General features: G+C 33.9%; 6 protein-coding genes across 30 annotated transcripts; 2 read left to right on the forward strand and 4 right to left on the reverse strand.

Annotated features, from left to right (window-relative positions):
- Positions 1 to 19181: 19181 nt before the first annotated feature.
- Positions 19182 to 57589, reverse strand: LOC143257887 (uncharacterized). Its single transcript, XM_076516911.1, has 20 exons — positions 57330 to 57589; positions 55207 to 55424; positions 53556 to 53761; positions 52341 to 52737; positions 49819 to 49947; positions 49047 to 49181; positions 46957 to 47143; positions 43806 to 44029; positions 42947 to 43133; positions 41486 to 41539; positions 40069 to 40175; positions 28475 to 28715; positions 26477 to 26694; positions 25304 to 25512; positions 23838 to 24237; positions 23229 to 23357; positions 22013 to 22141; positions 21248 to 21434; positions 20210 to 20433; positions 19182 to 19594 (listed from the first exon to the last, which is right to left on the reverse strand). Exons 1-20 carry the CDS (start codon positions 57523 to 57525, stop codon positions 19400 to 19402), a joined length of 3972 nt encoding a protein of 1323 aa, XP_076373026.1. The 5' UTR covers positions 57526 to 57589; the 3' UTR covers positions 19182 to 19399.
- A 4933-nt stretch (positions 57590 to 62522) lies between these two features.
- On the reverse strand, positions 62523 to 79847 carry LOC143257400 (pseudouridylate synthase TRUB1-like). 3 transcript variants are annotated; one of them, XM_076515991.1, is made up of 7 exons: positions 79590 to 79847; positions 75684 to 75764; positions 74373 to 74428; positions 69512 to 69593; positions 67114 to 67323; positions 65891 to 65947; positions 62523 to 62865 (listed from the first exon to the last, which is right to left on the reverse strand). In XM_076515991.1, exons 1-7 carry the CDS (start codon positions 79714 to 79716, stop codon positions 62699 to 62701), a joined length of 780 nt encoding a protein of 259 aa, XP_076372106.1. In that variant the 5' UTR covers positions 79717 to 79847; the 3' UTR covers positions 62523 to 62698. The 3 variants fall into 3 exon arrangements, with proteins under 3 accessions (XP_076372106.1, XP_076372108.1, XP_076372107.1); XM_076515993.1 differs by lacking the exon at positions 67114 to 67323; XM_076515992.1 differs by lacking the exons at positions 69512 to 69593; positions 74373 to 74428 and having other exon boundaries at positions 79590 to 79846.
- A 5271-nt stretch (positions 79848 to 85118) lies between these two features.
- Sou (required for meiotic nuclear division 5 protein souji) lies at positions 85119 to 108747 on the forward strand. Its single transcript, XM_076516020.1, has 10 exons — positions 85119 to 85292; positions 91688 to 91833; positions 93175 to 93312; positions 95024 to 95124; positions 98795 to 98964; positions 99283 to 99448; positions 100895 to 100997; positions 101868 to 102022; positions 104196 to 104260; positions 106843 to 108747. Exons 1-9 carry the CDS (start codon positions 85157 to 85159, stop codon positions 104257 to 104259), a joined length of 1179 nt encoding a protein of 392 aa, XP_076372135.1. The 5' UTR covers positions 85119 to 85156; the 3' UTR covers position 104260; positions 106843 to 108747.
- A 1617-nt stretch (positions 108748 to 110364) lies between these two features.
- Positions 110365 to 196550, reverse strand: LOC143257401 (uncharacterized). Of its 3 annotated transcripts, XM_076515994.1 has the most exons (11): positions 196280 to 196550; positions 195762 to 196014; positions 172243 to 172512; positions 134041 to 134277; positions 131249 to 131358; positions 127022 to 127130; positions 122268 to 122320; positions 118741 to 118838; positions 117189 to 117540; positions 116710 to 116790; positions 110365 to 116115 (listed from the first exon to the last, which is right to left on the reverse strand). In XM_076515994.1, the coding sequence occupies exons 1-11, from the start codon at positions 196304 to 196306 to the stop codon at positions 114484 to 114486; spliced, it is 3222 nt and encodes a 1073-aa protein (XP_076372109.1). In that variant the 5' UTR covers positions 196307 to 196550; the 3' UTR covers positions 110365 to 114483. The 3 variants fall into 3 exon arrangements, with proteins under 3 accessions (XP_076372109.1, XP_076372110.1, XP_076372111.1); XM_076515995.1 differs by lacking the exon at positions 195762 to 196014 and having other exon boundaries at positions 172243 to 172510; positions 196280 to 196529; XM_076515996.1 differs by lacking the exons at positions 172243 to 172512; positions 195762 to 196014; positions 196280 to 196550 and adding an exon at positions 154204 to 154663.
- A 15-nt stretch (positions 196551 to 196565) lies between these two features.
- Positions 196566 to 217655, forward strand: LOC143257404 (ectonucleoside triphosphate diphosphohydrolase 8-like). 21 transcript variants are annotated; one of them, XM_076515998.1, is made up of 15 exons: positions 196621 to 196704; positions 197469 to 197550; positions 197763 to 197883; positions 200570 to 200665; positions 201524 to 201777; positions 202899 to 203026; positions 205595 to 205712; positions 205984 to 206128; positions 207018 to 207183; positions 208531 to 208767; positions 209319 to 209462; positions 210433 to 210579; positions 211132 to 211239; positions 212829 to 212954; positions 214648 to 217655. In XM_076515998.1, exons 4-15 carry the CDS (start codon positions 200592 to 200594, stop codon positions 214861 to 214863), a joined length of 1863 nt encoding a protein of 620 aa, XP_076372113.1. In that variant the 5' UTR covers positions 196621 to 196704; positions 197469 to 197550; positions 197763 to 197883; positions 200570 to 200591; the 3' UTR covers positions 214864 to 217655. The 21 variants fall into 21 exon arrangements, with proteins under 21 accessions (XP_076372112.1, XP_076372125.1, XP_076372118.1 ...); XM_076516011.1 differs by having other exon boundaries at positions 200570 to 200650; XM_076516002.1 differs by having other exon boundaries at positions 196621 to 196673; positions 197472 to 197550.
- A 44131-nt stretch (positions 217656 to 261786) lies between these two features.
- On the reverse strand, positions 261787 to 262863 carry LOC143258255 (uncharacterized). Its single transcript, XM_076517236.1, has one exon. The coding sequence runs from the start codon at positions 262627 to 262629 to the stop codon at positions 262027 to 262029; it is 603 nt and encodes a 200-aa protein (XP_076373351.1). The 5' UTR covers positions 262630 to 262863; the 3' UTR covers positions 261787 to 262026.
- Between the last annotated feature and the right edge of the window lie 25495 nt (positions 262864 to 288358).

The following is a 288358-nucleotide window of genomic DNA, read 5'->3' on the forward strand; positions in this document are numbered from 1 at the left end:
AATTTTATAGCACTAGAATACGTTAAGTATATGTTCATTATTTTGTGCGAAAAGAGCGAAAATTTAAAATGAAAACGTTGAAATTAAGTCTACACTACACAACAGAAAATGAATACACTATCGTAACGTCTTTCTCACCCAACTATTAATAACGTAAATAAATTTAAACAGAAAAGGATCAAGCTAGGCCTAAATGATGTAGCTTTGAATGGTTAAGATTTTTAATATTCACCTTTATTAATGCCTGAACAAGGAATGGTTATTCAATCAAGAACAAACCTTTGTTGCAGTAACAGAAAGCTACACAAAGGGTTAACTGCGATTTCTCCAACATTCATTTATGAACCTTGAGGAAGCTTGCTTTATAGCTTTATTTTATTGTATAATGTTAGTATTACAAACGTGACCTAGAAAGTCCAAGGTTAGAGTCGTGAGACCACTAAACTTGTTTCGCTCCTTCAACTATTGAGACGTTATAAACAGCCCAACAAATTTCTTGTGTTAAAGAGTGTTGACGGCTAGGCAGCATTTCAAAGTTTGAACAACTATTGGTGGCTGGTCAGTATTTCTAAATTTTGGACGGCTGTATCCGAGTTCTAAGGGTATTTTAAGTCAGCCCGTTTAGTTGGAGTTCACGTAAAGAGTCGTGTAAGTTGAAAATGCCAATATTATATCTCAAAGGGTGGTGGGAGTTTAAAGTTTATTATATTTTTATAAGGCTTTTTCTTTCTCTCCATGTGCTTAATGTACACCAAATGGAACCAGATAGATAAAAAATAAATAAATGATCATAACGTAGAAAGTGAAACTCACACCCTACATATTACACATTCGAGTGAGAAAAACGCGCCTCCCTTGACAATTACACTTCATATTACAGATTCGTATGTGAAGTTTTGTAAATTATACATTTGGAAAGCATCATTCCAACTGAGAGGATATTATGTAAATAGAAACTTCCCTGAAGCTCACAGGAAGAAATAGAACTTATTTGTCCAATTAATCTAGCACGCAGAGATCTCGCGTGTAACGAAGCATTTCGAGATTACAACACCAGGTGTCGAATGATCAAATACCTCACTTACTGCTGTGAACATCCGGGACCTGTGTATCTCGTTGCAATAAATTAGGTACTTCTCAAAAAGGAAATAAAGGGTTTTGTTTCTTCCAGATTTTTTTTTTTTCGTATGTAAGAATGAAACAGCGAAAATCAGTAGGGATGAACTCACTAACTGAATTGAAACAATAGCCTGTCGGCCATCAGAGCCAAGTTTATACAAATTATACTATAACAACACTTTTAATTGCTTCTAAGCAAGGTTATACCTTGTATAGCAACTGAAAAGTATAAAGCCCTTTGTTGTGAAAAATAAAAATAAAAACTTATTAGGATATGTCTAAAGTTAAAACGAAGCTTTAGTTCAAAACCTTCGTTACGTCTCACTTTTTATTTCTTAGCTCTTTAATGTGTTGTGGCGTAAAAGAAGACGTAAGACAAATGTTTACACACAGGCCATAAACACAATTTATGGTACCGATTATTTATTTTGTGGAAAGTAAAACAATTTCAAAATGCTTTGTAAAGTAACAATGATCAACTGTCAATCACTATATTATTTCATTATTTCTGGAGTGTTGTCGTAACAAATACTGTGATTCTGAAATATACAATATTTAAACAAAATAAGATACTCGAGAGTATATCGCTGCTTCACCTATCGGCATTCAAACTTATAGCTTCAAATGAGAAAGATTTTCAGACGTTTCGGTTTTCTGCATTCGTCAGTGTTTTCATTAAGGGAAAACAAAAATAATATTTTGACTTTGTGAAACCTCCTAGTGACGTCACCAATTATTAATTATTGTGTTGAGTAAAAAAAAACGTAGAAAAAGAAAGATGACACTGTGGTTATTTACTGTTTGGATGGTCTGACAGAATGATAAAGGTCTAAACAGAAATGCAAGAGGTGTAATTTTTGCATTACTTTAATCAAGTAGCTTGTAACAATGATAACAATAATACATCATCTTTCGTGTAATAACTCGTAACGATGATAACAATAATACATCATCTTTCGTGTAGCCCCCCGCTAGTACAGCGGTATGTCTCTGGATTTACAACGCTAAAATCAGCGGTTCGATTCCCCTCGTTGGGCTGAGCAGATAGCCCGATGTGGCTTTGCTCTAAGAAAAACACACACAAAACACTCTTTCGTGTAATAACTGATAACAATAATACATCATCTTTAGTCTAATAACTTGTAAAAACGATAATAATAATACATCATCTTTAGTGTAATAACTTGTAACAATGATAATAATAATACATCTTTAATGAAGTCACTTGTAACAATGACAGTTAGTATGCTGAAGTAACAGGATGTAGTGATGACGTAAGCAAGTCAATGCATCAAGAAGAGGTTTGAAAGGTCTGAGTTACGTTGTGGAGTCAAAGCAGCAGACATAGGAGACTTTGTTTAAGGAAATTCGCCTTATGACAACTTCTCTGTGAACGTATCAAAAGATAAACAATTTTGGATATAAGTATCGTCCCTCGGTGGACTCAGCAGATATCCCAATGTAACTTTGTTATAGAAAAAATACACAAACACATATAAGTTTGTAAGTGTCAAGCAGTTAAATTCTGGACTTTCTTTCTCTTGTGTTTTACCAACTTAATAGCCTGCATAAAGAAAGAGTCAGGTTTTTTAAAGATATATCATAAGATATCACCAACCACATTAAATATCAAATTGGTATCATCCAATTGTCGTCCAATTGTTGTAGAAATTACAATATCCCTTGGCAACGTCACCACACCCTGGCGATAACAGCACTCCTACAGTCTAAAACCTTTTAATTGGCTTATTAAGCATTTAAAACTTTTTCCCTCTCGTAATAAATAAATGAATATTTGATTTATTTGTCATTACTCTGGGATATAAACATACAGCTTTTTATTTCATCAGATTTGGTTAGGAGTATATAGTTTAAAGTTAGGTAAAGAAATACTATAATGCGAAAAAATGTTTAAAAAGAAAATCATTTATGTTTGCTCGTTTGAATTGGAGTTCAAAGGGTTATCTATGCTCTCCCACCATGGATAATGAAACTTGGTTTCTAACGTTATAAATAATTTACTTATTTCTAGACGTTTCGGTTTTATACGTTCGTCAAGGTTCACATTTCGGAGAAGAAAAAAATGATATTTTAATTTTGTGAAACCCTGGTGGTGGGAGTATCAAGACATTTGGCTGGAACATTATATAAAATGAGTAAATCTAATCTAGTAACCAATGATAAAAGGTGAATCACAGGTTCGAGTCCAATCCTCGAACATGCTCACACTTCTAGCCAGGGAATGGGTATTATGATGTTAGGGTCAGTTCCACATTTTGTTAGCAAAAGGATTATCCAAAATTTGGCGGTTGGTGATCTTGACTCGCCTCCTTTCCTAGTCTAATCTATCACTTCAAAATTATGGACGGCTAGCGCTCATAGGTCTCGCATACCTTCATGTAAAGTTCAGATAAACAGAGTAATATTTACAGTTTGGTGAGCATGAGTAAACGAAAAACTGATCTCTATGGGTCTTGCGTTTAGGGAGCTCGACTCACATTCTGTAGGTCATGGGATCGAAATCCATTGCCGAATATTTCTTTTCAGCCGTGGGAGTATTATTATGTGACGGTCGATCCAACTATTCGCTGGTAAAAAGGTAGTCCGTGATTCAGGCTATGTCTAGCTGTCTTCCCTTTATATTCTCATTTCGAAATTAGAGAAAGCCTACATAGATAGCCGTCAAGTAGTTTTGCGCGAAATTCCTCAAACAAACGAATGAAAAAGTCATAAATGTTTTAATCCGTGATAATGTACTTTAATGAGGTGTTGCTTATAGTGTTATGCATGTTCTTGAGAGTTAAAATACATTATAATAATTAATCCCGAATATTTTTAAAGTAAAAATATAACGTGTGATTATATTTATTTTAATTTAAGCCTGACACACCTGAAAGTAAAAAATATGTATATATTATAAGTGTTTGTTTTCTTGAATTTCGCACAAAGCCACACGAGGGCTATCTGCGCTAGCGGTCCCTAATTTACCAGTGTAAGACTAGAGGGAAGGCAGCTTGTCATCACCACCCACCGCCAACTCTTGGGCTACTCTTTTACTAAAATAGAAGGATTGAACTTCACATTATAACGCTCCCACGGCTGAAAGGGCGAGCATGTTTGGTGCGACCGGGATTCGAACTTGCGACCCTCGGATTACGAGTCGAACGCCTTAACCCACCTGGCCATGCCGGGCCGTTATAACTAGAAGTACATATTATAAAAGCTTTTATAACCAGAAGATTTAATGAAAATTTTACACCAACGGAAATAATCTGGCTTCCAAATTTTTAGTAAAAATAAAAACAAAGAGTTCTCATAATCAGAAGATGTAATTTCATAACCGAAAATGTTATATGAAACGTTTCGTATTTCAAGTAATTCTGGAAAGCAACATCCTCAAACAAAATTGTGAAGATATCGTAATAAAAATAAACGAAAACTTTGTTATCTTAACAAGTTATATCTTCTGAGTGCGGATAGTTCTGGTTCATGTTAGCTGAGAATTTTTAAAGGATGAAAACAAATCAAATCTTTTTTCGGACAAGGTAGTCGTAAATTGATATGCTGGTTTCTCAGGGAATTTTTCTAGCGTATTCTTGTTTTTTAATAAGAAACGTTTGTCATTTAAGTCCATGAATATTATTTCTTTCGTTAGATGTAAAGCCTCAAACGAGAAAGCACGAATTGTTTAATGAGAATCCTGGTATTTCACGAAAGGCCTCTTTGGCACTGGATATTGCTTTTACATTCTTTTTCTTATTGTCATTTATAAATTGTCCAAATTTAATAATACAGTCCTCATCAATAATATTGCGTTATTCACTTTTGTCCTAATTCTGATTTATAAATGACTCGTATGAAATTCCTACGTCACATCATAAAATTAATGTACATGAAATTTGGTAACATAAATAACGTATCTTAAGAGCAGAAAAAACACGTTATCATGTTGTTGTTTTTTTACTTTCGTCTCCCGCTAGTACAAGAGTAAGTCTACGGATTTACAACACTAAAATCAGGGGCTCTATTCCTCTGTGGGCTCGCAGATAGCCCGATGTGGCTTTGTTATAAGAAAACACACACACACACACTACTCAAATGCTCCTGGGGCCCGGCATGGCCAAGCGTGTTAAGGCGTTCGACTCGTAATCCCAGGGTCGCGCGTTCGAATCCCCGTCGCATCAAACATGCTCGCCCTTTCAGCCGTGGGGGCGTTATAATGTCACGGTAGATCCCACTATTGGTTAGTAAAAGAGTAGCGCAAGAGTTGGCGGTGGGTGGTGATGACCAGCTGCATTTCCTCTAGTCTTACACTGCTAAATTAGGGACGGTTAGCGCAGATAGCCCTCGAGTAGCTTTGCGCGAAATTAAAAAAAACAACAACAAAAGCTATTGAAAGGGCTTTACGTAAAGGTGAAAAATAATTATTTCAGTAGCGCCGTCTATAAAACATAATAAGTAGCTTTGAGACACAATATTATATCAACAAATAGATCTTACATGGGACTTGGGGTCCCAGTAACCTTTGTAACCATAAACATTAACTTCATGGTTTCTGGTTGCTTTGTCAAATCTAAAATAATTTACTTATATTTCAAATATGGTGCTTTTAACCAACTCTTCTTTTTCTTCTTTCTTCTAACTATCGAAAAGTAACATTCATCAACTTTAACCTTAAAATAAATATAGTAAAACCCGTCTAAACCGAAAACTGCATAAGGCGGAAACCAGTATAAACCGGAAATATCAACATTTTGTAATGTCATCCTAAGATGTCGCTTATAAAAGGCCCTCTACATGTCGGAACCTGCGTAACGTGGACGGAAAACTATCTTTTACATTCCTCATCTATCAACAATTAGGATAAGAACCTGAGTAAGGCGGAAAGAATGTTTTTGATTAAATATTAATTTATTATTTAATTAATAATTTATTTAAATATAAATAAATTTCCCGACAATTTGTTACAGTAAACATTGGTTAAATATATTTTGTTCTTTTTCTGCCGTCATTATTTTTGCAGTTAAATTAAACAAAAGAATGGAACAAGAAGATAGCAATATTCTACTTTTTCTAGATAATGTAACTTGTCACCCAGAAGTTCAACTTTAAAATGTTCGTTTAGTCTTTCTACCTTCATGTACAACATCAGTTCTACAGCCACTATATAATGGAATTATACAATGTATAAAATTGAAATACAGAAAACTGATGCTTCAGCACATTATTGTAAACATGGACGACTGTAAGAGAGCATCTAAAATTGATGTGTTAGATGCAATTGCATTTTTAAGTCATTCAATAAAATATGTAATAAAGTGTTTTTAAAACTGTGGATTTATTCTTGATAATGGCGGAGATTGTGAAGAAGTTGTTTGTTAAGACGACTCTAGTGAGATCCAACCTCTGATTGAGAAGATTGATACAGATGATTCTGTGAACGTGAAAAGTTTTGTGAATGTTGACAAGAATGTTTTAACAGAAACTGATGAAACTGATTTAAAATCTATAATAGAATCGCAATATGGTAACAGTGTGAGAGATTCAAAAGATGAACAAAACAGTGAAGATAGTGAGGAAATAGAAATTCCTACTTTATCCCAAGTGTTAAGTTATATTAACGTTATCAAAGTGTACGCAAAAATGAAGTGGGAAAATGAACTTCATGAAAAGGTTGTAGAATTGACGTTCTCTTTTAACCGCATGAAACAGTTGAAATTGGACACTTTCTTCAAATAAATTTAATTAAGATTTTGTGTACTTATGTATATTTTGAATGTCTATTTTTGTTCTTATAAAAAATATAGTATAAACAGTTTTTTACTCGGTCTCGTGCGATTCCGCCTTAGACAGGTTTTACTGTAATTAATTTGAAGTCTCCATTATTGATTGCTCTTTTCGGGAACTCAAAACATTTAGTTATTAAATCTTGAATAACAAAGTTCAGCTGCTTAGTGTTTTCTAACTCATTAAATGTCAGAACTATTGTCACCTATCCACAGTAGCGTGTGTGTGTATTCTTGTAGCAAAGCCACAACGGGCTATCTGCTGAGTCCACCGAAGGGAATCGAACTCCTGACTTTAGCATTGTAGATCCGTAAACTTACCACTGTATTAGCGGGAGACCCCCCAGTGGCACAATCGCATATTTGTGGACGTATACCACGAGAAACCAAGTTTCGATACTTGTGATGGGCAGAGCATTGACAGCCCTTTGTGTATATTTGTGCTTAATAACCAACAACCAAACCTGTCATTGTTGTGTCAAGCTTTAGAGACGTCATATCCACACGAGAACACCACACGATAAACACATTTATTTTTGTAGCAATTCTCTAAAGCAGCCAACAGGGAACTGAGCGCAAACCAGAGATGTCAAACCCAGTTATTAAAATTCAAGTCCGTGGCAATTCATGAAGTTATATCTAAGTCTCAATTTTCATACATTTCTATGTACAATAATGTAATGTCAAGGCAACGTGAAAGTTCAAAACAATTTCATTGATAGGTTTTAATTCATAATCTAAACTCGAGTCCTAAACCTGAGCTTTTTGGTCCTTATGGGACTGACTCAAAGAAAACTGCAGAAAACGTTTTCAACGTTTACAGTCATGTGAAAAAGTTAGGACACCCTATGAAAGCCTGTGTATTCTTGTAACATTTTTGGATATATAGGTATTTAATCTCAATTTCAACAATACTGAGAGATTATAGGAATATAACTAAACAATTAAAACTGAAGAAAAGACTTTTCAAGATCTTCTGTAAATGTAATTTTACAAAAATGCATATTCTAATTGAGGAAAAGTTAGGACACCCCCACATTTATTTCCACTTAAAATGGCTCAACTCACACACAGGTGTATCACACCAGGTGCACATGATTAGAAGATCGTTACTCAGCATTTTGAATGAGGCTTGCCCTATTTAAACCTCAGACATTTAGTTTGGTGTGCTCCTAACTGTTGAAGTGAGAGTGAGCATCATGGTGAGAGCAAAAGAGCTGTCTGTGGTCTTCAGAAAGAAAATTATAGCAGCTTATGAGTCTGGTAAGGGATTTAAAAAGACCCCAAAAGATTTTGAAATCAGCCATTCCACTGTTCGGAAAATAGTCAATAAGTGGAGGGCTTTCAAAACAACTGCCAACATGCCCAGGTCTGGTCGTCCAAGCAAGTTTACCCCGAGAGCAGACCGCAAGATGCTAAAAGAGGTCTCCAAGCATCCTAACGTGTCATCACGGGACCTACATCAGGCTCTGGCTACTGTTCATGTGAAAGTGCATGCCTCTACAATCAGAAAGAGACTGCACAAGTTTAACTTGCATGGGAGGTGCACATGGGAGGAAACCTTTGCTCTCTAAGAGAAACATCAAGGCCAGACTGAAGTTTGCCAGAGAGAATGTAGACAAAGACCAAGACTTCTGGAATAATGTTCTTTGGACAGATGAGTCCAAAATTCAATTATTCGGACACCAGAACAGAAGACATGTTTGGCGTAAACCAAATACAGCATCCCATGAAAAGAACTTCATATCAACTGTGAAGCATGGAGGTGGAAGTGTCATGGTTTGGAGCTGCTTTGCTGCAGCAGGACCTGGACAGCTCACAATCATAGAATCCACCATGAATTCTACTGTGTATCAGAGAGTGCTTGAGGAACATGTGAGTCCATCTGTAAGAAAATTAAAGCTGAAGCGTAATTGGACCCTGCAACACAACAATGACCCAAAACATACCAGTAAATCCACCAAGGACTGGCTGAAAACTGAGAAATGGAGAGTCCTGGAATGGTCGAGTGAAATCCCAGATCTTAATCTCATTGAGATGCTGTAGGGTGGCTTGAAACGGGCTGTACACGCAAGAAACCCCTCAAACATCTCACAGCTGAAAGACCGATGTCAGAGACTGGCAGATGGCTACAAGAAGCGTCTCACTGCAGTTATTTCAGCTAAAGGGAGTAACACTAGCTATTAGGGGGTAGGGTGTCCTAACTTTTCCTCAGTTATAATATGCATTTTTGTAGAATTACATTTACAGAAGATCTTGAAAAGTCTTTTCTTCAGTTTTAATTGTTTAGTTATATTTCTATAATCTCTTTGTATTGTTAAAGTTGAAATTAAATATCTATATATCCAAAAATGTTAAAAAATATACAGGCTTTTATAGGGTGTCCTAACCTTTTCACATGACTGTACCTAACCCATAACCCAGCATGCCCGGGTGATTAAGGCACTCGACTCGTAATCTGAGGGTCGTGGGTTCGAATCCCCGTCACACCAAACATGCTCGTTCTCTCAGCCGTGGAGGCATTATAATGTGACTAATAATCTCACTATTCGTTGGTAAACGAGTAGCCCAAGAGTTGGCTGTGAGTGGTGATGACTAGCTGCTTTCCCTCTAGTCTTACACTGCTAACTTAGAGACCGCTAGCGCAGATAGCCTTCGTGTAGCTTTGCGCGAATTTTAAAACTAAAAATCGATAAATATTTAACTTGTATATACTCTGAATATTTCACAATACTCAATGAATACCTTAATTTTTTACCCAATCCTTGAGTTTTCATAAATTCCATCTGCTTGGAACCACGACGAAAAACGTCCCGGGTTTTTTATCAACCCAAGCTGAATATTGATGCCAATGTTTAATAATTACTCTGCCAGAATTATTATTCTTTCAACAAGCCCAATGTGTACTTTTCATAACCTGTGATTCTTAGACTGCAGTGAGCCCAGCATACAAATAACCCATTGTGTAGCTTTAGGCTTAGTGACGAAAAACAAACTTAAATTATATATGCAAAGTTTTGTTAGAAATACGCTTACTAATTTTATTTCTTAATTAGTCTTTGGTTCTGTTTTGTGATGTGTTTCTGTTGTTGTTGTTGTTTTTACGGGTAAGTTCAAAAGGTTAAAATAAACAATCCACCATAAAATCACTACAAGATTCAAAGGTTTTCACGTAATGATGCGATTCCAAGTTTTAGAATGCAAATAGAGTGGAAGTTTTTAATTTTTGTGTGTGTTTTTTTCACCGAAAAGCTAGAGACGACCACATCTTACCCTTTGTTTGGCTTCCAATCACGGTGTGGTCACACCTGCCGCCAGACGGGCAAGTTCTTCTGGAAAAAGTAACCAAAATTATTATCTTTAGAGTTGTTGAGCGGGTTAAAATGCCTCAATTCCTCGCCATCGTTCAAGTTCATGGGTCATATTATCTGTAGTTTACTAAAGAGCACGTAGTCGTGGTCCAACTTGGATCGAATCGCGATTACGGACTCGAGGCTCACTTCATCTTGTTAGTCCCGGCCCCCACCAGAGGGAGACGGCGCCTAAGCAGCTCAGAAGGGCGTGTTATGTCTTCGCATAAGATAAAACCAGAGATTGCCTCAGCAGTTAAAAGTATGCTTGTTTTGCGAAGATTAATTGAATACACCATTTGTAAAACACTCGGTACCTGGAATAAGTCTGATCTGTCAGTTGTTTCCTGGAATAAGTATGATCTGTCAGTTGTTTCCTAAAATAAGTCTGATCTGTTAGTTGTTTGTTGTAATAAGTCTAATCTGTTAGATGTTTCATGGAATATGACTGATCTGTCAGTTGTTTTCTGGAATAAGTCTAATCTGTCAGTTGTTTCCTAGAATAAGTCTGATCTGTCGGTTGTTTTCTAGAATAAGTCTAACCTGTCAGTTATTTATAGTAATAAGTCTGATCTGTCAGTTGTTTCTTGTAATAAGTCTGATCTGTCAGTTTTTTGTTGGAATAAGTCTGGTCTGTCAGTTGTTTGTTGAAATAAGTCTGGTCTGTTAGTTGTTTGTTGTAATAAGTCTAATCTGTTAGGTGTTTCCTGGAATATGACTGATCTGGCAGTTGTTTCCTGGAATAAGTCTAATCTGTCAGTTGTTTCCTAGAATAAGTCTGATCTGTGAGTTATTTATTGTAATAAGTCTGATCTGTCAGTTGTTTCTTGTAATAAGTCTTATCTGGCAGTTGTTTGTTGGAATAAGTTTGGTCTGTTAGTTATTTGTTGAAATAAGTCTGGTCTGTTAGTTGTTTGTTGTAATAAGTCTAATCTGTTAAATGTTTTCTGGAATATGACTGATCTGTCAGTTGTTTTCTGGAATAAGTCTAATCTGTCAGTCGTTTCCTAGAATAAGTCTGTTCTGTCAGTTGTTTTCTAGAATAAGTCTAACCTGTCAGTTATTTATAGTAATAAGTCTGATCTGTCAGATGTTTCTTGTAATAAGTCTGATCTGTCAGTTTTTTGTTGGAATAAGTCTGGTCTGTTAGTTGTTTGTTGAAATAAGTCTGGTCTGTTAGTTGTTTGTTGTAATAAGTCTAATCTGTTAGATGTTTCCTGGAATATGACTGATCTGTCAGTTGTTTCTTGTAATAAGTCTGATCTGTCAGTTGTTTGTTGGAATAAGTCTGATCTGTCAGTTGTTTGTTGGAATAAGTCTGGTCTGTCAGTTGTTTGTTCTAATAAGTCTGATCTGTCAGTTGTTTGTTGATTTTAACGCGTGACTTGAATATCTCTGCTTCGTTTCATAAAAAAGTTCGCATTTATTTAATTTCGTCTTCTAATAATATTTTAAAGTTTTAGCCTGAATCATCTGCAAAAAAAATTGAAATAATCAAAACTATAATGTTAATTCGCCAAGTTTCAGATGAATCACTTTCTATGATCTGTTCTTGTTTGACTTCAACTTGTTCGGAATTAAGCACAATGGTATTGAAACCCAGTTTCTAGCGGTGTAAGTGTAAAGACATACCGCTATAATATTAAGGAGAAGGAATGTTTGTTTGTTTATTTTGAATTTCGCGCAAAGCTACACGAGGACTATCAGCGCTAGCCGTCCCTAATTTAGCAAAGACTAGAGGGTAGACAGCTAGTCATCACCACTCACCGCCAACTCTTGGGCTACTCTTTTTACCAACGAATCGTGGGATTGACTGTCACGGCTGAAAGGGCGAGTATATTTGGTGTGACGGGGATTCGAACCCGCAAATAACGAGTCGAGTGTCTTAACCACTTGGCCATGTCGAGCCCAATATTGGGACTAGTTTCCAAATACAAATAACAATATGGTATCGTAGAGCCAAAGCGTATGCTAAAAATTATGTTATTGAAAATTTTGTTTTCAGTGAAATTTTTAAATATATGTTCTTTTTCTTTTGTCGCTTTTTGTTTTACAAAATAGAAAAAAAAATCAGGTGGCTTATTTTCCAATAATTATATTGTTAAAATACTAATTTGGTGTGTGTACAGATTATTATCCTAAATGATATTAATATAAGATTTATTTATTCCCCCTAATGAGTCAGTGGTAAGCACAAATATCCCATTGCGTGCGGTAAAACGAACAATAATGTTTATTTTAAGATACTTTCCACGGTTAGCAAAATTCTAGTTTCATCCAATACATCACATTGTCCTCAAAACAATTTCAGAAATGGATTTCATTATGGATTTGGGGATTAGGGCGCTCGACTCGTACACTGTGGATCGTGGTATCGAAACTCACACCGAAGCAACTTTTTCAATCGCGGAAACAATGTTAACGGTAGGTGGTGTTGACTAGCTGCCTGACCTCTTGTCTATCATTTCAAAATTAGAAAGTGCTAGCGTAGATGGCGTTCGAGTAGCTTTCTCCGATGCCTAACAGGGAAACACATCCTTATTGGTTGTTTGACGAAACACAGTCTCAAACCCGAAAATCTTTCTTAACTCCATTCTTTTGTGGCTCAGAAACATAGAGTATTTTCTTTGTTCTTGGGCCTTTTTGCATATGAATCATATGCAAAGATTCATTTGATCATATAATTACTTAAAATCAACACTTGGCAAAAGAAGAAAAGAATATTTGATGTCATAACAAAGAAGTTATTGAGACGCTCATAACAGGCCCACTTAGATCTGTAGATCAAGACAGCTTTTGTATTCACTTTGACGAGTTACGAAGGAGTTGATGAGACGCTCATAACAGGCCCTCTTAGATCTGTAGATCAAGACAGCTTTTGTATTCACTTTGACGAGTTACGAAGGAGTTGATGAGACGCTCATAACAGGCCCTCTTAGATCTGTAGATCAAGACAGCTTTTGTATTCACTTTGGCGAGTTACGACGCCTTTTAAAGACAACTACTCATTTAAGCTAGTTGAAATATGGTAGCCTGGACAGACGGGGCAACTGATAAATCAGTGTCGACCACGCACTCTGGTGCTGAAGTAGATATTATCACAAGAAACTTTCTTCATGAAGGTGAATTAGATCTAATTAATCTATCTCATCAGAAATATTGTGGAACAAACAAAGCTGATAGCCTTAGTTATCTCTCATCAACCCCGATAAATCTCTACGCGAGGTGATTTATTAACAAGCAAAAAATAAATAAATAAGTAGTATATTAGTAATACTTGCGGTAACAATTAATAGAAACTCCTTTACAATAACTTTTATGATTTATCCAGCTTGGTTCACACATAACCTAGTGTGTTAAAGAATATAATAGTTCTATACTAACAACAAAAAGACAAACCATAAGTAAACTTGAACTTTTATGCAAGCAAAACATTAATAAAGGTGTTTATTTTATAGCTTTGACAAATTAATTGTAAACTACTTAACATCCTTTAGATAAAATCAATCCTCGCGCGATGATTTTATCTGCTTCTCTTTCGTAGCTATTGTTCATCCGGTAAGTTTTCGGATCTAGAACGCTAAGATCAAATGTTCGATTCCCCTCGGTGGGCACGGCATATAGCCCGACGGAGTTTTGCCATAAGAAAATACACATACTCTCGTTACCATTGTTTTAATTTAAATAATAACACTGTGAGGGTTAGATTCCTTCATTATTCTGGTTTTTTGACGAGATTAGAAACACGGCTCATCGCTAACGAAATCATTAACCCTGTAATTTCTATTATTAATCAAATGTCTCCATGTGAAATATAACGATGGTTCCTTGTTTAAGTATTTATTTTATTATTTCATCCACAAGAAAAGAAGAAAATAACAATAAAGAAAGCAGCTTTATTCATTTCGAAAGCTGTTTTGTTTAATTTTAAAAAATGATTTATTTTGCCACTGTCATACACTTGTTTTTTATTATGGGATAACTATTAAACATCTTTATTTCCATATTTAAAAGTTATCACAGTAATAATATATCACCAGTACCTTTGAACTGCATTATACATTAATATAATTCTTTGAATTTCAGATATTGTTTAAGACGTTTGTTATATGATATTCGATTCTTCTGTTGTTTAACAACAGACGAAACAGTAATTAATTATAAGGCCCGGCATGGCCAGATGGTCAAGGCACTCGACTCGTAATCCGAGGGTCGTGGGTTTGAATCCCCTTGACACCAAACATGCTCGCCCTTTCAGACGTGGAGGCGTTATAATGTCACGGTCAATCCGACTATTCGTTGATAAAAGAGTAGCCCAAGAGTTGGCGGTGAGTGGTGAGGACTAGGTGTTTCTCTCTAGTCTTATACTGCTAAATTAGGGACGGCTAGCGCAGATAGTCCTCGAGTAGCTTTGCGCGAAATTAAAAAAATAACAAAGAAGTTAATTGTTACATGATGTTATGCTGCCATCTAGAGGATTATTTATGTACTTTTAAAACTGAATTATGAGGGGTAATAAAAACAATATAAACATTAATTCATACTTTCGTATTAACACCAACTTAACTGATGGTTAATGCAATTTGTTTTCTATGTTTTTCGTTATCTAGTTATTTAAACACAAATACAGAATTATTTGATGTAGAGAAGAAAGAACTACACCGATGTTTATGCTGCAATACGATAATAACAAATACTTCTTCAAATATATTCACTAATATCAAAACTAGCGTTTATACTTGTCATTTCAGCCATGGGAGCGTTATAATATTACGATTAATCTCATTATTCGTTGGTATAAGAGTAGCCGAAGAATTAGCGGTGGGTGTTGATGACTAGCTGCCTTCCCTGCAGTTTTACACTGCTAAGTTAAGGACGACTAGTGCAGATAGCCCTCGTGTAGCTTTGCGCGAAATTCAAAAACAAACGATCGTACCAAAAACAAACTGTGTTTCAGTTGTCTGCTCCTATCAAACATTATCCCTATTCGCTCTTAACCATGCGAAGTGAAAAAAATTACAATAAGTTTTATACTGTAGTCGATAGCTAACCCTCGTGTTGCTTGTTTAAAATGAAAAGAGAAAAATGTATCTTTAGTCAATAAAACGTTGACAGTGAATGACTTGAATGTGTGAGTTGACTTCATGACTTTATAGTTGTTAATTTTAGGGTAAGTGTAAAGAGAAAACCACACGAGACGCTTAACCTTGTTCGTATTGTTCTGAAAATAGAATGATGTAATTACATATTCTATAAAAAATACACGAGGCACTTGACCCTACGTATGTTGTTCTTACAGTACAATGTGATAAAAACTCTGTAATTAGGTAAGGGATATTCTCTAAAACCATGGAAAAAACCACACGAAGCACCTGATCCTACCTGTGCTGTTCTGACAGTAGATTGTGTTGGAAATGTTAAAATTATGTGGGAAATATACTCTTACCATGGAATAGGTTACTGGATTCCTGAAAAAGGACGAATACCATTCTGAGAGTTTCTGAAGATTAATGACCATCAATCTGGCCCATAATGATCTGTGCACTGACAAACATGGAATCTTCCAAGGTGATGCTATGGCAACTCATATCACTGTGAAGACTGGTGTGAAGAACACGACTTCATCTTCTTTACCAGATATAAATTCACTCTTCCACTCACCATGCACACAAAGGGATTGACTTCCAATCTTATAACGCTGCTAAAACGTAAGAGGGCGCTGAATATTTTTTGGTTTCTCACGATCTCGAATTGAGTCCTCCCGTTCTCTCCAAAATATCGAGCTTTACTACAGGACACATACGTGCCTTAAAATAATGCCTAGAATAGACGTTTTCTCTCCTAACTACGTTACTATCATACGAAGTGATAACTGAACAGAGCTTGGCTGTTATAACAAATTAGTATAACTTGATACCTCAAAAATGAATAACGAATGAAATGCTATTAACCCCCCCCCCTTCAGTAGCAAATCGTAATTTGAAGTGCTTGATTATAGTTTAACGATTGACTTCAGGTATACAGTTTCACCATATTCAGTTATGGATATTTATACAGTTTCATCATATTCAGTTATGGATATTTATACAGTTTCATCATATTCAGTTATGGATATTTATACAGTTTCATCATATTCAGTTATGGATATTTATACAGTTTCATCATATTCAATTATGGATATTTATACAGTTTCATCATATTCAGTTATGGATATTTATACAGTTTCATCATATTCAGTTATGGATATTTATACAGTTTCATCATATTCAATTATGGATATTTATACAGTTTCATCATATTCAGTTATGGATATTTATACAGTTTCACCATATTCAGTTATGGATATTTAATTTTGAGCGATATCAGATATTACGCTTTAGAATTACAATGAAGTTTTCATGTAAGTTTTAATGTAAAAATAATAGAATGTTAAGGTGATTAATACATTTATATAAAAAATAGACTATCGACAACTGTAAAGACATTTCATAAAAATGACAACTTAGAAACTTAAGAGGGTGTAGGTGCCTATGAAAAGAAAGGTTCTGATTGTTGAGTTAAGACACTGTTTGTAATTAAACACAAAGCTACACAAGAGACTATATGTGCTCTGCTCACCACGGGTATCGAAAACCGAATATTAGCGTTGTAACTCTGCAGACATACCGCTGTGCCACTGGGGTTGGGGTCAATTAGTGATTGAAGACTGAATAAACATACTGAACTGTTTTTAAATACAGTAAACAACTATCGATGTATTAAAGATTTTTGGAAAATTTTCACTGCAATTATTTTACAGATTGATGTTACAGAGTTTACTGAAAAGTTTTGCACTTAATAATACACTAATAATATACTAAGCCATTCTTCATCATCTCAAGAATTGTCGCTACCACAGGAATCTACCTTGAAAACTTGGTTCATCTTCTGATTCCCTTATCGTGTCATCATCCGTCTCTCATCCATTACATTGAATACAACATTTTTTGAAATCTTTACCAATACTTTAATAACATCCAGTAGTAGCTTCTAGAAGATCCCTAACAAAATTGAGGGTGCGCAAAAATAATGCGCAGGCAATTTTTCGGGAAGTATTTTGAGGAAACAAGTACGCATACGCATTATGTTTGAGCAAATACAGTAATTGGACTATTCAACATTTGAGCAAAACCATGTTGCGTCATCTGCTGGGTCCACCGTGGAAAATCATGTTTTTAGCACTGAAAGACAATGGCTTTAGCGATTTCATACTAGAGGGCTTAACACTTGATATAACAACATTATATCTAAAACTACTTATATTGTTTAGAAAGGTTTTTATTTTGTACGGTGACATTATTATTGCCTTTGAGTAACGAATATACTCTGTTTTTGTCTAATTTGAAAGTTAAACCATCACGATAAATTGGAAGTTTTAACCTGATTGATGTGAATTTAATACAATAAGTCAGTTAAGGTTTTCACCTAGAGGTTTCGCGTAGATTAAAGACGATTGGGTTAGTTAAGTATTAAGCTTTGGATCGATTGCTACTGACGACAAGAAAACTGAATCGTGTTTTTGAGTAGTTGAGAACTTCATGCTTATTAAGAAAGTTAAATATAGATGTATCCGGCTTTCAAACTGAACAGTTTTTCTGACACTTTGAATCAGGCCTAGCAAATTCATGCTTCCTGTTCCTAATCATTCCGCTCTGATTTGTTTCAAAACCCCAATATAAACTGTTGGTTAAGGCTCCATCTTTTCAGATGATGAGGATCATCCAGATGTAGCCTAAGATATCCTGTAAACTTTTTGAATAAAATCATCTGGAACTAGAACCCTCTTTGGAAGACATTGTTACATTGTTACGTGACCTTGTGTTAGTTCTAACTTAGTTTTAAATTTTTTTACTCTTTTCACCAAATTGTTACACTTCCTTGCTAACTTGGATTGATTATTTGTTTCCTTCCAATCTGTACTTTTCTAATCCGTCTTGGAGATTGGCTGATGTTCGTGCAACTACTTTTAATTTCTGACTCCGTATCTTTTTCTATTTCACCCAAAGCTACTCTAGTGTTATCCGTGCTAGTCATCCCTAATTTAGCAGTATAAGACTAGAGAAAGGATACTCGTCACCCACACCTATCGCTAGCTCGTGGGGAATTCGAACCCGCGACCCTCAAATTATGAGTCAAGTGCTCTAACCACCTGGCCATGCCTATTATTCTCATTGTTGTGTCTTCATTTTGTAATGCATTATTTTTATTATTTTCTAAATTTAGATTTTATTGTCTCATCCAATCAAAGTAATTTTACTTTTCACGCGTCAGCCGAAGAGGAACTGGGAGTGTCTAAACACTTACCCCTAGTTCATATACCTAAATCAATATTGAGAAGAAGAAGAGAGTATTTGGACTGAAAAATGGAGGTTGTCAGGTGTCGTCGCTGGTTTTCGTGAGATGGAAGTTTAGTTACATCGTTTTACTCTCTCGTATTTATTTTTGTGTATATTTTTCTTCAACCTTTGTTACCTAATATTCTTTTCTTCAGTTATAAATTGTTTCAAACATGATTATTGTTTGGATCATCGCTTTTAAAGTAAAACTTTTCGTAGCTTGGTTCATAAAACCAAGTTGACAAAATATACGTTCAAGCCTAAAGAAAATGGAGTACATCGAAAGAACGACTTATATCTTCAAAATGTATCTTTATTGGCTCGATATTCGCTTTTAGTTTCATAAGGCGTTATCTATATTCTACAAGTTAAGTAATCCACTTGAATTCAGCCGAAGTTCTGAAAACATGATTTTTTAAAGTTCAAACATTTTTGTTTAGTGGTTAAAAAAAACCAAAAAATCGATTCAGGAAAAACAAAATATCTCGCATTTGTTTATATAATTTGGGTTCTCAAGAATGTTTGTATAATTGAAATACAAAGAGACGTAATGAGAGAGGAAATCATTTGAATGTGGTTTTTATTTGTCATATTGTTTCTAACAGAGAGATACGAATAGCCCATACATCATTACAATATATCTTTCACATGTTCCAAATCTTTACCTGTCGTGTACCACTAAAATACTATAGTTAGTTATTAATACATGAACATCTAGGTATGCATGGTAAACGTTTGGACAATAGTTGAACGCTGTAAGATTTTTTTCTTAAATGTTTCCTTTGTACTGGATCTTAATGTCAGTCAAAGACATATTTGGAGTCAGGAACTCTTCGACAGTATGAGCTTTGATTGGACGGTCGAAGGGGAAGCCCATAGGTTTTTTATCAGGGTACAGGTGGTCTCTGGCTCCACAGTAGCTGACAGCATCTGCGCAAGTAAGATGTTCCAAATCTTTGCCAGCCTGGTGATAAAAACAGAAACCAAGATTAAAATAATATTTACCCGGTTTAATAAAATAATTAATATTGTAATAATTATTTCTGGCATATAACAACGATGTAGGTTTATACAATATACATTTATATTATGTAACTAGAGACTGAATTATTACATTATTAGGTTGTGTTTGGGTCAGTGTAATTGTAATAGTTAATTATTATTATTATAGCTTCGTCCACCTTAAAAACTGTTTTTTTAAACAGTAAAGCACTGATATTTATTTTAAATGAATACTAAAACCAGTGTTTGAAGTTTCAAATTCTTGAATATTTGTGTGAGTGTCCCTCAAATACGCAGTTCTAATACCTTATAAAATCAAATTGGCGTTACAAATTAAGAAAAGAACACTAAACCATAATACCATATATTACATTTAAAATGTCTCGTTTGAAAAGTTATCTCTTTAAATAGTTTTACTCGCTACTGATGTAATCTTTTGATATATCTAAACAGATGAAGAAAACACGACTGATGTAAGTTAAAGGCATATAGATAGTTAACAGTTATACATAGAAGATGATGTAATATCCAGAGCATATAAAAATTAAGAGAAAGTGATGAAATATGTGATACTAACTTGATCCTGTTCCCAATCGGTGAGCATGACAAACAGTTGGAATTCCATGCCCAGGTGGTTTCCACGTGGGATCAACATGTGTTGGGGCCAACCACAACTGCAAAATTCACTGTTGTTTACGTTGACTCCTTTCCCGTTCCTCAGCTCTTCGAAAGTCGGCACGTGAGAAATGGTGACACTCGAATCCGTGGAACTCCTGGTGATAACGGACTTGCCAGTAGGCACTGTCAGTATAATGTCAGTAAGTATGAAAGGCTACTTTTAGTCAAAGCTACATACATCTAATTGATCCTCTACTGTTCAAACAAGATATTTTAGGGTATGTAAGGAAATCATCCACAAAATACAGAACTCAATTGACTACTACATTATAAAACTGATCACTAAAGAAAGATAAAGTGACCAGGTCAAGCGAAGGGCTATCACTATGTTTAAATTAGATGTTTTAAAAAGTGAATAATGTCAAATTCAACTGCCAGAATTATGCATTTGGATTAAACACAAAGCTACACAATGGACTATCTATGTTCTGCCCACCATGGGTATCGAAACCCGGTTTTAGCTGTCTGAGTCCGTAAACATACTGCTGTGCCACTAGGGGGCAACTGCCAGAATGCCTTGACTACATATACCCACTTAACTCTAGATTAATCCTCTGACGCTACAGATAATTATGTAAATACTGAATCTTTTAAAAAAAATACCTGAAGTTTCTCTAGTTCGTCACGTTAAACAAGGAAATTTTCAGAAACTAACAAATCTGATTTAATACAAGAAAAATAATGAAATCAGAGACTATCTCATACGAAGGTCAAACACTGATTAAAAATAAATTAATTTAACTTGGGAAAAATTTGATAATAATGTTTGTATCTTACTCTATCATACAGGCATGCGGCTAAAGTGTAAGGACAGTAAAATGCCACCATAATCATATTATCAAAGTCAAATGTCACTTGTGTTTTGTTTAAGACGTTAAATAACTATATATATATAATTCAAGGTAAGATTATATTTTATGAATAGTGTATGGCAAACCTTCACGATGGAACTTGTCCAGTTCAATAAAGAAACGGCGCTGTTGTTCAGGTGTAAGTAGATTTCCAAGTTCATCATATTTTGGTCCCAAGAAAATTCGGAAGGTAGCGTTCTTCGCTAAGCCTGAGGTATTGTTTACGCTAATACTGTAGTCAAATTTATCGTGATCCAGATGATGATACTTAACCTGTTTATAACGATAAGTAGTTTCGTGAAGCTTCTCTTATAGTAGTGTATCATATTTATATATATAGTTATTATTTCGAATCATTAGGGGTTTTGGATTACGACTACAAATTATCAGGTTCGAGTCACCATGACTTGCGACACATAAATGATCGTAGGCCTACTAAATTGCTTAGGCTGACACTGAATTAATGTAATTATCTGAAGCAATGTAGGCGTACCCGAAAAACTGACAAATTATTTAAAAAATAAGTATTTAAGCCAGTACAATTACTTATCTTAAAGAACTGTTTTGATTAGAGTCTTGCTGCTTAGAAATATTTGTGTATAAAAATGTTAATAGCAACAGAACATTAGACACCTGAAAAACACAAAGATTAACTATTATATATAGAATATAGCTGTTTCGAAAATTTGGAGTTCTGTCTATACTATAAATCGTTGACTGATAAATAAATGAATAAATAACAATATCTACTTATCAAATATCTGTAACTGTAAACTGAAGAAAAGTAATTTTCAGAAGTGTTATTTTTAGACTAAATTAGACATCATTATAAAACATAAAACTTAACAAACCTTGGCCGGTCCTTTCATGTCGATACCGTGAGATAGTTCCAGTTCTGCTTCGGTCGTGTACGTATTAATAACGTTAGGTTGTTTAGCTTTGACTGTAACGTTATCAATTTGAACACCGCTGAAAGTCAACTAATATAAAAAAATAAAACAGAACAACTATATTTATTATTTCCTTTTTTTAATACTCTTCATTTATTTCATATTTCTTATTCACTGGGAGGAACCTTTCTTAGTTAAGACGTAAATAATAGGTAAAATTATTTCTGATGTTACTTGTCTAAGAAAGAACGTCAGTAGAAACGACATACAAATAAAAAATATGTTCCCTACACACACTCACTTTGTATGAAAAGTGATGGTGTTAGAACTATTTCCAAATATTAAGTGAGGTTATTATATCACATCCGTCCTTAGTGTATTAATATCACTCTCATAAATGTATGCTTCTGAAGAAACTGTAACACAAAACTTCATAGTTACGTTAGGATACCAAAATATTCTGGAATGCAAACTGTTTTACAGTTTAATTGTTTTTCCATTTTATTCCAAGCAATTTTTTCCAGGATGTTTTGATATATATACACTGTTGTTTAATTTTGTCTCATAATGTACGAGTCACGGAATCCAAACTTGTCATCAAACATATCTTGTCAGCTGTGTGACATTTTAATGTAAAGAATAATGAAAATATATCAGAGAACATCGCCTCGTTTTATGATGTTGTGATAGGAAACTTACTCTGTCTGATCGTAAAACGGAATTAAACATTGAATATTCCTATCTGTTTGTTTTGTATGCGTAACGTCTTCAATAGATGTGGCTCAATTTTGGACTTTTGACTCAGTGTACACTGGATGTGAAAATATCAAACAAACCGATGACCAATACTGTTTTTTTAGCTCTCTCTCTTTCTGCTGTTGTTTTTATTTTTGTTACCGAAAATGTTCATCTGATTAGCTTTGCAATAGTAACTGGGGAAGGGATACTGAAAAATGCTTTTCGAATAGAAACAATAGCTTTAAATATTACTTTAAGCCTTGTTTGTAGTTTTAGTCGTTATTTTAGCGTTCTGTTTTTATTTCTTTTGTTGTAGCCGTTTGAATTTTTATTAACTAAAATAAAGACTAGTAAAGGTATGTTATTTTAAGTTAATTTTCAGATGTTGTTGATATAGTATAGTTTGGGCACCTCTTGTGTTGGGACTCAAACACCTTACCTGGTGATGTTCATAGGAGTGAAGAGTACCTTTGTACGTCTGGAACATGTTGTCGATGTACCTGTGGAATCGATAAAAGATGGGGTCCCTGAGAGACGTGGCGGTGTCACTCATTACACCTGGGTTGTCCTGTTGTATTAAAGAACCAAGAACCAATTAGCTAACCCACGTCACTTACTCGATTTAAAATTTTCAAATCATCGCTAATATATAAAGGTGAATATAAATCTCTTAAACTTTCTTCTCCACAAGATAAACATGAATGAATGGTATCTAAGAGGTATTTGTCCATTTTATTGAAATTGATCTCTTATTTCCACGTCAGAGGGCATGTTCTACTTACATTCTTTGGCTATAACTTGCAGTTGGAGTTTTCGAAACCAGTAGCAACGTTTTAACTAAAACGTTCAATATTTTATAAGTATTTCATACTAAATTTTTATCATGTTAAGAACGTATACAAGTTTGTCTTATTTTTCTCTCTGTCTCTTTTCAGGTGCTTATTTGATCTTCTTTATAAATTAAACTTTTTCTAGACATACGATTTGTTTGGTTTTTAGAATCTTAATAAAAGTTAGAAAAATATAAACACTTTCATCTTTCACTCACGTGATAACGACCGTCGGGATCGTGTAGGCGGGCAAACATCACGTGACCCCAGTTATGAATGCTACCATAAAAGTCGTGTTTCACGGAGTCATGACTGGCTTCGATAATGGCGCCCAGCATGTCAATACCATGAGGTTCTTCCAGCTTGTGCTCGTGATTACCGTCATCGTAAACCAACCCTCTTTCGATAGCATCCATAATTCTCTCTCGCCATCGTTCCATCTCGTGAAGGTTGACCACCCCCTTCAAGTCGTGAAGACGCATACCTTCCGGACGGCTAGCGTAGTTCAGTCCACTGACCAGGGAAGTCAGATGGGCGGAGTATCCTTCGAGTTCCTCTTCAAAATTTTGGAACGGTAACATTCGTTGAAGTCCAACTGAAAGTCGCTCGCAGTCGTACCTAAAATAATCGCAAAATCGCTCACATGAAATTAGATACTGTCTTATTGAGACAGACAAGGCAAATAAAACCATTTGCTAAGTATGATACGAATTACGTGAAGTACAGATGGATTTTTTCCAAAATTTCTTCACGCGAATTTTTTACACGAATATTTAATCCATTGCCTTCAAATACTTCGCCAAATTTCGGCAGTTAAAGCAGAACTTCTAACTGTATTGACATAAAAGTTTACCGTTTTTTGGAGTTGTGGTGATTGCTAATACGTGTTGAAAGCTTTAATGAACGCGAAAAGTAATTAAGTTATTGGCTAGATGTTCAATGCCGACGAATGTATAGAATGCCAGCAGCTATCCTTTAGGAACTGTTTACAAAGGGCTTCATCTAACTTTAAAAAGACGTAAGCTTATTATACAAAATGCCAGCTACAAACAGGTAAATGGCGCTCATTCAATATTCCTGGTTGAATACCCTCCTAAAATTTCATTTGTAGAAAGAAAATCAAAACCCCCTAAAATTTTCCAATACGTGTTGTTTAATGCTATCTTTTAATTATATTATGTCCTGTTCACTTGATTGATGGTTAGTGAGTGTTTTACTTATGATGAAGGTAAATATGTTTATCGTTATCATGTGAACATAATTCAGTATCTGATAATGAAGTTGGAAATGTTAATTATTTTCGAGGTTTTTTTTTTGATATAAGAATCACTAATTTTACTGAATAAGTAAGAAGGTTTATCACACACACAAAAATATTTGTTTTTAACAAATACCCCATCCCATTTTTTGTATGTAGCTGTCCCTACTTAACTAATACTATGTCAATAGACACTGAATATGTTGGTTACTCGTACTGTAATATAGCAGTACAGGTGATTGGACTGTTTATTTACTTGTTTGTTTCAGAACAAAGCCACATTGGACTAGCTGATGTGTTCACCGAGGAGATTCAAACCCCATATTTTAGCATTGTAAGTCAATAAGCTTTCCACTGTGCCACTGGAAGACCAGCTGATTGGGTTAGTAAGAGTTACCAAGGTAATGCTGGCTGTCCAATTCCTACCTGGCGCACATTTGCTGATGCATGTAGAAAAACAGTTCTCCTTTTCTGTCCTTTACTTTATGCATCACTTTCGAGTTCCAGGTGGCTGGATAAACAATGTGCCAATGCCAGTGGTGTGCGTTGGTTTCGATATCCTCCCGGAAGTAAGCCAGATGCTGCTCCGGATTTAGGATGTTTCCAGTATCGTGAGCCTCAACTGTCAGGACTTCCTATTGATTATCGAAAAAACAAAGATTAATGTAAAATATTAATACTAAAAGTTATGTTAAATAGTGTGATCTATTCTCAATTTGTTGGATGAAAAGTATTCTCATCACAGAAAAGCCTTTATTGGATTATGATTGATAAGTATTCCTATGAATACGTTCGCTACCATGTACTCCACTGGTAACAACAACTAACTTTTAGTTATGGACAAGATGACACACTGGTGGGTCACAGACAATTATATTAGAAAGCCAAATTTCTCTTGTGGCATATGAGTTTGAGACACTGTGACTGCTCGTTGACACATCTCGAATGCTTAATTGGCACGTCTCGATTGCTTAATTGACACGTCTCGAATGCTTAACTGACACGTCTCGAATGCTTAATTTTATTTATAATTGACTTACTGTGTTTAATTATTTATTTTGCGAATGTGTTAAGCAATAGCTCCTAGTGGATAATAATTAATAAATATTCGCGTCAAACGAATGCTGTTATGTAGATGGATGATAACTGTATTGTTATTAAGAAATTAGCTCCTATTAGATGCAAACGTTGAAAAAAACAGTAAGTTCCTTATTTGATGTGGTAATTTCAAACTGTATTTCCAATAGAGCAAATAAAAAAAACGGATTCTAATGTACATTAATGTTTAGTAAACAACAAAGCTTTTCAAACATCAGTATAAAATGGAAAAAGAAAACAAAACACCAGGTATTAACTTTTTTCAATTTCGTTTGATCAGTATAACTGATGTGGTTTAAAATAAAATGTAGTTAGTGTGGTTACTATGGTAAAAACTTAGTTTCACGTTTGTTAACGTCAGTATGGTTACTATGGTAAAACTTAGTTTCAGGTTTGTTAACATCAGTGTGGTTACTATGGTTAAAAACGTAGTTTCAGGTTTGTTAACGTCAGTATAGATCCAGACAGGTGTAGAACGATCTGAAAATAAATCACACTCACGTGGTCGTGACGGTTGTGGTCATTCTTAATGGCCTCCATGATTGTTTCAGCTGGGATGAACCTGTCCGGGAAGATTTCCTGAATCGGAGGTAAAGCCAGACCTTTACAATCGTTTCGGTGGAGAACGGCTACCGAAATGGCGTATGCGAACATTCCTTCGTTCACTACATCTTTTGCTTGCTCGCAAAGATGGATAAAGTCGTCGAAGTTTTCAGCATCTGAAATGAAATTTTTACATTTGGGTAAGTAATGTCCATCTCCAATATCATCGCGTGAAAGCTATGAAACTACGTGATTCACCAAGAGAGGGTGTTTTGTCTGAATTTTTAACTAACCTTAGATGTGTTTTTAAGAGGTTAGACCACAAATTAGTGTTTGTCTCTTCTTCTCCAAGGTAATAAAATCTTAACTCATCTCGCAGAAGATTAAATATGCTCGTTTTTTATGTTGTTTGTTAAAATAAGTCGTATATATTCAGTGTTTGATAACTGTAGACCATTGGATGCACAGAAAATGAATGATAAAGAATGTAATGTCATCAAATAGTAACAAAAGTTTAAGGAAATATCGACTGCCAAGAAACTTTAATTCCAATCTTTAAGGTAGGACAAATGTGAATTTCTGACACTTGTGAAAATAAGTGTGTCATGTCAATCCAGTAAAAGACTTTGATGACTATTAGAGGGTTGCACCCTTTTCATTGCTATGAGATGTGACTAGAAAGTGAGATACATTTTTTTGAATGACGAGTTAGAGACAATTGTGAAAGTAGATGCTGCAACTGCGTGGTCTGAATTTCGCGCAAAACTACACGAGGGCTATCTGCGCTAGCCTTCCCTAATTTAGCAATGTCAGAGTGGAGGGAAGGCAAATAGACATCGCCACCCACAGTCAATTAATGGTCTACTCTTTTACAAACGAAAAATGGGATTAATCGTAACATTATAACGGCCCCGGGGCTGAAAGGGTCTACATTTTGGTAAGACGGGGATTCGAATCCGTGGCTCTAAAATTGGCCTGGCATGGCCAGGTGGTTAAGGCACTCGACTCGTAATCCGAGAGTCGCGAGTTCGAATCCCTGTTACACCAAACATATTCTCCCTCTCAGCCGTGGGGGCGTTATAATGTTACGGTGAATCCCACTATTTGTTGACAAAAGAGTTACCCAAGAGTTGGCGATGGGTGGTGACGACTAGCTGCCTTCCCTGTAGTCTTACACTGCTAAATTAGGTACGGCTAGCGCAGATAACCCTTCAAAACAAACTGAACCTCAAATTGCGAGTTGAGCTGCCAAACCACTTGGCCATGCCAGACCTACTTGAATATGAAAGAAGTAACTATTCAAGCACATGTGGAGTGTTACGAGATCAAATGTGTTGTTAAGCGTATAATGTGTATAGTATTTAATGTCTCTTAATCAAACAGTGATTCTGCATTTATATAGGAAGTTCAGTAACATGTAGCATTGATGCAAACGATTTATAATTGTGTATTTTTCAATCAACAAACTGTTTAAAATATAAATTAATTATACAGGTTACTGTAGTAATTCAGTGTTTATTTGTTTGTTTTTGTTATTTTTAGAACAAATCCACATTGGGCTATCTGTTTTGTCCGTAATGGAAATCGAACCACGGATTTTAGCGTTGTAATTCCGTAAGCTTACTGCAGAGGTTGACAGTTAACTCAGTATATCAAGTTATAAATCGAATAACAGAACTGATATTTTAAACACAGAATATTCGTCCATGATGGACTATCCGCGCTGTGATCACTGCAGCGATCGAACCTCGAATTTTAGATGTAATATTTTTGAATGATTTATGTTTCAATTTACATAAATGTTTTATACGCTTGTTTCTGGTGATATTGTTTCTTGTACTTGTATATACAGGAAAGTTGAGACACAGGATACAATGCAAAGTAACTTAACTGTCACAGGCTTAGAATAAGATATCTTAGTAACTAGTATAGAAGGCTTCGCAAAAATGTACTTACTGTACAACGTCTCGTACAAATGAGTGGCTTCAGTCAGGTGTTCCATGTGGAAAAGCGAGAACAGCTCGCCACGATGCAGATGACCAACATCTTTTAGCCTTGGGTCTCTCTCGTCCACTGGCAACTGGTGTTTGGACAAGCTGTTCAAGTGTTCCAACAAAGTCAGTATCTTATTCTGCTTCTCCTGGATAGTCATTCTTGTTAATTCAGGCCTGACCGTTGCACCACCACAGACAACTTTCTAAGTTTCCAGTGCAGTATCTGGCTGTGTGGAGTGGCTCTTTTCTAAGCTTATATACCCTGGTGATAGGGATAAGTTACCACGAAATGTTTGTTTAAATTTCTCTGAAGTATAACTCACGCCCATTCTAGATATCAAAGGTTTTTATTTCTTGTTGTTATTATTCATAGTACAACCGACAATCTATTTTTACTCGTCTAAAATTTTTCTTGAGTTATTTTTACTGTAATTCCGGTGCCGACAAAATCAGAAAGTACGTATACATTTTTCAAGTTAGATTCTTGCCGTCACTAGTTAATCAATAGCACGATTTGTGAAACTAAGATTCCCGTAATTTCGGCTTTTCATCAGAATACAAAGTAACCGTTCGTGTGATTTTTGAATTATAAAAAAAGAAAACAGCAACATTTTCTCAACATTATAAATCTTAAGGTATTTGTAAAATATATCAGATATGTTCCACATGATATAAGCGTCATATATTGCATTCTAATTTGCCAAGTATTTGGCTTCAGTGGCCATAAACTGTCATAAGTAAGTTTACGTAAAAAATCTGACCAAGTGTATGGCGTCAGTGACCATAAACTGTCATAAGTTTGTGTAAAATATCTGGTCAGGTATTTGGCGTCAGTTACCATAAACTGTTATAAGTTAGTTCAGTTTAAAAAGAATACTGAAACTCAAACTTATTCCTTTAGAGATTTTGGTAATGTGAATGGATTATAACTAAGAATTAGAACCATATAAAAGATAGTGTTTAACCCTAGAATTACCACTGTAAATCGACATTGATCCCATTACTCAATGTAATGCAAGATAAAAGAGGTGAGTTACTTGAGAGTTAACAAACATGTATATAGTCACTCCGCCAGTACAGCGACAAGTCTACAGATTTACAACGCTAAAATTAGGGGTTTGATTCCCTTCGGTGGGCTCCGTAGCTCGACGTGACTTTGCTATAAGAAAAAAAACATATATTAGAAAGATAGATACACAGCGAGAGAGAACAAGACAGAAATGGGTTTAAGTCCTAACATTTGATTTGTTTGAACTCTATAAAAATGTGTTACAGACAGATTTGATAAACCATCAGTGTGAGAAACAGTGCACATCCAGAAGACATTCACAAAGTAAAACGACTGGAAAAGATAATTTATCTACAATCTGGGAACCCTACAACCATCCAATTTAAATGAAAGCTTTTCTTTTATGTAGATTTTCATTTTTCCATTTCTGGTTGAAAATTTAATTGCAATCTGTTTTGTCTCTTCGTGATTTGTAATTTTTAGATAATAGATGTAATTTTGCATAGAAATTTCACGTTTAACATTCCAAATGCTACGCACTCGAGATCCTTGAACTCTGCGCATGCGCTTTTGTTGTTAGCTGTAGAACGAACGGTGGCTCGAAACCTCATCCTTCTTTAAATAGAATATTTCAAATATAACAAAAACTTGGTAATTGTTCAATCTATTCGTAATGACAAGAAACCCACTTGAAGTAAAAATATAATCTCAAGATGGCTGGTATGGGTATTAAAACTTTGATTAAAATAAAGTACAGAACAATGTTTTGACTTTCTTAGATCATCTTCAGGTATTTTACTTTAAATGTCCCCCGCTGGGACAGCAGTAAGTCTTCGGATTTACAACGCCAAAATCAGTAGTTAGATTTCGCTCGGTAGACACAGCAAATAGCTCGAGGTGGTTTTGCTACAAAGAAAGGCACACACATTTATTTGAAATATATGTTTATTTGATACTATTTCACGTGTCTACTAAAGTAACCGTTTGTTTGTTTTTTGAATTTCGCACAAAGCTACCCGAGGGCTATCTGTGCTAGCCGTCCCTAATTTAGCAGTGTAAGACTAGAGGAAAGGTAGCTGGTCATCACCACCCACCACCACCAACTCTTGGGCTACTCTTTTACCAACGAATAGTCGGATTGACCATAACATTTGAACGCTCCCACGGCTAATAGGGCAAGCATGTTTGATGTGACGAGAATTAGAACTCAGATTACGTGTTGAACGCTCTAACCACCTGGCCATGTTGAACCTTAAATTTGTAACACATCATGTTTGGATATTCAGTCGAATATTTTCAAACGTATACTACGTGAGTAAAGAGTACCCTAATGGAACAGATAAACGTTGACGGACTTACAACGCCAAAATTCGGGGTTCAGTTTCCCTCAGTGAACACAGCGGATACCCAAATGTGGCTTCGTTCTAAAACAAGCCTCGCTTGTTTGTTCAGAATTAAGCACAAAGCTACACAATGGACTATCTGTACTCTACTTACCACGGGTATCGAAACCCGGGGTTTAGCGGTGTGGGTCCGCAGATATACCGCTGTGCCACTGGAGGACGAACGAGCCTCGTAGGTATAACGCTGTAGGTGGCTTAGCGGCAAGTCTACAGGCTTGTAGCGCTACACACAGAGTTTCAATACCTGTGATGGGCACAGCACAGATAGTCCATTGCGTATGTTTCTGCTTAGCAACAAACAAACAAAAGCTATACGCTTGTACCGTATTAATAAGGGGTTATATCGATTGAGGAAACCAATCAATGGTCAAAGATGGCCATTTGCAGTCATCAATCAAATGAGCAACTGTCTATTAAGTGACCAATGGTTAAGAAAGTTGATAAACTATGGGATATATTTTGAAATCATAATAAGATCTGATATATTGCTGTGATGAAGAAAGTAGGTTATTGGATATATCATGTCAAAAACAACAAAACTAAGGAAACGTAAGAAGTCGACACAAATGACCTAACGGACAAAATGCATGCAAATTACAGCTGCTCTTTCAGAGGTTATGTTTGACAGATCCTCTTGTAAGAGTTAGCAGAAGAGGTAACTTTAAAAACTTATTAATAATTGTTATGTTTATTACGGCCCCCAGCATAGACAGGTGGTTAGGGGCGCTCCACTCGCATTCTGACAGTCTCGGGTTCGAATTCCCGTCACACTAAACATGCTCGCTTTTTTTAATCGTGGGAGCATTATAAAGTTACGATCAATCCTACTATTCGTTGGTTAAAAAGTAGCCAAACAGTTAGCGATGGGTGTTGATGACTAGCTGCCTTCCCTCTAGTCTTACACTGATAAATTAGAAACTATTTGCACAGATCGTCCTCGTGTAGCTTTGCATGGAATTCAAAACAAGCATAATAAATATTATTTTTATAAGAAATACGATTAATGAGTTTGCAGTTTGTTAATTCATAGGTCTGTAAAATACTAGAGCAATGCCTCGTATAATTGAACAAGTTGATTACTGTACTCGTGTTTGGATTTCAGATATGTACTAAGGTTTCTATATTCGTATTTGCATTGTCTGCCTGTACACGTGTGTCTCGTTTTCTCTTCAGCTCTTCTAGCTCGGTCCAGTGGCACGTGCCAGACTGTGGAAATGAGTAATTTTAGTTCTCTTCCTTTTACTGTGAAAATAATAATAATATATTGCTCTACGCACTTTGGAGCCATGAATGCGTTATAAAAGTTACGGTGCATTCCCACCACTTGGTCTGGTAAGAGTAGTCTAATGGATGATAAAGGGTGCTGTTAACAACTGCCTTCTCTTTAGCTTATCAACTTAAAATTAGGGGCTGTTAACACAGATATCCCTCATATAGGTAACTATGTGCCTGCTGTTCATTAGGGTTCAATTGGGTAGGTTAGGCGTTTTATGGCACAGACCAAGTAGGCTATCTGTACCAGAATTGTCGAACTAATAAAATATCTCTGACTGATCTAAAGAAACTAAATGGACAAGAATTTCACTCGAATGGTATTTTTTCTTTAACTTACTATTTACACTTTTTGGCTGTGTAGAGTAAATTTTGACAGATATTCTGTCAACAGTCTTCTGGCATTTAGTTCTCGGTTGAGTCATAGTTGGACATTGTTTACACCTACCATTAATTTAGTTTTTTAACACCAGCTTTCTCATTACTGTCTACAATTACCAATAATTTTAGTCCTTGCTAACACCCACCCGTCATTACTGTTTACAGTTAGCAAAAGAATTTTAGTCTTTGTTAAGTCTCAGTCCCTCACTGCTGTTTATAATCAGCTGTAATTTTAGTCTTTGTTAACTCTCAGTCCTTCACTACTGTTTATAATAACTGTAATTTTAGTCGTTGTTAACTCTCAGTCCCTCACTACTGTTTATAATTAGCTGTAATTTTAGTCTTTGTTAACTCTCAGTCTCTCACTACTGTTTATAATTAGCTGTAATTTTAGTCTTTGTTAACTCTCAGTCCCTCACTACTGTTTATAATTAGCTGTAATTTTCGTCATTGTTAACCGCCCCACAGCAGTATGTCTCCGGATTTACAACGCTAAAATCAGGGGTTCGATTCCCCTCGGTGGGCTGAGCAGATAGCCTTTGTGGCTTTGCAATACGAAACACACACACACTCATTGTTAAGTCGATTATCTTACTTTTATACCTACAAAACAAATATGACCTTCGTTTGGTTGCTTCTTTTACTGTGAATAATCAAGAGTAATTTTATAATTTATTGTAAACAGTTTCAATTTCTGTCAGCTTCAAAACTATGCACAAGTGTGCTGTAAAAATTACAGTCAAGTCAACCTTTTATATCATACAAGAGTAGTAAATCCAAGAAGTAGAATCTGTCGTATCAAAATTAAGAACATATATAGCTACCGTTGTGATTATTTGTTTTTGTTTGAGGGAAATTCCGAAACAAACAAATTGAAGAATTCGATTTTCTCTTCCATGGTATAGTGACAGCGTAGCTACTTTATTGTGCAGTTTTTGCACTTAAACAATAATTCCCCATTAAGTAATCTACTGTAACTGCTTATAACCAGGATTAATTTTGATTTTTTATTCATAAATATGAATAACTTTATTATTTTGTCTTGTTGTTTGTTTGTTGTTTTTTTCAAATCACAATATAATACATTTTATATAAATGTTGCTTACGTTATATTAAAACGATTTTGGAACCTCACAAAGTCATTACAGTTCGTGTCACCACATTCGGTCATGATCTACCTCACAACCATACATCTTTACAATAGTCCCACTTCGTAACTTCCGTTGCGTAAAGTTCCGTTGTAAGGCTGTCGTGTGTAAACCATTCAAATCTTTGAATACGTTTTAGAATCTATCTAGTTTACGAAGACTACCTGTTTTTCAGTGCCAGTTGCAACAGTGCAGTTTTATTGAAATCCATAGGCGCTGCGTATATCAGCTTGATCAGTATGACATCATATGACACAGCGAGGATACATGTTTCATTCTTTAGTTATGCGACGGCTAAACGGGAAGTATGACTGTGCCTTAACATGGTGAACCCATAACCAGTTGACCGTGATTCCAAACGGAGATCCTTGCGTACTGTTGCCTAAGACACGTGGATAATCTTTTACTACTTGTACGACTCGTTGCAAGTCTATTTTTAATGGTCGCTTTCTCCAAATTGATCCATGTTTCTTTGTTTTCCAAAGTCATTAGGTATAAGCAACATCCCTATGATGAAGATTTTAAATCCTCTGCCTGAAAACGTCTTTATCAATCACTGTATGAATATTTTGCACTCAAAAGGACTGTTACATATCCTTCTTAAATGCGATCATCATATCACACACGTTATGCCAAAGAATGTGAAAATGTAGTTCTGTTACTTGCCATTCCATCGGAATTCAATAGCGGCAGTGATTTTCACATGACTTGCTTATCTGCATATTCAGAATCGTTTTACTATAACGTACTCAACTCCACTGTCTGATTTTTATTTATCATTGTTTAATAGCTGAAAGTAATTTTGATTATTGTTGAATCTTCATGAATAACTATTAATATGCTTACTGGAATACCCGTCCCCTGAATGTAAATTTATCATTAATTAAAAACATTACCTTAGGACATGGAAAGCTGCTTCCCTTACATGTAATTGGCCCGACATGGCCAGGTGGTTAAGGCACTCGACTCGTAATCTGAGGGTCGCGGGTTCGAATCCCCGTCACACCGAACATACTCGCCCTTTCAGCCGTGGAGGCGTTATAATGTGACGGTTTATCCTACTATTCGTTGGTAAAGGAGTAGCCCAAGAGTTGGCGGTGGATGGTGATGACTAGCTGCCTTCCCTCTAGTCTTACACTGCTAAATTAGATACGGCTAGCGTAGATAGCCCTAGAGTAGCTTTGCGCGATATTCAAAACAAACCAATACATGTAATTAAAAAAAAAAGCCCATTAAATCGCAAAACTTAAAACTTGAATCCCCTATAGACCTTATGAACCTCCTACTAATTTTGGTGAAGATCCATCCACACCCTGCGAAGTAGTTACATGAACATACAACAGTCAGTACTATTATATTTATATAGATAAGTAGTTACATGGACATACAACAGACAGTACTGTTATATTTATACAGATAAGTAGTTACATGAACATACAACAGTCAGTACTATTATATTTATATAGATAAGTAGTTACATGAACATACAACAGTCAGTACTATTATATTTATATAGATAAGTAGTTACATGAACATACAACAGTCAGCACTATTATATTTATATGGATAAGTAGTTACATGAACATACAACAGTCAGTACTATTATATTTATATAGATAAGTAGTTACATGAACATACAACAATCAGCACTATTATATTTGTATAGATAAGTAGTTACATGAACATACAACAGACAGTACTATTACATTTATATAGATAAGTAGTTACATGAACATACAACAGACAGTACTATTATATTTATACAGATATATATAATTTTTTCTTTGTTAAATCTTTGCATTTGTTTGTTTGAAATTAAGCACAAAGTTACACAATGGGCTATCTATCTGTGCTCTGCCCACCACGGGTATCGAAACCCGGTTTATAGCAGTGTTAGTCCGCAGACATGCCACTGTGCCACTGGGGAAAAAAAAATCTTTATGACTCGTTTTTTTATAATTAGAAGTAAATTTTTCTTTGTCTTAAGTATTCATTAAATAATTTTATATCCACCAGCAAAATATTTTCTATCAACTTTTCAAATCCAAACGTAGGGAAATAATTAAGTTCAGTCTCCCCCCCCTTTCCCCCACGGACCACGATAAATTTCCGGGTGGACTTACAATGTTAACGTTCGGACAAAAAACCCATTCTGTAGTTTTGCGCTTAAATAGCAACTAGCAGGTTTGAGTATAACTACCGATAACAAAATCAAAGTTAATTTGAAAAATGAGACAGCTTTTATTTTAGGTTAAAATTCCATCATGTTGTTTTGATAAAGAAATTAAATTACCAACAAAATACTCTCAACCACTAAAACTTTTCGGTAGACTTTGAATTCGTTTCTTTGGTAACCTAATAAAACACCAAAGCTGTACAAGTACGCCTGTTTTGTTTTCTGTAACACATGTACACTGGTGACCAGAATAATGGTAATATAAAAACACAAAAATGTAACGTCTGACAATAACATTTCGTGGAAGCCAGGCCAATAACGGATTGATCAAAAATCGGCGAATGACAAACAAGTGAAGTGCAAAATTTTTTGTGATGTTTTCTATGTGACAGATTTAACTTCTTCAAGTCGCTATAGAAGTACTGGGTATACGGTTGTGGCTGTGCAGGATTTATCACTTTTATCGTTAGTACAGAGCTAATTTCTGCTGATTAGTCCGTTTCCTGTCGAATGAGCGGGAATTTCAGAAAATTATAATCTATCATATTTTTATAAGCGCATTTTGTAGTTTTTACTCAATAAAATGCACCTGGTAATCGTTTCACATCGTTCTATTTTTGTTAAATAGGTGTTTTATTTTATGACAGACTTTATTGTATATCAACTATGTCCAACAATTTTTTTTTCATAGTTGCAAAAATTAATATTTTCGCCATATCACAAAATAACCTCATAGTGGCACAGTGGTATGTCTACAGATTTATACTATTATAAACCGGTTTCGATACCAGTGGTATACAGAGCATAGATAGCCCTTTGTATACCTTTGTGGAAAGTAGCAAAATAAACTATGTTTATATAGATATAGAGGACTGGGAAAATACACAATAATATTTTCAAACAAACAAACTTTTTATTAAACCAATGTTTAATTTTTATAAATAGCGCTTCACTTGATAATTTGAGACCCCTGTTTATTACAGTTATTACGTATGGTTTCGTTTACCATTATTTTACTGATAAAATAAGAAAATTCAACTATCGACATCAACAGTGTGACAAAAATTGTAATACGTATTAAATCGAATTAGTTAATTAGTTGCATTCAACATAAAGAAGTAAAAAGATAATATGTTGCTAAGCAGTATAACAATTGTATTTTAGAGCCTTAGCAGCGTGTAACACTAGGCTCTCCTTTACACTCTGGCACAACGCTAGAAACCGGGTTTCGATGCCCGTGGTGGACATAGCACAAATAGTTACAAATGGCCGTGTAATTTACCCTCCAACTATTAAGCCTCAGGCGTAAACGTATGGCCCGGCATGGCCAAGCGTGTTAAGGCGTGCGACTCGTAATCTGAGGGTCGCGGGTTCGCATCCCCGTCGCGCCAAACAATCTCATCCTTTCAACCGTCGGGGCGTTATAATGTGACGGTCAATACCACTATTCGTTGGTAAAAGAGTACCCCAAGAGTTGGCGGTGGGTAGTGATGACTAGCTGCCTTCCCTCTAGTCTTACACTGCAAAATTAGGGACAGCTAGCCCAGATAGCCCTTGAGTAGCTTTGCGCGAAATTCAAAACAAAAAAAAAACAAAAGTGCTGTTGTTACACGCCTCTGGTAAATAGATAAATTAGTGGAGAATGGTAATAAAAATAATATGTGTAATGAACATTGTCACTCTACTCTCTTGACGACGTTGTGGGCAGAGCGCAGCTACCCCATTGTGTAGCTTTGTGCTTAATTACAAATAAACAAACATATTCTCTTGAATGTTAAGCCTAATTTCTTCCTAATGCTCCGACAGCTTTCGATGGTACAACCATAAATATTATATATATGTTTGTTTTGTTGTTGTTTTTTTAACCGTAGCATCATCTGGACTATTTGTACATCCTAGCACAGCATTACTAAGCCTTCTATTTTAAATCCATAACATAGGTAAGATTAATGCTAAAACTGACATTAAACCCTTTTGGGTTTATATTACGATATATATTTATTTAGCATAGTTTGTAGACCTTCCCTACAACTTCAGCTTACTTATAGTTGGTTTATGATTTTATTGGAAGAGTTATTAAGAAATTTTATTAATCTACAGATAAACAAGTATCTCTGTTTGATATTTTTCCTTTGTAAAGAAAAAATACTACTTTCATTAGTGTTACCTAGCGCCATCTGGTAGCAAAATATGAATATAATCGCATAATCAATAATTTTTCATAAATCTTCGTATTAGACTCTCTTAATGATAATTGTTGTCTTATTATTTTGTAAGCTCGTTTTTTAACATTTTAAAATCTTTATTCGTATTATATATCAATTAGCACGGACAGCGACTCCTAGATGGGAGTTTAACGTTTTCATACAAAAATGCGAAAATAAAAACCCGAGCAAGGTTTTATTACATTTTGTACCAAATCTTTTTTTATCCCCGTTTCCTATCTTTATATGCATGACCAGGGGGTTAAGGCGCTTGACTCACAATCTGTAGGTCGTAGGTTCCAATCCTCATCCCACCAAACATGTTCTTTCCTTTCAACCGGACCCGGCATGGCCAAGCGTGTTAAGGCGTGCGACTCGTAATCTGAGGGTCGCGGGTTCGCATCCCTGTCGCTCCAAACATGCTCACCCTTTTAGCCGTGGGGGCGTTATAATGTGACGGTCAATCGCACTATTCGTTGGTAAAAGAGTAGCCCAAGAGTTGGCGGTGGGTGGTGATGACTAGCTGCCTTCCCTCTAGTCTTACACTGCTGAATTAGGAACGGCTAGCATAGATAGCCCTTGAGTAGCTTTGTGCGAAATTCAAAACAAACCTTTCAACCGTAGGAACATTTAAAATGTGACGACCATTCTCACTATTCGTTGGTAAAAGAGCTGGCAGTGGGTGATGGTGTTAACTAACTGTCTTCCCTCCAATCTTTCACGGCTAAATGAGGGACGAATAGCACACATAGCCCTCGTGTAGCTTTGCGCGATATTCACCAAAAAACAAACCAACCCGTTTTTTATATAAAAGTTATGTAATTTTCAGTAAGCCGTTAAACAATTGCCACCCTCTTCCTACTTTGCTGATTTTTTTATTTATTCGCCAAAATTATTTCTCAGCCGTTTATTTTCGCAAGTATCTAAATACCTTGAATCGAAAGAAATTTAATCTCGTCCGTTTGTCTCTAGATTGAACAGACATGTTTTACATCGGCTCCTGTTTAGGTTTGTGATATTGCTTTACGCTGTTTGTTTGGTGTTCTTTGGCGAGTTGCGAGCTGTATTTATTTAGAGTTTTTTTTTTCTAACTGTAGAAGTTCCTGAGCCTAATTAGTTATGTCCAGAACCTCTGTTGATGCTCGAGCTGGACACTTTGTTTGCTTGTTTAATTTCGCGCAAAGCTACACGAAGATTATCTGTGCTAGCCGTCCCTAATTTAGCAGTATAAGGGTAGAGGGGAAGCAGCTAGTCATCACCACCCACCGCCAACTCTTGGGCTACTCTTTTACCAACAAATAGCGGGATTTACCATAATATAATAACGTCCCCACGTCTAAAAGGGCGAGCGTGTTTGGTATGACTGGGATTCAAATCTGCAATCCTCAGATTACGAGTCGAGCGCCCTAACCACCTAGCCATGCCGGACAGTTTAGATGTAATGTAACTGTGTGAAGGAGCCTCATGTTAATCAAGGTGAAGCTATACAATCTGTTGTTACTCAATTTGACGGTGATTTCATTTCTTCTATTGTACCTCGTCCTGGGGAATATAAGGTTACAATTATTTTACTAGAATACGAAAACTGTTTCATGTTTCGATATACTTGAGTATGTTACTGATGACAACCTTATTTCTAAGTTAAACGACTTTGAGTGTGAAGTTAAGAGAGCTATCCTATGTAAATTGTTTATAATGATATTAGGTTTGTGCATGTTATTTTCTGGTTCCCCTACATCTTTGTCTTATATGATGAAAGTGTTAGACCCTTTGGGTAAAAGTCTGTTTATTAACACAAACCATGACTATAAATGACGTGTCTGGTCTGTAATTTGTGTCTCGTTGAGGACCAGCTATACAAGGATTGTCCTCAATTGATTTGTCATCATCAAGGTCATGTTATCGGGGGGTTGAGGAAGAGTCTGTAATCGAGACAATATTAGGTTGTAGGGGTGGACCATACGAACGTGGAGGTGGACCGTGAGGGTGGTGGTATTAATGAACCTGCTGCTACAGATACTGGGTCAATCCAACCATGATCTTCGTCTACTGAATGTGGTGAAGAACGTTCTACAGAGGTTCAGGAACAGTCTGGAAGTTTGAATGCTGATTGTGTTTATGTGTATTCTCGTATACCAAAGCCACATCATGCTATCTGCTGAGTCCACCGAGGGATTGTATTCATACCATTGAGGCAGAAAGTCAATCGACTTCTTCGTTGCTGGACACAATGTTGAGCATGACGTCTTTACCCCACAGAAGTTAAAATGGTTGGTACGGAAGTGAAATCTTCACCTAGCGGACAAAAACGATGTTTGGAGCTTTATGATACTTTACGGTACAGGACTCGCTCATCTCGTATGAAAAAAAAACTACTAATAGACTGTAACTTTAAGACATACTTCTATTTAATGTATGCCTTTTACATTTAAAATAGGGTTGGTGAACATTAACCGTTTGAAGGTGCTTGAGAACTGAGAAAATATGTTAAATATGTACTTTTTTACAAATGACCATTTTTAATTAGTTAACAGATTTTTGTCAAGGTCATTTTTTCTGTCTAACGCAGTAGTTGGTGGCTGTGTTTGTTCTTCACTCAGTTTGCATTGTGTGGATCAGTTTGGGAAATCAGTTACTGGTATTAATTGTACATATAATGACTTCAGTTGTAATGTTTAATGTGTATGCTTTTTCAAAGTGGAGGTTTTTGAAGGGATTACATTATCCTTACAACCATTAAAGGCTCTTGGTATCCAGTTTCATCCTGACGGTGTTGTGATGTATGGTACAAATTGACATATTTGTCAACATATCACGCGTATTTTAACATCCTGGCGTTACAGACATTTATCTTTGAAGGGTAGGGTGCTGATAGTTACTGCTTTAATGGCCTCTATATTATGATATCATCTTCAGGTTTTACATATTGAAGGGTCTACTATTGTTTTAGTACTGGTGGTATTCAGTGTTAGTTATAAAGTGTTGGTTAAACTGCTTCACGAGGGTGGGTTCAATTTTGTAGATATTAGGCTTATAGACTGAAACTGATTCAAGAGTGTTTGTCGGGACAGTGTCATGAGGTACTACGATCGGTGTTGGACTTTTATTTTGAACTATATTGTGATATATATATATTGGTGTTGATGTTTTATCTGTAAAGCAGTCCCGCATTTCATGCGACTTTTATCTACATTTGTTGCTGAGATCTTTAAGGTGTGGTAACGTTTTGTTGGTAGGTTTCATCATCTGCCAACTAATTTTTTTTTATACTTGGAACAACCTTTGTTTCTTAGTCCTAATATTGTGGGCAGGCGTTTTATCCTACTGAATTTGTTGCTGCGGGAATCACCGACTCTGGCATTTACATTATGAGGTTATACCTCTGCGGGAATCGCCTGCAATTGACTTGGTTTCTCCTAACAATTGTACGCTACCTAGGGAGTTTATTACAAAACATTTTCTTTAACTTTATTCCATGTTACCCTCAGATTGGATATCTTTAATTACTCTGGATTATCTTTAGGTATGTGTTCTTCTACGCGTATTTTGTATTTTACACAGAATAATGGTTTGGATTCTCTTCATTTCTGGGTCTTTCTTTTAGGAAAATATTTGTGGATTGTAGAATAACTTTCATTCTCGTGTACCACATCCGTTTTAGAGAGTCATTGTATCTGGTACTGTTTGGCCGTCTCTTTGGAAGGGCTCTTTTGATTCTTTTATCGGTTATAGATATTGTAGTTTAGATTACCTTATTTGGGATCATGTGTTGACTGCAAATGTTAAATTAGGTCGCATGTTTAGACATCCAACAGGGATATGTTTTTACTTTAGATGTACTCGAAATACTATAGTTCATTTGTTTTTCAATGTCCCAATGTACAAGGTTTATGGGCTTTAGTATTTAGTTTGTTGAAAATAGTATTGTGTTGTATTCTTTTAGATCAAGAGAAACAATTGGTGGCTTTCATTGGATATTTACTTGGTCTCAGTTCACATCGTAACAAGCTTTTCTGCTTTTGTAGTCGTGTTTGGAAAAATTTGTGGTATATTCTGCACGTGCTAAGGTTTTGACATACGGTGTTCATGCAGATTTTGTACATTTCTTTAAAGCTTGACTTAAAAGTAAGATTATGTTAATATCTTACGGTTCAGACTCAGGATGAACTATCAGACATTTATAATATCTATAGGGATCATAGCCATGAGAGTCTACAGGGATATGTACAGTGTGAGAAGTTATAGTAATATCTTATGTGAGTGTTCAGTGTATTGTTATTTGGTGAGTGAGGGTCTACAGGGATGGATATGTACTGTGTGAGAAGTTATAGTAATATCTTATGTGAGTGTTCAGTGTATTGTTATTTGGTGAGTGAGGGTCTACAGGGATATGTACAGTGTGAGAAGTTTAGTAATATCTTATGTGAGTGTTCAGTGTATTGTTATTTGGTGAGTGAGGGTCTACAGGGATATGTACAGTGTGAGAAGTTTAGTGATATCTTATGTGAGTGTTTAGTGTGTTGTTATTTTACAAATGTTTCATCAATGTTTATCCAGATAATTTATTATAATATAAATATTGTAAGTAATTGTTTTTTATTGTCATGTAATGTTATTAACATACTATGTTCTGAGAATATAAATTTGCTTCGGTTTTTATTGCAAAAACTTAGCCACCTGAAATATTTAATTATAGACAAATCCAGTAGTATTACAGTATTAATTTATTTTACTTTTGAACATAGATTCATCGTTATCTAAGTTGTTTTATTACACCGTTAAGAATGTTTGGCATGAACGTGTTGAAAACACAGCACGATTTCCGTTTTACCCTTCTTAACCTTCAAACTTAATCTTCACGTCGGTCAAGGTCATGTTGGGGGTCAAGAATTCCTCAGCAGTATGGGCACTGATATGACGATCAAAGGGGAAACCCATGGGTTTTTTATCGGGGTACTTACTGTTCTTGGCTCCACAATAACTGACGGCATCATCACACATGTGATTTTCAGGTCCGCTTCCACCCACCTGTTGAACAGTGAACGTTATCAGATTAAAACACAACGCCACCTCGTGGTTACACGACAAACAGAAATAAAATACAAAAATTTATAAAATTTGATTTTTCATGTATCGTAACAATTCAAAACTAATATCTAAGCTCCCTACTTGACTTTGAAACTTAATTTCTGTAGTAGAATTTTCACCAGAGGGTTTCATCAGTTTTCTTAAATTTTATAATGAATTTATCTAGTGGGTTCAACTTTTTCTTCTCAGTCTATAGTAAAATAAAACTACAACCAAAATGCTTTTTTCATTAAAATCTCCCTACATCTTGCATATTTCGGGGATAATTTAAATGAATAAAAGACATCATATGCGACGTATCGACCAAATCAGGTATTCCTAACTTAGAAATGCTCAGACCTTGGACTTTCCAATTCACAGTCCAACTCACTAACCATTAAGCCACATCATACATTACATCTTAAAGGCATAAAGTACACTTCCAAGGCTTGCTTGTTAAATTTACGCATCTAGTTATGAGAGAGTAATATATATATATATATTTTCAGTTATTGGTTTTTAAAGTTCGAAACGCTTAATACGTGTTAGTTAATCTGTAGTTTTACTGTCATGATCGAATGACCAATAAGGTGATAGGTCTTTTACTGTCTTTGCTCTTATTTCCTTACTTACATTGTCTTTCTCCCAATCGGTCAGCATGATGAAAAGGTCAAAGACCATGCCTTTGTGGTTACCACGTGGGACGAGCATGTTCTTCGGCCACCCACAACTGCAATATTCGTCAGCTTGCTCACTGACTCCCTGACCTGCCTTCAGCTCCTCAAAAGTGCGTAGAGTAGAGATAGTCACGCTGGAATCTACGGAGTTTCTCGTGATTTCGTTCTTGCCAGCTGACACTGTAGGAAGGTGTTTTACTACTACATATCCGTGTTCAAAAAACAGAACGTGTTGATCTTTACACAGATTTAAAGGGGCACGTTGCTGATCATCATAACTTTCAGTTTTTGATTGTTTCTATTTAAAGGGCAAAGCTACACAGTGGGCTACCTTTTGCTGTACCCACCACAGGGATCGAACCCAGAATCTGAACGTTATAAACTCTCGAGCTTGCCGCCGAGTCACTGGAGGGCCCGTGAGATATTCAATAATAGCAACAGTAATTAGCCATACGAGTGACACATTTGCAGACTCATAACTCTAGGATCTGGGTTTCGATACCCGTGGTGGGCAGAACACAGACAGCCTGTTGTATAGCTTTGTGCTTAAGTGGAGGCATCAATAGCAATAAAAAAATTATTATTATTATATTCAAAATATACAAAGATATATGTATCATAGTTAAAGGAAAGCGGGTGTCTATGGGCATCGTGCTCGCTTCAGAAAACCACATACAAGGGCACTGGTGACCTACCAAAATAGGAAACGTTTTGAAAACTATTCACCATACCCTCAAGAGCCCCAAGTATGCGTGATATTTTCTTTATTTGTGTTTTTGCTAGAGCGAAGCTACAATGGGCTATCTGCTGAGTCCACTGTGGGGAGGGATAAAACCCCAGATCTTAGAGTTGTAACCCCGTAAAAATACTGACCCTCTGAGGGACACTAGTAAGGAATATATGAAAACGTAAAAAGCCAGTATTTGCAATCCACCAGTCAGAATGTGTAGAAATATATGATGATTTATTGTGTTTAGTTAGTACTTAATAAGCCTGATACATATATATAGTCGTACTAAAGGTAATTACTAGATCGTGATTGGTGACCCTTGTTAACACACGAGTACTGAGTTAACAAAGGTTCACTACCACTGGGTTGACAGTAAAAAGTTTTGTTCTTTTCATTAACGAAACAAATGGATAAAAAGTGTTACTGAATTACAAAAACAAAAAGTTCTCCCAGTGGCACAGCGGAATGTCTGGGGTTCTTATAACGCTAAAAATTGAGTTTCGATACTGTGATGGGCACAGAACAGATAACTCATTGTGTAGTTTTCTACTTAATTACAAACAAACCAAAGCTACAGGGTATCCAAGAAGTGTGGAACCATAGATGATTTGCATCTTGAAAGACTAAGAGCTTGATCGAATGACACCTTTCCAGGACACTTAGATTAGCAGACATGGTCCCCAAGAATGGGCCTCAAGATTTTTGGATTTTGAATTCTATAGATTTCTTTCTCTGAAGACTGGTTGAGACATAATTGTACAAAGATAAGATAAGAAACATCAAGTATTTCAAAACAATAAACAAATTCGTGGTTAATTTTGCAGTATTCAAAAAGAATGGATATACCATCTCCAAACTTGTTTCGAATTACAAGGACAGCGTGTGGAACACGTTATGTAAAAGTAGATGAAATGCCTGTGGACCTAGAATTAAGACACTCTGTAGTTTGCTGAGATACCTAATAAAGGTTTTATCTCATTTTTCTAATTTTTTTACTCTTTTTATAGTAGCACAATGTCCTGAAAGGGGAAAATTATAAGCATTTATCTTTCGCTAAACAAAGTTCGAAACAGAACCTTTTACGGAAGTTCTTCGCGACAATTGATTATACATACGATTGTACATCGTATACGCATATATACATTGTGTCTACACCACTATTTGGGTCGGGACGGCCAGGTGGTTAAGACACTCGACTCGTAATCCGAGGGTCGCGGGTTCGAATCCCCATCATAGTAAACATGCTCGCCCTTTCTGCCGTGGGAGAGTTATAATGTGACGGTGAATCCCACTATTTGTTGATAAAAGAGTAGCTAACGAATCCCCCTCGCATCAAACATGCTCACTCTTTCAGCCGTAGGGACGTTATAATGTTACGGTCAATCTCACTATTCGTTGATAAAAGAGTAGTCCAAGCGATAGTGGTGGGTGGTGATGACTAACTGCTTTCCCTGTAGTCTTACTTTGCTAAATTAGGGACGGCTAGCGCTAAATTCTAAACAAAACAAAAAAACTGCCACTACTTGGTCTGGGCTGAATAGCGTTGGTATTGATTTTGGTTTCAATTTCTCACAACGCTACACGAGGACGATTTGCACTCGCCGTCCATACTTTAGTCTTAATAGACTAGAGGGAAGACAGCTAGTCCACAACTCCCTCTACTATTTCTTGGACTAATCTTTACCAACGAATAGTGGTATTGACCCTAACATTATAACGCTTCTACGACTGAAAGGACGATCATGTTCAGCAACGAGGATTTGAACCCACAGATTGTCAGTCCAGCACCCTAATCACTAAATCATGGCAAGCCATACGGTATTGTATATGGCGAGTAAGTGTAGTTAACATATAACTTTTGTTCTGACTAACGAGTTATTGAAATAAATATCAAACCACGTTTACAGTTTGGTCTGACTTTTGTTGTTGTTCATCCAGTTTCTGGGTGCTCGGCAAGAGATTAGTGTATTAATCAAAACTAACATTATACATTATGCTTACGAATGATACGCCAAACAATGGCTCAGCGGCAAGGCTTAGGGCTAGCAATGCTAAAATCCGGTTTTCGTATCCGCGGTGGGCAGAGCGAAGATACATACAGCCCATTGTGTAACTTTCCGCTTAACAAACAAATGGTTCCACGGTGTTTTCCGGTGGGACAGCGGTAAGTTTACGGATTACAACGCTAAAATCCAGATTTGATTTACGGCGATGGATATGTCGGATAGCCCAGTGTGGCTTTGTTTAAAAAGTGACAGAGACACACAAAACGAATGTTATAACAATTGTCTTTAAACTCTGATTATTATATTTGCTTTCCCTCCCCTTCGGGTTTATATTATCGTTTTTTCGTAACCTAATCGCTGAATGTACTCACGTTCTCTATGGAACTTGTCCAGTTCGATATAGAGACGACGCTGTTCATTTGGGCTCAAAAGGTTACCCAGTTCGTCGTATTTAGGGGCTAGGAAGATCCGCACGGTGGCGTGCTTAGTGGAACCTGTTTTGTTCTCCACGTTGATCTGGTAGCTGAACGCTTCGTGGTCCAGATGGTGGTACTTAGCCTGTCATTACAGGATGAAAAAAAATCGATCACTTCTGCGAAACCATAAAAAGAACCTTTACAGACTATAAACAACATCGTATGTGCACGTGTTGTCTCTAATTAACACGAATCACCAAGCGTCCCCTTGTGGAATATATTAAATTTACACTGTTAAGCTCTGAAACTTGCCTGCTTTGATTGATTGACTACTACAAGTTACGTTTTTCAAGAAAATGAATATATTTAGGAACCTTATTAACTAATATTAATGTATCATTTCTCTGAGGATGCGTTTCACTTTAAATATCTAATTAAAACTTTTAATTAATACTTAAAGAACTAAAGCTAAGTTTCATTTCACTTTGGGTTTCACTTTAAATCTTTAGTTAATTTATTTCACGAAATATTTAATTAACACTTGGTGAAATATAATGTGTGAGTTTCCGATTTTTCTCTCTCTAAATCATCATCATAAATGCCAGTTTACCTTATTTGTCTACATTAGGTACTCTGATGTAGCTTTTATGCTTAGGGTTAATCGACATTAGGTACTCTGATGTAGCTTCTATGCTTAGGGTTAATCGCAGTTTCTGAAAATTTTCTATGAAATTACTCCCCCTTCACTGATCTTGCACAGTCTGATGGACATGATGATTTACTGTTGTCCTACAATTTTATGGTCACTATTACTTACTGGTGCCCAGTACAATAGTTTCCACTACAACGAGTATCTACAAAACATGGTGAGACCCACTTAGATTATACATTTTGAAAGCTGTTCACAAATCCTGCACTGAACAAGACTGAATTTATACAGAGTTAAAAATATAAAAATCCATTGATGCTATATTGGAGGACTCTATATTGGAGGTACGTGGTGAAATAGGATCGTCGTGATTTCATTGTTTTTAGTCATAGTTGTTCAACAGTACAAAGAAACACGTCCAGTTTAATTTAACTGTCTTTTAGAGTTGGAAGATTCTCATTCGTAGCCATAGTAATAACTTTACAGATGAAAGCGTTGTTTGGCTTCAAGCGTGGATTTGATGTTTGATTCTATAATAAGTGCTCTGATGTACGAATGTTTTTACAGCTTCTTTCCTTGAAATTCCCTGACATTTGTCTAGATATCCATTAACAGTCTTGCTATTCGAATGTTCTTCTTTGAAAAAGATTGCGGGTTAATTCTGTCGTAAATGAACTTTTAGCGGCGCTGCATATCAAATAATTGGACCTTCGCCTGAAACATTTCTACAGATGCTAAAACATGTATCCCGTTTTGCCATTTCTTTCATTTGCGGCAACAAGCCCCCATATTATCATATGAAAACTATTGGGTTGAGGAATAATTCGTGAGCGTTTTTTCAAGTTAAAAATATATATTCATAAATGAAACGCTTTCGCAAAATATTTCATGTCATTTGGTAGATAATTTTTTGCTCTAATAGATGGTGTGTTTGATTTTCATATGTCTTTAATTTTTGCTTTCATTTTCAGCTCATTAAATGGAATGCCAAGTGGACAAAATCGAGCATTTTCGACACCATCTGCTTTTTGCATTTAATTTCTTGCAATTTCGTTTAAAACAATGCATACTATATACCCAGGTATTACATGAAATAAAGTATCATAATAAATGTTTTGGGTGTAATGTGTTCATGCATTGAAGTATTGTATAGTCTTGCATGTAATGCTTGAATGAAATTATTTAAAAACGCTCACGAATTATTCCTCAACCTAATATTATTATAAAATACGACTAACCCTCTGTAGTATAATAATTCAGTATGTATATTCTGTACATATAGATATATATAACCTTTCGTATCGTCTACAACTTTTACAGCTCGTGCCTAACAATAAGTATCTATATTTATCTACACAACCACGATATTGTGAAGTTATAAACCTTTAATAGTTACCTTTACTGAATGGTCAGTTCCGAAGTCGATACCGTGGGAAAGCTGAAGTTCGCTCAAAACCATTGATGTAGTGATCACGTTGTTGGTCTTGGCGGTAACACTAGCGCTCAGTACTTCGACACCAGGGAAAGAAAGCTATTCAAAACACACACACACACACACGCACAAAAGAAAAAAAATATTAAGGTAAAATGATTACTGTTTTATAATTATATACATATATATATATATACATGTCCGATAAGCTACTCGAAATCACCCCACATTAGTTCAGTACTTTTAACTAACACCAGGTAGGGAAAGCATCAACACACACACGCCTCATATATATTAATAAATCTTTAGTAGTTTTTGATTAGATGTACGTTTACAAGTTTATTCAATAAGCTACTCAAAACACTCCATAAATCTCTGAGTAGCTGGATAAGTTGGCTCCATATTGGTTCAATTCTTTAACACCAGGGAAGGAAAATATCCACACACAGACGCGGAAGTTTTAACAGCTCCATTACACGACTTGTTATTTTGGTTTGTTTTTGGTTTTCGTCACTTTCAATAATTCGATAAAATACCGAAACCTTAAGCCTAATTTTCGTTTTTTAATACAGCATTCTATGTTTGTGGTATTTCGCACCAAAGTTTACGTGTAAAAGTAAATTATAAATTTCATTACTTATCACCCCCGACTAAGCTTTTACATTTTCCAAAACTTAACGATATTCTAATTATTTTATTTTCGTCTAAGTTTGACTAGAAATGGTTTTACGCTAACCTCCTCTTTTGTATAAGGGGCCAGAGATTCTTTGTATTCCTGGAACATGTTGTCGAGGGTCCTGTGCCACCTATAAAAGATTGGATCTCGTAGTGACGTAGAGGTGTCGCTCATGACGCCTGGATTTTCCTGTTGAATGATACTAAAATATATTAAGACGTGTTTGTTCGTAGTGTAAATTTATAGATAGAACCTGGTAAACACGCAGTCAAAATCACCAAATGGAATTGACATTGATATATATTCAAGTAAAGATAATACTATTAAGATCTAAGCTAAATAAACAGAGAAACATAAGCTTGTTAAGAATAACAGTCATTGTTATGCATTAAAATAGCATCCAGCTTCTTTCAATTATGTGACGAGTTATTATCCTCAACTAGGAACAATATACAGAAAACATCCTTGATTTGGATCACTGAACTTCATAAGAATTTGTTATTTTTCACCCACAATCAATAGGAGTACTTGACATCCAATATGGCGGAATACACTGAAGATCACGTGACTTTTCGAAATCAGTGCAATACCTCTGCACCTGATTCATAAAAGTTTTGTTTGTTTTGAATTTTGCACAAAGCTATACGAGGGCTATCTGCGCTAGCCGTCCCTATTTTAGCAGTGTAAGACTAGAGGGAAGGCAGTTAGTCATTACCACCCACCGACAACTCTTGGGCTACTCTTTTACCAACGAATAGTGTGATTGACCGTCACATTATAACGCCCCCACAGCTAAAAAAGTGAGCATGTTTGGTGTGAGGGGGATTCGGGGATTCGAACTCACGACCCTCAGATTACGAGTCAAGCGCCCTAACCACCTAGGAATGCTGGGCATGTGGTAAGTAAAAATGTATTTTCTTTATTCATCCTATTATCGGGAAGTCGCACTCTTCATTTTGATTTGAGGTAAATGCTATTCAGCGCAATAAGTGCGTTCAGAATACATAGCATTACCTCTTTAACCCTTAAATAGCGGGAATATTGTAGGTAGCAGTATCAATTGATGATGGCCGCCGTTTAAGGGATAAGGTATTTGGTATTTTGAACCTTAACGTCACTTACGCGACTCATGGACTAAACGACCGGGTCAAAAGAGACCATGGTTTCAGATGCATGTCTATCTTAAATTCGAGCTGCTGACGAGCTATGACGACGAGTCAGCAGCATCCGCCGCCTACAAGACTACTTTTGACTAAATAGTGGGATTGGTTGTCAGTTTTATAACTTCGTCGCCATATTTGAAATAGAACTACGTGTTCATAGTTTATCTCGAAATCTGGACTTTTCGTACTCGTCCCCAACTGGTACAGCGTTAAGTCTACGGATTTACAATGCTAAAATCAGAGGTTCGATTCGCCTCGGTGGACTCATCAGATACCCCGATGTGACTTTGCTGAAAGAAAACACACACCTTCATACTCAGCCCGGCTATAGGCGTATCACCTCAAGAGTTGGAGTAGAAAAAACTTATTCGATTTCTTGAAAAAAAAACTCTTAAAGGCCATGAATATCATATTTTGTCTCATCCAAGTGTCTCTCCGATTGGAGTGAATTGTTATAAAAATAAGTTGTTCAATGTATGGGTTTAGTACGATTTTTATTGACAGTAACTTAATCTATGATTGGTCGCTAAGGGCACGTGTATGAATAATTAATTAACTTTTTTGTTGGTTTAATATTTTTTAAAGTAAATCCAAGTTGTTGTTTATTTCATAAACTGGACCTTACTTCATAGCTGATAGGATGACTGTTGGAAAATTTATGAATACTGTATTCTGACTTGTTATTATAAACTATATTACAACAGTTGAAACACGTAAAATTAATAAAGTCGAATAATCAACCAATAGATTTATATTTATACAGTTAATTACCGGTGGGGTTTAAATATTTCGTCACACTGAGTCATTCTATATATTTTCTCTACTACAACAATTGGTACAAAGAACTTGGTTTGTTTTGGATTTGTTTTGAATTTCGCGCAAAGCTACACGAGGGATATTTCCGATAGCCGTTCTTAGTTTAGCAGTGTAAGGCTGGAGGGAAATCAGCAATTCATCACCACTCACCGCCAACTCTTGGACTACTGTTTTACCAACGAATAGTGGGATTGACCATCATATTATAACGCCGCCACGGCTGAAATGGCAAGCATGCTTAGTGCGACGGGGGTTCGAACCTGCGACCTTCGAATTAGGAGTTGAGTGCCTTAACCACCTGGCCATGCTGGGTCAAACAAAGAAGTTATCACAAAAGTTTGTAAAAACTTTTCACTTACTACGTGAAATACATTGTAGATAGCAGTAGTGATTAGTGGAATTTCAATGTTGTTATTTCTTACTATTTATTTATTGTTTTTGTGCCTTGTGTTACCAGAATAACTTTAACCAAACATATTTTGGTTCCACAAGTTCTGGATAGCTCATAATCTCGTCTTCTGTTTCCAGAATTTGAAATGTTAACACGTCACTAGGGTGATCTGTTATTACGAGTGGTTGGATGCAATCTTAAAAGAGACTTACCCTAAACTTGCCTTCGGGATCATGAGTACGAGCTGTTAGCACGTGACCCCAGTTGTGCAAGCTACCGTAATAGCCTTGATTGACAGATTCGTGGCTGGATTCAACCAGGGCACCCAGTAAGTCAATGCCATTCTCGTCATGAAGGACGACCTCATGACCATCGTGGTGGTGCACAATCTTCAGGTCGATGGAATCCATGATCCTGTGCTTCCAACGCTCCATGTCCTGGATGGTTACTTCTGGAAGGTCGTGAAGCGTCATGCCGCTGGGTCGAGAGCCGTAACTGAGCCCACTGATTAGAGAGGTCAAGTGGGGAGAGTAACCCTCGAGCTCCTCGTGAAAATCGTTAAAAGGCAGCGTACGATGCATCCCGTTAGACAGACGCTCACAATCATACCTAGGAACACAACAGACCTGCTATTCAAAGTTCTGGCGGTAGCTCATAAACTTAACACGTAAAGTAAAACAAAAAACACATAGAAATGGATTATAAAAGGATCATATAAATTGCGTCTCACCGGAGTTAACTCGTCATCCTCTAGATATTTACTATATACTCTTCTGTAAGAAAGGTGAATCAGGGCGGGGGGGGGCGATATTTGTGTCTCTTAATTACACTTTTTCGGAAGCTCATATTTTGACGATGCCTGCTTAACTATGGTCAGTTCTTGATCCGTTATGTAATCCTTTTATAATACATTTTTGTCTTCTTTTTTTTAACTATTGGACTTAACGCTAGAAAACGAGCTTCAAACCCCAGGCGAACACAGTACAAGCAACCTATTGTGTAGCTTTTCGCTTCACAACAAGCAAACAGAGACTTAGTTTTTTTTTGTTTCTTTCACCATTCAATTGTCGAGATTTAGATATGATCGTATGAGGATGTAGAATCTCCAAAAAATTACAGTTTCAGTTTCACAGAGTTACTCCTAACACCTGGTGTGATAGTGGTAAATCTGAGGTCTTACGACACTAAAATCCTTGTTTCGGTTCGTCGTGATGGACATGGTAAATAACTTAATGTGGCTTTGCTCCAAAACAAACAAATAAAATGCTAAAAGATAGATATTAACATGATTTGAAAACTGATAATTATTTTCCCAAAAAGACTAGTACCATTACTTTCTTTTCCCTTTAAGCTGATGACCAGTAAAAATTTCCAAACTTGCTGAAAACACAGATGCTGTGCCAACATTAAAATTGTTCAGTTCTTACCGAGCGCACATCTGCTGGTGCATGTAATAGAACAGCTCTCCCTTCCTGTCCTTCTCTTTGTGCATGACTTCTTGCCGCCAGGTGGCAGGATATACGATGTGCCAGTGCCAGTGATGTCGGTTGATGCTGACATCTTCTCTGTAGTAAGATAACTGGTATTCAGGATCTAAAATATTACCTGTCTCCTCGAATTCGACAACAATATCCTGAAGATAAACCAAACAGATTTAGTTGTTTTTTCTTTATCAGAATTCGACAACATCCTCAATATAAACTAAATACATTATTAGATTTACTTGGTTTTTCTATATCAGAACGAGACAACAATATCCTGACGATAAACCAAACAGATTTAGTTGGTTTTTCATTATTAGCTTTAATTCGGGTATTAAAAGGGGCAACACATACCATAAGCGTTAAATAGGTTCTCCCTTACCTAACAATGTGTCAAATTCTGTCATGTTCCTGCTTATGTTTTAGGCCTAGCATGGCCAAGCGCGTAAGGCGTGCGACTCGTAATCCGAGGGTCGCGGGTTCGAGCCCGCGTCGCGCTAAACATGCTCGCCCTCCCAGCCGTGGGGGCGTTATAATGTGACGGTCAATCCCACTATTCGTTTGTAAAAGAGTAGCCCAAGAGTTGGCGGTGGGTGGTGATGACTAGCTGTCTTCCCTCTAGTCTTACACTGCTAAATTAGGGACGGCTAGCACAGATAGCCCTCGAGTAGCTTTGTGCGAAATTCCAAAACAAACAAGCATACAAAAAAAGCTTATGTTTTAACTAGGCTATTACATTACCGAAGTATATGTGTTAATCTTAAAACTAACGACGTATATTTACACCGTTTACCGTAATTTTGGGTACATTTATGTTTGTGTGTGTGTGTGAGACACCTTGTTAGAGTGCTTGCTGTAAATGATTGGCCAAAAGAAATGTTGAGGACGTTATAAGTAACTAATGGAATTAACTGTAATACTGGTGGAATTTTTATTTTCCGCACGTGTGATTCGTATGTCGTCAAATTTAGAGTTTAGTTTGGTGGCAACTGTCACATCACGAGTAGGCAAGCAAAATAATATGATGGCTATAACGTAACATATCTTGGAAGAGTGTTGTATGAAGAGTTATGCAACTCAACTCGGATCTAAATTGATACCAGTACAACTTAAAACTAATCTAAATTAAAAGTCATGTACATAGCTTAATCCGGTTCTCAACTGAAAGTCATGTGATTTAACTTATTTCTGAATTGATTGGCATATGGATCTAGATAAGTGCTCACAGAGCTTATCTCACTTGTAAAACAGAAACTGCGCTACCTAGTTTGGTTCTGAACGTGGCTGTTTATAGCTTAATTAATTTCCTATTAAGATATTACACAGTATAATTCAGTTGTAAATGAAAGGCTAAGTATCTTATTAATTAATTAAAGTACTTAACCTTTCACTTACAACTAAATTATACTGTGAAAAGGTTAAGTAGCTTAATTAATTTCCTGTTAAGATATCATACGGTATAATTAGTTTTAAAATAAAGGTTAATTAGCTTAATTATTTTCGGCTTAAGTAACACAGCTTAACTGGATTCCGAATGGAAGTGACGTCATAGATTTAACCCGATTAACCCTGTATCCGTTCTGAGGTAGTGGGTTACCTTATTGGGATTAGCTACTACTTCTTTATCAGCGTGTCTAATAGTTTCGGAGGGGATGAACCTGTCAGGGAACACTTCCTCGATTGGTGGAACAGTAACGCCCCTACAGTCATCACGGTGAAGCACGGCTACGGAGGCAGCGTATACAAACATACCCTCGTTAACAATGTCTCGGGCCTGTTCCAGTAGGTGGATGAAATCATCGAAGTTTTGAGCCGCTGAAAACGGAAACGAAAGTCAATACTTGTAAACAGAAAAAAATCGTTTTATTTTTTAAATACGTTTCTATTCGTGAACGAATGAAGAGCTGTGTTTAGAATTATTCTGAATACTAGTAATAAATACTGTGTTAGGTATAAATGTTTGTTTATTTTATTGTAATGAGAAAAATTACACAGTGGGCTATCTATGTTGTGCCCAACGGGTATCGAACTTCTGTGTTTAGCTTGCTCAGCCATCAGACTTTCTGTTAAATTACTAGCAGACTATTATGTATAAAATGGGCCCCGGCATGATCAGGAGGTTAGGGCGCTCGATTATGAATCTGAGGGTCGCGGTTTCGAATCTCCGTTGCACCAAATATGCTCGCCCTTTCAGCTGCGGGAGCGTTATAATGTTACGATCGTTAGTAAAAGAGTAGCCCAAGAGTTGGTGGTAATGACCAGCTGCCTTCCCTCTGGTCTTACACTGCTAAATTAGGGAAAACTAGCGCAGATAGCCCTCGTGTAGCTTTGCACGAAAGTAAAAGCAAAAATGTATGAAATGGTTAATTTAAAATGAATTTAATAGTATTTAACCTATGCCACCCCGATAAGTGAGCAGTAATTCTTACAAACTTTCAATGCTAAAATCCGAGGTTCGATTCTGCACAACTAATAGAGGTACAGATAGTCTAGTGTGGCTTTGCGCGGAAACAAACTTTTTCCTATAATTAACCTACAGACTTTGACGCAGAAGACAAGTCAAATCAGGATTACAGTTGCAATTCAATTTCAGAAAAAAAATATATTGCTCCACAGTAAGTCTGAAGACTTATAACATTAAAAAAACCAGCTTTTCGAATTCGTGTTGTACACAGCACGGATAGCTCATTGTGTTTGGTTTGAATTTCGCGCAGAGCTACACGAGAGCTATCTGCGCTAGCCGTCCCTAATTTAGCAGTGTAAGACTAGAGGAAAGGCAGCTAGTCATCACCGCCCACTGCCAACTCTTGAGCTATTTACCATTAAATAGTGGGATTCACCGTCACATTATAACGCCCCTACGGCTGAAAGGGCGAGTATGTTTGTTGCGATGGAGATTCCAACCCACGACCCTCGGATTACGAGTCGAATGTATTAACCACATGACCAAGCTTTACAACGAACAAACAACAACAAAACTTTTTGTTGTTCAAAATAAATAAAAAAACTATAAAGTTTGACAGTTTCAAAACTAGATAATTTATAACGAAACTTAAGCACAACTTATTTATTAGAATTAAAACCTACTCACTTTCCTACGAACTCCACACCAGTGGTGCGCAAACTTTGTTTATGGCGCTCCGCCATCATTTTACATATGGATTTTATTTCGATGGTCTTTGATGAAAGTAATATTTGTACGGTAGCTATGGAAACTTCTTTACTTTTAAGTGTTACTTTCAGATATTGCTAACATGCTCTTATAGTCACTGTTGCATTTATTCCCCTACTGACTCTTTGCGCCTCCCTTGGGGAACACTCACCCTCAGCTTGCGCACCATGGCATTGAAATGAATCTGATACGTTTTCTTTATTGATTTAACATTGGTCGGGGTTACTTACGAGGGGCGGAATGTCTCGAAACCGGTAAAAAGTGGCAAGTTGAACGATGTCAAGGGTTTCATGTTTTTTTATCACTGCCGTTTCCCCCCGCTATAAACCGGTTTTCGATACCCATGGTGAGCAGAAGACAGATAGCCCTTTGTGTAGGTGATGCATTAACTACAAACTCTTTCACCGTATTACTTTTCCGTGTAGCAAAATATACGATTCAAACCCGAGTCCACTGACGAGAAACATAACCGTAATTTAAAGATAAAAAAAGGTGAAAATAAATCACCGATACTGGATATTATAGAGAAATTGCTATAAAACACTTACCATATAGAATTTCGTACAAGTGGGTAGCTTCTTCCAGGTGTTTGGCGTGAAAGAGCGAAAAGAGCTGACCCCTGGGCAGGTGTCCGACGTCTTTGAGACGAGCATCTCTCTTGTCAACTGCAAGTTGATCCCTTGACAAGCTGGTCAAGTGCTCGAACAGGACAAGTAGACGACTTTGTCTTTCCTTCACTGTCATGGTTACTCGGCTAAAGAGAGAATGGACACAGGTGACCTGGATTCAAAGTGACATGCGCCCCTTTTGTAGGTCTTTTCACTCTCGACTTCTGTCTTTTATACCGACACTGTCTTTCAACTTTGGAAGGGCCCCCTTCCTCCATTCCTGGAAATATTTTGCTCTGTTCTACATTCATCGAGAATAATGCTGGAAAAATATTGTCTCGTTTTACGAAGGGAGCGGTCTTCCAGCTAACCCGATTTAGAAATTTGGATACCACGATATCTTGAGAGGCCAAGAACTTCCGAGTCAAAGTAAATTACAGTGTAGAATACTTTGTCAGCCACACTGCGTCGACTGCATACAGAGCCATCGATGCCTTTCTTACAGTACCAGAGCTTTTCTGGACAGATGTGTTAATAACTAACCAAATACTTTTTGTGTTTGTGTTTTATGATAGTAAAGTCATATCGAGCTATCTGCTGTGTCCACCGAGGGGAATCAAACCCCTGATTTTAGCATTCTAAATCCGAAGACTTGCCGCTGACCCTCCGGGCGAAGCCAAATAGGACACTAGATCAACTTGAATACATACCATTATACGTATAGTGTTTTAGTTGTACTCCACTAATGGCAAAGACAGAATGAACATTATTTTTACGTATTTATTATTTACACGTTACTTCAAAGAACCAAGTACGTGGATATGTGATGAACAGACAACATTATTGAATACAACTTAACCTAAGTTCCACATTTATTTTGCTCGATTTCCATGTCCTCTCTTGATCTCTGTTTCTGTTTTAACAAAACTGTTAATTGTGAGAATAACTAACCTAAAAATTCAGTTGGTAGAGAAATACCAGATGCACTGAGCATTCCTTCTTAACCAAGGTGAGATGTTTCGAGGGCAGGGATCGGTGGTTAGGGCACTCGACTCGAAATCTGTAAATCATAAGTTCTTATTTGCAGAATAACTCATACCACATTCAGTGCGGTGCCTTGTTTTATTATAACCAGAGTCTGAATAACCGAGCAAACACAACTGAATACTAAAATTATATATTCTAAAGCATGACAAGAACCTTTTTAGACGAAGAAAACGAAAGGGTATTACAATAATAACAGGGCTTTACTTGTGTAATGTTATGAAGCGGAGCTCAGTTTCACAGCCTATATGAAACAGGTAGGGAAAAGGGCACCAGAGCATCTTATTTCGATTATATGATGATATCATAATGTATTTTGTTCGAAAAAAATAATTCGAATTTATAAGAATGACATGTTACAAAGTAAGTCTACATAAACGATATGAATAGATAAAATATTTAATATGTCGTCCTTGGAAATTCTACAACAGGAACATTATCACAATAATTTTCAACTGGTATCAAGTGTTTCCGAGTGAAGTGTGGAGAATCCGGGAGTTCTTATCAAACAAAATAGACAATTCCTGTACGGTTCGCAGTACAAGAATAATATATTACAACATTTTAACTAGGTGCATTGTGACATTGTTAGCCTGATAAGCTCTGGGTTTAAGCTTAGTGCTCTACAAACAAGAGGTAACTGAAGTGTTAGTCGTTCTACTGGAAACCAGAAACAAAGAAATGTGTGATTTAAGCTACTATTAATTATGTTTCTTTCAAATGTCATGATGCTCTGCCAATTGGGTCTGGCATGACCAAGTGATTAGGGTGCTCGACTTGCAATTTAAGGGTTGGGGGTTCGAATCCCCATCCCATCAAACATGCTCGCCCTTTCAGCTGTGTGGGCGTTATGTTTGAGACAGCCAATCCCAATATTCGTTGGTAAAAGAGTAGCCCAAGAGTTGGCGGTGGGTGCTGATGACTAACTGCCTTCCCTCTAGTCTTAAACTAAATTAGGGATGACTAGCGCAGGTAGTCCTCGCGTAGCTTTGAGCGAAATTCACAACAAACCAGAACAATAATCTTAACAACAGGAACAGTGCCAGCTACTATAAAAACTTCAATTGGAACTCCTAAGCACCATCTATAAATTAAAACCAACCCAACAGAAATATATTAAGTTTCAATTGGACACATTCTTTATCACCACTCACGTTAATATAAATTTGTATTTAGGAACAGGTACCTGAACGATACTTTTCCATAAATTATTTGAATATTTTAGTATTGAAATAATTAATTTTTGAAAGAACGTCTGTTTGTTTGTTTTTTCAAGTTCGCGCAAAGCAACACGAGAGCTAATTTAGCAGTGTAAGACTAGAGGGAAAGCAGCTAGTCATCGCCACCCACCGCCAACTCTTGGGCTACTCTTTTGCCAACGAATTGTGGGATTGACTGTCACATTATAACGCTCCCACGACTGAAAAGGCGAGCATGTTTGGTGCGATGGAGATTCGAACCCGCGACTCTCAGATTACGAGTCGAACGCTGTAACCCACCTGGCCATGTCGGGCTGATGCAATCAGACAGCAAATGAACAGTTATGTAATTTAAAAACGTGCTTTAATATTAGCTATTTTTATTTGGTACACCATTCATTATTTGTTTGTTTTTTTCCTTGCTGTTCAATTTAAATTAGGTTTAGCTGCGTATTTCCTCTCTCTGATAGATTCGTAATCAGTTTAACTCCAACGTAAGTAGTTTGAAATAGCTGGACAAAAATAATTTTATTATTTTCGTGAATATCATATTGTGTTCCCACTAGTCAGGTCCAAGCCAGACGGGATTCGGCGTTTCACAATCACACCTTTAATAACACGCCTGTTTGTTGTTTTGTATCGTTGGTGTTTTTTGTTTGTTTGTTTTTTTGCGTACAAAAGAAACATACTGTTTATCGAAACTGAATATTCAATTAATAGATGCCGGTTAGAATAAATGTTTTTATTGTCTTTTTGTTGTTGTTGTCCTTGTTGTTATCATGCTATCTGTGCTCTGCCAACCAGGGTTATCAAAACCTAATTTCTAGTAGTATAAGTTCGCAGATATACCACTGTGCTACTAAGGGAATTTTTGTTGTCTTTCAACAAATAAATATAAATATGTATGTGTTATTACATTCTTATTGCTTTTTATTTAACACTTTCTAGGCAGATATATGGCCGAGCTGTGACGAGTTGTAAACTCACAAGCTTTTGTGTTTTCTTGTTACTTTATTTATAGATTTATTATACACGTGTTCCGGAAAGAGAGGTTGTCAATATCCTTAAAAGAGAAACTAAATTTTCCGTCACATTACACCGGATGTCACGTGTACGGTCACTTTAATGTGTTTTGTAAAGTATATGTTTTTGTCTTCCTTTCATTATAAAGATTTTAAGTCCAAGTATATTAACTGTCTGTTAACCAAAAAAAATTTTTCTCGCAATACCTTCGTTAATCATTTCCACAGGTAACTCCAAATCTTGATATTGGTTCAGATATGTAAACAATGTTTCTTGTGGCGTCAACTCTTGACGAAGGATAAGATAATCAAACCAAATCAACGACTAATATCACAACATTCGTTTTACAACCAAAGACGAAGACAATTTATCCACCTCGTTAGAAAGCAAACAGGATTTGAAACTAAAATTCATTTAAAACACACATAACAAACTCACACCAATACCTTAACTGGAAATCGGCACGCTCGATACTGTAAAAACTAAAAACCTTGAAGTCAACATTTGTTTGCTGAGCGGGTATTAAATGACCTTGTGCAAACGACACTAAACAACCGCTCCGTAAATAAATGCAGACAATGAACTGATGATGGTTCATGAAATCTTCATTAACAAACAAACTATACAGTAGTTGTTAAAAATCAATCGATACGTCAAACAAACAAACAAACAAAAATAATAAATAAACCTCACAGATAAAAACGTTTTTGTCCTAACCACAGTTCCTGATGTCAGTGAAAACCTCACTGAATTATAGAAATAACAACTGTGGTCAACACTACCTGCCTCCATCTCTTGGGCTACTATTCTTTTATCAATAAATAGAAGTCCGGCATGGCCAGGTGGTTAGGGAGCTCGACTCGCAATTTGAGGGTCTTAGGGTCGAATCTCCATCACACCAAACATGGTCACCCTTTCAGCCGTGGAAGCATTATAATGTGGCGGTCAATCCCACTATGCATTGATAAAAGAGTAGTCCAAGAATTGGAGGCAGGTGGTGATGACTAGCTGCCTTCCCTCTAGTCTTACACTGCTAAATTAGGGAAGGCTAATGCAGATAGCCCTCGTGTAGCTTTGCACGAAAATCCAAAAGCTAAGTTCCGAAAAACTAAATAGTATCAAAGGTATCACTTGGCATTGCCACACAATACCCCGAATCTCTAAAAAGTCCTCGTCGGCATTACATTGTGACAGACGTAGCGTGGTTGGCATATTACAAGATATTCCTCTTTCCACTCACAAGTTCTTAGAATTTGTAAACATATTAAACTAAAACAATATTTTAGTTATTTTGAGCATTAATTGGTTCTTGGGGCCCAAACTCAATCATTTTGGTAGCTTGTAATGCTGCTGAATCGTTTTAATGTCACCGAAAATTGGTCAATATGGGGAAAGGCATGTATTAGCTCTGTCTGAAAGATGTTCAAACTATTAAATAGTAAAGTTATGTTCAGGTCTGAGATTTATAACTTTCAAAATTGGGATATCTCTTGCACTTGACACTGTAAACAGAAGAATATATATTAAGATGGTGACACAGGACCATCTAAAACCAGACCTTCAACAAGTCATACACCAGGTATGGTAAGCAAAGTGTGATATATTGTAACATGTGAAATATATGAACACAAAGGTTAGTTGTGAAAGCTGTCCACATGTCCCATGAATCAGAATGCAACATATTCAAGAAGAATCTGTGTATAAAAGTGACATAAGTCAATTATAAACATTCAGCCATGTGTATCTCAAACAGCTAGAGAATGAAATGGATACCTGTGCTATTCAATATAAGAACATATCAGTCAAGTAGCTGAACACAGAAAAGACAGGCAAACATGCAATTAAAAGAAACATCAAGACACAATCATCCTTCTATATTGTTTTTTATTACAGACGAATCAAAATATTTCTATTTTGTGAAGCAGATTGGTTACACAACAGATACTTTAGAGTTACTATAATTTTATTATTAACATGTTTTTCTCACAAACAGAACCAAACAAAAAATTATTGGTGAAAAATACAATCAAGATACATAATCTGTTATCTGATTTTTTTAATGAAATATTCTTTACACATCTGATCTGCCTTGGTTATAGCTTCCATCACTTCGGCATACGACCACTGGTACTGATGAAGGGCATCTTTTATTGTAAACGGCCCATGCTGTGTCCGCTCTAGCTCCAACATGTGTGCAAAGCTGCCCAAAGCTACACAAAGTGAATACTGATACAGAAACAATCGATTTCAAAGAATTTTGTTTGAATATTTGAATAAAAGTTTAAGAAATAATCCTGAAAATGTAAAAAAAAAACATTGTACTTGTCGCTAACCACAACTGGATTACAGATTGCTTTTAATATTTTTACGATCCCAAATCACCTATTGTTATATTATTGCACTTCAAGACTGTTATATGAGTCAGCACTAAGCTATAACTTGTAAAACAGTTTTGTCTGACAATTTTTTAAATGTTGTTCTTAACTATTTCAACTGTATCTATCATTAATTATTGAACTATTAAAATATGGCCTATTTAAATAACATAAAAAAGCTGCGTGTGTGTTTGTGTGTATACAAATTTACCTCATTTATTTCTCGGAATATTCTTTCCTCAGAAATTATTATATCATGGCATTAGTCCTGATATTGTACATACTCTGTTGTATGTGGGTGTGTTTTCTTATCACAGAGCCACATCAGGCTATCTGCTGAGTCCACCGAGGGGAATCGAACCCCTGATTTTAGCATTGTAAATCCATAAACTACTCTGTTGTACTGTTCCATTTAGATTGTGTATTTGAACTGATTAAACTATGGATGCCTAACCCTCGATTGTTTGTTAGACTACTCTGTTGTACTGTTCCATTTAGAGTGTGTATTTGACTGATTAAACTATGGATGCCTAACCCTCGATTGTTTGTAGATAAGCACAAATCTACACAATGAGCTATCTGTGCTCTGCACACCACAGATATCAAAACCTGGTTTCTTGTGGTATAACCCTGGAGACCTACTGCTGTGGCCACTTGGGGGCCTAACCCTTGATAAAGACGCAAATCAAAATGTCACATACATTAAGTTTTATTTTTCTGGAATTTATAGTTTGATTTCAGTAGTGAGTTCTGGTCTCGAGTGTGAACTTTAACATCTGAATTTAAGTAACAGGTCTAAACTTTTCCAAAATACTATTTGTGTGAAATATGAAGTGTGGAATACCACTGTTACATTTATTAACAAAAAAAATAATGTTATTCACTTCCTTTTGTAGCACTTTATAACGCAAAGATGTAATTCTACAAAATCTATTTATTTACCAATACTCACAACTCAGTAGGATAACGTTACTGTTTAGTTTCCTCACTATCAAAACTGTGGCATTTGCCAGCAAAACAAAAATATGCAATCCAGTTCATCTGGCTATTTTTAGAATATGCCTTACTCCTTGGTGTAAAATATGGTATTCCATAGAAGCAAAATTCAAAATATTTATTAAATTTAATGCACTAAATATACCAATTTTCAGGCAGTAGGAATCTTGATCACATCTCTACTGTAAAATGAGCTGCTTTGGACAAAAAGTGATGCAACTGCTTTGCCATTTCTGCCAAGTTTCTCAACTTGACTGTGACACACTCTCATTTATTACCCATTTCACAACAAATTTCTTTTGGAATGAACACTACTGAAAAACCTCACAGAGATTTATGCTCATTTTTATCCAACTTGTGAGTTTTCAGTATTTTCAAGAAAGAAATACAGTCTCTTGAAGAACCATTAAGGTAAGATATTTAACGTACATTACAAGAATTTCAAAAAGAAAGCCCATAATGGACCGAAAGTTCACTTCACTTGTAGATTTTCATAGGATCTGTTGGGCTTTCATCAAGGACAGAGTTGGGTATTCAACCTGCACATCTACATAATTCTTAGATCTGTCCCTCTATCATTGAGTCAGGCAAACTTCGTGTATTAACACATTTCACATCAGTGAAATTCAATTACAGGTTGAACAATTGCCAAGTTTTTATATATTTTTATTTAAAGAATGATATTTTTGAGCCTTTGCTCTTTGCAAATTCTGCAATTTACAACAAGGACACATGCTCAGAATTCAAAAAATTGGAATGTTGAGTATGAAAATTCTGAGCAAAATTACATGTATTACATAAAAATTAGAAGTCATGAAAAAATTATGGATAGCAACTAAAAAAAGATAGCAATTTATAAAGTGTACGATCTGATGAAGAGCTCAAAACATCATCCTTTTTCATATCAAAACTTAGAGATTGTTTGACTTGTTATTTAATATCTTTGTCACTTGTGGTTTTAACTATATTTGTTTTTTAATTATTCTTCATCAGTGACACTGACTAGGTTCCAACTCAAATTATACATTATCAAATCTTTTGTAATGATGAAATGGAACTCATGAGAATCAATAATTGAAACCACACACATTCCTAGCTTCCCAATCACATCTAAGGGGATAATAAATAAACCCAACCTTTAAAATTTACATGTTAAATACCACTTATGTCAGGAGAAGTAAATTTCGTCACAGATGCATTAATAATTAGAAGTCTTATTCAGATAAAACTTGAGCATTGTACAGGGTGTTTTAAACACTATACAATACTAACATTTTGTCTGAATATGACTTATAATTCTCAATGTTAATGAAGAAGTTTATAATGTCCTGTTATAAATAGCTACTGATGAAACAATGCATTACAATTTTTATAACTAAGAGCATAAGAAAATTATATTTTACTAGCTATGATCCTTACTACATTTAAATTTAGTTTTGGTCTAAAAGAACAGCTTGCTCTAATCTGAAGTTAAAATTAATTGTATGTTCCAGGCAGTATTGACTGACCTTTGCAACATCCTGCACTAAGGTTATAAAAACACTCAAATCTGTGGGTAACATTACTTTAAATTTCAAAGCTTTGGCTCGGGAAGTTCGTAAATCCTTGCATTATATTTTTTGTGGGTGGCATTTTACAGATTTACAAGTTCTCAAGCCTTTATGTCATTATGTCATTTTTTATTTATTTTTACAGCACAGTAACATGGTTAACACAATTCAAATATGATACGCTATTTCATTGAACCTGTTTTTACAAACAAAGTTAATTAACTTTAACTACATATTAAACAAATTTGTATTATCCTAATGAACTGCAATATTACATAATATTACAAATCTAACTGCATGTGTGGTTTACTTACCAAGTCCTAGATCATGTATGAAACTCCGAACAAAGAATCCTCCACTACAGTGAATGTCTAAGGTAAAATATGTATATACTTTACTAAGAACATATTAATAGGCACATACTGAAAACACATGACAAATTGATGTGAACATTAAGTCAACCACTTAAAAAACGAAATTATTTTAAAGATATTTAAAAAAATGAACATAAAATCCAAAGAGAAATGAGACAAAAACTAGTTCCCTACCAAAATAAAAACATAAAATTACCAGAAATACTATGTGGAAAAGTACAAAATATGATCATTGTTATGACCAAATAAATAACAAAGCACAAGCATGATGAAACTTTGCAGAATGGACGGCAACTGCCTGTTGTGGAAACACAAGTGAAGAGGACAACGTTTTGAAAGTCTTCCGCCTTTTGCCTTCAGAGGTTCCTGGTGGATTGTGGAGAGCGTGTTATGATTGGTTGGATTATCACTGTTTCTGATTGGAGGAGAGATTTCCTGTAGATTTAACCAATGGCAGTCACAGGTTACTCACCTCTAATCCAGAATCATTGTTTAATGAAGATTTAATAGTATAAATAATAATAATAATATAAAATGATTCTTTGATTTTTCTTGTCTTTCAGAATTTGTCTGTGTCGATGATTCTTGTTTCCTCCCAGTTTATTGTGTCCACTTGACGTGGCATACTCTGCAATGGCTGAATTTTGTGTTTTCATGAGTCTTGTACTACACTAACCTGAAGTCAAAAGGTGGAAGACTTTTGAAACGTTGTCCACTACACTTGCATCTCCACAACAGGCAGCTGCCATCCATTCTAAAAAGTTTCATCATGAATACTCTGCCCAAACAATCTATCAAAGAAGGCACAAGCAGTTTCAATCAAAATTCACTTGACAAAATATTAATATATCATTTCTCATTGACAATTCACAATTGCCTATTAAAAACGTCTCTCTCAACAATCTGTTACATCAAATTATAGCTAAAATAATTATAAGATAAAAAAAGTTAAGCATCCTATTACATCCTTAACCATAAGATTATTGATACATCTGGCCATTTCAAAGATGTACTTCAACCTGCAAACACAGTGCATTAGTTTTCCATTTTATAGTTTAATTTCATTTCTGTTAACTTTACCACTGGATGATTAGGCACTGAGAACCTTGTTAGACATTTGGTATTAATACAAATTTCCAGTTTTAGAGGTATTTCCAGCTTACCAAGAGAGAAGTATGGGGGGTTAAATTCCTTGCAACATATGCTGTGACAATGAACATTTCTAGGTTCAGGAGAGACATCAACTTCATTTCCAATCAGATCAGAGAATCCAATTCTGTCAAGATTCATGGCACCATGTGGGGGTTGTTTCTGCAGTGAACTCCCCTCAAATTGTTTTATTGCACCCTCAAATATTTCTTTTGTTACATGATCTGAAAACAAATAACTGGAAACAAAGTTACTTCAAAGAAGGTTGAATTCCATCAATAATTACTGAATGCAGTCAATATTTCTCCAAGGTTACAAAGACATATTTCACACTTACAAAGTCAAATGTTTATTTCAGCATACAATTGTGACGAACATGCTTACATCTAGTACGTTTACTAAAACATTAAACAATCATGAAGAAACTCGATCTCAGTTTGAAATAATTTTTAAACTTTAAAAACTTTTCTAAAACCCACTATCATTTACATTTTTAATTAATAAAAATAATTAATTAGAAAAGAGCTATTACTTTCATGCACGAGGTTGGTAGTGGCAGATCAAAACCACTTACTTGTGTAAAATAAGACTGTTATTTTTCTTATCCATGTAGTGATGTCTACCAAGGGATAGGGAACTTAATAAAAACAGCAAATACATGTGTAGAGAAAGATGCATATTTTAATAAATCCTAACCCAAAACTTTATCCTTTTAATGTCAGCACCCTTTTAAATAAAAGCAAAAACAAACTTCTTGTCAGAATCGTACTTACTAAATAAATAATTTGTAACCCTGAAAAAGTATTCAGTGCCTTTCTGATGGTATCACATAGTTTTATACTTATGCTAGCAAATGAAATATACCAGAAGATTTCTTAAATATTTCAAAAGCCAATCCTCACTGACTGCTTTTGTATGGCTTCAATTACATTTCTGACACTTTTGTTATAAATCTCAATATTTTAGAAACAAAATTAAACTGTGATACTGTTTTTTTCTAACATCAGATCAGAAGGTTGTTTGTTTGAATGAATGAAGGTTCATAATGTTGCACCAATGGACCATCCCCTTATTGGATGAGGAATGTTGAGTACAATTTCATATTTACTTTATAACTGCACACAAGGTGGCAAGCTTTCAGTAAAACATACAAGTCTGTCATACAAAACAATGTATGTGCTGCAAAAATAACTGTACTGGGGACACCTCCGTAAACTGGTGACAAGTCGAAAAGTTAGATGACACTCGTGTGAAGAACATGCACATTTTTGTTTATCAATCAGTTTGTATATTGCACTTCAAGGCCTCCTGAATGCATATTTCTTGATTTTTTTTCCATATTCATGTACATACGATATTTACTCTTTTCTTACCAAGAACTATCAATGCATCAATAATCAGGGTTAAATGAATACTTGATACACCTGACAGCAGCTGCATAGCATTACACTGAATGACACTCCATAAAAGGTCATTGGATGTGCACTTAGATTCACTTCAGTACACACAGGGTTAATACTGAGAACAATCATGTAAAAAAGATACAGACTATTTCTGAGTCCACATCAACTGTTATTAAAAAAAAAAAAAATTGTATTTTCATGCATACAAAAATTACCACAAGTCTAATGGAGTGTGAAGTTATATTATGTTGGTGTGGTCATTGCAATTGAAACATTAATATTGTTTACATACTAGAATCTTATTTGAAAATGCTGATTTTCAAGTTTTGTATTTATGACACAATTTGCAATCATCTCTATATTTTTTATAAATTTGGGGATATAAGAAATTTTCTTACTCATTAAAAAGAATTTTACCAAACTGGAGCTAACTAAAGAGATTCCAGTTAAGTATTGAAATTATAAATTTTAAAATTTTAAACACACAGAGAGAGAGAGAGAAAACTGGAGATTTTGATGAATTCACATGGTCAACTTATCTAGGTAAACGTCATGTTCACTAACACAGACACCATCCAAAGCATGGGTGACATTAATGCAAAACTGTGCATACTGTACAAAACAAAGTCTGCACACAAAAACTGGCACACTGTGTGTATCATATATGCACATACTGTTATTATTATTTTACTATGACACCTATGTCTCAGCTTTCATTTCCAACAATACAATCACCATTAAGATTTCTTTGCTTTCTCTAATGGCTCTTTTCACGTATCCAATGAAAATCTATCTAGACAGACAAACAGATATATGAATAGGGCACCTGAATTAGAGCAAGTATAGAGCTTGTGGTCACAAGTTTTTGTCTTGTTTCTCACCACTAATCAGAAGACACATTTATGCAATTTTGTGCTTACCAACACATAAATTTTATAAACCCCTAACAAAACCTCTGTGAATGCAGCAAAAATCCAGAAGAGAGATGTCGTCTGCAAAGGATACATACCAAAAGGTTTTTCCCCAGTGATATTTCCACTCGTATCATACGTATCAGTTGATACTCCCAGACAACCAATAGCACTGTATTTCTGTAATATACACATATATAATTATAGAAAAAAAAAAGAGAGATGCGTAAAGAAGAGAAAGTAAAAAACAGACAGCCCCAACAGAGAGTAAACTCTTGAAACATTTGATCTTATATCACTTGGTTTTTTTAGATAGTTTTAAGTAGTTATTTACAACAACACCTAGGTTAATAAGAAAACAATTTGTTTTAGGGAAGAAGCATTTTTTTTATTAACTGAAAGATTTTTATATAAATTGTGGTAACTTTCTGGAGGCACTATGTTGACATAAATGGTACTACTATTGTTTAATATTACCTTTCAACATGTCAACTTTAACTTAACAGGTGAATTTGGTTCAAAGAAATGAAAAAGAAAAAAAAGAGTACAGTGTGTACTCTAAATTAGTACAGACCTTTAAATGCCCCCTATTTTCTTACTTTCAGCGTCCCTACCCTTTACACTTCCTACTTTCCCTATTTTTTGGTTTTTGTGTTACCTTTTCAAATTATTCACTGTAGCTGCAACATTTCGAGCAACTATCTGACTGATCCAAGGTTCCAGATTTCATGGAGGAGGTTTATTAAAGTTTCCTTGGTATTTAGAAAATTTAATATGTTTATTGTATCAAATAATGTAAAAAAACACAAGAAATTTAAATATATAGAAGAGATGTTGGTATGCATATCAAACATGTGAAAACATAAAGAACTTGAATATCTGGGAAAGATATTTGTATGTATATCAAACATGTAAATACATGAAAAACCTGAACTTTTAAAAGAGGTTTTGGTGTGCGTATATATAACAACCAAAAACATGACAAACCTTAAATCTGAGATAAGTACATCATTAATAATAAATGCTTAATTAGTACTAACTCATTAAATAAATTGTTGTGTTATCCTATTTTCTTCATGTTTTACTGTTGTGTCACATTTTTCCCTAAAATTTACCTTTTTTATTTTTTAATTAGTCTCTAAAATCAGTTCTGTTCTTTCTTGGTATGGCACTAGAATGTCTGTTAACAAGATCCAAGTCATAAGTCATCACAGACATCAGAAAGCTGTAATTCTTTATCAAATAAATATTTAAAGGTTAAGTTTATAAATGTTTGATTCTAGTCAGTCTTTATACATAACACTATGTAACACAAATTTTGTTCTTGAATAGTATGTGTTATTTCTTAATTTCTTATGTTGTAAAAGTACAGAAAATGGCCATTATTCCCTCCAAACTTTGCTTTTGTGACCTGGATAATTAAATTTAGAAATTAACCTAATTTCTATGTAAAAACAGGCAAATTTGCACATTTTCATTTACAAAAAGTCTAAATAAAACAACATATGAATCAAGATTTACATGTATTTATACTAAAGTTATACAAAAATGTTTAGAAGTGAATAATTTTTCAAAATTTGCGACTGTAATGTAAATCACTTTCATGTATCAGCCCCCAAATATAGTGTCCCATCATGTTTTTGTTACATGCTCCCAGGTCACAAAAGCAAAGTTTGAAGAGAAAAATATGCCTTTTCCATTTACTTTAGGCATAAACAATTAGGAAATAACACTTTCTTCCCAGGAACAAGAAAAATTTAAAAATGTTTACATAGTGTAATCATTGATGTTTACCTTAAAATTTAGGGATTGTCCATTGTTTCAACACTATTCTTAAATATGCATTTTAAGGTGTATTACATGCACTAACAAGCAGTGTTGTAGGTTAACATATAACTGGAAACACGTGCTGTGTTTAAATACAACAAATACTTAAATGCAAACATTTTAATATTTTCTAACAAAAGGTTTATAAATGGTATAATTCCTAATTTAACACTGTCTCATGGAAGGCACTGGAAGGCTCAGATTAATGACTTGGATAAAAATTAAGGTAAGAAGTTTATTTTATAGTTCAAAGGTAGAATCAATGACCATGTAAAGATTTTTTTTTAATATACCTTGATTACCACTCTCAGCCATTGCTAAAAATAAGTATACATTAATTAGGTAGTTAGATATTACTTACTATGAAGAGAGATACAGTGTAGAAAGTACTGTAGCTAGCTACATAATGAACCCAATAAAACATGTATTACACAGAAGTAATAAACTATATCCTGATTTCACTTTACATTGTTTGTCTTTACTTTTCTTCTTGTAACACTGCACAACAAAGTTTTTGCTTCTTGAACACTGTTGGGTGTTCCTTATAGGTTTTTGGCAGCTGATGAAGAAACTAACATCCAAATTTGCCCATCACGCACCATTTCATTGAAATCTTCAGTTTTGGCATGTTTTTTCTTATATGTGTCCAAAAATTTTCATTTCTGTAAGACACCTATGAACAATGTTTTGTGCAGTCTGGGCATGTCCAGGCATAAAATCAGGCCAGGTTGGAAGCTGTTCTGTGGACGTATGCAGCCTGGGCAGGCCGGAGGCAGCTTGACACTGTCTCAGCAGGCTATAAAAGTGGCTTGCATACACAGAAGCTGCTCATTGGATTAATATAGACCTTATAGTGTGTACGTATTGTTTCAGAATATAGCATTGCCTCACTAAAACTGTAACAAGTAAGTTAGATGTTATAGATGTTTTACAGGACAACTGGTGTCGGTCAATATGTCTCTTCAATGTTGTAAAAGCCGCGATACATTCTGCTATATTTGGCTATGCAGCACACATGAAAGAAACCTATGAGAACATGGAAATGTTGCTGAAGCACATCCAGTACAGTAAGTACAACTGGAATATCTGTGGAGATCTGAAAGTCGTTGCTCTGTTACTGGGACTGCAGCCGGCGATACAAAGTACTGTTGTTTCATCTGTGAATGGGACAGTCATGCCAAAGAGTCACATTATACTAGACAGAGCTGGCCATTCTGTAAATAGTTAGTTCCAGGATAGAAAAATGTGGCGCATGAACCGATTGTTGACCCAGCAAAGATTTTTTTTGCCTCCTCTTCACATAAAATTGGGACTTGTGAAGAATTTCGTGAAAGCAATGAACAAAGAAGGCAAAGGTTTTCATTATTTAAGACAGCTGTTCCCAAGAATAACTGAGGCCAAGATCAAAGAGGGCATTTTGTTGGCCCTCAGCTCAGACATGTTATGAGTGACAAGAGGTTCGAAGATCTGTTAGTTGGGCTGGAAAAGATTGCCTGGAAAGCCTTCAAAGACATTGTTGACAATTTTCTTGGCAATTACAGAGCTCCACATTACATTTGGCTGGTAGACAAACTTCTCAAAGCATATAAAATAATGAAATGCAACATGTCACTCAAGATTCATTTCCTCCACCCACACTTGGACTTCTTCCCCACAAATTTCGGTGCTGTCAGTGACAAACATGGTGAAAGGTTTCACCAGGACATTGCTACAATGGAAAAACAATATCAGGGCAACTGGAATCTGTCAATGCTTGTTGACTACTGTTTGACATTGCAATGTGATGCACCGGACATTGAATACAAACGAAAATCAGGAGCAAAACACTTTTAATTATATTGAACTTAATACCATATTAGAAACATAAATGCAATTAAATACATTATTGCCAGAAAACAGTTAATTATCTATTTCTCAGAGTTCCTACGTGATGAAGCAAAACTAAAACAATATTTGTGCATACCCACCAGGTACCTGTCACAATCAGCAAAAATATTTCAGGAAGCAAAACTTTTCAAAAAAATTGTTGTTCAGTGTAATGTATCTTATTGCCTAATCTGAGAGTCACAGGTTCAAATCCCTGTTACAAACATGCTCGCCCTTTCAGCTGTGGGGGCATTATAATGTGACAGTCAATCCCACAATCTGTTGATAAAAGAGTAGCCCAAGAGTTAGCAGTGGGTTGTGATGACTAGCTGCATTCCCTCTAGTCTTTAAATGCTAAATTAGGGACGGCCAGTGCAGATAGTCCTCGTGCAGCTTTGAGCAAAATTCAAAACAAACAAACAAACCTTATCTGTATACTGTATTTTAATTTTAACAAATGTAATACACGTTCATGAAAAGCATTACAGATAGCATAAAATATCAAGCACACACAAACACACAATACAAGTTACATAACTGGGTAGAATATTATAGATAATGAGATTAAAAGCCTAACTAACAGTTGTAGTATGTGTATAAATTACTGTACTACATTTACAAACAGTTAAAAACAAGGAAATAATTTATTATGTTAATATAGGTTATTAATCTATTTACAACAGCAGTTAAAGTTTTTACTTTTTTCTCTATATATACATGTTCCTACAGCTAGTTAATGAGATAGCTTTGATACCAACTTCTCAGACAAGTAGTAAATTCTAATTACTGCCATAAAATATTAACTTCCATGCCCAATAAACAGATATTAACTGTTACAAAATTATAAGCATGTATTCACGAGATTTCATTCTCACTTGAAAATGTATAGGTATGAATTAGTTTTCTACTCTGAAAGGTATAATAGTCAAAAGTTCATATAATGAAAATTATACATGATACCATAGCCCTTTTTTTCCTCTACACTTGTTATTGATCCTTCCATTTCAAGTTGCCTCAAGTTCAGAAAAGTTTTCAAAACTTCAAAAAACATTTCTGAGACTTACCAAGAGAACAAAGAGGCTAGAGGAATATCTTCAGGGCTCTAGAAAAGACAGGAGAATTTACTGTTAAGGAATCCCACTTATCAATCTTTCAACAGGTTCCATGAGAGTTCTCAGTGGCCCTTTTTACACACACACACACACACACACTTTTTTTAACCTATACATTGAAAATATTTTGAACCAAAAGATGTACATCAGTTACCTTGTCTCCCTCATAAAACCATTTCAATTTCTTGCACTTCGATCCAAGAGCAACAGCTACAATAATAATGAGTATTAAACATATATATTGAAAAACTGTATTTTGTAATATTTTGTTAGATACATGATAATCTGAAACACTGAAACAAAAACTTATGATACTAAAAATGTTTTTTCCTGGAAGGGGGATTGATTCCAAACACTAATTACTTATAATTTTAGGGATTTCACCCCACACCCCATGGTCAGTCTGCACCATACATGACACCTCTGCTATTGTTTCTCACAGTTGCAAAAAAAAAAACAAAAGAACTAAACATTTCATTAAAATTAATAGTTTTATGAGTCGAAAATTGTAAGAATGTGTTTCAAACACCCAATCTTAGGTTTTCCATTATAAATGGTAGTTGAATACCATTTCATCCTTACTTTCAGGTATGAAATGTTAACAGTTTTGTGGGTGATTGTCAAACAAAATTTAAGAGAAAACTATTTCATAGCTACCAGTTTCTGTATTTCATTTTCTGTGTTACCAATATAAGTTTATTTTTCTTTATTTCACAAAAAAAAACACTTTAACCTAACTTACAGAAAAGTATCCTACACAATACAACGTATCAGAAAATAGGATTATAGCAACTGGCACCCAAATTCCACATATTGTGGGAGCAACCATTTCTATCTTGCTACCAAGTCCTAACACAGCATACATTTTTATTTGATTTTCTCTCTTTATTACCAACTAGGTTGTGGTTTGTCAGTAGTACTTATAAGCCCAAAATTTTACTCCCAGGAGTTTATAACCATATATGATAGGGGATTCAAACTTGTGACACTCAAGTGTCCTAACCAGCAGGCCATGCAAGACCCCCTAACATAGTACACAAACCATAAATAGACTTACCAGGCAAATTTCAAACATCACAAGCTTTTGCAAAATAGGCAAAGAGCAATAAAAATTACTAATAAATAGCTTACAAGAAGACCTGGATGCTATTACGAAAAGTAAATAGCTTTCTGTTCTCTGATAGATTGGATTTTTTTAAGTTCTACAACATACTGGAATAATTTCATCTTGTGCAGCAGTTTCTCAGTACGCTACCCGAAGTGTACCAATGTTTCCATTAGCAATACATCATACCAAAATTTATTTATTATAACAACATTAACTTTCTGTTTAGCTATAACTTTTATTTATTTTCCCATGCTATTAGGTCTAATATGACAAAGGGTTTTGTGCAGTTTCTTTTCAATATATAGGAATCTCGTAAATAAATATACCTGTATATGTCGTACCAAGAGCAAAACTTACCTAGAACACCACATGATGATTGGTCTAATATCCCTCCATGTCCAAATCTGACACCATACATTTTGGTGTTTAACCCTAGATCTAGAAATAGATGTAGAAAACATCAATAAACTACACTGACCCACTTTTGATATTAGAACACGTTTACTTTTTTTCTTCTAAATTTTAAAACATTTTTTTAAATTAGTTACACAAGAGATACACCTGTTAATACTGCAGTTGAAAAGTAAGTTATTTCTCTAAGATATTAATTATACATTAAAGAAGTAAATGTAATTATTTTAGCTAAAATAACAAATATATCAGCTGGTACACAAAAAGAAAAATAATTCTATGTTTTTATTTAAACAACAAATTCAACTGAAAATAAGAAATACCATATAACTGACCAACACAAAACATCTCCTCTTATTACAATGATGCAAAAACTGTTACTCGACAACAGACACCTGACTTGGTAATAAGCCAATTGATAATAAGTCTTCCCAAAACATGACTTTTTTTTTTTTTACCAATTACCAACAGTGCTTAATAATTTACATAACTTAGAGTTTTACTCACTGTTTACTGTCAGTTCTACTTGTTGTTTTTGCATGTGACAGCTTGTATAACTAACTTTTAATGTGGCTTTCCCCTAAACATAAACATAAGACATTGACTTACATAAAGTGGAATCTCCTACTAGACCAACAACAACATCAGGACAACTAATAAAATATAATATATTCATGGTTACAAGATGTTCCATGTTACTACTATCATGACATCAGACCAGATAACTGAACTACAGTTAAACTAAAGCCTTGAGTCTTTGGCAAGTGACAAGAAGCTATAAAAGTGGATTCAAGGCTTGAATTTTAGGCTGTTATGGTCAGGTGAAACAATGGGGCCTCAATGTATTTCTGTCAGAGATGGAACTATTTTCAAAAATACTAAGATACCAAAAACATTACTCCTTCATAATAAATTTCATCATTAAACAAATTTTAGTTATTCTGTATAAACTCTAAACATTTTTTGATTAATTCATACCTTTTATGCTTGACTTACTTTAGTCTTTTTAAAATTATCTCTATAAAATTAAAATGTTTAAAAAAACAAGAAAGAATTCTCCATAACCGTGGCACTTGAATTCTTCTAAGCAGGATTAGAGTAACTTAATTTACGAGATCTTTGGCATGGTCAAATACATCACTCAAAATGGTTTGATTTACAAAGTTCAAAACTTTAATTAGAGTTTAAATGGTCAAGAGATAGCAGAGCTAAAGGCTAAAAGTTTGTACTTGAAAAACTTGGAGCCATTCTATGAACCACAGCTAAACATTCCTTTCAACAACAGCAATAAAAAAAACTTAAACATTATTTATGTCTTGATAAAATTTCTAACAGAATATAGTAGTTTTACTTGAAATTATTAATTCTAAAGAAGAAGAAAAAGAACTTTTGAGGTATGTTATTGTTTAAAGTCTAGGAAAGATGCTATGAAGAAAAGTTTGTAAACTGTTTGTTTTTAATTTATTTAAGCATGCTGTATCCAAACAGTTTGTTTGCCTAAGTCAGTTTTTGTCTTGTTGACCTTATAACTATGAGAAAAAAGGCACCATATACATCATCAAATATCCACAAAATATAAACTAATAATGATGGAGCTACAATCACGGGGTTTAACCCCATGTATTCATCAATAATGGAACTATAATTCTGGAGTTCAATCTCATGTTTTGACATACACGTAACTATTGGAGGGAAGGAAAATAGAATGGTTAGAGAATGATGCAGGTGATAAGGAAGTTATAGTTACAGGTGATTCCTTCACAAGACCTGCAGATAGGTAAACAGGAAGAAAAGAAATATATTATGCTGCCTGGTGCACAGGTGGAAGATATAACTGATAAGAGTAAGAAACGTAATAAAGATGGTTAACCTGAAGATGACCTGAGAAGGTGGAAACAATGTTCTGTATTTTATTTTAATTAAAGTTTTAATACCCATACCAGCTATCTTGAGAATACATTTTTTACTTCAAGTGGGTTTCTTGCCATCACGAAATAGCAGAGATGCAGTTTTTGTGGTGTACATAGTGGCTAATAATGTGAGGAAAAACTGGTCAAAGGAGCTAATTAATAAGCCCAAGGGGTTGATATAGTCATTTAAATAAAAAAGCTGGAAGTTAATTCTTACTAATGAAGATTTAATCAGTTGATAAATGGAAACAAGATGACTGCATTAATTCTAAGCTGGTACAGAAATAATTGGGAAGTTTAAAAAATGATAAGGCTCTTGTGCCAGACAGTATTTTCTCGAGGGTTTTGAAGGAGGTTAAAAATTGGGTATGTTACCCACTTACTACTAATTTTTTGTCAGTCTTTGAAATTAGCTAATGTAACTCCTCTTTTCAATGAAGATGATAAAAATTGTCTCAGTTATTATAGACCCATTAGTCTTGCATCAGTTGTGAAAAAAGTTTTGGAAAATATGTTAAAAGATACTTTGCAAAACCATTTAACAAAGTTTGAATTTTATTGGATAGTCAACATGGTTTCATTAACAGAAAACCTTGCCTTACAAATCTTTTGAAATTCTTTATAAAGGTCACTACTTATATAGATGAGGGTAAGGGTGTAGATTTGATGTATCTGGATTTTTAGAAAGTATTAGGCAAAGTGCCACATAAAAGGCTTGTAAACAAAATAATCTTTAAAGGTGTGGGGGATACATTAACAAATGGAATGGAAGAGTGATTAGATGGAAGAAAGAAGGAGGTTGTTACAAATGGAGTTCAGTCAAACTGGATTAATGTCACATTTAGGGTACCTCAGGGCTCAGTATTAGGACCCTTGCTCTTTTTTTTTTCTATGTACATCAGTAGCATAGGTGAAAGAATGGTCAATATATTTCTTATATTTGAAGATTCTATTAAGGGCTTGGGTGTTGCAAACTGCAAGGAGGATACCGCTGATTTACAAAAGGATTTAGATCATTTAGCAAGTTGGGTAAATAAATGGAAGATGGGTTTTAATTATATTAAATGTAAGATAATGCAAGTTGGATATTATAAATTAAATGAGAACAACCTAAACAGCATTACAAAGGAAAAAGTTTTGGCATAAAATCAAGAAGTCTGTCAAACTGTCCAAGCAGTGTACTGTTGCTAGTGGTAGGGCAAATAAGATTTTATGTTACACCTATAGAAATACTGAATACAAGTAAAAAGAAGCTATAATTTAATTGTACTGGTTAGGCCACATTTGGAATACTGTGTTCAGTATTTGGCTCCTTACCTTACTTAGAAAAGACAATGAATTGTTGGAAAGTATTCAAAGAATGATTACTAAAATGATACGTGGAATGGAAGAGTTTTCATATGAGGAGAGGCTGAAACCAATCAATTTTTTTTTTTATTAAAAAGGAAGAGGTAAGGGGGATCTGATTGAGATGTTTAAGTTTGTAAACTGAATTGATAGTGTTGATGCATCACCTGTTTTTAATATTTAATAATACAAAGGCTAAGGACACGAATATAAATTTTGGCAGGGTAGGAGTCACCTTTAGCTAGGAGTTTTATTTTTCTGACAAGGTGGTTGGCCTTCGGATGTTGCATAGGCAGTATATTTACACGAATTCAATAAAATGTTTTATAAGTATATGAATAATAAGGGCTGACTTTAAGAGTTTTTAGAAAATATTTTAATTTAGTTCTGAGGATAGAACAGCCGAGATGGACAAACAGGTCCCCATGAGGAGATTGGAAATGAGTGGACTGTAACAGCATTTGCAGATACGTGATAAAATGACTAAATTACTTTCCTAGAAGCAGAACTAAGTTGTATGGACATTAACAAGATTAGTTCACTCAATAAATTAGCAGAGAAAGTTTCTTATTACTACTAGTACTAATGTAATTACCGTCTTCTATTTGTAGCCTCAAAAATCTCAAAACATCCACACTAGTCATCCCCTTTTCCTTATACACAGAAAATATTCCTTTTAAAGAATTAGCCATTTTTCTGGAATCCTTAAAATTCTGAAACATTTTTCATGTTATTTTTAAACTTTTTCGAGTTTACAAGTGTTTTGTGAAATAAATTATATGAGTCTCAACCACTAATTTCGTCTTATAACTCACAGCAATAAAAAATACATATTTCCGTTTTACCTCCTCCTGCCGGACAACATTAACTAACTACATAGATAACAAGTGAGTGTATTGATTTAATATTTATATACTTTAGAAAAAGAGTGCTACAAAAAACTAAAAGAATGGATAAGAGAGTTTAAAAAATAATCATGTTTGCCTTGACACCTCTTTTACATTCGAGGTAATGTTACCGTTTGTACATTAAATTCATTTGTCTTTAAGCACAAAACTACACAATGCATCGCCTGTAAAGAAACCCAGTTTTTAGTTTTATAAGCCTTAGTGCTTGCAGCTGTGCCACTGGAAGGGGTGGAGAGGGCATTTAACATCAAGTGCTTACAGCTATAGGAGCGTTATAATTAAGATATTCAGTCCACGTTACCTAATGGAAAAACCATCAGGTCATCCCTTAAGTAATGTACGATTTTAGGTTCAGAAAAAGAGAAAAGAGTTCAAATGCCTTTAATGTTATTTAATCAATAAACTTCTGAATGCCATTTCTATAAACTTCTTGGGAATATAGAAAGGGTAGTTTGACATTTTCGTGTGTTCCAACTTCTTTTCCATCAAGATAGTTATGCAAACTTTGGAATACGTAATATTTAGACAGGGCAAAGTCTGGAGAATAAAGAGGGTGTAGAAGTTTTTCCCAGTCTAGCTCTTCAACTTTGCAGGTGTGATCCTTGCTGTATGAGGCCTTGTATTATCTTTATGTAACACAACACCTTTACGACTGATCAAAGCAGGCCTCTTTTCTTTCAGTGCAACATTCAAGCACTCTAACTGTTGACAATAGAAGTCTGATGTAATCGTTACATTTAATGGCAGCAACTCAAAGTAGATCACACCAACAATATCCCACCAAACGCTTAACAAGACTTTCCTAGGACGAAGGTTTATTTTGGGCTGTGCTTTAATTAGTTTACCTGCACTGAGCTACTGTCTGCAGTACTTAACATTCTCATAAAATATCCATTTTTTTCATCTCTAGTCACTAACATGTCCAAAAAAGGTAAGTTACGTTCACGAGAGTGCAGAGAAGTGCAAATGTTTACTTTTGTTCTAAGATTGGCTTCTGTCGAATCATGGGGTACCCATTTCTCAAGTTTTGAAACCTTTCTAAGTTGTTGCAGATGACAGCGAACTGTTGAATGGTATATGTTAAGTTTCTGTGCTAGTTCTTCAACTGTTACAGCACAATCTTCAAAAATTGCAGCCAGCAACTAGTCATCATTAAACTCAACCAGACGATCTGAACATGGCACATCACTTAAGCTGTTGTCACCTGAACTGAACTTTTGAAACCATCTTCAACATTTTGTTTCACTGAGAGATTCCACACCATAAACACCTTGAATGTTTCGTGTAGTTTCTGCTGCACTATTGCATTTTTTTAAACTTATAAACCATTATATGCTAAACGTGCTCTTCAGACACATTGATGTTCATAAGGGTTTATTTCATTAATTATCTGAAAAAGTGAAGTTGGGTTAGTTTCTTTTGTTTGTTTGAACATTTTTACACACGTCCTACTTCATATCTTAGTCATTGAAGTCTTCTACAAAGTCAGAAATGATGATGCACTTTCTGTATTAAATGTTGAGACATTACTTATGGGATGACCTAATATTCGATGTGATCAAGATCACCCTCGAACATTTTATCATAATAGCATTGTTAGTTTTACTTGTATATTTATCGTAATAAATGTTTAAGAATTGTAAAAACAAAATATATTTTAAGATTTTATGAAGGAAATATTTTATTACTATTTGTTGAATCTCGAGCAAAACTACTCAAGGGCTTATTTATATTAGCTGTCTCAGATTGTGACGTATAGACTAAATGGAAGAATCAGAAGCTCGAATCCCTTCATTGGACTAAGCAGATAGCCTGTGCGGCTTTGCTGTGAGAAAACACACTAAATGGAAGATAATTAGTTAATACCACCCTCCATCAGTCATTAAACTACTTTAATCAAATAATTGAATTTATCTGTCAGTCTTGTAATGCCTCCAGTTCACCCAAATGTGAAGCGCTTTTGTATTTTTTTTAGATGACATTGCGGTACAAACCTAGAATTCACAGTTTGACACACTAACCACTGGGCTGCGCTCAGTCCTGAACTTTGTTTACAACTCTACTGTATCACTTCTAAATTAGGGACGGCTAGTGCAGATAGCTCTTTAGTAGCTTTGTACAAAATTCAACAAACACGATAAATTTATAAATATGTGCTTCAAAAGATATTTATATAAATGCATTTAGTATAGATTAATAACATTTTTGACATATACAATTTTTCGATGCATGCAAGGTTATTTATATAAATCGAGAAAAATATGTTTTGCAGTGTTTTGTAATGATATTTTATTTACTGTTCTCTTATGCCTAAAAATAAACTTCCTTAGGTGAATAATTTTCAAATGCATGTATAGTACAGTATGATCTAAGAACTAGATTAGTAAGCTATAAGCTATTTAATAACATGTGGATAATCATAGGTAAAGTAAAACTCGTGGTAGACGTCCATGAAATAAATCACTAAAGAGACAGTGAAGAAAATAATATTGTTTATCATTTGCTTGCTACCCCTTGTTTATTTGTTTTTAAGCACTAAACTACACAACAGGCTATGTTTGCTCTGCCCTCTGTGTACAGAAATCCAGTTTTTAGCATTATAATATTTAAAACTTAATGCCGACTGCAATTTCCTTATATCAATACTAAATTTTTTCAAATATTTCTCTCATTCTAGTGCATTTATAGTTTCCACAAAATACTTTAGTCAAGTGAATAGTCAAATTCTTTTCACTTTAAGTACCCATTATTCTGTGTCATTCACCTGAGGTGATATATTGTCTGCCTTTGGAGCAAACAGCTTTAAAATTTTGCTTAGCGTTTAAAAGAAGACAGCAGTTTTTTTCGATTGGTGAACCATGTAATATTTTGAAGTTACAACTTCCATTGCTTTCTACCGAAAATTATCAGTCACGTGTTAACGTTAGTCTCTCTGGAAACATATGATGTTATAGTTCTAGGTATATAACGTGATGTTTCCCTATTTAGAAACAACTTAGAATTACAAAAAGACTGATAGAGGTTTCAAAAGAACTATAGCATTTTTACACTTAAGAGTTATAAACTAACCCTCGCCAGTAAAGGTCCTATGATTCTTAGACAATATACGAGGTCTGTTCAAAAAATACGCGGACTAACGTCATAAAACAAAATGTACTTTATTTAGAAGTACAGGTCTGGGACCCCTTCAAAGTACTCTCCTCCCCAACGCACACACTTATCCCAACGGTGTTTCCACTTGTTGAAACAGTCCTGGTACGCTTCTTTTGTAATGTCCTCCAGCTCCTTCGTCGCATTTGCCTTAATCTCGGGAATCGTCTCAAATCTTCTTCCTTTCAAGGGTCTTTTGAGTTTGGGGAAGAAGAAAAAATCGCAAGGAGCAAGGTCAGGTGAGTAGGGGGGTGGGGAAGAACAGTGATCGAGTGTTTGGCCAAAAACTTACGAGTTCTGAGGGCTGAATTCCGCAGCAACGCGGTGCATCTTCAATTTTTCGGTTAAAATCTCGTAACAAGATCCAACTGATATCCCACACTCTTCAGCAAGCTCCCTGACAGTCAGACGTCGATTTACCCGCACCAGTGTGTTGATTTTGTCGACGTGTGGGTCGTCAGTTGACGTGGAAGGACGTCCATCTGCAATGGACTGTCAACCATCCTTAAAACGTTCATGCCACTTGAAACATGCCGTACGCTTCATAGCAACATCACCGTAAGCCGTGTTAAGCATAGCAAAAGTTTCAGTCGCAGATTTTCCAAGTTTAACACAAAATTTCACAGCAAGTCGTTGCTCCTTCAGGTCATTCATTCTGAAATCCGCCAAACGAAAAAATCGCACTTCACTTAAAACCGCGTAGCTAATACACAAATGAAGATATCTGCAATCGGGAAAATGGCGTCGTAATCAGCTGATCTGTGCGAACCTAGCGACACCAAGCGGATTCCCCTGGAACCAACATAATTTCTTAGGACAAATGTGATTAATCATGAACTTCTTGAAACTAACTAAAAAGAATGAGATTGAAAACATATGCAAATAAATATTGAACATTTTTATTTCTAACACAAAAGAACAGTGTGTGTGCGTGTGTACGAGGCTGTTCAAAAAATACGCGGACTGTTTGAACAGCCTCGTACACACGCACACACACTGTTCATTTGTGTTAGAAATAAAAATGTTCACTATTTATTTGCATATGTTTTCAATCTCTTTCTTTTTAGTTAGTTTCAAGAAGTTCATGATTAATCACATTTGTCCTAAGAAATTATGCTAAGCTTACTTTATTTATTAACACTACATTCCCAGTCTGGTATCTTAAAGATTTACAAAAATTAAAAGAGCGTATAATAACAGTATATTAACCACACTATATTCGTCATATCTATTGTCGACGACGCATTTTCTCTCCACCTAGAGGTCTTCATGCCGCTTGGGTCAGCACTGAGTTTCTGGACTTACACAACAAACATGTTCGCCCTCTCAGTTGTGGGGGCGTTACTATGTGACAGTCAATCCCACTATTCGTTGGTAAAAGAGCCCAAGAGTTGACGGTGGGTGGTGATGACTAGCTGTCTTCCCTCTAGTCTTACATTTCTAAATTTGGGACACAGGTAGCGAAATTAAAAACAAACCAAACCAAACCTGGACCTACAACGCCAAAATCCGTTGTTAGGTTTCCCATGTTGACAGAGCGTAGATAGACCAATACGTGGCTTTGTGCCAAACAAAATGAACACTTGCATATAATTGCACTTGCAAAATTGAGAATAGAAAAGAAAGGCTGTCGAATCTCTCTATATCACTATAATACCTTCTTCAGTTTTAATTTTTAAACGCTTCAGGTGGCTTAGTGATAAGTATGATAGCTCATAACGCTGAAAACCAGGTTTTGATACCAGCGATTAGCAGGGCAAATATAACATTTTGAGAAACTTTGTACCTTTTACAAAAATAAAGAATTATTCTACATAAATATAAATTTTCTTATAAAAAAATAACAAACCATGGGCATTGATGATATACTTTCTTATGTATGAACTTTTAAATCGAATCCTTCAATGTTAATAAAAATAAATTTCAAGTAAAAGATAGTTTTACACCATATATTTGTATGCATTGTATTTAAAATTTTAGAGCTATAGGTTTTCAATGCTACTTATCAATATCGAATATCAGACAACACTTTGTCCTTTTTGCCTTGTCATAACATAAACTATATAACCAGTGAGTTGACGACTAAATTCAGAGATCTGTGAAGATGGATTCGTGTTTTGCTGTAGAAAAAGAAGTCGACAGAGTTATAACAAAGTATAATGCATTTAATGAACATGCTAAAATTACATTAGCTGATTTGGTGGATTTTGTCCAAGGTCTACAAAATGAATTAAACCAAGGTAAGTTTTAACTTTTCATTCACGTATAAATTAGTAAAGAATGATGCCAGAATGGGCCTAACTTCTTTATTTACCATAAAGAACTATTTATTTACGTGATCCTTCTGATCACGTTTATTTATTTACCATAAATAAAGAAGTTAGGCCTGTTTGAGCATTATTTTTTCTTCTAATTTTTTTTTTAGTTTATCTAACTCAGCTCTGAATCCAAAAATTATAGACTAAGAATTATATAAGCTCAAGTCTAGGACTAATATTAGTAGTACTTAGCACTAGGTCTTGCTGTCGATTATTTTAGTTGACACTCGTACCATGACTAGTTTACTACGTAATGTAAGTTATAAATAATACGATTACAGACCTGAGCTACGTTGTACGTTATACTGTAAGTAACGGTAACATTACTATACGGTTGTACTGGTGTTATTTACAAATTAAGAATTAGCTGATGTACCATTGTCATATTCATATACTGTCACATAGAGCAGTGAACACAAAACAGTAACAGTACTGAAAAATTAACACAGTTGTCGAACTTCTACTGTAACAAAAACATGTATTTACACAGACGTATTACAGTTAGTTCTACAACAACAGGGTTTAGATACATTTAACAAGTATAAAAATATTTTCTGTGCATAAACAGAAGATGTTTTTGGTTTTTTAATCCACTATTTCATAGTACTGAAGTTGAAGTAATTAAACAATATATTGATTGTAGACATGAGTTGTGTTTTGTGTGAGAACGAACTTCACATAAGAATTAAATGTCAAATCTGTTGATTAAGGGTCACTTAATATGGTTTATTGAATGAATGTTTATGTAAATTTGATTAATCATTATAACAAAGTTACATAGTAACTTTAAAGGATGCATATTACTTGTACCTTCCAAAAAAATTGAAATACCTTAAATAAAAGAGGTTTGTCAATAGTAGATAAACTTGTACCACATTGCAGCTACCAGGAACTTCTTTTATTTTAACAGGCATTACCACATAGATTTAAATCAATTGGTTTCTAAGCTTAATTTGTAAAATGAGTTTGGGTACATTTGTGTGGCCAATAGTGACTGTCTTAATCTCCAACCAGCATATCCATGTTTTGTAAATGTTTCTTTTTGTGATAAACAGCTTCAAGGAATATACTGTACTTTTATTAAGCTACAGGATTCATTTAACTTTATTTACCTTAGATCAACTTCATTTCAATTTTCTTTGAGAGTATTTGATTTATCCATATTTGCTGTGCATTTTTCACTGTTACAGATGTTTAGGCTAAAAAATACTTAATATGTGGAATAGAGCAATACTTTTGCATTACATTGGAAGATTTCAGGCCAGGTGTGGTCAAAATAAATTATACTTGTGCTATTTAGTAAGTTATGGCTCAGGGAGGAAAGAAGTTTTAAAGAAAATTGGTAATAATTGTTTTAGAGTTCTAAGAAGGGTACATTCTGACCTTAAAAGGTTCTAATCTTGGATGTTGCTGACTTGCATGATTTAATAATGATGTTGCTGTAATTTATGGTTCATAATGATTAAAAATCCTTTTATTAAACATGATCCATATAAATGAAATAAAACATAAATGTGTGGTTTAAAAATGTTATCACAGAACAGCAAAAGTGTTTTTATAATTTAAGTACAACAAAATAATTCACATCATTTATGTATGTAGTTAATGCTATGTGTGATACTTGTATACACACACCAGAAGTTTTTATTGCAGCCAATTAAGAGAGCTACAGCTGATTTAAGCAAAACAAACCTTTATTTGACAGTCACCATTCCATGGAAGTTAACAGCCACAATCTCTACAAACATTGTTGATTAAGTAACATGTAATCTAGTAAATATAGTAATTACATGAACAGCAAGACAGAACAATCTAACACTGACAGTTTAACCAGAAAACTTATTATCTTACATTCTTGTGTAAAGTAATTGAAACAAATGGTCATTTTACAATATTTTTAGCATGGCGGCCGGTGTAGGCTCGCTGGACCTGCAGATTTCCTTTAATAGTCATTTTTTCACATAAAAAGAGATTAGGAGGTCAAAGGAATAAAAGTCAGCTCTTCGACAGTTCCTCGTAGGCTTCTTGATGTAGGTCAAAGGGCAAGGAGACCAGTCAAAAAAACACATTCTTACCAACTAAATGAAGAAAAAACAGTATTAATGGGCAGTGGAAGGTGTTATTCAGTGACGAGACTCGTTTCTTCGTACAGGGTCAAAGAAGTCTGCATGTTTGCAGACTTCGAGAATCTCACATCAATCAGTTCGTAAAACATCCCTTGAAGATGTTTTGGGGCTGTTTCTGGTACTATGGCATCGGAGGCTTACATATCATAGAAGGTATGATGCAAGGACCACAGCACATCAAAGTTTTGCAGAGAAGAGTTGTTCCAGAATTGAAAAAGAAATTTCCAGATGGATCTGGCTCCATGCCATACATCGAAACTTGTGGAGAATTTTATGACTACAACACGAATAATGGTGCTGGACTGGCCTGGAAACTCTCTGGACTTAAATCCTATTGAAAATCTTTGGATGATTTGTAAAGAAAGACTTCGGGGAAAAGACTGTACTATGAAAGATAAGCTAATTGAGGTGTGGTACCGCGATCCAAAAATTAGTAAAGATTGCAGTCAAATTGTGGACTCGATGCCAAAGCGGATTAATGATCTTCTGAAAAATAAAGGCAGTCATATCATGTATTAATTTGTGAGTAATTTTTGGATTCTCAGAAATAAAACGCAAAAAATTGAAAAAAATCGTAGTTTTCCGTCTTGTTTCAATTAATTTGCACAAGGGTGTAGGATTGGTTTAACTTTATTTACTTTAGTTCAACGTAATTCCACTTTTCTTGGAGAGTATTTGATTTACCCATGTTTGCTGTGCATTTTTCACCAGTTTAGCATCTAATCTTAATTCTCAAGTCATTGCTGTCATTTTAGGTGCATATCACTGGTCTGTTACTGCATTTTCAACCACAGATATTGGTGACCAGTTGGAAAATTCCTCAGCATTTGTTCACTGGGAGATGGAAAATTTTGTGGAATGCACATTGCCTCCTTCTCATGACCTTTCTGTCCTTTTTTAATCTTTTACAGGTTCAGCAGGCTGATGAAATATTTACCCTTGCCCCAAAGTTTAAGTTTATTCACACCTTCCTGAGGATTCTGTTTAGTTCTTGTCAAATTTCTAGGTAATTGTATCACAAGCATATCATATTTTATCTCTTGCCATAGTTATTTTGACCTTTCTTATTGTTTCTATCTCTGCCCCTTATGCTTGTGTTTACACTGTTTTTGCCACTCTGTTGGGTGATGGCAGTGATATATCTAGTCTCCTGCAGGATTTGGGTCAGTCCACTCTTGTGATTTATAGGGCAGGCTCCAAAATTTTGGGCCAACATTTGTGGGTTCAGTTTTACCTGTTTAGGGAGATGGGTCCCAATGTCCCTGTTCACCCTATTTGTGTCCAGCTTTCCCACCTTTGTCTTCCTCTGACATCTCACCTCAATCCTCTTCCTGTCTGGGGTTTTTAGGGGACATCTTCTCCTTCTTCCCTTCTATTGTAGGCTGCAAGTTCTCTTCAGCTCTGGTCCTACACACATGGTTCACTTTTCTTTAGGACTTTTTGAATTATGACGTTCTTGCACACCTGTTGCCCAGCTCTCTATATACAGAACCTTCTTATGATGCTGTTTTTATGATGTTTTGGGTGTGATACAATTACTGTGTCCTTAGAGTTGCAGGTGGCTTCTGTCCAACAGTGATCCACCTTTCATCAGGTGCCCTCTTGGCCCATGCCATTGTTGTTGTGTGTCCCAGAATCCTGTCTCTTTGCATCTCTGCCTGTCACATCTTGCTGGACTACAGTGTGCTGGTTTTCTTAGTGATACACGGCATCCAGCCAATGGTTCCAGTGACTTCCTAGTTAATATTGAACTGTAGTAGTTTGTCTGGCAAATTTCATTCATTGAAGCAACCCTTTCTTCTCTGAAGTTGGGCTTGTGGTGTTCAATCAGATAGTTTTGTCTTATCCTTCTTACCTGTTTCTTTCTTTCTTGGAATCTCTAGTCATGCCAGTGTCTATCCAAGGCAATACTCAACCATCTCACCTAACAGGTTGTCCTTCCTTCTCCACTCAGGTTTTACTACTATCAACTTGTCTGTCATAGGACGGAATACCTTTTTAGCATTCCTCCCTCAGTCTGGCTTCTGTATTGTATGTTTTTGTTGAGTAGTTTGCCCCTTTACTCAATATATTCATACCCTGGGGCTGTTCCTCCATATATTCATGAACAACTGGCTTCTTCTTGCTCATCTTGAAGCTATGCAGGTAGAATGATGGATCTTATTGAAGGGGTCTTTCCTTCATACTCCTTGATACCTTTTACATCTGGATGTTTTTTTCAACACCTGTGTTGGTCTAGCCCAATATTTTCTTCTTTGGCTACATTCCATGGAACTGTCTATTTGGACACCTTTGGCTTTATCCTTAGTTACTACCAACAAGGTTCTATTACTTTTGTGGAGGTGATCCTTTTTGACACTTATCATACTCCTTGTTAGCACTCATATGCATTTTTTCAGTGAGCCCTTTGTGACCAGTGAAACCTTGCATGGAATATATATATATATATGTGTGGCCAGTGTAATTTACAGATGTCTTTCTGGATTATTTTTAGTTGTATTACTTTTCCATGGTTTGTGAACAAAATAAATTAATAATTATAAGGTGCTAGGTCAAGGTGTACCCATGTTAGTAAAAAAAAAAAAAAGTGTGACACTGTGGTCACTGTAAAGATGTTAATTTTTTAAGCTTTTAGATTTGGTTGTATTGGTAGCCACATTTTAATCCTTTGAGTTTCATATATATCTTATGAACAGTGTCTTACAAATACAAAATTTGACAAATATAGTAATACAGGGTTGAATACATTATGTTAAATTTATTTTGAATATGTAAATCACTAAATATTGGAAGAATCATAGCCAGTATAAAGTTGTGGCAAAACTGCATGTATCAGAAATATGTTTTAACATGTTTTCATGTTCCATAGATAATGTGAGTCCATCAAAAATTGATTACTTTTGAGAAGGTTATTTAACAACTTTTACTGATGCATAGTATTCATGCACTCAGATCATAAAGATGTGCTGAAGTTGCATATTTAGAATTTCCAAGATAGAATACCCTTTTTACTTAATGGTTTTGGAAAACAATTGAATGAGGATCAACCTGGGGTACCAGAACCATCCACATACATAAAAGTTTTAAACAGGTCATGTTCTAGTTAAAATAAGCGAAGTGCAATGCCTTGTAACAGGTGAGAAGCCACAAACAGAAAAGTCAATGGCAGATATATTCAACATGATAATAAAAGACCTTCATCTGGAAAAAGAGGCCAATAGAGGTATGAGTTCATCAAGGTAAGGCTTCCAGTTGTTATTGCTATTTAACTATTGGATACTTCAAGCAGCTGGAGAATGAAACAAGTATTCATTCTATTCTATGTGAAGATGTATTTGTTGTGTTACTAGATGCATCATCTATAGATTTCTCTGCAACCGAACTGTTGAAATGTGCACGAGAAATTGTGGATGGATTATGGAAAGTTTATAAGGAGATGTGTATGCTTTGGAAATGGCAACCTTTCACCAGAGCCTTTTTCAAAGGAAACTACACTACATGGCTTTTCTCACAATGCATAGTTCAATAAAGCATTAACAAACATGAATTGTAACAATACTGTGGTGCTCCAAAACATTTTGATATAACTCTAATATCTTTCTTTTTTGAAACACACACACACACACACACACACACACACACACACACACAGTCAAAACAAACTGGCTTAGTTCGTAAGTCATCAAAAATAATTTGTTAAAGAAGTTTTTTTTACTTATATTGTATCTTGGAAATATACTGTGGTCAGATTTGTTAAGAAAGGATTTTGGTGTATAATGTATAAGAAGGTACTGTTATATTCAGTTTTATTAACATTATTGTTTATAATATTTAAAATAATTTTTTAATATTGTTATATGTTATTTTTATGAAGATTAATTTTCATTTTTAGGTTACCGTGAATTTCGGACTAATCTTAATATATTGAAGCTGACTAGATCTTGTGTGATATTTTTGAAATTACAGCTTAAATACTGTTAGTGCCAAGGAAATTAAACTGGTTAATCATTGCACTCTGATCATTATAGAATTTGATTTCTCTTTTATTTTGATTCATGGTGTGCAATGCAAGTTATTTAATTATTAGGCTCATACTTTGATTTTTAAATTTTTGTTTTTTTAGTTCTGACCTGTACAATTTATTTACATCTGGTAATTTCTAATAAATTTTAATAAGTGTTGTAACTACAGCACCATTTGATCAAGAAGTCACACCATCCCAAGCACTGTTGTTAACACAGTGTGCAAAACGAGTAAAAGATGTCACAACAGCTATGACTGCAGAACACAGGGACCTACATGGAACTGTTTCAAAAGTAGGAAAAGCTATTGACAAGGTAAATCTTATCTTTTGAAATATCACTTTTCATACAGTTTTTGTTGCTGTTAATTTTCCAGAGACTTTAAAAATTCTAACTAGAGTGTATAGATCACAAATGCTAAACAAATACATATCATTAAACTATCAGATTGGGTAACTTCCAATATAAACAGATGCGTGACACAAGACAAACAATTTCATCCATAGCTAGAACTTAAATTGAATAGTAATAAACATAAATATTACTTTTAGGAGTTTCAAATGCTGGAAGTAGCCAATCCAGCAATGTAACAACTGTTTTAAGTCTTTAAAAACAAGTTATAAAATAAATCAAATTCTAATTACCTGTGTTTTTAGTAACATTTTAATTGCTACATGTGATATTATGTTGTTTTATTGTTGTCACATGAGGAACAGTGAATTACTTAAGATGTTGTTAGTGTAAATGAAAGGTCCCTGTAAAGTAGTGCATCAGATTTTGTTAGTTTTTACAAAGTAACATTTTTACTTTTGTTTACATATACTCGAGAGGGTGTAGACCAAAACATTGATAACTATAGTGTTTGGTAAAGTCACCCATGTAGGTATATTACTATGTTCAAAAGGTTTTGGTTATGTTTAGAAAAAAAATAAAGTTTTTTGATTTTTTTTTATGAGGAAGAAGTTCTGAAATTATCTCAACAATATAAAAATAGAGTAAGAAAGAGATATGTGTATATGTTCACAAGTACAGCAGTTGAAGTTAATATTCTTTTTAACAAAAGATAATACTTATTAGTTAGTGTAATTCCAGGCTTAGTTATTAAGTTAGAACCAATAACTGTTCAACTGGAACAGTTTATGGCTCTTTGCCAGATAAGAATGGTCCATGACATCACTTTCTTGAAAACTTGTAATCATGTGGATTTTACTAAATGTGTGTAGGCAAGCCTTGAGTCACAGCTGCAAATATAAACCAGTTGTTTTTTTATGAGTCATATTAAATGGGTTGAAATGTTGGGTGGATGAACCATTTCATAAGTAAATGTAACTAAACCCAGTGAAATATTAAAACAAACTATAACTTGTTAACACATTTTATACTACTGAGAAAATATTGTTAGTTAATTCAGGACCTGCTGACTTGTGTATTATTATTATTATTATTATTATTATTATAGCAATTGTACTAAAACACTAATAGAACACTACAGAAAATATGCATGTATTGTAGAGAGATAAGGAAGTGTATAATGAAGGATTAGTAAAAATGTAACTTTTTACCAAGATTACAGTACCATTTTATTTATTTCACCTCAACTATCAGTAGTTGAGGTTACGTTTTTCTCTAATTCATATGTTTTTGGTTTGTGTCTAGAACTTAATTCCAGACTTTGGTAGCACTAGCAGTGAAAAAGTGTTTGGGGAAGAAGAAAGTCAACGGTTACTAAACCAAGTAGTGTGTGAGCACTTTCTACGACAAGGGATGCTAGACATAGCTGAAGAACTCATAAAAGTAACTAATTGTTACTGTTGGTATACACTTTGTTAGTGCAGAAAGTCATGAAGATGAACTATAACAAATAAGACGTATTTTATAAAGGTCATTGTACTTTATCTGTAACTCAGTGAGCATGGACTTGTTCATTTCTAGCAACCTTGTAACCTTGAAAATACATATACTTTTAGCAACTGAAGGCTCTAAGTGAATCTTTCTCAAATTTGACAAAATTATAGTTAACATATAAGTCTGTTGTGCACAAAACAAAACAAAATTTTGGTAAATCATTTTTTACTAAAGGTTTATATGTGGACTTACCGAGTCACTAACTGATACCAACTAGTGTTAGTAAGGTGATTTTCATATTAAGAAAACAAATACTTTTTCATCTTAAGGTTTATCAAAGAGTATTTGTATAACTTCTAAAATGTCATTAAGGAACATTAAAACTTTATATTTGTTGTATTCTTTACCCTAATAATTATAGCAAAATCAAATGTGGGGGTAAAATGGACAGTTGAAAAGTATAAAATCTAAATTTCCCTTTTTAGAATGACTGAATACTGTAATAGACAATTGCACACTATTTATTGTAATAAATGTTTCATGGGTGAGTTCCTTTAGATTTATTGCTTTACATCTGAACTTGGACAGTCACAAAGTATGTTAAAAGTCACAGCTTAATAGTTGTGTAAACAAACACATTTCAATCAAACCTTGAATAGCGTGAGAAATTGTATTTACTTTTTGTTTAGTTAACTTTTCTTATCTAACTTAAGTTTTTAATTTTGAAGTTTTAGTTAATTCGTAAGATTCAATCAAATATAATTTTTACTGTTAATCGACTGTTTTTTTCTTAGCACAAATTGGTGGTCCAAAACATTTTCAATCTTTATTTCAGATATAAACTTTATACAAAACATTATCACACACAAAAAATAAATATCCTAAAACTGGTATAATATAACTGGCTTTCTAACTGAGCTATATTTATGTTAAAAAAACTATTTTTCCCCAGTGGGACAGTGGTAAGTCTACAGACTTGTAACACTAAAATAATGGGGTTGGTCCACCTTGGTGGACACAACACATAACCTGAAATGACTTTGCTATTAAATGTAAAAAAAGAAAAGAAAAATTCAGTTAGCTGGTCTAGCCAAACAGTACAAAAAATAATGTAACTAGGGCTGAATATTTCCTAACCTGGAACCTAAACAAACTAGTCTCCTGACATGTCTTATAAAGAACAATTTGGTGCTGCTGTTGTTTATAAATAATTTATTAACAATGTCAGAGAGAGAGAGAGAGAGAATTATTGACATTGTTTTAAAGATAGCAGCTTGACTTTCTTGTTTATATTCCAGTGAAGCAAGAAGTGTGAGGCTATACATTTACTGTATAACTTAACAGTATCATAATATAATTAATTGAACATTGTTGTACAGAGGTATAAAGAAAGTTTAAAATGAACTGCTGAAATAACTGACAAGTTTTTGCTTCATTTACTGTAAGTTTAAGTCACTTTAACCAGACACTAGTATTGGACTTTGATGCTCTCTCAGAGTGGTTTATTATTAGCAAATTTTTTACTCAATGTACACTTAAATAATTTCACAAAAATATATAATAGTAGTTCAGAAAATGTATTTTTAATTTTTTTTGTGCTATGTTATAAATTGCAAAGATAATATCAGTTGAATCACCAAAAATATTGTGTATTTTGTAGGAGGCAGGATTGCAAATGGAAGAAGGGAAAAAGGAACCTTTCTCTGAACTAAATCAAATACTAGAAGCACTGAAACACAAGGACTTGAAGCCTGGATTAGAGTGAGCATCTTCTCTCACATATGATGTGAACATAATCAATTAATTTATCTTTTTTGTATTTATTTATGTACAATTGTTGATAAGGATATAACTAATAACATCTGAGATTAAAATGTTGGGTATTTCTAGTTGAGATGATGAAATGAATTGATCTTTTGATCAAATTATTATTTGTTAAGTTATATTTATATATAGTAGTGCAAGGTAATATCATGATATGGATAACATCATTAATATACCTGAGAACATTATATTTAACTGAAGGTAGGACCATGGTATAAAAGTGAATAAGTCACCCAAGCTGTTGAGACAGTATTGCTAGTAGTAAAGCTAACAGCATTTTAGAGTGTATTTGTATACATGTTGATCTCTGGTCAAAAGAGGTAATTATTAATGTATAAATCATTGGTTAGGCCTCACTTGGAAAGTTGTGTACAATTTTAGTTTTCTTATTTAAAGAATATATTGGTTTATTAAAAATGGTTCAGACATTAGAGGGTTACTACCAGGATGGTTACTGGGAACAAAGGGTTATCTTGTGGGAATGAATTAAGGCCTTTTAACTTGTTTTCATTTAAGAAAACCAGGTTAAGAGGTGATTTTTTCAAATGTTACAAGATTACCTGGGGACCAATAAGATAAAGGCCTCTGATTTATATTTTGCTCTATTCTGAAAATGGTGTATTTAGAGAACATGACTTTAAGACTTGGGAAAACAGGATTGGCTTCATTTAGTTTTCTAATAGGTTCATTGGCTTGTAGAATGAGTTGTTGTTAGCAGTAGTGAAGGCCAGCACAAGAAGTGTTTAAAATAAGAGTAGGTTTAAATTAATACCTTATTAATCATGGGTATTCAGGAATAGCTTAGACATATCAAGTATTTTTGTGTCCATGTGTTAAGTTGTATCAGTCTGGTCCTTTGTGGTCCATGTGTTAAACTGTATCAGTCAGTTTTATTAGAATTACCAATATGCCAGGTGTTGCATGTTATGGCATTTAAAAGCATTAGAACTGACATGTGAAATGTATTTGCATGTTAGTGTCAGTAAAGTTTATTTCTTTGAAAAATATGTTATGCAGTATTATTATTAATGTGTGATTTGTTTTATATCACATAACAAGAAATTAGTTTTATTTTTGTAGTAAAATACATGTGAATGTCACCCTTACCGATTACTTGTTTGTTATAACTGTGTAAATAAATGTTCAAAGTTTTATCATTGCAAGTAATGATTAGTTTCTGTGTTAAATTTTACGTTCTTGTAGTTTGGTTTTGATTTCTTTTGTTAATTTGAATATTTGTGTGTGTGTGAAAATTTATAGAAGAGTTGTGTCTTACTAGGAAGTTAAAGTTGTACTTTAATAAAAGTAAAAATTTACAAGAATGGACATATTCATTTTATAGTAATAATGAATACTGTCTAGCTTTAGAACTTGAGTATCTTGATAGTACCTTTGAAGATGGGGGAATTGACAGAGAGTAGAAATATGTTTAGAATGCAATACTGCTAATACACCCAAAAATGATAATGGACAATGGGAGCACATTGACAAATGTAGTTTTCACACCAGTAATAATGGACAATAAGAGGACATTGACATATGTAGTTTTCACACCAGTAGTAATGGACACTAGGAGGACATTGACATGAGTAGTTTATACACCAGTAATAATGGACAATAAGAGGAACATTGATGTGTGCAGTTTTCACACCAGTGGTGATGGACAGTGGGAGGGCACTGACGTGCGCAGTTTTCGCACCAGTGGTGATGGACAGTGGGAGGGCACTGACGTGCGCAGTTTTCGCACCAATGGTGATGGACAGTGGGAGGGCACTGACGTGCGCAGTTTTCGCACCAGTGGTGATGGACAGTGGGAGGGCACTGACGCAGCGCAGTTTTCGCACCAGTGGTGATGGACAGTGGGAGGGCACTGACGACGCGCAGTTTTCGCACCAGTGGTGATGGACAGTGGGAGGGCACTGACGCGCGCAGTTTCGCACCAGTGGTGATGGACAGTGGGAGGGCACTGACGCGCAGTTTTCGCACCAGTGGTGATGCACAGTGGGAGGGCACCGACGCGCAGTTTTCGCACCAGTGGTGATGGACAGTGGGAGGGCACTGACGCGCGCAGTTTCGCACCAGTGGTGATGGACAGTGGGAGGGCACCGACGCGCAGTTTTCGCACCAGTGGTGATGCACAGTGGGAGGGCACTGACGCGCGCAGTTTTCGCACCAGTGGTGATGGACAGTGGGAGGGCACTGGACGCGCAGTTTCGCACCAGTGGTGATGGACAGTGGGAGGGCACCGACGCGCAGTTTTCGCACCAGTGGTGATGGACAGTGGGAGGGCACTGACGCGCGCGCAGTTTTCGCACCAGTGGTGATGGACAGTGGGAGGGCACTGACGTGCGCAGTTTTCGCACCAGTGGTGATGGACAGTGGGAGGGCACTGACGTGCGCAGTTTTCGCACCAGTGGTGATGGACAGTGGGAGGGCACTGACGTGCGCAGTTTTCGCACCAGTGGTGATGGACAGTGGGAGGGCTGACGTGCGCAGTTTTCGCACCAGTGGTGATGGACAGTGGGAGGGCACTGACGTGCGCAGTTTTCGCACCAGTGGTGATGGACAGTGGAGGGCACTGACGTGCGCAGTTTTCATACTATTGCTTGCTTTCTTCTTCTTTTTAAAACTTTAATTTCATCTTGTTTGGGGTTGGGCAGTACTTTTTGGAAGCCAAGAATTTTTACATCTTGGTAGCTGACCCAGATTGCAACCGTACGCTATATCTTGTTCTTCTGTGGGGATTTGAACTTGCAACCCTCAGATTGCGAGTCAAGCACCCTAACCACCAGGTCACAGCATTGCTATGCTACTAGAGCCAAACTGGGATAGTAAACAAAAGAAAAACCAAGAAATGGGGAAAACCAAAGAGTGTGAAACCATAACCAACTGGCACCGAGAGTGATTCAACAGTAGACTGTCTGGCACAAGGACAAAAGAAACATGATTGATGAAGTAATGGATATATTGATAAGCAATTGCATCACCATGCCTGGTACCATCCAGCAAGCCCAGAAGAGAGAGTTACAAAAAAAAAAAAAAACTGTCTGAATCTGTACCTTGTTTAATATTTTTTAATTTTTTCTTCTATGGAGTAATTTCTCTGAAATTTAGGTATGTGTTCTTCATTTATGTGTATAATAGCTTGTAGTTGCTACTTAAGACATTTGATATATAATTCTAATTCAGAATGTTTTAACTTACACACACACACACACACACACACACACACACACACACACACACAGAGAGAGAGAGAGAGAGAGAGAGAGAGAGAGAGAGAGAGAGAGAGATAGTTTTCATAATGGAATAAATTTATACTGTGATAGCAAAATATTTTGTTTGAATTGAATTATTGTTTAACATATTGGCTGTACATTTACTTTGTATTGGTGTTTTGTTTACAGTGAAATAAGTAGTTAATTTGAATTAAACTTGTATTTTTGTCTGTTTCATATTTTACCTCCCAATTTTTGTTTTTTGTAGTTTCTGTTAATAGACTTCAAAATTGAGAGTAAAATTAACTAAGAAACTAATTTCTTAGTTTATTAACACATTTTTACTACAAATTATTACAGTTATATTCAGTTATTCATCTGGTTTATAGATGGGCATGTAGAAATAGAGACCTGTTGCAAGCTCAGCACAGTTCGTTGGAGTTCAAACTTCACCGACTTCGTTTCATTGAACTGTTACAACAAGGCACCGAGAAACAGCAAGATGCAGTTCAGTATGCCCGAGAAAACTTTCAACACCTTGCAAGCTTTCATGAGAAAGGTGGAATACACGTGGTTCATATTTTTGTTCTTTTTCATGCGAGTAATAATGATAATGAAGGCTTTTTTTTTTTTAACTTCTCTGCCACGTTTTATCCATTGTTATCTAATGAGTAACTAAATCTGCTTTGATTGTCTGAAACCTACAGCTAAGAAACTGCTTAATATTCTAAAACTTGTGACAATTAAAAGATTTCACAATTTTCCGACACTGAATATTTTGGTGTTACAGCAAATTGTACTGTTTATAACAATTTAAGTTGTTTCGAAGTTGAATTATGGGCTACTTATAATAACAAATAAATGGTTGTTGTTTCAGAAATACAGGTCCTGATGGGTAGTCTTCTATATGTTCGTCAAGGGGTTCAAAACTCACCATACAGCTATCTTCTCGATCCTGTTCACTGGTCTGACATCTGTGAAATATTTACCAAAGATGCTTGTACCATGCTTGGACTGTCCGTGGAAAGTCCTCTTACAGTGTGGTAAATACACTGCTTTCTAGTTTCCACTACAGTAAAGAAGAAAAATTAGCTAGTGTCATGTCAGTATATCCATACCATATGTTTGTAATTTGTATTAAAAGTCAGAAATTCAGTAGGAGTGAAAGGATATTTAAGATGTGCAATTCAGAGGGAAGGCATTTCAGAAAATGTATGTAGTTGAAGACTGAGTATTTATTTATTTCAGTATTCTCTTTTGAGAAAAAAAATGTATAATATTAAAGTGTGAATTATAAATTACATTATGACTTCACATTTGTTGACTTATGATGATAATGAAGTTGTTTAATTAAATTCTCTAATTAGAAAAAATCTAGAATGTGCACACTTTTCATGCTTGGAGGGTTAAGCTTTATTTTGTCATTTTTCAAGCATATATTTATGTGGTGACAGACATATTATAATAATAATAATAATAATAATAATAATTTTAAAAATGGCATTAGGTTATGCTGTGGTTATTTAAGAAAGCTTTTGTGTAGAATATAAAATGCTACTAGTGTAGTTCACAAAAAAAATTGTTTTAAGTGTAAATGTAGTGTCAGAAAGTCAATACATAATGCAAAACATATCTCATTTTCACTTCTGTTTGATAACCTAAAATGTGTCATCTTTAAAAAAACCATTTGTGGAAGTGGTGATTTTCTTGGATGTGGAGGTTAATCATTACATAAACATACTACACTTTGAAGTTCTCTGTAATGAGATTTTTACAGGAAAGTCTTGAACTGACTGAAAGTCAGGGGTAAGAAAAATTGTGTTATCAGTCTGAAGTTGTAAACTTTTACAATCAAGATAAATGTTGAAAACAATCAGTCAGATTTCACCTGTTTTGAAACACAATATTATAAACTGTTTTCTGATATCTGTCAGGACCATACATTTAGTCTATTTTCATGTGGTAGATCATATAATAATTAACATTTCTTTTAATTCTGTTGCATCTATAGTAAATAAAAATACCTTTAATCTTTAACATAACTTTTGCCAACTCCAGTAAAATATCTTTATTATTGTATTCGCTTTTGAAGCAAGCAAATTATACCTTGTGGCACAATTATGAGTATATACCTGGAAGACGTAATTAGAATTTGTTTTGATGTATGAGAAAATGTAAATTAATGTGCCTAGGAGTTTTATCCATTGTTTTAATGGATGTGTAAAGGGATATGTTTGTCTTGACAGATGAGAAAGAGATGATGTAAGAGGATTTTTTTGAGTCAGTCAGTTTGTATTGACCAATGAGAGGGCATATGTTTATGGATTGTAAACAATGTTTGTCCTAATTATTATATTTCATCACAATGTCTTAGTAATATAATGATGAATGGAGTAAATAATTTGTTTTTATGGGGAGAAAAAAAACTTTTATCATTGACTTGGATTTGTTTAACTTTTAAACTATTTCATGTATTTTTGTACTTGTAGCATCAATGCTGGTTGTGTGGCTCTGCCAGCTCTCCTAAACATCCGACAGGTTATGCAGCAGAGGCAAGTAGCAGATGTGTGGAGTTCTAGAGATGAACTTCCTGTAAGTTTGTTGAAGTATTGGCTAAAAACTTGCAATTAAAACAACTGTCAAGTTTTATCGATTGTCATATTTTGTTCTTATACTGATTAGTTACTGATGATGGGTGAAAGTTAATTACTTTAAACCACAATTAACGTTTGTAATACTAATAAATTTTCTGTGAATTTTGACTTCCATTTATGATAGTTACCTGTTCTTGTCTCTAAATGATAATACATATTATAGAAGGTAATTTTTAAATGGGCAAAGAAAGAAACATGATTGTCTCTTTCTATTTGTGGCTTATACCATGTATTTATTGTATCTGATGCACTTCAAGTTCTTTCATGATTTAGTAACCAATGACTTGTATACATTTTGGAGTTCCATCAGTATATTTCCTGATGTGATTCTTGACACTTAATTCTGGTCAGACTTGTCAAGATGGAACAAATCTGAAAGGTTTTTACACTGTTCTTTAATGCATATTTTTGAACTTCTTCATTTGAGAAGTTTCATTTTTAAATGTGTTTTTCCATTGTTAGACACTATATATATAAAATAAGATCCTTACATTTAGGTTCAGTTTGGGTCATTAGTATTTAACCTATGTTCATAAGTAATATTTCTTTTATATACCTAGTGTTATTATTACTGCTGCACAGGTGATCCATCAAAGTTTGATTGCAATGGAAGGTTGCTTGCTAAGTAATATCACATGGCAAATAGTGGATATGAAAGCTTATAATGTTAGAAGCACACAAGGAAATATTTAACAGAGCATTTTAAAATAGATATATCTGACTGATATAAAGTTTTCAAACCCAAGTCATATGAATAAACAATTAACCCATTTTTATCCTTTCAGTTTTTGTTCTTTTTTCGTTTCAGATTGAGATAGATCTTGGACAGAGTGGCAGGTTTCATTCCATCTTTGCTTGTCCTATCTTACGTCAACAAAGCTCGGAAAATAACCCTCCCATGAGGCTTGTTTGTGGACATGTAATTTCACGAGATGCATTACACAAACTAGCAAACGGCAGCAAGTAAGATCTGCTTTCTTGCCTGTATTTAATGTTGTTGTTTTTTTTCTCACTTTTTTTGTATTTATGTTTCAGTTGTAAAAGCTTTGAGTGACAAGATGTAGGTGGTGGTTTAAGGTCTCCTGAGAATTGCGAATGTGTACCAAAATAAAATCCAAATATATGTCAAAATGGGCGGTATGGATGTTAACACTTATTGATAAGGAGAGAACAACATTTCGACCTTTCTAGGTCATCTTCAGGTTAACAAAAAGAGAGTTTGCAGGTGAATGTTAGGTTATTAATTAGTATAAATATAAAGGTGTTTCTTTATATTGGTTTAATTTTGGTTTTAGTTATTGTATAAATAGGGCTATTTTGATTTTGCATTTGTTTATATTTGTTTCCCTACTGAATATCTGGGTGTTTTCTATGGTTATGTTGCGTTTGTTTATTTGCAATATTCAAAAATGTGTGAAGGTGTGTTTTTGTGTTATTTGAATCTAGTTTCCATTTTTCTGCTTGTTTCTCCAATAAAGAAGTTGTGGCAGTTGTTGCATTGTATTTTATAAATTGTGTTGGTATTGTTTGTGTCAGTGTAGTTTTTACATAGTATGGACTTTACTTTTATACCTGGTTTTTGAATAAATTTGGTGTTTACTGGAGTGTTGTGTTTTATTAAGATTTTTTCCAAATGTTGGGTATTTTTTCACTGATGAACATATGGTATGCAGTAGTATAAGAATTTGTAGCTTGTTGTATCTTGGGATTTATTGTTCTTTGTTTGTTGTTGGTCAAGGTGTGTGCATATAATTTTTTCCACAGCTTTTGAGAAAATTTGTTGATGTTGATGAAGTGTTAATTTTATCAGGTGAGCATAGTTTTGTGGCTGTGTTTATTTGGTTTCTTAATATGTTCATTTTTGTTTGTTTGTTTGTTTGTTTCATGTGCTGTGTCCCACGGAATGTATAATCCAGTATGGGTGATTTTTCTGTAGATTTCTATTTTGAACTGTGTATCAGTTCTAGTGATTTTAAGGTTAAGAAATGCTATTTAGTTAGTTTTTCCTGTTCACAGATGAACTTAATGTTGGGGTGTATCGAGTGAAAAACTAAGTGTGTGTTCTGTAGATGTGAATCCAGCAATTGCATCATCAACATACCTGTACCAGTATAGTGGTGGGTGTAAGGCTGAACTGATCGCTTGAGATTCAATCTGTGTCATAAAAATGTTGGCTAGAACTGGTGATATAGGATTCACCATACTTAGGCCATTTATTTGTAGGCAGTTTTGGTTATTGAACATAAAGTTAGTTTTGGTGGTAGTAAATTAAGGATTGCTGGGAATGTGTATCAGATTGGGGTCTTGGATATAAAGTTCTAAAGAATAAAGTTGTGTAATGTAGAAAAAGTCTGTGGTGGTGTGCATCAATACAGGGTCCTTCTGATAATATTAAAACCAACAAAACTTTTGTGACTAGTAAATCCAGCAGAAGGGGCAAGCATTACAAGATTTCTTTGACCTTTTTTAGGGTAAATATTTGATAATATAGGGGGTATGTGAACTTTCTAATTGTATTTATCTAAGATTTGGGTTAAAGTCATTCCTTTGGAGTTCAAGTATTTCTTTTTCTTATATAACCTTGATGTTGCACATCAAACATAATTAATAGGGACATTTCTTGCATATTATGGAACATTTGGTCTGTTCATTTGTTTGTGTAGTGGTAATTTTCATGACTTTTACAGTTTATATTTGTTTAAGTAATTTAATGCAGGAGTCAATTTATTTGTCTATATCTGAAGTGCTCTGATATGGATTTATAAACTCGGTACTCCTTTATGAAAATTGTTTTACTGGGATTTACTGTACAAGCATTTATTCTTATGATGTTATTGCTTTTAGAACAATAATTTATCTTTTAAATTTTCAAAAATAATGAATTTTGTTATTGTTATTTAATAATTATTACCTGTGGTTCTGGATGTTTGGTTAACTTTCCACTTATTACTTTGAAACAAATATGATGACAGTCTTGTATAGGAGAGAGAAAAGAAGTTTAAGCTATTTTGATACATTTTATTAATTTACTGGAAGTAAAAGATCAGGAAATGAGAAAAAAACTTTTCATGCTTGGAAACATTTTGTATATTGTGTTTCTTTTGTTTAAATATCAGATTCTTCTGTGTTCTTTCAGGCTGAAATGTCCATACTGTCCTGTGGAGCAAAGCCCAACTGATGCTAGAATGATACATTTTTAAGGCAAGTTGTTATTACATCTTTCTTCATGGGCTCGGTCAAATTGACCAATCATGTGACCATTTGATGCTTATTTGAAGTCATTATAATTTTGATGTAATACAGTAACTTTTAACAATGTAACTTTTAATACAGTACAATTATCTTTACAAAATTTGGGAGATTTGAATTAAACATTACACGTTTTTACATACAAAAAATCAGATTTTTTTAGTGAAGTATTTTTAATAAACAAAGATTTGTATGTGAATATATTTAGTCTTTTTTTCTTTTCTCTTTTGCTTGTTCAAGTGCAAAACGACTTTCAAATTGAGATTAAAAATACTTTACTTCATCATCATAATTTCTGATTTCATTTACATAACGTGTAAAACTTCCTAATGCATTTCAAACTTTTGTTTTCAATAAAACTTTGTTTTAAGTATTTTCTCTACCTTAACTATTTGCAAGGCTGGCCAATGTTACTGACCTCATAACCATCAAAAAGAAATTGAAATAAATCTAAATGACAATTTTTAAATTTCTATACTCCCTTCTAATTCTAACGTGAAACTGCATCCTTCATCCTAAATAGCTTTAAACTTGTAACACTATACATGTATTTATGCTTACATTTTATTCTTCTTTGAATTCATGTCTAAATCCATATCTTGCCATTATAAGTTCTAAATCACTTGAGGAAGGTGCTGTTCTTGTTATGCTAATGAATTATGTTACCATGGCCTTCTGTGTGTGCATCTTGAAACTTTTTTATTATATTATTATTTATTTTACTGATGTAACCACAACTAATCTAAAGAAGTTCATGTTTTTACATTTGTCACTTTTATAATAATAAATATAGAACACACATGAAAAACAAGAAATAAAGTACTTACCTGGGTTTTCTTTTCCTTGCTGTTGACTGTCAATGACATTTAACCCTATATTTTAATATTAATGGTAGTAGTGGACTGAATAAATTTTATTTAATTAAATTATGCACAAAGAAACATAGAATAATAACATACAAAAAATCAAACAATCTCCCATTACTATAGCATTTTTTCTGGTTTTCTATTGGTTATAAATATGTTATTAAATGCAAGAGAAAAACTATTAAATCCTTAAAAAAAAAAAAAAGAGAGGCGTGGCTAGAGGGATCTGATATTCTATTCGATGGCTTTGTAATAAATCAGTATTGAAGACTAAAACTTATGCTTGGACTTGGCAGTGACGTTTCTATGATAAGTTATTTACCTTAAATATTGTAGTGGTGGTTAATAAATTAGAGAAGAGAGGAAACTTAGAGAATAAAGTGTTGCACTTCTCACACTAGGGTAAATTCAGAATAGAGAAGAGGGGGGAATACCTAGAGAATAAAGTGTTGCATGTCTCACACTAGGGTAAATTCAGAATAGACGAGGGGGGACACCTAGAGAATAAAGTGTTGCACTTCTCACACTAGGGTAAATTCAGAATAGACGAGGGGGGATACCTAGAGAATAAAGTGTTGCATGTCTCACACTAGGGTAAATTCAGAATAGACGAGGGGGGACACCTAGAGAATAAAGTGTTGCACTTCTCACACTAGGGTAAATTCAGAATTTTTAATATTGCTGTATGAAATTAAAAATCGTTTTACCACTGTGATGATTTTCTTTAAGTCTAAGTTACAAAGTTTTAAATATTCCATATACGTATTACAGGCCTAAAAGCTGTTGTTGAAATGGTTTACACTGTTCTCTCAGGGACAAGCCTGAAGACTTGTAATGACAGTAATCAGGGTTTCAATATTCACAGCACAAATGGCTCATTGTGTAACTTTGTACTTAACAGAAATCGTATTAAAAAAAAAATCAATTTTTCTCCAAAGCTTGGTGGTTAGAGCACTGGAATTCAACAAACAAACATTTTTCTCCAAACATATGGTTTCAAAATCATGCCTTTCTATAGCATTTGTTGATTTAACATTAATCTTTGTTGGATATGTTCATCTACTCTCAACCTGAGAAGTATGAAGTAATTTGCATGGAGCTTTTTTAATAAAGCCTGAACAACTATTATAAGGAATGGTTCTTTAAACCCATCATTTTTAACTCTTTCTGCCATAACTATAATTACCACCTTTCTTATAAAACTTCCTGTTTCTAAAAGGTCCATAATAATATGGTTTGGACATAAATGTTATCAGATGTTGTAGTGTGATGAGTAAATTGGAATTTTCAGTTGGATGCTTATAGCACTCTACTAGGGTTTAAGAGATAAATAGCCTAGTATTTTTCATTTTCTAACTTTAATTATGTTTATTTGCTAATAAATCCCAGTGGCAAAAACAATTGTAAAATCTTGTGATGTTGGAAAAGCTTTAAGACTATATAAACCTTGATTTTTACTGTTTAACATTGAGTTATAATGTAACTTATAAAGTGAGTCTTAATTTGTTCATGTGTACCTCTATTTTTGGAGAGACAGGGAGAAGCAGTTTCATTTTGAACTAAAGTTAAATAAAACCCTGCTCTACAAATCCAACAGTTTCTGTAACAGTTCCTTCTATTAAGTAAAGCAAATCATCTAAATTGTGTAATTTTTCTTATTTCTTCTAGCTGTTCGTGGATTTCCACCCTTTGTATTTTTGAATTCTCTGAGAAGAGATTCCTTTTTTTGACAAGAAAAGTGTGTAACTTCTGTGGGACAGGCAGCAAGCACTGTATAAAAATTGCTGGTTGGGTGTACAAACAATAACATTTTAGTCAGAAAAAGGGTGCGAAATATTCTGTAACTATCTTAAGTTTGTGTTTGAAGGTTAATGGTGAATGTTCAAAACAGTACTGTTCCTGTATGTATACAAATTTTGTACAGAAAACGTAAAGTTGACCAGCTAATGATTTTAACATCAAGGTGAAATTCTTTGTTTCAGAGTATTTTAAGAAATTTAATCTTGTCACTTGCTTACTCTTGGGTAATGTGAATGAAATGTCTTGATATGATTTTGAGGTAAGAAACTTTAAATGTTTTGATACAACATTACTAAGTAGGCAATAAATCACATTATGCCAGCCTGTAGTGTGTTGAAATGACATTTAACAAACATGTCTTTCTCTATAAACAGATACTTACTTAAATATTAAGACTGTTAAATATTCTGTCATTATAAAAATGTATGTATGTACTCATGCATTATCTTAAAAATTCAAAGACTTCGAAACACCTGAGCCATGAAACTGACAATTGAAATATGATTTTAGTCTGATAATTTCAGTTCATAACTGTGACATATAACTTGATTCAGTTAAGGGGGTTATAATGTAATAATCTGTCCCATTCAGAATCCTTGAGTTAGTAAATAGTACACAGCCTTCAGAATGGATATTGGGCTGTCATCTTTTTGTTTTTTAACCAATACATATTGGTTGGTTAGTGCAATGTATAAAGAAACTTGGGCTTTGTGGAAAGTGATTGTGTTGTTTATTTAAGTAGTTACTGTGTACATGTTTTTTGGAAAGCTGGTAATATGTGTATATGAATTCTGCTGTAATCAACTTGAATGTTCAAACTTTTCCCCTTTTTTTATATTGCAAACTTTCATTGTGATACAGTCACTCGTGTGTTTTTTCAATTTTCAGTGATGGACAAGAATCATGAGACACCATCTGTTACATTTCTGATGTGTAGAAGTTATAAAAGTTTTCACACTGTCTGTTTTTGAAGATAATTAACTTTGAAACTGGGTTGTGCAGAAGTGATAATTATCAGACTTTCTATGTTCTACATTCATTAGGTTTAAAGTTGTGATTATTTTGAGACCTACACATTCAACATGAACTATTCAGGGACAGTTGTTTTTTAAACATTCTTCTATTTTTTGTCAAATAAAAGTGTCCTGTAAATTGATCATACTGACAGAGATTCCACTATATATATATATATTAAAAAAAAAACTAGCATATTTTTCAGATTTTTCTCAGTTTCTTAAAGGGTAAATTCCGGTATATCAGTGTTAATTTTTGTACTATTCTAGATCATATACACATGCTGTATTAGGTTATGATATACTACTTGCATCCATTCCAAGAATGTAACTTCCCCTCCTTTCAAAGAGCTTTATAGCTGATAATTATCAGGAAGGCTGGACCTTTCTCTGCTAACCTCAAACCCTAAAGTAAAGTATGCTCTGATTGTAGCAAAAACACTACAAATGCTTATTCCCACCCCCCATAATTTAAGTTACTGTCGATTTTTAAATGAACGTAATTTGTAAAGATATTAGGATTACAGTATTGTTAAAAACTATTCCAATCTTTATGCAAGTTACAGATAGCACAGTTAAAATGATACAACCATCAATCAGAAACTAATTGTGGTTATTTATATACAGGCAGTATAGAAGAGTTATTACAATTTAATGTGTGTGTGTATTAAATAAAGTATTCTAAAGTATGGTTTTGTTCAGCATTTGATAGTATATAAACGTGGTAGTGAAATAAAAGTTCTAGTAAGTGCTAGAAAAAGTGTCATTGCTAGTATAATTTTACGTGTGATGTCTTTACACCAACTGAACTGTTTAATGGGATTTAAGTTATTTTCAATCACCAATAAGGTAACCTAAAATTAACTGAGGTATTTGAATAATGTCAGAGTTTGTGCCGAAGTCATTTCATATTATATATTTGATGAAGAATCTAATGATTATATGAATGCATTAGATTTCTTTTAAATTTCAAAGGTAAAATTGCAGAGTTTTGATGACATAGAGAGTTAATGTTTTTCTGATTGGCTGTAACCTCTATTGTGGATTACAATTTGTGTTACTGAAGGCTCATCAACACAACTTGAGCTGCCAAATCAAAGAAATACAGGTGAAATGGTGGTCCATAGCAGAGGGTACAGCCAATCAAAAACAGACCTCTTTTCAAGTTTACATTTGGTGAAAGTTGAAGTCTATAACATACAATTCATTTAATCTCAGAGTTTATCTTTACTGCTTTTTGAAAGTTTTCATAGTAATCTCAATCATTTCAATTTTTACTTCTGATTAAAATTTCCAACAAAAACAATGTTGTGAAAAATAATTTAGGTTTACCACATAACTCTTCCTAGTTTTAAATGAAGTTCAATGCATATTCTATGACCCTGTGTGCATTCCAATGTCATTCAACATGGTGTGCATCTATCAATTATCAATATTGTGGGTTGGTAACAGTTCACATTGGAAAAGAGAAAATACATGATACAGTATATGGGACACCCCTCCAAAACAAACTACATTTCGGAAGTCATACACGTTCTCCAATTACAATTTGCTTTAAGTTGTACAAAGAACAAATGTATTCATAAATGGATGAACATCATATTGCATTTTGAATTAGATTGGCTTTGCACTTAATAGGTGTGTGTGGGTTACCCAAAAGTTTGCAACATTTTGTGAAGACATGCTAAATTCCAAATTATAGTTAACTTGCTTCTCTAATACATGGTCTGGCCAATGGATCTCCTTTGAAGTTAATAAGTTGTGGTTTTTATGCCATGAAAACAAATTTAAATGCACCCTCCACTGTTTGGTTTGGAATAAATTTAATTAACAAAAGACTGGAGCCTCATTTTGTTCAATAAACTTAGTTATCTAACATATGGAAGAGACTAATATTAAAGTAAATCTTGTATTTTGCTTAAGTTCATGTATCATACTGGAGATAAAAACAAAATTGTAGCAACAGATGGAAGTGCCATTACTTTATTAATGCAAATTTCATGTTCCTTTAAATGTCTGGGACTATTTAAAGGAAGTTCTTTGAAATTGCCCCTTAAGGGGGGTATCAGGGATATTTTTATTCCCCTTGTATTAATTTTAACTTAAATCATTATTGAGCTATTCAGTTATAGATTCCCATTTTTTTTAACACTTGAATTCCTTAAAAGTAATGAGAAGTGAGAGGAATGTAAAATTTGGATCAAAACCTAAAAGAGAAAATTGGCCAAAGGTAAAGTTAGCAAGGTGAAAAACAGAGTTGGAGATTAAAATAAAACAACAACTGGGAGGGGGGTAATGTACTAAACTATATGTGCATCCCCTTTCACCAGGATGAATGGTATTGCAGAATGTTTAAGTAACCAGTTAAACACATTTCATCACTTTCTTAAACCAGCTTTATTAACATAATTAAAACAACTTAGATGTTGCAATTGAAATTATATAAACAATGTAAAGGGTAACACACTCAGTCTTGACTTTTACCAACAACTGATAGTTGAACAAATATTGTATAAACATATGTACATATATATAAAAAAACAAAATCGTTCATATTCCTGAAACCATCCATAGCTTAGTTTTCTTTCTGGTAATTTGAGTGAAATGTATATAGACAGAAATACTCCATGTTGTAACAATAAAACGTAAGTCGCTAAAATAAAGACACTAGGAGGATGGGTTGAGGGATTTGTATACCACATCTGCATTGTGTAACACCTGTAGAAATTATTGGTCACTTGAACATAACTCACTTCAGATCTTCAGTTGAAGGAATCTACTGGCATTTTTCCATGTATGACAAAGTTAAAATCAAGGGACAATGGACCCACCTTCAGAGATTTGATGGGTTTAATATTTGTAAGGTTAGTTTAACCCATAATACAGACTGATATATATATAAATTTTGGTTTGTTCCTTTAAGTTCTTAACCCTATAGGGTAAGATCATTTTATATAAAACTGATTATATGAAAACAGAAGTTTGAGGTTAATAAAACACAATGTTTTAAAGACATATGGGTTTCCAATAAGAGCAACATCAATGCCTAATATACTTTCATCTACACTTCTACATTATAGAACAGTAAATAAAAATATTTTCTTAAAACTTAAGTTGCAACAGGTGTTTTTTCTCTATTGCATGTGATGCAAGATTAGGGCTGAGTATTTCTTTAAAAAATAATAATAAAATTGGAGTGAATGTGTTTTCAGTGAACTTCAGAATATTTCATTACAATGGAAACCACATTTATACAATTTCAGTCCTCAAAGACAAACATAATAAATTCCATAATTTGTCTTAAGAAATTATACCATAATTACAGGCAGGAACCCAAACTTACAAGTTAGTACATATCGTAGGAAACTAAAATGTTAATCTCACTAATGCTAATACCCTAATGTGACAGTTCAGCTTGTGAGCTGCCTGTCCCACCATCCCCAGAAACTTTAAAGGGACACAAAAATATCCCACCTTGGGAGATTATGAACTTAAGTGTCCCACATTATTAAAATTAATACTGGTACACACTATGATTGCACACAAGGTTTTCCTGTCCTCGTACACATATCCTTCTTTTCTATATATATTAATATGTAGATAACTGTATACCTATTGAGGATGTAATAATATGAAATTAACTTGTTTACTGTCTTGTAAAACACCATTAGACATTAGCCTTTGACCTTTATACTATGAAATCATGGAAAGGATGTATATTGGCTTTCAGCATATAGTAATATTATAACTACAAAACAGTAAATGTTTTATTTCAGGATATGCACTGTATGTTCAAAAATTCTTAAGGTTGTTTAAAGAAGTACCATCACCTAATAACTGGTATAATTAAATGGTAGATACTCTTTAATAAGATTTTTAAGCAGAGTATTCTTGATGAAGCTTTGTAGAATGGAGGGCAACTGCCTGTTGTGGAGAACAAAGTGTAGAGGATGAGGTTTTGAAAGTCTTTCCTCTTCAGACTTTCCAAACGTTGTCCTCTACACTTATCTCCACAACAGGCAGTTGTTGTCCATTCTGCAAAGTTTCGTAGATGGTAGGTATTCTTCATGGATGTCACTCTTTCCTATTGCATTATTTCAAAATACACACATTTTTTTAATGAAAATATCTACAGAAAAAAGTATAATAATAAGATAGTATTTTTTGTGTTATTTTTTAAAGGTAGTTTTAATTCAACAAGTTTTTTTATTCATCAGTTTGGACACTATAAAATCTGGTCACTTAATGATGCCCACAACTTAACATGATGTATGTGCTATGTTTCGATTGGGGTGTTATGCAGTTAAACAATGTTGTAATTATTTCTTGGATAGACCAGGTTATGGCAACAATGAAATTTACCTTAAAAGAGAAAAATAGGTTTAATTATATCCTATTTAGATATCTAGATATTTTAAAGTTAAGATGCCAACAAACCTAGCAACTTTAATTATAAGTAATCATTCAGAGTAATAAGTAGTGTGAAACGAATGTGAACAAAAAACTTACTTCATAAACATTGTTAAATGAATAAAGATATTACATTTCTCATTTTCCAGGGTGACAAATGTGCCCCCCCCACTGCGGAAGCCCACGTCTTCTGCAAAAAAACCTCTGTTAAATGCAATTTCCTCTTCAACATCACACATACCCTTGCACAATAGGAGCCAGTGTTAACCAGCTAGCTATAAGTTGATATATTCCATTGAATTTTTTCTTGTGCCTTCCTCATGCACTAAGATAAAGAAACTTGCATTTCTAGACTGAAATCTTGTATTTAAAAAAAATGAAGAAATGTTTAGTAAAACCTAACTTCATGCAAACATTTCTTTAGTTACATCTTAAAAGGGATCCTGTATGACTTGCAAGTATATTCTGACATATAATAAGGATTTAAGCTGAAATGTAATATTCATTATGGTAAAATAATCTCTAATAGCAGTGATATTCAACATATATTAAATTATTTGCTGAGAAGGTTGATAACCTATCAAAATAATTTTGTTTCATTAGAATGTTTGACAATTTACACATTGTTAGACTAACCCTTCCTACAGACTACTTTCCAACTAAGAAAATACAGCCTGAAACACTATTCCTTGCAAGAAGTGTTGTTAGAAGCTGCCCATGGTTGTGCTTGGCAATTCTTTTAATAACGGGAAATCTTAAGCAATTACCTGCAGGTTGTGCAGAGGTTAATTGTAAATGTCACTCAAGTTTTGATCCAGTTTTAATTTTTCCCATTAATAATGATTAGATGCGTATGACAGATGTTATTTACTGGAATTCTGAATTTCACGACATAAAATTTGGTTTAAAATAATTACCAGTTAATTTCACGTTGAATAAACTTTGGTAAATTCATAACATTTACATACATATTTCATATATTTATATACATATATACATATACATACTCACAAACATATACAAAAAGTGTAAAAAAACAAAAATCCTTTTCGTGTTTCAATAAACATGTTAAACATTTACAATGAACAAAGTTGTTCAGTGTCAATAAAGTGAACAATAAATTTTTTCCAACTACATAAGTAAGGTACCAACTGTAAACATTCTCATGGTGTATTAGGTTTTTTATAAAATTGAGGGTAAAACTGAGGAAAGATACTAAAAATATCTTGACCAATGATATCTTTACAAACTGATATGCTGGACTGAAGTGAGTCTAAAGAAATCATATGCTGCTGGCCCAGCAATGGGGGGGGACAGGAAAATAAAGAAGGACCAACAAATTGTGGGAGTGGGGGGTTATATTCGGTCACGTAAGCTGTTTTCTTTGACATGTCTGATGCAAGAAGGGATTCCTTCAAGGTTGAAGAGGAGCTTAACGTGGCTTTGTTAATAATATGTGGTTTTGTCACGAGTAGTTCCTGGTCAAACGAATGTCTGGTATTTTCGCTACACACGTGTAAAGGAGAATTAATGTTTGCGTGGTTTGCACGAATTTGTGCGAGAGTTTCATGTCTATTGTTGGGACATGGTATTTGAACCTGTAAGGTAATTTTATTGTTTACATGTGGTATGTGAGTCTCTATGGGGATTTTACTTTTTTACATGTGAAGTATGTGCCTGTATTGATACTTTATTGTTTAGGTGTGGTATATGTGCCTGTATGGAGATTTTATTATTTACATGTGGTACACCAGTTTTCATGGGAACTATACTGTTTACGTGTGCCTGTATGGGTACTTTGGTGTTTGCATATGGTATGCATGCTTGTGTGGGGATTTTACTGTTTACATGTGGTATATGTGCCTGTATGGGGACTTTATTGCTCAAATGTAAACTATGGCCTTGTGTTGGAACTTCATTTACTGCACGTGACTGGCAGATGTGAGGCCTTAAAATGGAATTTGCGTGAGCTGGTGACGAGGTTCTCTCTAAAATATTTAAGTTCACTGGTGACAGAAATGGTTCTTTTACCACATCCATTGCTTGTTTCTTTTTTCTCATTGAGAGATCCAAACATCCCTCAAGTTCAGTATGAACTGCCTCCTTTTTTGTGTTCCTGAAATCTTGCAGTTGATGGTTCTTGTTTTAGTACTGAAGAATTCTTTTTAACAGACAGGTCCAGGGCCTGACAATTATTAACACCAAAGCATGTAAGGAGAGTTTCAGAGAGTCCAGCGTGGCTTGGATGCTGATTGGGATCTGATGGCGGTGATGGCGTTGAGGTCACTGGCGAGATAGGTTCGACTGCATAAGAAACTAAATGAGGAGCATGACTGCCCTCTGGCTGGTGAGCAAAGGACTCACTGAGGTAAGTTAATCTTGTCTTGGCAAGTTCACATTGAGGATCTGGTGTGGAGGAATGGGTGTTGTAATACTGAACAGTAAGAGGTAATGTGACATGGCTTAAAGCTGAAAGGGTGTTATTTTCTACATTACTAACAACCTTGATATTTCTAGGAAAAAGATCAGGTTGGCTCTTGTATGAAACAGTATGACTAGGTCCAGCATTTCCACCTGCTACTGTGACTGGAATCTGATGTGACCTGGTGGAACGTAAGGGCAAAGAGCTTGTTGTTGCCAAGGTTAAAGGCACAGATATTGGATATTCTGATGACGAAGCTGTGGGAAAAAACTTTGTGTATCTTTTTATTGAATCTGAGGGCATGAATGTTGAAGATCCTGAGGGTGACAAAAGTGAGAAACCTATTGAGGAAGATGAAGACAGTGGTGAGATTGTGTCATCTGTTTCGTGTGGCTTAAGAGGACAACAAGAAACTGAAGATGGTACTGTAGTAGCTGGAGTTACTGGCGAGTGCCCAGTGATCAACTCAGGAAGTTTTCGAGCCACGTGTTCTGCTTGTTTATTGGACACATCAGATCCATCCTTCTGTAATGGAAGAGGGGATGCAGGTTCAGACACTGGAGATACACGTTCATATATTGATTGGGAAAATCCACTACTGTGCTCTGAGGAAGGTGATCTTGCCTTCTCAGTATGATGAATGACCGATGGCCGAGGAAGAGGTAGATCTAAAGATTCTTTTCCTCCAAGTAGGCCACCTCTGGTAGTTTGATTCCCTGATTCAATGATACTACCAGATAAAGAAACTTCTGGACTTAAGCATTGGCTTACATGGTAGTGTGGAAGTAAAGAAAGCTGTGGATTACTGTTAGCTGTAGTGGCAGTAACACGAGAAAAAAATTTTTTACGAAGGAAAAGTGGGGACATAATGCTTGTTTTGTAAATTAATTTTGGTTCTTGCGTTTTGCTTGCTGTAGAGCACTCAAATTTCAAAGATTGAGTTAATGAACTAACTTTACCAACAGTCCCAGAATGTGGCTTTCTACAGCTGCTCTGTATCTGTTCCATTTTGGGATATTTGGGTAGACGTTTTTCTGAACTGTTTTCTACTCTATCCTTTGTCTTAGTACTGAAGTGTTGGAGGTGGAGTAAAGATGATTGGTTGGGGACGGATTCACTGCTTTCTTTCTCTCGTTTTCCTAAGTGGTGACCATTTAAACTTGTCTCATTGTGGCTTAATGATGAAGCTAACCTCGTAAAGTTATTGGTGTCTTCCTGATTTAAAGGACCTAACTTCAACAACTTGCTGTCTGCTAACGAGTTAGATGCAGTTCTTGATGGTTCAACCTGTTTACTCTAAAGTTAGAAGTAAAAAAAAACAAAGGAGAATACAATACCCTATAAAAAACTAACACTTCTGTAAAACTACAAACATATTTTAAAACCTTTTGAGTTTTTGCACAAAATTTATTTTACTTAATTTCTGCAATGCATATTTAGGGTATAAAAGGCATATTAGCACTAGTAATTAACAACCTCATAACACCAAACTGTTTGTACTTAATTACACACTCAATGTTTTGGTTTACAATTTTATAATTGTCCACCAAAACACAAACCAAAACTGACAGTAAAAAACTTCAAATGGTTTAAATAACAAATTATACATGTTCAAATTTATTATTTGAAGCATTGTACCACCAGTTTTGGTGAATAGTCATGAAGAAGCTGTAAATATGAAAAAAAGTAGCTAATTAAACATTTTGGGTGTTATAAGGTCATTTTTTTCTAGTATTATTTTAGCAGCACCAAAATCTATTCATTTTTTTAACTACACTGAAGATTGGATTTAATGTTTTTGATGTATATCTAGTGTTCATAGAGTACTTGGAAAACTTTCAGACCCATGTACAATGTGCTGCTGAAAAGAGTACAAAGAAAGAAACTTACTACGTTATGATCCAAGGAATTTCTCCTTCTGATTTCATTCCATCTCTTCTCTTTTTCAAGAAGTGTGTCATCCCTCGTTCCCTGAAATTAGAGAATGTTTGGTTAATGGAAAGAAAGATGCTTATGAACTTGAATATAAACATAAACAATGTCATAACTACAGGTTATAGGTAAACTTTCCGAACACATAGACAGTTAAATAATTGCAACAAAAGAAAAACCGTAACTGTTTATTTTGGTTACTTATTTTTAGAAAGACTATTTCTTTTACAGAAGTACTTGTTACTCAGATGAACTTCTTTGCACCTAGTTTTACAGTGAGAACAATCAATTAACAAATTCAACTAATTACCCAGTTCTCAAGCAAGCCAGTCAAGGTTCTTTTACTGTATAAGTGGTTAATACCAAAACGAAATATAAATACAGATATTTCTTACCATTTTACGTGACAATGATAACTTGACAAGTTGATTATTTACCTTCTGTTGGAACTTTTTTCTTCTTCTGGACTCCCATTCTTGTTCTTGTCTTTCAAGATCACTGAGTTGCACGTTATCCTGCAGGGAGTCCTCGTTTTCAGTGCACATACTGTCATCTTTTGACCTTTCTTCCTGATTCACTGCTTCATGTGATGCTGCAGACATACAGCTATCATTGTCAAACACTGGGGTACTAGAGGTTTCTAATTCTTCTGCAACAAGACTTCCATTCTCAGAATTTCCTGTGTGACAACCCTGGCCAGATTCTTCTACCTTTTTCTTACTAAACAAAGTGGCCGAAGATGAGGGAACCACAGTTCCTTTCACGTGTCTTTCAAATGGTAAAAGCAGCCTACAAATAACATTGTAGGATTACAGGTTAATCTCACACTATTGATATGACAGCTATTTAAACAATATTTTAAAGTCTTTGAGCTCATTAGTAGAAATAAATGCAATTTCATCAACAATAGGTGATTAAAAAAAAAAAAAAATATTTTGGGCAGGTTTCATAAACCTTTTAGTTTTCTTTTAAATTAATCAAGTAATACTGTCACTTTTATATTGTTTAAATGTCAATACAATGAAGATTCAAGTGTAAAAATGTTTTTTTTGTTTTTTTTTACTATCTTGTTCAATTCACAGAAGATATAAACAGCACTGAAACAACATAATAAATACCTTTTACATTCTGTGGTCTATTCAGACTCGTATTAAAAATATGCTCAATTAAGAGTTCCTTATAAAATGGAATATTATTATTTAAGTTTTATTTAAACTAATTTAACAGGTGCTATGTGAATTACAATAAACTTGTTTCAGTTTTATAACAGTTGAAACTATCTGGTCATACGAAATAAACTGTTGTTTTTTTTTTGTAATTAATTATTGTCTCGGGTTCCTTTATTTATTGTGGAGCTTCAGACAGCTGTGCACTTCAAGACTAGTTTGATCAATCTGTGCAATTCAAGGGTATCTCAAGACACAAAAAGTGTTAGTAAACTGTAAAATTAACTGTTCTATAATAATAACAATAAAGAGAATTTAATACGTAAGTTATTGTTATCACCATACAGAGAATTAGAAGACAAACATTACAAAATTAACTGCGTTTTACAGTAACATTGCAGAAGGGATACAATGATTGTGAAAACTTATCATTTTCTTGTAGTCTGCATGTGATAAAAAAAAGGTACCTTCAAAAGTAAAAATGTTTCTTTTTTTCTTATCAAAACTTTCGTAGGCCTAATATTGACTTCAAATTTGTAAAAATAGATTTTCATGCATTATCTGATAATGTATAACAATGTGAGAAAGCATATACAATTGATAAGTTATAACTAACTTTGAAGTAGGATGAAGTACTTAAAGTATTTGACATATTTTCTTCTCTGTTTTCAATCGTGAAAAAGTAAATAAAAACTTTTGTTCATAAGATAACCATTACGTCAAGCAATCTACAATACAATAATTTAACAGTTGAAACCTTAAGCTAACCCTACTAATAACTTAAATATATATACATTTATACAAAAACTGAAGGCCAACGTACCTTTCATAATGTCTTCGTGTACAGGTGGCAGCACTAGTGCTTCCTGGATTTCCTCCAAGTTCATCATATATATTTTTCCACAATTTTTTTGATGTTATCTACGAAAATTTCGAATATGAGATATAACAATATACATTAGTCAGAAAATACAGTCCTTTTATTATTACTACTATTATCAAAACACGGAAAATAAAAGGCTAAACAAAAACGACCTTTCTTCTATTGGTTGCTTTCAGAAAATTATTTCCTTTATTGTGGAAAATATAAATCTACTAGTTTTTTTTATGCAGTGAAAATCACAGTGACGTAACTTGCGACGTCATGATTAGAACTGTAGCTTGGTGGTAGCAGAACATTTACATCCATTTATTCAATAAATTTCTTACTATACACGATTTTGTTGAATTCAACAATTTCTTACTGCGCTTACAAACACACGTTTTCTTTTATTATTTAATTATGTAGTAGTTATTCTAAGTAAATGATGATACAAAAAATCGTAACTCTGTAATTATGAATACATTCACTGACTTTTTAATCTTCTATTAGGTTGAGCAAGCACCTTATCTTCTCGAAATTAAAACTTGATAAAAAAATCCATACAAAAAACAGTTTAAACTTTAAAGAATGACAGAGCGTTCACAGCCTTAATACGTCACCACTCATCCATAACTTTTCTCTCAGGTACAAAAGATAAAGTCAGACAATAAGCTCGAACATAATTTTGCTACCATGCATAGAATGAAAAGAGAGAAAAAATGAAACAATTTCGACAAACAAGTAATATTTGAACGCCGGTTTGACGAGTCTGGCTTTATTGTTCTAGATTGGATTTTTAACTTTATAATGATTTCTGAGAACGTGCACGATATAAATGAAATTGAGGTTAATATAATCAAGCAGAAATGTTAATAAATTTCTTTCAGACATACTACACATTTATATCGAAACATTTTAAAACCATTCACCATTTTCTGACCAAGCAAGAAAACTTTGAAAACCCATACTAAAAATGTATTTCGTTTGACGATGAACGCATGAATAAGCTTTCAAATAGCAAATGTGTGTGGACCTGGTATGTAACTGTAATTTTATTGATTTTATACTCGCACTTAAAATAAGCTCATGACACGTTGAGATGTGTAGTTTAATACAATGCTGTTTCATTTCCAAATAGGGGAATATTCCTAGAGTATAGAATGTTATAAAACATTTTCTATCACAATATTTTAAAGCTCAGATAAGGTTTTTGAATTATCATAAAATTTCAAAAGTACGAAACTACAGCTTACGTAACATTATTAAAACACAAAACTGGAAAATGCGTAGATTTTAAAGTTAAAAATATTTTATGTTTTTAGAATAAGCTAACTCTAAAGTGCAATCTAACGTAAGTTTATCCTGATATACCATTTATTGCTCTTAAAGTCTATTATTCTTAGGTGCCATAATATGAAAAATGAAGACTATCACAGAAACTAAAAAAAGACTTCCCATAATTAGAAAAATTCCATGTACAGTTTTTTGGTTTTAGTTTTGTTTTTATTGGGTATGCTTCCTTTCATTGGGTTGTTTGTAATTATTAATAGTTTCTGATCAAAAATATAACAAATTACGAATTACTGAAGCAAATTCTATGTAATAAACTTAATAATATAGCACTGTTTCATAGAATACTATAATAAGAAAACTTAAACCTATGATGATTAAAACGCAGTGAACCCACAGTATAAGTATTCGCGTTTTCTGCATTAAATGAAACTACATCTGAAGTAAAAGTAAAATTAAATAGATTCCAGAGACACTGATTAACACTAGGAGTGAAATATACGCAGGATGAAACCAGCTTTTTATCACCTATTGTGGTATTAAACCTTATGAACTCAAAATGCTAAAAGAATGACCAGTATCAATAACGTTTTTCAGTCGCGGCATTGTGGCTAGTAGGTAGAAAGAATGGACCCGAGTTTTCTCAAATGTAAAATGTTAGCTCATAGCTGCGTCAAATTTGAAATCTAGTTACAATTTTCGGCTCGGGAGGTCAAACTCTTTCGATTGATGTATTTGACCATGCCTAAGGTCTCATCAATTAACTTATCCTAATCCTTCCAAAAAGAATTACAATTTGAAAGCAGGCTGGTAGAGATCTAGACGAGTAAGAAAATCGAATCGGGTAAACATGCGCCTTGCACGTGGTATTACTGACGTACAAAATTAATTTACTTTAATCCTGCTTAAAAGTATTTCAAATGCCACGGATATTGAGGGTTCCCGCATGTTTGTTATTATTTATTTCCAAAAGGTTACTGGACTGATTTAATCAACCTGTTTACTTCCTTTGAAAGTAATAAAACGAAACTTCGTTTCAGGCTAGAATTTTGAAAATCGTAGCATTATTTGGGCATTTTGTTGCTAGGAAATATGTGACATCTATTTATAGATAATACATTAGGTCACATCTCACTAGTATGCTATTTCATTTTTACAATATCACGATGTTATCTTTTATAAAAAATAGTTTCCCCATAAATCCACCAGGCGCGCATTACTGTTGAGGAATTTTCGTGGCACTATTTCCTAATTTGGTTTGAAAACAGGTTTTACCATAACTAATAGATCTGAAAAGATGCACAGATCTCCCGGGAGATTACAAAGATGAAACTAAACAACATTGTTTAAAGCCGGTTTGTCTAAATCCCTTTTCCGAGTGTACCTCGAACAACATTTGGAATGCGTTTAAGGTTATTGATTTTCCTTTTCCGTGGGGGATTCAAGCACATAGAATTCTTACTTATCCAAGCTTATTTCACGCATATCTAAGCTTCATCATTTAAGAAGATTGCGCGCTCGTCAGTATTACTTATAATTCAATTTAAGTCCAAGCTCCTGAGAAAACGTAGCAGTTTAAACCTAATGAGGTCTCTAGATGATACACAACTTACAGTTAGCAGCATTACGATTCACCACGACAAAATGTTTCATGCCTGGTTCATGTGAATAGGATACTTTCTTTTACAAGTGTTTGAAACGTTTTGTTTGGTCGGTTAGCAACAAAAATTAAACATTTCAGAATGTCAACTCAAGAAACTACTTAATTCGCCATTCCATCAATTCGTCTGCATACCCGTCCACCATTTTTGCCTATCTATTCACCTGCTTGTGTACGTTTTATCTCTTTATTAGTGTACCTGTCTACTTTTACGATAGCGAGTGTGTGTGCTTATTTAATTATTCGGTTAGTGTTTGTGGCAATGCATACTGCTGGGATCGAACCCCTAAGTTTAGAATTATACGCCTTCACGCTTACTGATGAGCCACTGGGAGCATTTATTTATGTAAATATGTATATAATTTTTTTTAAACTTTAGAATGTAGTAAACTGTAGGGTGTTTTATTCGTTCAAACAGTAGGGGGCGATCTTTACTCAAATTCAAATGGCAAAATATAGACTCAAACTGGGCGAGGAGTGGTTTACAAGCAACTAAAAACACTTATCTACGTCACAAGGTGTAAACTTCAATACTCACCTCTTCGTAACCTCCAAACTTTTGAGCACAAGTGAAGAAGTAGTACAAGTCTACTGAAATTAAAAAAACAAACTGAAGTTCATTTCATTTACACTTCACTTCCACAATCATTTAAGGCAAAAATTGTTATCAATTAAAAAGTAAAATCGTTCGGTGTTAACAAATCCTGCTTGTTACTCGGTTCAACCACCGAAACTTATTTCGCTGTTGTTCACCTTGAAACACGATTTGAGAGAAAGGGCCGATTACAGTTACTCTTTTTCATACTTGTAGTCACAAACGCTGTTACGTCATCTCAGTCTCGGATAACCGTACAAATGTAGTGTTTTAACTCGGTAACTCAACATGTTAATTTTGTCGGTTACAGGAAAACAGAGAGGCGAAACACAGAATTGGAGAAAAAAAAAGGCAGTTTTGAAGAGGAAGTTTTGTTTTTGTTGAGATCTCACCGAAAATGTCGTGACCGTGTGCAAGATGAAGGGCATAAGTTGTTTTAAGCTAAAATTAATTTATTTGTAATTAAACACAGAGTTGATTAATGGGCTATCTGCGCTCTGCCTATCATGAATATCGAAATCCAATTTTTAGCGTAATAAGTCTGTAGACTTACCGCCGAACTATTAGTGGGTGGGACTTTAGGCATAAGCAATTAGGAAATAACTCTTTCTGCCCAGGAACAAGTAAAAATTTTGTTACATAGTGTAATTTTGAGTTGAAGTAAATGGAAAAGACCTATTTTTCTCCTCAAACTTTGCTTTTGTGACCTGGGAGCGTATAATAAAAACATGATGGGAGACTATATTTAGGGGCTGATACATGAAAGTGATTTACATTACAGTCGCAAATCTTGAAAAATTACTCACTTCTAAACATTTTTGTATAACTTTAGTATAAATACATGTAAATCTTGATTCATATGTTGTTTTATTTAGACTTTTTGTAAATGAAAATGTGCAAATTTGCCAGTTTTTACATAGAAATTAGGTTAATTTCTAAATTTAATTATCCAGGTCACAAAAGCAAAGTTTGGAGGGAATAATGGCCATTTTCTGTACTTTTACAACATAAGAAATTAAGAAATAACACATACTATTCAAGAACAAAATGTGTTACATAGTGTTATTAACAAAAGACAAAAAATAATCGCTACTATAAGGGTTCTGTGAATAATAACTGCAAAAAAAGTATAATCGCTTTTTATACTTAAAGTTTTTATATCACACACAAAGGAATATTTTGATTTTCAATATTCTAAAGCTGATTAATTAACAACAAATAATATTTTTCTTCCGAATAAATAGGAAATTATTTTTCGTCTGTTTTATTTTAAAATGAAACCTAATTACTCATAAGACTGCGTGCATACGCAAATTGCTTAAAATAAACATCTTTAAGTACCGGTCCTATTTTATAATTAATATTTCAAGGAAGAGATGCCTTCGTTCTGAAAGTAATGACTTTCAACAATTAAAAGTGTGAAAATCCCAGTGACAGAAAAATCACTTATGAGAGAACACCGAGCAATGTAATTAATTACCGCTTTTAACAATTCTATTTTTCAAACAATATAACAACGGAGGTGCATTGATAAGAGAGATAAATATAAAAGATAGTTTAATGGCTAATGAATTATTAACCATATGCGTGTATAAACTGACTTATTAACAATGGAAACTACTAACTGCCAAACACAATGGCCAAATTCGAAGAATAAGCTGGCACTGTTCCAACAAATGCATCCTATGAAATAAATTAAAACAGGTTTATTTCTAAATGTTTTACGTATTTACTTCTAGTTTGTGTATCCCAGTTTAGTTGTTTGAATCAGATACTTAAGTCTGCAACTTATGTAATTTATAGACAGCTTGGTGTAGTTATTTTTCTAAGTCGTAAAACCAAGAGAGGTATGCAATTTGAGAACTTTCCGGATTTTATATTTAACACGGATAAAAAAACAACTAAACTTCACAAAAAAAGCTGTTGATATCAATACGATAAGAATAATTTCTTTTTATTGTTCACTAGCAATTAAATTATTCAATATTTCACTAAGTAAAACACGACATGTCTAAAGGCCAAGGCCCTGAATAGAGTTCATTTACCACTCACTCACTTCGTCAACGTTAGAAAGAAACAATGCCGAGAGCCAAACGTTTTAACAAGAGAATTGTTTAGTGTTTGTGTTCAGAGAAAAGCTACAAAGTGGGCTAAGTTGCACAGAATTGAGCCCCAGATTTAGAGCTGAAAGTCCTTTAAAAGGTGAGTGGGTTTGTGATAAGTTACGTTTGCTAACACAGGTAGGCCATGCATAATCACAAAAAATAAAACAAAAAGTCACTAGATCAAAACTGAAACTTCAAATGTCTTCAAATTTGGATTTTTTCTCCATCAGTGTATATACAGTACGAAATAGTTAGATTAACTTGATTATTATAATATTTACGATCTTTCAAGAATAAAGTGAGAAAAAAAAAAACGGATTTTACGAAAGCCTTTACAAAAAGAAATAATAACGATCTTTCTGTTAATTTAGAGATTGTGGAATATGTAGTGAACCAAAATTTGAATTTTCAAACTAAACGATTAGAGAACACTAAGTTTCATATACAGGCATTCCTATTTCTGTTTGTTTGTACCTTAAGCACAAAGCTATACAAAATGGGCTATCTGTGTTATTCCCACCCGGTTTCTAGCCTTGTAAGTTCGCACACATCCCGCTGTGCCTCTTGGGGAACTCGTAATTCTGGACTGTTGATACCGTCACAAGGGTTAGAGCTACAGACCCTCTCACCATCACCAAGTGAAAAAAATGTCAATAAATTCTTGTTAACCAGAGACTTAGTAGGGGGAACTGAACAATTTAGGAATATTGATCACATATTGTTTTTCAGTTTTTATATATAATAAACTCGTTTTGCATCATTTATTACAAAAAATAAAGCTTCTACAAACACTATTACACAGTTTTGATTGTACGACCATTTTATTAAAAATTTATGTCATTTTTTGGTTTTAAATTTATTGTCCCCCCCAAATTTTTCTGTCCTCCCGAGTGGAAAACTTTGCTACGCTACTGTGAACACTGAACAATTAAACGTGCGTTTGAATAACAATTTATATTTCAGTTATTTTCTTAACAAGTGTTACATATAAATATCCTGTCAATTATTATATTTATTTTTTTTACCATTAATCACGCGTCAACTTTATACTGCACTGAGCATTAAAAATGAAACTTGTACAAAAATCTTTAATAAATCAAAACTTCCACAAATTCAAAGTTTATTTTCTATAAACACAATATTTTATTTGTGATACTGGTAAACAGTTTTTATTTTTGTAACGCTGGCGCAGTTATAAATTTGTAAATAACTACTTTTGAATTTAGAAAATATTGTTAAAGGTTAATAATGAATTGTGATAATATTTAAGTTTTATACTCTCGCTATATTAGGGTAAAGCAGATAGAAAAACGTAAACAGATACCTTACGCACATCCACGATACAATCGACAGCTATTTACGTCATTGAAGATTGTGTCAATACCTACGAGTCTACTGTGAATACAAAATCATTATTTCAGTGCTATAAATTCTTAGGTTTAGAATTAAAATGTGTTTAGGGAGATGTGGTTTATGAATGCGTCCGTTTTACAAAAATACACGTTATCTGATCTGTCCCTGAAAAAGTTTGGGGTCTTAAAAAAGAGAAAATGAAGTATGAACGAAAAGTAAAACGACCTCTGTGTGTGACTTTCGGCTTTGTCGTCTGCTTTAACTACGTAAGCAAATAGATAAAATAATAAAATTATATATCTAAATGTTTCTTTGCTGACGAAAACTAATTCTATTTTACAGCTTAACGTCTATATGTAATTTAAAACACAGTATCCTCAAATTTAACTTTATAAAGTAATAAAAAATGCAATTAAAAACAGTCATTAATATATAAATAGGCTCAAAAATATAAATGCAGAAAACTTAAAGCTCATTAACGTAATTCCATAGTTTTAATAGATACAGTTTACCAAATATGTACAAATACGAAAGGTTATTTCGGAATAAATTGTTTTAGGCTTAACTAGTGCAGAACAAGTAGGCAATAAGTTTAAGAAATGTCTAAACCAGCTACCAGAGGAGACTAGGTTACGAGAATAAGATATTCTTATGCTGAGAATCAATGCTTTTGTTTTTCTCCAAATTGATGGATTTACGATTTTTCCCTTAATCGAGGCCAAACCAATAAAACGTGAAGGAAAAATATGAAGAGGAAAAAAAAAATCCGGATGTTTTTTTTTTGTGTGTTCGTCCACAATTTTTTCCTTCTTCCACAGTCAATGTCAATATACCAATGACATATATACGGCTGATAGTTTCGGCAAACCCAAAAATGTACCAGATACTACGTTTAACAAGCGCCAGAATATATCTGAATTAAAGGCGGGAGGCACCTTATTTACCACTGTAGTTTTGATCATTGATTTCATTGTTGAAACAGCGAATTTCCGTTATAATTATATGCATCTTTATTACTCATTCACAAGGGCATTTCACTAACGGACCAAAATTTGTGAGGGTACATACCACCCGAGCCCTCCGCCCCTTCGGTTCTGTCGCTTACGTACTTAAATGATTTAATAAAATGCTTCCTTTAACAAAATAAAAGTAAATTCTGATAAACTACACTTTACAAAAATAGTATTTACATATTTTGAACAACACAGAACAATATTTTACACATTATGAAAAACTTACTTTGTTTGAAACCAAGGTGGGGGACACGATGTATAGGCGTATTTCTTTCTTTCATGAATTTAAAAAGGTTTTGCAAGAATTCTTGTTCCACTTTATTGTCTGTCTTCACCTGGAAGTAAAAGTAACAATTGATATACAGGGTGGTTAGGAAAAATTAAATTCATCATGTCTCAACGTTACTTTGTCCAATAGTTTAGACAAAAACCGAGAAATTTTATTTAAAAAAGTTTAGACAGAGCTTTGGATGCTTCGAAACCACGTGGCCTAGTGGTTAACCAGCTGAACTAAGAATCCGTAATTTCGGGGTTTACGCTACATTGTCTCAAAATTACATCTGCACTTTAAGTCATGGGTACGTTAAAAGAGGGAGGGATGTCAAACCATTAAAATAAAGTAGCCCCCAAGCGTTGGTAGTAGGTACTATTGCTTTGGTCCAGCGGTTCTCAACTGGGTGAATGAGTATTATTAACTATACAACAAATTCAAGTACAGAGTCATTGGTTGTTATTCGTTCTAGTTGTAGACTGATATTTTAATTTAGTAACGTTTGGCCTCTTTAACTGTAATGAGCGAGTAAGTGTTGGGAAAACCTTAGAGAGGGTGAAAGACATTGGAAAAGATTTTTAGAAGCACTGCTTCAAATTAAAGTTAAAGCTTAAATGGTTAGCGTGTCGGGTTATCATCTGTTGGGTTCTACATTCGCGTCCTGTTACTGAAAGAAAAAAACAAATCGCCCTTTGGTGCATCCATGCCTTGTCAGGATGACGATCCAATCCCACTATTCGATCAAATAACAGTAGCCCAATAATTGAAGCCTGAATGTCGTAGACTAGCTAGCTAACTACCTTCCCTCCAGTCTACCACTTAACACTTCAAACTACTAGGTGCGATTTTCACAGGGTCCCATCCGTATGGACCAGCTATAGGCTTAATTTGTTTTCTTCGCATTACTTTCGGGGCCCTGCAGTATGAGAGACCCGTCGATACATTGCCCAAATTGCACTGATGTTAAATACGCCATTGACTGATAGTCCTTCAACACATCTGTGCGACTGTCTGAAACCTTATTGTACTATATATTTAAATCACTTTTCTAACAACGCGCTATTGCTGTTCTTTCAACAATGATTTGGTTTGTTTTGAATTTCGTGCAATGCTACACAAGGGCTATCTGCGCTAGCCGTCCCTAATTTAGCAGTGTGAGACTATAGGGAAGGCAGCTAGACATCACCACCCACCGCCAATTCTTGGGCTACTCTTTCACCACCGAATGGTGGGACTGACCGTAACATTATAACAAAACCACGGCTGAAATGACAAGCATATTTGGTGTAACGGGGATTCGAACCCGCGACCGTCGGATTTCAAGTCGAGTGCCTTAACGACCAGGCCATGCCGGGCCCTTTCAACAATGAGATTCGTGATTTGAATGAAATGTGTACCACTATCCAAAGGGGTAAGATAATCACTGATTCATCATCCAGAACATATGGTGCTTTCAGTTGCTTCATATGCTGACTAGAAACAGCGAAAATCATATCGAACTTATCCTGTAACAATTTTCGAAACGCCCTCTACATTGTCCACACTTTCCTTAATAAACCTAAAGTTCTACAAAGAAATATTGTGATATTTCGTTCCCCTGCGAAACATAATTTTTTTTTTTTTTAAGATAAATTCAGTTTTGGTACAGGAATTGTTTGACAGTCACACACCTGTAAGTTAACACTACTAAACCTTGTACCACCTACAGGTATTGCTTTACAGTCATACACCATTAAGTTAACACTACTAAACCTTGTACCACCTTCTTTCTTTCTAAAACTACACAGTTAAAGTTAGAGAGTGTACGAAAAATCCTCTGGAAAAAAACCCGATTCGAACCTAATTCTACACACACTGGTTATTTTTCTATTACGAATAACATCTGAAGCTATCCAGCGATGTTATCGAATCCGCAATTTAACCCCTAAAACAATAGAAGTTTTGCTTTGGTAAAATTGTCCTTAAATAAACACTTTGAAAAGACAACGTCCATCACACAGACTGATACTAAAGCTACAGAAAAGACTGCGTTAATCCACTATAATTAAATAGACTGAATTTAAAGCTACAGTAATAAATTAGTTTAATCACCATTGCATATAAATATCATAACAATTATTTAAACAATTCAATCAGAACTGTACTTAAAACTAAAGCAACAACTACATCAGTAGTACAATTACTTAAACCCAATTTATTTGTTTGTTTTTTAAGTTTGCGCAAAACTACACAAGGGCTATCTACGCTAGCCGTCCCTAATTTAGCAGTGTAAGACTAGAGGGAAGGCAGCTAGTCATCACCACCCATCGCCAACTCTTGGGCTACTCTTTAACAAACGAATAGTGGGATTGACCGTCACATTATAACAACCCCACAGCAGAAAGGGCGAGTATGTTTGGTGTGACTGGGATTCGAACCCCCAACCCTCGGATTACGAGTCGAGTGCCTTAACCACCTGGCCATGCTCTAAAAAACATAATTTAGAAAATAGGTTATTTATAACGAAACTCTGAATGTGTAAGATAACGATCCTACTGTTTGCGATTCCTCATCTCTATTGGGACACACTGTCACTCTCCTTCAGGAAATGTTATCAGGCACCGCACGATCACTCAGGCTCAAGTTCAGATGTCTGAGGATTAAAATGGGAAAACTAAGATATTCGGATACGCGTTTCAAATATTTTATAATTATATCTTACAACTATACTGTGTGTTTAAAACGTATACATTTTTAAAGTTTTATTCGTTACATAATATACACCTGAGGTCGCTTTTTTTAGTTATTAGTGTTGGCAAGACATGCGAAATGGTGTCATTACTGCAATGGCATTAGAAATATCGAAAGTTAATAAACTATAGATGTTTGTTTTTAACTACATCCTCGTCCTACCTAACGTACTCGCTTTTCAGCCCCACGGGCGTTATAAAATGACGGTAAATCCCACTATTCATTACTAAAAGAATAGTCCAAGAGGTGGCGGTGAGTGGTGATGACTAGCTGCCTTTCCTCTATTCTTTAACTGTTAAACTAAGGACGGCTAGCGCAGATAGCCCTCGGATAGCTTGTGCAAAATTCAAAATAAAGTGTATTTCCTTTATTTAAACTGGGTTCACGAGAACAGAATTGTGTTTTGAATAACCTGAAGGTGATGTCACATCTCTGGTAGATTATGACAGGCCTCGAGCACCGTATAAACATTTAGTTTCGTTTTGAGCTTTCCTACTGGATTATAAATATTTTATTGCGAGTTACAGATTTTACAATAAGTAAGATTATTTTTCATAACAGGTACGGCGTTTTGGTGACTGGTACGATGGTCATCACGAACACAAGTTTTTACGTTAAAGAGAGTTTTTGCATTTAAAAATATTTAGCTCTAGATCACTGAGTAAAAACAAACTTTATTTATAGATACACTGACAACTGTTTTGAATTCGCAACTGTACTTGAAGTTTTATCAACGGTTATGTTACGTGAACTACACTGACAATCTTTAAAGCTGGCACTATATGGATTATTGTCCAATGAATCGTGCTTACAAAATGTAAGTTTATTTTGCACACCTATCTATCACGTTAAGAGAAAAGAAGAAAGAAAATTACCTGAAATCTAATGCTGCAGCACCTGTAAGGCGTTCAACACAGTAACTCTTATATATAATACACTTCAATACAGACGTTTTAGCTGGTGTTTACAACGCTTTAATGCTGTAAAAACTTAACATATAAAACAACAAAAGTTTTACGTATTACTTTGAACTAAAATTTCATTTGATACCAAGATTAAAATGTTTATTTAAAAAGAAACTTGGTAGGGCGAATGACTGTTTTAATAAATACGATATTATACACGTAGAGAACAATGATTAGAATAACATTATCAACTGAAGGATATTAAACCTTGTACCATAACTTATTACTACGACATTTTCCCTTAGGGTTAAATATATTAAAAGTGCCAAACAACGATGGAAACTCTTAACGTAACACAACCGTGTGATACGGTGTCAGAAGGTTATATGAAATATTCAAAATCGTATATAAATCTTCTAGTCTCTCCAGTTACAAACTTCATATTAAATAGTTAACTTCCAGATACCGAACACAATAACTAATTTTTATCCTCGCTTATAAAAACTGCAAATATATAGATGTATCGACCGTGTGAGATCCTGCCAACCTTAGCATCTCCTTCTTTATTTTCATCAGAACCATTGGAGTCGCTGCTTGGAGAGATGCCTCTTTTGATTTTGACTTTCTTTTTCCGGGGTCTGCCTTTCAGATTAGGTGCTTCAGAAATAAGAGAAATTCATGGACTTACTAGAAACACTTCCGAAACAAAAGTATTCAAGTATACGACGTTAAAAGCTGAACCAAATAGTATTGTGTAAATAACAAGAACTTGGTTACTGCTTTTACGAAAGGAAAAAAATATATACTACTATAATATACGTGACAAAAATAATAATAAATACAATTTAAATGTGTATCATAATTAATAAAACATATCATTCTACATTAATGTTATTATCCTAAAAATATTTTTCCGATTATGAAATACATTTCGAAGAAGTTTCTCATTACTTATACACATTTATCAGATTTTTCTGAATTATAGCATTAGCACTAATTTTATGCGTAAAAGATCCACCTACTGTAAACAGGAACTGGTTATCGATTAATTTCCTTTAACTTGTGTTTACATTTGCGGTTGTTCGGTTCTTATTGGTGTTTCAGAAGATTTCCGTGTCATCACTTTTGTGTGGAAAAAAAAAAATCAAGTAATGCAGAAATTATGCAACGGCAAGAAAATAGAAGATTGTGCAGCCGTTTTGGCAGAGTTTTTAAACAGTCCTCTCAAATAAATGTGTAAACGGAATGCAAACTATTACAACTTTCTATATAATTTATTTATTTTTTCTAATTGCGTATTTACAAGTTCGTCCCATAGGCGTCTCGTTACTATTGTATTGTTAGGATAGGAGTTTTTTTTTTCAATATAATAACTATCGTTTGTTGGAAATAGGCATGAAATTTTCTTAAAGAAAATTCTAAATTTACATAAAATATAGCTCAATTATTTAGAATAGGGAAAGTTTTATTAGAAGTGTATGAATTACTATTTTAGCGCTTGGATTTTGTTAATTACGGAACTTAAATCAAAAGTAATACTTAGGATATCGTTTATTTTCGTTGAGATGAATTATGTAACAGAACTGGTCCTAAGCCTAGTTCGAAACGTGATTGATTTGACTTTATATTGAGATATAGTAAGTTCTTTTTGTTGTTGTTTTTCTATACAAATCTGCCAAAAAAGCAGCGAATGAAATAATTTTAATCTTAAACGTTTCCAATTTAATGAAGCGTAAAAATATCAAGTCGAATATAATTAAATAAAATGCTTATTTAAGTTACTTTAATTTCTTTAGAATTTAATAATTACTGTAGTATATTGAATTGAAATGTGGTGGTTTTTAAGCAAAGAAAAACTGAGCTACAAGTAATGCAGTTTTTGTTTTCTTTATTAGAAACAAACAAATGGAAAATTCAACCTAATTTTATTCCTAATATGTCTCCAAGTTGTAATTTTCTCAACCATTAAGAAAAAACAAAATTTAGATCGCGATTTACTGTTCAACAATAATTTTGTTTGATCTAAATAACTTTTTAATTCCTTAAGTATGTGAATTTAGTGCGTTATGTTGATTATCTGTTTGTTTCCAATAAATTATGGACTGATTTTCGAATCGTCTATTAACCATAAAGTAACCTAGTTGAAACTGTGTACAAAATAACTTTGTTCTAGGAGTGGGAAAATGCCTACAGGCTTGACAGGTCACACAGGAGTTGAAGGCATTTTGAAAATTTGAATAATTTGTACAGGAAATGGAGAGAACAAAAACAACAAAGGGTCATAAATTTACAGAGGTCATGGGGCTGTTTGAAAGAAATATTGGAATATGTAATCACGTAAGTTACAGGGTGTTACGAAAGGAGTTGAAACGAAAATTTAAGAGGCATTAACGAAAATAAAACAAATGCTATAGGTTGATATGGGCATTACAGCCGCCAAGCCATTGTTTAAGATATTGATAAATAAGCCACAAATAAAATGGACGCGAAGCTTGATTATGTACAGATAAGACAGTTTACATTTATTTAAAACCTTTTGAAGCAGTGACAGTACCTCAGATGTGGATGGGAAGGATGCCACAGAACAAAACAAAAATAAATGAAGTATCTACAAAGAAAGGAAGCATTAATATTAAAAAGCAGCGTAACCAGAGCCAATGAAAATACTTAGGTTTCAAGCTATATCTAACAATTATGTGTACACATGTAAAGGAAACAAAAAACAACAAAACACCAATGAGGACACGACTTTTTTTTTTTTTAATAGATAGATGCAACCATTTTGTTAATATGGATTGTTCTTCAAAATGTTGTGGAAAATTATTAATTTTTGTTCAAACTTAGCTTTGTATTGAACCAAACAAGTACGAAACAGATGTCACTGAAACTACAGTTAACATTTCTTTTCCCAAATAAAATTTCCTTCATTTCTATACATAAACAAAGCACCTGTTTCGGCTGTATACCAAACATAGAAATAAAATTAATGCATTATTTAAAATAAAATAATTATTCTTCATTAAGTTATATATATGTAGGTATGTGTGTTTTCTTATAGCAAAGTCACACTGGGCTATCTGCCGAGTCCACCGAGGGGAATCGAACCCCTGATTTTAGCGTTGGGAGTCCGAATGCTTACCGCTGTACTAGCGAGGGGCTGGTTCATTCAGTTATAAAACGCAAGTTGGAGTTTATTACTACTACTTTTTATTAATTCAAATAAAATAACGACATATAACCCCAGCATTTATCTTTAGTGGCTCAATATTTCGCTTTCATAGCTGTCGGTGTTATTTCATTTCCATGAATAGAAATGCAAAATAGAGTATTGCTACTTACCTAAATGATCGCAGTTGGAATCGTTGTTAGCAAGAGCATCGTGATCAAACGTGTCTCGGCAGAAAAGGACTTTTGTTTTCCGATTAGGCAAGGTGACGCCTCCCAAGGCCACCACTAGTGCGTTTTTAAGCCACTTGTCACTTAGGCCGTTCAGTCGTGTCAAAATCGCACGATAGCGACAGTAGCGAGCGTAAGAAAGGACCAAAATTGACGATTCTTTGTCACTGTTAACGCCACCTGCACAAAATATACAAGTATTTTGCGATAAATTATAATTCATAAATACACAAATTACCGTTAGGAAAGATAATAGCCACATACCTTTGAAAAAGGTACAAGACAACAGTTATTACCAACGTCACTTTGGCTTATTATTTCGATACAATTCACTCTTAAAAAGGTAAAAATCTTATTATACAATTACCTATGCAGAAAGATATGGTTAATAAATAGTTAATACCTAAATGTATTCCTCGAGTAAAGTTAAAAGTGCATCCAAATAGCCCCCTCTCCCCCAAATTCCTTTTAAAGCAGTATGCCTAACTTTAAAAAGTTACAAAAAACATCCTTCGAAATTTTACGAAACGAAGTATTTATGACGTAAAAACATGTAATATACAAAGCAAACGATAAATTAAACGTGATGAAACGTTAATTACGTGCATTTAAATATTAGGAGACTAAAATGAACTCTGATTAAATGTTAAATATTTTTGCCCAGGTGTCAGATAGCTTTAGTGTAAATCTTGGATCTTTATGGTTAATTGTTACACTTTTTTTTTTAATAAATGGTATGGCCAATGTTAACCGACTGTGGTTAAATCATAAATATTACTATAATTAAAAGTGTTAAACAGCATCTTAAAATTTATCTATTGTCATGTGGTTTAAAGCCAATGTTTCAGAAATACTGATATGGAAAGGAGTAAGTATTACCATTTCACATTTACTACGTGTGTGCTATATAAATTACAACATCTTATGAAATTATCACCGGTTTAATTACTTGTAAGGTAATTACTGAAAGTTATAACCATTTATTATCAACTGTTACAGGAGGCAAAACAAATCTGGACGAAACTACAGAGAAACTAAATACATAAATTTATATGTATTAGCTTGATTAAACGCATTCCCCAATGCCCATCAACAAAGTCGCCAGTGTGATAAAGGTACGCATTCGAGTAATTGATTTGAAATGATTATAAGGCGGTACACGCTACGACATAGATCACGTGACTGGGCTAGTATACGAATTCCGAAACAAGCACTTATAATTTGCTTAAAACGGAACTTCTACGTAAAAGTCCCCCGTCTAGTGGCATATATACAAAACTATTATGTACACGATCTACGAACGATGTTTAACGAAGCTGTTTTTCAGAACAACCAACCACTAAAATGAGCAATGTCTCAGTCTCTGAACAATTTAAGATAAGTTAGATAGCGATCAACACACAACGTATCAACAAATCTGCTCTTTAAGAAACGTTTTTTTCTGATAGTTATTTTTATGAAATGAATTCAGAGGTTTACTCTGCCATCAATTTTTTACACTTGAAACAAATCTCTATAATAAGTACGGTCCAAATAGCTTAAGGGCCCAGCCTATTGTTTGGCGTATCGGACTGTGGCTCCGTGGTTACTGCCCCCAGATCATCGGGCTCCGCTCTTTGAGGTCGTAGGTGCTTTATAAGAACGATGGTCAAATATCGTTATGTACACCATCAGCAATTTCGACTTGTAAGCCTTTCTTTCACGTCATATCACATAGGGCAATACCTAGCATTATTGGCGTCAGCGAGTGAAAGTAGGTTTTCTCGGGGTCCCTCAAATCAAAATCTTGGCAGAGGATCTACAAATCCCCCGCTGCCATGAATGACCCTTAGTACCACACATCGGCGTTTCCGCCACTGGTTGCTTGCTCACTAATTTAACTGAATCACGCATCAATAATGTTGTGCGTGTTTGTTTGTTTGTTTTTTATCATTATTTTCTTTATTCTTTATGAGTAGGGCGAAGGGGATGAAAACGTCGAAGCACCCCCGGTTACATCTGCTCCGGCTTGGAGTCAGGTAATTTTAAACCGAAATACCTGCCACGTTCTCTACTGTGCTCATTATTCGATTAGAGTAGGTGGATTATGTTGACCACCCGCCTTCCCTTTAAGTCTCTGTCGCTTCACAGTTAGGGATGGACAGCGCAGCTAGCCCTCGAATAGACTGCGCGAAACCCAACAAATGGCTTGATAGAGCAAGTGATAGAATAACGACGAATTGCGTTCTTACACACCACAGTTATTCCCAATATTACGTTAGTACTTATCAATATTAATTTCGTTGAATGACTATATCAAGGCACTTCTCGTACGATATCAACTAAAAACTGCAATGCCTTTCTTTGGTCATTACCAAGAATTAGTCTAAAAGCATCAAGTGAGGTGACTAGTTATTCTTTTAGAATTCTAAAAACAGTGTTCCAAACCAGATGATAAAGGTTGCTTCTGTAACCATTAAGCTAGTAAAACAATAAAGAACCATAAAGACAGTAAGCAAACTACACCCAGTATATAAAAAAGCACTCCACAGTCAATAAAAATTGCATACAAATCTTAAAAACCGATTAAATTAATCTACGAGACCTTTTGTGTGGTCAAATAAATCAATCTAAAGGGATTCACCTTCTAATTACAATTTTTGACTTCTCTGTCAACTCCTTACAGATTTTGAGATCTACGAGTTAAAAGTTTATACTTGAAAACTCAATGCTTCTACGAGCCACTAGGCCGCGGCTAACAAATAAAGTGTTAAAAACAAAGGTGGAAATGGGTATTATCGATATCTGAGAAAATCGAGCATTGGAAATCAGATAGCGAATCGAGTAAAAAAAAAAAACATAAAAAAGAATTTAGTTAGCAACATTTCAACTACTTTGGACATCAGGTTACAGGAACTTTAATAGTTTTATTTTTACGGTGCTGTTACGTCAAAAAACTTATTAAATTTGTGTGTGTGTGTGTGTGTGTGTGTGTGTGTGTGTGTGTGTGTTTTACTTTTATATATATACATACATACACTCATTACCTACAACAATTGTTATGGCGTGAACGCTTTTTCTAAGCTGTGAAAGCACCACTAAATAAAATACGATATTACTAGCAGCCATATCATTTTTAACAAGGAAATTTTTATTCAATCCATTATGATTTGACGAGAAGACTGTACAACAGTATTTAAATATCCGACATATCTTTTGTTAAAAACGTGTTTCGCTCAATATTGAACTCGTCGAGCCGGAAGAAAATAAACACGGTCGTGATTGAAACATTATTTCTGTATACTAATTGTTACAACAATTCTTGTAGGTTTTTATATACATTGTTTCACTTTTAGAATCGTATATCATGAGATTTGTGTCAAGAATGCCACGTAGTCCCTCCTCGAGCCCCCTCGCTTCTTTTTGCGATTTCTTGTGAAATATGTAAACTGACCCACTTTAATTTGTAAACCCATATATCCGTTATCAGGATTTTATGTTACGGTTATAAAAATAAAGATCATTTTAAATTTAGAACTTTATTACCACAATATATGTTATAAAACTGCAGGTTACCTCACAGAAGTTTCTTGATGTAGAAAACATGTATAATATATAAACAGATACCAATGTGAAAGAAACACAGAGTACTTTATATACACAAGTATACTATCAATCCGACACAAGTGATTAAGATATGAACCTCAATGATGCAATTATTCCAAATGACTCGCTCAAACAGTTTTATGTCATCCCCGCTAGATAACTTTTTAGTTTTTTGAGAAAATCAACCTACACAGCGGCATTACCAATGGCTCATAGGTTTGGAAGACAAATTATCAAAGGACCAATTTAACATTAGATTCTAAACAAATGCTTACCGAATATTCGTTTCCACTCACCCACCCACGCACACATTTACGAGGAGTTAATATATTTGAATAGTGATTTACATTTTCTTGCACATAAACCAAAGGCTTTAAGTACCTTATCAGGCTTAAACCCATTACGCTAAAGCTTGAGTATTATTACAAGTCCAGTACTGTGTATGAAATAAATTACATTCTTTGTTTATTTACTCAATAGTAGGCGTTGCATAGTTTAGATCTCTATGTTAAATAGAGTGCGGAGGAGTTCACAATAGAAAATTATAATGAAAACACCCATAACGTACAGGGTGGAGAGAAAGAGTGGTGTGAACGAGGCGTTTACAGCGAAACATTTAAGTTTTAAAAAGGAGGGCATGATAAGCGCCAATTTGAAGTTTTTATTTCTTCCCTTCCTTCACTCACAAGTTCAACCGATCAGTTCTTCTTATTTGAAATTAAACTACCATCATACACGGATAATTAAACTGTCAACATTACCTTGTAGTTTTAAAGCAAAGCTTTGTAAAAAGTGTCAAATCAGTAGCCAGCCACGAAGACCCGATCGCACGAGGTCTCTGGGGACTACTTACGGACCCCAGTAGAATTCAGAGAAGACCATGTGTAAGAATGGAGTTGGAGGATTATACTGAATCAAGGGGTTAAGATAAAAAATAATCATGTACTACCAAAATAAAACAATATCTTAGAGATAACCGTCACACGAAGAAATTCATAGTAACATTGTTAAAATTTTCCGATTTTTATTAAAGTAAAAAAATAGGCCTAAGAACATTCAAAATTATGTCAAGTTTAACTATTAATTCAAGCAGTTTTAGTTGCAAACAAGGCTTGTTTTATTCGTGTTTTTGCAACATAAAGGTTATTACTGACATTTTCAAAGCAATTTCTAATATTTCCTTATTTCAGTTCTAAGAGTGTTCTGAGTGAAGGATGTAGAACCGAAATTTGACGCGACAAAAAATCCTTTTAAAGTTCATTGCACAATTTTATAAGTATTTTTATCGAGACTACACGAAGATGCTGTCAAAGCCAAGTCACCCTTAACGTCACAGACTATTGATAAGGCAACTAACTAATAGCGATCGCTACCAACACTGGTGCTGCACTTGCTAACCGAATAGTTAGCTAGTTATTCTTATAGCTCAACAATGAACGCAAAGTACAGAGCGCAATTTTACAGTAAGGTGACAGTTCAGGCGCGCTGACCACTAGGTCATGCTGATCCGAAATTAAAGTATCCATATATGTATGCGTGTACACTGTGTGTAAATACAAATGTCTTAAGATGTGAAAATCTTAACAGTGCTACACTCTGTGGAGTAACAAGTGTTCATTTGGAAGATCTTCACTGAACAGGTAAATACATCAGTGGTGCACCCAAGGCCGTGTCTAGCCAATGTCTGAGCGGGCTACGATAAATTCTCGACCTATAAACAAAATGAAGAGGGAAACAAACCGATAGAATTGTAGGGTAGTACGTAGTTGAGTATATGATGTAATCATACTGGCGAGATCAAAGTAACGAACGAGGTTAGTCGTTTGCAAAACAACATGGTTTTGACGCAATAATGCGCAAAACCAGAAGACAGATTTCTTTGATCACTAACTTAAGCAGGTTCTGCGTATATACTTACGAACGGACCAGACCCAAGTGCTGTATACAATATCAGGAGACTTTAAAGGTTCACCACATTAACGTATTGAGAAAAGTGTATCATAATCGTTTTTTAATCAGCTCTGTAACTTAGATGCTTCCAATCGTAATTACACATTATAAACACACTGGCTAAACGGTTAGGTGAGAAACCTTTTACATAAAGTTCTGGTATGACCGTTCTTAATGTTGACCAGAGAGGGAGGGCGCTAGTATCGGCGGAACACATCACTACAAGGGTTGACATCAAATCACAATTAAATATCACTCCTATATTACACCACACCAGTTAAACAACATAGCAACTCGAACCTCAGACTTTAGGATAAGCAGCTAGCAAAGTTGGATGGTTCTACAATCTAAGTTAATGAAAATCGTGCTAGAAGATGATACTAAAATTTCATAAGACATTAGAATAGAAATACGTCATGCGTTGTCTGCAATAATCACAGCAGTAGAATCAGAAACGCTACGTGCAACATAATAATAAAGTTTTAAAACAAAAATGTAAATTATAATTCATGTTAACACTTACTATTATTTATTTAAAACAAAAGAAAAAGTTATTTTTTTCTTAGCACAGAAGGTCACTTGTTCGTAACCATGAATCGTTTGTGGTCTTCCCACAAAATAAGACGACAAAAAACAGAAACCTAAACTTAAAACCTGGTGGTGCTCTAGTCTTTAAACCGGTGTAATAATACTTCCGACAGACATTTGAAATTTGTAATGCTGTTATAACAACATGACAGTCACACAGTGTAAGTTCAGTTTGACTGTTTACGTCAGTTAGACAATAAAAGGTTTATAAAAAAAAAGCCTTATTCGTGATTCTTTACAGAAATAAACTGTGTGGGGATGTGGTCTAATGAACCATTTGTAGTTTTAGCTACTTTTCTCCGACTTTTAAAAAACGTATACAAAAATAACTTTTTCAATTAAATCACTTTATCATTTACAATTTTAAGACCATGGACAAAACTCTCCATTTCCTGATTTTAGATTAATTCCCTTGTTTGTATTTACATTATTAAAATGTGAAGTGGGGAATACAGAGCAGCTTCTAAGACTATGACTCACGTGTTTTTTAAACCAAGGGGCGTAACTGTGGTTTTAACACTCCTACGAAAAGTGGGGCCTAATAAGCCCCAGAGCAACTCGAAAGGTTATTAATATTAGGCTAATAAATTTGTATTTAAATGAAATTGCCATTGTATTCGATTTCATTTCATTAAATAAAATTGCAATTTCATTTAAATACAAAATTATTAGCCTTATATTAATAACCTTTCAAGTTGCTCTGGGACCTATTAGGCCCCACTTTTCGTAGGAGTGTTAAACAGGGAGACTACAGAGAGAGCAACTGTTACCGGTGGGTTTATTCATTTACTTATTTCGTGTTATTTTTACAATACGTTCGAATATATAGGTACTAATTAACTGATACTAACTTCTGAGCAAAGCAAGTTACATAATTAGATCATAAATAAAAATCAAATACCACAATGAGTATTCTTAATTAAGTGTACTATTTTTCCGTTGTTACTTCTAAAGATCAGAACACACAGTTTCACCAGTCCAATAACCTCACTCTAATCGACATTTTTTACCGTAATTCCAAAAGCATCTCACGCAGTTCTGCCAGCTTATGAGATTTGGGCTAGTTCTAAACCCGTATATTAAGCTAACGATGCAAAATGCTATTTATAATACATATATAACAACAACAAAATGATAAAAACAGACGCACTACACACAAAAAACATTCTAGCCACACTAACCAATAAAGATCTCGATCTCTTCCATACTCCCGTTAGCAGAAGCAGGAACATTGTCACTTGTTCTCACTGAGTGTGAAACTGAAGCAGCTTTTGCCTCTTTTCAGAGGGAGTCCAAGCAATCTTTATACCAATTCATCACGAGAACGTTACGGCTGTCTGTTAAACCAACAATGGAAATCCACTCCATCTGCGTTGTCGCTGTTTCGTTCATGAAGCGCCACTCTTTACAAATCAAAATTTCACTGTCAATTTAAGAAAAGTGGTGAACTTTAGCTACAATAGCGACATCTGTCCAAAGGTTTGCTTTACTATTAGTGTATGTAGTTATCCGTGAAAGCCAACGGATACTGTGGAGCTTATATTGCTTAAGTGTTAGAGAGTAAGTAGAACTCATGGTATAAACCCTATGGTAAGGGTACTTGCCATTCTTTAGGAATTCGTATTTTCAGTTCGAATGACACCTTAATAAGCACATAAGAAATCCCTAGAGTCCAGCTATAGCCATCCCTGGTTTTGAACTACTCACCAAAGGGAAGCCAATTAGCCAACAGCACTCGCTGCCACAATAACCTTATTCGATATATTCATACAGAATAACGGGGATTAACTGTTACTCTTATAACACGCTCATAGCTGAAAGTGCGAAGCGCCTTCAGCGTCATCACGTTTTAAGCTGTGGATCTTTTGGTCTTAATGTCCTATCCTTATTAAGGGACAGGGTAAAAGTATATTTAAAATGAACACCTTAAAAAAGTTCTTCCAAACCACCAGCCTCTCTTCTGTCTACTACATTAGATGTTAAAATGCAACGAAAAAATACTTGTATATTATTTACTATTAATAACGACGTTCGTATTACAAATCACGTGGATTTAAGTTTCCAAAAATAAAAGTAACTTTTTCTTTCAACAAAATGTAGCGACCTCCCAACAGAATTTTAATTAGACAGGTTTTATTCAGCATACAGGCACTCCTTAAAATCAGTGGCTGCGCCTATCCTTCGGCTTCTGGGAAAGATGAATTTAAACAAAAAATTTGTGTTCCCCCCGTCCATGTGCTATAGTTAATAAACGTCAACAATTGAATATTAAGATCAGTTCGTTGCGTCATTTTATTTTTACTATAACGTAAAACCAAATTATTAAGGAGCAAAACTTCATTGAAATTTAAATGTAATTTAGTCCTAACATTGGGCAACAAAAGCGAGTTGCAACAACAGGTAAACTTGCACCAAATTCCCCGACGGTTTGAGCATCCATTAACGTCTTACGTCATCATTCGCGATCCTTGTTGTTTTTTTCGGTCTAAGAAACATAATTGTATTTCATAAATGTAGAACAGCAAACTGAAGTGAGCGCCAGCAAAGAGTAAAGTGATAATACTAAAATGTTAGGCTTAATAAATAAAATTTGAACGAGTTTTAAAAATTAAAAAAGGAACTAAGCCGCTAAAAAAGAAGCATTCCTACGGTTCAGTACTTGGAACGAACAAATTATCTTGGTTTGAGAGTAGATATCTGAAAACAAAGCAATCAATACTTCTGACAAAAAGTTAGGGCAAACTAACAATAAAGAAATTCATTGTTCCCAAGAATACAGTTATGAAACGACAGTAATTGGTACTAATGATATTATTATGAACTGATAGCAATATTTAACTTGAAAACATGGATCGATGACCATTTTGTTTGAGAATATGGGTATGAAACGGTAATCACTGGCTGAAAGAGTAAGGTTAAGTAACGATAATCATCGGTACCGGGGATATCGACTGATAGTCATCGGTTCTGAGAGTACGTAGCGACGATCATTAGTTCTGAGAAAATGGAACAATAGTCATTGATTCAGATAGTATGAATATACATGTTCATCCGCCTTTACAATAAAACATTTATTAACTCTTAGAATACGATCATAAAACACTGGTACTTTAGGTACCTAGAGCACTAAATTTAGCCTCCTTTTAACCATACCAAAGTTTGTACTGGTACTTTAGGTACCTAGAGCACTAAATTTAGCCTCCTTTTAACCATACCAAAGTTTGTACTGGTACTTTAGGTACCTAGAGCACTAAATTTAGCCTCCTTTTAACCATACCAAAGTTTGTACTGGTACTTTAGGTACCTAGAGCACTAAATTTAGCCTCCTTCTAACCATACCAAAGTTTGTTTTTTTGCAGAGATTATACATTTCGCTTTCAAATTTCTTCTTTCCAAGAAACGACAATGGACCCAAACGAAAAGCAGCGCTTCTTCCAATTGAATTACTTCTAGCAATCTCTCTCACTTATAAACACAAACGCCTCCCAGTGGCGTAGCGGCACGTCCATCGACTCACACCACTATAAACCGGATTTCGATACCCGAGGCGGGCAGGGCATAGATAGCCCATTAAATAGTTTAGTGCTTAATTTCAAACAAACAGTGGTTCAGAAATTAGACACGACTTCGACATAAAGACCCAGAGATGAGAATTCTTAGACTGTAAAACAAACGACTTTCTGGAAACAGTTTATCACATAAAAGATCCTTCCCTCTTCCCAGAGTTGAGGTCTTTGTAACCCTAAAAATATGGGTTCGCTACCCGAGATGGGAGCTGTACAGATAGCCCATTATGCAAATCTGCACTTAAACACAAACAAGTTATATACACATCACCACCTCTACCTTTCACTATCCGCCTTTTACATGAAGATTATTCAAGCTAACTAGTACGCGTACGTTGTTTTCAGCCGGTAACAGCTTTTTGTGTCTTTGTTGAAACGATTCCTGTAGGTTCAGAACCAGAGAAATCGAGTTCCTTTTGTTAGCAGCCTTAACGTCGTACTATAATTTTATTCAACTTTTAATAAGCCTATCAGCTTTTTATCATCATTTCGTTACAAAACTAAAAATGAAACAATCGGTTAATACACAGTGAGAGAAACAGAGTCGGCAAAAGAAAGTTGTGAAACAAGCAGTGAAAATTGCTCACTCAATCGATCGGAAAATCTTTGACTGCTGTGATAGGTCGTTTTGTTTTTTGTTGAAACAAGCAGTGAAAATTGGTCACTCAATCGATCGGAAAATCTTTGACTGCTGTGATAGGTCGTTTTGTTTTGTAATACGCGTCTCTCTTTTTAAGTGTTAGCGAAATGATATGCTCAAGAATGGGTAAAGGCGTAATCATCGAATGAAAGATAGGAAGAGCACAACAAAAGAACCCTATTATAGATAATTATAAGCTACAGTAACTCGAGTCTTTCAGGCTACTCGTTTCAATAAGGGACCACATTAAATGTGTATATTACAGGTTATTCCGATGTCGATTCGAAACCTTGTAAATACACGTTAACATTTCAAGATATCGCTTTATTACTTCTCGTGTAAAATTATCTAACAAAGTTGGTTAAACGGGGATTCAGTTTTCGCTGCTTGCATACTTACTAGAAATGTAAGAAGCAAAAATATGTAATTAGAACATACAGTTCACTCGGGAGGTAAACGGTAGGTAGTTACGGATGGATTTTTATTGTTTTTTGCTTTCTAAAAGATAATTCGATTTTATATGATACATATTCATTTGTCTAACCGTTAGAGTTCAAGATTTCTCATATTTATGTTCGTTGATTTCTTGTGTAGCGAAAGATTTCACCGGGCTATTACGGATGGCGGAATCGTCCTTTACGTAGTAAATACAGTCAGACGTGTGTATGTATACATCGTTTCTTTCAGAGTTCCATTAATTTAATTTGTTCCTCTTCTTGAAGAAGTTTTCCATTTGTATAAAAGCGCAAAAAAAACAACAACAACTTTAAATCAGTAAATATCCCAAAACAGAAGGGCTTTAAAATATTAAAACCCGAGGTTCGATTCCCACAAACGTGATTTAGTTTTGCACTTAAGAAGAAACAAATATTTCAAAATATTAATCCACGAACTACAAATTCTATTCACTTTTTTTCACAGTGTCAAAATTAGCATGTGATAATAACAACACAAAGGTAAAGAAACTTTATTTTCACTTTTTCTATAAAATATAAACGTAAGCGAGTTTTTTTTTTTTTTTTTATATCGTACATTTCTGATAATTCAAATTATAGGGGCCCACTTTGTCTTTTTTTTTTTTTTTAACTCTTCGCACTTTACAAGTAAAGTATCCGTTACCTCGGTAATATTTCACAAGGGAATGACATAGACATGTGGGAAAAAAGAAAAGAAAAACCGGTAATCGATCCTGTCTTATAGCGCAGCAAGGATAAAATGTATCTGATGGAATGCTTTCTGATTTTTATTCGCTGTTTGGATTTTCTTTATACGATTCAGATATTCGAAGGATTTACCAACTTTTACTGTGAACAGCATGGTAAAAGTTTTGTTTTTTAGTAATCAGTTGGGAAGTCAACTAATCCTTAGGCTTTTCTTTTTTTTAAATTATTTCTTAGACTAAGTGGTTCTTTCGGAAGACAACTAATCCTTAGGTCTATTTTTTTTTAATTGGTCTCAGATTTGGTTCCTGAAAAAAATATTGGGTCTACCCTCAAATTTTTTTAAATAATAATTATGTATATTAAAATTTTGTACAATTTCCACAACATTATATATCTGTACATCTTTGGGAAAAGGGTAAATGTGGTTACAAATGCAAAGTTCATCTATTAACCCTCAAACGGCGGCCATCATCTGCAACACTCTCGCAATTTAAGGGTTAATTATCTAAATAAACGACCTATAAAATTCAGTGAAATTAATCTAGAAACAAGACTGAATAGGCTGGTTTAAATATCGCTAAATAATGCTTTACAAGCGCTGCGACATAGCTGTTGAAAATTATCAGAATCATGGTTACTTTTGATTCATAGATAAGGCCTCCTTTTGTTAAAAACTACTTTAAAAAACCTCATTCTGCTAAACATCGGGGTCAGCTATTGTGATAAACATTTGAGTGGTTTTGTATCATTTACCGTGAACAAGTGATTAAAAAGTATCCATGTGTTGGTGAGCTGCAGATGACATCCGAGCGATTTACATTTAGGTTATAATTTTATCTTTCTCATAGAACAGCAGTAAACGGTGAAATTTAAATACGAACACACACTGCGTGTTTATTATTCTTCATCGTGTTAAAATCAGAAAATGATAAATCTTACGTCACATTCATGAAGACCTTAAATACCCCCCCCCAATCCAAATAATACAACCCGACATTTCCTGGTGATTAAAGCGCTTGCGTAACAATCTCCTCACTCAACGCGTTTGGCGGGTGTGTTATAAAGTGACGGTTACTCCCACTATTCGTTGATATAAGAATAGCCAAAGAGCCGACGGCGGGTGGTGATGACTAGTTACTTTCCTCACAGTTTTTCACCGCTAAATTAAGGACGACGAGCTCAGATTATCCTCCTGTAGCTTTGCGCAAAATTAAAAACAAACCAACCAAATAAAACTACACAGCGCGCCCTCTTACGTCAGTGATAAAGTAAACGCGTTCTACCTTTTGCTTCAAAAACCGAGCAAGTTTAATAAGTTTCGCCAACAACAACAGTTGTTGTAGTCAAGAAAACAGCGTTGTTACACGACTAGTTATGTGAATTACATGACAAGGAACAGTGAACACTACAAAGTTCCATCAAAAGAAGTGAGAAAAAAAGTATTACAACGGGCGAAAAGAAATAAAACGTTAATATCAAACAAGTCATAATATAAACAATAAAATACCTTCTTCAAGAACCAAACTGGGGGACTCGACAATTGTATAATTAGTGAAACTTCATACAATAAAACTCGTTATGAATAGTTTGTCAAAAGCTTAATATAGAACTCTGTTTTTCGTTACATTTAATAGCAAAAGAGGGAGCATCCAAATTAAATTTAAAATAATGAAATGTTTAATTTACTTATACGTTACATTAAACCAGCGTTGCCTATCCATAAATATTATCACAAACATTTTAAATTAAAAAGCTTTTGTCTACTAAGCTGTTACTGAAAATTAAAAAAATTTTGGTGCGGCAATTTCATTTTTAATACAATCAAGATTTCTGAACCACTGAATAATAGAACAATAATTAAACTTATCTATTAAAATATTCTCCCGAATTTATTGATGGAAAACACTTTAATTTAGTGTAATGTTTTATACTTGCTGTTCCCTGAATTACACGCATAAAGAAATATTAAAATTTCATTTTACTTATTATTTCTTTAAATTTAAAGTTCCGTGTTTTAAGATGTATTTATTGCAAGGCTTAACAATTAGAATATCAATATGAATATTAAATAATATTCTATTTTACTTAGTAAACGTTTAACAGACCTTGGAACTTTTTTTTTATTTCGCACAAAGTTACAAACTGGTTTTAAGGCTGGTTGTTTTTTTACGATAACAAGTATTTACTGAACATTGCATTGAGGTTGATGGTCATCCAAAAATGTAAATTGTACTTTCCTTCAAGACCTCTCGAAATTGAAAAGAATAATAAAACAACAACTAATTTTTGTTAATCATATTAGTAGCAGGAAAAGCTCCAATCTGAATGTGTAAACCAACCAGGTTAGGTTTATTAAACGTACTTTGACTGAAGATTAATGACACGTGATAAAAGTGGAGGTCATAAATTCAGTGTAGAAAGGTAAAGTGACAAAATAGTGATTTACCCAAGTATGCCAGGATAAACAACAATAATCGCACACATTAAGATTGAAAACGGGGTGATAAAAAATCGAGAACAAAATACAGTTAATACGTATGTCAGTGTTTCAAATGAATTATAACATGAACATGATCTATGACTAATACGAAAGATCGATTCATGCAATCTTTTGTTGTTGTTTTCAGAGAAGTAGACTAATGTTTGTACTTCAACAGATATGAATTACATCACCATAACGACTACGGAAAAAATAAAAGATTGAGGGCATTACGTCATTATCCGAGGCAAGTAATATAATTAACCGTTTTAGCCCCAGAATAAAATCCTGTAATAATTTAACAAAAGTAATTTATAACAGTTTTGGCTTTTAAAATCACAATTCTGTTATACCAGTAAAACATAACAAAATACAGACTATACTTTTTAAAAAAAGAACAAATAGTATTGCATGGGATCAGATTATCAAAAATTTGCGCAATATATCAATGTAAGCTAATCGTGGTGATGATATTTTGTTTGGTTTGTTTTGGAATTTCGCACAAAGCTACTCGAGGGCTATCTGTGCTAGCCGTCCCTAATTTAGCAGTGTAAGACTAGAGGGAAGGCAGCTAGTCATCACCACCCACCGCCAACTCTTGGGCTACTCTTTTACCAACGAATAGTGGGATTGACCGTTACATTATAACGCCCCCACGGCTGGGAGGGCGAGCATGTTTGGCGCGATTCGGGCGCGAACCCGCGACCCTCAGATTACGAAGCGCACGCCTTAACGCGCTAGGCCATGCTAGGCCTGGTGATGATATAGTAATAGTCTAGTAACTTTGATGAATAACTACGTAAGGATACACGATTTATAAATACAGTGAATAAGTAGTTAGTGAAGTATTTAGTTGATCGAGGAAAGATTAATTGAACATAGTTACTGTGAACGTTAGGCAGATTTGTTATAAATCGCGCAAAATTTTGTCAACTGTTATTAGTGTATTAAGTTTACAGCAGTTTCGAGTCTGTGTTGGATAAGTTTGTTTGTTAACTTAGGCCTATGACTTGCTTACATAATGATGAACGTATCCTATGGCGAAAATTATTCAAAAAATAAATTATTTCGTTATTGTTACGTGTATTGGACTTGGTTTTGCTTCTGTTTTTTTACAATATAATCCAACTTGCCCAACGTTGGAACACTTTAAAACAACAGCAAAACAAGTATCCTGCCTTAGACATTACTTGTTTGTCTCTAGTATCGGCTTTGTTTTCGCAGGTTGAACGTTGATATTTATCGAATGGGAATATTGAAATTTGCAACGTCAACAGATGAGCATTATATAATGTTTTACAATTTTATAAAATTCGTGTTCTCCCCTCCCCCACTGGTTGGCTCAGCATTAAATCTGACGCTTTATAACGTTAAAAAAAATCGGGTTTGTATGGACGTAGTTAGAAAAACACGTAAAGCCCATTATGTAGCTTTGTGGCTAATAATACACATGTTACATTAGGAACTACCTGATGTACACAAACCATTACGGAAGTAATGTAAATTCATGATTAAAGAAAGGTTATCTTAGGTCACAAAAAGTTCCTTCCCTCATACGTTATTGTGGAACAATAAATTTGCATTTATCTCCCCATGGACCCAATGAACCTCCAAGATGATCCATTCAAAAGAGATGAGGTAGTAGTAACAAAAACATTGTCTTTATTGTCACACTGCAGTCGAGTTACAAATTCCGAATCACTATATATGTCATCATAAATACGAATTAAAATTGTTTCAAATGATCAAAATTATCAGGTCAGAGACATCTATCACTTACACAAATCCAGTCCTACTTTAGCTGGGAAGGGGGCAGGCAACCAGTCAGCTGCACTCGTCATCTTACGAGGCAACTCTCACCCAAATAGCAGGGTTGACTTTCGCAATTATAATATCCCGATTCAAACATCGAACGTGCTTAGTTTGACGTCAGAGTATTTCATACACTCAATAAAATCAGTGCGATTTTTTTTATATTTATTTGAAATACGCGTGGTATGTGTAACTGTTATCATTCCTTCCTTACAGGAACTAACAGTGAGGAAACATGGCGTACAGACGTAACCACAGACATTTATTTAACAATTTTTGTTTCTCTTTTTATGATTCAGAAACGACAATCTCTCGAGTCGAAACCGAACATTGACAACTGTGCCTGAATGTATATACGTATGTCATTATTTTCCTTGGAAGATTCTCTGACTAATAAATCACATTTTTTGATTGAAAAAATTGTTATTTTTACAGCTTCAATATGAAATACAAATTTTGAATGAGAAACTGTAAGAAAGACGTACTAACGCCCGAATTTCTAAAGGAAATTTCATATATTTATTTAGTTTCGCGTTGAAAGTCTCGGTAAAGGCCAGTCAGTATTTATTAGCCGTATGCTAATAAACAACAATGGTGTTCTTTGCTATTGTACATTTTTTGGTAATAATTCTGTTCAGCCATTATTCTCTAGCGAGACAGCTGAAACATTTATAAGAATATTTATATGAATTGTACGGAATTTTTAAATTACTAATTATTTATATTCTATCCAGAATGATAAAGAGTTTATTCATTAAACTAAACCATCAAATCCTGATGCGCAAAAGCAACATTATGGAGATAAGTAGCTGTAAATATATGCAATATAAATACGTGGCATTACAATTCCTCTGTGCGTCATGCAGTCTTATACACCGAACTATGTCACGTGAACAACAACAACAAAAAGTTCCAACAAAAGAAATTTGACTGGTAGAAATTACTCTCACCAAAGATTGGTCTAAAAACTATTCGACTAATATTTATGAAACCTTCACGTTTTGTTTTTTTGTTTTTTAAATATATATCACGCATCTGCTGGTTGGACGGTGTCCTTGAAATTAAAAGTTACACTGGTGACCGAAACTTCGATCTCATAATTAATGTAAAACACAGAAACGAAATTAAAACATTAGTAATTAATAAACATTTTCATATTGCTCGTTTCAATATTAAAATTTGTGCATTCCTTATGTTTCAAAATCATATTAATATACATTTTAAATATAACTCAAGTAATTTATATTAATAAATGATATATAATTTACATTTATATTAATATACATTTTAAATATAACAAGTAATTTATATTCGAGGGCATAAAAAGTTCCAGAAAATGGACGCCACAAAAAAAATCTTTAGAATATTCCTCCCAAACATACCACCAGGTGGATAATTTATGTTCGTTATTCAATCCTTTCTTGTCCTCTGTTTACAACCCTAGAGTTGGCCTCTGTAATGTCACGTGCACTGAATAAACTATGTACAAGTATAGTAAGATACAGATAAGAATCACATCAGCCTTTCTTTCTCGCTGACAAAATAAACACATGATTTCTAGCAGGAACATGAAGACCAAGTTTACAGGACGAAGTACAGATATATAATTATGTGTGTGTGTGTGTGTGTGTGTGTGTGTGTGTGTGTGTGTGTGTAAAATGTTAATGACTTAATTTCATAGGAATAAGGTACAACAATATTACGAGTTATTTTAATCATATTTCCTTGATTTAATAGCATAGAGAGATCTACAAGTTCTCGTATTTTGTAGTTTCTTTTTCAAAAGATCTACCATTATTGCTTTTTGAAGTAATTCGTTTACCTGATGTATATAACATATCAAAACACTGCATTTAAATTTATCGCCAAGTTAACCCATATTTTAAGTTCCCTATGCGGTACATATTTAAGTTTTATATTAATTTCCACGGCATAAAACCTGAATGTGAATAGCCAACCTAATTCATCTTATATCTATTGAAAAAAACAGTAGCCTAATGATTAATCTTTGATTATAAAATAACGGATCGAAATTGTAAAAAAAAAAAAAATCACTATACAAATTCCAAATACAGTACATCAATTCTGTTCGTCATTTTTTATAGTCTGAATGCACAAACAATTTAAATCGGAAGAAACATGAAATTGGTGGCAATTCCCTCCGAAGGTAATAATGTACACTATAATTCATTGTCTCTCCCCTCCACTCTCCCTCGTTCAATTGTAAGTTGTTTAATCAATAGCAAGCTGCTGCAGGCTTTCCGGTTTACTTAGGGAAGAGGATATGACGATAGGGGGAATTGAAGAAAAGGGAATATTACATGTTACTCAGTCTGCCCAACATTATATTTTGCGAACCTCGTCAGTGATACTTGTTTATGCATGTGGGCGTAAACTTTGGGGAATTTAGATATACGTTGCTTATAGATAAACGTTCTGATCGTACGGACATGTGAACTCACACTTCAAATACTTTCTTTAATCTAGTTTAAGTTATTATGCTGAAACTTATCTAAACAAGAGGGAGTCCTGATTATTCGCAGCACCTGAAATTATTTTAAGCAGGATTCGAGTAAGTTAATCTATGAAACCTTAGGCATGGTCGAATAGGTCAATCGAAAGGGTTTAACTACCCGAGTCCCAAACTGTAACTGAATCTCAAATCGGTCAAGAGATGACGAGCTATGAGCTAAAAGTTTGTACTTGGAAAAAACAAACTCAGAACTTTCTATCAGCCTTCTTGCCGCGGCTAAAAACGCAGCAATAATTTGATGCTCTCCGTTTCTTTCTTCTAATATTTCAATAATATTGTGTATGAAATTGTGTAAGACAGTTTCAGATGCAAACTGAATGGACCGCAGTAGGCCACGCCCGGCCTTCCTGTAAAGGTTATTTATCGTGCGTTTGCTACTAATACTCCGCATTCAACTAAACACACATAAAAACCGGGGCGGAAATGTCCTTTTCGTTCTTTTATCCTATGTATATTCGACCGAATGGGTCCCCATTAAACGATTAAAAAAAACACATCTGAAGTCTTTACATTTGGATATGACACGCGGTAATTTAAACAACGAATACTGAGAGCACCATCTGGAAAAGAAAACTAAGAAATCTTTAAAACAAAAGCTGACTTATTTACTGTGGATCTACCGGTACCTGTGTACGATAGTGATGTCACACGCGCCAGTTATTGTTATACAGCTATTTTTCTTCTTCTGTTTATATTGTTGGAAGCTGAGCGGGACAGTCATATAACGTGGACAAAGACGGGCAGACAAAGTAAGATGTGCAGACAGAAGGGTGGACGAAAGGAGAGACTCATGTCCCAGTCCCCTCAATGGGTCTTTACAGATATACAATGTTAAAACCCTAAGTTCGATATCTTGCGGTGAACAAGCACAGACTGCCCATTCTGAAGATTTGAACTGAAACAACAACAGAGACAGAGATTATGATGAAAAAATATCAACATCATATATAAATTATATGCGTGTGGAATAAAATATAGGCGGTCGGTTGAAGAAGTCAGACAGATTTCGTTCTCACATGGTCATCACATTCAAGAATAATTTCAGAATATGAATCATCGCTCCGCTGCTACTGCAGCGAACCCCTGATTTCAGCGTAGTAAATCCGTAGACATACCGCTGTACTAGCGAAGGGGGGGGGTCTTTGAAAGAACTTGTCGGGAGTAGCCCAGAAAGGGAGTACTGTTTCGAAAACCTTTTTATTACTGACTTGTCTCTGGGAACATTCTTCTATCCTCTCAGAAATTATGGAATCGTAAGCTGACTTTATGTTTACAGCTTCGATGGAACAACTAAAGATTATGAGAATTTTGGAAAGTTTTTCACCTGAGCACTTGTGACAGTAGGCAGAAGTTTTTAGAAAAAGTCGGTCTTCGGGGGGTGCATCCCAAATGCCTCTGAAAGCGATTCCTCAAATCATATATTTTTTTTTCTCTGACAGTAGACAAATCATGGTTTATAAATGGCCGCGAGCATTTTGTTTTATTCCATTACTCTGTGCACGTACTCACTCTCTCAACACACAAATCTCCACGCGCTTACACTAAGGAAGGATTTTGACATTCTTAAATAATTCAATATTGGAATCTTGAACACGAGGACTCTGTCCAACCCTTTGAATCACATTAAGGAAACGACTCACACTCTTATAAACAGATAGTCACAAGGTCACACTCAGCCCGATATTAATGCAGGTAAAACAAAAACTACAGTGTGAGCCAAGACTGTGCGCGACATACCCAGTTATAGTATAAAAGAGTGAAATAAACAAGCCATTAAATTAATATATTACCAATTCCAAACTGCGGGGTTGTTTTTCTTCTTTTCGTGAAACTTCTGAATTGTTCACTTTTTTTCTTCAGGTGTTCACATATACATTGTAACAACTCACGTGTGGCATTATATTTATTACTAATACGACTGCTTATGCTGTTTGGGTATAAGAAGAAATGTTTGGCCATCGAGGTTTTTTTGTTTTTAACGAGATGAATTATTCAAGTTCTCAAAACAAGAGTAACAGTATCTGATCCATCAACCTCAAAACGTGTAGCCTTTCGTCTTTCACACACACACACACACACACAAACAGTCCCTCAAAGCTCGAGGCACTGCACTAATCAAGACCCCTTGCTATTGGATAAAAGGTACAATCACCACATTAATATACTGTTAGTATTAACACAAGACGACGTTTTGACAGCCTTCAAAAATCAAGCAAACATCTGCACAACATTGAGGTTACACAGACAGAATGTATCAGTGTTAATGATGCAGACAGAAATTTCTCGAAGGTTCGACCTAATGACGTCACTTCCATTCAAACGCAGCTCAAGACAGCGATTTTCCGTGCCAGATAAATATATTAAAACCACAAATGTCCATAGAGCTAAACATAAATTAAGGCATATATGTATTAGAGATCTTAATCTAGGAAATCTAAGGAAATGATAATTTCCTACCCTATTTCTACATCTTTTCTTTGTGCGTGTGTGTAACTTATTCTTTATTTCGCTGTCAAATCGTTTATCTTTGTTAAACATGACAGTAAATAAAGCGGTCATCGGCATTCGTTATATATGCCACGCACTTTTTTATTATTATAAAGTCGTGTATTCTGTAAAATACAACACCACGTTATAGTAATTATCAATAAATATAATATAAGATTATATAGTAAATTATATACGAACAAATGCGACAAGAAACGCTAATATTTTACACAACTGAGACTAGAATTGACTAAAAAACGAATGACATTATATATTATATTACTATTTAACAGGTACATAATGACAAGAAACCAAAACTACTCTGTATAAACTAGCAACACACAAAAGAAATATAAAAATTTCCTTTCTCAAGAACACGCTACGTATGTTCCCGAATCCACTACATAACTAAACAAACATTCTACATATTGGTGTCTTTAGATAAAAGACTAAAACATACGACGACCACGTGATTATATACACATCTGTTGTTATTCTGAGAAAAAGCCATTCTCTTCCCTACAGATAACTGGTACATTTGGTCTGTTTTAACAAAGGATTTTTCGCAATAATTTCCAAACACAGCTTTCAGCTAATTTTTCACTTATTTTCTACAGGAGTCTTCCCGGCTTTCCTATTCGGATCCTACCTAGCTTGACGTCATAATGCTGTGATGTCACACACATAACGCCATGTTTGATTTGTTAGGAGTTATTCACGCTTATGTGACAGATTAAATTCAACTAAAGCGGGAATGGGCAATCAAACCAAGAAGTATTATATAATGGGGCTGGAGTACCAATCTCAGGTGGCAAGTTTATCTTATTTACCCCCAAGTGGTAATACCTTATGTCATTGTTTTTTTTAAGAGTAGTCACATACCCATAAACGTGTGCAGGCAGTGAAAAGAGATACAGATGCGAGACGTTTCTTTGGATAGTTTTATTTGATTTTTAGGAATTTCTTCGTATGAGATTTCTAATCTTCGATCGCCAGAGATAAACGGTGCATCCCCACCGCAATGCGGGTCCTACCCCTCAGTCACCTCCAAGATCCAGGGCACAATTTACGTCCCACATTGGGAGCTTCTGTGTGTGTGTGTGTGTGTGTGTGTGTGTGTGTTATAAAGCCAATTAACCATCGCTTTGCATATTTCACCACACATGCGCGATTCTACTTTTTGTATTAAGTTGTTTTTTTTCTGTATTTAAATAATTTACAACCAAGAGAAAAATAGACACTAAAACGACAATAGGCTTCGTTTATCAAGACAAACCGTACTATATCTTATCGTAGAAAAATATTTATTTTCAATTTGTAATTTCGTAAAGATTACCCACCTTTCCTCTCCCACACATACGAGCAGGTTGGTATCTGCACTTCGTTAAGTACAAAATATGTTTATTTCCTTAAAAATCGCAGTCTTAAGTCTTCCGACTCTCGTTCGCCGTCTGTTCCAACTAAAAGCTGTTATTCTCGAAACCAGTCGACCTCGGCGACATGCCATAACAATAACGAGGCGCATAAATTCCATCTTCTTTAACCCATCTAGTTAATTTCGTGTAATCCCACTTATTCAAACACGGTAACAAAGGTATGTAAAGTTGGATCCTGTGTGTTAGAAGTATTAACAAAATGGAACATACGAATGTTTCTTTATTCCTTATACACGGGAGGGGAAGTCCACGTCACTCCCTCGTGCCACTAGATTTCCGTTTATTTGTCGACAATGGAGACCAATTTAAAAGTTTCTTGAAGGTTTACAATCAAATATAATTGAAAATAAAACAAACCAACTGAAAAATAAGAAGCAGTGAAGTAAGAAACTCCAAATCGTTTTAGAATTTTTCCGTAAAGCTAGACAAAGACTAACTGCATATAATCGTCCGTAATATTGTGGTTGCTCCATGGGATTCCATTTTTTTTTTTTTAACTTCGAAGACCGGTTAGTTCCAATCCCGAAATTCCACTTCTCACATTAAAAATCTCTTACAGAACTTTCAAATTTACGTGTAAAACAATATGGTTCCGTTTAAAAAAAACTATTTGTTTCACACCCCCCTCGTTGACCCGAGGACCGGTGACTGAATTAGTAGTTGACAATGCCCACTGATATTTTTGGGATCATCTTTTCTGACCGAGTGTGTTTTGTTTGTGTTGTCCTTACAGCAAAGCCATATCAGGCTATCGGCAGAGTCCACCGAGGGGAATCGAACCTTTGGCTTTTTTGACCGAATAGCGTTACTCTCACGACATACTCACTGACCAAATAGTGCAAAGCGCGTTGTTGTCATCCACGGGACACAAACCATGAACTTTCGAGTTCACTTACAGTCTGGCGAAGTTAATAACACCGAAATTTAAGCTACTGTGGATGAATACAAAACACAAAAATATCCGCACAGATCCGTATTCTTTAGCTTGCTTGCCTTTCCTGGTGCAATACATAACTTATCTTATCGATCCTACTAAAATACAGCATCTTACATCTGGGTTTCCTTCAGATATATGTAATCAAACAGTTTACGTTCTACAAACTCGATCAATCGGACCTCCGTTCCAATGACTATGTAACAAGTTTCCAGATGACTGCCACTAAAACACATTAAATTACCTAAAACGATTATGTCAGAAAATAAATTACGAAAAAGCGATGGATTATCGTAAATAAAAGGATCTCCCCTTTCTCACGAATAGATTAATTAAAATTAGAATAAATTATAATTACTATACATCATATTCAGTCAGAAAAATAATATTAGGTTATATTAATGGCGTTACTGCATGGATGGTTTTATTAATTTTTAACGTAATTGTTCGTTTTCAAAACTTTACATCAGGAAAAAATAAATAAAACTGTAATGGTTGTACGAAACAACAATGACGCATATATATCTAGACGGCTGGTATGGGTATTAAAACTTTTATTACAATAAAGCAGAGAACAACGTTTCGACCTTCTTGGGTCATCTTCAGGTTAACAAAGAGTTTGCAACTGACATGGAGTTTAAACAGGTAACACAGTACACAAACTCTTGTTATTAATATGAAGATGACCTAAGAAGGTCGAAACGTTGTTCTCTGCTTTATTGTAGTAAAAGTTTTAATACCCATAACGCCGTCTTGAGATACATTTTTACTTCAAATGGGTTTCTCGTCATTACGAACGCTGACGCATCATATTCTATATTTAATGTTAAACGAATTATGTGCATAACTTATGTATCCACTTTGAAACAAACTTTTGGAACGTATGCAATGCACGAGGGTTAAATTAACCGGGCTTTGAAAGATCCATTTGTGATGTGCTAATACGGCGGAATTTCTTTACAAGTTCAGCTCGGGGCACAACGGCGAAACGTATAGTAGGCTACATATTTAATTTGGTGAATTTCCAGCCAAAGGTAATACTTCACCGGTTAAAATTATAACTGGAGAAATATGTTTGTTTTAATTTCACGTAAAGCTACACAAGGGCTAACTGCGCTAACCATCTCTAATTTAACAGTGTAAGACTAGAGGGAAGGTCATCACCACCCACTGCCAACTCTTGGGCTACTCTTTTACCAACGAATAATGGGATTGACCGTCACATTATAACGTCCCCAGGCTGAAAGCGCGAACATGTTTGGTGTGACGAGGATTCGAACCCGCGACCCTCGGATTACGGAGTCGTGTGCCGTCACCATCGAGCCAAGGAGAATATGTTGCAGTCCTTTCCGTGGAACGTGATATTAACAAACAGCGATATAACAAATAGATGTAAATAACTGGAACTTTTCCCTCAATTCTGTTACGAGATATTAAAAGTAAAAGAAAATCGAAACACGCACATAAAGATGTAAAAACGACCAAAATAGTCTGCCATAACACTAGGGGGGTGTCTCTACCGTTACCATATTCGCAGACAAACCATCTAAAAACTCTACCACAAGACATTTTGCATGTCGCAGATGACAGTGTACAAGAAAATTTTTAAATTCCAACATAGAAGTAAATATATAAAGCAAGTTTGTGTTTGGTATTATGAATGTCGTTAAGTTTCCGGTGTAAGTGAAACAAATCGAGAAACTTATTGCGGAAAAAAAAAGCTAAACACAAGTTATTGACAAGGAATTTAAAAACACCATCAGAATAATGCGTTCACATTACACGTGTAAAAGTGAACGGCAGTGTATCCACGAGTCACGTAGAATTATTTGTTTGTAGTTAAGTGCAAAGCTACACAACAGGTTATCTGTGCTTTATCCACCATGGGTATTAAAACCCGGTTTCTAGCATCGTAAGACCGCGGGCATGCCATTCTCTTTTCTGACATACACCTGAAACCACCTAACCCAGAACCTCTAGTCGGGGTCGTCGTTCATTTCACTGGTATTTTGGTGTGGATAAATATGGGAATTCAGAGATCAAAAGGTCGCTCTTCTGGATACGCATGGTTTGCTTAGATGTGGTTTTAGAGGGCTTATGATTTACGAATGGCAGCCATACGTCGCATAATTGGCAGGATTTTATGTTATGTAAGTTACTTGTAGACCTTATAATTTTTCTTTGAAATCACGTTTAAGTAACGTGCTCTATATCTATAAATCTATATATCTATAAATGCAAGAAAATATCAGGAACAAGGGGGAACTTGCCCCTTCCCTAGAAAGTGGGAATCATAATTCTTTCTTTATTCATTCAGTACATGTGTGTGTGTGTGTGCGCGCGCGCATACGCGTATTTTTTATTTGTTTATTCACTTCACAATTTCACACTACTTTCTCACCCTGGATAAACATATTCTGATCATGAGCGTCCAGAATTATCACAGATGCTAATAACACAATAATTTCTGTATAAGCTTTAGGGCTAAAAGCGAGTTATCATATGCGACTCATTTTTCCAGTATTTAATACAATGGCAGCATTTTCAACTGAAGGATGCAACTGAACCGCTAACAACACTTTACTTTTTTAATTATTAGAAGGACTAATTGTTTTATATTTCTCTGTTCTATACAAAACTAAAAAAACGTAATTATACACTGCGTTTATGCTATCATTCTAAAATTATTTTACCATAAAAATCTATGGAAAGATTGTTTGATATGCACGAGTGCACGATCTACAAGGGACATTCCACGAGCACATACTGCGGAACCGCCAGAGACCTGACCCTGCTAATAATTTTCACACAGAGAGCCGACGGTCTTTAAAATACCTGGACGTTTAAAATTACAAGCAAACTGTTTAGTTCATAAACTTTTGCAATAAAAAATATTTTATCACAAATAAATCGAAACATTTCACAATCTAACGAAGAAGCTATTGTACACAAACGCTGACTACACATTCGCCTAGGTTAACGGAGAAACCAATAGCGAAAAACTAATTTCTAAGTGGGTAATTTGCTCTGATTAAGTTAATAATCATCGACCAAATATCCATCCAATGTTTGCTGTTGAACACAAAGCTACACAATGGGCTATCTGCGCTCTACTCACTACGGGTATTGAAATCTGATTTCTAACGTTGTACGTCCGCAGACTTACCGTTGTGCCACTGGCAGGCGTGAATATGATATAAACACAATCTTTCTAATTGACCCTTGCAAGGCTTAAGTCTAACTGTTAACAAAAAGAGTTAATCATATCCGCGCGATCAGAATTCAATTTACACGGAGAGGGCAGCTATCCCTATTCACAGGGAAGAATTTCCCGAACTTTGTGCAAGTCTGATAAAACGGTCCCTTGACTTCTGGTAATTATTTTGTTCAATGAAATTACTGAAATCAATTCCAAGCTTAAGCTATTGGTCTGAAAAGTTTAAACAATCATTTGATTGAAAGAAAAACTTTTCCAGAATAAAAAATACAAAAACGGCTTTCATAACGACCCTGTACGTCTTATGAATCGATTAGGCACAACTAGATTGCCGTCGTCAGCAATAAGGTTACCTTTTATGTATGCAAAATGGAAATTAACCGCACGCTAAGCACTTTACAGATTATGTTATTTATCTAGCCAATAGGAGTTAAGTTCCTTTCGTTTTGAATGCAAAGAATGACTTTGTTTTTTTTTTTTAAGTGGTTAAGTTAAATGAAATACGTTAAACATAATATGTTTCGTATCATCTGCGCTAAGATTCATGTGTGTGTGTGTGTGTGTGTGTGTGTGTGGGGGGAGAATTCAGACCACCAAACTCAAAGACCAGTGAAATAAAATTGTTGTATAGTCAAATATTCGGTGAACCCAGTATATATTTTCGAAGCAAAAAGTCCAATACCTTTAAACGGGTATATCTAAAAATATACTGACATACATATCACCGTAATAAGTCACGCGAGTCCGTACTTCATTCGGTATTACCAGTTTATTCTGTCTTATAGCACACGATATCGAAACGATTTGACTTTACTAAGAAACAAAAGTCAGTTATAATATCGACAAACACGTGCATTAGCGAACAATTATAATTAGGAAAAGAAATGACTAATGGCTATATTTAAGTTCTTAATAAAAAAAAAAAAACTGTTCGGTGTGAAATCAAATACCAAAAAAAAAAAATTTTTTTGTAGCGCAAAGGCGACATAGTGGGCTATCTGTGCTTTACCCACAGCGAGGAATCGAACCACGGATTTTTAACATTGTAAAGTCCGAAAAATCACTGCCGATACACCGAGGGATAAATAATAAAATGAATGATTATTTCCATAGTAACTGAATATGGCGGTAATTATTCAATATGTACCCTATATACCCTCGTGATTACATAGCACAAATAACACGGCTTTTATTTTTATTCCTGCTGACTTTCCGAGATCGAATTGTAATATGTGAGCAGTATTTAAATGAAGTGAAACACAACACCACGATACTGTAGCATGTATATGACAGTTTTTCATTCGATCTTACGAAACACAAATAGCTGAATAAATGTTATGAGAAATAAGGCGCAGAAAGAGTGGAAGAGAACGAAGAAGTATGGGATGAAATAAGAATCGAAATCGTCTTCCCGATTATCAGCTATCCTACGAGCAGGAAGTAGCCTGGTGTTAAGACCACACAGTCTCAACAAATCATAACTATATTTTTAATAAGCCATTCAGTCTTTCAAGCACGAGAGAATATAGCAGGCGGCCTGCTACAAAAATCAACTTTGAATTGTGACAGACAACGTTTTAACATGGTGAAGAGGGGGTTGTAAATCAACTTATAGTTTGGCGTATGGAAAACAGGTCGAGCTCTCAAAGATTTATTTAAAAGTTAATTTTTCCTAAGTTTTAAGATTATACACCCCCCCTTTCCTCTAGTTTTAATTATGTAGTTGAAGACCAAGGTGTGATAGGAATTCTTGTGACGGAATAGCCACATAAAGAATACTTACACCTCAATTATGCAACCGACAACTTGTCTGTCTGTCGTGCAAAGATACACAGAGTGGGCTATCTGTTCTATGCCGACCGCGGGTATCGGAACCCGATTTTTAGCGTTAAAATCTACCGGATTAGACGTCGTAAAACATTTTTACCTACTTTATTAAATCATTCAGTGCACTGTACACGTACACGTACTTTACGTCTGCTTTAGCCCACGTCTTGTGAACTCATTAAAAGAGCGTAATTACGTAAAAAAATATTAAAAATAAATAAACTTTGGAGTTTTGATGTGATTGATTGAGAAATAAATTTAATGCTTTGCTAAACAACACACAGAAAGAAGATGAAAGTCAGACTAATTAAAACACATTTATAAACACCAACCGCCTGGTTGTTCGTTTGCAAGTCAGTTTCATTTTCCGCGTTCACATGGGTCTTCAACAGGCATATTTCTTCCTGAATGTTCTAAATTATTCATAAACTACATTAGTAAAAAACGCGAGAGATGGCAATTCATATATTTATTTTCACACCAGTATGCGCCACTCTTTTGCATATTCCGAATAAGCAATTTAACACATACAGAAATGTGTATGTTATTATTATACGTTACAAACAAGCAAGGAGGACAATAGAATCTCCCCCCCCCCACCAGAAAAAAAACAAATAAATAAATAATCCAATAATGCATTAATCTTCATATGTTAACACATAGAAAACGCATAGACGTTATTACAAATCAATAATATAGCCAATAAAGTAAATTATATATTTTTATAATCCAACAATGCCTATAGGAATGAAATTGACAAATTAATAATAACCATGAATAATACTTAATGAATAGTATGACTGATGAAAATAACAATTCACAATATTTTGTTAGAAAATTTGGCACAGATAATAATGTAACAAAGAACACAAATTATACACAATATAATAAGGCAATGATTTACATAGAAATTAACATATACAACAACAACATAGAATTAATTCGCAGAACAACTGGACATGAGAAATAAATAACCGCATAACAATTTCTCTCGTATGTCGCAACCAGGAATTTTTTAAAGGAATTGGTTAGATTGGTTTCTGTAATCCAAAATAAAATAACGTAAAAAAATCTATGTCTACGCAAAAATGGTGTCGCTGTATGTTATGGTTACAATCACAGCGTACTCGTGGGGACACAAATACACTGCACCCTGATTAGGCCAAGAATTAGTTAATCTGGTTTATTTCTTGAAGAACAACTGGACTTAGTCTTGCATTGTATGGAGGTCAAATTTTCTGACGGTTTTTGCTCATGCGCTGTTCCAATACAACTGACGAAAAGCACTTAAAAAAAAAAAAAAACTACCACCAGCTTTCACAAAACCAGTGACTACTGACAGTATTCAACCCATTAATAAATCTTTTATTAAAATAAAAGACGAGGGATTTATAAAAGGGACACAATAAAAGTACCGAATACAAGGCACCGCTATCACCACTAAACATGCTCGCTCCCTTTTCAGCCACGAAGGCGTTATGATGTTACGGTCAATCCCAATATTCGCCCAATAGCCCAACAGTGAGCAGCAGGTGGTACTGATTAGATTCCTTCCCTCTATTACTCTATCACTACTAAGTTAGGAACTACTAGAACAGACAGCCCTCGTGTAGCTTTCAGGATTATTCAAAATAAATGTTTGTTTTTGTTTTGAAATTTCGCGCAAAGCTACTCGAGGGCTATCTACGCTAGCTGTCCCTAATTACGCAGTCTAAGACTAGAGGGAAGGCAGCTAGTCATCATCACCACCACCGCCAACTCTTGGGCTACTCTTTTACCAACGAATAGTGGGATTGACCGTAACATTATAACGCCCCCACGGCTGGAAGGGCGAGCATGTTTGGTGCAACCGGGATTCGAACCCGCGACCCTCGGATTATGAGTCGAACGCCTTAACACGCTTGGCCATGCCGGGCCCAGGAAATAAATGAAATCTTTAGCAACGAGCAGTGGGCTTGACTGTCGCATTATAATGGTCCACAGGTGAAAAGGCGAGTATATATTTGGTTTCATAATCTGGTTCTGCGACTCGCAAATTGAGAATCAAATAAATAAAAGTAAGATAAAAATGGGCTAGTAAGTCACATAAAAACTATATATCGACAAGCAGAAAATTCTTTCAGTGGTTTTTAAGCCTATAGAGGGTGTGATTGATATCTGTATTTTATTATACAGTTTAGTTAATGCTTGAAATATGGTCTCTTAGGGAAAGTTTTTGTTTAATTTTAAACCTGAAAAACCTTCCTCGTCTGTTTTTTTGAGTGATCATACCATTTGAAATTATATATAGAGGTCGCTAGTGGAACTCCTTTTTACTTTTGGGGAAAGCCCATGTAAGTGTGGAAGATGCATAAATGTAGAAACTTTTATATTTAACTTACACGTGAAAAACCCACATAAATTGGGAATTTTATTTATCATCTGATTATCGAATAGATAAGTATGAATAATTTACACTCCAAAACGAATAATTTTTTTTTGTCATTACAATTAAAAACAATTAGTTCTTCATACAAAGCAAAATAAACAGTGGAAATATAAATCCAAAGTCCACTTCCCTGTTAGTCAGTATGAACAGAGACAAGACTTTCAAATTAATAACTGCGTCTTCTGATCAACATTTAAAATCACTTTTGTCGTTAGATATGTCCAAATATTATTAACTGTAAACTATACGCAACATTGACAACCATTTCTATCTTAATATGTACCCAAACATCAACTGTAATTTGTACGCAGCATCTGGAATACTTTTCAGTCGTTAAAATGTCTCCAGACATCGACAGTAGCATGTTTACAAATCACTTAATTACAAAATGGTAAAAAATTGAAGTTAACGAATACTGGTATCACTTGAAGCTAAATATAATAAAACTTACAGAAATACTTAAACATGTATTCATTAAACAAGAAGGAATCCTCAAAAACAGAGGGAGGCACTTAAAATTCTCTTAGAGTAAATTAATCTATGAGGCCTTTGTTTCCTTCCCTTCTTGTTAACCGGCAATAGCCAAGCAAGGGGCGCGCGTGCACCCGATTCGATTATATTTCTCATCACGACTTTTACCAACCTACCCTCAAGTTGAAATTCTTTTAGGCAGGATTAAAGTAAATTAATCTAAAGACATTGGGCACGGTTGAATAAGTTAGTCGAAAAGGTTTCTCATCCCGAGTATAAAATGTAATTAGATATGAAATTGGTCAATAGATGACGGAATTATGAGCTAAAAGTTTGTACTTGAAAAACGCTGAGAGCCGTTCTACGAGCCGCTATGCCACTGCTAAAAATATTGCGTTACGAAATATTGTCTTCCTTACACTGTGTGTGCGCGTGTGTTGCAAACATTCTAGCAAAATAATCAACAATACTATCAATTTTCCACAGTATGCAAAAGTACTCGAAAAAAAAAATCCCAGCGTAAAAACATCAGAATTCTTATCTGTAAACATGGTTCGGTGCGTATTTATTTTCTATAACTAGAATATGATAATAAAACAATTGCTTAATCATAGAGGGAAAAAAGATTCGACTAATACCACAATGCAAGTATTGGTTATAATATTAAATTATTTATATGAGACATTAAATATAACGATTGTTCGTTCATTAACTTTAGCAATGCAAGAATCTGCACCCGGTAAAGCACTAAAATTATGCGTATGTGGGCGAAACAGTAATAGTCATATTTAAGCCTTCTGTAATTCTAAATTACGCACAACAGGGAAGACAGCCTTCCCAGCACCCACTGTCACATCAGCTTTGTACATCTCTTTGAACCAATACGAGGGTTGTCACCTCTATAAAGTACCCACAGTATGGATCGTGTTTAGAGACATTTGGTCTCGAACCTTGGATCCTCAGCCTTGTACACTGATTTGCAGGTAAAGCTCTGTTCATATTTTATCTATCTGCATGTCTTTCAAATTATATATAGGTAACGTTGAAGTTTCACATGTAATCACGTACCTAAATGAATTTGTGTAAGTTTAAATTCATTAAGGTTTCCGTTTCTTTATTCATACAGAAAATAAAACAATTTACGCTCTTAATAATGCGACACAAAATGTCGGAAAAATGTCACCTTATAAAGACTTCCACACTACGAGGACTGTTTACTGGTAAACGTGCTGCAATTGTGTGTGTGTTTTCTTATAGCAAAGCCACAGCGGGCTATCTGCTGAGCCCATCGAGGGGAATCGAACCCCTTATTTTAGCGTTGTAAATCCGTAGACTTACCGCTGTACTAGCGGGTGGACTTCAATAGAACTCCACTAAGTAAAGTAGGAAAGACATATGTTTCGGAAAAACAAATACTTGAAATTTATGTTCCTATCGATATCAACCATTGCTGGAATCTTAAAAACTGAGGTTATAAAAAAGCAACTACGATTAAGTTTACCACCAAATATTCACACACCGACTCACCCCTTCTAGTGAAAATCCAACATTGTTACAAATCATTATTAGGAAATTAATACCAAAGGGTTAAACGTTTTGACAAATCAGACGTCTGTCTAGTGATCCACGGCGAAAGAACAAAAATTAAAATAACGGATCTCGAAATAACTACAAAACCGTGTGGTGCATGAAAATACAAAGTTAAGAGTAATACTGACAACACGCATAATTTAGATACAAGTTACATATTGTGTTTTAATCTAAACATCCATAATCGTATAGAAAAGTGCGCTTTTACAATTTGTACAAACGCACGCTACGTTACGACCACAGAGTCAGACTAGGGTACGCCACCTAACGTCTGTTCGTACCCTTTTCTTTAACTGAAGGCACAACTATTTCAAAATATATTAGTACCTTTTTCGGTTGGTGCCTACCAACATCTCAGTTTTAAAAGTACCACAAATTATGTATGTAGCGAATTCTGCGAAATTACACAATATACTTCTTTTTAATACCGTGTTGTGAATATCGCAGAATAAACTAATATCATACGTTTAATTATTAATTATTTCATTGATTCTATTAGTGATGTTACTTTCGAAACGATCTGTTGGTGACCACCGAAAACACCCATTTATCTGGAAGGAGAACTAAAGTTTTCAGTACGGTTGTTCACTCATCTCCTGATTAGTTAACTTGTAAGTGGCGAGCGATTATCAGGATAGATAATTTAAGGCTAATCGCAGTTCACTGAAGTGTTTAATCTAACACTGTTAGAGTCACGTGTGGAAATTGACGCCGATAAGAGGCGATGGCGGGAAATAGCCAATAAACAAGATTTGATAACTGGATATTTGAAAATACTTGAGCTCGTAACATATTTTATTAATATTTTAATTTGCATATTTATTAGAGCCGGGGTTTAAAGTTACTGATAAACAAATTAGTTGATTTAAACTACTTGCTACAGACACGTTTCGCATAGTTCTATAGAAAATTATTTCACATTTTATTGGAAAATAATATGTAATGTTATTTTCAGACATTTTAAATTCACAGTAAAACGTTAACCTATATAAATATAATGGGTACTGTCTGTCGTATGTCCTTGTAACTACTTCGTAGTATTCGAATAGATCTTCACAAACATTGGTACAGAGGTTCATTTGGTCCACGAGGAGATGCAACTTTTCAGTTTTGCGATATCTATGGGCGTTTTTACCACTATCTTGCTTCTTTGAAATGGTCATTCAAATTTGATAAGGAAGTTTGCCGAATCCATTTCAATATACATACAAATTTCCAGTTAAGTTTCGTAATTTTTATTGATTTTTGTTTTGTTTTTTACAATTATTTACAAGGAAATCATGGTCCAAGACAATCTTTATATTAATCATGAACTTGTACAGTTTCTGCACAGGGGACCAGTACCCCAGCCAGTTTACAATAAAATTATTGTACATTTAAATAATCACTTATTTTTTTTACTTTCCCTATTTGTCGTCAATCCAACTGACAACCCCCATGTTTCTGGACTGGATTCTCGCCGAGATTACACACCTAAAAGTATGGAGCCTCCAATGCAATGAGATCAAAGGTCAGAAATACTAATTTTACACAACTTTGATTTTAAAATCCACTGTAAGCTAATTAAAAGACGTGTGGTACTTACACGAACATATTCAATCGAACATAACTAATCACAATTATTAAATCTAATACACTTCTGTTTCAATATAGAGATTTTTGGCTTTGTTAACAGCACAGAAAGAGCTTTTTCAATAAAATCTTCGGCTGTTATTGGTCCAGTTCATCCGTATAATTCTGGTATAGAAAGAAAAGCTGTGAATAGTGGCAGACAAAAAACATTCAAGTTTGTTTTTATATTTTTTTAATTATTTTTTTACACATAGTATATTCAAAATCCGCTGTGGACTAATTTACGGTAATTATGGCAAGAAATATCTGCAATCTAACGTGATTTTCAAATCACAAACAGGCCTTAAATTTTACTTAAAATGACAGATAACTTGAAGTTTACGAATCTGTAGTTAATACGATAAATTTTCCTTTTTTTCATCATTAACCTTTTCACGTCAGGGTTAAACCTTGAAATGAACCAACAGGTGCTTAATATTCCTGACGTTATTTTGACCAGAAGTTAGGGAACTCCCATTTTTCCCAGAGGACTGCGTCACGTAAAATCGAATTGTATAATTCTTAATAATTTTAATTATGTCCCCTCCTACAAGATTTTCTTGTTGTTCGTTCCCCCTCCACTACTGGGCATAACTTTCCAGATGATTTTATGTTCACAAAAGTCACGGGTTCGAATCCCGGTCGCACCAAACACGCTCGCCATTTCAGCCGTGGGGGCGTTATAATGTGACGGTCAATCCCACTATTCGTTGGTAAAAGAGTAGCCCAAGAGTTGGCGGTGGGTGGTGATGACTAGCTGCCTTCCCTCTAGTCTTACATTGCTAAATTAGGGACGGCTAGCGCAGATAGCTCTCGAGTAGCTTTGCGCGAAATTCAAAACAAACAAAACAAATGTTCACAAAAGTTAGATAGTTAAAAAAAAGACGTTTACAAAGGAAATAAGAAAATTGGAAAATAAACGAGACATGCCAGATAATGTGCTACGTCATCAAGTAATTTCATTATTGATTGATCTTACCGAAAATTTTATGCAATCTATTATCATATCGTTGATTCACTGCTTGATGTATAATGAGCGTTTCAAGTTGCAACTCAAACATTTATTAACAACCTTTTTGTATGCAGAAGTAATAGTATCAAATCAAAATGAGATAGCCCAAATAACGTATAATGTCCCCCCCCCACTGGCACAGCGGTATGTCTGCAGACTCGTACCAATAAAAAACAGGTTTCGATACCAGTGATGGGCAGAGAACGGATAGCCCATTGTGTAGCTTTGTAATTAATTCTAAACAAACAAAAGTAGTATAATAAAAGCTAGGGCTTACAATATCTGACACAGATGGTGTTGTACAGACAGTCTCACCAGGTTTTGGAAAAAGGACAATGTCTCACGCAAATATTTTTTTACATAGTCTACCATTTCATTTTTTTGAAGATATTTTGAAAAGTTTGTTTGCTTTGAATTTTAGATTTGTTTCGTTCCAAGTGAGAATCTTATTACGTAGGTAGTTTGTTAATTATAGCTTGTATTTTTCAAGATGAGAAATTACACACTGTTGAAAAAACACAAAATTGGCGTCTAATGGTTCTATTTTAATAAAACAATTATCAAAACACATTATTCAGTGGAATACAGGAGACTAAAATTTTTCAAAATATGATTGTAAAATGCAAAAGACGTGCAAAAAAGTTTTTTGTCTGAACGCAAAATATATAAACTTCTTGAATATATATAAAAATTACAGAAATTTTGGTGGTCGACTCCATTTGATTAACACATTGAAGTCTTATAATTTTTCGCAAAGTACGCACCTTATGTTTTATTAAAGTAACGCTAATTTTTTTTGCAACAAAGTACCAAATTTTTGAAAAACTGTATTTATGAATAGGAATGCAACATCAAAAGTTAGTTTGTTTTAAAGCGAGAGTTCAGTAACCATGGAGATGAGACATTGTCCTGGATATTCAAGATGGTGTCGCAATTAGTTCAGGTATTTTCAGAAGTGTTGGTTGTTTATTTGAGAGAAAAACCACTTATCTATCGCAGGGAATCGAACCCCAATTTTAGTCTTGTAAGTCCGGAGGGAATGTCATGATTCAGTGTGAAAATACACAGTTGAAACAACGAGGTCGAAACCCATAACAAAACTAATAAGTAGCTAAACTGTGGTTTATAGATTGATCTCTCGTTCAACATTTCTTGCATATACAGTTGATAATACAAACGTTATTAGATATTTTAGCCAGTGACGCTTTGAATCTGCCGAAGCGTAGAAATATTTATTAAAACGGAGATTATATTCGCCATAAGAAAACAAATAACTGGATTTACAGAGTTTAAGTGTGGGATCCCCCCCAAAAAAAAAAAAAAAAAAAAAACAAACACAAACAACAACAACAAAAAGGGCGAATCAGAGATAAACGCTTCCTTCTGCACACTCCGAGGTGGAATGAGTACGCGCAACTATATAAGTCTTATATTCCATAGTTTTTTGTCCAAATGTCTATTTCAGTTTGGGAAAAAAAACAAAACATGCACATACGTACAGTGCAAAGAGGGCGCGGTGTTTGTACTTGGTAACGGGCGTACATACAAGTTTTATTTCTTTTTAAATCTCTCTTACATAAATCATGAATATGAAAAAAAAACGAAGGGGAGAAAGAGAAGAAAAAACGTAGGGTGGGGATTGAAAAGAACTACTGTTGGCACAAAAAATACAAGTCCATGAATTTCCGTTTTTTTTACTAAACAAAACAAAAGAAAAAAAAACATTGTATTTTAGTTTATTATACTAGGAATTTCTAAAGTAACACGTCCACGTCTTCTCTTATAGATGGAATCAATTATGGTTGATTAATCAATTGATAATAATACAACAGGGAAGAAAAAAAAAACCTTTTTACATATTTTTAAGTCACACTGGTTTACAAACGCACTTCTGTGCTTAATTATAGCAAAATTATACGTGAAGAGGAAAAAAAATACTAGTAAGAAAAAGTATTAACACGCCTGTTTTTTGTGTGCATCCACGTATTCGACACACCAACATTTTTTTTAATTTAAAAAAAAAGGTTAAAACAGGTTTAGCGTGTCGTCATTATTAAATCATACAAACACACACCGTAAAAGATACATACTGATGAAAGGAGGCCAAATTAAGCCTTGTTTTTCATCTGATATGATACACCTGAACCATCAAGACACTATAAACATCACGACAACATGGCAAATATCAAATAATGGACGAACCAATAAAAAATATTACAGACAAATCACACTTAGAGTAAAATAAATATTTAACTAAGAGTGAATAATCCTCTCTCTCAAATTATATATTTGTTTAGTTACATATGAGAAACATAAATCTTTTTTTTATTCAATTCACAATTTCAAGTTACTTCTTTCCCCTCAGGGCGGCTGGTACGGGTATTAGTAAAAGGTTTTCGTCATCACAAATGATGGTTTATTAATTTAGAAGTTTTGCCATGGATTGAAAGTATTTAAAAGATTTTGAAATAAAATGTCCCGATATTATTTTTTACGCGAGTATCTCATGAGAATCAATATAGTAAAAGAACACTGTAAAAATGAATATTCAGAAACGTTTTCTTTTCCCTTCAAGCCAGTACTTACCATTAGTGACTATATTTTAGTCATAGCAGAAACAATTACCAGTAATAATGATTTAAATATTTCGCAATTACACTAGTATATATTGTACATGAGAAAATAGCTAATTTTGAAAGTATACATAAATATGTCTCCGAAATTCATGTATTTTGAGAAACGAATACGAGAGTTACATAAGTTTCGAAACACCAAACTTCTGTATAAATACGCTTGTATAAATTACGAAAACTTACAGTTTATTTTCTTTTCTTTCTGAGCATGAGCTACATCCGAACACGAGATACTGTCGGTACATACTTCATTTAAATTAATACCTTTTACACTTTGTAAATGATCACTAGACATCTCCGTTACGCGCAGTGACGTCATCGGCGATGTAGGCCTACTGGGATCACTGGAATTTACCACTAATCCGCGAGACCAATCGACTTCTTCAGTAATCCACTGAACCAAATCTTCTAATCGCAAAGTCACCTTTTCTGATGCAGCCAAGACTTCATGCTAAAACATAAAATAAAATGTTTATTGTCCTTTATAAACTCCAAAAGTTATTAAGATTACTTGTAACAGAACAGTCTTTGATACGTAGGTAGTTCTGCGAGTTTGGATGTATGAGAGCGTGTAATTACACACACGCACACACACACACAAGCAAGCAAAATTGACTACACAATTAGATTCTAAACTAAATAGTAATTTTAACCACAGCCTGTACAGTTTGTTTGCACATATCAGGCATGACATGAAAAATACCGTATTTTACGCCTTGCAAGACGCACCATAAATTTGAAAAACAATTAATTCTAAGAAAAAAATATTTTACTCGGCAACCAACACCTTGATGCAACCATGAATTGTTTTTCAACCCAATGAGTAAATACAGTCAAATACATCATGCTCTTCACAGTATATCAACAGTATTAGTTAAACTGAATGCTTTACGTTATTGAAAATACTTGTAACTGACAAGTAATGAGATTATGATCTGTAAGAGAGGTCATTTCGAGCAGACCCTAAGCTGAACTCCCTCCTTAACCCCATCACTTTTGTCTTGGAAGACGCATAGGGATTTTAAGGTGTTTTTAAAGAAAAAATGCATCTTACAAGGCGTAAAATACGGTATACGATTCTAATCACACCTCGACGACGAATAACAGAACATATTATAAATATAATCAGTGATGTCGAAAAAACGCACTTGTGGAGAAAAATATATATATAAAAACGGCTCGTTTGGGTTGAGAAAATATTTTACGTAGAGTAGCGAACATTTTTCTTTCTTTGTAAACCTGACGACGACCGTAGAAGGTTGAAACGTTGTTCGCTCCTCTACGTAAAATATTTTCTCAACGCAAACGAGCCGTTTTTACATACATATTATCAATATAGCATTGCCTTCTGCAAGAATTGTTGTACCTAATACCGTGTTTCTCCGAAAATAAGACAGGGCTTATATTAATTTTCACTCCAAAATATGACACTAGGGCTTATTTTCGGGGGATGTCTTATTTTGATATATTACAAAAATGAAGTTACAAAGTAAAACTATCATTAATGCTTAAACAAACTAATTAACTAACTATTAAACTAATTAATAAATTAATTTTTTTTAATTTCTTTCCTCTTCCTGCCACTCTTAACTAGGGCTTATTTTAAGGGTAGGGCTTATATTAAAACTATCCCCAAAAATCACACTAGGTCTTATTTTATGGGTAGGTCTTATTATCGGAGAAACACGGTAGTAGGAATGGTAAGATTGATAGCGAAGGTATTCCCCGAAATAATAGGAAAAATTAAACAAACAAGCGAGGAATAGCCTTTGGGAATGGCCCTAAATAAAAAGTAGGCTAATCACTTAATGTGTTCTTTTGTCATCGCACATTAGCGAAGAAATGGATAAGTGTATAACAGCTTCATGTGTGAACACTGTTGTTTTTTTATCCACAAATACTCAAAATAAACAGATATTCTTGGGTTAAGACTGACACCACTCTCAAACAATTACGACGTCTCGCGCGAATACACTTTGTCTAACGAAATGCATTAGTTTATACGAGATGACACCCAAAGATTAATTAAAAAAAAAACAACTTAAATACTATATCTTAAACACAAACCAGCTAGTCCTGTTTCCTGATCACATGTTTATTGCGTTGCGTTTTTATAGTTCGACAGTTTTTTTTCTAGCATAAGGATAAACACGGGCAAAGTTTGTTTGTTTTTGAATTTCGCGCAAAGGCTATCTGCACTAGCCGTCCCCAATTTAGCAGTTTAAACTAGAGGGAAGGCAACTAATCATCACTACCCACCGCCAACTCTTGGTCTACTCTTTTTACCAACGATTGACTGTCATATTATAACGCCCCCACGGTTGAAAGGGCGAGCATGTTTGGTGCGACCGGGATTCGAACCCGCGACCTTCGGATTACGACTCGAGTGCCTTAACCACCTGGCCATACCGGACCAAAAGTCAAAGTTAGATTCTCTAACATAAATAGCTATCCTTAAACAATGCCTTTTGTTACTTAGCAATCTTAGTATTTTACAGACATATGTAATCAAAACTGATTCACACTTATTGTTAAAACACGTACATTTATCTTATCAATTATATTTAACTGTTCGGTGGGAGGAGGAACAAGTTAACAAGCATAAATTTATGAGAACAACAACATCAGTATGATATAATTTTCCAGTTAGGCTTAGTGATGTAAATCTTCAAGGTCTACCCCCCAAAGAACCTGATCTCCACTTGAAGTTACAAATTACGGCCTCACACTATTGCAAAGTAACAGCTCATTCTGAAGATCACATTAAGTCCTCGATATATCATTATGTCGGAGGGGAGGGTAGAAACTGATACAAAATTGTACGTCTTAACAATGTATAGCTGTGCTTTATTATCGCCAAGGGCAGATACAGGATTTTCATTTAGCAAGGAGGGGACGATTTTAAAATAAGTTGCTCGCCGTAAACAGAAAAACATTAAATTTTAAAACACTTCTATACGTTTAGTATTTGTAAAGATTCACAAGTATTTAGAAACTAAAATATACCACACAAATCAGAAGCGCTACACCATAATCAGCACATTTTTACCCTCACGCTCACAGACATGGAATGAAAAAATTTCGTAATTAATTTAGTTAAAATAACAGGTTTTGACCAAGTGTTATCTACCACTTGATCACTATAGCTAAAACAGTTCGATATTAAACATAGAAAGACGTTTTTTAAATAAAAAAACAAAGGATAGGATGGATAATGGTGACTGGACTAAGCTGCCCCCCAATCTCTATACGAGTGGTTCATGTAATATTTTATGATACGTATAAAAACTTATTTAGGGTTGCTTTTACAGTGCCGCTAAAAAATAAACGGAATACTAAACCTATTCTGGCAAGAACATATATTCTATTTTTGGACAAAGCAACTGGAGTAAAATTATAATTTGGGAACACGCTGTTGTGAAAGATTCATAAAGTCTAGGATTACAAATTCTGGCGTAATCATGGCTGGGAAATAAGCTGAAAGCAATTACGAAAACGTTTGAACTAAATCACTTTTAACGACAGTAATTTTCTGAAAGCAAGTGCGAGTTATGAATTTAAACTGACAGCTTACTGTCAGTTTAAAAACACACGCACTGAAGTATAATTCAGAGTACACATGTTTCTGAAACTTTTGTCTTCAATTTTTATTAATATTTATTTTGATGGCATGTTTTAGCCCTATTACATGATATCAGAAATTCTGTACAATAATAAAAAATATTATGCAATAAAAGAAAATGCCTTAAAAAGAGAACAGAAGAGATTCAACAAAACTCCATGTATTGTTGGTATGTGAGAAACCAATTTATAATACCGAAACAGTACTACGGGTAATTAGCGAACTAAACATGATATGTGCATGCTTAAATGATACGTGAAAAACACCCCTAATAACAAATTAAATAAATCGACTTCTATTAAAAAAATACTGCTTGAAAACAGACTTGCGGCAGAACGTTAAACACATGACTAACTTAACTGTATTATAATTGATTATAGGCCTTAAATAACGAACTTCCTAATGATTTAAGAAACTTTTTTGACGCATTTATTAACGTATAAACTGAAAACAATTCAAGTAATTAAATTTTTAAAAAAATGTTTTTCTTTAAGAAAAATATGAAATTTTTGCTAGTTGTGATACAAAATAAAGATTTTGGTTTCGGGTTTATTAAATGAAAACTCTTATATGTAATAGAATTTCTCACTTCGAATATTTTACATCAAAAGAAAATTACACTTAAAACTAAAGAAATCGTTTTAGTACACGTTTTTGTGCAATCATTTTGCTATAGTACTATTTAGTTTGTCACGAAAAATAACCCTTCTATAACCCTTTAACCACCGCGTTAATGATATATCAAATACCGCCAAGGAAAACATGTTTTCTCGCAAAAAAAAACAAAAAACACTTTGTTATTCCCATGTTATAAAGCTTAATTTTTCCTGAGGCCAATCACGTTTTATAAGACTTTCAGAATCAACGCCTCTTGCGCAAGGACAAATAAGCGATACTTTACTTCTTTTGTACGTAGCCTTTTTAGAACATGGAGGTCTAAAACGCAATTTAATAACAAGCAACATATATTATCAAGTTAAAGAAAAAAATCTAGAAATCGACGTTCCACTCGGAATTCTTCGATAGACGTTTATGAGGTTTAAACTGAAAACAAATCAAGTGATGCAAAAACGAAGGAACGCAAGTTATTACAAAATCAATATTCAGGTACCTTCCGTTAAACAAACTTTTTAACCCCATCAGACAAGTTGCTATTATGTTCTATTACAAGTAAATACGCACGAATGAAAGAACTTAGAATTCGTTTCCTGACAATCGATGTTATTAAATAATATTAGAACGATTCTATTCTTGCAAACACACAAAGGCCCTGGTTTGAGGCTTTTTAGAACCAATGCACGTTACTATGGTAACCGGGGGCATTAAAATGGAATAATATGATGAAATGAAATACTCGTATATGTACTCTAAAAATCGATACCTTTGGAAGCAATATGCTTATAAAGTATGTTATAATGTCAGAGACCCATAACTTCTATATCAATTTATAAAAGATGCCCTATGGGATACTTGCGAGGAACTGGAAGGACAAATTTGTAATATAAATAAATAAATAAATAAAAATCCAATTTCCGTGCGTTTTATTAAAATATATATAATATTACATAAATTATGCTACTCGCTCAAAAGGTTTATCGAAAAAAATAAAAACATGCATGGAGCTTCTATCTCATGCTGTGACCGTAACGAACACCAATTAAATAAACAGTCGAATAAAAACACCAGAAAGATAAAACGGCGGTTACATTTCTAGCCGTTGGTGCGCTAAAAGGGTAGCAGTAAGAACTGCAGCTCAAAACTAATAAAGGCGTTGTTGGAGTGAACAAAAGAAACTGATATTGAATTCTAACGCATTAGATCTTTTACAGTTGGAAAGTTCTGATGTTTAATATTTACGAAGTTTCAACCCTTATTATAAATTAAGAATCAGATTTAAAAACGTAATTCCTACTTGATGACGAATCGATACTACGAATTTAACTGTTAAATCAACGGAACCTTCCCGCTTTAAAGATTTTGTTTTACTTTTGAAATAATTTCGTCAGTTGGTTCTTCACCAATCAATGAGAGAAACGGTTTTCGAGAAGGGCCGGTTTTCCAAGGTGCATTTCTTTTATTAAACTGATAAAGTTATAGTCACCAAGGAAGAAAGATAATTACATATCTGTCAAGCCAAAAACTGATAAATTATCAAATACGCAATTACAAATATTTAATTTTGAATAAGTTAACGTTAGGGGTTCGGTCAATCAACAAATTTAGAATTATTTTAAATAACGAAGTCAAGTAATAAAAGAAGCTTAGAAGCCAATATCGAATTATTTCTTGTACAGTAATAAATATTTATATGACGGAACAACGCAAACTATCTTTAGAGAGAATTAACAAATTGGTATCAGGTGTAAATGTGTTAACTCGCTTACCATCCATCACAAGTGAAACGGTAAACACAGGCCTGACAAATAGTAAATAGTCCTTATTCCCTAAACCTTTTAAATACAAACACTATGAAGAAGAGCTATTATTAGCCTTCAAACCCTTTTTGTGAAAGTCTGACATCATACCACAATATAGAGCATTTCACACACATTGCAATGCACTCGGTTATAACTGTGTTTGGTAGATCAGTAATTGAATCGAATAAGGCCATCCGTGACAGTTATACGTTATTCACACATACTGGTGAGCGTATGCATTACAATTCAACTATTACGTTACTTTCGTTTCGTCATCTTATCTTTTGTTTTTAAATTTTTAAATCGAAAAATTAAGTAACATTATTTTTAAACTGCAGAGCTACAAGGGTACATTCCACACGGGCGAGAGACCTGCCTTCAATACTGTAATGTATCATGAACGAGGTATATATGATATAGTAATAAAAAAACATACAGTTTCCACTATTTGGTTAAGAGTTGCCAGGTAGGCGGAGGGTATTGTCAACTTGTTGCTTTCCATCTGGCCAGCTTTAAATTATAAACGACCGTGCCTGAACCTTGGCTCATGTATTGCATAAGACGTCGTCGTACATACTAAATATCAGATTTTTTTCATTGCAACTATATTATCAATATTACACTGTTTTTAAATGGGCTTCAATGCACGTGGTGGAAATAGTGATAACTTATTGTGTAGCTTTTCGCTTAAAACAAACAGACAAAAATCCCATTTTTTAATAGCACTGTTGAATATTACTATTATTACTTCTACTGCCAGAAAAATGAAAGAAAGACAGCTTTTAGAACTTCGTATATGTAGCTCTCGAATTAAAATTACTAATCCACGTGTCACTCACTATTAGCACAAAATACAACGTTCTTTGTAAGGCTTACAGCATCAGATGCACGTACCTACATTTGTTTTGTCATATGAAAATCGATTAAGATGTATTCTTTTAAAAGTATAGCTGACATAAAGCCTATAACTGAGGTATTATTTTAAATCTTATTTGCATAAGAACGTGTCCACCATACAGTTAAACCGATCGGAGTAGAATAGGAAAAACTATCCGAAGAAATATAATAACCAGACAAGAGTCGCCGGATCAACAGAAAGCTTTGAAAGACAAACGACGGATGTACGTAAACAGATAAAAACATCTCAAAATGTTTCCATAAATTTAAAAACTTTTAGTTTAGCAGAACAAAAGCCACACACATTCTCAAAAAATAGGTTAAAATAAATAAGATATGACAGAACGATTGTACAAGTATTCTGTGATACATTTCAGTCATGCACTAGAAAATCTGGAAGACACATTCTCGACTATTCTTAAGCACTTGGGCCTAGCGTTGTGACAGTAATAGCCATTCCTTTCGTTACTGACGTGGATCGATAAAACTTCCAGTAAAATAAATGCACAAGATTAGGCTTAGTATATTCTCCTCCCCTCTTCGTGCATTTCTCATCAATCAGCTTCCCCCACCACCACCACTTCAAACAAATCTTGATGGGATAGATGGAAGGGTGAGGGAAGGTACTTAGAACTGTGTGCCAACGCAAAAATCGGGAATGTAGTAAAAAAAAAACACAACAAAAAGAACCCTTCAAATATGCGGATACGTTTGTGCCTTTGCATGTATATTAAACTCTATATTCTCTTTCCTTTTACGACAATAACATTCATTTACAGAGTTTAATAAATCTATGATGGAGAGAAAAACAACACGCAGTGAAGTGCTAATCACGTTAATGGGTAAGTATTTAAAATTCATTTCGGAAAAAGTTACTTTTTAATGTCAACTGTAATTTTTCGAGTATAAATATAGTTCCTTCTACTAAAATTGGTTTACGCAACATTGAAATATCTAAATCTACTAGTGATTTCAATCCAACGAAGTAATTCTAAGAACTTAAGAGTGATACGATAGATAATGTTTCCAAGTTCCGAATAAAACTATAAACAATTCTTACATATACATTTGTGTATCAAATAAAACGTTATATGCTTAATATAAAACTATTAAATATTTTGCCCCCCGATAGTACAGCGGTATGTCTCCAGATTTACAACGCTAAAATAAGGGGTTCGATTCCCCTCGGTGGGCTCAGCAGATAGCCCGATGTGGCTTTGCTACAACAAAAACACACATTAAATATTTTCTCCCAAAATGCAAATAATTCTGGTACTTAAAGCGTAAAAATTGAATCCGATTATTTAAAGTTTCGAATTTATTTTTTATTTTTAACCATAAATATTATTATATTTATAATACTATAACATACTTGATCCCCTCCCCAATCTTGAGGGTACTTTGTTGGACACCTGGCGCCTGGTTTGGAATTAAAATTACTTGTTTGTTCTAAGAGAACTGGAATATCAATCATAATAAAGCTTTGCATTAAACGACCTTGATCTGTGAAGGTCAATAATACGCGATAAAAAAATACATTCCTTAGGATATATTTTTGAATTTCTTTGTATTCATTTTGGGCACAATGTTTCCCACCCTGTAAAATACACAGATCATTTTCAAAATCCATTCGGTACGAGATAACCATTTAAACGTAGGCCAATGAACTCTACTGACTTTTGACCTACTTTTATAGTATACATAAATGAAAAAACCAACTTATTTTTATAAATGAATGAACAGATTGATCTTCCGTACATAATAATAACCAACGTTTTCCTTAAATCTGGGTCAAGTATCGATACAGAAAACAAAAAAATTCACAATTAGTATATATTAGATAAGACAATGCAAGACAAATGAAAGTAATTAAATAGTACAGAGAACCAAAAAACAAAACCAACTGCAACAAACTAACACCAACAAAGATGTCACAAAATTATATTTCCAATCTAACGTCACATTGTTAGCTCGTTCATGAACTCTCCTCCAGGCAATGATTTTTTTTTTTAACTTTTAAACATAACGTGTATCTTTCCTGTAGCAGAAAGCTTACTATAGAATAAGCCTTACCGCATAATTTTACTGAATTATTTCCACATTTAAAACGATACTTAAAAACACCAATGTATATTATGAGACTTAATACTTCGTTTTATTAGGCCTAGCATGCTAAAAACTAAATAATACAACAATCAATTCACCGTAAAGAAAACAAAATTGCTGCCAAAAGATTAACTTCAAATGACTTAGGCCTAACTTACGCTCTACTAACGCTGTTCAGTTTGAGCGATTATCTATAGTTGGAAGTTACATAAGCATGTGAATATTACTTCTCAAAGAAGGCTTTCTTGAGTTAAAATTCGTTAAAGTGCAATAGTTAACTTTAGTTATTGTTAGGTTTTTATTTTCTTCACATCCATTGCATAGTTAGATTGTATATTATTAAATGCCACGCCTAAGGGCCTGCTTGTTTACTGTTGATAAGTTTCAAGCATCAAAAGATAATAATAATAATAATAAAAGAATTAGTTAATAAGTGCCATCCAGTGTATCTAATCTTATCCGTCGGGAATGTTATGCGCATAGCAACAAATAACAATACGAAATGTTATTTCTTGACTTACACATACACGTATATAAACTGGGGAGGATATTCACAAATCGCTTCTCTCGAAATCAAAGGTTACACTTCACTAGATATGGAAAGTCTAGTCTCTGAACTGGTGCATTGCATTCACGCTAAACACGTCACCAACTCCACTTTACGTGTCAGATACTTATCTAATTCGGTGACACTTTCTGGTTTTGAACATTTTTAGCGAGTGCCACAGGAACATTATTCGAAACTGAAATGCGTAACACGCGTATAAATGGGTTTAGAACCATGTACATACGTACTAACTTGTATATTTATGTATGTAAAATGGCGTATAACCTTCAATAACGCGCAATGGACCAAGGCGACAGTAATACTGTTATATTTTAACGATTTTTAAGTGTCCCGAATCATTATATACATGATTAATGAAACAATTATTGGGTCTATAACGTATTTACTAAAAACTGGGATAAATACATGTATTATTAACTTGTTTTTCCAAAATGCTTCGATTATTTTAAATGTGAATACTTTGTTTTTTAATGGCTGAGTAGTGTGTGTGTGTGTGTGTGTGTGTGTGTGTGTGGTCTATTGGTTAGTATGCCAGGCTGCAAATTAGAAAGTCTAAGATTCAAGCTTTGATCACGCGCTATGTTACTGAACACATACTGCACTTCCAATTTCGGCTGCGTTATAGAAGTGACAAAGTTCCCGCTATTCAATTTAGAATATCCAAGTAGGCGGCGGGTAATGCTGTCTGATTGTCCTTCATCTGGCCAGGTGCTCTAAGTTGCAGAAAATTACACCAGAAACCAATGGGTTGTATTTAGCTCGCGTATTGCATAAGAAGCCGTTAACATCTTTTTTCTTTATTTGTTTATTTAAAGGACCTTTAATACGATTTCTGTTATAAACACCAATTTGAATGTTATTACTATTACCGCTTTTTAAAATTACCGTTTTTCATTTCCCGTTTTTATGTAACACTCACTCTTTAGATCACTAAATAAATGTTAGTATTATCCCGTTTTTAACAGCTCTTTATACATTATTAGCATTATTGTGAATATTGTTGGCGTTATTTATTTTGTAAGTTATACATTCAACTACTTTACATGTGTATATAACAGGATGCGTTTTTTTTTAACACGAAAAGTAGGTCACTGTTGTACACAGCAACAAATACATTATCAAACATGTGCAGGAATATTCGGCTTTTTTTAATTTTTAGGTTTTAAGTGCTACAAAACAAGTACATTTTCGTGTTTAAGCTTTTAAGTCAACATTAGGGGTATAAAAAATTATTTGATACTCGTTAAGCCTACAAATGTACCGTATGTGAATGTGGAGGCAAGCTTGTCCCTTCCAGGCACAAAATACTTTCGTACAAGTCACTCATTTAGTAAACGCGATTACAAAACGGGGTAAATTTTCGCTTTAGAAGCTTTTTTTTTTCTTCTTAAATTAACAGCTATGTAACAGGATTTCTACAAACGTTCGTGTGTGGATTATTCTTTATTGAATATATGTAAATTGAGAGACGTTTAAAAATTACGTCGTGATTAAAAAATAAAACCTATATTTAATAATACTAATTCATAAGAGATACTCGTCGGCAAGTTCCACCAGAGACATTGAGAATTTTACGTTTCGTCTAAGACAGTGGAAATGTGTTTCAAAGCTATGCTACTTTATATATCAAAACACATTTTATCGTAAAACTGGTATTACTTTTTATTTTTATTTTTTTTCAACAATGCGAGATTACTAGACTTATTCAAGTGCCAACGTGAAAGATATTGAGAAAATCAATGAACACTGTAGAACAGACGATGCTCACAGTATTGTCTTTTATGGATAAGTTTAAGAATATATAAAAAGGAACAACGGATGTGACAGTTCTTAAAATAATCTTTTTGCGATTTTTAACGTAACTGCTGGAATTTATTTCCATCCGGACACGTACTTTTAACAGAAATTAAGTTGAAATATGAGCGTTTCTTAATAAAATCACTTTGAAAAATGAAACCCTAGCGCTCTCTATAGGTGGATCAGTCTTCTTAAACACTTGCATTTTTATTTTTTATTTATTTGTTGTTTTTTTTAACCGTATGTTGAAATTTTGAGTTTTGCAATTTGATACTTTCAGTCTGCTTCGGTTTTATTCAAATGTTGTAACGCAACATGATTAATTAGTCAATTATATTACCTTCTCCGGAACCCGAACAGTAAGAAAGCGGAAACCATAAAAAAATACTTTAGCAATTAAAATAGTAAAAAAAAAAAGCAGTAAATGCATGTTTTCTTACTACACATTTTAATTATGGTGTTTTCTAAGTTGACGAAGCATAATTATTATAATTTTGCTTGTCACAGGACAACTGTATCAGGCTCATTATAAACGTGCAATGGATACGTGGGACATGATGTGGTTGAAATAACAATATGCATTCTTTTTCTATTACCACATTAGTTCCCTTATTTGAAAAATGCTTTTAAAATTAAAAATACATTTTTACGAATTACAAAAGCAGAAACGAGGTAGCGCTGCTCCTCCATAAAATGTGAAAAATATTATTTTTAAATGTAATTGTTGAAAATACAAGTATGTCTAATAACAGTGAGGGGCATGAGAATCTTCGTACCCTTGACCCCATGAATTTTTAATTCGTTCCTGTCAATAAAAATATTGCACGTTCCGAATAATTATCTTTAACAATGTCCATACAGAATGTAAAACCACCACTACGAAAAAAAAACAAAACAAAAAACGGTAAATTATAAAAAGAATTGAAGTTACATGAAAAAGAAGAAAAAAAACTGATTTTTTTGTTCGTCGCTTTAATAAAGTACCAACACTCATTAAATATGTTCACTTTAAGAAAGGCTGGTTTTATATTACAAATCTGACGTAAATAGAAAACAAAACAGTAAGTAGCTTTAAATTAAGTGATGAAAAATATGTATAGCGTAAGAACAGCGACGTTACACGCTAGAGACTAACACGTTCGCTGTACGTTTTTTTACGCGATTACTCCCGTTCAATATACGTAGTACTAAAATACCTTACGATAAATGTCATAACTACTAGGGGGTGCGTACGTCACCTTAGGGTGAAAATAAGAACAAAGAACTATAACTTCAGCAAGTGTGTTCAGGTTATTTTTTTTCCAACGGATAGTTAAATAAAAACTCCCACCATGAAATTCTAGTCTTTAACTTAAAAAACAAAAACCAAACTGGAATTGCGATTTTACTTATTTGCGCGAACAGATAACTTAAACCATTAACTGTGTAACATGAGAACTAACACATACACGTTTTCATTCTTTCAAGAACGTTGACGTTCATTTTTTAAAACTTGCTCCCAAGTGTGTAACTTTAATATTCGTGCGCTAATCTTAAATCCTAGCTTCAAAAATAATGGAAATATGTTACAAGACCATAAACAATCAAAATTTACAAAACAATAGCTAGTTTTTTCAAATAAAAACAGGGCCTTGCGAAAAGAATATTTTGAAAATGCACCACTATTACAAACAACGAAAATACTTAACACGATATACATATATGTTTTCGATTTATTCATTTATTTATTCTGTATTCGGAGTGTTGAAAGAAGCATTGAAAGATTTTACAAAACGCAATTAAGCATGTTACAAAAAAATATACATTACCAAGAAAGAATAACTATACAGACTTAAAAATTACATGATTTAATAATATGTATAATTTCTATCAAATTAACTTGCCAAACAGAATCCAAGTAAACAAAAACAAAGCGATTTAGTTATTAGGCTTAACATTAACAAAATATATTTTGAAGCAAGAATGGAATAAATGTAAAAATATAATAATAATATCAGGAAGGGCCGTGGATGAGTTATAAGTGTTAAAATCAATTCCAAATTATTGGGCCTAATAAGAACAGACAATGAGTTGGCGGTGGGTATTGCCGTCCCTTCAGTATACCAGTTCACAATTTAGGGGCGGCTAATGCAGATGGCTCTTGTGTAGCTAGCTATACGCGAATATCCGAAAAATTTACATGCCCTCCAGAAAAGTTAGCTCTAACGTCAGCGGCTTTTCTTTGTATCTTACACTATATTAGTGGTACCCAAGTGTTGCAGCGTATTAAGTAACAACGTTTTTGCCCGCTAAAACACTGAATGCAAAGAACTGACCAAAAGTAGTGGTGGGGGGGTGTATTATTTTGGATGTAAAATATATAAATAACTTAGCAGAACGCGTTTTTACAAAAGTAGAGGGGGTTTCATCTGCAATTATTTAGGAATAAAAAAAAACAACGTTGGCGCCATGCATTCATCCTATTTGAAGAGTTAAGACTCGCATTTTTCAATTAATAACCCTTATTAAAACAGCAATATACGTTACAAAATGCAAAACTTTTATATTATGATTCATTTTGTACCAACATACTACGGCATGAGGTGTGTGCATATTTATAATGCATAATTGTTCTATTAACACTGTGTATCTGACAACAATATTGTGACGGTCGGCTCTGCATTCAATAACAGATGCGAATTCTGATATGTGTTATGTCACGTGCTTTCGTTGGCTGCATTGGGAAGAAAAACCCCACGTTTTAAAAAAAAGCGCGTGGGCGACAACAGACGCTTGTTCTGAACATGTTACTCTTGAAATATTATAAACCATGTGCTTATGTACCCTTTAACCGTTTATACTAAAAGGGGTGATACGACCTGCTGCATTTTAAACATTTTAAAGTGCTTATATCACTGTATATAATATTTAGTCTTCGTGGTGTATTAATGTCATAGCACTATTGTTTGATCCGTACAATAAAATTTCTCAAACTATGGTTCGCGAGTGAAATCCGAAATTTTATACAAATAATAAACAAAAATATATAATAAAAAAACAATTTTCCTACACTTACATTTATGTGGCTTGAAACATTTAAAGTTGGAATGCATCTCGTCATAAACTCGGAGTCTCTCTCTCTCTGTGTGTGTGTGTGTGTGTGTGTGTGTGTGAAAATTATTGATAGATTTTGATGTCAGCGAAACAATTACTAAAATTACTAAAAGCTGAGAACTGTTTTATGGAACCACGTTTTTATAAACCTCGTGACAGATACTAAACAGATAATGGCCGGCTTAGGACACACACACACATTATATATTGTATATACTGCTTTAGAGCAATTCTATTGGTATTGGATATCCAAATGTTTAGTATAAGAGTTATTCATTGGTTCATTTACTAGTCTAATATTAAAAGATTATTTAGTTTTCACAACAAGGAGTGTTAAAAGTTAATTATTTCAAAGAGTCGCACGGTGTGTGTAGTTCAACTGTTGTAATTTGACGTCACACTACTCGAACCTTTTGAATTTTTACTGTTCCCGTAAGTAACTATTGTTACATCATAGCGCCTCGTAGTTTGTAGAAAGTTCTAGGACTTATCTGGGGTATATATATTATATATAATCGACCAAGCATGTAAGCACAATTGTAGTTAAGTCAAATTATATAAATGTTAGTTTAGTGGTAACGGACAATGTTTGAAAAGAGTGTCACAATGGTATTGTAAAAACAGACATAAAGGAGAAAAATTTTGGCTTAGCAAAGGATGTCCTAAAGTAACTGGACTTGCCCGCGTAGACTTTCACAAAAAGGAAAATTATTTGATGTTCAGGATACAACTACGGTAACTCACGGGGTAACATAAGTGAACCTGTTGCAGGCTGTATAGTGAGAAACAAAGAGTAAAGAAATAACTCTTATTATAAATTCAAATCTAAAGTAACTGAACCAGCTAGTTGGGGTTTTGACAAGCAACAATAATTTTTACAGTTTTAGATATAATTATGATAACATATAGTGTATTATATATATTACACACACAAACACACGACTGACTTGTTTTGATTATATTATTTTACAACAAGTGAATTGTGTGTTGTCCGTTTACTGTTCGAATTTAGCGCCAACACGTCACAAACACTAGCCGTCCCTAATTTAGCAGTGTAAGATTAGAGGGAAGGCAGCTAGTCATCACCACCCACCGCCAACTCTTGAGCTACTCTTACCAACGAATAGAGGGATTGACCGTAACATTATAATGCCCCCACGACTGAAAGAGCGAGCATGCTTGGTGCGACCGGGATTCGAACCGCGTGGTGTTTTATGTAAGGTATTGCCTTTAATAACAACATGTGTGCGCGCGTGTGCTGAAACTATTCGAACGTGGTGAATATTAGCCGATTTCAGCTCCGTAATTAGACCCGTTTTGCATTAAAAACGCGTCCGTTCGTTAGAAATATGTTAGACGAAGATCTATTTAAAGAATAACGAGTTATCGCTCGGTTCAAGAATAAACAATACGATTATTACACTACAAGCAGTTTCTATCATAACTACACTTTACAAGGACATGGGTCGAAGTTCTTGCCCACGCAAATTGGCAACCTTCTTCTAAATGTATGGCAAGTACCCCCACCCCATATTCTAAATTTTCTTTCGAGATAAGGTTGAGATGTTCTTTTTCACTCACTGCATTTGTTTTTTAACAATGTGTGTAAGCCAGCCTGTTTGACCTTGTTAGCTGTTGTTTGGGTTCGAGTATAGCGTGTTTTTTTTTTTTTATATAATGTATTTATGTATCTGTTTTATTATTCATCATATCTTTATGACGAATGCGTAGTCATATTTGTTATATTTCAGCTGAGTTTCACAAGGTCTGATTTCGTGTGTCAGAGGGAAAGCACTTACCGCCGACTCTTAAGATACTATAAATCAATTAGAAAGGCTCGAATGTTACGTTCGTAAAGGGTCCACGTTACCGAAGTGCGGAGCGCGATTCCGTGATAAGACACGAACTTTGAAACTTCCGGTTCTTTGTCCAGCACGATAACAAACTACCCACCCACCCTGCCTCGAGAACTAAATAAATCATAATACAACTAGAACAAATAAAATTTACGAATACTTTAAATATTAACACTGGGTTTGTTTGTTTCATCACAAAGCCACAAGTTACATGTTTTGTCTACCGCAGAAAATCGTACCCCGGATTTTTAGAGTTATAAGTCCGTAAACTTACTGCTGTCCTACCGCGTAAAAATGTTAAAACTACCTATCCGTTACCTAACTGATGTATGTATGTTTAATTTCTATGTATATAAATATTAATTATGTTAAACTGATTAAAATAAGACAATATACCGACGACCTATATTATAGCAACAAGATTGTTTTATATATACTACTGTGTGTGTGTGTGCGCGCGCATTAGTAAAGCACACAGTACCATACTCTATTACGTCTTTTTTATCCCAGCTTTCAACCTGAAACGTTACTACAACAAAACTTCCCAAATTTCTAGCTGAAGTATTAATGATATAATAGAGTCGGAGATATCTTACTTTAACACAGTAATTTGTTTTTGCGAAAACGTTTGTTTGTTTGTTTTTTGGAATTTCGCACAAAGCTACTGGAGGTCTATCTGTGCTAGCCGTCCCTAATTTAGCAGTGTAAGACTAGAGGGAAGGCAGCTAGTCATCACCACCCACCGCCAACTCTTGGGCTACTCTTTTACAAACGAATAGTGGGATTGACCGTCACATTATAACGCCCCCACGGCTGGGAGGGCGATCATGTTTGGCGCGACGCGGGCGCGAACCCGCAGCGACCCTCGGATTACGAGTCACACGCCTTACGCGCTAGGCCATGCCAGGCCCTTTGCGAAAACAAACTCCAATATAAACAACGTAGTAACGTAATCGTAGTTATTGAAATAAATAAATCTTAGCTCAAAACACACTTTATCTGGCAACATGGAAGTTTTGAAGGGGAAATTTTTGTTTTTTAAAGGTGGTGAGCTCCCCTTCCGAATATCCCCAATTTTGACAACCGGGAACGAAATTTGTGTTTATGGAAATGCAAAGTTATTAGAAGTGTATCCATGACAAAAGACGAAAAAGTTATAATATAACCGTACTATATTTCCTAATTTTAGAGTCTCGATTCAATGACATATTAAAAATATCCGAACTCGCAAGATGGGTTTTCAGTCCACGCTTTATATCAACAACTACATTTAAAGTTTGTTTACGTTTGCGTGCGGGTTATGCTCGAACGTTCGTCAGGACAAATTCCTCTATTGGGCTGCTAGAATATAACGTATTTAAAATGACTCGCTATTTAAAGAACTGGTTTTGTGGCTTTCATAATTCCTTTGCTTTAATTATTTTCACTCGTAAACTGGTGTGTGTAAATGTATTACCTCCTTTCTTATTTCTTACCTAAATACGATTTGCTTTGAAATATTTATTACTTTGAAAGTAATTCTACTTTAAGTTTAATCTAATAAGCGATATTAATGATTACATAAGCAGATTCCAAAACGGGTTAGCGTATTTAAAAGTTTTTATATTTTATCCCATATACGATACATCTTGTAATGACCGCTAGGATAAATATATATATATATATATATATATATATACACACACACACACACACATAAACACTTTAAATGGAGAAATAGAAGTTATTGACTATATGCAACCTGTTTTCAGGAAATTATCTTATGAGCATTCTGAGAAGGAGGAACCGCATTTTCTTCGTTATATAACTGAAACATGTGATCAATAAATCAATATGTGTTTAGATTACTTTGTGACAGAAATGGATGATTCCACTAAAAGTTGATGTCAAGAAAAATATCGTAGAACCTTAATATTTATGAACTAAACTTTCTATATTTCATCTGTATTTACATTTCTCACATCGTACTTGTTGTAAAAACTAAAAAAAAATTCCAGAGATAACTGACTGACTAGAATTTTTTTTTGTTCTTCGTTACTTCCACTTTGTGCACGAGTTGTCTGACAGAGAGAAATCGTTCACTCAGCCTTTAACTCGTGCACTGTGTACATACAGCTTATAAAATATTTATACGCTATCGATGTGTAGTATTAAAATGTAACTGTGAAAAACGACAGCTAAGGCAGTGTTTATTTCATATACACTCGCACGTGCTTGAAGTAAAGATGTTTATTAAATTCATTCATTTTAAAATGAATTACGGTAATGCATAAATATAAGAACTTTTAAAAGCAGCACAAATATGTGTTTATTGTGTATACATCTTTGTTTTTACACAAAGCAACACAATGGGCTATTTGTGGTCTTCTCATTGCGGGTACCGAAAGCTACTTTTTACCCTAATGAGCCTCCAGACCTGTCGCTGAACCACCGAGAGATACATCTTAAATAAAATTTTAAAGTACATTCATGTAGGTTATTAACCCTAAAATGACCAATACTGATATCAATTGTCCACCATGGACAGTGTGAACACATTTGATCATATTAAATACTTTTAACTTATTTTTTTTATTATAATAATCAGCATATAGAAGTGACCACAAATATGGATGAAACTGCTTTTTTTTTGGTAAAATAGGTATATGTAATATAATTAGTGGAGGTATTGCAATACCGATGGCAGTTTTTCGTAAAATATTTATCCGTACTTATGTTACTGTTTATCAGAGATTCTGAAGCCGAGAATGTCATGGGTCAACAAATAAATTTGGCACCAAATAATTGAAAAAAAAAAAAAAATCAGAAACAAGAAGGTAAATCTTAAGCTACTAGGCAATTAATAATTATGTATTATAGACGTGTATAATAAACATTACAAACCAATAACAAAAATATACTGCACGTGCAAGTGTATACCTTGAATTGCAAGTTAATAAGGTATTCAGTCAACATGCCAGTAGGTCAGGGAGTGGCCTGGTGATTAACATATGGACTGCGAATCTAAGAGATTACAGTTTGCTCCCTGTTACTACAATCTCATAAAGGTAGGTGTAGAATAGGTAGCTGTCTTACATCTGATCTATCAGATAAAAGTTTGCACCTTTCTACACAATTTCAAATACACAAAACATGTTAAACCACAGAATTACGAGTATTTATAATTGGTTCAGAATAAAATCTACTCAGTTCGGTATATTTTAAATAAAAAGAGTTAAATAAACGCCATATTAATTTTTTCGTAAACTGCCAAAAAAAAGGCGTCTATATTTATTGGCTACACCACAGAAAGATTTAATTAGTTCAACATTTTAGCTATATTAAGTTAATCGTAACAAAAATATTTCCCGGAATGATCGCCACATTTAATATTTAAAAACTAATTTCTCTACAAATGAGTAACCAATGGTTTGAAACAGTGAATACTGAAATGTTAAAAATCAGACAACAATTTTTTTCACAACAATAACATATTTTGTGCATGAGAATAACGTATTGTTCAGAAATAATACTTTTGGCATTTCAAAAGACCATGACTTGTTACGTAATAACCTGAACAATGTTTCAGCAACAACAAAAAAAGTTAAAAAAAATATATTTTACATAATTGTTACGAAAGTACTATTGACCCCCCCCAGTTTTAAATAAAAGTATTTATCACAATATACTACACAAACAACTTGGAATTCTACAAATTAGTCGAAAATACTTAATATACGAATCGAATACGGCACTGAAAAAAAATAGTGATAAAAGATTGTAATTACATATTACATTAGTTTCACTTGTACGTATTAGTTCATTCTGCATATAGGTTTAATTACAGTTGATATTTTGATGATCATTATACGATTTTCAACTGAAATTCGTTTGTGTAATACTTAAACCTGTTTACAAAAATTGGCACATTTATTTTATTTTCCGTGTAATTATATATTTCAAATATTATTAACATTGCGTATCCGTCTTACAGATATGGTTTGGCACTGCTCCAAGTACAAGCTCACATCATCAACGTTGCATGCTCCCACAAAGCACGCGAGCTCACAAAAAAAAAAAAAAAAAAAGTTCAAACATTAATTTTAGAAGCTCTTTGTACAATCTCTCAATCACGTAACGCGTCTGAGGTATTGCTAATTCTTTTAAATTAATATACATAAAATGTGCATTACACGAACACGTTAGAAATTAGTATATTATGTACTTTTGAATTTTCTCCATAGTTTTAAACAACAAACAAGTTAAATATTTATCGTATGCTTTTTTCACGAGGAAAGCACGCAAATCTGACGGGATTGTTTACGCCAGTAAACTACAATAAACATTGAAAAGGGAACCAAGAGCAGTAAAGAGCAAAACAAACACCTCAGCGCTACGATAAAATAGCACGTTGGAATAATACAAGTCAACAAACTATCTTCAGGCATGCTGTCACAGCCTCACCATGTTCATTAACTACAGTAAAAGTGTATATTAATTCTCAAACCTGCTTTCCCTCTCCCTTTCTGTGAGAGGGCGTGCAAGTCACGTTAAAAGTAGCATCTTTAGTTGTAAACACGTATCTTTCCTAACTTCGAATGTAAGTAATTTTTAGCTTGCGAAATTTTTTTTTTTTATTTACCTAATACTAACACATGTATTTAAATAACACCGAATTGTACTATGTAACGATTTACATTATACAAACTGAAACGTAAAGCAGGCACGCAGAGAACGCGTACATTTATAGAACAAAATAGAAGCTGAGAATCAAAATAATAAAAATAAAAAATACCGTATACAATATTCTAAAAACTTAAATTCTTCTATATGTCCTTGGCATAAATTATTTTATTTTCATTTATCGTGACAATGTAAAAAATACGTTTTCAAATGCATATTTGCATAAAATCACAGAAGCAATTTTTGATAACAACAAATATAAACACAATTCGAATTTTCTATACAATTTAAGGAAAGAATATGGTTTACTGGCTATTGATTCATTGCAAATTAAGGAATGCCTAAGAGTTTTAGTGCGACCTCTAAGTGTTTTAAAATATTTTGATAAACATTATTTAAATTTAACTGCACTTATTAAAAAATAAAACTGTCGTTAACCAAGTGAACCTTCAACTTTTAAGACAAATGTCCTGCTATTTCTATACAAAATTTTTAAAATAGCATAGATTACGTTTGTTAAACAACTGAAAAAGTTTGGTCTAATTCAAGAAACAGTTGTTTTATAAATTTAAGCTTGGTCTATGTGTTATAATACGTATCACATAATACTTACTTTTAACATAAAACGTCATTTGGATTTTATTTTCAACGTGGTTTCTAATATATATTTTTTAAAATAATGTATACACGAAGCAGGTTTTTTTTTTCTTCAATTTTTTTTTACATCCAGCCAATTAGATAATTTATATATTCTGGATATAATAGAAATAAACGGAAAAACAAAACAAAAATGTGAAAGCAGATGATATGTTCAACAATAAAGCTATTAAATATAAAAAAAACAAATTTGAAATATTTATATGCTGATAATATAAAATCAGCTGACTTGTTTACTTTCTCACACTACATTTGCTTTCCTGAATGTATACGAATAAGCCTCGTATTGTTGTAATGACAGTATAAAACATGCCTATCATGGGCAAGGTAATTTTCAAAAGTTAGTGTAATAACTTTATACGTTTTCTAAGTTGTGTAGTTATTCCTTTTTTTGTTTTTCAAACTTCAAAAAATTCACACTGCATAAAGCTTCACTGGAAATAAACAGTTATAAACAACATATAATCCCATGTCACTACCTCAATCTGTGTCTTACAAGTTCACTCTGTAATAATGACAATATTGAATATAATAATGACGTATTTTCAAATAGTAAAAACTGGTGAGTGTGGAAACTACAATTTTCATAAAAAATAGAAAGAAAGGAAATCTACCAGAGGAGAAAAGAAAAGATGACATTATCACCCAAGGGTAATTGGGCAGCAATAGAACCACGCAAGTGGAACGTTAACATTAGAAAAGGTTTACTATTCCAACCAAAGCCACGAAGTTGAACACCGAGGTATACAACACACACATATAGCGAAGAAGGTTGCTTAAAGCGAAAGTCAGCTATGTCAGGCCCCTGTAGAATGAAGATAAGGTCATGCATGCTATGCTTACGGATTTACTAACTTTCCGGAACTCCTCCGATGTTTCTTGAGGTTTATACAATTATAAAAAAAAAAAAAAAAAAAGTGTTTAACATATTGTTTTGGAAATATGTTTTGTACTTTAATATGCAAGCTTTATATCGATAGCTTTCGTAATTGTAAACAAGCATTTAAAAATATAAACTACAATACCACACTGCAGTCTTTGCTCGTGTTTTATTCTGGTTGAAATAAGATTTTTTAAAAGATATACTTTTTATCTATTTTTCATTATAAATACTTTAAGCAAATAGAAGTGTTTATTAGTTCCAGTTAGATAATGGTAAGTTCACTCAAGTGTATAGCGTTTCTCATCACTTCATTTTCTTTTACGCTATAGCGTGCAAGCCCACTTTCCGCCATCAGAGTTGAAGCATCGCCAATACTGTTTTTTTTCGAAACATTTTAGAAGACGTTCTTTGACTAAACAATAATCATACTGTAGCATAAATATTTTATTTTCATCATTTAACATAATTCAGTACGAAATAAGCTTTCAACTGCATTTGGCTAAAACCACAAATTATATTTAATAAATAAATATAGCATTTGAATTTTCTAAAACAAAATTAAGGATATATTTATTGATCAATGATTCATCGCTAAATGAGAAATAGCCAAGACTTTTTCTTTAACTACTAAGTAATCTACATTACACACATTTTGATAACTAGTATTTTAATTGTATTTATTATTATAAATTATAATTATCGCCAAGTCTTTAACATTCAAATTTCCTGTTATTTCTATACAAAATTCTAATAATATCACATATATAATAAAGTGGCTAATAAAAACGCATAAGGTCAGGAATGCACGATTGCAATCTAAATTTTTAAGCCATTACCGATTGATTGCATTTGTTAAGCAACCAATAAGAGCGGTTAAAATTAATCGTCCGTCATATTACTATTTTGGCGTTTAGTCTATATTTCATAATAATATTTACAATGCTTCCACGTAAATAATCACACTATACGTGTTTTTAATATCATTGTGAGAAATCTCAATTTTGAATGAATATTTTAAATGTTGATTTTTCGGGGGTGGGGGATGGAAATATTTTTTTTTCTCAATTCGCGCACCTAATAAAAAATAATACACAAATAAGATAATAAAATAACATTAATAAAAAAAACACTATTAGCTTACCTCCCCCATGATACGGTTTTCTTCCTTCTGGAGTTTGTTCTGGAAGAAAATATAGTTTAATACTTGATATCATTTGATCACTGTTTTTGTCTTCCCATAGCAACTGCAATTCGCCTATACACGGATCATCATTGGGTGGAATCCTCACAAAGAAAAATTCCCCAAGCGTTAGAACTTTGTATTTCCAATGCTTCAAATACTTAAAGGCTTTATAGAATGTGCAAGATCCATGGTGTCCGCACGACGTACCTACAAACTGAGAAAACGTCATATTCAGAATCAATTCACACAGCCCGCGATAAACGCGTGTGCGTTCTAAGCCCTGAGCACATGCTACTAGTGGTCCCCTAATCTAGCGACACTACACCTACAGCAAGGTCGTCTCTCCCCTCTCGACCCCTACCCCTTGTGAGGCACGCAGCATAAAAATTATGTACTAATCTACTTTGCGATGGGTAAGGAAAATAACTCTGAACAAGAAAGCTTAACAGTAATTCATTAAAAAAAAAGTTATACTTTACCTGAGGTAAACTTGAAGTTGAACTCATTGTTAATGATGTTTATGGTTTACACTAACTAAATTCATTAAGTACTGAAATTTAATATATATATACATACATTCATGAATATCTAATTAATATAAACACCGATTAAACTCTTACGATTCAGGAACTTTTCCCATATCACCTCTTATCAACGAAAATGTTTGGGCTTTTCAATATGAGATTATATTTTATCTTTACCACCCTAAACGCAACCTGCAAACGAAGTGATGAATAAATAAAACAACCAACAATATCAATGTCGATTTGAGCCAATACCGTTTGCTGTCACTTCATAATCCCATCGTGCACCTCGTTCAACAAAATGGCCTTTTATACCGTTTCAGGATGAGTTCGAGTACTGTGTGATCAGGTGGTTGGTGTTACTGTAATCGTAATGTTAGGTATAGTTGGCATTGTTTGTTTGATGAAGATATAAATGTAGATGTATTTAATTCAGTTTTCTTACAATTATGAAAGAGGTTTTATTGTTGATACTTGCATAAAAGAGGTTAAAACTTTACCCCTTTTACTTTTTTGAAAATTAGTCTTAGCTATTAACTGTAGTGTAGTAACATTGCATATCTTGACTTAGTTCCGCCCTACAGTTAATTGTACAATTATAAATATTACTTTTGCTATTTATAGCACTATTTTTTTTTTGGGGAATACATAAGTATAAACGTTTGACTCGTTTAGTGTTTTTAATTGAAAAATTAAGGTGCGAACACAAAAATAGTACAGATTGATGGACACATTTTAACTTATTTGCAAGGAATGGATATAATAGAAATATTGTTAGGTGTCGCTGTTGTACAGTAAATAGAAAATTTAAAGGAAGTTATATTTTAACAAATCAATTTATCTTTATTGTGGAGAATTTAGCAATGTACCGTTGTGAAGATTATATTCATTGTTTTGTTTTAAATCAGTTCATTTGTCAGGTTTGATAATTAGCCTGTTGCTATATTTCGTGGTGTTTCTTTTATTTCTTAAATGCTATGGAAATTATTCGAACTTCTGCTTTTTATCGAATGTTTTTATATTATTCATTTCGAGCAAATATGTTAGATGGCATTGATAGGCGTTATTGAAAAATAACAACAAAACTTATGTAAACCAAACATATAATTGAAATATGGTTTGTTTTATTTTTCTTCCATTTCAGTAGATACTGACACTTGGTTGTTGGAGGATGTTTTCACCTTTTACCCATGTCGGGAACAATAAGTTGATCCTAGTTTGAGATGGTTTGTTATAGACCAGAGTGTTTTTAGCTTTTAAAGTGACTTTCAGTGTGTTTTAATTAGACGTTTCAAAGAACTTTATTTAAAAAATTATAAACATGAGTTTATAAACAAGAGACTATATTAAAAAACAAAACAAATGTTTTGGGGGTAATATGAATGCTAATAAGTAATTGTGACTATTTTTCATTTTAATATATTTTTCGTATGAATAGTAAAAGACACTAGAAAGGATGGGAGATGCAAAAGTGAAACTACATACCATAACTACCCCATCTGTAGACACTGCAAAAAACCAGTTTGTTTTAATTGTACATTTATAAATGATCAATAACGGTAAGTAATAATATTAGAAAACAAAATTCTTGTTCTAAAGGAGTGGGGCAAAAGAAATTAAAGTTTTGTTTCAAGATTTGTTATCCTTTCTTATTGCTATTGTGTATGTGAACTGTATGTTAAAATGGCTAATAATGAAAACTGTAGTATTAGTATTGTCTACATGGTTGTATTTGCTATAATGTTATGATTTTTATTAATTAGATGGTGAAATTAAGTATGATCATAGAAAATTCTTTAAAGTTTTGTTTCAAAAATACAATGTTAAATTCTTGGAAGTGCCTTCTAAAGGCTGTTACTATGCACCCATCCTTAAAAAAAAATGGGGAAAAAAATATAAACTGTTTCACTTTTTTTGGGAAATCATCAGTTTGCATCTTAAACTCTCATAAGGTGCTGGCTTCCATTTTTGGCAATGATCTTTCGTTCCAAGAGTTGGTTGTCCTGTTAAAGAAAAATAAACATGCTTTAATTAGATTCTAGCCTCCATTTTCTAAATCTCTTTTTTTTTTTTTTTGTTCTGTATACTTCTGAATATAGCACACAGAAATTAAAGATATCTTGTCATTTTCTGTAAAACTCCCTCTTACCATTCTTTTCTCAATAGAAAATTAAAAGATCTTCAGTTTCCTATAACACTTTGATCCTTGTTCTAGTGGTTCTCCTCCAAACCTTCTCCAATAAACTGTTATCCTTGGATAAAGAAACCAAAATTGTACACTGTTTTAAGTGAAGCCTAACTAATGATTTATATTCAAAGATAATTACTTCTCTTTGATTTCTAATCAGTATATTTACATATATAAAATTCTATTATCTCTACTGCTAGCAATAGAACACTGATTCAGTGGTTTCAGTGTTGTTTACTTGTATGCCAAAATCGTTTTTGGTTCTTCTATATTCAGTTTCTGTGCATGTTACAAGCTTAATCAAAATTATGAAAACTGAAAAGAATGAAGTTGTTTTTACTATAAATAAAGGTCACTTTAAAACTACTAGTTCAACTTAACATTTGATCCAAGTATCTTGTAATGCATCGAATGTAACTAGAAATATCTACTAATCTAATGTTATCAGCAAAAGCTTCTAAACATGCATATATAAATAAGAAAAAGTACAGACCCAAGCATTAGCCTTTGAGACATTCCATTAATAACAAGCATTTTTGCTTTTTTCTATCCAACCACTATATGATCCAATTAGCTAGTCTTCCCCTAGCTTCTATTAATGGGATTTTCTTACTTAATCTTTTGTATGGTAGTTTATAAGAAGTGCTTTGGAAGTTTAAAATCCACCAAGTTCACCCCCTTTCTTACATCTGACTAATGAGAAGCATCTTTGAACAAACATAATAGCTTACTAATTAATATTAACTCCTGATCAGAACAAGCTATCTACTTGGAGCTAAACCAGAAATGAGCCTCATAATGAGCTTAACTAACTAAATGTGGGGTCTGTTTTTTTCATTCATATTTATAAATATCATGCTTTTTCATAAGTTGGGTACCCTCACTGTTAACACTACAAAAACCAATATCTAGGAACTTTCAACCAGCTTAGAAAATTAGGTTAGTTCCGAATCCACATGCTAAACTAACAATGTAAAATAACCTTTATAATGATAAGAAATTTAAAAAAAACACAAACTGGATACAGGAGTGGAAGTAATTATATTCATTTGAGAAAACTCTACTGAGAATAATGCATACTTCTGTGTAAAGTTGCATCTTTTTATGAATTGTTTCATTTTATTCTTGCAATATATTCATTTTCATTTACCATAACTGAATAGGGGTGGACCATACATTTCAGATTGGGAAAGTCAACTTAAAATATCTCAAGTACAATTCCTTGAGAATATAATATTTTGATTTAAGATATTTTAAACAATAAAAACATTTAATGTTTGTTCACCAGAAGTTTAAGACTTTGTACTGTTATGGTATATAACATTTATAAGTGATGTGATTTGGGTGTTACAAATTCTTAGAGCTTTGGATAATTTTATTTATAGTAGAGTTCAAAAGAAAACTTTGGGAATTTGATATATTTTTTTACAGTTTCAAATTCGTATGTTTTAATGTAACCATGAGTTTTGTAGAGTTTGTATTATTTTGAACTTCTCATAGAACAGATGTTAAATGTTACATTTTAGTAGACTGGTTGATGTATCCACAGGTACCTATAACTTTATTTTTATGTTTTTGAAATATTCAATAAGGAGCCTAGAACCTTTACATAATGAAGGGCCAGGTTTTCCACCCAGCTAAAATTGAGGGTTTTAAAGCAAATTCTGAGTTTTTCAGAAAAGAGTCTTGGGCCACTTATGAGCAATTGGGTGTGCTTTATATTTAGGCAAGTACAGCAAATTAAAAATGTGTTTGGGAAAGGGTCACTCAAATATTCAAATGATGCAAAGAGCTGCAATTTTAAATCTAGTGACAAGTTGTGTTAAAACGACGCTAAGACATTTTCCTCAAGAACATCATCTGCTATTTAGCAGTCAGTGGTTCTCATTGCATGATTGTTGTTTAATGACCCAACTACAAACTAAATAAACAATGTTATTTACTGTTTTATTTGGATAGAAGTAGTAATAGTCCGTCTAGTCATACATTCTTTGTGTGTTTCAAAAGTTATATTGTATTGGTTTTATCTACTGTCATATTGTTTTTATTTCATGCAGCAGTTTATTGAAACGACATCTCATGACATTTCGTACTGACACATCATCACGGGCCCCTCTACTAGAAGAAATGTCACTGAGGTATACACAGAGCTTGTATGTACACACATTGCAACTTAACATTTTGTTGTTGTATAAAGTTGTCATTTATTTTTATTATTGAGTGGAAACTGTTTTCATGATTTACTGTTGATTGGAATAAATGTGACAAATATTCTTTGTTAATATATTCAAGCAGTGATTCGGGGGGGGTAATTTTGAAGGCTTGTAATGCTAAAAAGTGAATTTAAATTACCTGTGGTGGGCATGGCAAAGATAACTTGCTGTGTAAATTTGCTCTCAACAACAACTAAAAATTTCATGTGTTTTTTGCACTTGTGAGGAAAGCTAAGTAATGATAATCTTCAAAATCAGATCAGTTTAAGTGAGATCTGCTGTATCCAGTCCCTATAGAAGAAGATTCTCGGTAGTTCCAAACAAGTAGCATACACTGCATTAATCGGACTACTTGTTCCAAAAACTAACATTTCTCAGGGACAGCGGTTGCAGCTTACAACTTTCTGAACTTTAACTTCTCAAGTTTACATTTCTTACAAATACTAGTATTACTAGTTTGAACATTTTATTATTTTTAACTAGTTATACTTGCAGCTAAGCAGTTAACCTAATTAACCTGTTTTCTATAATCATTGATTATTGTGTAAAATTATCCATTAGTGTTTCCAATTATTACCCAGTTATTCTAATGAATGACTTGTTGAATGGTTGAACATGTCTTGTACAGCCTTGGTTTTTTGTTTTTTTTCCTTTTACTATAGTATAACTTTGATAATGAAATAATGTTTGTATTTATCAGTTTGCAAGTAGATGTCTCTACTAGTAAATCTTGACATATTTCCTGTTTGCAAGTTAAAGTGCAATGTACTTTTGTGGTGATTTTTTTTTTTAAATTAGGTCTCCTGAAATCCAAGAAATGAAAGTAGTTGTGGAGAGTTGGTTGTGCTTTCCTGCAGATGGCATTATGGAGATTTCTACACATCCAAATGCTACAGTAGACAGTATTATTTCTTCTTTTTGTGCTCACAAAGGAATGCCTCACGACCCATCATTTGCTCTTTTTAATACTTCTAACAAGTGTTTAAAAAATAACAAGTCTTTAGCAAAACAAGGAGTAACAGATGGAAAATCTTTATTCTTAGCAAACAAAAGTAGGTTGCAAAAGAGTAAATTAGTCATGTTGTAGTTTGTTTAGTAAATAAACTTGTCGTTCCGATTACATAACTATTTGTACTTCAAAATTAAACATCATTACATAAAGTTGAATAGTTACTGAAAATAATTGGTTTGTGAAGAAATATGGTTGTTCTTAAATATTTTGCTTACTTTAGAAAAAATGAATAACAACCACAATAACTCGAGAAATGTTAAGTAAAGTTAATGAGTTTCCTTCAGTTGTCAGTGGAACAAGTTTCAATACAGCAGGCATTTGTGCAGAGGATAAAGGTAATCTTTTCTCAAGACTAGATAAAGATTTGTATGTTTGAAAATGTGAAGCAAATATCTGAAACTGAAAAAGTTAACCATTATGTATTAGGTTTAAAAAGGTCATCTCTCTTAACTCATTACTTTTGACCATCCTGTAAGAAAAATAGGGAAGATCTCCAAGCATAGCTAAGCCTGTATGTGGTGAATTGCATACTAGAACCTATATAGCATTATGAAACAATATTTTCCATGAAATAATTAAGTAATGCCATAGGGGAATGACCCATGGCCATGTGTAAATAGGACAACAATAATGTAGCCACATTCCAGGTTCACCTTTCTCTAATGAAACTTGTACAACTGGAAAAGAAGCATTAAAAAATTTCGCATTCAACACAAAGATGTTTGCATTTAAAAGAAAGTATTTCATTCCAATTTAATGTTTTGTGAAAGATATCTTATTGAGAATTATCTAAAGATATATGTTAAAAGAAAATTTTATGTACAGGTGGAACTTGATGTCGTATATACTTCACAAGGCCTGGTCAATATGCTTAACCTATTGAGTTAGCATTTACTAATTTTAATAATTTATTTTTCTTAAGTGCATATCCACAGAATTATGTATTTATAGGTTTTGAATGATTTAAACAAACAATAAGTGAATCGGCCCCATCACATTTTATTCTAAGATATGAAGTGTTGTCCTATTTTGTTTCTACAGTTTTTTTGTCCAAACATATTTAGTTTATAAATTTCCACAAAAATATTTAATTTCTATACATCTATAAATTTTTTCTTTAAAATTTTTTTTTTTTTTTCAAATATTTATACATAATTTTAGCAAATGCAGATGAACACAAGTTCATTAACTGGTGCCTGTTAGCATTCATAGCTATGGTGGTTGGAGGAGGCGGGTTGTTAACAGTTTCACTGGTGTATTCTTTGACTGGTGGAGAAATTCCTTTTGATGTAAGTTTTAACTGTGAATTTAAATACTTTTGTCTTCAGGTACACAATGTCAAACATCTTCAGTCTAATTTCTGATGGATAATTCATAAAACTAATTTATATTTAGGCATGTAAAGTAAGTAGAATTCATTTAAGAGAAATTGTTAAGCCTTTATTTAGTCTTGCAGAATTTTATTCTTTAACTCTTGTAGTTCATTTTATTAGGTGTGAAATTAATATAATAAGGTTGTGTCCTAAAGCTCTGGATCTAGGAGCTTAGCTGGGTTTGAATCCCTGTAGTGTCTTAAAATACAGGAAATAATTTTAAGTTGTGAATATTTTATAAGATTGACAGCATGGCTCTTAGGATGGAAACACTACTGAACGTATGCACTAAAATTTCTTCAAAGATTTAAAACTATCATACACACCATTTGAGATGAGTTCTCATAACATTGTCTTATTTCTTAAGACCTTTTTGTTTTCATGGTGTCCCTTTGCTGGGACAGTAAGTCTATGGATTTACAATGCTGAAATTGGGGTTTTGATTCCCCTCTATGGATATAGCAGATAGTCCAGCATGGTTTTTCTGTAAGAAATATTGTGTGCGTCATCATAAGATCCTTCTTGCAGAGTTTATCTGCATTTTAATTAAACTTGCCAATTATTTTAAAGTTTCTAAATAGTTAATATTGTAAAAATAATTTTGCATTCCAAGTTTGACATCCTTTTTTAAATGAAGAGCATTCATATGTGGGAAATAATCTTTCTTTTTAAATTCTTGTATTAAGTGTCTGTTGGTTTATGATATGCTAGAATGGTGCTACGCTTTTGTTTCATTTAAATTTTGATCCTTGTAATTTTTTTTTAGCGTTGGAAATGATGGCTCAAATACTTGAACATAACTTAGTCTGTTTATTTTAGAGCAAAACCATGTAAGGCTCTTTATTGTGTCCACCATGGGAATTGGAAACCTGGATTTTAGTCATGTAAACTTACCACTGTCCTACTTGAGGGGACAATATAATTTTTAATCACATTTTGTAAAAACAGACTGTAACAGTTATTAATATTTGCTTTAACTAGCAGGAAGCTTATGTTTTATACACACATTAACAATGCAAGAAATAGTGTTATCATTTTGAAATTTCTTTTATGCCTATATTAAAATAATCACTGGCATCTTTATGAAACATACAAGTTTTTGGTTATTTAACTTCTTAGTGTGGAGAATAGAATATTCAGTAGTAATGTGATAGGGTTGTTATTTCAGTATATGACTCTTTGCAAAATCTTTAGTTGTAAAAACAATACATATGAAAATAATTTTCATTTGTATTGAGCAAAACATATATGAATTTATATAAATACAATAGTACACAGGGTGTGGATGGGCCCTCATCCAAACTGGTTTGGAGGCTCATTAGATCCCTGCAGGGGCACATACAAATTTTTATTTTTACATTTTTGTGGTTTTTATCTTCCTGTTGATTAGATCCATCAAATTTGGTATGGTGGTTTATTGGTCCATGCAGACTTGTGGTTTTACATTTTGTGTTTTGCAGTTTTTGTGGTTTTTTTTATAATAATATATAAGGGAAACAACTTTTCATGCTACAAAATAACTTTTCATAAATCATGAATTTAAATAACTTTTGTCTAACTACTTTATAATAACAAAGAATATCTACTTTTGTTTACACTTTTTGAGCAAACCTTTTAATAAATGTAAATTTGTATCTGGAAGTATCTTGTTATGACAGATTTAAAAAAAAGGAAAGAAAAAAGTGACTATATGAAACACCATGAAAAGTTGTTTCTTTATTGAACTTGGTGGTTGTTTAAAGTTTAACAAAAAATTCTAGTAATGTTTTTGTTGTATTGTTTTGTGTAGAATACTTTTATAGACTTGTTCTGTGTTTTACTGTTGAATTAAAATGCTTTATTCTCTTTACACAAACAGATACAAATGGTGTTACACTTAACTCCTACTTTTGTTTTTTAATAAGAAGATAAAAATTCTTTATTAACACAACTAGTTAATGTTTAGGGAAAGTTTAGAAGTACTGAAAACTAAAGCAGTTTGACTTAGTCATTAGATCCTATGAATTTAGTTCCATGTATACAAATAATTTTTCCTCAAACTATTTAACTAATGAGTATTATTTTTTATTTATTAGTGTATGCAATATGATTATCTTCACTGTCTAAGCTGTGATTGAGTTAAACTAGTGTTAGTGATATGGATCTGTAGTGAACCCGGTTCACTTTAAGTGTGATAGGTTTTAGTTTTTCTGAATTTGATTTATAAGATTAGGTAGTGTCGTTATATGAAATCAGTTTCTTTTAATATAGCTATATATATTCTAGCTTATTTTTATAATCTCTTAACCAATTTGATTCTTTAATACAATCATTTCACATTTTAAGTGATTTTTACCTGTCCATTTATCTTTCTATACATGTAATTCCCCTGCCCCACTTTCTTCCTTTTATAGTTTTAATTTATATTTTGTTTGACTGTTTGTGAAACTACAGTATAACTATGCTTGTTATATTTTTGACAATTCTTTTGATTTTCTCTTCCAGTTTGGTGTAGTGCTTGATGCAGGATCAACTCATACCCAGATCACAGTATATAAGTGGGAGGGTGACAAGTACCAGGGGACGGGTCAAGTGAAACAAATCGCATCTTGTAAGATTGAAGGTTTGTTTACTAACAAAATATCTACTAATGAAGGCTTGTCTTGTACTAGAACTGTAAGTCACATTTTAAAGCATATTACCATGTGATATACCACCACATGTAAAGTTTTATAATTGCCCACCAACATAACACTTTTTAAATATTAAAATGAACTGATAAAAGTTAATATTTCCTTTATAAGAATGTTGTGAACAATCTTGCAGTAATCACAAAAACAAGTTTATTGCATTAATTGAGTCTGTAATTAAGCAAATTGTTTGTTACTTGCTAGGAGGTATAGCTTCTGAAACAGATCCTAAAGAGGTGGGTCCATCCTTAATGCCTTGCTTGTCCAATGTATCACAGCTCATTCCTGAAGATAAACTAACTGGTACACCACTGTATTTAGGAGCAACTGCTGGAATGAGACTATTGAAGTAAGTGTGGCACTATTAAAAATAATGATAAATCAAGCAGATGTTTAGAGCCAGGGAATCTTCTATATTTCAGAAATGTACAAATATGTTTTATAGTTCTGTTTAAATTTTAATTTTCCCAATATCAAATTTCATTTACTTTGTTTTAATAGGTTAAAAAGGAATATTTGGTTTGATGAAATAAGTTTCCATGGTTACCAGACTATATTATAAGCTATAACTTATTTATGAAATAGCTAACATTTTAATATTGCTTCTTGGTAAAGAGTGTCGATGCAAGTTACAGGTTCTGCTAACTGATCATTCTCCATCTCTTCAACAGTTTTAAAGTAAGCTTTGCCTTATCTGAGTCTTGGGCTACTCTAATTTGCCTCTTTAGTCCACGTGTTGCATAAGGTTCCATCTAGTTTTATGATATCAGTATCTGAATAGTTGTTGCAGTTTATCTTGAATATTTTTTGTAGTAATGATGTTTGTTAGCATATGTTTAAGAATGTTGCATTAGGTGTCCACACTTTTTTTGAAAACATTGGTTAGTAATAGTTTCATCAGTCATCTTTGAGATACTATAGACTTAAGTTAGTGATACAGTATGTGTTGTTGATGTTTCACTGATCATCTTGCTGGTGGTGTGGAAGGATCACATGTAATCACAGCACAATATTTAAGTTTCACGTAAGGTAGCGAAAGAATTAAACTCGTACTGATTTATTTGTTAAGTGTAAAGAAGAAAGAATTTTGTTTCAACAGTTGTCAAGATGACTGTAGCCAAGGTGTACGCATTTTAAAATGTTACAATGAAAGATAGTGTGCATATATAATATATTCTTTTGTTATAATTATGGATGTTATGAACAAGTCTTGTTAAATGTACAACTTTATTTTATAGTTTGTCTAACACTCTCCTCACTGAAGCTATCCTTCTTCTGACAAAATGTACGCTGGTTCAGTCAGTCTTCAGTGTTAAAACTGTGCAAATCATCAGCGGGCATGACGAGGGAGTGTTTGCTTGGATTACAGCTAATTTCTTTCTTTGGAGATTTGTCAGTCAACCAGTAAGCATAATATTTAAATAAATTTTCTCCTGTTTGTCACTAGGAGGGGTTGTGTAGTACCTCCATTAGCTTGCACTGTATAGTCTTGAAGCATATTCTTTAAAGAACATTCCTACTGTAAGAAAGTTAAATCATTGAAAAAAGGGTTTAGATTACTCATCTTTGTAAGATTAACTTATCTACAAGTGCTCATTCTGGTTTAAATCTGTTTGTTACCAATTCTGAAATGGTTCAGGACTATGAACTCTATCGGTTTGGAGATGATCCGTGTGGATCAGAATCCCATTGGCTTTTTTAACATGTATTTAAAGTGAAAAAAAGTATTTATGTTGCAAGTTTCTTGTTGTTCTATTACTTTAGTTACAGGGATCCTTAATAAAAGGAAAAAAAAACAAAAACTAACCATTAATATTGTAATTAATTTACGTAGTTTAGGCTGTGGTTTTCCATGTATTCTATGAAGAAAATGAATAATTTTGCTTTGTTTTTAAATTTGAGTCTTAATGTTGTAACAGCCTGAACATTCTCAGTATTATCAAGTATGAAGACCTCATCAGTTGTGAATGGTATATATTCATAAAAAAAAAAAAAAAGACCTGGGTATCTGTAACTTCAGTTGTAATACTTATTGATACAATCAAAAGCTTACAGTTGTCTAATCATGTTACTTCTATATCAACTAGAATATTGCGTGTAGATGTTTAAATATGGTAGATGCTTTGTGAATGTCAGAAAGGTTAGGAAAAACATTATACTCAAAATTAGTTTAATGAGTAACAATAGTGAGAGGAGGGGAGCTTCCCTCATCTAGTTTTAACCCTGAAGAAGAATGTGCTGGAAAATTAATTGGGGAGAGTAGCTCTTTGTTGTTACTATTATTAAAGGACCCAGTTGGTTGTTTTGAGTATTATAATAGTGATAGCTGTTTGTTTCATTTATATATTTAACATTTAATTGTGTAACTTAGTCCTGTACAATGGTTTACCTGTAATAGTTCTTTATTAAAATATCTTGTTTCATTCATGCTGTCTCTTAAATATGTCTGTTGTTTATAGATGTCATTTGTGTGACTAACATCTCTAATCTTATTGTAACAAATGCACAATGTTTGTTTGATTTAGAGACTGTATAATATTTGGAAATATGTCACATCTTCTCCTTTTTTTTTATTCAGTAGAGAATTAATCATTTCTGGTTGTGAGTGTTTATAATAAGCTGTGTACCAGTTATCTTGCATGTAAAGATTCCACACCGTTAAGTAATTGTTTTCTCTGGTAACTCATTTATATTAATTAATAGTTGGAAAATTCATAAAGATTACCTTATTGTTTGGAAATTGCCAAACAGAGCCATGAAGAAGTATCGCTGGAAGAAGATAGTTATTTGTCTAGAACCACAGTTGGAACGCTTGACCTCGGTGGTGCTTCAACTCAGATTTCTTATGAAATTTTCAAGGGAGACTCTGAAAACAGAAGTGTCAGTGCTTTAAAGCTTTATGGACACAACTATTATGTATTTTCAAAAAGTTATCTCTGTTTTGGTATCAATGAAGCTTTGAGAAGGTTTTATTTTCTGCTTGTAAAGGTAAGTGTGTCTTGAGCTCTTAGTAATATTAGGAAGGAGTTTTCACATTCAGTTGTGTAATAGCATACTTCTCAATTTGTTTTCTTACTGAATATAATTTGTGAAAATTTTCAGTTCTGGGTTGCTTGCGTGCCTACAGAATGTGGTTCAAAGAAATACCTAATTTGCTTACTTGTGTTTACATGTTTTGGAGTTGTAGATTTCCAAAAAATAAAGAAATTAGATCTAAAATCTTTTAATCAACAGTAACTGAACAATGCGAAATGTGTGTGAATAAGTCTTTCAACACATCCTCTTCAGTCCAACATTTGTTGGCAAAAGAAACACAGTATTGTGTTTCAGCCTTTGAAAGTATTATTTTAATTAAATATATATATTTTTTTGTCTCTTTAGAGAAGTAACGCGTTAATATAAACTGACGTGCTGGGACTGTTAACAAATAATGTTACAATATTTGTTTTCTTATAACGGTTATAATGGAAAAGTGAGAATTGCATATTTCATCTTGTGTAGAAGAAAGAATAACATCAAGTTATATTATTGATTTCTAGGATCCTTTAAAAATAACTACCATTGACAATCCATGTGGACTAAATGGATACAACCAGACCTACAGTGGGATATATCTTTTTGATCAACCTTGCACATGGACTGAACACTCAGCAGAATTGGTCAGATTGAACCCTAATGTCTTGGTATGGTTGATTATTATGATGTTTTATTAACATTAATTCCTGTGAAGTAAAGTATACAATTTATTTCCAGAAGGATCTTTTAGAATGAAATCCAAAACACGTGTTTTTTAAGTTATTTTTCTTTCAGTCTTTGCTATCCATTTGTGGAAAATGTAAGAGAATGTTGCACTTGTGAACGACTATTAGTTTGCTACACTAATGTATATTATATTGGCACTTTAATATCGTATGTTAATAAATTTACCAGTAAAGAAACAATGCTATAGTATTGTGGCTGTATCATAGCATTTTCTCTAATATTGATTTGCCTTTTTAATTTCGTTCTTTCAAATGCCACTTAGAAGAAACCCTGAGGGTAAGCTACCCCATCTATCATTATGCCACTGGTATTTAAAATAATTCATTTCTATTACGTTTTTGTTTTTTTCAAGTGTCTGTTACTAACATTTTGATCTCGCTCTACAGAACAGTAGCATCCGGTGTTCTATATTGAGTTGATGTTATTATGCAATGTGGAAACTTATTGTAATAAAGATGCAATTGAAAAACGTCTTTAGTTCATAATGTTTACCTGAAAAGCAAGTCTAACATCTATTAGCATTAAGTCCTTGTTACAGGCTTGGGAGATTTTAGTAATTCCAGTTTTTGTCGTTATGTAAATCTGATGGAAATGCTAACTTTGTGTGAGTTTAAGTAAGTAATTCTATAGAATTTGTAAACAGACTTGATGTCATGACCACATTAATTTTTATTTTTATTTGCTACTTTAAAATGACACATGAAATATGCAGAGAAAGTTTCACATCACATTAGTAGATTACAGGATGTATTTCTTTTGACATGTGCATTTTATCTGATTTTGTTATTTGTGAAAATAAAAATAAACTTGGTTATTGTGATGCTGAAGGTTCTTATCAATAGTTCCATTTGGCCATTTTTGTATCATTTTTCGTTTTCTGACTCCTTTCAGAAACAAAACTATACGTTTGTTGGACAGAGCAACAAAACGGATTGTTCTGTATCCATTAAGAAACTTATTGATGTAGAAACCTGTAACAATACTTTCAAGGAGTGTTTTAAGGCACCAGAGAAGCCCCTTCCTTCGACTCAGTTTATTGTAAGATTTTTTTTTTTTTTTTGAAGTAACCTAAATTATTTTGTACAAAAATCTTAAATATTTCCTTTAAGAGGAATATTTGTTCTTAAATTTAAAGTATTTTCATAAAATAATAAATTATTAGTCTATAAGACTGGTACCAAACCGGAGGTGTTTTATGAAAGGCTGTGCAAACTACTTAAACTCTAATTTAAAAAGAAACCTATATGAATACTATGTATATAAAATGTTTCGGTAAATTTAAACTGAAATAACTTGTAAGTTTTTACATATTTAAATTAAAAACTTAAATACTAATTTAGTTTCACATAAAAATTATACAACATTTTAATAACAATAATAATGTTTTTAAAAACTTGATGTATAGTTATGGTAATTTGGATATTTTATTTTTCCCATTTCCTAGTATTTATTCCAATAGAATTTTGTGATTTAGTTAATTACTTTTAATCTGTTATGTGTTAGCATGTCTTTAAGCTTTATATTAAAAAAAAAAAAAAGTGTACTGTAATTCTTATTAGATAATATTTGTATGCCAATCTTACTTCACAGGGTTTCTCAGGCTTTTTCTACACATTAAATTTCTTCAATGCCACAAATAGCTCCCTAGAAGACTTCAAACAAAACGTTGACGCATTCTGTGAGAAACCGTGGAAAAAGGTATACGAAGTACATGTTCATTATTATTATTATAGGCAAATCTTGTGATACTGATTTCAAGATTTAGTCTCTAAACTTTCTTAAGTTTTTAGAAAGAGAAATTTTCCTTTCAAAAGAAGCAGTTTCTTTTTTAATTATAATTTCATAGTATTGTATATCTCTTACCAAGAAACTGAGATTATATGAAGCATTTTTCTGTGTAAATAATTTGTGTTTTCTAACTGGGTATTGCACAAGTTCTATTTTTATCTGGGTTTTCCAGTAAATCCTTATTGTGATCTTGGAACATCAGTATATTTTAAAAATGAATACTCCTAGTTTTAGTTCTTTAATGTGTGTGGTGTTTACTGATAACTGAAGTCTATAGGAGAAACCACTAAGGAATAAAATACATTGTTTTGTTTGTTTTGAAAAAAGTTTTTGATGCAGTTTAGACAATGTTCTGAAAAACTATAACTGTTTCAAACTTCTAAATTTATCCATAAAGTAATTAAAAAGCCTTAATTAGGTTTTTGTTGAAATTTACTTGGAAATCTGACGTTTGAGTTGCAGCATTTTGTGATAAACAATGTTTTAAAGTTTACTTAATGTATAAGGCATCTTTTGTTTGAAAGGTGCACATCTTCTCAGTATGGAATAGGGGGACACAAAATGATGGATACACTTAATGAACTATTTAAAAGCTACAAATGCCATTGAATAAAGTTGTCTTGCAGCATGCTACAACTTGTATCCTTCTAGAAGTTTTTCTTTTTTTATGTTTCTGTAAAACGGAGGTAATTATATTTACCTATCTCCCTGTTTTCCTGGAAATACAACTAAATACTTTAATGAAACAAGGTCGTGTGGTTGGTAACTTGCATGTTTTTAGATACAATACATTAGCATTGAAGAAATTTTACTTGGCAACCTGAGTTTACCTGTGCAGCTTTTATTGCCCTGGTTTTGTGACTTCCATGTGCACAATTTCATGAGAGCTACATCAGGGGGACATAACAGCTATGTGGCTGACCAGGATCATAAGTATTTGGTATGTTTGGCTTGTCTTTCTTGTAAAACAGATTTACAGGTGTGGCTAAAATCTTTTTTTTGTTCTTTTGCAATCTTCAAATCCCTGTATTATTGTGTTACTAGTAACATGCTCAGCTTTGTTTAGCAATTGGTTTAAGGTTGAACAGTTCTTTTTCATGATAAGTCTTTTATGTTGTGAATGAGAGGATTGGATTTTAATGATTTGTCTTCCTAAATTCTTCTATTGTGCAAGTTTCTCCTCACTAAAGTACACACATGCACAGACAGATACGTACGTAGAGTTTAGATATTGAAATGTTTTTGACTATGTGTTTTAATAATACCACTTTAAAAATACTTCTCTTTCTAAAGAACTATCTCTTCTACCAGCCACCAATCAGTGTTTAAAAGCACATTTACAAGCTTGTTCAATACATTAAGAGTAATTGCTCTTTTTGTTCTTGTGGGAAACATGGCTGCCTGTGATGTGGTAACACTTCTAGAAATTTTGAAATTTGTAAGGAGATAGTTCCTCGTGTACTCTCATTTTTATAACATGTAATTGTATGAACTTTTAGGTGAAAGATTTGAAGTCAAAGAACCTTGAAGAATACTGTTTTGAAGGACACTTTGTGCACCACATACTTACCACTAGTTATGGATTTAACTCAACAACTTGGAGCAACATTATCTTTGCAAACAAGGTAAGTTTCTCTTTTTTTTGCTATAAACCTTTTATAAAATTACATTGAACTGGGAGGGGGGGGGAGTTTCAGAAGATTGGGGAAATTTTTCTGACCTTTTTAATGTGGTTTCCATTGTTATTTTTATTTTAACTTTAACATGTTCACCTAAGTGGCTGGATACCATCTGTTGTTGCATTTCTACTGCATACCTAATCATTGAGATATGTAACACTAGTGATTGTTCTCCACAATTATCTTTTAAGAATCTTTCTGTTGAAGCACTTCAGGGATATACTTATCACAATTGAAACTCTGTGGAGATAGAGAAACTGTTGGACATATGATAGTCTGGAATTATCAGAAAGTTAAAATCTATCATGACAACTTAATTCTTCTAAAGTCAAGGGAATTTTTGAAAAGAGTATGGCCACCTTGACTTTTAAGGAGTAGGGTATTAGTTAATTACTAATAACTAAACTTAACTTTTAGTTATTTGTTCTGGTTAGTTTTTAATAACTAATTCATAAATTTTTGTTTTTTTTCTCAAGTTTTTGAGATATCAACTACTTTTTGGACAACACTTATAGTTCAGAGTAAATTTACATAGTATTTACAGAAGATTGAATGTATTATGTTAAAGGATTTAGAATATGCAAATTGTCAAGTCACTTGACAACCACTGCCTCACTAGAATAATGTGTATCAGAACTACATTTTGACATGGTGTTTTGTGGGTAATATGTTTTGACAAGTTGTGTAAGCAAATTGTTTTCCTGGTATCTGTTTAACCATTCCACACCTCAAACAGCTGAAGAATGAATTGCATACTGTCAGTATTCTTGAAACCCATTGTTCTTGTACAGTAAATGGATTGTGAAAAGCTAGAAAGGAGGATATCTATTTTTGACATGACAACCTTACAACAAAGCCTTGTAAAATGAAAATTACACTGCAGGAGCTATTATGAAGAGGCACAGTCATCAGTTAGAGCATGACTGGATATAGAGGTAATGGATTTTAAAAACATGTTTAGGCCCCAATGTTTGTTTTAATATAACACTCTTAACCTATGTATATCAAGGTAACAAACTTCAGAGAGAGTCAACTCTGATCCCTAAACTCAGGGTAATGAAGACTTGTCATTGGGTGAGGACAATGTAATATGAAACCAGAGGTCTAGCTTGTTCAAGACAAACAAACAAAAGAAAGAAAAATGTTTTGGGGTGTTATCAACAGGAAAAAAAAATCTTCTCAAAAGGTTGGAAAGTCTTGTGTCTGATGTCAAAAATAGAATATGGAAGATCATTGTATAACTTTGATAGATTGAGCTAATTAATATTAACGCATTGTTCAATTTGTAGACAATGGGTTAGGTTTCATTTTGAAGTGTATTGTTGGTTTGGAAATCAGATTCTTTCATAATGTGTATAATTCTTAATCTAATTAAAGAAAAGTAAATTTGAACTATTTCAAAAAGTTGTTGTTAAAGCAAATTTAAGTTTTTTTGCTGATCTGTTAATTTTTTTGTAACATTCTCCAAAATTTGCTATTCATTATTTCATAAAGTTTCAAATACTTGTTTGGCATTCTAACTTCATTGTTTAATTTTCTTTGATTAACTTCTCTTAAGCCTTTTTTTCTGTATGGAAGGTTGTTGTAGGGAAAAATTTGTAAGGTTATTAAGTACATTACTGTTTTTACCTTCTTGTAGGTGAGAAAGATGGATCTAGGGTGGTCGTTAGGTTACATGATTAATGCAACGAATGCCTTGCCGGCTGAACAGCCAACTCTTCCCGTCCTTAACCTGCCAGCATTTGTCATATTACTCATCTTAACGTCAATGATTTTGTTGACATCTGTCGTTTTTTGGTTTTTATTCCTCCGCCAGAAACGTGTGGACAATGCTCTGTACATACGTATGTCGTAAAATGGGGTTTTTTCTAGTGTTAATTATTAAATACATTAATATATGTCTGTAGTTTAATGAAATATTTTACTTGGGGAATAAAATAGTGATTCGAGAAGAGTTGGACACTTGTTTCCAACATGAAGAGAAAAATGTAACAGCTCTGTGATTTTGATAAAAGACATTTATCTTTCACATTTTAAAGGATTAGTGTTACATTTGACCTAAAAATGATACTTCAGGTATGTTTCTGAATGTCTTACCCACATGTTGCTTTTAAATAAACAATAAAACCTCCTAATAATCTTTAAGACTTTATTTTTCTATTAACTGGTGATTTTCGGCAGTTGGATGCTAGTTTCAAAATAAAATAACACCTAATATTATTAAGAAATGTAATCTTTACTGGATATTTTGAACAGTTGGAGCCCAGCTTCAATATATACTAAAATTGATTTTTTTTAATAGTACGAGTCTAGTTTCAGTATAAACTCTAAATGATCTCATTTTTGAAGTTAGGAAGTTGGAGAAATATTCACAAATCTTTGGTACCAATATTCATTATTAGTCTTATTGTGTTTTACACCTGTGTGTTTGCCAGTGTAAAATCAAAACTGTTAAGCATAATGTTAACAAACCTAATACACTAACTTGACTGCAAATGGTTTTGGTAGTTATAATTGTAATGTTACTTCTGTATGGATAAAGTTTAGTCACATTATAACCATCAAATGTGACATGTGAACTTCCTTTCATTTTTCCATAAAAGGTACCAGTTTTTTGTTGTTATTAAATAAGAGTTATAAGTTTGGAAACAAGTTATTTCTAGATATAAATGCAAACAGTGGGTCTTGTGGCCACACATGCACGTACACACAGGTTATTAAATTGGAACTTTTCCAAGTAGTTTGTTAACTTCAACAAGCTTGCTGCTGTACTTAGATGATTTAAAGTTTGGTTTCACAGTAGGTTATTTATCATTAACGTGGAAGATGTTTCAGAGTTCCTGAAATCAAGAAATGACGTAGCACATAAACCATTGAGACTCGGCATCATCTACCTAATAAAGTAAAATGCATAACAGAAAAAGGTTAAACAGTAACCAGTATTTTTGAGTTGAAGTGTAGGTTGCTGTTTATATATTTGTTTTATTAATTTTAACTTTTTGTTCAAAAGAGGAGGGGGACTAAAAGTGATAAGCTGATAATGAGTTATAAGATTAACAGATTAATAGTTGTGCCAGAGTAGTTTGCTCCCTAATAACATTTTCTCAAGCTTTTCAGGCTTACATTTTACTTTTTGTTTAAACTGTTTTTTGAAGTTAAAACCTGTACCTGATTTAAAAACTAAACAAACTAATAGACAAAATATTAAAATTTACCCATTACTGGAAATATTTTTTGTTGTTTTTCATACAGTTAAAGAATATGTGGTGTACATTTTGTCAGTTTTAAAGTAACCACCACTGAGACTATACTAGTGATTTATAAGCCTAGGAGGTGGAAGAGTATAGGTGAAGCTTAGCTTTGCTTAATATAAATTAATATAATTTTTACATATCATCAGTGTTATCTCCATGTACCACAGTTTGAGAATCTTGAGGATAATAAAAATAATGCTTTTGAATGGATAGATAGAAAGATAAATAAACTGCACAAATCAAAAATTTAATGTCATAAATAGTCTTAACTGCAACTTCAGAAAATTTTAACAAAGTATGGTACAATTTTCAGACAACTAACAATATTTTTTAACTTCAGTTCATATTTTATTGTGATTTCACTTGATAAAAATGGTTTGGAGAGAGCAAAACTTTATCATAAATAGTTTAAAAACAAAAGTAATCCCAGTGTTGTGTAGAGATAAAGATTTTAATCACAACATGAAACATTAATCACTTGATGTGTCAATCTTGCTCTTTTTGTTGATTTAACAGAAACATTATCAGTAAGGATAATATCCATTGCTTTAAACTGTTATCTTTCATAAAAGCAACACCCAGACATGATCTGCTGGTCATACATAGCACGTTATTTTTAATAAGTTCACCAACACTTGCACAAAAAATTAGAAAAATGTGCCATGAACTTTTAGTTACTTGAATATGTTTAATAATAACTTTGTAAATGTTTTTATTAATGTAACTTTTAACAAGAAAACAGTAATTCTATATACATATATCGAATTTTAAAACCATTGTATGGTTTATTAAATTTATTTCTAAAACATTAACTTGTATGTGTAGCCCAAAGAAAGTTATTTCTAGATCCTCTTGTGATAATTGTTATTGGAAGAATGCAATCACATTTCTTAAAATACTGTGACAGAACAGGCAACTATTGGCTTAAATTTGGAAGTGAAAATGTGAACCTTCCCTGAGTTTCTTGTTTTTTCTATACTAGTCATTCCCAATATATATTTTTGACATATTTAGTTACGTAAGTACAAAAAACTAAACAATCCTATAATAATCATCAAAAAAATAACTTGATAAAATTTTAATCATCAAGAGAGTTGTTAAGTTTTTAAGAATTACGTAGTGTCTATTGAGTTCAATCTCCCATATGCAGACTAGATGTCAAATGTCCTGTTCATAGTTGAAATTTACAACAAAATGGCATCAAAGCCTTAACCTTTTGTCAATTCTTTCATTGTGGCAGATTGAACTTTTTGTTTTGAAAATTCTATCAACTTGAAAAATTTTCTCCTTATGAATGAGAAAATGTGAATAGTTTTGTTTTATGTACTTCAATGTATGTATAAGGTTGCTAAATTTTGATCTATTGGCTATAATAAAATGTAAGCTGGCAAAACAACTGTTTTGTTTAATTAAAACCACCAACCAAATAAGTATCAAATAAATTACCATAATTTAAACAGCAATCTTACTAACACAGTGGAACATTTTTGAACAACATCCAACTTATTGGTCCATTCTGACCATCCCACCTTCTAAGCTAATTTTTAAAAAAATCTGAAAGCTTCCCCTTGACATACTCGAGTCTTTCTTAAAGTTACTTCTCAAACTGCCAAAGGCCAACCACCCTGCTAGATAAATTAGTCTTTGCTGAAGATGATTTTTCCCTTTATATTTGTCTCCTAGTCCTAGTCTCACTGTTTAAATATATTAACACTATGAATTCCCTTTACAATTTTAAACACTTCAAGTAGATCATTCTCAACTTTACTTTTTTTTCAAGAGAAAAATAATTTGAGATATTTCAACCTCGTCTTTTTAAAAACCATTTCCAAAGATATGTAACCTAAGACTGAACACAGTATTCCAAATGTGGCCTAACCATTTACCTCCATAATGTAATTATAACCTCCTTAAGAGACATATTTAATATTTCTGTAAATATAACTTAAAATCCTATATGCCCTGCCATTAGCACCAGCACACTGTTCAGATGACTTTAGAGACTAATTGACTATTACACCGAGATACCTTTCCTTCAGTATAGTGTTAAGGTTATTCCCACCCAAATTATGATGACCCACATGCATTTTTTTACAATTATAATTACAGTCCATTGGCTATTTATTTAACTCTCTATATAATCTAAATCCTTTTCTACATCAGTATCATCCTTTTCACAGCTAACATCATCCAAGACCTTAATATCATCTGCAGATTTAAGTAATTTGACTATTTCTTCATCTTTGTCATTGATGTACATAAAAAAAAAAAAAGAGCAACGGTCCTAAGACTGAGCCCTGAGCTACCCCCACTTGTGATATTAACCTAGTTTGACTGAACTCCATTTATAACCCTCTACTTTCTTCTATCCAAATTGCTAACTTATTCCCACACTTATAGAGATTATTTTTACAAGTTTTTTTTAAGTGGCACTTTGTCAAATGATTTCTGAAAATCCAGATACATTAAATCTACACCCTTAACTTCATCTACATAAGCTTCTCAAAGAATGTCATGAAATGTTTAAGGCTAGATTTTCTGTTAGTGAAGCAATGTTGACTAAATTCTAACCTTTGTTAAATGACTTTACAAAGTATCTTTTATCAGACTTTTCAAAACTTTTCCCACAGTTGATGCAATACTAATGAGTCTATAATTACTGGGACAATTTTTCATCTTTGGAAAGAGGAATTAAATTAGCTAACTTCCAATCATCTGGTACCTGCCCACCATTCAAAAACTGACAAAAAATAGTAAGTGGCTCACATATCCAATCTTTAATTTCCTTCAAAAATCCAAAAATTAATCAAATCAGGAAAGAGCTATTAAAATGTAAATGTGATACTAAAAGTAAAGTATGATCATTACTAATGCAATCACCACAAGATCCATTTCACTTTTATAAAATTAAACCATATTGATTTATTTATTTATTAATTAATCACAAAGTATGTGCCTTGGTTTAACTGTTATTACTTGCACATGAACAATTTTAGTTTGACCAAAATTAGCACACTGCTTGGCTTAGCCAAATTCTGGTAAACCATCCTCGCAAACCTATAAATGTTAAAATTAAAAAATCCCATGCATCTTTGTCATACGATTAATGAAATGTGCCACCACGTCTGATGTCTAACGTGTAGTACATTTGTAGACACGAAGGCCAATTACTACATGAAGCACAGCAGTGATGCATAAAGTGTAGCACACATATAATGACACATGCCACTTACCAAGTATGTCTGCATTTCCTTTATTTTACTTGACTTGACCACCTACCTCAGCTTTCTTTTCTTTTGAGGTTTTCCTATAATTATAAGAATACTTTACAAACTCAACTTTCTGTGTATTTTCATTCAAGTTTCTTGTTAGTTTAACAGTTTCATCTTTCATGTATTTCCTTCAACTTCAGTTTTTTCTATGTATGTATTGCAGTGGGTAGGGACACACTGTACAGAATTTCTCTCTTTTAATCATGAAAATACCACTGCCTTCAAACCTCTAGTATCGTGAGCATGATCTTTTAAAAGATACCCTGCACAACTTGTTTTTTTAAATAAAAATAAATTTACAGCTAATTGGTCATGTTAAATAAGAAAAATTTTCAATGATGTATCCATGCCAGAACAATGAGTCACTTCTCATTTCTGTAAAAGCCCATATAGCCTGTCAAACTGATCATAAAGAAGAGAGGCATTATCTTGACTGTCACACAAACAGCTTCAAAACTTTTGTGACAAAATTAGCAAGTGATCAGGTTAGTTTATGGGCTTCACTTTATTGACTGAAGATTGCCAAGTAAAAGTGAAGGTATGTAAATAAATATCACAAAAGTAATGTAAGGCAGTTTTATTGCATGTTTGTAAAAAAACAATATGCACACCTGACTGTAACTTCTTTGTTTCCTAATCATTGAAATCATTATGGTTTTCTAGTCATTATTTTACCAGTCAAATAGCTACTGGCCTATCATGTATTGTTTGTTCCTAAATTTTCCATCTCACCTATCAGATAGACTGCAATTATATATATTACAATATTCTGATACATTTACCCAAAGGCAAAGGCTAAATGTTCTATAACAGTAATTTTGGAGCTAAATTACAGAATCAGATTCTATGTCCATCTGATATCATGTATTTTGACAATAGCCCTTCAGCACAATTTTCATCATAAAAGGCTATCACATCCAGAGCATAACCCCTCCTCCCTGCTGCATTTCATAATCTCAAGTGTAGAAGGACAATAGTTTCCTTCTGTTGTTATAACCTTACCACACTAAATTCAATAGGTGCTGTGCCTAGTGACTTGATTAATCAATTTGAGGTATGCAGTGGCTGAATGGATGTTTTGCTTACCCCAGTGAAAAATCCTTTTTTATTATATTGTGCACTATTGCCTGAAATTCATGGCTGGCTTTTCATACCATCCTTTGTGTTTTTGGATTTTTCACTGTTTTCAAAGCACCAAATTTTCCTTACTATGGCAAGGGTTTGACTTGTTGCAGGTTCCTTTATGAAAGGTACTATGATCCCAAGTTGATTCATGCCCCTTAGTTTTTAAATACCATTACAAAGAAGATATTGTGAACTTGCAAATTATTAATTCCTCAATATAATCTGAATGTATAAATATTTTGCATGGCAAGGACTGTTAAATAACCTTTGCAAGTGCAATCAATTTTCAATAGCATTACACTACTCAAGAATGCCAATGTCAAAATGTATGGTGTTCAGCTGTGACTATATCAGCAGTAACTGTCACATAAGTTGCCAATATTTGTACATAAAATAATATAATTTATACATACATACAGGATGATTAAAACAATTCAATGAAAGGTAGATGATTTTGAAACAAATGCATAGGAAAACTTTTAGTGGTATGGATGAGAAACTAAAGCAAAATTACTGAAATGTCAAGGTCATAAAGGGTTTTTGTAATTTCCATATAATACAAATGACCTTCAACTGAATCTCTTAGCAATATTAGGCTCTCAGTATCTGTTGTTTATGGTACTTTTTAATTAACCAGCAAACAACAAGAGTTGGCCATGATGATGGTTGGTACCAAAAGCCCAATCTGTAAAGTAGAAAAGTGTCCATTTTCTATGAAACTTTTTAATTAGTTAAAGTAAATGAATGCTTTCATGCTTCCATAGCCACTTTGATTTACAAACAATGCAAAAGCAAATAAACCTGTGCTCCTAAGATATTTTAAAATTATACTTAGCATTCAAAATATTGGGGTCCACATACTAATTTTGTTTTGCCTGTTAAAATAACATGTAATGAACTTGTCTAACTAAATGGGTGAAAACACTGGGCCACCAGCAGTAATTATATGTAATACTGATGACACCTGTTTAAATTACTATGGGAGGCTTGTGTTACTGGGAGCCTTGCAACCAACAGGTATGTTCCATAAGCAATTTGGTGCAAAAACAGTTCCAAAGAACATGTTAAAAGAACTCAAAGATACAGAGTATCAGTAATTCTACAGTTAATATCTCAGTCTTTTATGTGACTGTGTTTTACAGTTCATTGACATTGTTTAAATTTGTACAAAGTCATCTGCATAACCCTACCCCTAATTTTGAAGTTACACACCAGAGAGACCAGAAACTACCAACCACCAACTCTTAAAACATTCTAATCAAACAGTGGGATTTGACCATCACCTTTCAAATTTATCCAGAGACTTAGAGCCCAATATGTTTTTTTTTTGTGATAAAGAGAGATGTGAATTATGGAACTTTACTTAGCCATCAGTGAAACAGGCAAAATGTCCAAAAAATTTAATAAAATTCATATTACAAATCATTAGATGAAATGAAACTTGAAGGTGTTTCATTTATTATTCTTCAAAATGATACATGTTCTTTCAGAAACTCCATCTTGTAATATATTTGGTGTAATTTATTTTAACAAATATATTATCTTAGAAATTCAATCTGGTAAATAGTAACATGATTGTTTAACATTCACAAATGTCTCATTTAAACTAGCTCTAAAAATTCAGTTTTCTGTGTAAAATAATTGACATTAAATACCAAAGTCTAACTAGTATCTGATATTAGTAATTCTATGTTGTGACACTACAGGAACCATGTGCTTTATACAAATTTCATTATTAGATGCACAATATATAAGCAGTTCCTAAAAAAGATTAATATTCTAATAAGATATTTTACCACAAGCAAATGGTTTAAACAATTATATCCTTAACGAGCAACAAGAAATAAATGCTTTCTAACCATCGCTGTGTCATTGAAGGGGGGGGAGCAACGTGAATAATGAACTGACGCCTACCTCTAAATGTTGTAATGTTAAGTTAGTAATGAACAGAAAGCCCACCAGGTACATCCATTGCCACAGTCCGGTAGCCCATTGCAGCCAGCACTTGTATTGTGCTCAGGTCCAGCCAGGTTTTGGAAGAAAACGCTGCTCCGTGCAGTAGAAGGATGGAGATGTGGAAATTGGAAGTGTCCTTAGGTGAAAGCTTCACGGTAGAAAACTTTGACATTCTGGTTACAGTTATGAAAAAACATGATTACAAAAAATAAAACAATAACGGAATATTAACCAGAAACACGTTTCGTTTTTTCTTTTTCAGAAAATCGAAACAAAACGTCAAATTGATATGATTACCAACTAGTGTTTCCTTTTAAATATAACCCATCTATCTATATAAATTACACACTATGTATATATTATATACGGTGGTTTATAATTTCTAACAATATTTTAGTGGTTCTAACAAATGTGAAACTTGAGGCAAAATGTTACTTCTAAAAACATTTTCAGGTTCAATTTGAAACCGAAATAAAAATAACTGTCTGAATAATGTATTAATTTATACATATTGACAAGTAGTTTCTAAGTAACAACAGGCCTATACAAATTGACAAGAAAAGTTGTAATTTCTAAGTAACAAAAGAAATTCATATTTCACGAAATGTATTACACGTACCTATCCACGCAGTAATGAATGATGATGAGTCTACATAATATATTCATTCACAAAATACAATTCTCAATTTGACGATCAGGTTTAATTCAGTTTTCAATTCACTCAATAAAAATAAATTAATGTTATATTTCAAATTATTTTATTAAAGAGTTTATTTGTTTGAAGTCAAGACCAAAGGGTTGTGACGTTGTGAGTCCGCAGAGGTACCGCTGTGTCACGGAGTCATAAAAAAGTACAAAATGTAAAGATATATAATTTATTTTGACTTGCCAATGAGCGTATGTTACCGAACACAAGCTATAACATCATATAGTATCAGGATCTACATCCACTTACCACAAATAGTGCATTTGGAATAATAGAATCTACATCCACTTACCACAGATACTGCATTTGCGACAACATCTACATTCCACTTACCAGAAATATTTCATTTGGGGCAACAGCATCTACATTCCATTTACCAGAAATATTCCATTTGGGGCAACAGCACCTACGTCCACTTAGCAGAAACATTCCATTAGGAACAACAGGCTATACAACCACTTCAAATATTTCATATGGAACAACATAATCTACATCCACTTACTACTTGGTGGATTTGGAATATGAACATAATATAATTCTTCCTAATAATTCAGACATGTTGTAAAGTTATAAATAAATATAGAAGTTGATGGTTATTCAGGTCTAAGATAAAACCATTATGATATATTGTGTGTATATTATTACAACATTCAGTATAAAGAACTTTATAACAAAATGAAATTACTGGTTTTATATATAAAGCACATAGCGAACTCAAATATTCTATTCGTAAAATACACATGACTTCAAATATTTTATATATGAAACAAATAGAGAATTCAATATACGTTTGTGAAAATAGTTGCATTATGTCTTCTTTTTTTTCTCAATGTCACTCATTTTTGATTAGGGTATATGTATCTAACAGGCCCGCTATGACCAGGTGGGTAAGACACTCGATTCGTAATCTGAGGGTCGCGGGTTCGAATCCCCGTCAAACCAAACATGCTCGCCATTTCAGCCGTGGAAACGTTATAATGTGACGGTTAATCACACTATTCGTTGATAAAAAGAGTAGCCCAAGAGTTGGCGGTGGGTGGTGATGACTAGCTGCCTTCCCTCTATTTTTGCATTTTTGCAAGTATTCAATTACAGTACTGAACAAAAGTCTTGTCCCCCGCTGTTACAGTGGTAAGTCTACGGATTTACAATACTAAAATCAGGGGTTCGATTCCCCTTGATGGACTCAACAGATAGTCCGATGTGGCTTTGCCATAAGAAAACACAAACACAAAAGTGTTAGGACAAGAAAATATTTTGTCATTCTTTCCATTTTGTGGGGCTAATTTTTCCATGTCACCACGTAAGAAAACTCAAATATTTTATACCTAAAACAACATGGTAATACTTTACTGTTGACAACTGATGAACCAGTATGAGAATACTTGTCATTCTTTAGAATTTCCGTAAACTTGTACAAAGGACATATCATAAGGGTTTTGCTTGAGTGAACATACTGATTAAATTTAAGGTCTGAAATAACTGTCATGGTGCCCAATGCATTGTGTTAACTGTATAGAAAAAAGCTAGTAAGGAACTAACATATGGTACCGGTGTATGTTAGAAATCAATTTCATAACACTCCACAAATAAACCTTCATACAGAGAGTGTTTAACACATTATATTAAGTTTTATTTTCATGGTCCAAAAAGCGTAGAGAATTATCAGTAGAGCAGAGAGTTCATACAAAAACTTTACGTGGTGCTGATTGGAATCTCCAGCAAATTGCTTCAGAATTGAAATGTTCTCCTAGAACTGTCAAGTACACCCTAGATCATGAGACTGAGACAGGTAAATTAGAAAATTGGAAAGGAATACTCAGTTATACTGATGTTAAGTATCTTTGTTTATGCAGCTTTCAGGACAGAAAGAAGACTACACGAGATAAACAGCCATGAACCAAATGACAGAAAAGTGTCCTGATATACAGTGTCAAAAAGACTCAATGAGAATGAAATATTTGGTTGTGAAGCAGTTAGAAAACCTTTACTTATATCTCCAATCATCATGAAGAGACTGAAATCTGCTAAAAAATACAAAAGCTGGATTGGTAATGATTGGTAAATGGCTTTATGAGTGGATAAGTCCAATTTTGAAATATTTGGTTCAAAATGTAGGTCGTACGTCCGACGGAGGGAAGGTGAAAGATACTTCCCTCAGTACATAGCACCAACCATGAATTATAGGTGGAGTCACTGTCATGTTTTTTCTGTTAATGCAACAGGAGATATTTGCAAAATAAATGGAATAATGAACCAGTATAGATACCATCAGATACTGATCCGTCATGGTATATCCAGTGGTTTGTGTATACATGGTGGCCATTTCGGTCATAAATGCGTTATAATCTAACTTTCAGTTCGTTACGAATAATCCAGATGTTGGCGGTGATTGGTGTTAACTAGTTGTTTTCTCTCTAATCTATCACTTCAAAATTAGAGTCTTCTGACACAAAGTCATCACAGAATTAAAAACAACCAATCAAACTCACAGGTCTTAGTACCCGGTATGAATTATGTCGTTTCCTTACAAACCCCTCATATCGAAAACGTAATCCTCTAGAAAAGAAAATGCAAGAACACCCAGGGGAAATTACCCATTTTAAAACTAGCTATTAAATATGCTTCAAAAAGTGCTCCAGCCGCAGGTGGTGAAAAGAAACCTCTTTCATATTATCTGCCTTTACCAGAAGTCAATTGAGCAGCTCTTCCGCAAACTACTTTTCAACAGGCTGATAAGAAAAATAGCTCAGGACTTCAAGACTGACCTGCGATTCCAAAACTCCACCGTCACAGTTCTTCAAGTGGCCAGTGTGGCCAACTTGGTAGGCCTCTTCGAAGACATCAACCAATGTGTCGTCCATACTAAAATAGTGAGAATCATGCTTTACGCGAAATTCAAAACAAACTTCTACAAAACATCTTTACGTTTCATTTTACATCTCGTACCCTAAGCTGTGCTAAAGTGAGAGATATCAGTATTCAATTTTTTTTTCAAGTAGACCAAGTTTTACTGTATCGCCGTCTTGTGGTTTAGATAGGCAAGAGATTATTTAAATTCTACCAATAGTGCACTTGGTGAAAAGACGATCACAGATATAAGACGAATATAGATTTTTGAGCAAATTAAGCGTATTTCTTTGACAATCGGTGCATGGAACAACCTCTATGTCAAGTAATTGGGAAAATGAATACAACCACAAATGTTATTTTTACGTTCTTCACTACAGACGACTCATTGCGGCATAACTTAAGACACAAACATGTAATAAACAACTTTACAAAGTTTCATCATAGTATAACTTATATTACAAAAAATACTAAGTTTTAAGATATAGTGCTCTATTTTAAAAACATATTTACAAAACAAGTCTACCTTACAGACATTAATTTTTCTGTATAATATTAGCAATATTTTAATGTGACAGATGAGATCAATACATTTTAAGTTTATAGTATCTCGATTAGTTGTAACAAGCATATGAGATTAACTTGTAGTTATGAAATTCGAAACAAATGATAAATTACAAATAGGTTATTGAAACGCAGTAGTGGCACTATGTCAACGCAAAAAGTAAGAAAAACAATATAGTTTTGGTTAAATATGTTAGTAACCGGATAGATAACAATGTTTTATTGTCCAAAATATTTATTTATACAGTAGGGTAACCTCTGTTTGAGGGTCATATTTGTCTACAAATCCTACAAAATGTTTCATTAAGCTTACATTACCCTTAAGAAACAGACATGTATATAAGCTCTTCCCCGTAAAGAAGAAAGCTTGGGTTATCAATTTGTGTGGGAAAGAAATTCTGTTATCGCACAAGTGATTTTCTAAATTTCGAGTAGCTTCATGAATTCTGCGGTTAAAGAATAAATAAAACTACAAATGCAAATAGTACTTAAAAATACTGGTTACCTTTTAAGCAGGATAAAAAGCAAATACGTTTAAGACACATGTTGACACGATGGTCTTATATTTTGCCTTGATCAAACAAGTTAAATTGTTTCAGCTATATCATACGTAAATATTTCAAACTCACCTCGAATGGTGAATGTAATGACGTATAGAAGTTTGATTTTTCCATCACCTTTTGGTAAACGTTTAAAACTTTCAGGCTCAATCCTGGTTCGAGATTTTCAGCTTACTGCAAAACTTCTATGAGCAATTATCATATGATATGAAAAGATAAAAATATATAAAGATAAACACTCATAAAAATTATCTTTAAATTTCTTGTTAATTTAAAAGTAGTTTCCCAGCTTTAGAGAATATGTAAACTGTGTCAACTTAAAATGTCAACGGTAGTGCTAAAAGAAAACTATCATTTAAACTTTTATCAACAGAATATTATTATCAACGGTAGTGCTAAAAGAAAACTATCATTTAAACTTTTATCAACAGAATATTATTATCAACGGTAGCGCTAAAAGAAAACTATCATTTAAACTTTTATCAACAGGATATTATTATCAACGGTAGCGCTAAAAGAAAACTATCATTTAAACTTTTATTAACAGGATATTATTATCAACGGTAGCGCTAAAAGAAAACTATCATTTAAACTTTTATAAACAGAATATTATTATTTTTCGTCTTACCTTTCGCCATTGGTTCTCCTTCCATGTCCATTCAGTTCATTAATAAGTATGAAGCTTTCAGTTTTACGATTTCCAGTTCACTGTGCGACTGATTAGTCCACGCCACATGAACAAGCGACATTCATAACAACATATTTATCATCCAATAAAGATCAAAACTCGTGTATTTGACAAATTCTGGTAATGGAGCGTGTTGGTTGAATCGAACGTAAGCCTATTTTCCTTTCAAAATAAAAAGAACAAGTAACATTTCTGATAAAAATTGTGATAAATCCTAACAGCTTCTCTTTAGTTAATAAATATATTGGTAATCCCAATTAAGAAGTTAACTGTCTTAACCTATATACGAACATGTTACTGTATGTACGGCAGAGTTGTAGAGGAGGTATATAAGCTCTGGACTGGGGAAAGTCCTGGTGCAGAACTGAAGTTCCTGAGAATGAACGGGGCACAGCATCTTTAATGCCGAGGTCCTGACAGAGTCACAGACCAGAGACATAAAGTCTAGATTCGATCGAATAAGAGCACGATATATCTTTAGCATAGTATAGCTATCTGCTCCTCAAATGGAGGAAGAGAGGATACAAAGGATGTTCAGTGATTTTGTACATTTGACTCGTAGCTGCTTGATGTGTAGTATAAAGGTCAGTTTACGTTCAAAGATGAAACTTTGTCTTAAGGACCACGGGAAGCACAACTTCACCAACATGGAGTTCAGGATCGGGGTGAGTACCCCGTTAGCGACAAAAGTACATGCAAATGGTTTTAGAGAGAGAAAAGATAAAACCGTTTGCTGTGTTCCACATTAGAAAACGACTGAGGAAAATCTGTAGTTGACACTCAATAAACGTCATGTTCGACGACTGGCATGAGATGTGAAAGTCGTCGACATAGAACCCGTTTGTAACAATAAAAGGGAGTTGTTCAGTGGTGGCATTAATCTTTATATTGAAATGTGTGACACCCAAAACATAGCCCTGAGGGACTCCAAGTTCCTGTAGAAAAGAACGGGAAAGTGTCGAACCCACACGAACTTGGAATCGCCTATCCCTAATTTTTTTTAAATAAAAATGGGCAAAGTGTTACATAATACATATACGTAGAGGTTTCGTAAAATGCTATACCTCCACGTTGTATCATAAGCCTTCTCAAGGTCTAAGAATATTGATACAAGATGTTTTCATTTGAAAAAGGCTTCTTTGATCGACGTTGGTGAAGCGATGACGTCAGAACTCACGCTGAGTGGGAGAGATCAAGATTTTTGATTAGAGGAATCAAACACGATGAGCATCAACCATTCTTTCTATGGTCTTACAGAGACAGTTCGTCAAAGCAATTAGATGGGCGTTTGAAGGGATCTTAGGTAGGACAATAGCCTGGCACCATGCAAAAAGAAAAACATTCTCCTGACATATCCGGTGAAAAACAACCGGGAAAATAGGAAGAGAAGCAGGATATATACGGCGAAGAATCTCGTAGAGCATATCATCAGGTCGCACCTATGAACTGCCAGACCAAATAAGGGGCAATGTAAGTTACGCCAGTGTAATAGGACGATTATGGTCAAAGAGACGATTAGCCCAAAAGGGAAAAAGTGATCGCTCAGCCTAAGTCTTGATGGCTAAGAAGGTGGAGGATGAAGCAGAAGTCCTAGATACATGGCAAAAGCTCTCATCGGAAGTATCAATGATGCTCTGGGCATCAGCTATTTCCTAGCCATCACAGAGCAATATCGAAAGGAAGACAGAATTATATTGCTCACTGACCTTTCAACTCTTGTCCCTAATGAGACGTCTGACCCATCGAACATGTGGACGGGTCCGCTGGAAACGATGTAGTCCGAAAATGTGTGATGACTACGAAAGTTATTCCAAGCCCATTTTTGAGCTTTTCGTGCTATATGACACTCAGAATTTCATTATGGACAAGGATATCGTGGGAAACGTGTCAAGGATTTGGAAATACATTGAGCAGCTTCCTGTATAATACAGTCAGACACTGCTGTCACGCAGCGCAGTCGTCTATCGATGGCTTACTGACAATGGCAGGATCAAGTTCCGCGAGAGCAGTGAAAGAGGTCCAGCTGGCTTGATCCAGCTTCTAATGGGGTACGCAGGACGGGGTATATCGACCACGACCATACTCTCTCAAAATGACAGGAAAATTATCAATGCATCTTGAGTTACTCTCAAACTGAGAGATCAATAGCAGTAAAAGACTGAGTGGGTGCATGAAAATATTTATAAAAAACCAGTATAAGAGCAAAATAAATATAAGACCCCTCCCATCAATATCGGTACCTCTCCAGAAAGGATTATGGTCAATTAAAGTCCCCCCAGGATTTAACAGGGAGACGGCAACTGTTCAAAGAGAGCATCAAGGTCTGACTGATCATAGATTTTTTTCAAGAGAACAAACAGTGATGGTAATCCAGGAAAACACAGATGGCTACGACTTTCAAGAGTATGTCGAGTAGCAACATGCTGAGCGATCAACAGTGTTACTCCTCCATGCACTTGTACGTCACGCAACCTGTCATTTCTGTATAAAGAAAACTGCCGAAAGGTGACTGTATCGGCAGGTTTCAGATCTGTTTCATGTAAGAAAAGACATACAGGATGGTAAAAAGCAATCAGTGCTTTGATGTCATCCAGATTAGAACGTATAACTCGATAATTCCACTGTATCAAAGTCGTCATTTTTATTTATGTGTAGGCGAATTGAATGGAGAGCTCTTTTGTTTTCGATAACGTTTTTTTTCTCTTTATTCGAGGAGAGTCTATCGGCCTCCACGGATCCTGCTCTGGATCGATTAGGAGGACGTAGTAGAGCCAGCAAGTCCTTCTAGTTCCTTCTGAATAAACTGGGAGACATTTGCTCTAAATGTTTGTCTGAAAGAGAATGTAATATAACAAAATGAGGTACAAGTTTCACAGATCTTGAATATTGCTGCACAGAATCTTCAAGACATGGTCTTTTAACTATGGACTGTTTCTTTTATCATTTTATTTAAATTTTTATTTGTGAGTTCCATAACAAAGAAAGAATATTTTGGTGCCTACTGACCCCACCCACCATGGAACCCTACGAGGGGACACCTTACAGTGCCAAACAAGGACACTGTAGCAATAATGCCAGGGTTTCGTGACCACTATACTTGAACACCAGCATCAGGTACAATGTCCACAACACGTTTTGAGAACATCTAACACTGGTACCTGGTTGACACTAGCCAAAGTAAATCTCTAATCATGGGATACCGCACTATATATAAGCTTTATGTCTGCCTTAAAATATCAATATCATGATTCCTACCTGCTCTGGCAGCCAGGAAGTTTAATAAAAACACGGTCATATATTGTGTGAATAAATATCTTGTTTAAAATTGTTTACTGGGTTTGCTTCTGTTTTTCTTGCATCAGTTCCTTTTACATTCCTATAAAACATTTCATCACGCTTCCCTACAGCTTACTGAGATTGCTTATAAAATAATTATAGAACACCATAGTGACAGAAAAACAAATCATGTACATGTTGTATGACTTACTTTGGACCTTAGTTCTACTAACGAGTATAATTCGCATATGAGGCGTTGTTGATGTAAGATCTCACGGTGAAGATTCCTTATCATTATTTTTGTTGATTCGGTGTTTCTGTGATATGTTTATTATAAAATATGTAAATAATTTTGCTAACATATAAAGGAGAGATGTGGGTACTTTTGATAATAGCCAAGTATACTCTAACGGTCAATTAAAAACTAAATAACAATATAACAAAGCTCCAAAATTTTTATTTGCAACTGATCAAGACAGGTACTTTTAGAATTCAGGCATATCTGTCTGTAATTTTAAAGTACTAACTAAATGAAAAGCAGGCAGTCAGCAGCATCCGCCGTCACAAATACTTCATTCAGCTTTTACTCTAATTATTGTGTTGACTGTCATTCTTATAACACACCCAGAGAGCATTCATCACTATTGCACTGATATTTCTGATTATTCAATAACTACCAGCACATGCTCACCTGGAAAAGTTTTAACTGAATTGTCCAATTTTTATGTGTCGTAAACCGTCCATGACTGTGAAAAGTGTGCGAACTTTACGAAACTGGACAATAATTATAGAAAACAATAGAAAGAGTAGATTGCATTTCGACTAATTAGAATACTACAATCCCTGGCTGTTCACACATCCGTAAGTGATGACAGGATAAACCTCTGTCGATCCTGAGAAGGCCTATATCTGCTCACAGTTACCGCCCAACGTGTACAAAAGGTTAGTTTTGAAACTTAAAATCGCTGATTGTGTAACTCCACATACAACAACTAGCTTACTTTCTACACTGCTGTGAACAACTGAATTTATTGCGAAACTGATAAGATGTCAGTCACTCATAGTTTTAGATATGTCGTATCGATCGATGTCTGCAGCATGACATACCTTAGGTATACCGTTTTACTCTTATAAAACTGACCACTTGCAAAACCGAATCAGCTCAAGAACTGGACTGACGATGAATGGAAGTCGTGTTCATATAGTTAGAAAGCCAGAACCAAATGTTTAGCTAGTGTTGGAGATTCCCATACTTTTGCATTCTGTAACCGAAAAGCTAGAATGTTCTTGTGAATGTTGTAGTAATCTTTAAAGAATCTGATTACAGGTGTACAGACACTTCTGATGAACATTGGTCAAACACTCAAACACATGATAGATGGTGCTTCAAGTTTTTAATTATAAGAATCGGAGTTAATAACGTTGAAGTTTATTAACTTTGCTCAAAAATACGTTGTAACATCTTACATCTTTCTATAACTGAACAGATCACTTCTTTATAAGACTCTGAATCCACTTCTAACTATATAATAAAACACAAAAACGTCTTCAGTATAACTCTTATTTATCCGTAATTGAATAATAAAGTTATAACTTCTTCAACATACCATACATTTTCATGTAACTACAGAATAGATAAAAACATTGTTTAAAACATAAAGTAGGCTTATTCTTCAGTTATTAAAATTAACTCATACACTTATTTTATATACAATTAACATAAAACATCTACGGACCTTCAAGGACTCTTCATGATTCACAGAGGACCCAATTTATTACTTAAACTTCTTCATTACATCAAATTACTTTTATATCTATAGATACAGTACATAAGAAAACTAAACCGTTTGGACAGTCATCTGTGTTATCTGTGTATGTGAGCCAAGTTTGGTTTCGCTAGCTTCTGAGTGGGTGTATAAGCACTCAGGATCCGGGAGGAACAAATAAACAGATACATGCCAGATTTGGGTAGAGTGTCCCTCGAAACCTACTCTTAAATCTGTTCAGTTGGTGTTGTAGCCCTCTCACTCCCCTTAGTGTTAATAGATGTTTGCTAACTATGTTATAGTTAATTTGCCAAAAGAAAAATCTATACGTGATCATATAAAACATATTATCGTTGGAAACAGTTAGAGACTTCAGTTTGTTATTAAAATGACCAAACAATGACATTTTACATGTTTTGTTTCTCTTTTGTTTATAGTAAGTAAAAATCTACTCAACAGCTAAATGTGCTGTGCCTATCACATATATATAAAACCGGATTTTCAGCGTTTTAACGTTTCAGATTTATCGCTGAGGCACTAGAAGGACATAAAATATATTAGTTGTGGTTAGCCAAGCATACCTTGAACATGTTGCCGAAACTAAAGTTTGAAAATCTTTTTTTGGTTAAAAAAATAACCCAATGTAGATCTGTAGTTTCCAACACTATGTAACAGGTGTTTGAGTGTTTACCTTCAACCAATCAAGAAAGAATGCCAAATCACGTGAGAGAAGCATTCTTCTTGTTACAATATGGCCAACACAAGTAGTAAAACATTTTCTGAGAACATTTTGTATGAGTATGCTAGAAGTTTTATAAAACGCCAAAAACTGTGTCTTAATAATGAAATATTCTTAACAAACAATCCAGTTTTATTTTACAACAAAAATAAATCAAACTTTAGCCAGCAGGTTTAACTGTCAATTTATTTTTCGTCTAAGACGTTATCTTATGGATGTTAAAGAAGACTCTACTAATAAGATTCATAATGTTAAATAGGCAAAACAGAAGATTGATCACTTAATATGTTATTGGGAATTAAAACCTTTATTAAACTATCATATAGATTTTATAGGTAAACCCACTGAACGTGGTGGTGGAATTGTTGTATATACAAGCTCTGACCTGAAGTATAAATCTAATTTCAATTTTATTATTATCACTTACCACATTCAATTATGTAGCTTTACTATAGAATGATTTCATACAGTTTACATTTATTATCCATCTTCTGCTAAATATAATGATTTTGTCGTTGCTTTGGAATCACTTGTTGATAGGTCAATTATGATAACTGAATTCTGTTTAGGTGATTAAAGTATGATTTTTTTCAGCTTACTCAATCCCTTACTAATCATAGCTTGAAACTGACAATTTCATATCTGTCATTTATTTACCTTTTTGTATTCACCAACCCACTTGGTTAGTAGGGGCTGCTGTATCAACACTTGATAATACTTTCACAAATTGTTGAGATGTTTCAGATAATTATGTGTTAATACCGTCGTTTTTTCTATAATTAATTCCATCAACATTTATAACAAGACAACTAAATATTTGTTAATTTAAAATGTGAAAATTTTAATCTTGCTTTAAGTTACGCTAATTATAAGTGAAGAACCAATAGTTAGTTGATTCAGATTTTTCCTTTTTTGTAGAGCATCATTGTAAACTTTGTAATACGTTTTCCACTTGTTGAAACTATTAAATTGGATGAACCTAACTTTATTACTTATGATTAAAAGTAAGCAAAGACTGTCATCCCTTTGAAATATACAGGTACTCTTTAGAGATACAATTAATAGTTAGAACTAAAGGTGCTTCTTCAGCATCAAGTGCTTACTTGAACAGACGCTTTCAAGATAATAACTTTTTACATGTGAGGAGCCATAAATAAAAAAAACACTTGTAAATAAACACGGTAATGTAGAGATAATACGTATTTATAACACAGCCTCTTGTATTACTGATCCTGTTGGTGTTGTTAATATTTTAATGATTGTTTTACCAGGTAGGGTGTTACTCCTACTAAACAAATTTAAGGAATACGGACCTTTAACTATTTATCAGGCCTATGTTGACCACTTCATTTGTATTACAAAAGATATTATAAGACTTAATATTGAAATAAATTTGTTAATCTCTTCTAAGGATAGATCATATTGGTTTCGTTTCAGAACACCATAGGTTACTGAAGGTTCAGCGACGTGCGTGGATTTACTCCAAAGTAGAAAATATAACGACTTATCTAAACTGATCATGAAATGTATAAATATGGATATTGTAAAAATGTGTAATCTGCAACGTGTAAAAGTATTTTATAAAAATAACAGTTTAAGAACTCAGTCTTTGTCTTTGTTTGTTGTTAAACACGTAACTAGAGAATGGGCTATTTGTGCTATGGCAGCCAAAGGTGTCGAAACCCACATTTTAGTGACACCTTCCACTGAGCAAGTAGGAAGTACATTTGTCATTAAAGCTATACTTTTTACATTTCCTGGTACATATTAAAGGATTGAAGATAACATAAACATAAGACAAACTGTAAAAACTTGTGTTACAAACAAAACTTGACTGTGTATAAAACTTTTGCAAGTTTTTCTTTTTTTTAGGTTCTAGAAGAATTAAGAACAAAGACGCTCAAGCGATTATTAATGTTAATAATAACGACAGGTTATGTAAGTCTGTACTCTTTTAGACTTACATTATTATTATAATATTAAATAACATCGCAGTTGTGTTTTGTAATATTTAATGTATCAGTTTGCAGCCTTACCATCTCCTTATACAAATAAATTTAAAAAAGTTTTAAGTTGTTTTGACTTAATTAATAGTTTTGTTTACCGAAAAGCTTCAGAAAGGTTTATCCGGCGTTGTATCCGCCAAAGTACTGCACCCATGTTGAAAACATATGGACGAGTATACAGAGATACCGTGCTTTGATTCGTTTGTTTTGAATTTCGTGGCAAGCTACACGAGGATTATCTGCATTAGCTGTTCTTAATTTAGCATTGTAAGACCAGAGAGAAGGCAACTAGGCATCACCACCTACCGCTAACTCTCTGGCTACTCTTTTACCAATAGGATTGCTTGTTACATTATAATGTATCACGGCTGAGAGGGCGAGAATGTTTGGTGTGACGGGGATTCGAACCTGCGACCCTCACATTACGTGTCAAGTGCCCTAACCACTGGTCTATGCTGAGCCTACCCTCTTTTGATTTGCCTATTTTCATTTTGGAGTTACAACTGTGTAATTTGACGGTGTGAAAAGCAATATTGAACTAGCTAAGTTTTAAATACAAAAAAATAAATATATGCATCAATTATGTCGTATATTATTTTATTTAGGTAACTCAAGAAACTCTTATGAACTCTAATCAGATTTCTGTAGTAAGTGCAAAACCCCAGACGTTTGTGCATTTGTTAGAAGTGATAGCTAATGTTCACTGCCGGAGTCATGGTCGGAGTTATGGCAAAGCTTGGTCTGCCCCCTACCGTTCACAATTCAATAGGTGGGGGTGGGCTTTACTTATATGTGAGCGAATTAATCCTGCTAAATTGTTTGACATCTAGCTTGAGGTTATTCGATGTGTTTACTTGCCCAACGGTGTAAGGTGCTCTACATCTATTTATAACAAAAGTAAACCAATATGGCTGTACTAAGTGTCGACTAAACTCTGTTTATCCTGTTTATAACTCAATTAATCTTGTTTTAGATGTGTTTAGTTGATTTAATTTACATTGTGTTCACTTTGTCGTGTGTCACTTTCCAATACCTGAAAAAAGTGTGGTCTTACATCACTTACAAGTGTTTAGTATTTCTATATCAATATAATTAATACCTGGTATGTGGCAATACATTATCTGATAAACAAATGCTTACCACAATGTATGTTTGATATAACTCACCAGTTCACGAACAAAATAAACGATTACTGCTCCAATCCTTGTAAAAAGAATAGAAGTGCCCACCCCACAGTTCAAATATCAGTGGAGAACACTTCTCTTCCACAAACAAAACTGATATCAGTGGCTATGGACATTTTCCCTATCACATCTTGTGAAATATATGGCGCCACCGTATGTGTACAGAAAAAAATTAAAAACGAGAAAATAGACATAAATAATAAGATAGCCATTAAACTACACTGGTAAGTTAAATACATATTCAACACCTTAAAACTTTCCTTGCATAATGAAGTTTGTGGCTGTTACAAAGTTACTACAGGAAGGTAAATTAAATACACATTAATATGTGACTAAATGTTTTAGTTTAAAATTAACACTCGTTTGAAATGCTTGTTGTTGCTTTAGTTTGTTACACGCAACATGTAGTTGAAAACTTTAAAACTCTGGTAACAATAATAATTTATGATTTTCAACAAATGTTACACAAATGTTCCTGAACAACAATCACCAGAACACAGGAAGCACAAGTAACAACGAAATGTACTATAAATATCGAAGATCAAGCCGCAGTATAGAAATGATATTAAGAAACAAGATATCAAAAAATATTAGTAGTAAAAATGTTTTGTTAATAAAACAATTATTACACTTCCTTTTGTTATCACCAAAGATCGTGTAGAACGTGTTTGCGTGTTATTTGATGACGTATAAACACCGGTTCTCAATTTGTTTTTTTTTTTGGTGGGAGTTAGTTTCACTCTTTATCCAAAATATACAGATACGTATAAAAAGCTATTTACAGATTTTACATATAATTTATGTATTTTTTTAAAATTTCTCCAACCGATTTTTTATATTAAATAAACGTACAAAATTGGGCTGACAAATGTATTTTAAGCAAAGCCACATTGGAATATCTGCTGTGTCTACCACGGGATTCTAACTCCCAATTATAGTCTTGTAAATAAATAGATTTACAGATGTCCCACCAGCCGTATGAGCGTTATAATGTATCAACGAATCACACTATTCGTTGGTAAAAGGAGTAGTCTATTAGTTGACAGTGGGTGGTGAAGACTAGTTGCCTTCTGTCTAGTGTTACACTGCTATATTAGGAACGGCTAGTGCAGATAACCCTAGCTTTGCACGAAATTGAAAAAAACACACGCACGAAGTAGAAGACACTAAATTCAGGGAAGAATTAATATTTAAGACAAAGAGAGCCTAAATTCTAACAATAAATATTAACAAGACCTCTCTCATTTGTTAGATTTATAAAATTATTTTTAGATACAATAAAAAACAACATCTAGAATATTAGATATATTACTTATTGCAAAAACATAATCCGGAAATGAAAATGAAAAAAATTCTACGTAGAAAAACAAACATCCACGTTTAATATGCGGGTTACAACCATCTCTGAACAAAACCAGGTGATGTAAAAAAATGACAACTTTGCAACAGCTGCGCCGTCGTAGCCCTAGATAATAGACAAACACAGGAAACTCAGCACACAAAAAATTGATGCTGTCAGCAGATTCATTAGAATATTCATGAAGAATAGAAATTATAGTTAACTGTGTAAGATAAGGTCACCCTTAAACATCACGGAACAGCAATGTGGACTTGAATTCCTGCTGTTGAAATAATCCTATGATCGCGATGCAGGACGTTGAACTATGTTAATGTATCGTGTATTATCCTACATCTGTACTTTTTATTCTTTTCAGCTTGTTTAGGAGCTAGAAAACACTTTACTAACAATCCAGAAAAAAACGCTTGTAATGGAATTCATGGTATATGATACAGTTTATGAAAATTGATTATTATGCATCTTAAAGAGAGATGAGAACAATTCCGTTCTTCAAGGTCAGTTGTATTATTTATTTATTTATGTCATACATGTCATTACAAATCCCCATAGATAAATGACATTGTAGTTTCACTGCTAACGTTTGCTTTAAGGATTGAACATCCGAAGACTCATTGATACACCCTGTGACTGGATGAAGTTAACATAACATCACACGAAATATACTTCAGCTGATAACTGTTCACAATATTACATTTATACTGGACTGTGCTTTAACTTATATTCACCATCCAATAATAATATTGCTTACATAGACTTTCCAACATTTTCCCCTCACCTCAATCCTGCTGTTCATTAGTTACGAGCATATTAAGATACACGTCTAGCATCATAACCTTTCATCCGTTGCTTTCTTGAGAAACATAGCTGAAACAGAAATTTGAGAGCTTCCTGGACAGATACTTCGTGCTGTAACATCAAATCTTGTTGTCGTGAAGAACATGGACAGTAAAAACGATGATGAAAACATTGAATGATTGATTCAACAGCGCCTCCTAACATATTTTTCATAAACTAATACAGAGGTATCCAAACCTTTTTGGACAAGAGCAGGGAGGTAGATCTTATTAGGCTTCGCGGACCGGAGGTGTCGTGTTAAAATTAAGCAATAATGTAAACACGATCAGAATACACCATCACTAATTTATTTCTCACAAGAGCACATATTGAAAATATTTACGATGTACAATCGTTTTCCTTTATCTTTGGTGATAAGTATGAAACTACTGGTTTTCTTACAAAATTACACTTAACTGAGGTTCAAAATTAGTGTTCCCTATCATGAAGAGTGACTACAAACGCTCGTCAGACAAGGTTCATCTGTAACTAGATTTCACATATTTCATCTTTGAAAATGTATTATCACAAAATATGTTGTGTCAAAAACTGAAATGAATCCAGCAGTAAAGATTTTAAATGAACATTGATCACTTGGAAAGCATTTATAGAACTCCGTCTGTTTCCCTTCTTTGTATTTGTCTTTCATCATGTCGTTAGATTGTAAATCAGTCACTTCCATTTGAACTACAGGTAGCAGTTCATCAATAACTCTATCAAATGGGTTTGAAACTCTTTGTTTCTGTTACTCTCGCATCAAGGTCAGAAAAACGCTCCTTGAACTGTAGTTTCAGATTGCAAAAGATATCTGGGGCAAACTTGCGTTTGAACTTCTACAACATGACAAATGTGTAAAGCAATTCGTCATCAACCGGGACTCAACAATAATTAGTTTTTGCCGAAATGCTTTCATCTCGGTGTATGCACCACAGACAAGCGCGGTTTCGCCTTGCAGTTTTAAGATGGAATTCATTCAGATACATGGTCAAGCCTTCAGAAAAAGCTGATTTACAAAGCCATTTACTGTTTGTGAGTAATGACTGACGGCTGTTCTTTTGATTTAAGAAAATTTTAATTTCATTTCTAAGCTCAAAAATCACAACATAACTTTCCAACAGCTTAGTGTGGTGGGGCAATCGGGATAAAGTGTTTCTATTTCCACCAGAAATTCACGGAGTTGACTAGAGTTGAGTCCATGAAAGAGAATGAAGTTTACTGTTGAAACTACTTGTTCTATGACTCGTAACAGATGCAAATATTTTACATACAGTGTCTGCTGATGAATACTGCAGTAAAGTACCATGGACTTGGAACAACCCACACTTTCAACAGTGTCGGAAACATCTGTTGACTCATAAAAGACACTTTTCTGGGCACATTTCTTCATCTATTTCAGTCATACATAATCTAAATAGCTCCCCATCGGTAAATGGTTTTCTTGCTTTATTCTCGGCTTTCTTCCTCTTAGATAATTTTGTCATGATGATAAGTTACGTTTAAAGGTTTCGAATTTGTCCGAATGTAGCTTTTAAGTGAAGTGAAAATAGTTTGATGAGTGCTTTGTTTTGTAATGTCTAGGAATGTTGTATTATTTTAGCACTGTAATAATCTCGTTGCATATAAAGCACGGACCAGCATGGCCAGGTAGATTAAGGCGCTCGACTAGTAATTAGATGGTTGTGGATTCGAATCCCCGTAACATCAAACATACGCGCCCTTTCAGTCGTGGGCGTGTTATAATGTAACGGTCAATCCCACTATTCGTTGACAAAAAAGTAGCCCAAGAATCGGCGGTGGGTGGTGATGACTAGCTGCATTCCTTCTAGTCTTACACTGCTAAATTAGGGACGGCTAGTGGAGATAACCGTTGTGTAGATTTGCGCGAATTTCAAACGAAACCCAATCAAAAAGACTAGGGTGAACTAATTAAATATCTTACTAGACTTGATTGAAAGTAAAATGTAATTACACAGTAACTGTATAAATTGCTGGGGGGGATTATATCATTATGTAGCATATAGGTACTCTATTATTTATGTTTGCACAGGTACAAATTTTATGACGTGTAATTTTCGTGCTCAGTTTTATTGACGAAGTAATGGTGTGTGTGTTTATCATAACAAAACCACATCAGGCTATTTGCTGAGTCCACGGCGTTGTAATGGTGGCTTTTATAATAATCCGATAATATAAATTCTGTTCATGCAGAAAAACTGTGAGTGAAATAATTAATGGTGCATCCCTTTGTCGACAGCAAAATCTCGTAGAACCATTCATTGTTTAACTGGCACCATTTTAACATAAATAATGAATAGAATTACACATATAATCATATGTAACTGGTGTGGTTTGGCATACCAGTCGTCAGCATCGGATGACAGAAATGGTAAGGCCAAAATCTTCCATGCCGTGGGTGTTCCTCGGTTTTGTGAACAAGTAATATTATTATATATGTAACACTAAACACGTCATAAATTACCTATGACGTCAGTGATTTCCATGTTTTATTTCATTTGTTGTTTTTTGATAAATTTCTTTCTTCTTCAAACACGATACGCTTTCAGTTTTGACTAGACACAATTGGTTAAATAAATATCCCGCAATGTGACGAATAATCGTTAAGAAAAAAACTATAAAACGGAATAGTTAGTTACGGAACAGTTTTTTAAATAATTTGATACTTAATAAAAGAAACTATAACAAAATTTAGTAACAAAACATAAATCTGATCTTAACTTATATTTATATTTTACAGCTACAAACATTTAGAACAAGCTTTATCTCCATTTGTAAATCTATTGGGATTTTATAAAGAAATCCACACAATGGCATGTAGTAATTAAATATTGTTAATACATTTTGAACACTGCTCTATGTAAAACTGCAGAGTAAAGAATTCCCGGTGTTATATTTAATTTTAGTAATTGGTGACATCAGATGCATTTTTTCACTGTGTACAAACAACAGACAGACATAATTAATATTACATTTCACGTGCTATTTTACTGTAATCATGTCATTGTAAACTGATGCAGCTCAGAAACTGCATATCTACTTTTCTTTTGAATAGCAGGACTTGCTGCCAATATTGTAGCTCAGCTACAGCTCAAAATGGTATCACAACATTAGTTTTCAGACTTCCCATCCGTAATTCTGTATATTTATGATTGTTTTCCTCAGCCCAACTCAATCTGTAGTCATTTCGTTGTCCTGGTGTTAATTTGAATTCCTAATTTTTGTTATTATTTTTTCTTATCCTTAGCCAGCTTCACTGATGGAAATTCTATGTTCCTACAACTCTCACACGGACCGATCTCATAACCATTTAGTGCTTGGAATAGATTTGTAGATAATTATTAATCATTACAAAGATATCGTATGCAAAATGTCATATTTTTTAATTTGAGTTTTTTAAGATTTTTTAATTATTTGCTCATTCACTTTTTCTCTTTGCGTCTTGACAATCCATTGTGCAAAGTAATTATCATTTTACGATGAAAAGTAACTTTATGCATCAGAAAATTGTAAACTTTAACAAGCAAAATATTTATAACTTCCAAATAATTATGAAAAAGGTTTTAGAGAAAACTATTTTATCTGAGACTCACATTTTCACTACCTCTGTACGGGTTTGTTCGATTTGATCGACTTCGTAACCACTATAATTAGTTTGGAAATATATGCAAGCTATGCTTTTTTTCTTTTAAAATTACTATAAATTATAAAACAAAATTCAAACTTTAGCCTGATCCGCTTAAGTTTCATTACATTAAACATATATATATTATTTATTTATCTTTCATCTGTTCTCGACTAACAACAAAGTTACAAAAATTGCAATGAGGTGACGCACGTGAACTCATGTTACTATACCCAAGAACATAAATCTGCCTTCCCAAAGTGAATTATCTTGTCTGTTTTCTAAAATACAGTGAAATCTCGGTTACGATACTGTTTACAAATGAGTTCTTAAGATTCAATCATTTTTCTTAAAACACAGAACAGTAAATAAAGAAAGACAGAAAGCAATTACCTCTTCTAGTTACAAACTGTGTACAAGTTTGCTCATTGCCCTAACTTGCTAAGCCTTACCAGATTTCAAATTGGACGATGTAATATTAAATAACATTTAAGGTTTTAAATCTGCATTTTGAAATAACAAAAAAATCACAGGTTGCTTTATCAACATCACGGAATTCCACTATTATTTATTAAGCTCAGTAACTAAGCTGCACTTTGTGATAAAAAAAAATACATCACAGCTTAGAATCTACCATGTAAAAGAATATTTCTCAGGGGTTGTGAAAGCTAGTATGGGATATTTTGAGCATTCGATTGGTTACACATATGTCACTGAGTGAAGTAGGTGTAATAAGAAAGTTCTTTCAAAAATAAAGTGCACGGGAATACTTGTTAATTTACGGAAAATAAAAGGAAAGAAGGTTCTTATCTTATATTCTATCTTTTAAATATCGTTTCATTAAGTTCATAAACTATAGATTTGTATTCGGACATCTGAAACATCTCGTTTGAATCAGTACTCCATTCAACATACCACCTAACACATTCCTTTTTTACGTTTAATTTCAAATTAATGTATAATACTAAAATTGGACATAAAATCTACAATATGATAACAAGTAGTTTATTGTGTTACATTCATAAAACAGTAATTAAATAGGATTTTGAATGTGAGTCTTCAACCACAATAACGTGGCCTTTGACCCGTGACTACAGGAAGACCCGTAGTAATTACGACAACAGATCTGTTAACTGTTACACTTTTTCTTATTAATACCAGAAGTAAACATGAAATAAGTTGTAGTAAAATATAAGAAACTTTTTGGGTCTTTTGGGCGGCCTGCTATCAGTATCTGCAGTGTTCTCTAAATAAAGCATAAATTTGTAATTAAACTATGAAACGCTTAATTCTAACAATTGATATGAGTTATCAACAAGAGATAGGTTTATACTTTTTGTAACAATAGAGCTTTAAAGGACTTACAAAGGTGCCTGCAAATGAATGAACAAGAAAAACAATTTGATTTGCAAGTTAGGAGATACTTTAAAATTCATATTTTAGTTCAACAACCAAATCAACAAAAGACATACGTGTACTAAATAATGATTAGTCAAAGCTATATCATCTGTGCAGTAACCTAGTGATCTGATACAGATTATTAAAGTTAGTTAACGTTAATTATTTTTATAAATTCTCTACATAATATTTTACTATAGCATTTCCTTACACTAAAAATTACTTGTTTTTAGAATTTCGCGCCAAAGTACAAAAAAAACAAAACGTTCTTCACACACAGGTTGCTTATTATAGTATTGATAACCTGTTAAAGAAATATTTAAAATACCGTTTCGATAAAGAACCAGAGTCATTCCTACAAAGGCAATGTTGTCACCCATCTGATGAATCATAAACAATAAAAATAAAGTACAGACCAGCTATACACAAAGAAAAATGTTCATCACATCAGTGAGTTTATTAAAGGTCAAGTTTCAACAAATACGACACAGAACATGCGCTATCTAATTTGTTACAGGTTGTTTTCCTTGAATATTACGACCCCCAGTAACATAGCGGTATGCCTGCAGTCTCATGACGCTAGAAACCGGGTTCTCACACTCCTGATGGGTAAAGCACTGAGAGCCCAATGTATAGCTTTGTGTTTAACTACAAACAAACAAATACTTGAATATTCTACAACATTCCTATTTTACGGTGACTTTGCATTCTCAACACTGGAGAACCTACAAGGCTTGCGGAGAGATATGGGGACCCTGACATAGTGATTGACCTTCCTCTGATAACTGAAGACGCCAGGGATTTGGCTGTTTGGATAAAAAGCTACCGAGTTGGGAGTAACCATTTCCTGTGTGAGGTAAGCATCTTTTACCAGCTCCATCATGTTATTCCTTCAATGAAGAAGGCCTTGTAGAATTGGAGGAACAAAATCGGGGTTTGGGCTACTATCAAGGAGAGGATCAGGAAAGAGAAACCACCAAGGATCATAATCACATGCAAGAATCTTCCAAACTGGTGGAATCCTGATGTAGATGCAGCCTGGAAAGAAAAGAACAGAAAGGAAAGAGGGTTTGAATAGTGCAGGGCCACTGCTAACTTGGAGGTCTTCACAAAGCTAAGGATTGAATGTAACCATGCTACCTCAGGGTTCAAGAAAACTACAACTGGAGCCATCAGAGCACAATGGAATACGTTATGTGATAAGTCCAACCTCAATACCAGGGAGTTTTGGAAGTTCCATAACAATATGAAAGCTCGGAGGTGTTCTGGAAGAAACACTTTGTACAGCGACTTTGGACAAGTACTATTCGCCGATGAGGACCAAGGAAAAGCCTTTCTTGCTAGAATCATCAGTCAAAGTAGTCACAATAATCAGGATCACCGGACAGTGATCAGGCGTGAAACTGACGGGATGGTTAAGGTGAGTAAGCCCATGCAGTGCTTCAACATGGAAAGTGTGATGGATACCATCAGGACCATCAAAGAAGGAGCACTCGGAACTTCGGTCCCCTTTAGGAAAAATTAATTACGCATAAATTTACATAACATTTTATTTTATGGCAGACAGATGAAGCTTAGACTCAGGATGAAACGTTTATAAAGATAATGTGATATAGATAATTATCTCAGATTATATAGATTTCAGAAAAACTTCAAACATCACGCTAAAGACCGTAAAGAGCCGCAGCATTTAACGGTACACAAACAAGCCAGTAATTTCAGGGTCAAAGGTCAAAATTACAAAAACGTTGCTGATGCGGTATTTGAACTAATGAAATCAACTAGAAAGCTCAGTCATAATATCTTGTTTCGTCTGTCATAAATTGTTTACACTAAATTCACTGAATGATATATATCTAGTGTCAGGAATTCACTTGAATGTTAAAAGAAATACCAAACATCGTACGACAGTGTAGAATTTTAGCTTGAGGCTTTGAAAAGTTTCCAAGCTTAGAAACGTTGTACTTTGTTAATGGATAAGCGAGTTTACAGTCATGTTTGTAACATCTGTTAAATTTCGTATGACATATTTGAAAGACATTACCTTTATTCTCAATCAGCTATCTATCAGCTATTCTCAATCTGGTGTTTTTTACAAAATGATTGCTTAAAACAAATTAAAATCACTGTAACGAAAGAGAAATGTCCATAGACAGTGTCAATATTACAGAATTGTAGTGCTAAAATCCGAAATTCGATCCAAGAAGTGAACAGAATGAAGACAGCTGATTGTGTAGCGTTCTGTTAAAGGATAGAGAGATAGAGAAAGGAATGACGTTAATCAGAACAAAAGAAAAGCTGTTTATCAATACATTAAGATTTATTTTTATCCAAACAACGATATTTCTGTTTTTAGTTTTTATTTGTCTGTTGGAACAATCGTTTACTATTCATAGAGTTTAAAATGATAATTTTCTCCGTTTGTTCCTAATTGAATTTTCCCTAAAGCTGCTCAGGGGCTATGTTTTCATGCCGTTCCTAATTTCGAAACGATAGAATGAAGGGAGAATAAAAGCCAGTTAACACCACTCCATGAGCTACTGTAACTCAATAATGTTACTTGATAGTGACTTTTGTAACGCACCTATCGCTACATAAATACGTGGTACAATTTTTTTCCCATTAAATTCGCTGTAAGTGAAGTAGAAGTATGCACAGTCAGTGGGACTCGAATCATGGGACCTCGGATCTATGGTCCGGTATACAATATATATATTTTAACTTATTAATATAATTCCTTTTTCCTCTAAGTGCCTGCTAAATAAATATTTTAAACGTCACAATAGACTATTTTTCATTAAAGTAAAACAGTTTTACTATACTGTTAAACACAAGTTAATATAGGTTTTATTCCTCTATTTTCATGATGCTACTGTTTGTTGAAGCTCAGTCTCTTCAACTGGACCTCCTGTATGATATTTTACCAATCCGCAAGAAAAGATATGAATACAAAATTGACCTATATTTAAAAAAAAACAGAAATGATAAGATACTATAATAGCTTTTAAGCACATTTTCAAACACATACCCTGGTTATAATTCAAATACACGATAGATGACGCTTTACAACTTAAATAGAAGGTTCGGAAGTTAACATCCGTGCATATTAGAGTTGCTCTTAAATACTCTACGACATTTTGAATATTTCCTTAATTAAAAAGTCACATCTTTTGTTAAAACAGTTTGAATCTGTCTTTAACTAAATAATAATAGGCCAAGGCTTTTTTGAAAGAACTAGCATCTTTCTGTGACTGAATAATACAGTCACAACTTTTTTTAAAGATACTTTGTATTCTCATATAATTGTACAATAACTAAACACCTTCTTTAAAGCTTAAGAAATTTATTATTCATTTTTAAAGTAAATTCACACCTATGTTAGATGTAACTAGCACAAAATAACTGTGGAGTTTAGGACCCTTCATAGTTCACAGAGACCCTAATGTGTCAATTAAGCTTCCCTATAATATCTAATTATTTTATATTTAACCATAAGTATGGTTAGCATACAGATACCTGCCAGTGTTTATTATAAGCTTTAGTAAAGAAAAAATTGCCTTTTATATTATTAAATGTATGGTAAACGAAGCTAGATAACCCCTCTATGTCAAATTATTTTGTAATGAGTTATTTCTCTCCAATTTTTGTTTGTTTAGTAAAAAGCTGCTAAATGGTATATGAGGAGTTGTACCCGCCAAAGTACTCGAACCCCAAATTCTAAATTAACGAGCTTCAAAACAAAGAAATTGGTTGCGGGAGGTTCTGTGTTTTGATTTGTCCATTTCTCATTTGAGTGACAGTTTTGTAGTTTGATGATATGGAAAGGAATGTTGAACTAACAAAGTTTTAAACAAAAATAATTAATAATTTAAGTAAATCTATACATTGCTACGAACTGTCATAAAATTTCAGTTCTAACACGTGTGCGAACACCCGGAGCGTTACACCTGCCTATGAAATTTTGTGATAAATTTTAGGTTACTGATGTTCATGAAAAATATTTTTGTATGAACTAATTTTAATTATGTTTTTTTAGGTTTTTCTATACAACTTTTAACTTAATGTAATAGCTATGAAAAACAAAAGATAATAGGCATAACTTGTTATCCCAGCTCTTGCGCAATACGCCGTAAGATGTATGTCGGTATCAGGTGGAGAAGTGGTGTCATACACAAAATGACTCGTTTACTAAAACAATATTTTGAGACAGCATGTAACCCATTTGTCCATCTTAGCTGATCCATCTATAAACTAAATTAAAACAATAGCCAGCAGTTATCATTCATACACTTATAAAGAATAATTCTTAAACTTACATTTCTGCTCTTAGAGCACATGAAGGTAACCCATTAGAAGGCATCTTTGCGTGGTATAAAACACATAATTCAACGATTCAAGGCGATAATTTCACTGTGGGTGGGGGAGTACCCCAAAATAACCCACTTTCATGGCCAGAATAAAATACCCTTACGATGCTGGAAAGCAGCTGAATGAGAAGGCGAAGTTAAAAACTATTCGTTGATAAAATAGTAACCCAAAACAACGATCAATCGATTCCATGGTATTATAAAGTAATAACGAGATGTCTAGTATTGAATACGTGTTCCCATCATTCTTAAATGGACTGAACCCAAATACTTAATCATTGAAATGATGTTACATCACAGTTGTATAATCATTCTTCTAATAAACTTCCGACCCCTTCACCATTAGTTGAAAGTAAAGTTTCGTTTGGTTTATTTTATATTTCGCCCAAAGCGACACGAGGACTATTTGCACTAGACATCCCTAATTTAGCAGTATAAGACTTGAGGGAAGACACGTCATTACCACCCACCGTTAACTCTTGGGCCACTCTTTTACCAACGAATATTGGGATTGATCGTACATTATAACGCCCCCACGGCTGAAAGGGCGAGCATGTTTCGTGTGACGGGAATTCGAAACCGGAACCCTTGGGCTAGGAGTCGAGTGTCTTAACCACCTGGCCAATAAGGAGAAAACAAGGTTGCGATTTTTTATGTCACTTTTAACCTGAAGATGACCTAGAAAAGTCTAAACGTTGTTCTCTCCTTATCAATAAAAGTGTTAATACCAATTCCACCCGTTCTGAGATACATTTTAATCAGTATGTAGGTCTTTACGAAGCTTAGGAGCATTAAGATTAATTGTTCACAGAACACACTCAAATGGAATGAATATTACAACCTACTTACATTGTGAGTAGGTATGTAACTCTCGTGAAAGTTCTTTATGAAAATGAAACTAACTGGTAAAATAGTTTTGTCTTAAACGATCCTAAGATTACGTTGTTTTAGAAAATGTAACATTTAATTTAGATTTATTTTCTATTATTTATAATAAACATTCGTTATTTGTTTGTTTTGAATTTCGCGCAAAGCTACTCGAGGGTTATCTGCTCTCGCCGTCCCTAATTAGGTAGTGTAAGAAGGGGAAAGCAGCTAGTCATCACCAACCACCGCCAGCATTTGAGCTACTCTTTTACCAACGAATAGTGGGATTGACCGTCACATTATAACGCCCCCATGGCTGAAACGGCGAGCATGTTTGGTGCGACCGGGATTCGAACCCGCGACCCTCGGATTACGAGTCGAACGCTTCAACACACTTGGCCATGCCGGGCCCATTCGTTATTTAATGTACGTATATGCACTTTGACTCTGAATAATTCAGATGCAAAATGATTTTCATTTAATTATCATATAGCCTTCACAATTTATTTGTATAATCTTTAGAACCTCCTAAATAAATATAAAGTGATTTTTAAAATAAAATGTTTATATTTTATTTTCAATTTTCTCAATTATATCATTAATTCTGTCTTATCATCAACATAGAGTGAAACGAAATGATTAAATTTAAGAAACGAAAATATGTACATAAATTTTAAATGTTCTTATAATATTTTGTATTTCTTCTTTTCTCTTAAGCGTAATTTCACATCTTTATATTTTCACTTATAGTTCATTTTTAATTTTCTTTTCCAATTTTTTGTCTTTTATTCTTGATATAGGTATGCTAACTTGTTCCTGCCAACGTGAACCAACAATGTTCTGTGTAGTTATTACTTGGCAAAGGTCGTCCGCAAATTCTTTTACAAACGCTTGCGCACGTGAATGATGCTATTTTGCTCAGACATTTCTGCAAGTCAAACTACGTCAAGTTGAATGTTTTCATTAAAAATAAAAATTAAACACAAGTAATACATAACTAATTAATATATAAACACAATATGAGTATTTATCAAACTAATACATATAAGACGAGAAACACTGGCCAAACACAAGGTACACCCCAAGAGAGTTTCTGTATATAACAAATAGAGTACAATATCTTTATTTATTTATTTGTATTCAATAATACATTTTTATTTTATTAGTTAGCATACATTTATTACACATAGTTTTCAAAATCTTGTTAGTTGTTAAATAAGTTTCAGTCGACTAAGAATAATTTTTCAGAATGAAAGATCGATTCATTTTTACTTAAATCTGTGATATGTGTAAAATTTCGTTATGTACTAATTATTGTATCAAATATAATGTTTTGAAACATAACTTGAAATAATAAAACTACATGTAATGAATCATTCACACACATCACGAAGGTCTAATTCTTATTTGACAAAATGTATTCCACTAGCCACGTTCTTTTCAAATTATGCTTATTGATATATTTTCTGATTTTTACACGTATCTGCTAAATATCACCACATAGAAAACGGAAATTTTATCATGAAAATGGTGAGTAAGATAATTAAAATACATCACATCGTCTATTACAGTACAATACAATATATTGTTTAATCACAAAATACACAGACTAATAAACATTATCGACACGTCGTATAAAAATATTCAAAATATAACAGACAGTACAACAAAACACGCAGAGAGTAATGTAAGAATATGCATTTATTCAGAACATTTGGATTAACCAATCAATACAGGCTTACAGAATAAAGATCTTTCTCATCTGAAAAGGTTTTAACTAGCAGCAAAAGACTAAATCCAAGTACAAAAGACACACTTTTAAATTATTTATTCAAAATTTAAGTTACTATACTGTAATTACCTGTAGAAATCACATCAACCATTAGTTTGTTTGTTTGTTTTTGAATTTCGCACAAAGCTACTCGAGGGCTATCTGTGCTAGCCGTCCCTAATTTAGCAGTGTAAGACTAGAGGGAAGGCAGCTAGTCATCATCACCCACCGCCAACTCTTGGGCTACTCTTTTACCAACGAATAGTGGGATTGCCGTCACATTATAACGCCCCACGGCTGGGAGGCGAGCATGTTTGGTGCAACCGAGATTCGACCCTCGAAGTCGCACGCCTTAACGCGCTTGGCCATGCCGGGCCCTACAACAACCATTGGTACTGTTCAACAATGCTAAAAATAATAACAATGACCTTGTTATAATACTAGCCTCAATGCTGCTCAGGAATAAACCAGAATGTAACAATATTAGAAATTACCAATGACCATTATTCACATTTATGGCTAAAGACTTGGATACATCATATAATGTGACAGAACCACCATTCGGTATACAAGGCACTTCTACATTTGAATGTCAGTTAAAGTCTCAAATATAAGTCGTGTCTTCAGAAAATATCAACTGTGTAATATATAAATGCCCTTCACTCTGAAAGACAAAATGGTACCAGCTCATCATTTAAACGTTATAAAGTCAATGAACAGGTTCCTTAGTGTAAATTATTACTGTTCAGAATGTAACAAAGCATTTGAGCCTTTAAATGAGCATAATTATTCTGAATATCGTCATGTTTCTCAGTGATGAAGCCTTGAAAGTTAAACCCATGGTTCCTACTGTTTGTAACAGATTTTGTAAGTCTGTAGAAAAAATCACAAAAGAATGGAGGACCAACATAGCTAAGTTGGTTAAAGCGTTCGACTCGTAATCCGAGGGACGCAGGTTCGAATACCCGTCACACCAAACATGCTCGCCCTTTCAGCCGTGGGGACGTTATAATGTTTCGGTCAATCCCACTATTCGTTGGTAAAAGAGTAGCCCAAGAGTTGGCGGTGGGTGATGATGACTAGCTGCCTTCCCTCTAGTCTTACACTGCTAAATTAGGGATGGCTAGCACAGATAGCCCTCGAGTAGCTTTGTGCGAAATTAAAAAAACAAACAAACAAACATACAAGAATGAACAGACATGAAGCAAGGAAATGAGAAAAACATCTTTATTTGATAATTTTTACAAGTGTAAAAATACTTTTCTCGTCACTAGCACTTTGTTTTTCTTAATTTTGCACAAAGCTACTCGAGGGCTATCTGCGCTATTATTCCCTAATTTAGCAGTATAAGGCTAAATGAAGGCAGCTAGTCATCACCACCCATCGACAACTATTGAGCTAATCTTTTAGCAACAAATAGTGGGGTTGATAATAACATTATAATGTCCCCACGGATGCAAGAGCAAGCATGTTTGGTGTGATAGACATTCGAACCCCCGACCCTCAGACCCTGAGTGCAGCGCCCTAACTATCTGGCCTATTACTGGCAGAAATGAAAAATTTAATCCTGAACTTCATTCATATGTAAAAATCATACGTGTGGGTTGTAAGTCGTGTGGCTTAAATAACCATTTCAAATATTCGTCAAATAAATACTTATTTTCTAATTTCAAGGCAGATCAGGAAACCAAAATTCATGAGATAAATTACTGTTGTAATTCAGTTGAAGAATTCTGTGAATTCTTCTTTTTGAAAGAACGTACGAATTATAAATTTATAGTCTATAATATGAAAAATTTAGACTGAAAGTTTATCCTGTATTATCTTATTTGTCTGGGAATGAAGCCAAAATTTATTATAAATGAGAAAAATGTGCTTATGGTTGTCAAAAGTCTCAAGATTAGAATAATTGACAATTAACATTTTATACACATGTCTTTATCATTGTTTCCAAAAACTTTTCCATTAAAATAAATAAAAAAATGATATTCTCCTTATCTTTTCAAAATAACTTCAAATCAGAAGTATAGAGAACCTGGAGTGGATGACAGTGTTTTTATTATCCTGACACAATGTTAGTATTCATAATACAAAAGTTCCTGAATTGTTACTTTCAGCAATAAGTAGAAGAGTACATCTGTGACTTTCCAAAGTAGATTTACAGAGAAGAGGAAAAAAAACACATCAATGTTTATTTTTAACAATTTTTGTTGTTTTCTTGAATATTTGTTGAAATTTGCATTTATCGCTCTTTATTTTTATCTTTAGACACTGTAGATCAAATGTAGGTGGTGCTGTCTTCTTTCCAGGGAAGAATTACTCACAACCTATGATGTAGGTTCGTTCATGTACGCGACTATTGTTACTGTATATATGACTGGATTCAGATGGAAGTTTATATCACTACGGTCGATAGCTGTTATACCTAATCATTGATACTTTACCACCAAAAAGTACAGTAAACTAAGTATTCAATGGTTAGATTTGTACAAAAGCCCAGTGAAGTAAATATATCACATGTCCATAACTGTGGAGAGAAACAAATCCTGAATTATAGAGTAGAATGCTTCTGCGTGTAATAAAATATGATATACGAAGTTTGCGGGTGCCACCAATATGGCTGGAATAAATATCATGACATTGACACAAATAATGTAGTTTTAAATGGACCCATATAATTTATTTGAAATCGTATATTTGATAAATAGAAACTATCGAAAACTTTAGGATACGAGGTCATAGCAATATTGGAGATAATGTTTAAGAAAATGAAGCCTAATTATACAGTTTTAATGAATTTCTTTAGGGACCAGACAGTACTTTCATGCCTTGATCTATCAGGTGCCTTTTATGGAAGGAGAGGCAATGTGACAAGAGCTTTATGAAATATTTAGTGCAACAGAAAACAATTTTAAGATCAAGGAATTGATATAGGATATGACGAATACTCGGGACGATATACAATCGTTGCCTTTGATCTTATACCCCCTCTATATTCTGCAGATTTTTACTTTAACTCGGTGAAACATGGAAATATGCAAATTGAAATACGTTTTGGTAATGCCTTACCCAATACTATAAATGTTCTAAGATATGCAGAATTTCATTTAATTTTGGAAGTCTGTAAGTCTAGAAACATTGTATCCGATGTCTAAAAGCTATGAATCCATTAGAAATATATTTCATACTCTCACAACATTTATATAGATTAAAAAGTTTGAGGGCATATATTTACCAGTGATTACCAACCTGACCATGCAGAAAAACAGTTATAATGGTCAACCTGGATCCGAGTCATAAATCCAGTAGTCACTACAGGGTTTATGTTTACTTTCGATGAAATCAAAAAGTAGAATATTTTAACCCATTAGGATAACCTTCATATAATGTAAAAATAAAAATCTTCGTGAAGAAGAACTGTGAAAGGTGAACTCACAACCAAGACGTAGTGTAGTTCTCAGAGTATTGACAATATTGTATATAGTTTGTTTATTATCGTGGTCGACGCGTCGAAAGAGAAACCCCTGTCTAAATTTGGATCCCACAGATATAATAATGATATATTTGTTCATTACTTTCTTGTGAAACGTTGTCATATGAATACGTCCTCAATAACTGGTTTTAAAACATTAGTGTTAACAATAGACAACTGGTATTTGGAACTGAATATTTATTGTCAGACCATAATTATAAGTACAGTGGTTCAGACGAATGTAGGAATTAAGTGTTCACAGCTGTTACATGTATTGAGTGCAATGTGTGTGTTTTATTTGGGAGCTTGAGACCACCATATCCTTTTAAGATAACTGTTGATGAACATATGCAATTTATATGTAGCGTTTGTAGGTTGGAGGAGAAGTTAAAAGCCATCTTTATAAAGTTAAGGCAATAAATAAAGAGAAATGACAGCAGGATTTTAGGAGGAGCTTAAGTTTTTGCATGCAAGGGATAAATCAACTAACAGTTAATTTTCAGGAAGACAAAACAAACAGTGTCAGAGTAAAACGTAATGAAGTTAGTTACAATGTGCCTATTCTGTTGACTCTGAGGATGAGGAACTATTGGATGGAAGAAACACCAAAGGAGGATATTGTTATGGGTGATTCTTTGAATAGACATGTGTGTACAATAACCAGTGTGTTAAGGAAGGAGAAGAGAGTAAGATTATGCTACCCAGTGACACACATGGAGGACTACCCAGTGACACACATGGAGGATATAAGTGACAGATTAGACAATGTAATAAAGAGAGCCTGCAGAGATGCAGTTAGTTATAGAATCATTTACTGAAAAAGGCCATAAGTTTGTTTTATCATAGATACTGTCAAAAATTAAATGTAGTGATGAAGCTATAAATATTTCACTAGGGTTAAGTGCCAGGTTTAAGAATAAGCAGATATTCTAGTTGACTTGTTGGATCAGTTCAGCAGATACAGGGAGATTTATTGTAATGGAATCTTTTCAGGATTACTTTATTTACCAAATAGTCAAGGAACCTATCAGAAACAATGCTATTTTATATTTATTGTTAATTTCAAATATAGAAATGACCAAGAGGGTTGGAGCTGGAGACCATCTGGATGCAAATGATAATTGGTTTATTAGGTTCAATGTTTTGCTGTAAATGGAGATAAAGAATAAAATATTTTGGTTACAAATTTCAAAAAACATGTTTTGAAAGGATGCAACAAGAACAATCTATTGTTAACTGGTCATGTAAGTTATGTGGCGACACCGCTCAGATGTGGAATATTTTTAAAGATAATTTTTCAATATTCAAGTTAAATATATTCCTTAGAGAAAGAAAGGAGTAGCTGGGGTAAAAAAAAGAACAAGTTGGCTCAGAAAGAGTTTAAGATAAAAAATCAAAGAAAAGCATCATAAATTAACATGTATGACAAGAGTTTCACAGCATTATAGAAGATAAAAAAATCGTGAAACACGAAATTACAACAACGGAAAGGATGCATGATAAAATACTGGCTGGAACTTTAAAAATTAACAGTAAAGATTTATTTAAGTACATAAAGGGTAAACAAAATGTTAGAATGCTGTTGGGATCCTTCAAGGGTATTATAGTGAGCTTAGTATATCATGATTATGAGATGGCTGGTTACTAAATTTTGTTTTTCTTCGATTTTTATTTACGAATATTTAAGCAGTATTCCACGTTTTGAACAGGTGATAAATGTAAACGAGTTTGAACTAACTTACTGAATTAATTTTGAACTGGTTAAGAAAAACATTAGAAGATTAAAGAAATCATAAGACTCCTAAGTCAGATCACATTTTTCTAATGGTTTTGAGGGAAGTTAAAGATTGGTTAGGTGGGACATTCACTACTATTTTTTTATCAGTTCTTAAATAGTTGTCAAAAACCAGAGGATTGGAAGTTAGCTAAGGTATTTCTCTTTTCAAGAGAGGTAATACAAGTTGTCTCAGTGAATATAGACCCATTAGTTTTACATCAGTTGTGGGAAAAGATTTGTAAATTATATAAAAAGAGAAAATAAACGGGATATGAGTTTTAACTATGGAAAATGAAAAATATTACATGTGAGTATTTATAATTTTATTATAAGTATAATTTGAATGGGAGCGACCTTATCAATATCATGAAAGAAAAGGTTTAATGATTGATCAGTCTCTAAAGCCCTTTAAGTTGTGAGATGTTGCAAGTAATAGGGCAAATAAAAATGTAAATTGCAGCTACAGAAATATTAAATATAAGTCTAAAGAGGTTATGATTTCATTGCACTTATCACAAGTTCGATAATATTTGGAATATTGTGTTCAGTCTTGGGCTCCTTACCTTAAAAAAGAAATTGAATTGTTGGAAAGGGTTTTCACAGAAGGGTTTCTAGTGCAGTATCAGAGATGGAGGGGTTGTCATACGAGGAGGTATTAAATCTTCTGAAATTGTTTTTCTTGTTAAAAGAAGAGTTATGGTAGATCTGATTGAAATATGGTAAACAAATATAAGTTTTGACAGAGTAGGAGTCCTATTCAGCTCATACAGAACTTAAATCTCTACTCGATTGATTCATCTATAGCTATTCTGTGTATAATTCTGCGGGTATGATTCCGTTTATTAAACAATAAAATTTTGTAATGTACATATAAGACAGTAAAGAATACAATTTAAGTTTATTTTACATCCGTTGTTTCTCAGTATTAATCTTTAAGTCGTAGCATATATACATATGTACATAGATATTATGTTTACTGATGTTGGAAGACCCAGATGGCAAATCAATGATGGTGGATGAACTTTTTTTGTATATTTTTAATTGTCTTTCCGTTTGGATTGAAGTAAGATTGTCAATAATTCTTTGTTCTTTTTTATTATTAGGTCGTTTATTTCTCCGATGCATCTTTCTTTTACACTGATTCTGTCCACCTCTAAAATTTCATCGCCTGCATCAAGAAACCCAGAGAGTAAAATCAATGTTTCACAATCTCTCATCCGGGTTACAAATATTCCTGAAACCAACAAAACAATATATATATTTATATTTCAATAGTGAAATATCTGTAGTGAATTTGCATTGTTATTGCGCTTTACCTACCCAACTAAAATTCATCCATTATTATGTAACTTGATTTGTTCGATTATGTTAGTAAGGTTAGGCACGAATAAGAAATAGCTTAAAATATTATCCATAGGGAAAAACAAAATACATGAAAAATTAGATTGAGCTTTTTCTACAGGTAAGGATTTCCCAAACTAACAGTTCAATGTTTTTAATAAATTAATCATTTATCAATTATACTGAATGTTATTCAACTATTTTTTGGCACAAAAACAAGTAATAATACATTGTGGCTTAAAGCAACATGAAATAAATTAAAAACATGCGGAACAGCGAATTACAATTATGTAGGTGTAAATATCCCACTTCTTTTTGAGTCTTGTTGTATAACTGTTAGTATTAACACGTGCACTGGAGAAAATGTGTCATTATTAACCATGTTCAATTTCGCATCCTTACTCCCTGACGTATCTCTCAAATTACAGACATTTTTTAGGCTTTTAACCACTGAAGTGAGACAATACACAAGGTCATATCGAATAATTTTATGTTTTATCCTGTTGAAAGTGTTAAGTGGACAGGGCTTGACCTTAGAGTTAGCAGAAAAGGAAAGTAGACCGCGTGTATTTTAGTTCACGTCTCACTGCCATAAGATACTTCAATCTTTGAGGCTGTGGGTATGCTTCAAGAGTGAAAATCAAATCAGTTATTCGGTCAGAAAATAACGTTTTAAGAGTTGGATTGTTTATTTGGATTAAAGCAATACACAATGGTTGTCAGTACTTCCTTTTGTTCTTCTGAAGCACGTGGGAATTCTCAACCTTCTCAATAACAATGTGATTTTATCGACCTCGGCGGATTTTGCCGTCTTTCCTCTTTGTTTGGTCTGTAGACATGCTCCCTGCTGAAGATGTCTTTGATGGTACTTTTGGCAGATCTTGCAAAGACCTGAAATCGCTTCTTGAGTGACTTTTTCGACGACGTCGATTCTTTGCACAGGTTACTGGAATAAAAGCAATAATACAAATAATAAATATGTCATAGTACATTTACACCCTCCACGGCAAAAAGGATGAGGGTGTTTGATGTGACGAGAGTTCAAAGTTGCGTCCCATAGACTGTAACTAGAGGATCCTGATAACCAGTAAAGCTGAGAGTTAGGATTTACTTCAAAATACATACGTTTTGGGTATGATCATATCTGGAGGAGCTGGCTGTTCTTGTACGTCGGAGAAGACGTTAGCTTTTCGACTTTGCATATATGAGTTACTGATTGCTCTCGGAAGAGATGAGGTCTCCTGAGAAAGGCAAGGTCTTATGGTTTCAGTAAGATCATGTTGAGTTGTTCCCACGTGCTCGATCTTGTCTGATAGTATTACGCCTGAAGAAGAAGTATTATAAAGATGTTTTCTTTATTAACTTGCCTTCTAAGAAGTTCCTAACCAATATATTTACAAATTATTTCAGTTTATACACACAAGCAAAAAAAGCTACCGTTATGAATACGACGAACAGAGAATAATAACTTCGCAAACTTTCCCCTGCTGGACGACTGTGTAAGTAAGATCGAAGATGTGTCTGAAATCGGAGACGTATCTGTACCCGGGGAACTGAAGCAAGTAATTGCCATGGACTTAGATGAGCTCGCAAAGTCTTTCGACGGATACTTCCCCACCCGAGAGTTATATCCAGCATTGATGAGACAGCCGTTCACGTTTAGTGAATACGCCGACGAAATCATTGAACTTCAATAGAGCCAGGTTCAACAACAACGCTCTCAACGTTTTGGTGTCACCAAATCGTAGCGTACCCTCTTATTGCTAAGAAAGCCCTTGAGATACTCATACCGTTTGTTACAACGTATCTTTGCGAGCAATCCTTTTCGAGGATGGTAGACATAAAAACGAAGAAAAGGAAAATACTTTGTTGCGAAAATGATATGAGAGTGGGACTTGCCAAGGTGAAGCTGCGCATTTTTGAACTTGTCTCTGAAAGGCAACAGCAAAAGTCAAATTGATTTGCAGTAAATATTCATTGAGTTACGTTTTTGTTTTTGTGTGAAATTCATGTTTTCTTGGTTTTGTTCTTTGAACACAGTGATATTGTGTGCAACTGATGCATGGTTCATTTTGTGCACTAATAAAATATCTACTTATGTTTTGAATTAATATTTGAAATAATATTTTATTTTTTTAATTACGAATGGTTCAGTGAATGCAAGTACGAAACTTCCGGGGTTCAGTACATCCAACACTGGTCTACAAAATGTGAAATGAACAATTACATTTTGGTTTCGGGGGAACCCTACATTCACCAACTCACTACTGCATTTCATTACAACTTCGTACCTGCAAAAACGATATAGAAACTGAATTGAACAACTTAAAGAATGTGGTACTGTCTAGAAGTTTAGCCTAAACGTTATAGGTGGGGCTTTTATTGAAGTTCAGAACCTTACAAAATACTATATTAACCCTAGCGTCTACCGACATTCCATTTCAAACCAGAAATATCTCATGAATTCATTAGCTTCTTTAATAATTTTAGCACTCTGGCATTAAATCTTCCAGTAAAATAAAGCCCTTCTTATCTAACCCTAAATAATTCCTGTCAAATAAACAAGACATATATATATACATTTCGTTTCCCATGCGAATGTACTAAGTAATATATTGGACAAATTATTTTTAAATAACAGATAAAAAGAAAACTAAATCACATAAGTATAGATTAATTGCAGATATCCTTTTTAACATGTCACCAGTTTGTAACAAATCTTTTCTCCTACACTATTCTGAAACTAAAAAACAAAAGAAAAGATATTGTTTAAAAACTATAGAGATAATCAAGCCAAACGATCTTTCACTTAGCCGTGATAATTAATGGCCACAGCAACATCAACCATACGTTTATTCGCCTACCATAGATTTGACTAGCTTTGACTTTTACCTATAACCCTGCTTGATAATTACAATACCGATATATTCATGATATTAATCTTAAACGTTTTAAAGTATTTAACTTTCCACCACTTACTACAGAAAGAAATTTATTTCTGAGAGCTCTGCCATCAAGATTTATCATGAGATGTTGTATAACAGTATTTAATACAGAACTACGGTTTTCTATAACATTCCACTTATTTGTGAGAAGCCATGACGTGCATGTTGTCTCCACGTGTAAACATTGCTTTTGTAAGAAATACAAACCAAGCCAAAAATCTTCGTTCAGTGTTTCAAGTCCTACACTGTACTGATACCAAGATTAACTGAAATCCTGGGGTTCATCGTTGTAATATTCACGATGTTGGATTATGTTCAGAAAAGAAAATTTATCAAAATTTTGCTTTTTAATCAATCGTGAATACAATTTGAGGTAAAGATAATAACGCAAACATAAATTGTTTAAAGACACGCCGATGACTTATCTTATTTAATTATTTTCTTAATGGTAGTTTAAATAAACGAAGAAATCATAAAAGTGTTAATTAATACGTTATTAATACTACAAACCTCTTCAAAATGTAACAAGTTTACAAACATAGCACGCACTCCTAACATCCGCCCACCACCTTCTGTGTCACTTACGGTATCCTGACATTTCACAGGCCTGGCATGGCCTAGCGCGTTAAGGCGTGCGCTTCGTAATCTGAGGGTCGCGGGTTCGCGCCTGAGTCGCACCAAACATGCTCGCCCTCCCAGCCGTGGGGGCGTTATAATATGACGGTCAATCCCACTTTTCGTTGGTAAAAGAGTAGCCCAAGAGTTGGCGGTGGGTGGTGATGACTAGCTGCTTTCCCTCTAGTCTTACACTGCTAAATTAGGGACGGCTAGCACAGATAGCCCTCGAGTAGCTTTGTGCGAAATTCTAAAGAAAAAAAAAAGACATTTCACAGACTCAATTTTGCACCCGACTCTTGGCAGCCAACAATTTGACAGCCGAGCTCGTTGGCAGAGGACAATTTCGCACCCAGGGAAATTTTCAGCTGATGATTACCCAGCTGAGTATTTACATCAACATTACAGTTTAAGGAAAAAGACTCGTTTATCATACAGCCATGTAGCCACATTTATTCACAGTCAAAATCATACAACCATGCTGCCACATCTGTTCACAGTTTAAACCAGTAGCTAATTCCTCGAAGGAATTGAATATTCTTGATATTTGTTAACTATATGTTGGACTCTTTGATTTACAGTCTCGTACTTTGCCTTCTTCCTTGGCAGTTCATGCCCTGCAATCATTGTTCCAGAATTTAGATTCATTTGGTTCATTTGATTCATTCGTTTTTCAGATGTTTAATCAAATGAACAGGTTGGGGGCTCGGATTCCTTCTAACTTGTTCATTTTGTGATGCCACCCTTCTATTATATTGTTCGTGCGTCCGAGACCTTGGATTGTCCTTCCACGCACGTTCCAGAGGCGAATTGGGAAGGGTGGGTTTTTCCGCCCAACAGCGCGTTGTCGATGAGGTCTATCGATCCAGGTGTTCTCAAAATAGTCCACCAGATCTGGTGCTCTCTCCCCTACTACTCGATGAAAGTCATTGTTGGCAATCAATGTTTCAAAACTTGCGACAACACCATCAACGGGCACGAAAGCAAGCGATAGTATGCAACGTGCCCAAGTCGCAAACTCTCCGTTTTCTTCTTGATATGCGGCTGTATAGCCGAGGGTCTGAATTTTGCGCCACAAACATTGGCTCAGATGAAAAAAGCATTCAGTGATATTGGCATCTAGAAAATTGGCACGGGTAACGTTTACCGCCGCTAGTTCGAAGTCGCACATGATGGTTTGTGGATTAAGTCTTTCTTGTAAGTCCTTCATAGCATTAAATAACATGTTGTAACATTGCTCACTTTTTGCAGGTAATAAGACATAGAGCGCTAGTATCGTGCAATTCATCGACGTGGAATGGATGGTGAATAGTTGATGAAACAGTGTTGGTGCAATGTCGAAGGTCCGTCAAAGCTCCAGTCAGATTAGTTGCGGAGAACTTGCAACAATGTTCTTGTGCTGAATATGAATAGCCGATTGGCGCCTGGCCTCGAGTCATATAATAGAAACAGTTCTCCTGTTTCAAGGTGAGTGAAGCGTTCAGGCAAGACCATAGTTTCCAGGGGAACAGGTTGTCGTGGAATGTGCTGTTGTCTTAAGCGCGTCCGCTGTATCATGCGCTTGAGATTGTCCGCACGTGGTAGGCATGCTGCAACAGCTGGCGCTACTGTGGTGGTGTTGTGAGCCAAAATGGAAATAGGCAGCTCCGCTGTAGTACCTGTCTGTATTTTAATTGCAGATAGAACTTCCAGGACGGTTTTCTCGTTCCATCGGGTGCGTGGCTGTGCAACTTGAGGCGAGCTGTAACTGTATCGTCTCGGGCATGAATCCGCGCTGGACAGTGCAAAGTTCTGTAATTTTCACACATGTAGAGTCGGGTGCGAAAATGCGGCTCTTTGTTTGTTTTGTTTTGTTTTTAATTTCGCACAAAGCTACTCGAGGGCTATCTGTGCTAGCCGTTCCTAATTTAGCAGTATAAGACTAGAGGGAAGGCAGCTAGTCATCACTACCCACCGGCAACTCTTGGGCTACTCTTTTACCAAAGAATAGTGGGATTGACCGTCACGTTATAACTCCCCCATGGCTGAAAGGGCAAACCTGCTTGGTGTGACGAGGATTTGAACATGTGACCCTCGGATTATAATAGAACTACTGTCAAGAAGAGGAAAGCAGATAGTCAAAAGTTCCGTCCACGATAAGGGATTGACTGTCACTTTTTAACGTACCTACAAATTAAATTGGGAAGAAGGAAATACTTTATCTAAAATCTAGAGTTTTACCAAAGGGCCAATCTGCGCCTTGTGTTTAAGAAATATCTACAATGGAGAAAGCTTTCAAAGGACTATTTGTATGTTTCAGTATTTCACGTATAGCAATATAAACGCTACCTTTACATAATGATCTTTAATTTTAAACAGTCAAATTATAGGGAAGTGGATAATCAACGACACCCATCACTAACTGTTGGACTATTATGGTCTGAGTACATCGTGAGATTTGATCGTCACCTACGACCCCTAAAAAACGGAGAGTGGTTATTTTTGGGCAACCGGACGCACACTATGATCTTCTGATCGAAAGAGCGCAGATATCCCCCGAGTAGCTTTGCGCGAAATTCAAAACAAACAAACTGATCGAAAGTCCGGCGTCGCTTAGCTCATATTCACTGATACATTTGCACTGGATCTGCAAAATTAGTTAAGTGAATGTTCAGGTTCCGAACAAAATCTCACTCAACAATAAAGCATTTTTCAATGTATTGCCCCCGCTCATTCACTATTACTTGACGCATACCAAAGTAACAGTCAGTAATCCTTAGAAAAGGCACAAAACGTTTCCCATGACGTCACCATTACTTTTCTTAGGCTTGCTGTTTCTTTCTTTGTTTATTGTTTTCTTAGTCCAAAGTTTCACGATGCGTTATTTGTACTCCACCCATCATGAGAAATCGAACCCCGATTTTAAGCGTTGTCAGTTCATAAAATTAACGCCCACCCATCTTTACCTACACGCACGTGTATGTTTATTGTGATATATAGATTAATTGATAGCTTTCTATCATAAAAAAGGCTTACGGTTTGTTTTAAACAAAACTACAAAATGATCTAGCTGTGGCAGATATTGAAACCCAGATTTTAGCGTCAGACTGTTGTTGAATTACTGATAGGGGAGAAATGGGTGAAAGTGCGCAAAGTTTGAAACAAATCAGTACAAGCCCTTGTTCGTCATAGTTTAGTTTGCTTAGTTATATTTAGAGAATTAGGTGTTTCGAATATTTATGTAACAGCAACCACCCATAGATTTTAATTGATACACTAGAGGGAAGGAAGCAGCTCAATAACACCCACCGCCAACTCTCGGACTATTATAATTTCATCACTTAACCGTCAGCTTTTAGACAATTATAATTATATCACTTGACTACCAACTCTTGGATTGTTATGATTACATCATTTGATCATCACTCTTATGGTATACTGAAAACCACAAAGTGCTTGCGTGATTTGTTTGTGCAATGAGATACGAACCACGGATCCACAATTCGACACGCTAAGTACTAAATCACGTCCTGCCAAGAGAGAACGAGCGATCCACATAAGAGGAAAAATGTACTTAAGTAAAGACAAATGTTGGAAGAGAATTTCCTTTTAGATACGGTGTGTTTTGTTTGCATTTATATTGCATTAAAATATTGTAAATAAAATGAATGTATATCAAAACTTTGTGTTCTGATGTCATTTGTGTTATTTATACGATAAAACTTAAATCACCAATCTCATATGCACTGGCATAGTTTTCTTTATTCTTATACAAGATGGTAGAGGACGTTTTGACACCAGAAATCCGGTAAATATCTTTAATGGTTTATGCTCAACATGTATGTTTCTTTCACACGTCTCACGCTACTGCTTAAAAGAGCAAGATGTTTATCTTCTGTTTGCTAACAAAAGCTTCGAGAAATTTAGGTGTATATTTTTTTACAACACTGGGAAAAGTCGGCTATTTCTATAATTCGCTTTTGGTTTGTTTGTTGTTGTTTTTTGACGAACTTTAGAAATATTTCTGTATGATCTTACCGCATCTGGACCATTTGGCATGATTGCGAAATCTAAAATAAGAATCAGAGTACTATATTTCTATGGGGGAGTTAATGTGGACAACATTACATTCGAGAAAGGTGGCGCCACAATAAAAATTTCTTATTAGAGATTGGATCAAAGATAAAACTGTTTCAGACCAACACCACATTCGAGAAAGGTTAAAACTGTCTCAGACCAACACTACATTCGAGAAAGGTGGCGCGGTAATACAGATTACCTTTTAGAGATTAGGCCAAAGATAAAATATTTCGGGTCAACACCACATTCGAGAAAGGTGGCGTCATAGTAAAGATTTCCTATGAGAGATTAGGTCAAAGTTAAAACTGTCTCAACGATTTCTGCTTCGTGCCGTTGTTTCATTTCTATGTGAGAAGTTAAAGTTTAACGTGATCATAAAAGATATTGTGTAGAAAAATCCAGACTAACTTTCGGTTAGGACAAGTTCTTTTGTTGAAGAGTATAGCAATAATTATGATCCCCCCATAGGTTTATAGCCAATGTCACGCCCTTGAATTAACCCTAGTAACACTAAACAATGTTCAGTTTAACCTCAAGAACAGTATAATTATTCTTAATACACTCCAACAAATAATATCAACAAAAGAGTGTCTTTCAAAGCTCAACCTATGTTATAGCAGAAACAATCATATTGTAGTGTCCTTCAGAACAATCACTGGTGATTTCAATAGGGACGTTTCGGCTGAGAAACGTTTTACGTAAGCAAACAAGTCGTAATGAGTGTTATTGTAAATATACGTTTTACTCAAGCACGTGAATATTGTGTGCGTACTCTCAAGTTTGTATACAAAAATTTCTACAATAAATTTTAAAATTATAATCACTTCCGTATAACTCTGTTTTTACATAAGGAAATCAGGAACGTATTACAGAAGATTAAAATAGAAGAGAAAATGTAATATTTCGTTTTTTAAAACAACATTTTTTGATTAATGTGTACTTACGCCTTCTCCGACCTCTTTTATTTAACTTTTTATTGCCCTGTAACTAGGCCTGTTGTCGGGAGTGTAGGTGTATCATAATTATTTGTACGAGTCATAGATTTGTTTTTCGTGAAAAGCTACACGAGGTTTGATTTAAATTTCGTTCAAAGCTATACGAGGACTATTTGCGTTAGTCGTTCCTAATTTAGCTGTAAGACTAGATGGAAGGAAGCTAGTCATTACCACCCACTGCCATCTCTTGGGCTACTCTTTTACCAACGAATAGTAGGAATGAAACAAATATTATAACGCTCCAACAGCTGAAAGAGCGAACATGTTTAGTATGACGGAGATTTGAACCTGTGACGCCCAGATTACGAGTCGAGCGCTTTAACCACTTTAGAATGATTATTTGGGTTTTATAAATCATTGTTTGTCGCTTTAATATCGATATTATTGAAATTTGAATTAAACACTGACTTTTTATTCGTGATTGTTATTAAATAACACCATCTCGCGTAAACGAGTGTGCCTTTCGTTTTTGTTCAGTTTCAGGAGTCGATATTGTCAGAGCCGCCAGAACACCTGGGACTGGAACCTCGGAGGGTTTGTTTTGGAATTCGCACAAAGCTACTCGAGGGCTATCTGTGCTAGCCGTCCCTAATTTAGCAGTGTAAGACTAGAGGGAAGGCAGCTAGTCATCACCACCCACCGCCAACTCTTGGGATACTCTTTTACCAACGAATAGTGGGATTGACCGTCACATTATAACGCCCCCACGGCTGGGAGGGCGAGCATGTTTGGCGCAACTCGGGCGCGAACTCGCGACCCTCAGATTACGAAGCGCACGCCTTAACGCGCTAGGCCATGCCAGGCCAACTCGGAAGGGATCGGAAATGTTGTACATTATCTAATATACATCACTACTACAAACTGCACACTTCTAATTAATTTATTTGACGAAATCCGTGTAATAATTTCCTATTCTTTCTTCTTGCGGGGCCCCCTGACCAACTTTCATTGATTTTTTGTGAAAGATCGAACTAATTACACAAACCACATTCTTTTTATGTTAACTCTTATTTATCACAAAAACGTGCCCTGTATGCGTTATAAAAGTTACCAAATATTCCTATTCGATTAGAGTAGCTAAAGAGTTGGCGGTGAGTACTGTTAAATAACTGCCTTTCTTGAAGTTACAGATCAAAGATGGTTAACACTTTACGTGAGGAAACAAATTATATAAAAGTATCACAATTCGTATAATTATGCTCTCCAGTGGCTCAGCGATATGTCTGTGGACTTACAACGCAAAAAACCGGTTTTCGATACCCCTAGTGAGCAGAGCACAGATAGCCCATTGTTTTAGCTTTGGGCTTAATTCAAATCAAATAAACAAACAAAATATATTTGTATTGGGACAGAAAAATGTTTTTATCAATCTTGTTAGCAAATATCACAAATTTGATACATATCAATATTTAATTAGCTTCTTATTTTCAAGACAATTTCCAAATATTTAATATATTTATATATAAATATATATATATTTTAACAAAACCATGTTAGTAGAGTTCACAGTTGAAATCTTAATTTCAATGAAAGTTTCTCACTAATTTCTTAAGTATCATTTAATGGTCTGTAACAGATTCTCGCTAAGTTTTTTTCGCTTTATAGTGATTAATAGAAATCCAGATTAATTCAATCTTCTTGGTATTATCTTTGATATCCTCAATTTCTACAGGATCTAAATCATATTTCACATATAATGCCACCCCTCCCCCTCTTTTGTACTCTATTCCTATTAAATAGCCTGTAACTCTATATTTCGAAGATTTTGTGTCATGAAAACCATTTTTCAGTTGTCTCATATCAAATTTCTCTATTCAAACCATACGCTTCCCTGAAGTCATCAATTTTATTTGTTATACATCTACCATTATAACTGCTTCTACACTCATTTCCTATGCTAAGCTTTTCTCTGCCTATATTTTTGCATCTAGTATACATGCAAAACAAAAACGTTATATCTGCTTTATATCGCCTGTTCTGCCAGTTATGTCCCTCATCTGTTCTCCCAGGTAACATATTCTTTTCTCCCTATTTACCCACGTGTTGTCAATGAATCACTATAACCTGTTTATGATTCACACCCTTCTCTGAATTTTTTTTGTTTTCCTTTCCTCTGAATGACAGCCAGGTAGTTAGGGCACTCGACTCGTGAGCTGAGGGGCGCGGGTTCGAATCCCGGTCACAACTCCCTCTTTCAGCCGTGGGGGTGTTATAATTTGATGGTCAATACCACTATTCGTCTTAACACACTTGGCCATTCCGGGCCTGAAATTTGAATGAATAAATTAATACATATTAAAATGGAATTAAATACTGGAACCATTTCTGAACGCGTCTTTTAAAGTATTCTCCTTATTTTACTAGTAGATATAGCGGTCCTCATATTTTTATTGCTAGAATTAATGTTTTAAAGTTCTGCAATTATAACACTACTACGGCTTTGTAACTGTAAGATATGGTTTCAGTATAACTGTTCCAGCTGAATCAAACCCCAAAATATGTCCATACATACCGCACATAAGATACAAGATAAAATTTAAGAAAACGACAAAACACTAAATACAACATCTTCTTTTGATGACGTATTTCAAAGGCGTAGAAAAGAACACATTCAAATGTCACTAACATATTTAACAAATATTCGCTCTAAATCCGGTGCATATGTCGCTTTTCAGTTATCCAGTGTCTCAAATTCAAAAACCAGCGAATAACCAAAATCCAGATTTCTAATATTCTTTCACATTCTTCTTTTTTCAACAGACCCGCTACATATCTAGTTCTAACAGTAACTATAATTTTATATGATAGAACAAATCAGTCTTCACGATCTTTAACTGGTTAGTTTATTATTCTTTTATATTAGATCTTCATTATCTGGACATGTCTGTATGCATATGTGATGAACATTTTACAAATTAGAAGCAATGAAGTATTATTATTTTTGTAGTGAGGTCCGGCACGGCAAGGATGGTTAAGGTGTTCGACTCGTAATCTGAGGGTCGCGGGTTCGAATCCCCGTCGTACCAAACATACTCGCCCTTTCAGGCATGGGGGCGTTATAATGTCTGGATCAATCCCACTCTTCGTTGGTGAAATAGTAGGCTTTGGGTGGTGATGACCTTCCCTCTGGTCTTACACTGCTAAATTCGGGACGGCTAGTGCAGCTAGCCCTCGTTTGGCTTTGCGCGAAATTCAATAACAAACAAGCTCAAAAAAGTATTTTATTTCTGATATTCGTATTTTTGTTATGTATATACATATATGTAGCTCTAATTCTCAAACATATGGTTTCGATTGTTTGTAAACACTGTTATTTGTTATTTTACCTCCAACCTTAAATTCGCAACTGTTTCGTTTACGAATTTAATATTCAGGTAGAGATTCGAGAAGAGTCTTGTCTGAAATGTTGTGTCTTCAGCATAGCGTATTTTATATTTATCTGTGCTCAACAACTTATTATCGGTAGTTAATACGTTATCAATTATTGTAAACAATAAGATAGTGAATTAATATTTTATGTCGTGTTCGACTTCCAAAAGCTGTCAAAAAATGATTACAATTACACTTGTAACACAATATTAGTATTAAACCTGTCAATTTTGAAACACTTTTCTCTTCCCGATATTTGACTTTTCTTGCTCATTAATATAATTTACTATTTCTATTTTACTGTTTTCTATAATATTTTAATTTTCTGCCTCGTTCTACTATTTGTATTTTATTTCTTTTTGATTTCATTTCACTGTTTATTCAATAAGCCACCTAGTAACTCAGCAGCATGTTTTCGGTCACTTAATATAAGGTTGATGGACACAGCACGGATATTCCACTCTGTAGCTTTGTGTTTAACTACAAATCAACAAACAACTCCAGTAACACTCATGAGGTCATCTCAAAGGTTAAAGTTTAATTAATATTATATTCTAATTTCATCAAAATAATCCCAGTTCTGAACTTCATTAACATATCTTTAGTTGCTTTTTGTTATACCTGTTAAAATTATGTCACGTTCGGTTTAATTTTATATCAAAAAAATCAATTTATTTCTGCCTTCGTCTGCTACAGATTTGTTAATCTTGAAATTTAGTTTTACATTTACTGTCTATAATTTTGAAAGTTAAGAAGTAGATATAAACTTCCTGTGTCAAACTTTATATAATGTTTAAGTATATGTATTTGTAAACATAGACTGATATGAAATTCTGTGTAATAGTGTTTTGCGCTTATAAAGTATCTTTTCGTTTTATCCTTAATACCAGTCTGCCTGACGTTCATATAAAGTCAAACATATCCTTGTTTATTACGTAATGAAGTAAAAAAACTTTTCTCGAACCACTTAAGTCGTTAACTTGTCGAAACTTATACATCAGGGAGTCTAGCAGGTCATGTGAGTCATGGTTTCACAAACTGTTACCAGAAGGCAGTATCAGAAGGTTTAATTCGTGATGACGAGAAACCCACTTGAAGTAAAAACGTGTCTCAGGACAGCTGGTGTGGGTATTAACACTTTACTAATGAAGCAGAAAACAACATTTCGACATTCTTTGGTTATCTTCAGGTTAACAAAGATACAATATTAGTAGGAGTTGTATTACTAGGATCGTTTTGATAGGGGGGCGTGTCAGCAAAAAGCCTCTCAAAGACCCAAACTACACTTTTCTCTCACAGTTGACAGGTGATTTTGAAAGCTGGAAGAGTGCCGACAAACCAATAACAACAACAAACAACCATTACTAAACAATGTAGAATTTTCACTGCAGTGAGTGGAGAATTACAATAAATGCGTACAAAATACAAGCCATATTATTTACAAAATCGTAAGAAAGGAAATCAAATTAATATTACAGTTATATCTAGACATGACTCTTACATGTAACAATATCAGCAAAATTCTTAGGGATTACTTTGACTCAAAATTAAACTGCATACCACACATTAATAGTGAGTTACCTAAGGAATTTGAATGATAAAACAAGAAGTTTCAATAGAAAACATATTAAAACTTTACAGAACATACATAAAACCAGCTGTATAATATGTTTGTATAACATGGATAAATGTGTCAAAAACACACATCAACAAACTACAGTAAATACAACATTGTATTTTAACAAAGGCATATGCAGTTCCACGATCAACAAACTAAATATTTCTTCACAACTATTCAAACATGCCAATTCTATTTAACAGACCCCTGGATAACTTGCTTCAATATTATAAAAAAAAATATTAATACAAATGAACTGGTAAGCAAACTAAAGAGTTACATAATAATTTGTTTGTATAAGACTGCTAGTTGGATCATAAAAAAGAGAAGCTATAAAAATATATGAATTAATATTACCCCATGAATAGATTGTGTTAATTAAAACTGCAGATAATGGGCAAAATTTAATGTACTTTAAGCAAAACAACAACAAAGTAACAATGCTAATTAATTATCCAGGATTTAGTGGTAGTACAGATAAAATAACAGTTCCAGAGAGGGTGTAAGAGGTCTACGTTATACCTGTCCCTCCATAGTCCAAAACATGGACCGAATCCAGATGAAGAAAAAGAATTTGATAGTGGATGTATAATTCTATGAAGTGACACCAGAAGATAGATAGTGTGTTTTCTACGTCTTCTTGAAAGGACTGTTTCGTGTCGCTCGATACATAAAATGTCACAAACTGTTGAGTTGTTGTTGTTAAGTTGAAAACTACACAAATAGATATCTAGACTCTTCTCACCGAAAGTAATAAAACCAAATTTGTAGAGTTATTAGCCCTTTGTCTTATCGCTGAGCCAAGTAATGCAGTACAGTTGTATTCACCTGTTTCTAGACGATCGTATATGAAAGTATCTATTCATACATTTAATGTTCTCAGATTTATAACTTGTTTACAGTTTAGATTTCACTACATTTACTTTCAGCTATTAACATATAAATAAACGTACAAGCTAAAGAAAGACACAATAACAAGTTATTTGATTATGTAGGGGGGAACAAGGGGGGAAATCTTTTCATGTAATTAAATTCTTTTTACATGTTTACAGATTATTTTATAATAGACATTTTTGGGTATATATCGAGGGTCAAGTGTTCTCGTTATAATGAAGATTAGTCTAGCCGTTATTTGTTCTTCTTATAGGCACGATCAAAAGTACGTGGAAAGGTTTATTTGGTTTAAGTTTGTATTGCTCGAATTGGGATAAAGGATTTGCACAATTAAATGATCATCATTGTTCTACCTATTCTATTGTATACTACTCTAACATTTCTACAGAACGTCAATATCTATAGATTTAAACAGGTTTTTCAAATCGGTAGGCTGTTATAACAGGTAAAAATTATAGATAAAACTCCAATTCTATCATCTCAGGTGTTATCAACACAGTTATTATTTCAAAATCTTGAAAAAACCAATAAAAACAAAGTTTTTCAGAGAATCATTGGTGTGAAAAATGAAGTATGACGGCTGTAAACTTTACGTTCATAGAACCAAATGATTTGTATGTTCTTCAGTTTAGGGATGTTACAGAACGTTCATAGAACCAAATGATTTGTATGTTCTTCAGTTTAGGGATGTTACAGAACGTTCATAGAACCAAATGATTTGTATGTTCTTCAGTTTAGGGATGTTACAGAACGTTCATAGAACCAAGTGATTTGTATGTTCTTCAGTTTCGGGATGTTACAGATATTTTACAAACATTAGATTTTGACACTAATAAAGGAAGCTATGAAATTTATTACTAAGCGGTCCATGATTTTGACGGTAAGTAAACAATTTTTAAAGGGTATAAAGCTTGTTTATACTACAACAAGCCAAGTATCATTGTCAGTGGAGATAAAATACCTTAAGATCAGAATCATTAACAATCTCAGTTTTATTCCTATAGCTTTAGCTGTGTTCTCAAAAACCTTTGGCCAACTAAAATTATAGAAGGAATATTTCCCATCTTTGTTACATAGAAGAACCAAAGATAATTGCCAGGGACTCATACCAAACATCAGACTTTATTCATAAGACACCATGCCAACAGTACTTCGAAAGAAATATCTGGAATGACATCGATAGTAACGGGAAGAAGTTTGTTTGTTTTTGAATTTCGCACAAAGTTACTCGAGGGCTATCTGTGCTAGCCGTCCCTAATTTAGCAGTGTAATACTAGAGGGAAGGCAGCTAGTCATCACCACCCACCGCCAACTCTTGGGCTACTCTTTTACCAACGAATAGTGGGATTGACCGTAACATTATAACGCCCCCACGGCTGAAAGGGCGAACATGTTTGGCGCGACGGGGATGCGAACCCGCGACCCTCGGATTACGAGCCGCACACCTTAACGCGCTTGGTCATGCCGGGCCAAAAGAGTTGTTTTTTGAATTAAGCACAAAGCTACACAATGGGATATCTGTGCTCTGCCCACCACGGGTATCGAAACCCGGTTTTGCATTGTAAGTCCGCAGACATACCACTGAGCCACTGGGGGGCTGTAACGGGAGGAAAATTACATCTTTGCTTTCCAGAAACAGATGTACAAGAAATATTTTGATATCTAATATAAAATATTAAGATATTTTGTTATTGAGTTTTTATACATTTTTAAAACATGTGTACATAACTAACCGATAACTGAAAGTTTTTACTCACATATCCGTTCTGATATCGACATATTCCGATAGTACTTTATCTAACTCAAGGACAAGATGTTTTTCAATGTATGATAATTCCCTCTTATATCCACCAGCACTGTTTTCACGTGTACGGTTATACATACGAGTAACTCTAGCCCTTCATTGTACACCACTCTGATCCTCAACCGTGGATATAACACATACAGGTCAGTCAGTATACGGTGGCTAGATTTTATTGGGGAACCAAAAGGGATTAACAATAGATATATCCTGAATGGTTCAGAAAAACAAATTCTTAATTGAAGGACAGATGTATTTTGTATGGAACGAAACAATGTCTATAAGTTTAGTGAGTGTTAGCTATCACGGATGTCGCCCATTTGACGTATGTAACATTTGTTAAAGAATATTGTACATTAATGCGTGTTCCAGCCAAAATTATTAGAGATGTTACCCTTATCAATGATGGAGTTATTGCTCCCAACTGGAAGCACAAACATGAATATTTTCCTCAAAGTGACTAAAAGAACATCTTTACAGCTGACTCACCACTTCTCACACTTGACTGACATTTCGCAACACATTTGAAAGTTAGGTCTGCCTGTATTGTGGTATAGTATCGTTCATATATCAGTTGGAACTAACGATCCACCTCTAGGATAGTTTCTCGTAGACTTTACAGATGAACTTGATGAAGATCGCACCTCATCGTCGGTCGATGGTGGACTGAGAAACTGCGCATATCAAAGTATTAAATAGAGAAACCTAAACTTTTCATCAGTGAAGTATGTAGTCCTGAATATGTTTAACATTGAACAACAATCTACAATTCCTATAAATTTTTCCCCATAAACAGCAGCCATCATCAACTGATCCTGCTTCCTAGAACATTCCCACTGTTTAAGGGTTAAATAGAATATATTGAAACTATAAGACATTCCTAATAATCATTCGAGAAGAAATCTATATCTGTTGTCTAATTTACATCAAATGCCATATCCTTCAAGTCTATAATAACACGCCACTTTATGATTACTATATGACAGCATCATTTAAAAGTTATATGGGGCTTGCGAGCTGAAAGGGGGTGCATAAACAGGGCCTAAAATCATTCAAATATAAAATGTGCTTTTTCTGTTTTACAGGTCTAACAGGATCTGTACAAGGTGATAATGATTTTTCCTAGTTACTGAGGTACAATGAAAGGTCCTTTTCAGGACCATCGAATCTTTAAAAAAATGTTACGATTACACATTTAATGTTTTATATCTGTGGTCGACTTAGTTTTTAAGTTAAATTAATGTACGGATATGAGTCGTGATAAATTCAGCAATTTTTAACATGAAAAGAAATACAGTATTTATTCTAATATATCAAACAAGGTAGATGTGTGAGCTATCTAATTTCTATAAAAATTTAACTTTCGTTAAAAGTAAAGGCAGAGGAGCTGCATAGTAATGCTGTTAATAAAAGTAAACAAAACTGCCAAGATAATCATTGAAATTAATAAAGATGACATTCTTAATTATAAACACAATTTGAATTTTACCTAATATTTGTAAAGAAGGAGTTTCATTACGACCTATTGTTTTCGACAATTGAGTTTTCAGCCATACTTTACTGGGCTGTAGTTGAATTTTTAAAATGTTCACTGTCATTGAATCTCCATAAATAAATGTCAGTATGTGTGTATGCGTCTGTTTCTTATACGTTTCCACGTTTCTTGTTCAATTAACACAAAATTTAACACAGTGATATAGCTCTATTTGTTGTTCGTCTGCAAACCATTAACTAGATAATCAGACCAACGTCTTGCAATTCCATCTTTCACAAATGCTAATAGTCATCTTTAGTGTTTTACACTGTATTATTTATACCCAATAGAAAACTAAAGTATCAATCTATCAAGCGATCTGGTTTGTTGTTTTCTTTATGCAGTTTTGTCTATTTTATCATTTGGTTTCAAATTTTTTTCTGATGGAAATTACTAATTACATTGGAAAGCTTAGCTTAATTTCTTTAAGGAAACTATCACATAGTTAAAAAGCCAGAAAATTATCATATTTATAGGACAGTGTTTTCTGTGTATTATTATTCTCTGTTCTTAGTTGTATTATTTAATTACATAAAAACATTATTGATTGTATCAATACCTTTAGTACATCAAAAAGTGAGCTTAAGTTTCATGACAGTTGACAGCAAAAAAGAGAAGACCCAGGTGAATATTATATTCTTTGTTTTTCATGTTTTATTTATTATTTATATCACTGAGTAAAATGTAAAAAATAGTAACTTATGAGATAAGGTAAAGCAATTCTTTATAATATGGTATGCTTTTGAGCAGCCCATGGGTTATTTAATTTTTGGGTTTTGGTTCCAGTTTCGGATCTCTTGTGAAAACAATCTTGTGAGGGCTGTTAACGTGTTTAATTTGATTATTCTTTTTTAGGTTTCTGTAGTTTATGTTCGCTTTGGCAACGTTTCAATTGACACATGGGTGTTAATTTTGAAGCTCTACCAATAACAAATTTGTTTCGGTTTTCAGTATTTTTTTCAATAGCAATAAAAACGTTTCTCTGATGATGTTCTGGTTTACTGCCAAGTCTTACAGTAATAATTTTATCAGCATTGTAAACAAGTCTGGTAGAGGGAGGCCTGATGTTGTTTGACACCTCCCTCTAGATACGTTCATCGTCTTTCACTTCTTGTGGTGTTTCTGCCTGAAGATGTAAATCATAATTAGTGAGGCAACAACACTCATCAATCGAAAAAATTTTTTTAATAACAATAATCAATTAATAATCATTTTAAAAATATATAATTTATTCTTTATGTAACAATAATTTTACTATAATATGAGTAAAACCAAATAAGTGTTTATATGAAAATTGTAAATTATGAAATTGGTTTAAGATATCTGATAAATGTTTTCTCGAAACTACGAAATATATCTCAAGCATTGTCCCAAATAGTGAGGAAGGTAATATATAGCAGACAATAGCTTTAAATAATGTTTAACATTTATGTTTTGTACGTTCACAAATACTAACTTGCCAAACAAGATAAAACTACTGTTATAAACAAATGTTAGTTGTTCTCCTCATTTCATTGTTATATAAATTAAACATGAAAAGCTATGTAATCTGAACTACAAATGACTATAAAGAGAAAGAGTTTTCAAACTGTCTTATCATAGTTGTAACACTGTAGTAAATCACACAGTTTATAGTACTTTAAAATATTCAATAATCTTAGTAAAGTCCGAAAGAAGACAATTGAATATTTCACTAAATGTCTGTCAGACCAATGAAAGTTGGCTGACTATAAAAAACAAACACTGTTGTAAAATGTATCAAGGTGTTTTTAATAAGATACGGTAGAATCACTTGTAACAAAATGGTACAAATACACTGGTACTAAACTATGAAAAATAAAATCCACATTTATAGTAAGTTACCGTGATCTAACGATTTGCTACAATTATGTGATAACTGTTAAAAACAGAATCAGATGTTCGTAGTTACAACATAACGTTATTTCAGTGTATGTACGGTTAATAAACTCATGAAGTTTGGCAATATTAACAAGAAAAGGCAAATTTTAGTTATAGTAAGACACAAAATAACTCACTTTAATATCAGTAGTGGAAGTATGTGTGGTAATGAAAAATCACGAACGGACACTCTGACCTTTATGTTTTTTAGGTGTCATTAATGCTATATATAATAGCAATGGAAGTACCTTTTACACTATCATATATGTTTACGTTTGGTTCTGGCTTTAGCTAAATGGATGATAATTGTCTTCCCACATGTAATAATATTGAAGAAGAGGTGATTGACCAGTTTAACTAGGGTACAGACTTATCAAACCTCAATAGTATCGAACATGTATAGGTCTCTTTTGGAAGAAGAATTACATGTATTCACATGACTCTGAACGCATGTTTTTCTGTAGTTGTGGATGTCTTAACAACACTTATTGTAAGCATGCAACATCGATATGATATTGGTCACACAGTTTGACATAGTATACATTACATTAAAGTGAAATGTTTTTAACTCTACCAAATATTAATCATAAACGCGATATGAATGAGAAATTAATTCAATTTGTGACAATCCTTTCTTCAAGGTCTACTCTTGCTCTCATTAACACAAGTGGTAACCTTTTGAAAAAATGTCAACAGATTTCTAAGGCAAGGTTTTCCATCAGTGAAACTATGTTAGTTATCCAATATAATTCTTAGCTTGGTTAAATACGTTTTTTTTTAATCAGACTCTCCAAAATGTGTTCCACAACTGATGTAAGACTAATGGGTCTATAAGTATTGGGACAACTTTCATCACCCCTAATTTCCAATTTATTATGCTTCTCATTAATTTTATTTCTAATACTCTTTGTGAGCCAACATTGTTTTTACTTGCTGCTTCCCTGTTCTTTCTGTAAGGAAAATATTTACCTTGAATATTGAAAGCTTTTTCTTTGAAGATTTTCCACATTTACTCAGTGTCTCAGCATAACTCAGCTGCCCAGTTAACAGACAATTTTTGTTGTTTCCCTTTAAAATTTGAAATCAAAACATTGTTATTTCTCATTTCAATATGCAGCAAAAACATCAAACCTAATACAGCAGTGATCACTTGTACCCATTGTTCCCCAGTTTTCTACCTATATTTTCAAAGTTACAACAAATCTAACATCGCAGTTTCTAGTAGATTCCTTGACTAATTGGTAAAAAAAGCCATTATGAACAGTTGACAAAAACCTTTCTCTCTCACAGGTTGACTGTAACATTTCCTGTTTTGTATGCTTGAAATTAAAATCACTCATAATTATGGTTACACTAACAGCTGAAACCTTAATCTCATTGTAACTGTTTGAGTTTTGTCAATATCCTTTGGTTGTTTGTAACAAATTCCCATTAAATGTCATTTCCCTTTATATCTACTAATAGAAACTTCACTGGATATAATCTCATTGCTGTTATATTTGATATCTTTAACTAAAACAGGGTGTAACTTACATTGTACATGTAAATCCACTTCTCTCTTTTTTACTCTAATTATTAAAAAGCCTTTAACACTATATTTGAAGGAAATTCTTTGTCACACATCATCTTTGTTTAACCATATTTCAGTTATTCCCATTATATCAAAATCTCTCATTCCTACTAATGCTCTAAAGTTATCTATTTAATATCTTTTACTTCTGTTATTATGATAGTAAGAAATAAGTCTACCCTTATAATTACTTCTATACTAATTTCCTCAACTAAACTTTTCTCTGCCTCTTATTTATTTTTCATTAGTTTATCGTGGACCTCACCACTATCTAGTCATGTTGTGAATGTCACTAGTAACAATATATATGAACTTAATGAATTTTAGTATTTAGGTGAGACTTTCCAGATTTTGAGACAGAGTAACCCAAGAGCAAATAAACATGTGGCTTCTATCAACATTTTAACTCCACTGCATACTTGTGAAGATTTTTACATTCAACTCATAGCCAGAAACTACATACGTCAAAGTTTTAGGATTCTTCTACAGTAGATGTCTGTGATTTGTTAGTGATAAATTTGAAAATAACATGCAGCAAGCAATCCACTTATTTTAAAATTATATATTTAAAACAAGTTAAATGTACCTACAAGAATTCTCTAGACTATGATGACTACAGTGGTATCTTAAATGTGACAGTTCTCTTCATGTTAAAAGTCCACTTAGGCTGATTAAATTATTTTAGAATCCATTTCACAAGCTGAACTAACTTAGAATACCGTGTAACAAGTTATTATCCATATTTCTATCAAACTGTTAAATTCATTTTTAAATATCAACCAGTTTCAAAATGAGTATTATTATAGATTTTTAATGGTACATTATGATAATAAAATGAATTAAATCTGTTAAAATAATTCACCCAAAAAGTTCAAAGAATACAGGTATTTCATTCAAAGTTAAATACTTATTTTAGTGTTGGCCTTTTGTATACTTTGTATTGTACCTCAGTGTTATTACTATATCCTACTTGAGTTAGAGTAATGAAGTTTTATTAAATCTGTACCAGATTAGGTTAGAAAAAACTACTTTATTTACCAAGAAATGTTTAAGATACATCTGTAATACAGACCCATAATGAAGCAATAGTTCCATTACTTAGTAAATTTAGAAATTTATCTAAAACTCATATTGAGTTACATTGTCCTTTATGAGCAGAAATATATCAAACAGCTTTACAATTTTCAACAAGAAACATATTGAAACATGTTTAGAATCAGAAAGAATAATCAGGTTTGTTATTCTTCTGAGAACAAAAATATAAGAGAGTGTTACTCAGGAAATATGACTGGTTAATTGGTGTTTATTAATTTTAGCTTAAAGAGACCCACAAAACATTTGCAATAAAATTAATATATTTAATGTAACAGTACTTCTTTAAATACTAGAGTAATACAAAAGAACTCTTATCACATACACCAAAATTCTAAGTCCATTTGTCTTAGGTCCGACATTTGTTAATCATTTATTTTGCATACATCCTTTCTGCTATAAAGAAATAAATTACAACTGTAATTTATGTATATTTTTTGGTTTAATTTAGTTAGGGCTGAACTTTACCATACTCAAAACAATAAATAAACTTACCATGTTATTGTATGACTTATTAATGTTAGACCTTTTTAACACTTTGATCAGCTTTTAATATGTGTTACTTCAAAATGTTGACTGAAGTATATTTACACCTGCCTTTTGTTTATATCTTTTAAAATGAAGTGCACATAAAGTTTCAGAACAATATTATTATAAGAGATAATTTAATGTTACTTAATACATTTTGTTAGAATATTTGTTTTATGTGGAAAGAAATACAAGTTAAACATCTGTGCAATGTGGCTAACTGTATTTCTGTTTGTTGTATTAAGATGTGTTTCATTTTAACATTTAGAAATTTATATTATTAATGAAGTTTTTTTTAACTGTAATATTAGTGCAACTTATAGCAGTTTAAATATATTATAAGAATTTTGATATTGTATTCAGGTTTTTATAGTTGAAAGTGATTGATAATTTGTTTTATTCTCTGAATTACACTTTCATGTAGTTGTAAAGTTATATACTTTAATATTAGTAAGACAGTAGTAAGTTGCTTTTGGCAATGTTTTGAAAAATATTTTAATTGGTATTTCTCAAGTTAAATTGATTTTGTTTGTGTTCTGGATGGAATTAACTGGTATATTGATATTTTCAAATACATATTTCACAGATGAGAATGAGTTTTCAATGTTGTAGTGTGGTTAGAAGATGAAGAAATAAGGTTTTATAAGATTGAAGACAGAAAAGAGTAAAGAAATGTTAAATCATTCAAACTGGGAAAATGTGCCTAAACAAGTGTGTACATGTTTGTATGTATTTTAATTGATAGATACTTATATCTTTAATTTTAGGAACTGCTCTGGTAGTTTGTTTTCTGGCAAGTAATATTGAGATGCTATTTCAAAAACACATGTTTTTCTGTTGAAGGTTGTGGAATAAATGAACTTATCAAGTTAATCCTAAAATCATTGATAGTTACTCTCTGTTTTATAAATCAAATGAAATTAATATACTCATGCTATTGCTACTTAGTAGCACTATGTGGCTCCCCAATAGTATGTATGCACTAGAAACCTAGTTTTGATACAGTGGTGGGCAGAGCACAGTTAGTACTACATGTCATAAGAGTACATTCTGACTGCATAAAAAAAAGTGTTATATTATTACGTGTTAACTGTGTAATGCCAAAATGTTATGAAGTTATGTTATTAATAAGCATATGCTACACATTATTTGGATATTATCAAACTACCATATCACCACGTGGTGTTTATACTGAGAAGCTACTGGAAATATTTTTTTATTGATGTGTGAACTGTTGGTGGGGATATCTTCCCAACTCTAGGAACATGAATATGATACATTACTGTATTATCCATCTGAGGTCTTAAAAAGTACTGAGGTGTGTATATAGCTTCTGAGCCTTCTGCACCCAGTGGCATTCAGGTGTCCACCTTGAACAGTGTTGAAATTAGGATTTGAGATCATATTTCAACAGATCTTATTGAGTCCATTTTAAAAACATATAGTTTTACTTATGTTTTGTTATCTAATGAAAGATATAACAAATTAACAAAATTTCCTAGAGGGGTACTGTTTTATGAGGGAGAATCTCAAATATCATTACAGACAAGTTATTATACAAGTATGCAATATCTTTTTTTTTTTTTGCTTTATGTTATTAACTTTATATAATACCTGCTACTCTGTGGATCTTATTAGAACCATTGAATTTTCAGATGGTAACATAAAGGGTGCAGGATGGGAACTATATTTATGATGTAGGTTGGGTTCAGTATAGTAACACCCTAATACTTTGTTATTTGTGTCAAAACATTGTATTGAGAGCTGAAATGCTAAATTCAAGGACAGTTTTGCTGTTTTCCTTGTTGGTGTAATGTTTTTTCTTTATAAGTTATTATCATTTTTTTTGGTTTCATTTTATTTATTTAGTTTTTGTGGACATCCAGCTTTCCACATTTGCTCAATTTCTGTCTTAATCATGTGAGGCTGACAATATGGAGGTAAAACTAGTTAGATGCTGTACCCTCCAATGTCATTTTTATTTTACTTCCCTCAGTACCTCTGAACACCAGGGCAAATTACATGATAACACACCTTATGATTTGTGTCAGGTACTGGTTGTTTGTGTTGTTGTGGCTGCAATTGTTCCTCTCTCATAAAGTGGCCTTCAATGATATTCCATTTAATATTTGGATAAGCTACTTTAGATTTGTGCTGTCCTTTCTTTGGATGTTCTATACAAGTACAGTTTCCTTTCTCTATTCTCATACAGGATGTTACAATTAGAAACAATGTTCTCATCCTCCTCTGACTCATTGTTTTCATCTGCAGTCTCCTGGTCAAGCCAGTGAACTAAGGGTTTGTCTGAGATGTGTGGACACAGCTGATAAATGTGTTCTATGTACATTGGATTGGATCTGTGTGGCTCATACATTACAGGGCTAACTTTGTCAGAGTATTGTACATACCAATATAGCCACATTGATACTGTTTTTATGCTTCTGGCATGTACTACAGTCATTCTCAGTCATTACACTGGGACATCAGTTCTTTTATTCTATGATCTTAACACAAGTTAATTTTCCTGCAACATTTATATTCAATGTGTTATTATCTCTTTATCATCCTCCATATTTCTCCTTTATCTGAATCATTCTTTCCTCCTCAAAACAACAGTAGCTAGTGAGGATAACTCATTGATCTACCTTCCTTCCATTAGTAATCTTTATAATATGTCTGATCCAGACAGACTACTTCCTATATGTGATCTTCAATGTTTCATTGCTCACACAACTGTCATCTGTAGTGCTTGTTTCCCTCTCTTTATACCTTGGCAACTATTCTGTTTGTGATATTTTTCTTTTCAGCTTCATCAATGGGGACAGGGCTTTTGATTTAGTTGGTTTATTCCTCTCTTTTGTTGTCATCCTGTACTTTTTTGTTTCATATATATTCTCATCATATTTGATGTCTTACCTTTTCTCTTGTATTTCGTCTTTATCATCCTCTGGAAGAACTTCTTCAACTGCACTAGTTGACTACTTCTAACACATTCGTCTCTCGCTGTTTGTATAGTATCACCATTTCATCCTCATTGGGCTGTCTTTTTTGATGTGTAGCCACTCTTCAAATTTCCATGTGACTTTGGCTAGGTAAGTTATTTTTTATTATTATTAAATTTTTCAGGGGCCTTATTTACCTTTTGATGGTAATTACTTGTTGTTATTAATGTTATTGCATCTTTTGAACTTGAAGTGTAGACGTTTTACTCCTCACCCTATCACTGTACGGATGTTAGTTCCCAGTAACATGGGTTTTGGATGTAGTTGGCTTGCTGAGTGTGGTCTGTTGTGCGTTATTCTCTGTACTTCAGGAAGCAGTTCCATTGTTTTTTTCACACACCACTTGGACACTGTTTTTCATCCACATGTACCACAATTTTCTTCAATGGACGAAGAGTTCAATTGTAGTACAGTCTCTCACATCAGTTCTTTGCATCTTATTCTCTTGTTTCCAGATGTTTTCCTTCTATGGTTTCAAAGGATTCTTTCTTTATTTCATCGCTCTGGTTCTTTTGCCTATGGAATATGAATTCTAGGTATTTATGTGAACATATGTGTAATATTATAATTTATCGATACTAAAATTGTATTTTCGATAGGTATTTAACCCCTTTCACACATCTCACTTTCTTGTTTAAAGCAGAATCTTTCAATTTGTGGAAAAACTCGTTGTGATATTCTGGTAAAATTCAATAGAGGAAATAACATGGGCAACCCTGAATATGTGGCAGTTTCACTGGTTGAGGGTTGTCCTGATAATTTGCATGAGACACACATTAGAATAAGTCATTTCTGATGGAGGGGAGGCAGAAGGCTTGTGGCACGTGTGTAAGAATGTTGTTTTACATATAGAGGGCAGTAATGCATGTGAATAGCTATTTATATAAGAAAAGGTAAGTAGTGCATGGAAATGCATTTTCAGTAGAGAAAGTAATGACATTTATAACATTATTACACTATATGTGATGAAGAGGGGAAATGTATGTGCTGCTTAACATATTCCTGATGTATTGAAAATGTGATTTAAATCATAAAATATAGAAATGTTCAATATAAGTAACTCCTTGCCATTTTCTGACCTACCAAGGAATTAAACAAATACAGCTATTACATTTTACATTAACAAAAGTTTGTGTTAAAAAATAACTAAGTCCCAGCAAAAATAGTTACATAGTTCATAAAGTTAAAATTTTGAAACTGAATAACTACACATTTTGATTAAAAGAGAGCATTTAGTAACTTCTGAGGAGTAAAATAACAGAGTATAAAGACATCATTACCTTGTGAAATTGTAAAGGATATTTGATCATACACAAATTTACAAGATTTATAGAACAGAATAATCAATAGTGTCATTAATATTCTCATACTTAAAAGCATACATTTACTTCAATGGATTAATTCAGTCACGAATGATTAGCTGAAAAGATTCTAAAATTCTCACGTTACTAGTACATCTCAATTGTAACACCAGAATCACTTCCAAAAAGTTATTAATGTTATTTTAAAAAGTGGTGCTTATGTGTGTCAACTTCACTTATTGTTTATTTTTTATTGATACTTTATGGTAGTCTTCATATAATGAGAGATATTTAGTTATGTATGATATTGTGTTTCCTGTATAATAAGATAAGCATACAGTTTTATTTTAAACAGGTGATTTTCCATTGTTCATTTGTTTTTTAAAGCATAATAATTTTATCACTAGAATCTGGTAATGTCTTTGCATTTGAGTACATTACAGATTCTGATGATATTTCTTTAATTGTTTTAGTGGTTCAGCAGGTGTATATAAAGCAATAGATAGAGGAACTTAGTTGTAAGTTGCTGTTAAGATGCTTTATCTAACTGAGCAACTTAATAAAGAATGTTTAATTACTGAACTATTAATATTGTGTGATGTGAAACATCTGAACATTGTAAATTATGTGGATAGTTACCTTGTAAGAGATGAACTCTGGGCAAGTGTTCTTAGTGTTACATACACTGCTGGCTAAAATCTTAAGGCCAATGAACATAAAGAAAAAATATGCACTTTGCATTGTTAGATTCAACCACTTATTTGAGAAGAGCTTCAAAAAGATGAAAATAAGAAAAAGGGAAAATAAAAATAAAAACCTTTTTTAGCATTTAATAGGTAAAATGAACACTATGAAATTAGTCCAAATACAAGCTGGTCAAAAGATTAAACCCACACTGAAATGAAGTGATAATCAGTAAACATGTAACAAAATTTAGTCATTTGTGTTCAAGCATTAGTGTTGTCAACATCTCCCACTGTCATCTCCTGTGTTACATTGGATAAAAACATGGCAAAGGCTAAAAAGTTGACAGAGTTTGAACTTGGCAGAATTGTCGAGTTGCAAAAGCAAGGTCTCTCTCAACGTGCCATCACTGGTGAGATTGGATGTAGTAAAACTGCTGTTGCAAATTTCTTAAAAGACCCTGAGGGATACAAAATGAGAATTTCAAGTGGTCATCCCAGAAAATTTCGCCGGCGTTGAGCAGGAGGATTCGACGGGTTGTCCGGCAAGACACCAGCTGATCGTCGAACCAGAGTAAGGCCCTTACGGATGCAGAATGCAGCTCAAGAACAATAAGACAGAATCTATGAGAGAAAGGCTTTAAAAACCGTAAATGTCTTCAAAGGCCACACCACAAAACAGCTCGGTTAAATTTTGCTGAGAAGCACCAAACATGGGATGTAGAAAAGTGGACAAAAATTTTGTTCTCTGATGAGAAAAAAATTTATCCTGGATGGTACAGATGGCTTCCAACGTTGCTGGCACGATAAGGATATCCCACATGAGACATTTTCTACTCGACACAGTGGAGGAAGTTCCATCATGATCTGGTGTGCTTTCTCCTTCCATGGAACAATGGAGCTTCAGGTTATACAGGGGTGTCAAATAGCAGCTGGCTACATTGGCATGGTGAAGAGAGCATCTTTATTGACTGAAGGCCCTCACTTGTGTGGAAATGACTGGATCTGTAATCCACAATGCCCACAGGACAAAGGACTTTTTCATGGCGAATAACATGATTCTTTTGGACTATCCAGTGTGTTCGCCCAAACTGAACCCCATTGAAAATGTTTGGGGATGGATGGTAAGGAACGTCTATAAAAATGGACGTCAATTCCAAACAGTACATGGTCTTTGTGAAGCCATCTTCACCACTTGGAATAACATTCCAGCCAGCCTTCTGCAAATGCTTATATCGACCATGCTAAAGCGAATGTTTGCAGTTGTTCTCAATGCAACTCACTACTAAGATCTCTTGTTGGGAATTTTCTACCCTGCTTAGGACGCCTTTTTGGTATGGTCTTAAACTTTTGGCCAGTTGGTATTTAGGCTAATTTCATAGTGTTCACATTTTCCCTGTTAAATGCTAAAAATTTTAATTTTATTTTCCCTTTTCTTATTTTTCATCTTTCGAACTTTTACTCAAATTAGTGGTTGAGTCTTACAACACAAAATGTATATTTTTTTCTTTATGTTCATTGACCTTAAGATTTTGGCCAGCAGTGTATTAGTTAATTCTCCTGTAATTTTAATTTTACATTCTGTAGAGTGTACATTAAGGTAATACCTATTATATGTAGTAGGACAATTTTGAATAACACTATGGGTTTAAGAATAGTTTCACATATCATTCTCACAGGTTTGCCTTTTTAAAATTTTGGTTATACATAATACACGATAATTTTAATGTGAGAGCCTGTGTTTGTAGCCACAATTGCTTTTGATACACTGATTTTCATTTCATTTTATATGTAACCATAAGTTTTCAAGCCATAAACAAAACACATTCAAATTAAGCTAAATACACTGCATATTTTTTAAAAAAAGATCCTAGGGTACAAGCTACAATGTGGGATTAAAAAATGTATCCTAGGTTTTGGAGGTGACTGATGAATAGGACCCATATTGCAATGGGGAGACACTGTTTTTCAACCTTAACCTCCAATTTGCTAGTCTTACATGAGAAATTTAGAAATCAGGAGAGTGAGATGTGGGTGCTCAAGCTCACAACGTCCCACATCTATATCACTACATATATATATGACTTTAAAATAACTTAAATACTGTGCTACTACCAATAACTTCTCTCACCAGAACAAGATTTAGCTATAACACTGTATTTTTACAACATTACTTTATTCATCTTTTATGCATGTTTTGGTTCACATTTTTTTTATTTGTAGTTTGGTTGTTGAAATTATTTGATAGAAAATGTGAAAACGTTGAGTTTGTTAAATTATTAGTAGCTTATATGATATACTTAAATGCATCATCATTCGGAAGACTTCAAACATTGTTCAGTGTGTTACAAGCAAATTACAAAACCAATGCAATTCTTTATAAATGTTTGGGATCATATCACAGCTTTAGTCTTATATTAAAGATTGTACTTCTAATCATTTAAAAAATCTTGAGGTAGAAAAATGAACATGAGGAATTGAAGAAAAACAAAAAAGTAAGAAACTATTCTTTACAAATTCATTCTTTCTTAACACTTTTGAAATAGAATTTTTTTTCAATGAAGAACAGTTCTTTTAGATAAGTGTTTCTCAACCTTCTGTCATTCATGTACCACCTTCCTGATTTTTTATATATCTGAGTGCCACCTGTAATATTATTTAAGTTTCAGTTT

This window comes from Tachypleus tridentatus, chromosome 7 (genome assembly GCF_004210375.1).
Source record: "Tachypleus tridentatus isolate NWPU-2018 chromosome 7, ASM421037v1, whole genome shotgun sequence".
In the NCBI taxonomy this organism is placed as follows: domain Eukaryota; kingdom Metazoa; phylum Arthropoda; class Merostomata; order Xiphosura; family Limulidae; genus Tachypleus; species Tachypleus tridentatus.

Bases quoted from the DNA above. Each gene is read 5' to 3' on its own strand.
- LOC143257887 (XM_076516911.1), bottom strand. From the start codon at position 57,525: ATGACAGTGAAGGAAAGACAAAGTCGTCTACTTGTCCTGTTCGAGCAC. The intron at 41,540-42,946 runs GTTAAGAAGGGT...TAAACTCCCTAG, and splicing joins CGTGAAGATTAAGTTTGAAG to GTAGCGTACAATTGTTAGGA. The intron at 20,434-21,247 runs GTTTGCCATACA...TTATACTGACAG, and splicing joins GGACAAGTTCCATCGTGAAG to TGCCTACTGGCAAGTCCGTT.
- LOC143257400 (XM_076515991.1), bottom strand. From the start codon at position 79,716: ATGTTTCAGAATTTTAAGGATTCCAGAAAAATGGCTAATTCTTTAAAA. The intron at 75,765-79,589 runs GTAATTACATTA...ATCTATTTCTAG, and splicing joins GAGGCTACAAATAGAAGACG to ATCTAGGGTTAAACACCAAA. The intron at 62,866-65,890 runs GTAAGTAAACCA...CACTTTGTGTAG, and splicing joins CATACATGATCTAGGACTTG to CTTTGGGCAGCTTTGCACAC.
- Sou (XM_076516020.1), top strand. From the start codon at position 85,157: ATGGATTCGTGTTTTGCTGTAGAAAAAGAAGTCGACAGAGTTATAACA. The intron at 85,293-91,687 runs GTAAGTTTTAAC...TTGTAACTACAG, and splicing joins ACAAAATGAATTAAACCAAG to CACCATTTGATCAAGAAGTC. The intron at 91,834-93,174 runs GTAAATCTTATC...GTTTGTGTCTAG, and splicing joins TAGGAAAAGCTATTGACAAG to AACTTAATTCCAGACTTTGG.
- LOC143257401 (XM_076515994.1), bottom strand. From the start codon at position 196,306: ATGAGTTCAACTTCAAGTTTACCTCAG. The intron at 118,839-122,267 runs GTGAGTATTGAA...AAATTTTCGTAG, and splicing joins AGTTTGGAGGTTACGAAGAG to ATAACATCAAAAAAATTGTG. The intron at 116,116-116,709 runs GTAAGTTTCTTT...TTCTAACTTTAG, and splicing joins ATTCCTTGGATCATAACGTA to AGTAAACAGGTTGAACCATC.
- LOC143257404 (XM_076515997.1), top strand. From the start codon at position 200,592: ATGACATTTCGTACTGACACATCATCACGGGCCCCTCTACTAGAAGAA. The intron at 203,027-205,594 runs GTAAGTTTTAAC...TTTCTCTTCCAG, and splicing joins GTGGAGAAATTCCTTTTGAT to TTTGGTGTAGTGCTTGATGC. The intron at 210,580-211,131 runs GTAAGATTTTTT...CTTACTTCACAG, and splicing joins TTCCTTCGACTCAGTTTATT to GGTTTCTCAGGCTTTTTCTA.
- LOC143258255 (XM_076517236.1), bottom strand. From the start codon at position 262,629: ATGAATTGCACGATACTAGCGCTCTATGTCTTATTACCTGCAAAAAGT.